This window comes from Papio anubis, chromosome 4 (genome assembly GCF_008728515.1).
Source record: "Papio anubis isolate 15944 chromosome 4, Panubis1.0, whole genome shotgun sequence".
Taxonomy (NCBI): domain Eukaryota; kingdom Metazoa; phylum Chordata; class Mammalia; order Primates; family Cercopithecidae; genus Papio; species Papio anubis.
The window spans coordinates 147,890,308-148,167,597 of NC_044979.1; the positions used below are offsets into that span (position 1 = coordinate 147,890,308).

General features: G+C 55.9%; 7 protein-coding genes and 1 pseudogene across 16 annotated transcripts in view; 4 read left to right on the forward strand and 4 right to left on the reverse strand.

The window, feature by feature from the left end:
• The first annotated feature begins 40,802 nt into the window (after nucleotides 1–40,802).
• ZFAND2A (zinc finger AN1-type containing 2A) lies at nucleotides 40,803–51,700 on the forward strand. 2 transcript variants are annotated; one of them, XM_017956534.3, is made up of 6 exons: nucleotides 40,803–41,615; nucleotides 42,991–43,090; nucleotides 43,504–43,598; nucleotides 46,134–46,265; nucleotides 48,880–49,031; nucleotides 49,774–51,700. In XM_017956534.3, exons 2-6 carry the CDS (start codon nucleotides 43,036–43,038, stop codon nucleotides 49,880–49,882), a joined length of 543 nt encoding a protein of 180 aa, XP_017812023.1. In that variant the 5' UTR covers nucleotides 40,803–41,615; nucleotides 42,991–43,035; the 3' UTR covers nucleotides 49,883–51,700. The 2 variants fall into 2 exon arrangements, with proteins under 2 accessions (XP_017812023.1, XP_021791282.1); XM_021935590.2 differs by lacking the exon at nucleotides 40,803–41,615 and having other exon boundaries at nucleotides 41,758–43,090.
• Nucleotides 51,701–60,000: 8,300 nt separating this feature from the next.
• On the forward strand, nucleotides 60,001–183,767 carry C4H7orf50 (chromosome 4 C7orf50 homolog). The gene is made up of 5 exons (XM_009202477.3): nucleotides 60,001–60,109; nucleotides 68,410–68,539; nucleotides 173,661–173,854; nucleotides 180,232–180,313; nucleotides 183,002–183,767. Exons 2-5 carry the CDS (start codon nucleotides 68,411–68,413, stop codon nucleotides 183,179–183,181), a joined length of 585 nt encoding a protein of 194 aa, XP_009200741.1. The 5' UTR covers nucleotides 60,001–60,109; nucleotide 68,410; the 3' UTR covers nucleotides 183,182–183,767.
• Nucleotides 98,579–99,530, reverse strand: LOC103882712 (annotated as a pseudogene). Its single transcript, XR_644644.2, has 2 exons — nucleotides 99,301–99,530; nucleotides 98,579–99,044 (listed from the first exon to the last, which is right to left on the reverse strand). The product of XR_644644.2 is annotated as an uncharacterized LOC103882712 (transcript).
• Nucleotides 98,910–105,135, reverse strand: GPER1 (G protein-coupled estrogen receptor 1). Of its 3 annotated transcripts, none has more exons than XM_003895635.5 (2): nucleotides 104,289–105,135; nucleotides 98,910–101,058 (listed from the first exon to the last, which is right to left on the reverse strand). In XM_003895635.5, exon 2 carries the CDS (start codon nucleotides 100,737–100,739, stop codon nucleotides 99,612–99,614), a length of 1,128 nt encoding a protein of 375 aa, XP_003895684.1. In that variant the 5' UTR covers nucleotides 100,740–101,058; nucleotides 104,289–105,135; the 3' UTR covers nucleotides 98,910–99,611. The 3 variants fall into 3 exon arrangements, with proteins under 3 accessions (XP_003895684.1, XP_031521505.1, XP_009200733.1); XM_031665645.1 differs by having other exon boundaries at nucleotides 98,910–101,353; XM_009202469.4 differs by lacking the exon at nucleotides 104,289–105,135 and adding an exon at nucleotides 101,182–102,382.
• GPR146 (G protein-coupled receptor 146) lies at nucleotides 130,688–145,737 on the reverse strand. 4 transcript variants are annotated; one of them, XM_009202476.3, is made up of 3 exons: nucleotides 134,462–136,195; nucleotides 133,658–133,794; nucleotides 130,688–132,439 (listed from the first exon to the last, which is right to left on the reverse strand). In XM_009202476.3, the coding sequence occupies exon 3, from the start codon at nucleotides 132,413–132,415 to the stop codon at nucleotides 131,414–131,416; it is 1,002 nt and encodes a 333-aa protein (XP_009200740.1). In that variant the 5' UTR covers nucleotides 132,416–132,439; nucleotides 133,658–133,794; nucleotides 134,462–136,195; the 3' UTR covers nucleotides 130,688–131,413. The 4 variants fall into 4 exon arrangements, with proteins under 4 accessions (XP_009200740.1, XP_003895687.1, XP_017812020.1 ...); XM_003895638.5 differs by lacking the exons at nucleotides 133,658–133,794; nucleotides 134,462–136,195 and adding an exon at nucleotides 145,619–145,737; XM_017956531.3 differs by lacking the exons at nucleotides 133,658–133,794; nucleotides 134,462–136,195 and adding an exon at nucleotides 137,703–140,478.
• A 6,502-nt stretch (nucleotides 183,768–190,269) lies between the features above and the next one.
• Nucleotides 190,270–196,845, reverse strand: LOC101001033 (cytochrome P450 2W1). Its single transcript, XM_031665646.1, has 9 exons — nucleotides 196,672–196,845; nucleotides 195,189–195,351; nucleotides 194,604–194,753; nucleotides 194,380–194,537; nucleotides 192,921–193,094; nucleotides 192,482–192,620; nucleotides 192,199–192,383; nucleotides 191,436–191,577; nucleotides 190,270–191,222 (listed from the first exon to the last, which is right to left on the reverse strand). The coding sequence occupies exons 1-9, from the start codon at nucleotides 196,843–196,845 to the stop codon at nucleotides 191,035–191,037; spliced, it is 1,473 nt and encodes a 490-aa protein (XP_031521506.1). The 3' UTR covers nucleotides 190,270–191,034.
• Nucleotides 196,846–205,913: 9,068 nt separating this feature from the next.
• On the forward strand, nucleotides 205,914–212,480 carry LOC101000687 (cytochrome c oxidase assembly protein COX19). The gene is made up of 3 exons (XM_003895633.2): nucleotides 205,914–206,079; nucleotides 208,013–208,124; nucleotides 211,904–212,480. Exons 1-3 carry the CDS (start codon nucleotides 205,998–206,000, stop codon nucleotides 211,980–211,982), a joined length of 273 nt encoding a protein of 90 aa, XP_003895682.1. The 5' UTR covers nucleotides 205,914–205,997; the 3' UTR covers nucleotides 211,983–212,480.
• A 15,822-nt stretch (nucleotides 212,481–228,302) lies between these two features.
• The window catches only part of ADAP1 (ArfGAP with dual PH domains 1), a 58,837-nt gene continuing 9,849 nt past the window's right edge, over nucleotides 228,303–277,290 (forward strand). The window contains exons 1-4 of one of the 3 annotated variants that reach the window (XM_003895632.5): nucleotides 228,303–228,603; nucleotides 246,707–246,837; nucleotides 257,969–258,060; nucleotides 264,546–264,628. In XM_003895632.5, the coding sequence (XP_003895681.1) occupies nucleotides 228,522–228,603; nucleotides 246,707–246,837; nucleotides 257,969–258,060; nucleotides 264,546–264,628 (388 nt within the window). In that variant the 5' untranslated portion in view covers nucleotides 228,303–228,521. Of the gene's footprint in view, nucleotides 228,604–246,706; nucleotides 246,838–250,397; nucleotides 250,596–257,968; nucleotides 258,061–263,786; nucleotides 263,888–264,545; nucleotides 264,629–277,290 lie in introns of those variants that run through there. The other 2 variants (XM_017956528.3, XM_021935587.2) reach the window with 2 other exon arrangements.

Sequence of the window (277,290 nt, forward strand, 5' to 3'; positions counted from 1 at the left end):
AGTTCAGAAGAAATTACTGGACAAGTCTTACTGATAGTGAAACATTTTCACATTCAGCCAGCCTAAATCACTGTCGCCAGAAATTTCACCCGCAGCTTCCCCTCTTCCCCCATCACCTATTATGTTGAGTTTATGAGTGTTAAGTAAAATCTGAATGTGGGCGTATTCTCCCATGTGTCTGTGTCCTTTATGATGGTAACTTATATACATTTCCAGACTTCTCAGCGCCTGTGGTTCCTTTGTGTGAATACCCTTCCAACCTTAGAGGAGAATAAAATTGCTGCCCCTTTTAGGTTAAATGTGCTATAAATTGCTGCCCCTTTTAGGTTAAATACCGTGATTGAACTTCTTTCTGTTGTACACAACTTCTTCTTTTTGGATTGAGTCTTGTTTTGTCTCCTGTGGCTGGAGTGTAATGGCACAACTCTTTTAAGTTCTCCGGTAACGTCAACGCCCAACTGGCATGTACTTCGCCCCACACCGCTGGCCCTGGCTTTTCACCACAGCCACGCTGGTCGAACTCCCGATATCCACCATCTGCCCGGATGAGCCAGCCCACCGGTTCTCTGTTCAGTTCATGTTTCGACCGTCGGTTCAGTTCAATCTGGCACCTCGGTGCTCAGTTTCGTTACGTGCTGGCCAGGCCTTCGCTTTCCGTCAGCCGCCAGTCCTGATAACGGCAGCAAACGGCCGGTCCGCAGATCTCATCGCCGGTTTGCCAGAAATATCCTTTCAGCCATAGCGGCCGTCAGCCAGCACCCGCGGCCCAGCGCCACCGCCTGTCACCCCAGCACTTAGGGAAGTGGAGGCAGGAGGATTGCTTGAGCCCAGGAATTAGATACCAGCCTGGACAACATAACAAGACCCCATCTCTACAAAGGAAAAACTTTTAAATTATCTGGGCATGGTGACACACACCTGTGGTCACAGATACTTGGGAGGCTGGGGTAGGAGGATTGCTTGAGTCCGGGAGCTCAAGACCAGCTGGTGCAACATAGTGAGACTCCATCTCTAAAAAATTAAAAATAGGCCAGACACAAAGGCTCGCATCTGTAATCCCAGCACTTTGAGAGGCTGAGGTGGGTGGATCACTTGAGCTCAGGACTTTGAGACCAGCCTGGCCAACATGGTGAAACCCCATCTCTACCAAAAATACAAAAATTAGTGGGGCATGGTGGTGGGTACCTGTAATCCCAGCTACTCGGGAGGCTGAGGTGGGAGAATCACTCGAACCCGGGAGGAGGAGGTTGCAGTGAGGCCGCTCCACTGCACTCCAGCCTGGGTGACAGAGCGAGACTGTATCTCAAAAACTAATAATAATAATAAATAATAAATAATAAAAAAATTAGCACCTGAGCGTGGTTCTGTGCTGTGGACGGCAGGTGCCTTTGGATGATGACCACGGAGGTGGCCATGGTGGCAGCACAGCACAGCTGCTGAAAGAGTCTGCATAGAGGCCCCTGTCCATGCCACGTGGCCACCTCCAGGGGACCAAACTGCCAGGAATACCAAGAAGCCAGCACAGAGGCCTCATGACCTCCGCTCCCTGGGACCCCCGGCTCTCACTTTCACAGCAGCAGAGATGCACCCGTGCGATGTGGCAGGGCCATTTCTGAAACTGGAAAATTCCCCTGGTTCCCCCTTGCAGGCGTGTGATGAGGCGTGTCTCGCTTCCTCAGTGCCCCGCTCTCAACCTCCAGGGGAGCATACAGACAGGCAGGCTGTGGGGCTCCTACCCCATAGCAGTGTCTAGGGCTGAATGTTTCCAGCTCCTGAGGCCCCAGTGTGTGTGTGTTCCAGGTGCCCTGTAGGCGGCTTGTGTTAGCAAGCTCAATTCGACCCTCTGCCTTGCCGCAAGGACAGAGAGCTTTCTGCATCCCAGGTTCTTGCCTTGGTGTACCAGAAGGATCACACTTGGGCTGCGAGAATGAGTGCAAAGTTTTATTGAGTGGAGGTGGTTTCATTCAGCCAGAAGGGAGACGGTCTTTCCCTGGAGTTGGGCCTCTCAGGGGGCCCACCTCTCCTCTGACTGCCCCGGTCGATGGGTCGATGGTCGGCCAGCGTGCCAGAATCTGTTGGGGAGTTCTCCTGCCGGCGTGCTCCTCTCAACCTCCAGCCGCTTGCATCTTCTTCCTCCGACGTCCTCCTCTCCACCTCTGGTCACCTGCGTGTCTGCCCTAGGGTTTCGGGTTTTCAGAGGCCCAGGATGGGGGCGTGGCGGGCCAGGGTGGTCTTGGGAAATGGGAAATGCAACATTGGGGCAGGAAATGCCTGTCCTCACCTAGGTCCATGGGGGTGGAGCCCTAGCCAGGGACCAGCATTTCTCTACCCAGCACTTCCCTCCCACCTTCCATATCATTGAAAGGGACCACACTCTTCCCTTCCCAGTACTCCAGTATCATTTCTCTTGCAGAAGTGGCAAATGTGGTCGTGGCCTGCGTGGCTGGGCTGCAGCGCTCCTAGCTGCAAATCTTCACAACTTTGCAAGGAAGCACTGCTGGTTTTGGGGGGGTTTTCTGTTGTTGTTTCTTCTTTTTTTTGAGATGGAGTCTCACTCTGTCGCCCAGGCTGGAGTGCAGTGGCAAGATCTTGGCTCACTACAAGCTCTGCCTCCTGGGTTCATGCCATTCTCCTGCCTCTGCCTCCCGAGCAGCTAGGACTACAGGTACCCGCCACCACGCCTGGCTTTTTTTTTTTTTTTTTTTTTTTGTATTTTTAATAGAGACAGGGCTTCATAGTGTTAGCCAGGATGGTCTCCATCTCCTGACTGATCCCGGGCCTACCAGCCTCCCAAAGTGCTGGGATTACAGGCGTGAGCCACCGCACCTGGCCTGTTGTTGTTTTTTTGAGATGGAGCCTCACTCTGTCACCCAGGCTGGCGTACAGTGGTGCGACCTCAGCTCACTGCAACCCCCACCTCCCGGGTTCAAGCAATTCTCCTGCCTCAGCCACCTGAGTAACTGGGATTACAGGCACCCACCACCATGCCTGGCTAATTTTTGTATTTTTAGTAGAGACAGGGTTTCCCCATGTTGCCCAGGCTGGTGTCAAACTCTTGACCTCGGGTGATCCGTATGCCTTGGCCTCCCAAAGTTCTGGGATTACAGACGTGAGCCACTACGCCCCACCTACTCCTGGTTTTTTGTTGGCTGAGGTTAAAAATCAATCTTAAGAAGCAATAAAACCAAACCATTCTGAAGAGCGCGGTTCTCATGCACGCACGTTCTCGGGGCTCCCTGAGTTTGAGCGGAGCCTCTCTGGGATGGGAGATTGGCAGCCTGGAGCCCTGGGGGACGGGCCCATTCAGCATCTTTACCTTAATTGCTTCCATGCGCCATATGTATCCGAGGACTGCGTAAACAACAGCCCAAAACAACAGGAGGCAGAACTGCACTTCTCACAGGGGCTTCTGTGGAACTTGGGAAAACTGCCAGCAAAATTCAACAGCCAAGCGCTGCGCCTTCCCCAGGCTTCAGGCCAACTGGAGGCCGGGGAGCGTGTAGGCAAGTGCCCCTGAAGAACTCCTCGCCTCTTAGGGGGCCCCGAGTCGGGGCCACCACCTAGCACTGTTGGGACAGGCAGAGACCCATCTCCAGTAGCGAAACAACGTGCAGTCATTAGAATTCGGTGGGGCCTGGGGCGGCTTCTGAGAATTTAGAGGCAAACAGTTTTGACAGGTGAGGAAGTTAAAAGAAAATAAGCCCCTTGACCCAAACTTCACTTTAAAAAAAAATGTGTATTTTATTTTTATGGATTGATTGATTGATTGAGATGGAGTCTCGCTCTGTTGCCGAGGCTGGAGTGCAGTGGTGTGATCTCAGCTCACTGCAACTTCCACCTCTGGGTGCCAGCAATAGTCCTGCCTCAGCCTCCCGAGTAACTGGGATCACAGGTTCACGCCACCACGCCCGGCTAATTTTTGTATTTTTAGTAGAGATGGAGTTTCACCATGTTGGCCAGGCTGGTCTGGAACTCCTGACCTCAGGTGATCCGGCCCCCTTGGCCTCCCTAAGTGCTGGGATTACAGGCGTCAGCCATCCTCCTGGCCCAATTTTTGTGTATTTTAAAAATAAAGTTACAGACAGGGTTTCACCATGCCCCAGCCGGTCTTGAACTCCTGACCTCAAGTAGTCCTCCAGCTTCTGCCTCCCAAAGTACTGTGATTACAGACATGAGCCACCACACCCAGCTCCTAACTTTACTTTAAAAATATGACTTTTTGCTGGGCACAGTGGCTCATGCCTGTAATCCCAGCACTTTGGGAGGCTGAGGTGGGCGGATCACGAGGTCAGGAGATCCAGACCATCCTGGCTAACACGGTGAAACCCCGTCTCTACTAAAAATACAAAAAATTAGCCGGCCGTGGTGGCAGGCACCTGTAGTCCCAGCTACTCGGGAGGCTGAGGCAGGAGAATGGCGTGAACCCCGGAGGCAGAGCTTGCAGTGAGCTGAGATCGCGCCACTGCACTCCAGCCTGAGAGACAGAGCAAGACTCCGTCTCAAAAAAAAAAAAAAAAAAAAGATACGACGTTTCTGACTGGGCACAGTGGCTCACGCCTGTAATCCCAGCATTTTGGGAGGCTGAGGCGGGTGAATCATGAAGTCAGGAGTTCGCAACCAGCATGGCCAACATGGTGAAACCCTGTCTCTACTAAAAATACAAAAATTAGCCAGGAGTGCTGATGCATGCCTGTAGTCCCAGCTATTCAGGAGGCTGAGGCAGGAGAATCACCTGAACCCAGGAAGTGGAGGCTGCAGTGAGCCGAGGTCGTGCCATGGGACTCCAGCCTGGGCGACAGAGTGAGACTCCATCTCCAAAAGGTAGGTAGGTAGGTAAGTAGGTAGGTAGGTAGATAGATAGATAGATAGATAGATAGATAGATAAAATAAAAATACAAAAATTTAGCTGGGCATAGTGGCGGGCACCTGTAATCCCAGCTACTTGGAAAGCTGAGGCAGGAGAATAGCTGGAACCCGGGAGCCAGAGGTTGCAGTGAGCCGAGATCGCACTATTGCACTCCAGCCTGGGTGACGGAGTGAGACTCTGTCTCAAAAAAAAAAAAACAAATATGACTTCTCTTCATAAACAATAAACATGTTACGTGAGTCTGTTGAACTACCGAGTCTGGGCTTCAGCCTCCGTGGCAGATGTCTTGTGTATCACATCTAAGAAGCTGCTGTTACCCCATAAATATTTATGGGCAACCATAATCCTCTCACATTACAAGGATTTCTGTACTCATTTTACAACTCCGGTCGATGTTCTGTGCTGGGTTAGAAGTCATTTCACCAAAGTGTGTTTCTAACACTCCGGAAAACCCTCTCCTCCCTCTCGTCTCAGAATGAAGAACAGAGCGACAACCAACGCGGGTCAGTAACAACGTTTAAACCTCTCCAACACCGGGCAGCCGGGCCAGATGGTGCCAGTGACGCTGCTAACATGGCCACATTGGTCTGGTGCCCGATTCAAAGGTATCTGGTGGGCCTTCCTTTGTTGGTGAGATTTTCACAAGAAAGCATGGGATTTCTAGCTCCAGCCAACTTGGCCCCAAATCTAAGACTGTAGGAAAAAAATCCGCTGTTTATACAGTCTCACTCTATCTTTAAAAAGTTTATGTATGCACTTAAAATTTAGCCCTTTTTAATTTTAATTTTTATTTTTTATTAATTTTTTTTTGAGACAGAGTCTCGCTCTGTTGCCCAGGCTGGAGTGCAGTGGCCAGATCTCAGCTCACTGCTAGCTCCACTTCCCGGGTTACGCCATTCTCCTGCCTCAGCCTCCTGAGTAGCTGGGACTACAGGCGCCTGCCACCTCGCCCGGCTAGTTTTTTGTATTTTTTAGTAGAGACAGGGTTTCACCGTGTTAGCCAGGATGGTCTCGATCTCCTGACCTCGTGATCCGCCTGTCTCAGCTTCCCAAAGTGCTGGGATTACAGGCTTGAGCCACCACACCCAGCTGCCCTTTTTTATTTTACTATTATTATTATTATTTATTATTTTTGAGACAGAGTTTTGCTCTGTTTCCTAGGCTGGAGTTCAGTGGTGCGATCTCGGCTCACTGCAGCCTCCACCTCCTGGGTTCAAGTGATTCTCCTGCCTCAGTCTCCCAAGTAGCTGGGATTACAGGCACGTGCCACCACGGCTGGCTATTTTTTGTATTTTTAGTAGAGATGGGATTTCACCATGTTGGCTAGGTTAACTTAACTCCCTGACCCTAAGTGATCTGCCCCAGCCTCCCAAAGTGCTGTAGATGAGTGAGCCACCAGCCCACCTTAGCCATTTCTTTAAAACAATCACTGTGCATTTTCTTCTCTGCAAGCTGTGAGGTTTATTTTTCATCCATTTTTCATCTATTGATGTGAGAATTGCTAATTTAGTGGTTCATTTAATGACCACGCCATAGTCAGGACAAAGTTTCTGATCCCACAGAACTTACATTTTAGGGGAGAGAGGCAGAAAATAAAAATAGTCACTTAAATAGGAAGAAAAATACCAAACAGCAAAAAGTACAAAGAAAATTAAAATAGGGTGTCCAGGTTCAAAAAGAGAGTGGCTCTGAGGTGTCAAGCTCCCGCTGGGGAGATGACACCTTGTCCCTGGTATCTCCCTACTGCGAGGGGAGCCAGGCAATGGAGCTCAGGTCTAGAAGCACTATGTGGAGGCTTGGGTGCAGTGGCTCACTGGGCAATCAGCAACCAAGGCCTGAGGTGGGAGGGACCGCTGAACCCAGGTATTCCAGACCAGCCTCACAGCAAGCACCTGGGGGCCCTACCAAAAAAGAAAAAGAATTAGCCAGGCATCGTGGCAAGCACCTGTAGTCCCAGCTACTAGGGAGGCTGAGGCGGGAGGATCTTCTGGGCCCAAGAAGTTGAGGCTGCAAATAACTGCATTTGTTCATTTCACTGTACTCCAGCCTAAAGCAACAAAGTGAGACCCGTCCAAAAAAGAAACCAAAATCACTGACGTGGTTGCCAGCCGAACTGTAAAGGATTCCACAGGCTCCTGCATTCTCCCGACCTGCCCCTCTTCATCCGTTCTCCAGCCAGGCCCCTTGGGGTGCTGGGACTGCGGGTGAACTTGGAATGCTGACCACAGTCCAATCCCCCCCACGTGTGTGTGTGTGTGTGTGTGTGTGTGTGTGAGAGAGAGAGAGAGAGAGAGAGAGACAGAGTCTGCTCTGTTGCAGAGGCTGGAGTGTAATGGCACAATCACAGATCACTGTAGCCTCAACCTCCTGGGCTCAAGTAAGCCTTCCGCCTCAGCCTCCTGAGGAGCTGGGACCACAGGCGTTCACCACCATGCCCAGCTAATTTTTTTTTAATTTTTTGTGGGGATGAGGTCTCACTACATTGGCTTCGAACTCCTGGGCTCCAGCAGTCCTCCTGACTCAGCCTCCCAAAGTGCTAGGATTACAGGCATGAGCCATTGTGCTTGGCCCCAAATCCCTTTACAGCAGGTGGGAAAGTAGTAACCAGACACCAGGCTGGACCCTGGATCTGGCAGTAAAATCAAGGAAGCTGCTGCGCGCTCCAGGGAAAGTGATGTTTCTCCAGTTGAGAGGATGATCTGGAGAGTCTGTGCGTCGGAAACTGCGGTTTTAGGGGTCAGACAGCCTGAGGTGGAATTCCGGCTCCACTCTTCCCGGGCCGGACACCTTGGGCAAGGTCCCTCGTGGCTTTGAGCTTCATGTCTGTGACCATCACCCATACTGACCTGCGGGGTCACTGTGAAGACTGGACAAAGTGCGGCGTGAAGGGCACAGGGGCAGGCTGTGAGGAGTGTTTCATAAACAGTAGGAACTGTTTTTTTGTTTGTTTTTGTTTTGAGACAGAGTCTAGGTCTGTCACTCAGGCTGGAGTGCAATGGCACCATCTCAGCTCACTGCAACCTCCACCTCCTGGGTTCAAACGATTTTCCTGCCGCAGCCTTCCGAGTAGCTGGGATTACAGGCTCCTGCCACCACGCCCGGCTAATTTTTGTACTTTTAGTAGAGACGGGGTTTCGCCATGTTGGTCAGGCTGGTCTCAAACTCCTGACCTCAGGTGATCTGCCCACCTCAGCCTCCCACAGTGCTGGGATTACAAGCGTGAGCCACCGCACCTGACCGGTAGGAACTACTGGTTTTTGTTGTTGTTGTTGTTGTTGTTGTTTTGAGACGGAGTCTCACTCTGTCACCCAGGCTGGAGTGCTGTGGTGAGATCTCAGCTCACTGCAAGCTCCCCCTCCTGGGTTGACGTCATTCTCCTGCCTCAGCCTCCCAAGGTGCTGGGATTACAGGCATGAGCCACCGTGCCCGGCCAAATACTGTTTTTATCAGCTAAGAGCCAATATTTAAATCAACAGCTCCCCAAGCAGAAAGATTTCTTCCCCAACATTTATCCAACATAAAGACCACTGATCTCGGCTGAATACCTACCTCCAGGAATGAGTAAACTCCACAACCCCCATACCCTAGCACTGCCCCTCGGGGCACATCGGAGAACTTGGGAGCCCAGGTAATCCGGGGTATTGCTGTCCTCTGCAGAAAGCTGCACCTGTTTGTCCCCGGGACACCTGCCGTGTTCGAGGACATGCTCCCAGGATTCCGCTAGGTTCAATCACCTTCTCTGCATTTCCAAATTACAGATGAAGGAAACTGACTAGAAAGAAGATTTCTAAATGGCCCCTCCACAGCCAATCCAGTTCCTGAAAGAAATGTCTAAGTTATGGGGTCCAAACCAGAACAACGTGATTTTTTAAATGTAAAGCTCTGAGCAGCACAGGTTTCCTGAGCCTTGTGGGAGCAGGAGCACTTGGAGCCGGAGGGACACCTGTGAGGCAGAGAGCGCCTGGGAGGCTGAGGGCTTCCACGCCGCGCCAGGCACCACTCTGCCAGCAGAGGCCAATGGTGAGCAAACAGTGCCACCCCCTGGTACCCGGCTCAGAGACACTCATGCACGGGCTCTGCAAAGCCAGGGTGTCCTGAGAGAGGCAGGGTGAATGAACGTCCTGGGGCAGCCGAGATTCCCACACAGTGTCCCAGAGCGGGGTTCGTCTGGGGAGACAGCTGGCCTGGTGTCAAGCCCACTCGCTCTCAGCTAGTACAGAATCGATGGCTCTGGCACAGCCCTGTCCCGAGGCTGCACGCAGGAACCGCCTGGACCCTTCACAATCACCTGCCCAGGCTGCCACGTGTATCTCAATCTCTCTTCTTCAGACCAGGAAACCGGGGCAGACCGGCCCACACTGCTGGGGAGCGGCAGAGTCGCGAGACAAGGCCAGCACATCTGACAGCAGCGCCCGCTCCCTGACATCAGGGCGACAGAGCTGTAGGACGGACACCCAGGTGGGAAGAGCCACTGCCTGAGAAAAGCCAGGTGTGGCTGCGTGGGGCCCCTCGGGTGTATGGGCGGCTGGACTGAGGCGCCCAGTGCGGAGGGCGACTCACTGTTCACTCATTCACCCACCTGCTGACCCCACCATGGCCTCAATCCAGGCCTTGCTCTAGGCGCGGGAGCTATGGTGGCCTTGAGTTTTTGTTTGTTTGTTTGTTTTTTGAGAAGGAGTCTCACTGCATTGCCCAGGTTGGAGTTCAACGGCACAATCTCAGGTGACTGCAACCTCCGCCTCCCAGGTTCAAGTGATTCTCCTGCATCAGCCTCCCGAGTAGCTGGGACTACAGGCACCTGCCGCTACACCTGGCTAATTTTTCCATTTTCTTTTCTTTTCTTTTTTTAGTGCAGACAGGGTTGGTTTCCTTCCTTCCTTCCTTCCTTCCTTCCTTCCTTCCTTCCTTCCTTCCTCCCTCCCTCCCTCCCTCCCTTCCTTCCTTCCTTGCTTTTTTTGATACAATGCTGCAATCTTGGCTCATTGCAACCTCCACCTCCCAGGTTCAAGCAATTCTCCTACCTCAGCCTCCCATGTAGCTAAAATTATAGGCACCAGCCACCATGCCCAGCTATTTTTGTATTTTTTTTAGTAGAGACGGGGTTTCACCATGTTGGTCAGGCTCTTCTCGAACTCCTGAGCTCAAGTGATCCTCCTGCCTTGGCCTCCCAAAGTGCCGGAATTACAGGCTTAAGCCACCGCACTTGGCCCATTTTTGTTTTTTGCTTTTTGATTTTTTTGAGGGGTGGACAGGGTCTTGCTGTGTTGCCCAGGCTGGAGGGCAGTGGTACAATTGTATTAATAGCTCACTGCAGCCTTGACCTCCAGAGTTCAAGCAAACCTCCCACCTCAGCCTCCTGAGTAGCTGGGACCCGTAGGCATGAGCCACCACGCCCAGCTAATTTTAAATATTTTATAGGCATGGGGGTCTCTCTCTCTCTGTTGGTCAGGATGGTCTCGAACTCCTGGCCTCAAGTAATCCTCCCGCCTTGGCCTCCTATAATGCTGGGGTTTCAGGCTTGGGCCTGCCTGCCCGTGGCCTCGGTTCCATTTGTCCTGGTGCCACCCCACTCTGCAGGTGACTGAGGTCCCTGCTGATGCTCCCCGTGTCCCCGGGTTGCCTGTCGATTGCCCCACACTAGGAAACGACTCCCCACCTTCAACGCCTTTCGTTACACAACCTGAACGCGGCTCTGTTTTCCTGTTAGACTCTGACTAACATGAAGCCACAGGAAGTTTTAAACAGGCAAATGACATCATCGTGTTTCTGGTTTTGAAGGAAATCATTCTGGCCGTTGTGTTAAAGGATGTTATAGGGTAAGCAAGAAGTCCAGCTGGGAAGCATCACAGCTGTCCTAGGGAGGAGGACGCGACCTGGACCAGGGCGGCTGCGGTGAGAAGGACAGGGAGCAGCAGCAGGCAGGTTGGCTGGAGAGAGAGGACATGGCCTGGACCAGGGTGGCTGTGGTGGGAGGGATGGGGAACAGCAGGCAGGTTGGCTGGGGAGAGAGGACATGGCCTGGACCAGGGCGGCTGCAGTGACTAGGACGGGGTACAGCAGCAGGTTGGGGAGGTGCCTGGGGGTCATCAATAGCAGGGAGCCCCAACCTTTTTGGCACCAGGGACCAGCTTCGTGGAAGACAGTTTTTCCATGGACAGTGGGGGTGGGGGGTGGTTTCGGGAGGATTCAAGCGCATTCGATTTATGGTGCACTTTACTTCTACTATTATTATATTGTGATATAGAACGAAATAATTCTACAACTCGCCATCATGTAGAATCAGTGGAGCCCTGAGCTTGTTTTCCTGCAACTAGATGAACCCACCTGGGGGTGATGGGAGACAAAGACAGATCATCAGGCATTAGATTCTCATAAGGAGGGTGAAACCTAATCCCTCGACTGCACAGTTCACAGTGGGGTTCACGCTCCTGTGAGAGTCAAATGCTGCTGCTGATCTGACAAGGTGGAGCTCAGGCGGTAACGTCAGCGTTGGGAGCGGCTGTTAATACAGATGAAGGGGTTGCCCGTGGCAGCTCACACCTGTAATCCTAGTACTTTGGAAGGCTGAGATGGGTGGATCACCTGAGGTCAGGAGTTCAAGACCAGCCTGGGCAACATGGTGAAACCCCATCTCTACTAAAAATACAAAAAGTAGCCAGGTATGGCGGCAGGTGCCTGTAATCCCAGCTCCTGGGTGTTGGCCGGAGGGGCTGCAGGGGGCAGCTCTGAGCTCTGTTCCGGACACTCTTTGTCCAAGTTCCAGGGAGCAGTCAGGTGCTCACAGCAGCTGCTACCCAAGGGTAAAGGAAGGCAGGAGGCTGTGTCCCAATTTTGTCTGAGACTAAAGTTGATCCCTCCTTGAAATACACTTCTGAATTTTTTTTTTTTTTTCTTTTTTGAGATGGAGTATTGCTCTGTTGCCCAGGTTGGAGTGAGTGGTGCCATCTCGGCTCACTGCAAGCTCTGCCTCCCGGGTTCCCGCCATTCTCCTGCCTCAGTCTCCCAAGTAGCTGGGACTACAGGTGCCCGCCACCACGCCCGGCTAATTTTTTGTATTTTTAGTGGAGACGGGGTTTCACCACGTTAGCCAGGATGGTCTCGATCTCCTGACCTCGTGATCCACCTGTCTCGGCCTCCCACGGTGCTGGGATTGCAGACGTGAGCCACCGCGCCCGGCCTCACTTCTGAATTTTATGGGGAGGATCCGTCCTTTTCAAAAAGCTCAACCCGTAAGTTGACACGGGAACGTTCCAGAAGGCAGAGATGGTTATTCCCTGTGTGCCAGGGAATCTCAAGTTTGCTCAGGAAGCAGAGCCTCCAGAGGTGGTGAAGGTTTTGTTCAACATTTAGAACTATCCCTCCATTTGACTCCCACCTACATTTGACTCCCGCCTCGGTTTGACTCCCTCATCAATAAACTGCACCAGGGTAATTTGCATATAGTTCTCTGCACCTAAAAATTCACTCTAAAAAATACAATATTTCAAGAACCCCCATTTTCGCTAGACAGAAATACATTTCATCAGTCTACTCAGTAAGTCCAACGTGCAGGACCACGGCAAAGCTCAGCTGGTGCTAGATAGCTGAGCGACTGGGCGCCCTCCCTGGCAGCAGGTAGCAGTCCTGGGAACCCAGGGTCTGAGGAAGCTGTAGAGAGAAAATCCTTACATCAAGAACATCCCATTGTTAACTTAGACTCCTTCCCCTGAGACCACTTTCTTCTTATCATTATTCTGTTTTTGGAGACAGCGTCTCGCTTGTCGTCCAGGCTGCAGTGCAGTGGTGTAAGCTCAGCTCACTGCAGCCTCAACCTCCCCATGCTCAAGCAATCCTCCAGCCTCAGCCTCCTGGAGAACTGGGACCACAGGGATGTGCCATCATGCCCAACTAATATTTTTGTATTTTTTGTGTATTTGACAGAGTCTCTCCATGTTGCCCAGGCTGGTCTTGAACTCCTGGCTTCAAGCGATCCTCTCGCCTTGGCCTCCCAAAGTGCCAAGATTACAGGTATGAGCCACTGCGCCTGGCTGAGACAGTTTTCTTACTTTGTTACAGGATCCCCTGGGTCCCCAAACCTCAGCGTTAAAGAGCTGGTCATAGTGGACAGCCCGTGTAGCCAGGTACGTCATGGCCAATGGAGGAGGTGAGGTCGCAGACTAAGGAGGCCTTGGCCAGCTTCTTCTTCTTTCTTCTTTCTTCTTCTTCCTTCTTTCTCCTTCTCCTCCTCCTCCTTCTCCTCCTCCTCCTCCTCCTCCTCCTCCTCCTCCTCCTCCTCCTCCTCCTCCTCCTCCTCTTCCTCCTCCCCCTCCTCCTTCTCCCCCCCCCCCCTCCTCCTCCTCCTCCTCCCCCTCCTCCTCCTCCTCCTCCTCCCCCTCCTCCTCCTCCTTCTCCTCCTTCTCCTCCTCCTCCTTCTCCTCCTCCTTCTCCTTCTTCTTTATCATCATTATTATTACCATTATTATTATTATTTGTAGAGATAGAGTCTTCCTATGTTGCCCAGGCTGGTCTCAAACTCCTGGGCTTAAACAATTCTCTCACCTTGGCAGGAGAAGGGTTAGGTTTGGGGTTAGGGTTAGGTTTATGGGAAGCAATGCCATCATTTTAGTCTAGAAAGTCATGACAGATAAATCACCTTAATTTACAGAATGTAGTGAGATGCCGGCTTCTTTCTTTTTGGTCAAAGAGAAGTAGGCTAGAGTTTTTGCCAGAGAAAAAAGGTGCCTCTGGCACTCCCAGAGGCCTGGGCAGGCCGGGAGCAGTGCTTGTGCCTGTAACCCCAGCACTTTGTGAGGCCAATGCAGAAGGATCCCTTGAGCCAGGAGTTCAAGACCAGCCTGGGAAACAGAGAGAGACCCCCCCCACCCCCGCCTGCTCTACAAAATATTTAAAAATTAGTTGGGCATGGTAGCTCACGCCTGTGGTTCCAGGTACTCAGGAGGCTGAGGTGGGAGGATTACCTGAACTCCGGAGATCGAGGATGCAGTGAGCTATTAATACAATTGTACTGCACTCTAGCCTGGGCAAGAGCAAGACCCTGTCTAGAAAAACAAAAACAGATAGAATCAAAGACTCAATAATTCAAATTCAAAGCTTCTCAAAAGAGAAGATAGAGGCCAGGTGCAGTGGCTCACATCTGTAATCCCAGCACTTTGGGAGGCTGAGGCGGGTGGATCATGAGATCAGGAGTTCAAGACCAGCCTGGCCAAGATGGTGAAACCCTGTCTCTACTAAAAATACAAAAATTGGCCGGGGCACAGTGGCTCACAAGCCCAGTCCCAGCACTTTAGAGGCTGAGACGCTGGATCACGAGGTCAGGAGAGATCGAGACCATCCTGGCTAACACGGTGAAACCGTCTCTATTAAGAAATACAAAAAACTAGCTGGCGAGGTGAGCGGGCCAGTCCCAGCTACTCGAGACTGAGGCAGGAGAATGGCGAACCCCGGAGGCAGATCTTGCAGTGAGCTGGAGATCTGGCCACACACCCAGCCTGGGTGACAGAGCGACCCGCCTCAACAACAACAACAAAAACAAAACAAAAATGCTGTGTGGTGGGAGATGTTTGTAATCCCAGCTACCAGGAGGCTGAAGCAGAATTACTTGAACCTGTGGAGGCGGAGGCTGCAGTGAGCCAAGATTAAAGCACTGCACTCCCCAGCCTGTGATGAGCGAACTCCGCTCCAAAAAAAAGAGTAGCATAGAGACAGACTCTTTTTTGGTGAGGACAGAGTCTCACTGTCGCCAGTCTGAGTCCACACAGATCTCAAGGCTCACTGCAACCTCTGTCTCCCAGGTTCAGGCGATTCTCCTGCCTCAGTTTCCCACATAGCTGGAATTACAGGTGCCCACCACCGCGCCTGGCTAATTTCTTTGTGTTTTTAGTAGAGACAGGATTTTACCATGTTGGCCGGGCTGGTCTCGAACTTCTGACCTCGTGATCCACCCACCTCGGCCTCCCAGAATGCTGGGATCCCAGGCGTGAGCCCCCGCGCTGGCCGTGACCTACATTTCTACACAGTTGTCATTTCAGGAATGTCGTAGACATGAAACCACATGGGCCGCAGCCTCTGAGACTGACTTCTTTCCATCCAGCACAATTCTCTGGAGATAAACCCACGTTGTGTGTGTCAACATCCCTTCCTCTTTCTTGCTGAACAGATTCCACCTGATGAGATTTTAAAAGAAGAGAACAGTTTTAAAGACCACGTGCCACTTTTCAGATGAAGGGGGATTTGCCCTGCTGGGGTCTGCGGCACTCAAACAAGAACATGTTCTCGCATATCTCCAGAGTCTTAAAAATGCTTAAAAATCCTACTTGTGTGTCTGTTTTTTGGGGAACTAACTTAATCCCCCAGCCTTTTTTTTTTTTTTTTTTTTTTTTTTTTGGAGATGGAGTCTCACTCTGTTACCCAGGTTGGAGTGCAGTGGTGTGATCTTGGCTCACTGCAAGCTCTGCCTCTCGGGTTCAAGTGATTCTCTAGTCTCAGCCTCCCAAGTAGCTAAGATTACAGGCGCCCGCCACCACACCCGGCTAATTTTTGTATTTTTAGTAGAGATGGGGTTTCACCATGTTGGCCAGGCTGGTTTCCAACTCCCGACCTCAGGTGATCCTCCCACCTCAGCCTCCCAAAGTGCTGGGATTACAGGCATGAGCCACCATGCCTGGCCAGGAACTAACTTAATCCTGATCATGCAAAATTTCAGCTCAACTTATCACCTCTTACTTCACTGCAATTAAATAATCTCCACCACATATATTAAATGTTATAGAAGTCATTTATTGTTCCTCTTTAAAGTTATTTATGCACAGAATATAACCTACATCTTATTTCTATTTTATTTTCCCTGTGGTTAACACGCCGTCCATTCGTCTCTTCCGTTGGCTTGCTTTTTAATTGTGCCACTGCTCTAATATATGGTCTTTATTGTATTAGTTTATGCCTTATATTAAATTACGTTCATATAAGATTTGCAAGAAAAATAGCTTTTCGGCTTACTCAGGAATTTGGGAGACTTAATTTTGGTCGGCTGATTCTCAAGAAAGAAATTACAGTGTGAAAGGCAAAGTACCAGGGAAGGGATGGGGGCTTCTGAGGATGCAAACCAGATGGGAAGGCGCCCTCAGCCTCGTGCCCTCTCTCAAGGTGAAAGGCACCTGAAGACGTTTTCGCTCAACACTTTCCTTTCTGTTTTGTTTTTCCAGACAGCTCTCACTCTGTCACCCAGGCTGGAGCTCAACGGTTCAATCATAGCTCACTGCAGCTTTGACCACCTGAGTTCATGTGATCCTCCCGCCTCAGCCTCCCTAGTAGGTGGGACTACAGGCGCCCACCACCATGCCTGGCTAATTTTTGCGTTTTCAGTAGAGACAGGGTTTTGCCATGTTGCCCAGGCTGGTCACGAACTCCTGACCTCAGGTGATCCACCCGCCTTGGCCTCCCAAACTGCTGGGATTACAGGTGTGAGCCACCATGCCTGGCCTCGTTCGTTAAACACTTTCCATAGCAAGGCAGGCGGCTTGGGTAGGGCAATTGGCTGCAGGGCTCCTGTGGGGAGCAGGTGCCAGTTTGAGACTGGCACTCCTGGGGGCCTCTGACTCTCCCCAGCAGCTCTCCACTCGGTTTCCCTGTTGCAATGATGAGATCAGCTTGTCCCTGCCCCCGTCTGCCTGAAGCTTCTCTTCAGATCCTGCTGCCTGGCTCAGGCCACTCTGGACCCTGAGACTGACAATCTAACTGCCTCTGCTGCACCTGGCGGGGGCCCTGTAGACCCTGTCCACATGCAGCCTGCGGACACCCAGTGCTCAGCCAGTCTTCCCTGCTGGGGGCTGAGGGTGGATGGAAAAGGCGGCAGGGAAAGTCCACGGAGAGGCCGGGGGTGTCGGGGCCGCAGCATGACCATGGAGACAGCTCGGTCCACGTTACCACACTGAAAGGTGCTATCCTTTCAGGGCATGGCAGGTAGGGAGACTGAGGCAGAGGAGAGGTGCACAGCGAGGCGGTGACTCCTGAGGCCACATCCTCACCGGCCATTTCTTTTTTTTTTTTTTTTGAGACGCAGTCTCGCTCTGTCACCCAGGCTGGAGTGCAGTGGTATAATCTCCACTCACTGCAAGCTCTGCCTCCCGGGTTCACACCATTCTCCTGCCTCAGCCTCCCGTGTAGCTGGGACTACAGGCGCCTGCCACCGCGCCCGGCTTATTTTTTATATTTTTAGTAGAGATGGGGTTTCACCGTGTTAGCCAGGATGGTCTCGATCTCCTGACCTCATGATCCGCCCGTCTTGGCCTCCCAAAGTGCTGGGATTACAGGCGTGAGCCACCATGCCCAGCCCTCACTGGCCATTTCAATGGCAGCTGGAACAGAAGTTCCCTGCTCTGTCCCCGGGACGACCGTGTATGTGGCACGTTCTCAGCGCATGCTGCTGAACCAGGAACACGTGAATGTCAGACTCCAGTTCCACGCCTGGGCATGTGCCCAACAGAAGGGGGTGCCCGTGGCCACCCGAAGACAGCGCTGGTCAGAGCATGATATTCATAACAGTCAAAAAATGGAAGCGTCGGCCAGATTGGGCAATATAGTGAGACTCCATTGCTACAAAAATAGAGAGATGGAGTCTCGCTCTATCACCCAGGCTGGAGCAAAGTGGCATGATCTTGGCTCACTACAACCTCCGCCTCCTGGGTTCAGGCAATTCTCCTGCCTCAGCCTCCTGAGAGTAGCTGGGATTACAGGTGCCTGCCACCACACCTGGCTCATTTTTGTAATTTTAGTAGAGATGGGGTTTGCCATGTTGGCCAGGCTGGTCTCAAACTCCTGACCTCAGGTGATCCACCTGCCTTGGCCTCCCGAATTTGTTAGCCAGGCATGGTGGTAGGCGACCTTGTCTCTAGGGAAAAAATAAAAGACAAACCAAAAAACCGAGGAAGCAGCCCAGATGTCCATCACAGAATGGGTGGGTGTGAAATGCACTCATCATGGAATACTACGTGATAAGGAAGTAAAGAAAACTGCTGCACATGGCCACACAAATGAACCTCACAGTCAGCTCATTGAGGCCAGGCGCGGCAGCTCACGCCTGTCATCCCAGCACTTTGGGAGGGCAAGGCAGGTGGATCACCTGAGATCGGGAGTTTGAGACCAGCCTGGCCAACATTGGAAAACCCTGTCTCTACTAAAAATACAAAAAATTAGGCTGGGCATGGTGGCTTACACCTGTAATCCCAACACTTTGGAAGGCTGCGGGAGGTGGATCACCTGAGGTCATGAGTTTGAGACCAGCCTGACCAACATGGTGAAACTCTGTCTCTACTAAAAATACAAAATTAGCCAGGCATGGTGGCGCATGCCTGTAATCCCAGCTTCTCGCGAGGCTGAGGCAGGAGAATTGCTTGAACCTGGGAGGCGGAGGTTACAGTGAGCTGAGAATGTGCCATTGCACTCCAGCCTGGGCAACAACAGTGAAACTCTCTCTCAAAACAAACAAACAAACAAACAAACACATTTAACTGGGTGTGGTAGCTGATGCCTGTCATCCAAGCTACTTGGGAGGCAGAGGCAGGAGAATCGCTTGAACCTGGGAGGCAGAGCTTGCAGTGAGCAGAGATCATGCCACTGTACTCCAGCCTGGGCGGCAGAGCGAGACTCTTGTCTCAAAGAAAAAAAAAAGAAGAAGAAATACAGACCCGAGACTGCCCTGAGCAAGGCCACCAGCGGGAAGTGCAGGTGGTCAGCCCTGCTTCATGGTGACAGCAGTCAGAACTGCAGCTCCTTCCAGAGTGACACCATCTGGGACCTGCTGATCCCAGCTACTCGGGAAGCTGAGGCAGGAGAATCACTTGAACCCAGGAGGTGGAGATTGCAGTGAGCCGAGATCGCGCCACTGCACTCCAGCCTGGGAGACACAGCGAGACTCCACCTCTAAATAAATAAATAAATAAATAAATATTTAAAAATTCACTAAGCTGGCCAGATGTTCTGGCACATCTATAGTCCCAGCTTCTCGGGGGGCTGAGGCAGGAGGATCGCTTGAGCCCAGGAAGCTGAGGCTGCAGTGAACCAAGTTCACATCACTGCATTCTAGCCTGGGTGACAGAGTGAGCCCCTGTGTCAAAAATAAATAAATTTTAAAAATTTGTAAAATTGGCCGGGCGCGGTGGCTCAAGCCTGTAATCCCAGCACTTTGGGAGGCCGAGGCGGGTGGATCACGAGGTCAGGAGATCGAGACCATCCTGGCTAACATGGTGAAACCCCGTCTCTACTGAAAATACAAAAAACTAGCCGGGCGTGGTGGCAGGCGCCTGTAGTCTCAGCTACTTGGGAGGCTGAGGCGGGAGAATGGCGTGAACCCGGGAGGCGGAGCTTGCAGTGAGCCGAGATCAGGCCACTGCACTCCAGCCTGGGAGCACAGCGAGACTCCGTCTCAAAAAAAAAAAAAAAAAAAAAAAATTGTAAAATTGTAAAAAATTTTAAAGTGCACTATGCCGTCTGTTTCAGGTTTACAAACAGGACCGCACATGACGTGACTCAATTTCAAAAGTCCGATGTTTCGGGGGCATCACACCCAGGGGAATCCTAGACAAGAGGACATGGGGGTATTTTCTTTATTCTACGACAGGGCCAGGGATCTCAGAAACTCCTCTCCAGCTTTTCCTGAGATGTCTGTCCTTACTAACAGAGTCTCAGGTGTGCGGCTAGTGTCGGCTCATAGCTCGCGGGCAGGAACCCCCCCGCGCCTCATGCCCCAGCGGGCTTCCCTTCTTCACAGGCCGCTGGGTGGGTGATGAGTGGGAACGGCCCCCGGCAGCCCCTGGTGTCCTCCAGGCTCCCCTGGGGGACCCGGTGCTCATCGCCCCCAGGCCCTCCTCAGCATCTGCAGTCCACCCTCAGCAGTGTGTTGGCCCGGGTGAATGCTGGCCATGTACGCCCGGAGAACGGGCTGCTGAGCCTTCCCAAGGGGGATCCTGGGCTGGACTCGGGTTTTTGAGGCTGAAATGAAGGTGACTGGAAAAGCTTCAAACAAATAAAGCTTTCGGAAAAGAGGATGTGAGGCTGCCCTCAGGAACTACACACTCGAGGCTACCTTTGTATTTTCTTTCTTTTTTTTGTGTGTGTGGGGGGGAGATGGAGTCTCGCTCTGTCACCCGGGCTGGAGTGCAGTGGTGCAATCTCAGCTCACTGCAAGCTTTGCCTCCCGGGTTCATGCCATTCTCTTGCCTCAGCCTCCCGAGTAACTGGGACTACAGGTGCCTGCTGCCACACCCGGCTAATTTTTTGTATTTTTAGTAAAGAGGGGGTTTCACCATGTTACCCATTATGGTCTCGATCTCCTGACCTCGTGATCCGCCCGCCTTGGCCTCCCAAAGTGTTGGGATTACAGGTGTGAGCCACTGCGCCCGACCCCTTCATATTTTCATAAATATCACATGGGTGAGGCACATGTCTTCATGTCTCAAAAAAGGCTGCAACAGGCCCAGTTAGAGAGCCATGGAAAGGGCAAGGCCAGTGTTGCTCAAGTCTGCAGGAAACAAGCCAGAGGTGGACCCATAAGACGTACCCCGTAAGCTTTATGGGAGTGACTGATTTGAAAACTGTTTTATCTGGACAGCAGCTGGTGAGCAGACAGACAAATGCAGTCTCTCCACACAACGTGGAGTATTATTGAGCCATAAAAAGGAAAAAGGTAGCTGGGCGTAGTGGTGCATGCCTGTAGTCCCAGCTACTCTGGAGGCTGAGGAAGGAGGATCAATTGAATCCAGGAGGTGGAGGTTGCAGCAAGCTGAGATCCAGCCACTCTACTCCAGCCTGGTCAACAGAGTGAGACTCAAAAAGAAAAAAAAAAAAGGAATGAGGCCAGGTGCGGTGGCTCATGCCTGTAATTCCAACACTTAGGGAGGCCGAGGCGGGAGGATCAATTGAGCCCAGGAGGTTGAGACCAGCCTGGCCAACATGGTGAAACCCCGTCTCTACTAAAAATACAAAATTAGCCAGGCGTGGTGGCGGGCGCCTGTAATCCCAGCAACTCGGGAGGCTGAGGCAGGAGAATCATTTGGGCCCAGGAGGGAGAGGTTGCAGTGAGCCGAGATCACGCCACTGCACTCTAGCCCAGGCGACAGAGTGAGACTCCGTCTCAAAAAAAACAAAAAGAGAGAGAAAGAAAGCCTGACTCTGGGCTTTGCAATATCTCCAGGAAAGGCAGGCACTCCACGCCCTGAACAGAGGTGAAGTCCTTGTGCCTCCCATGGGCCCAGCTGAGCCTGACTCAGATTCTCATCCCTCCATGGCAGGGTCCACCGCTGCAACAGGTGCCTTGCCTGTCCCTAGCCACTTGGTGGCAGCGTGTTGACCAAAGGAGAATTGGATCCGGTTCCCCAGGTTCCCAGGAGCAAATCATAATGGAAAACCTTCAGCCGGGTGCGGTGGCTCAAACCTCTAATCCCAGCACTTTGGGAGGCTGAGGTGGGAGGATCGCTTGAGCCCAGGAGTTTGAGACCAGCCTGAGCAACATACTGAGACCCTGTCTCTACAAAAAAAAAAAAACACAAAAGAAAAGCTTTGCCAGGCGTGGCGGTGTGTGTCTGTGGTCCCAGCTATGCAGGAGGCTGAGGCAGGAGGATCACTTGAGCCCAGGAGGTGGAGGCTGCAGCGAGCCGAGAGTGTACCACTGCACTCCAGCCTGGGTGACGGAGTGAGACCCTGTCTCAAAACAGAAACGAAAAGAAAGTCAAGCTTTGTAAAGAAGGTTCTCATCCCTCCATGGCGGGGTCCACCGCTGGAACAGGCGTCTTGCTTGCCTCTGGCCACTTGGTGGCAGTGTGTTGACCAAAGGAGAATTGGATCTGGTTCCCCAGGTTCCCAGGAGCAAATCATAGTCTCTGGAGAGTAAATCATTCAGTCCATAGGATTTATCCAGAAGACTGCGCGTGGGCAGCAGCCACGGGTCTGTGCCTGCAACAGCAACGCAGCCGGGTGGTGAGTGCCGTGGGTTCTGGGGCTCCCCGAGTCTGGGGGACTTCACAGCAGAGGTGATGTCTGCACTGAGCTGGGTGAGGGATGGTGTGCAGAGCCAAATGGACGCCAGCCTCCCTCCAAGCCCGGTCTTACCACTGTGTTCGCCATGCAAGTAGGAAAGGGATTCATTTCCTGCTCTAAGCAAACTTGCCCAGGCTCAGTAGGAGACAGGTCTCAAACTCTGAACCCTCCAAATACTCCGAGCATGGCTTCTATTTTTAGCCAAATGCATTCAGTCATTCAGAAAACACTTATTCATTTATTTAACTTATTTTTTAGAGATAGAGTTCCTTTTTTTTTTTTTTTTGAGATGGAGTTTTGCTGTTATCACCTAGGCTGGAGTGAGTGGCACGATCTTGGCTCACTGCAACCTCCGCCTCCTGGGTTCAAGTGATTCTCCTGCCTCAGCCTCCCAAGTAGCTGGGATTACAGGCGCTCACCACCACATCCGGTTAATGTTTTGTATTTTTAGTAGAAACAGGACTTCCCCATGTTGGCCAGGCTGGTCTTGAACTCCTGGCCTCAGGTGATCCCCCCGCCTCGACCTCCCAAAGTGCTGAGATTACAGGCGTGAGCCACCGCACCCAGCCTCGTGGTTTTAATTTGAGTTTCTCTGATGATTAGTGATGTTGAGCATTATTCATATACCTTTTGGCCATTTGTTTGCCTTCTTTTGAAAAATGTCTCTTCATATCCCTTGCCCACTTTGCCCCTCCCGGGTTTAAGCGATTCTCCTGCCTCAGCCTCCCGAGTAGCTGAGACTGCAGGTGTACATGACCATGCCTGGCTAATTTTTGTATTTTTAGTAGAGACGGGGTTTCGCCATGTTGCCCAGGCCAGTCTTGAACTCCTGACCTCAGGTGATCTGCCTGCTTCAGCCTCCCAAAGTGCTGGAATTACAGGCATGAGCCACCGCATCCAGCCTGTCTTTAATTTCAAATGCTAACTGTGTGTCGCTGATGTATAGGAAAACAACTGAGTTTTGTTTCATAACCTTGTACACTGCATTTGCTCATGAGTTCCAAAAGTTGTGTTTTTCTTTTCTTCTCTTTTCCTTTTTGGATTCTTTAGGATTTTCTGCAATCACGTCATTTGTGAACAAAGAAGTTTTATTTCTTCCTTCCCAATCTGTATACTGGTGATTTCCTTTTCCGGTCCTTTTGCTGCAGCGGGGACTCCCAGTTTGAGGCCGGATGGGGTGGTGGGAGGGCACGTTCCTGCCTCTTCCTGATCATGGTTCCCTACAGTCCCGCCTGCTGGGCCCTGAGCTGCTGCGGGAACCGCCGAGCACTGGCTCTGTAAGCCCCGGGTCCCCATACCGCTTTTCTGCGGGCCCTGCCCCGCCTGCCTGCCTCCAGGCCCCATCGCCCAGTGAGCCGTCCAGTTGAGCAGTCCTGCCCCCTCCTTGTCATGTACCCTCGGGGGTCCTCATTGCTCCCAGATGAAAGCCCCTGTTGTTCCCAGAGGCTCTGTCTCCTTGGAGGACGTTCACCAGCTGCCTCTCAAAGGACTGCCTGAGATCAGACACTTCTGTGGCCTATGGCTTCCTCAAGGACTCTACAAGACACAGAAGTCCTTGCTCTTTCTAGTGAAAAGAAAGGGTAAGGAGGGTCATTTCGACACCATGTCAGAGCCGTTCCTCACTGCCCCGGCTTCCTGTGTGACCAGGTGTTGGTGAAACGAGATTAATCCACCACTGACACGCACAGGAATCTGTGACGAGGCCCCCCGCCATGCTGGGCTGAGTGGACGGCACGAGAGATGACCCACAGACCATTCTTGCTTTGCCTCCACTGTCGTTCGAAGGGCATCTGCAAGAAGGAGATGCAGGGCTTTGGAGGTGTGGGATTTCTTCTTACCTCTGTTCCCACTTCTTACCTTCAGAATAAATCTCTAAGTCCAGTATTAGCAAATTCTTCACAGATGTAGGCCACACAAAGCACCCTCATTGTCTGTCATAAATATAATATCTTTTAAAATCTCCAGCGCAACCCACGGGCCTGTTTCTTCTCATAAATCTAGGCTGCCTGTCTCTGATCAAATTCTGCTTTTCCAGCAGTTTTACAGCTAAGTCCTCCCACATAATTTGTAATCGTTTCTTTACAAAGGACATTAAGCTAACCGTGATCCTGTGCTGAATTATGTAGCATTTACCACGCTCCTGTTTTTAGATTTCTTATCCCTTTCTAGTGGATTCTAAAAATATCAGTTAAGCTACCAACTAATTTCTAATCCTTGCTTCTATTAATATTGACCGTTCATCTCTTAGCCTTTGTCCTTGCTTGATTAAGCAATTCAAATCTTTTCCTGAAAATTTGATTGTTGACAATGTGACTGGCTCTGGCTGGAACACCGGGCAGGAAGGGATTCTGGCTCGTGGGGGTCCGGAGACCAGCTTAGCCACAGAAAGCCCTTCAGGTAACTCTGAGTGTTCTCTCCCCCTCTCACTCTCTCATAAGGCAAGAAACCAACAGTATCTTAACGTATAGATTAAATTTTAAATTCTCCATTGTCAGCACGCTGCACGGTGAGACAGGCCTCCAGATTTTAAGGTTGGCTTAAAAGGCCTCCCAACCGTGAGGCTGCCTGGGCGGACCACTTAACCTCGAGCCGCGTCTGTCAACACAGACAGCTTCTCTGATGAGTGAGATTCGGCTGAGATCTGAAGAGGGTAGTGGGTGCTGGAGTCCACCATCCAGAGCCCTGCAAAACGGAGGCGCTCATTCCCCTGGCTGCCTGTCTCTGCGATGGATCTTCCCTCCGCCAAAGGGGCCTCCGCACCCAGGGTGGCACTGAATCATTGCAAGCTACAGGGACGATGCCCAGCCCCTAGGCCTCAATTTGGGACGATGGTGAAGGGACATCCCAGCTCCAGAGCCCCTGGGGTGCCCTCAGATGCTGCTGTATTGCATTCCTTTTTTGAGACAGAGTCTCGCTCTGTCGCCCAGGCTGGAGTGCAGTGGTGCAATCTAGGCTCACCGCAACCTCTGCCTCCTGGGTTCAAGCGATCCTCCTGCCTCAGCCTCCAGAGTAGCTGGGATTATAGGTGTGAGCCACCATGACCGCCTAATTTTTTTTGTATTTTTTTTGAGACGGAGTCTCGCTCTGTCACCCAGGCTGGAGTGCAGTGGCCAGATCTCAGCTCACTGTAAGCTCCGCCTCCCGGGTTTACGCCATTCTCCTGTCTCAGTCTCCTGAGTAGCTGGGACTACAGGCGCCCGCCACCTCGCCCGGCTACTTTTTTGTATTTTTTAGTAGAGACGGGGTTTCACCGTGTTAGCCAGGGTGGTCTCAATCTCCTGACCTCGTGATCCGCCAGTCTCAGCCTCCCAAAGTGTGGGATTACAGGCTTGAGCCACCACACCTGGCCTTTTGTTTGTAGTTTTAGTAGAGACAGGGTTTCTCCATGTTGGCCAGGCTGATCTCAAACTCCTGACCTCAGGTGATCCGCCCACCTTGGCCTCCCAAAGTGCTGGGATTACAGGTATGAGCCACCACGCCCAGCCCACTGGATTGCATTTCAGCTTCACCCTCTGCCCCCCAGCTTCCTGCAGGGCCTTCCAGATGCTGTCCACGAATGCACTCCCCAGTAGACCCTTGCATGTGATGATCCATCTAAGACCGTTTCCAGGGAACCCAACCTATGGCAGTCCGTGCCAGGAACGGTCCCGCAAGTATACTCTGCAGGGGAGGCTTAGAGCCAGGCCCCCTGCCAGCCAGTATCAAGGCTGGCCACCAGCACCCGACACCAGTGGCTGTGAATTACAGTCTGATAACCCCTAGCAGGTGCAGCCAAACCATTTTTAAGGCTTTTTAATAATATCTGACTTCAAGACTTAACATAAAGCTACAATAATCGAGACAGTGATATCGGTGAAAGGACACAATAGATAATGGAACAGAAGAGAGAGCACAGAGACCGGCCACACGAATACCGTCCGCAAATCTTTGACAAAGGAGCAGAGGAAACGTAATGAAGGAAGAACGGTCTTTTCAACAAATGGTGCTGGGACGAGTGAACATGCACATACAAAAGGGAAAAAAAAAATCTAGGCCGGCCTCGGTGGCTCACGCCTGTGATTCCAGCACTGTGGGAGGCTGAGGCAGGAGGATCACTTGAGGTCAGGAGTTTGAGACCAGCCTGGGCAACACAGTGATACGCCATCTCTACAAAAAAACAAACAAAAGTTTTAAATGAGTCAGGCATGGTGGCGTGTACCTGTAGTCCCAGCTACTCGGGAGGCTGAGGCAGGAGGATCCCTTGAACCCAGGAGCTCAAGGCTGCAGTGAGCTGTGATCACACCACTGCACTTCAAACTGGGCAACAGAGTGAGACCCTGTCTCACTAAAATAGATAAATAAGGGCCAGGCTTGGTGGTTCACGCCTGTAATCCCAGCACTTTGGGAGGCCGAGGCGGGTGGATCACTTGAGCTCAGGAATCCGAGACCATCCTGGCCAACATGGTGAAACTCTGTCTCTATTAAAAATACAAAAAATTAGCTGGGCGTGGTGGCACATGCCTGTAATCCCAGCTACTTATGAGGCTGAGACAGGAGAATCACTGGAACCCAGGAGGCGAAGGTTGCAGTGAGCCGAGATTGCACCACTGCACTCCAGCCTGGGCGACAGAGTGAGACTTCATCTCAAAATAAAATAAAATAAAATAAAATAAGTATATATATGTGTATATATACATACACATATATATAGACATAGGCCTTACACCTTTCACAAAAATTAACTCAAAATGGATCATTACTTAAAATCACTTGATTATAAAATGCAAAGCTATACAACTTCCGGAAGATTACACAGGAGAAAATCAAAGTGACCTTGTGTTTGGCAATGAGTTTTTATCATCTTTATTATTATTATTTGAGATGGAGTCCTGCTACATTACCCAGGCTGTTCTCCAACTGCTGGACTCAAGCAATCCTCCCTCCTCAGCCTCCCCAGTGGCTGGGACGGCAGGCACACACCACCATGCCTGGCTTGGCAATGAATTTTTAGATACCACACCAAAAACATAATCTATAAAAGATTGATAAGTTGAACCTTATGAAGGGCATCAGATGCCAAAGAAGACATACAGATGGCAAATAAGCATACGGAAAGATGCTCAACATCTTATGTCCTTAGGGAACTGCCAATGAAAATGACAATGTAGAAACCACCACACACCTGTTAGAATGACCAAAATCCAGACACTGACATCACCAAATGCTGGTGAGGACACAGAGCAACAGGAACCCTCATCATGGCTGTGAGAATGCAAAATGGTCCAGCCACTTTGGAAGACACTTGGGTGGTTTCTTACAGAAATAAACATATTCTTGCCATCAGATCCAGCAATTGTACCTCTTAGAATTTACCCTAATGGGCCAGGTGCGGTGGCTCATGCCTGTAATCCCAGCACTTTGGGAGGCCGAGGTGGGCAGATCATGAGGTCAGGAGATCAAGACCATCCTGGCTAACACAGTGAAACGCTGTCTCTACTAAAAATACAAAAAATTAGCGGGGTGTGGTGGCAGGTGCCTGTAGTCCCAGCCACTCGGGAGGCTGAGGCAGGAGAATGCCGTGAACCCAGGAGGCAGAACTTGCAGTGAGTTGAGATGGCGCCACTGCACTCCAGCCTGAGCGACATAGCGAGATTCCATCTCAAAAAGAAAAAGAATTTACCCAAATGAGTTGAAAACATATATTCACACAAAAACCTGCACGTGAATGTTTGTAGCAGTTTTATTCATCATTGTTCAAATTTGGAAGCAACCAAGGTGACCTTCAAGAGGGAAATGTTGAATGGATAAGCAAAGTGTGGCACATCCGTCTGCTGAAATATTATCTGACGATAAAAAGAAATGAGGCTGGGTGCAGTGGCTCACACCTGTAACCCCAGCACTTTGTTAGACCAAGGCAGGCGGATCACATGAGGTTGGGAGCTTGAGACCAGTCTGGCCAATATGGTGAAACCTGGCTAAAAATACAAAAAATTAGCCAGGTGTTGTAGTGGACACCTGTAATCTCAGTTACTTAGGAGACTGAGGCAGGAGAATTGCTTGAACCCAGGAGGCAGAGGTTGCAGTGAGCTGAGATCGCACCCAGGTCACACCACTGCACCACTGCAGCCTGGCCTCAACACAGTGAGACTCCGTCTCAAAAAAAAAAAAAAAAAAAAAAAAAAAAAGAAAGAAAGAAAGAAAGGAAGAAAAGAAAAAAAAAAAAAAGAAAAGAAAGAAAATAAATGATCTGGCTGGGTATAGTGGCTCACGCCTGTAATTCCAGCACTCTGGGAGGCTGAGGCAGGAGGATCATTTGAGCCCAGTAGCCTGGGCAACATAACAAGACCCCATCTCTACAAAAACTGAAAAACAAAATTGGCTGGGCATGGTGGTGTGCACCTGTAATCCCAGCTACTCAGGAGGCAGAAGTAGGAGGGTTGTTTAAGGCCAGGAGTTCGAGGCTGCAGTGAGCTGCGATGATGCCACTGCATTCCAGCCTGGGCCACAGAGCAAGATCCTGTCTCTAAAATAAAAAAATTAAAAAAAAAAAAGAAGGCTGCAGGAAGTGGGCAGCTACCAGGGAGATACCACATACAGCTGGAAAACACACACACACAAAACAAAAAAGCCAGCCAACCACGTTGCACAGGAGGACCCAGGGGAATGCAACCTGGTATCAACAAGGAATGGGCTGACCGGGGGCACCGATGTTATCCAGGGGCCGGGGAGTGTCTGTCCTCTGTAAACCAGAGCAGACGATACAAGACGTGGTTCTAGAAAGGGTTCCCTAGTAGCAGTGAGAATCATGGGACCCCAGAATAATTGGGGTCAGGTGGCAGTGCTGAGTCATCAGAAGCCAGGTGGGTGCAATCCTAGCGAGGGCAGCAGGCTGAGTGGTGAGGGGGAGGGGGGAACTGCAGACGGCTATGAAGATGGTTCCTAAAAGGTGGTATTCGTAGGGGACAGACAGACAGGCAGCCAACAAGAGAATTACTTAAAGATAGAACCAAGAGAAGTCAACAATGGATACTAGAGGGCGGGGGGCCACCCCAAGGCAACGTCTCGGTGCTTTGCTTGGGCTTCCAGACCTGAGCCAGCCTTTGACCTGTGACTCAGTGCCTGGAGGAAGACCTACCCCAAACCACAGCGCATGCAAGCTGTCACGATGCGCCTGGGCCTTGCACGAGAGGACCCTGCAGCCTCTCTCAAAGGGGATGCCGGACACTTCAGGGACGGCTGGACGGGGGTCTAGGCTGCCGTTAATGCTTAGGGAGGAAACTCCCATCGTGCCCAGTCGGTCTCCTGGTCCCGACCAGTCGTCATTCCTGAAAACACCACTTGAGGGCGCACGTGGTCACTTGAAAACTCCCACATGGGTTCCTCGGTGTCCAGGGAGCTGTCCTCCCCGACAAGGCCACGCAGAAGCCTCTGAAACTGCAGTCCCTGCTGCCCCCGCCCCCTTGCAAGACAGGAAATCCAAGCAATGATGTGTTCCTAGGAGACGGGCAGGGCTTTGAGCCAGCTGTAGAGATTCAGAGGTCCCCATGCCTGTTTAAATAATTATTCTGACCCCTGCAAAAAAAACAAGACCAGTCATGAAATACGACCAAGGATGGTGCAGACCTCACCAAGTCAAAGCCTGAAACGGCTGCAGGCGTGGTGTCTTTCCCGGAGCAGACACACAGCCTCACGGATGCGACGTTGGCCGCTGAGCTGGAAACGACCTTTTCCCATCCCTGTCAGTAAGATCGGAAGCAGTTCCTGCTCGCATGGAAGGACAAGAGCCTGCATTTACAATTTTGTACTGGCCAGGCACGGTGGCTCACACCTGTAACCCCAGTGCTTCGGGAGGCCAAGGCGGGCGGATCGCTGGAACACAGGAGCTCAAGACCAGCCTGACCAACATGGCGAAACCCCGTCTCTACAAAAACAATCACAGGAATTAGCTGGGCACACCTGCTGACCCTCATGGCACTAGGGGTATCTGGGGTGGGAAGAGACCTGTGTGGAATTCATGACAGCCCGACGGGGGAACACACTATGGACTCCCAGGACTCTGGAGCAAGGCCTGGTGTCCCCTGCCCCATGTCCCCTGCAGGAGGGAACCATCTGGCCCTGGCAGAGACGGAACAGGGGACCATCCGGCCAGGGGGCATGAAGCAACCGTGCGCAAAGAGCTTCCCTTCTGAGCTGGACCCTGTCAGATCCAACAAGTCACAGGGCCAGGCAGCCCAGCCACAGGGCTCCGAGTGGAAGGGTCCATGGGACAGGCCTAAGCAGGCCCGAGTGCAGGGGGGACGCCACCCTCCCCTGCCACGCCAGTACCTTCTGTCCGTTCCCACCTGCGGTCATGGGAGGGGACCTTGGTGACCAGCAGACGGAGGAAGAACAGAGCCGCCCTTGGTTCACAAGTGGGTTGGCTCGGTACTGAGCGCCCACTGAAGGTGGACGGTTGCCACATTACGGGCCCACTCAGAGGTGGCCCTGAAAGACACCGTGGACAGAAATCTCCGGGCCAGAGCCTCAGGCCGCGCACCTGGCCGTCCACTCCTCGGTGTGGGAAGAACAGTGGCCCACGGTAAGAACACACACAGCCCACGGGCAGCGGTGGATGGCGTGGCTGTTTTGTCAGGGGCCTGGAAGTAAGGTAGGAGAGGGGACTTGACTCCGGAGGCGGGGCTTGGACATTAGACCTAACTGAGGACTAGCTGAAACAGGGATGAGGCCCAGATGTGGTGGCTCACGCCTGTAATCTTAGCACTTTGGGAGGCTGAGGCGGGTGGATCACCTGAGGTCAGGAGTTCCAGACCAGCCTGGCCAACATGGAGAGAGTCCGTCTCTACTAAAAATACAAAAATTAGCCAGGTGTGGTGGCATGTGCTTGTAGTCCCAGCTACTTAGGAGGCTGAGGCAGGAGAATCACTTGAACCTGGTAGGGGGAGGTTACAGTGAGCCAACATCGTGCTGCTGCACTCCAGCCTAGGTGACAGAGCGAGACTCTGTGTCAAAAAAAAAAAAATTTGGCCGGGCGCGGTAACTCAAGCCTGTAATCCCAGCACTTTGGGAGGCCGAGACGGGTGGATCACGAGGTCAGGAGATCAAGACCATCCTGGCTAACCCGGTGAAACCCCGTCTCTACTAAAAAATACAAAAAACTAGCCAGGCGACGTGGCGGGCGCCTATAGTCCCAGCTACTCGGGAGGCTGAGGCAGGAGAATGGCGTAAACCCGGGAGGCGGAGCTTGCACTGAGCTGAGATCCGGCCACTGCACTCCAGCCTGGGCGACAGAGCGAGACTCCGTCTCAAAAAAAAAAAAAAATTAAAATTAAAATTAAAATTAAAAATAAAGGCTGGGCATGGTGGCTCAAGCCTGTAATCCCAGCACTTTGGGAGGCCGAGACGGGTGGATCACAAGGTCCGGAGATCGAGACCATCCTGGCTAACACAGTGAAACCCCGTCTCTACTAAAAAATACAAAAAACTAGCCGTGCAAGGTGGCGGGCATCTGTAGTCCCAGCTACTCGGGAGGCTGAGGCAGGGGAATGGCGTAAACCCGGGAGGCAGAGCTTGCAGTGAGCCGAGATCCGGCCACTGCACTCCAGCCTGGGCGACAGAGTGAGACTCCATCTAAAAAAAAAAAAAAAATTAAAAATTAATCAGGGTGTGGAGTGCGGGTGCTCTCACCAAGAGTGCCTCACTCTATTCACTGTGTCTCCTGGCTGACACACGTCCAATCCAGCTAAAATCAGAGCTTCCTAATGATAGCAGCCTGGTCTCCCCGTGCGCCCCTTACTTACAACACCCTGGGGAGCTGAGTAACTGCCAATTATTATTGCGGGGAAGGAGGTAAGAAACCTTAACTGTGTTTTATACCTTTACCCTGAAGGAGACTGTCAGGGAAAATGGGAAGGGATGGGGTCCTGCATGCGTGGGACTCAATTTTAACGCTCGTGTGGATGTGGCACGTCGGGCTCATCTCCCCGCCGGGTTCCTGGTCCTGGATGGACGGGGCTGGGAAACCTCAGCGCTGCTTATCGAGCTCTGCTGCAGAGGCTGCAGCCGCATAATTACTCTTTTGCCTTGTTTGTGCCTGACTTCACGGCGCACTGTTCCCCTGGTTCCGGGGTCTGTTCACGTTTGTGAGTCTGTGTCACCGGGTTCTTTATGTGCCCACTTAGCCACCCTGGCACCTGCCGTCCTATTTCCTGCTTAGACCTAACAGGAATGGATTTCCATCATGGGTGTTTCTAATGTGTGCTGAACAAGCTTCTGGGAGGCGCCGGGACGTGCAGAGCGGATGGCTACTGATGAGACAGGCGGGGGGTAAGCAGGAGGCACACGGGGGCCTATGTGTCCTTAAAGAAGAGGCAGGGTTTGCCAGGCGCGGTGGTTCACACCTGTAATCCCAGCACTTTGGGAGGCCAAGGTGGGCGGATCACCTGAGGTCAGGAGTTCAAGACCAGCCTGGCCAACATGGCAAAACCCCGTCTCTATTAAAAATACAAAAATTAACTGGGCATGGTGACAGGCATCTGTAATCCCAGCTACTCGGGAAGCTGAGGCAGGAGAATCGGTTGAACCTGGGAGGCAGAGGTTGCAGTGAGCCGAGATCACGCCATTGCACTCCAGCCTGGGCAACAAGAGTGAGACTCCGTCTCAAAAAAAAACAAAAAAAGAGAAGAGACAGGGTTGAGCCCCGCATGTCAGAGCCAAGGACAGAGGAGAGGGTGACCTCAAGGCTGCCATGCAGTGGGCAACAGTGCGCTGCGACTGTATGAATCCGGGGGACGGAATCTTCCACCCCCAGCAACCTGGACCACGCCATCCGAAGCCAGGGAGACGTGGGCCCCGGCAGCCTAGCAGAGGCCAGCTGTCTCCTGCTGATGACAGACAGCCACAGAGCACACCCCACCCACCCTCGGATGCCGCATGGCCTGCGGCAGCAGCTCTGTCAGATTTCATGTCCGCAGTCCTCTGTCGCATCTCGCTCATGACTCAATGTTCAAAGCTTTCAGCCAGCCCGGTTCTGCCCTCTCTGGGATAATATAACAATCAGAGAAAAGGAGCTTGGCCTGCACAGGAGGCCCCAGGAGGAGCCGGGTTCAGGCTACGTGGCTTGCAGCACCTGGGTCCACTTGCCCATCAAAGAGGAGGTACAAAAATGGGAGAGTCTGTGGTTTCCTTATCAGCTCAGACCAAAGCCATGACAGGGGAGAACCCCAAACTCCTCATTAAATCCATTCAGTTTTGGGGGTGGGGGAAGAGTAAACTCCTTCTCTGCTAGCACCAGGCAGTGAGTTCTGATTCCCACGCAGGCCAGCCTGGTGCTAGCAGTGGCTGAGGGCAGCTCCTGCCCCGGTCTCCTGCCAGCTGCTCAGATAGACCCGGAATGTCAGGGACCTGGCACCAGCCACCCAGGCCAGCACTGTCCTACACCCTAACACAGGATCCCGCCACCGACCTGCCTGAACTCCAGCCAAGAGGGACCAGAGAGAATGGAAAGGCCGTGGGTACCTGGGCTTTGTCTACCTGGCCCGGAGATGACCACCTTTGTGAGTGGGAGGGGCTGGATGAGGAGCAAGGTCCCTCCCAGGGGGCGGGGGACAACAACCACCTGAGCGAGTGGGGAGGGCCTGGACGGAGAGGGGGGCCCTCCTGGGGGTGATGACCACCTGAGTGGGGAGAAGCTGGGCGGGGAGCGGGGGCCCTCCTAGGGGTGATGACTACCTGAGTGGGTAGGGGCTGGACAGGAGCGCAGCGGGACCTCCTGGTAAGGTCCATCGTGCTTTGCTTTCCGCCTGGCCCAGCGGAAGAGTTTGGTAATCGATGGCTATGATGGTGGCTGTTTTTAAGTTTGTGTTGCTGGCAAAAAAAGGACACAGGGTCCCTTTGCAAAGAATAGTTCAGGGAGCTTCGGGGATGCAGGGACATAGTGTGTCCAGAGTTGGTTCCTGTTGGTGGGTTCGTGGTCTCCCTTCAATAATGGAGCCACGGCCCTTCGCAGTGAGTGTTACAGGTCTTAAAGATAACACGGACCCAAACAGTGAGCGGTAGCAAGGTTTATTGTGAAGACAGAAAGAACTAACCTTCCACAACATAGAAGAAGGCCGGAGTACGTTGCAGCTGCATGCTGGCGGTGAGTGGGGAGTGCATCGAGGAAGGCCAGCTTTTATTCCCTTATTGGCCCCTCCATGTTCCATTTCTGTCCTATCAGAGTGCCCTTTTTTCAATCCTCCCCACGATTGACTGCTTTTAGAATCCTGCTGATTGGTGTATTTTACAGAGTGCTGATTGGTGCATTTTTACAGAGTGGTGATTGGTGCTTTTTACAGAGTGCTGATTGGTACGCTTTACAATCCTCTTGCTAGCTACAGAGCACTGATTGGTGCATTTTTACAGAGCGCTGATTGGTGCATTTTACAATCCTCTTGCTAGACACAAAAGTTCTCCAAGTCCCCACTTGACCCAGGAAGTCCAGCTGGTTTCACCTCTGCCCGGGAGGCTGGCGCCTGCCACCTGCTGTCTCCCTCCCAAGGACACAGCCTACCCTTCCCTCCAGGTGGAATTCCCTAGACCTAATCACAGCGCCCTGGAAGGGCCAACCCCACAGGGCTCAGATTGGCATAGGGCATGACTGGTCCAGAAAGAACAAAGCCTGCATACATCATGTCCCAGGAGACGAACGGAGTCCCTCTGGGGAAACTGGAGGACGCTTCGTTTGGATTTCAGACTCACAAAGACCATCAAGCATTTTCGGGTTCCTCAAAGATCCCAGGGGTCAGCCACTCATTGGTGCTGACTTCGGGCCTGAGCTGAGCTCTCCCTCTGCTCCTAAAATCCTTCCTCACCCTGCACAGAGGTCAGAGCCTGTGTTTCCCAGAGACCCTCTGGTCCCCTTTCCAGCCACGAGCAGGGTCCCCGCAGGTCCAGCCGGCTGCATGCTTGCCCCCACCCTCTGAGCCCCTCTGGTACTGTCTCCATCACTCACCCTGTCCATGCTGGCGCTGCTTTGGGCTGAGCTGTCTTTAAAAAATATATACATTGGCTGGGCACAGTGGCTCACACCTGTAATCCCAGCACTTTGGGAGGCTGAGGCGCGCTGATCACATCGTCAGGAGTTCGAGACCAGCCTGGCCAATGTGGTGAAACCCTGTCTCTACTAAAAATACAAAAATTAGCCGGGCATGGTGGCGTGCACCCGTAGTCCCAGCTACTCCGGAGGCTGAGGCAGGAGAATCGCTTGAACCTGGGAGGAGGAGGTTGCAGTCAGCCGAGATCCTGCCACTGCACTCCAGCCTGGCAAAAGAGGGAGTCTGTCTAAAAAAAAAAATACACACACACACACACACACATTTGCATTCTCCAGGCAGCTTACAAGCTAAAATCATGCTTTCCTCAACTGCACCCCGCAAAGGATCTCGTGTGAACCCGGTCTTCAACACTCTCTACAGCCCGGCTGGGATGGCTCCGATGTCTCCCAGGGTTAAAGCAAGCAAGGAACAGCCTCTGGGCCACAGTCCACGCCACCAGCAGGTGTGGCAGCCAGACGGGAAATTAACTTCCTGTGTATGTCAAACTAATATTTGTGGAAGAAAGAAACAATGTTGCAATCCTACCCAATGCGCACCCATTAAAATAAGAAACAAACCCAGCGGCCAAGCAGCGGCGGGGCTGGCTCCACAAAGACCCGCTGCCGCCGCCAGGGGGCGCTGCCAGGGTGCAGGGCGCAGATTGGAGGGGGAGTAAGGGGGCGTGGCCGTGAGGGAACATGGCGGCACGGAGGAGTTGTGGGGTGCTCGTTATTCAGAACCCCTCAGGAAAGAGAACTAAGTCGAAACAACCCGTCGACTTAACGTCGTTGATATTCCGTGCAGGACTAGGCTCTCCGCCCCGCGTTCTCGGGAACAGACGCCTGGGGATCCCGAGGCCGCAGGCGCTCAGATCAGAGTAGCATTGCAAAATCAGGGATGACTTAAAAACTTTTTCTTTTTGTAGAGACAGGGTCTGTCTGTGTTGCCCAGGCAGTTCTCGAACTCCTGGCCTCAAGGGATCCACCCGGCTCGGCCTCCCAAAGGATTACAGGCATGAGGCATGGCGCCTGGCCCAAGGATGGCATTTCTGATGCAGAAATACCGTGAGTGACGTGGCGTGAGTGTGGTCACTGTTAACGTGGGAGGAAAACAAGGAGAGGAGGTGTCTCTGCAGCCGAGGAAGAGTGTGTTCTCAAGAGGGAGGAGGACAACCTGCCATGGCTGGTGAGAGCCAGGCTGAAGTGTCTGTTGGACTTACCACGTGGGAGGCCAGTACGCCCTCAGGACGTCCCGGAGGTGGAGGCAGAAGTCGGGGGGAAATGGGCTGAAGGAAGGCCGGATAGAGGCAGGAGAAGCTCGCATGCCTCAAGATGATGAATGTGTTCATCCGTCCAGCCTGGCAGCCAGGTGACTTTGTCACCCCACTGCCCTCTCCCCACGACACCCTCTCTTCCGCTTGGACACAGTGGATTGGACACAGTGGATTCTACCTTTGCATTTATAATTCACAGCCTCAGCAAATATTTGAAGACGTGCGCAGCCCTGTTAAGCCTCAAGAAAAGATAAGAAAAGATGAAGCTGGGTCCTGTTTCTTCCCCGGAGCTTACTGTCTTGTTATCTCAGAGAGAAAAAAGGGCCGGAAAGGGCCGGGCGCGGTGGCTCACGCCTGTAATCCCAGCACTTTGGGAGTCCGAGGCGGGCGGATCACGAGGTCAGGAGATCTAGACCATCTTGGCTAACACAGTGAAACTCCGTCTCTACTAAAAATACAAAAATTAGCCAGGTGTGGTGGCAGCACCTGTAGTCCCAGCTATTAGGGAGGCTGAGGCAGGAGAATCGCTTGAACCCGGGAGGCAGAGGTTGCAGTGAGTCAAGATCTCACCACTGTACTCCAGCCTGGGCGACAGAGCAAGACTCTGTCTCAACAAACAAAACCAACAACAAAAAACTGAATGGGGTCTGAGGATCAGACTTTAGCATTGTTTCTTTTCTCTAGACAGAGCCTCGCTCTGTTGCCCAGGCTGGAGTGCAGTGGCACAATCTCGGCTCACTGCAACTTCCACCTCCCAGGTTCAAGCGATTCTTCTGCCTCAACATCCTGAGCAGCTGGGATTACAGGCGCCCTCCCTCCCACACCTGGCTAATTTTTTTGTTTTGTTTTGAGATGGAGCCTTACTGTCGCCCAGGCTGGAGTGCAGTGGGGCGATCTCAGCTCACTGCAACCTCCACCCCCGAGATTTCCTGCCTCAGCCTCCCGAGTAGCTGGGATTACACGTGTGCACCACCACACCCGGCTAATGTCTGTATTTTTACTAGAGACGGAGTTTCATCATATTGGTCAGGCTGGTCTCAAACTCCTGACCTCAGGTGATCCACCCGCCTTGGCCTCCCCAAGTGTGGGGATTACATGCGTGAACCTCCGCGCCTGGCCCCACGTAGTTTCTTGATTGCAAGAAGGCTGCCATGTGCCTGAGGGAGAAAAAGACGTGTTGATAAACGTCAGTCAGGCATGAGTGACAGAGGTACTGGCCATGAATTCCATGTTAATGAATCAACTAGACGTTATTAAATAAGGAACCTTGAGAGAGACACACGTACAAGGTTGACAATGAACTGCTTAACAAAACTGCTGTGGCCGGCAGCTCGGAGGAACCTGACTTTCTATGTCCCAGGAGCCAGGACCTAGGGGTGTTACTCACCAACACTCACGATAATTACATGATTCCATTTTGCTGCGACTTTGCAGAACTATCACTGAGCAACGCAAGGTGAAACATAAGCAGGGCCAGTCATGTTTGTTTTTTTCACAAGGTCAGACTTTTATTGATACTTAATCAGAAAAGCTATAACTACGCAGGGTTCCCAAGGTGGCAATTCCCCTTAGCACAACCCATTCACTCAGTAGCCATAGCCCCGGGCATTCAGGCTCAGGCCACTCCACAGGTCAGTCAACACTGAAAACCACAGACAGTAGTAAACTTAATACATAAATGTTAACAGATTATGGATTAAAATGTCCATATCAAAGCAGCACTTACATCAAGAGAAAAGAGGGGGTAGGCCGGGCACAGTGCCTCACGCCTGTAATCCCAGCACTATGGGAAGCCAAGGCAGGTGGATCACCTGACCAGCCTGGCTAACATGGTGAAACCCCATCTGTTCCTAAAATACAAAAAAATGAGGTGGGTGTGGTGGTATGTACCTATAATCCTCCTTGGGAGGCTGAGGCGGGAGAATCACTTGAACCTGCAAGGCGGAGCTTGCAGTGAGCCGAGACCGAGTCATTGCACTCCAGCCTGGGCAACAAGAATGAAACTCCGCCTCAAAAAAAAGAAAAAAGAAAAAAGAAAAAAAAAAATGTGGGTAAAACAGGGTTAATGAACCAGTCCAAGGAGAGCGAGGTGACCAAGAAGGAGGTCCTGCACTGATCCAGACATCTTGAAAGGTGGGAGTCCGGGCCTGGGCAGTGCCTTCAAGGGGAGATGTTGTGGCATTGGGAGGGACAGCAGATGGAGCCAGTCACCACTGCCGTGCAGCTGGTGAGGTCCTGCTCTTTTCACAGCCCTTGAGTCCTCTGGTGAAAACCAAGAGTAAAGACTATACGATAAGCTGGGCACAGTGGCTCACATTCTCTAATCCCACTGCTTTGGGAGGCCGAGGCAGAGGGATCACCTGAGGTCAGGAGTTCAAGACCAGTCTAGGCAACATAACAAAACCCTGCATCTACAAAAAATACAAAAATTAGCCAGGCATGATGGTGCACACCTGTAGCTCCCGTTACTCAGGAGCCTGAGGAAGAAGGATGGCTTGAGCCTGGGAGGTGGAGGCTGCAGTGAGCTGTGATCATCCCAGTGCCCTTCAGCCTGAGCCACAGAGGAAGACTGTTGGGCCTCTGAGCCCAAGCCAAGTCATCGCATTCCCTGTGACTTGCACTATACGCCCAAATGGCCTGAAGTAACTGAAGAATCCCAAAAGAGATGAAAATGCCCTGCCCCGCCTTGACTGATGACATTCTACCACAAGTGAAAATGGCCGGTCCTTACCGTAAGTGATGACATTACCTTGTGAAAGTCCTTTTCCTGGCTCATCCTGGCTCAAAAGGCTCTCCCCTACTAAGCACCTTGTGACCCCCACTCCTGCCCACCAGAGAACCACCCCCCTTTGACTGTAATTTTCCTTTCCCTACCCAAATCCTATAAAACGGTCCCAACCTTATCTCCCTTCGCTGACTCTTTTCGGATTCAGCCCGCCTGCACCCAAGTGATTAAAAAGCTTTATTGCGGCCAGGCGCAGTGGCTCATGCCTGTAATCCCAGCACTTTGGGAGGCCGAGGCGGACGGATCACAAGGTCAGGAGATCGAGACCATCCTGGCTAACACGGTGAAACCCCGTCTCTACTAAAAATACAAAACAATTAGCCAGGCGAGGTGGCTGGTGCCTGTAGTCCCAGCTACTCGGGAGGCTGAGGTGGGAGAATGGCGTGGACCCAGGAGGCGGAGCTTGCAGTGAGCCGAGATTGTGCCACTGCACTCCAGCCTGGGCAACAGAGCGAGACTCCGCCTCAAAAAAAAAAAAGAGCCTTATTGCTCACACAAAGCCTGTCTGTCTGGTGGTCTCTTCACACGGATGTGCATGACAAAGACCCTGTCTAAAAAATAAAACAAGCTGGGCGCGGTGGTTCACGCCAGTAATCCCAGTACTTTGAGAGGCTGAGGCAGGCAGGTCACCTGAGACCAGGAGTTCGAGACCAGCCTGACTAACATGGAGAAACCCTGCCTCTACTACAAATACAAAATTAGCCTGGCGTGGTGGTGCAGGCCTGTAATCCTAGCTACTTGGGAGGCTGAGGCAGGAGAATCGCTTGAACCCGGGAGGTGGAGGTTGCGGTGATCCGAGATCACACCACTGCACTCCAGCCTGGGCAACAAGAGCGAAACTCCGTCTCAAAACAAATAAAGGAAAAACAAAACAACAAAAAAGAGTGTGCCTGGTCGTGTCTGTCCTTACCTGAATAGGCGTAGTCTCTATTGATTAGGCGACCATCTGGTCCTGTTAGCACGATGCTTTTTGGGTTTGAGGGAGGGTCTGCTTTGCTGCCCAGGTTCTAGTGCAGGGCACATTCACAGCTGACTAATGCCTCCACCACCCAAGGGGTGCAAGCCACCATGCCGGGTTAATTTATTTTTGTAGAGACAGGGTTTCGGGTTTCGCCATGTTCACCAGGCTAGTCTTGAACTCCTGTCAGGCCTCTGAGCCCAAGCTAAGCCATCATATCCCCAGTGACCTGCATGTATACATCCAGATGGCCTGAAGCAACTGAAGATCCACAAGAGAAGTGAAAATAGTTTTAACTGAGGACGTTCAACTGACTACATTCCACCACTATAATTTGTTTCTGCCTCACCCTAACTGATCAACGCACTTTGTAATCTCCCCCACCCTTAAGGTTCTTTGTAATTCTCCCCACCCTTGAGAATGTACTTTGTGAGACCCACCCACTACCCGCAAAACATTGCTCCTAACTCCACTGCCTATCCCAAAGCCTGTAACAACTAATGATAATCCCATCACCCTTTGCTGACTCTCCTTTAGGACTCAGCCCGCCTGCCCCTAACAGCCTGGTTGCTCACACAAAGCCTGTTTGGTAGTCTCTTCACACGGACCTGTGAGACACTGACCTCAGGCCATCCTCCCACCTCGGCCTCCCAAAGTGCCCGGATTACAAGCATGAGCCACCGTGCTTGGTCTGCTAATTTCTTATTTCTGCAGAGATGGGATCTCGCTATGTTGCCCAAGCTGGTCTCCATGTTCTGGGCCCACCCCCTCCTCCTGCCCAGCCGGACGCGGTCGTCCCCAGACGGAGCCCCTTACGGGCAGGGCGTTCTGTACAGAGACCGCAGTCCTAGGCAGAGTCAACCCCACGCGGCCACATAACCGCCCAGGGGGCCGGGGGCAGCGCGGTGAAATGAGAAAGGGTTACACTGGAGGATCCGGGTGCTGGGGACACTGACATTTTCGGTATTATTCTTGAAGCTTTTCCCTAAGTTTGAAATGACCTAAAAACACGTTGTTTTGAGATGGAGGCCTCCTGGGACCCGCAGGAGGCGCGGCCGTGGGCGGGTGGGCCGGGCGGGAGGCGCCGGATGGGTCGCTAGGCCTCCTCCCTCACGCCGGCCTACCCCTCCTGCCCCACAGGACCCCGGCCGCAACCCTGACAGCTTCCCCGCGCCTCGCCCGCCCCACTGCGCCTGCGCGGAGCCGCCTCATTGTGACTCAGCAAGCGCGCCGCCTGCGAGAAGCGACTGGACGCTTCGAGAAGGGAAGCGGAAGGGCCAGGAGTGGGCGGGCCTGCGCGGCGCGGCGGGATAGGATTGGCCGGATGGCTGGTGACGTCTTCGAGGCGCGCCGACTCTACTGGGCCGCGGCCTGGCGGGATTGGCCGGTCTCCGGGAGACGTCGTCGGGGCGCGCCCGGAAACCCGAAGGCCGAGACGGCTCTCAGGTCCGGGGGGTGCAGATAAATGGCCGTAGGCCGCTGGCGGCGCGATGTCGCGTTTTGCTGTGGGCGTAGGTGTGCGTCCGACAGCCTCTCGGTTCCAGTGTCGAGGTTCTTTCTGCTTTGCTACCCGGAGCCGACTACGAAGGAGGACACCTGCGTTTCTGTCTCCTCCATCTGTTACCGCAGCTGCCTGGGTCCCGCACGAGAGCTAGGTATGGGGCCGGGATTACGCTGTCCCCCGGGGCCAAGGTCTGCCGGGGGTCGGGCCTGCCAGGGGAGGTCAGGCTGTTCGGGGGTTCGGCCTGTCTGTTGAGAGTCCGGCTGTTTGCTGGGAACCGGGCTTGCTGAGGGTCTGGCTGTCTGTTGGGGGCCGGGCCTGCCGGGGGTCTGGCGGTTGGGGGTCCGGCCTGTCTGCTGGGGGCCAGGCCTGCCATTGGGGCCGTAGTACCGAGTCGGACGGGATCGTTAACTCGCCAGCCGAGCGACAGCCACGTAGAAGTGTCTGTTTTCTTGCTACATGCCCGGCCCGCCAGGGTAGGGTGTTGGCTTCTTCGGACGGCTGTTGTGAGTCCAGAACAAAATCATTTGGGGATTCACATCAAATCGTTGTGAATTCCTTGAACAAAACAATTTCGGAACGCTTGCTGTGTGTCGGGCACGGGGAGCTAGTAATAAAGCAGCTGATCCGTAATTGGAAACTGTGGGCGAATATGGGCAGGGAAAGGACTAATGGGCACCTTGAGTAGCGGGTGTGTAACTTAGAGGGAACTGGGGAGGCTTGGAGTGGCTTTAAACCGAGGCAGGAGGGGATGAGTAGACGTTTGCTGTGGGCGAGAGTGTTCCAGTTACAGGGGACAGCCTAGGAGGCCTCCAGGAGGGTGGAGAGAGCTGATGGGAAGGTCAGGAAAAGGCCCCGGGAGGGCTAGTAGTGGGTACTAGATGACGGGAACCTCGTGAGCCCCAGGAAAAGGCCCCAGGAGGGCTATTGGGTACTAGATCATGGAGGGGACCTCGTGAACCCCTTGATTCTCTCTTGAGTGCAGCAATTTCACCAGCTGTTTGCCTGTTTTCCATGGTGACTTAACAGCTTGCGCTTCTCCCTGATCAACTCCAGGTTGATGTCATCGAGGAATAAGTTCACAGACTCAGTGCCTAAGGGAGTTGGAGAGGCGAGGGATAGAGTTAAATCTCTGGATAATGGAGTCAGCTAACGTGATTTAGCACCTAGTAACAGAGTTTTGTTTATGTCAACAAGTATATTCCATGGATAAAATTGTGACTTAAAATTCACCAGAATCGTAATCATCACTGGCAGCTGTGTGAATTGGCTGTCGCCCCTCTCAGTGTGAGTTGAAATAGAAACCCGAGTTCAAGGAGTGCTTCATAGACTAGGAATTAAAAGGCTAGAAAGGAGTCCGTGTCTCTTAATGGGATTAATTACGAATGGCCGACACCTGGTATTTGTACTCAAACTCCATTGAACGCTCCCCACACAGCGCGTTTGTTGACTTTCATTAGCTATAAATTGTAAATCCTGGTGACTGAAGGGCAGTCCAGCTTTCCTCCTAACTATTCTAATTCTCGTAGGTGATACTTAACTCTGCCCTCAGCGTTTTGAGCACTGTTCTCATAATGGAGTTTCCTGATTTGGGGAAGCATTGCTCAGAAAAAACTTGCAAGCAGCTAGGTAAGTACTTTTGAAGAGACTTAATGGAAAATGGTATTTTGTTGGGGGGAAGCTGACTGTTATGTTAATTAGCTGATAATTGTGTCTTGGCCTTCCTGGCTTTTCAGTATTGGGAACTGCGCTGGTGCAGGTTCTGTTGGACACTTAGCATCCACCACAGGCAGGGTGCAGGGGTGCAGGCTGGCAGGGCTGAGTGGATCCAGTGTGCTGCTTGAGTACTTGCAATGCCTCAGGCCATGGGGTCTCTCTCTAAAAGACAGCCTGACCCTGGGATTGTTTTCGCATGTGTGGGCCTTGAGGACCTATCCATCTTATAAGCCTGAAGCACTCAGTGTAGGTAAACACTTTGATAGTCCCTTCTAGAATTATTTTGTTCCAGTCTTTAAAACACTTCCCTGTTTTTTGTGTTTTAGATTTTCTTCCAGTAAAATGTGATGCGTGTAAACAAGATTTCTGTAAAGATCATTTTACATATGCTGCACATAAGTGTCCGTTTGCATTCCAGAAGGTAATTCATTCTTAATTCAAAAGATTCTCATCTTCACTGTCTGAAGCTGCACTGTCTTGCTGGTATGGTAGGACTAGCCACGCGTGGCTAACTCAGTGAAACTTAAATTTTAAAATCCGGTTTCTCAATCCCACTAGCCTTGTTTCACGTGCCCGCTGTTAGGCAGTACAGATGAACATTTCTGCCCTCACAGGTCTTTCTGTTGGATGACTCTCAGGCAACTGAGATCTTATTGTCAGGGACTCATGGAGTCACTTAGTTGTAACCTTGTGTTCCAGCTTACTTAAGATGTTCAAGGGCTGGGCGCGGTGGCTCAAGCCTGTAATCCCAGCACTTTGGGAGGCCGAGACGGGCGGATCACGAGGTCAGGAGATCGAGACCATCCTGGCTAACACGGTGAAACCCCGCTTCTACTAAAAAAATACAAAAAACTAGCCGGGTATGGTGGCGGGCGCCTATAGTCCCAGCTACTCAGGAGGCTGAGGCAGGAGAATAGTGTGAACCCAGGAGGCGGAGCTTGCAGTGAGCTGAGATCCAACCACTGCACTCCAGCCTGGGCGACAGCAAGACTCCATCTCAAAAAAAAAAAAAAAAAAAAGTTCAAATACATGGTTCCTTTGATCCGTTACACCATAGCTGTGTCTTCACGGGATGCAAGAGAGGTTTTAATATTTGACTTGGAAGTCAATCAGGAAGGCAGTAAATATGCTTACTTATTTGAATAACTGCAGCCTTGACGTCGTATTTTGGTGACTGCCAGAGTACACAGTAGAAACTGAAAGAGGACTCTAAGGACATGAGCTTGCCCCCGAGTCCAGAGGTTTGAGACTTCTGTTGTTGACTTTTCAGATGGTTCCCAGCCCATGTTCGCTTTGTCTCTGGTTAGGTCACAGGTCGTTTTGGTGAACTCTGCCGCTTGACCCTGGTGGCGGTGGTAATGTGGGTGGCCCAGCATTCTCTGCTCTGACCAGTGTTGGCCAGGGTCTGACCCTCCAGCCATTTTTAGGTCATCACCGAGGGTAGGGAGAGTGACTCACATTCCCTGCGTTTACTAGGCACGGATGACTAAGCCAGACTGCCCAGCGTGTCTTCCCACTGCCCCTTCCTGCCCTGGCATGGGCGGGGTCTGGCTGGAGACCGTTTACTAATACTTTATTTCTTCATTTGACCAAATGAGGGAGCACCACCACCTGTGACTCTCCCAGCTCGGGCTGCAGATAATTAAGGTGTGCCCATAATTCCGTGATCACCTGTCACCCGTTTGATGTCGGTTGCCACCTCAGTTTTCTCATTGGCCTTTCCATCAACTCCTGTCCTGGCTCAGGTTTTTAGCCTTGCTGGGCCTTAGCTGCTGGGCGGTCCTCCCCTCCAGAGCCCCCAGCTCAGGTTTTTAGCCTTGCTGGGCCTTCAGCTGCTGGGCGGTCCACCCCTCAGAGCCCCTGCAACCTTTGCCTGCAGCCAGTGACGGTTGTTAGTGCCTGGGAGCTCGCCCTGGTTACACGTGGCCTCATCTGGGCACAAACAACTTTCCAGGTACATAGAAGCTGCCGGGAAACCGCAGAGGGGATCAGGCCGTTGGTGATTGAGGGGAGCTGGAGGGTCTTTGTGGTCTGTGTTTCCCTCCATCTCCTCCCTGTGGAGGCGTCTGGGCAGGCTCTGCTCTCACCTGGGCGATGCCAGCCTGAGATGGCCCCAGTTGGTTTCTGCAGTCAGCTGAAGTCCATTCGTTGAAATTTCACTGGACTCCTTAGGGCAGCTGATGCCCACATTCTAGAGATGGCTGCCGCTAATCCGTGACCCAACGATGCTTTGTTGTCAGAGGGCTCGGGAGACCGGTTTTTGTACTCTGTGTTTAAGTGTGTGCCGCGCAGGAGTACCCGTTTAAAACTTTTGTGAGTGTAGGTTGTATGAGTCTCAGATGCCATCTTACCTTTGTTGTGAAGGGGTAGCCTGCCCCTCCACACCTGTGGGTGTTTCTCCTTAGGTGGAACGAGAGACTTGAGAAAAGAAATAAGACACAGACAAAGTATAGAGAAAGAAAAGCGGGGGCCCAGGGGACCGGCGCTCAGCTTACAGAGGACCCACGCCGGCACCGGCCTCTGAGTTCCCTTAGTATTTATAGATAATTATCTTTACCATCTTAAAAATAAGGGAGTGGCAGGACAATAGGATCGTTTTTAGGGAGGAAATTAGCAGTAAGACATAAGAAGGATCTCTGTGACATGAATAAGTTTAAAGGAAAATCCTGTGCCTTGAGATAAACCTTTTAGCAACATTGTTTCATCCTATCACATGGGGATAAACCTTGGACAATACCTAGCTTTTCTAGGAACAAAGACACACCCTGCACGCCCAAAATCCATTGAACCTTGAGTTACCACAGCACATGTCTCTTGCAAGGACAAGGTTGGGGGTAGGGTCACAGATTAACAGCATCTCAAATACAAAACAAAATGGAGTCTCTTATGTCTACTTCTTTCTATATAGACACAGTAACAGGCTGATCTCTTTCTTTTCCCCACATGTTGTTTTTAGGATGTTCAGGTCCCAGTATGCCCACTCTGTAATACTCCCATCCCAGTGAAAAAGGGCCAGATACCAGACGTGGTGGTTAGTGATCACATTGACAGAGACTGTGACTCTCATCCTGGGAAGAAGAAAGAGAAGGTAAGGACAGAGCCCACCTCAGTTCCTTCATCCGAGAAGCCTGGTTTTTCCTTGGGAAGAGTCAGTTTTCTACCTGAAAATTAGTCTCAATAGTTGATATACAAAGTAGAAAAGTTGTGACCTAAGGCTGCATTGTCCCTGTGCTAAACTGCGAGCGGCCTGAGTTTTGAGTTTTATAAATGTTCTTTAATATGAGGGATCCCAGGTCAGGTTCGTCGTTCTTGATTGGAATTTACTAGTTTACCTCCTGAGACGGAGAATTCACATGGCTTTCTAGATCCATTCTGTTCATGTGCCTTTCGTTTCTTTTTTTTGTTTTCTTTTTTTGTGACAGAGTCTCGCTCTGTCACCCAGGCTGGAGTGCAGTGGTGCTGTCTTGGCTCACCGCAACCTCCGCCTCCTGGGTTCAAGCGATTCTCATGCCTCAGCCTCCCGAGTAGCTGGGACTACAGGTGTATGCCACCACACCCAGCTCAAGGAGCTTCTCTAGGGAGCTGGCTACTGTCAGGCTTAATCTGTTCCTAGTCACGGGTCCTGGTTGGTGGTTACAAACTATCTTAGTATATGATGTTCAGTACTTTACAATTATATTACCATAAACCAAGTAACTCTTAGTCTCAAACATAGAGAATAAAATTGGTGTTCCTTAGTCTGCCACACAAAACCCTCTGTACGGAAGCTTGCTCTGGTCCCCCCCTGTCTGGCCCTGTCTGGTTCCCCCTGCTGTGGCTGTGTCCTGGGACCCTCAGCCTTTGGAGGTCTCTTAAGCCTCTGAGACACCACAGCTCTCTCTGGCATACCCACTTCTCCCACACGACACAGTTTCCCTTGGTGGGGGCTCACCTAGCACTGCCCTAAGGCCCCCGCACAGGTGTGCCCTCCAGGCTGCTGCTGGCCCACTCTGCTCCCGCCCTTGTGGTGGGCATGGTCTGTTCTGCCTGCATCCCTGCATGGGTCCCTCCTGCATGGTCGCTCAGCATGGCCATGCCTGCCTGCCTTGACCGGAGGGCCACCCCCGGCTGCTGGAACCCTCCCCACTCTGCTTGCCGCCTTCCCCTTTTGGAGTTCTGACTCTAGGAATTTACATGGCTGCCTACACCCTGGCACCAAAAAAAAAAACACTGGGTACAGGGACGCCCAGTAGATATATATATATTTTTTTTTTTTTGATGAGTCATCCTGCTCGCCAGGCGCTGGAGTGCAGTGGCGGTCATCGCGGCTCGCCTCCGGGTTCCAGCCATTCTCCTGCATAAACCTCCCGAGTGATGGCTGGGACTGCGAGCGCCACATCGCGTGGCCTAGTTTTTCATATTCTTTTTTAGTAGAGGCCGAGGTTTCGTGTTAGCCAGGATGGTCTCGATCTCCTGACACGTGATCATGGGTATACCGGCCTCCCAAAGTGCTGGGATTACCGGAGACCGACCGCAGCGCCCGGCCTAGATATTTTTCTTGATGGGGACAACCTCCCCTGTCCCAGAGCTCCTGGAGCCAGTGCCTCTGTGGGGCTTGCCTGTCACCCGTGCTTGGCCTCCTTCCCTCCTGCTCCCTGCTTCCTGGCTGCTGCTGTCTGTTGTCCTCCCAGCAGCCCCTCCGGGCCATCTTCATGGGAATCCCAGCTTCAATGCTGGCTTTTCTTTTTTTTTTTTTTTTGAGACGGAGTCTCGCTCTGTCGCCCAGGCTGGAGTGCAGTGGCTGGATCTCAGCTCACTGCAAGCTCCGCCTCCCAGGTTCACACCATTCTCCTGCCTCAGCCTCCCGAGTAGCTGGGACTACAGGCGCCCGCCACCTCGCCCGGCTAATTTTTTTGTATTTTTTAGTAGAGACGGGGTTTCACCGTGTTAGCCAGGATGGTCTTGATCTCCTGACCTCGTGATCCGCCCGAAAGGGACAAAGTCTTGCTCTGTTGCCCAGGCTGGAGTGCAGTGGCGCGAGGTTGCTCACTGCAACCTCTGCGTCCTGGATTCTAGCAATTTCCCTGCCTCAGCCTCCCGAGTAGTTGGAATTACAGGCACACGCTGCCATGCCTGGCTAATTTTTTATATTTTAGTAGAGATGGGGTTTCACCGTGTTGCCCAAGCTGGTCTCGAACTCCTGAGCTCAGGCACTTCAGCCGTCTTGGCTTCCCAAAGTGCTGGGATGACAGGCATGAGCCACCGTGCCCGGCCCCATGTTCTTCTTACCTGCACTGAGATGGTCAAATGAAATTTTGCATCTGTACTGTGTGCAGACAGGAGCCATGTCTAGTTTAAATGTGAATGTTCTTACTGGGGGCTGTTAAAAGAATTTCTTATTAAGGTCGGCACAGTGACTCACACATGTATTCTTAGCACTTTGGGAGGCCAAGGTGGGAGGATCACTTGAGGCTGAGTTTGAGACCAGCCTGGGCAACATGGGAAGACCCCACGTCTACTAAAATAGACAAAATTAGCTGCATGTGGCGGTGTGCACCTGCAGTACCAGGTACTAGTGAGGCTGAAGCAGGAGAATCACTTGAGCCCAGGAGGCAGAGGTTGCAGTGAGCCGAGATTGAGCCACTGCACTCCAGCCTGGGCAACAGAGCGAGACCCTGTCTCCAAAAAAAGAACGACTTGTTGAAGTCATTTTGCTCTCTCAGATTTTTACATACCGTTGCTCAAAAGAGGGCTGCAAGAAGAAAGAGATGCTGCAGATGGCATGTGCCCAGTGTCACGGCAACTTCTGTATCCAGCACAGACACCCTTTGGACCATAGCTGCAGACACGGGAGTCGCCCTACCGTCAAAGCCGGGTGAGAAGAGACTCAGCTGCGATGGCTTGGAACACGCAGTAGCCTGCGTGGAAGCAGCTTGCACTCTAGTGGGAGGCGGCGCCCCATCGAGCACCGTCACACACTGACTGCTGACCTTGTTTGTTGAGGGAGATGGGACTATAATAAAGTTGAATGCTGAAGTTGATTCTGGTGGTTCTCATTTCCCACTACTGCCGTCACCAAGTACTACAAACTGGGCGGCTCAAACCACAGAAATCAGTTCTTTCACAGTTCTGGGGGCTGGAAGTCCAGGCGCAGGGTGTTGGCAGTGCCGGCCCCTTCTGAGGCCTGCGGGGAGCATCGGCTTCATCTCCCCAGCATCTCGGGGCTCGTCGATGCGCAACCCCCGTCTCCACCTTCATCTTCACACGCCATTCTGTGTATGTCCTGACTTCCCCTTTTTGTAAGGATGCTGGTCATGTGATCCCACACTCGTGATCCCTTAAAGACTTGTGACTTTTGGAAAGACCCTGTCTCCACAGAAGGTCACACTCTGAGGTACTGAGTCTAGGGCTCCAGCGTGTCTTGGGGATATGATTCAACTCATAATGCTAATATTTGTCAAATTGGGAGGCATCTGCATCTGCTAAGCTGTTGCACCTGGTGGTGTCTTGTGTCTGTCCCTGGGCCGGGTCGGTGGTAGTCGCTTACCTGCAGGAAGCTGTGTGGGTTCTTGCGGTCAGCACGTGGAGGCTGAGCTGACCATCCACCCTCTCTGTAGGTGTTCACCCATGACAGCCTCTGAATCTAAGCCGTCGGGAGATTTCCTCGCCCTGGCTCCTGGAGGGCTGGCCCAGCGACTCAGGTACTGGTTCACCCGGCTCATGTGAACGCAGTTAGGTCTGCGTGGGGTGCTGCAGCTCTTCAGTGGTGACCATGGAAAGGCTGCGTGTGTAACTACAGTGTGACGCGATGCTCCAGTGGTGTGACTTCATCAGGGTGGATGAAGGACACAGGACCGGGGCCCCAGGTTACAAAAGCAGCTCACTCCACAAGCTCGCAGCAGCATCGAAGAGCTGGTTTCTGAAACATCTTTCTGCCCTCCAAGATCTTCAGACCAACCCTTCTGTGTCATTCAAGACAAACCTGAAGAGAGTTGTTCTTTGTTCTTTGTGGTGGAAAGTAGAGTGATTAGGTCCTTCCCATCGGCGCTGCCGTGTGGGTTATCTCCACTCTAGAAAACTTCCGCACTTGGGTACCCCCGTACTTCTAATGGCAAATAGCCTGAAACCTTGAAACTTTCCCATTGAAATACACACATTAGGCTGGGCGTGGTGCCTCACACCTGTAATCCCAGCACTTTGGGAGGGCGAGGTGGGTGGATCACCTAAGGTCAGGAGTTCAAAACCAGCAACCAGACGGCTCACTTGTGCACTCTTCACCATGTTGCCTCTGTAACGATGTGGCTCTCTGGCCGAGAAGGTGGGGAAGGACATCCACCTGCCTGGCTGAGGGTTCTTGTCCAGCGGTGGCCACAGGCACTACTCACATTCCCTGAGGCACGGCTGTGCCTGCTCCTGACTTCCAAGGGGCTGGGACTCGCTGTGTGAGAGAAGGTGTGTCTTCCTGGACCAATTGTCCCTGCCACAGCCAACTTAAAACAGGCACAGTTCAGCCAGGTGCAGTGGCTCACGCCTGTAATCCCAGCACTTTGGGAGGCGGAGGCAGGCGGATCACCTGAGGTCAGGAGTTGGAGACCAGCCTGGTCAACATGGTGAAACCCCATCTCTACTAAAACAAAAATTAGCCAGGTGTGGTGGTGGCACACACTTGTAATGCCAGCTACTCAGGAGGCTGTGGCAGGAGAATCACTTGAACTTGGGAGGCGGAGGTTGCAGTGAGCCGAGATTGTGCCACTCCACCTCCAGCCTAGGAGACAGTGAGACTCAATCTCAAAAAAAAAAAAAAAAAAGCACGGTTGTCAGCAGCCAGCCAGCCTGAGAGACAGCTGCTTTGCACCTGGATGTGATTTCAGCACCAGCAAAGTTGCAAAATGCCACCTGTTGAAGATGGCTCTGTCCAGTGACGAAGCAGTGGAAACTTCCAGAAGTGACTTAAAACAACAGTGGCAGGATAGGGCTTCCTCAAGTACTGGAGATTACAGGAGACTGGGTTTTATGGGATTGAAAAGCAGAAAGCCAAAACAATGCAGGGGAGGGGAGGGAGGATGGGGTGTGAGGTCCACAGTCCTTCGTGGCTTAGATGACAGATGCACCCTTCGTGGCCTGACACTCTCCACCACTGTCTGATTTTGTGAAGCGATGAACACGGGTAACATAAATACTGGTCTTAGGTTTATACTGACAGCTACTATGCACATCAAGAGTGCAGTGATTTCCTGGGAACTTAGGGGGTGCTGGAATAAGGTGAAATAAAATGCCCCTGAGTTCCATCCTGATCTGAACTGCCCTGGCCATCCAGATGTGCCCACCAGGCATCCCGCTGAGAGTTCACAAAAACACGAGCCACTGCATTTTTTTTTTTTTCTGGTTTCACCGTCTAAAAATGTAACGGGCAGGGTTTGTATTGTTTCCGTTGTATGAAAAGGTGATCAGACCTGCAGTCAGGCAAACAATGTTTCTGTCAATGACGGACCACCCGATGATGCTGTATTTTCACTATACCTTTTTATTTCAATCTGTCACAAACTTGTTTGCTTTTATTACTTTCAGTTGACATAATTGTACATACTGATGGGGTACATTGTGGTATTTGGAGGAGTTTGAGACCAGCCTGGCCAACATGGTGAAAACCCGTCCCCCCTAAAAATATAAGCAGCCAGTCATGGTGGTGGGTGCCTGTAATCCCAGCTACTTGGGAGGCTGAGGCAGGAAGATTGCTTGGACTCGGGAGGCAGAGGTTGCAGGGAGCCGAGATCGCACCACTGTACTCTAGCCTGGGTGACAGAGCAAGACTCCATCTCAAAAAAAACAAAAACGAGCTGGTCATCCTTCAGTCCGACAGAATGCTGGGATGTAATCCTCCCAGCAGGCTGGACCACACCAGGCCTAGGTTTAGAAGCACAAACACGCAGCGCCGTGCCACAGTGGCCCACAGCATTCAGCGCACTCGCACTCTGCACACGTTTGTCGCCTGGGAGCCACAGACTATGCCCTACAGTCTAGGTGTGGAGGAGGCCGGACCATCGGACCATTGAACTGTGTCAGTCACTCTAGGATGTTTGCACAACAATGCAATCACCTGACCACGCACATCCCTGACACTAGGTGACATGTGACTGTTTCTGTGCTTATTTCATGGGGTCTGTCCTAGGCCAGCGGTTCCCAAGCCCTAGCCTGTGTCAAAACACAGGGCTCCTTTCGGGAGGGTGCTGGACCCCACCCCGAGGCCCTGATTCTGTGGTCTGAGGTGGACTCAGGTTTACACCTGGAGCTGCCTGGGTGACACGTCTGGTCTGGGACTGCGCCTGGACAAGCCGTTTCCCTGCGTCTCCAGCACTGCCGGCCATGTGTGCTGTGGAGCAGTGAAAGTGCAGACGGCACAGTGTTCAGTGTGGTTAAGTTTAAAAACCACTAACTTGGTTCAGTCAGTGGAAAACTTAGGTACGTTAGGAACCTGGGTATGTGAACTGAATTTGCAGATGAGGTGTTCTAATGAAAAAATGTTTTTAATTTTTAAAGTCTTAAACAATGTTCTGATAATTTAATGTTCAAATTGAGATGTTTCCAGCCGGGCCCAGTGGCTTACGCCTGGAATCCCAGCACCTTGGGAGGCTGAGGTGGGCGGATTGCTTGAGCCCAGACGTTTGAGACAGGATTGGGCAATGTAGTAAGATGAAGTATCTCAAAAAAATAAGTAGCCGGGCATGATGGCGTGTGCATGTGGTCCCAGTTACTCAGGAGGCTGAGGTGGGTGGATCACCTGAGCCTGGGGACGTCAAGGCTGCAGTGAGCTGTGATCACACCACTGCACTCCAGCCTGGGTGACAGAGAGCAAGACTGTCTCATTAAAAAAAAAAAAAAAAAAAAAGGCACGATGGCTCACACCTGTAATCCCAGCATTTTGGGAGGCTGAGGCAGGCGGATCACAAGGTCAGGAGTTCAAGACCAGCCTGGCCAACATGGTACCACCCCGTCTCTATTAAAAATACAAAAATTAGCCAGGCGTGGTGGCAGGCATCTGTAATCCCAGCTACTTGGGAGTCAGGAGAATCACTTGAACCCAGGAAGAGGAGTTGCAGTAAGCTGAGATTGTGCTATTGCATTCCAGCCTGGCCCACAAAGTGACACTCTGTCTCAAAAAAAAAAGTATCCAAAACACACTGGGCTTTGAAGACAATACCAAATATCTATCGGTCTGTCTGTCTGTCTGTCTGTCTGTCTCTCTCTCTCTCTCTCTCTCTCACTCACTGTTAAAAGTATTGTTTCCATGTTGCCTTTATTGTAGAGTGGGGTCCAGGCATCCACTGGGAGGCTTGGAACAGATCCCTAGAGGATAAACGGGGACTGCTGTATAATTTTTGTAGCACAGAGTTAGAAGTGTGTGTATATTTCTAGAAATGCAAATAAAACCAAGGCCTGAAGAGTAAAAAAAAATTATATGTTGAAATAATATTTTGAACATGCTAGGTTAATAAAGCATTAAAATGAATTTCACTTGTTTAAAAAATATTTACATGTTGAAATAATATTTTGAATATGCTAGGTTAATAAAGCATTAAAATGAATTTTACTTGTTTAAAAAACATTTACATGTTGAAATAATATTTTGAATATGCTAGGTTAATAAAGCATTAAAATGAATTTCACTTGCTGGGTTTTACTGTGGTTGCTCAAAATTTGGAAACTGGGTGGTCAGCTTGGTGCTGTCTCTGTTGGATGGCATAGTCTAGCACTCTCACCAAAGGCCAAACAGCCCTGGCACGTTTTCTCAGCAGGGAGGGGCAGTGCCTGGTTCATGCGCTAGGTTTTCTGTCTTCGATTTGACGGAGTATTGAAGTATAAAACTTAAGAGCAAGGCCAGGCGTGGTGGCTCAGGCCTCTAAGACGAAAACTTTGGGGGGCCAAGGTGGGTGGATCACTTGAACCCAGAAGTTCGAGACCAGCCTGGGCCACATGGCAAAACCCTGTCTCTACAAAAAATACAAAAATTAGCCAGGTGTGGTGGTGCATGCCCGGAGTCCCACCAACTCGGGAGACAGAGGTGAGAGGATTGCTTGAGCCCAGGACCTCAAGGCTGCAGTGAACCATGTTTGTGCCACTGCACTCCAGTCTGGATGACAGAGCGAGACCCTTCTCAAAAAAAAAGTTGGTGGAACCCGAAGCCTCCCTGATGGAAATGAAGGTGTCCCCAGAGCGTCACTCAGAGCAGGTGAGTCGGCCGTGGCCCCGCTGGCTGGAGCGTCAGAGCAGGCGAGTCGGCTGTGGCCCTCCTGGCTGGAGCGTCACTCAGAGCGGGCGAGCTGGCCGTGGCCCTCCTGGCTGGAGCGTCACTCAGAGCGGGCGAGTCGGCCGTGGCCCTGCTGGCTGGAGTGTCACCCAGAGCAGGCGACTCGGCCGTGGCCCCGCTGACTGGAGCATTAGAGTCAACCGTGGAGGTCACCAGCCCTGCCTGAAGAAGCGGATTTGGACCTGGACTGGTGGGGCGTGGGAGCAGATGTTTGCAGATGCTGAACGTTTTCTCTTGCTGGGTTGGACAGGCTCGCAATCCTGTTTCTGGCGTCTCCCGTCGTCACCCCACCTGCCTACAGCGGGGGAAGCACGTCTCGGGAAGCGTCCTCGCCCCCTGCCGTGGGGGCTCTCCTTTGTCTGAGTTGGGCTTTGGCTGGCATCACTGGGTTTTTTGGGCAGGGCCCAGGGCCACGCTGTCGCCCCTGGTGCCCAGCATTTTGGACAGGATCCTGGGAGCCTGGCTGCTACTTCCCTTTCTGGTGTACGGGCTGCAGTATCAAACATTTTCACAAGATGTCCCCAAAAGGCCTTTGAGTCAGAGTGAGGGTTGACAGCGTCCAGCATTCCTGGTGAGAAATTAGGTGCAGCGTCACAGGAAGGACGGATGTAACCAGCCGGTCAATCCTAACTCAGTTTCTCTAGGTTAACAAAGTTAAAAGGGGTCGGGGATATTTTTAAATGTACTCTTCATTAACCTTCCAGATGTATTCTTTTCTGTAAGCCTAAGACTGCACTTGAAAGATCAGCTCTGAAATGAGTTCCTAAAATAGGTCAGTGGCTGAAATTGCCGTAGTTTCCCAAATGTTAAGCTTAAGAATGAGGATCTTTCGGCCGGGCGCGGTGGCTCACGCCTGTAATCCCAGCACTTTGGGAGGCTGAGGTGGGCGGATCACGAGGTCAGGCGTTCGAGACCAGCCTGGCCAGCATGATGAAACCCCGTCTCGACTAAAGATACAAAAAAAATTAGCCAGGCGTGGTGGCACGTGCCTGTAATCCCAGCTACTTGGGAGGCTGAGGCAGGAGAATCGCTTGAACCCAGGAGGTGGAGTTTGCAGTGAACTGAGATCGTGGCATTGCACTCCAGCCTGGGTGACAGGATGAGACTCTGCCTCAAAAAAAAAGAAAAAAACACTTTTTAGAGCAGCTCTCTAATTTTGCACCTTCTGGATTCACACCATTCTCCTGCCTCAGCCTCCCGAGTAGCTAGGACTACAGGCGCCTGCCACCTCACCCAGCTAATTTTTTGTATTTTTAGTAGAGATGGGGATATTCACTGTGTTAGCCAGGATGGTCTCAATCTCTTGACCTTGTGATCTGCCTGCCTCGGCCTCCCAAAGCATTGGGATTACAGGTGTGAGCCACCGCACCCGGCCCGCATTCTGGATGTTTCATTCCACACTAAAGCTATTTTTGCAGATAGTTGTGCTGTGGTGAATCTTAAAAAAAAAATGAAACAGCAGTCCACTCAGAGGAGGCTCTTCATGGGCCAGCGTTTCCATCTCCTGGTTGCACTTGAACAGTCCCTGGAGAATGAGAGCAATTAGAAAGGTTACTGTTTCTATGGCAGTTGGGAAGAAAGTGTAAGACCTTCTAGATAAAATCGGCTGTTCAGCGAGCCAGGGTCAGTGCACAGTGCTGAGCGGTGTGATCATTTGCTGGGGTGATTTGGGCCGGTTGTTGGGCTGGGCGTTGACTCAGTTCCCCAGGACTTCTGTGGCACCCACACTTTGTCAGTCATTCGCAGCCTCTGATTCTCTGTTCTGCGGGGGTCCAAGCCCATCTTCCATTGTGCTACACAGCTGGGTCTCTTGGCGGTAAATCTTGGAAGTTCTGTCTGAAGCAGTGATTCCTAAACTTGTTCAGGTGTCAGAAACCCAACCAGTCTTGGCTTTCTGGGGCCTACCAAGAACACAGCTGAACTGAGTGCTGCATGTGTTCTGACAACACGAGGTGCATTAGATACTGAATCTAGCGTAAACAGACAACAAGCATCCAGGGTGTGTCATGAAGTTTGTAGGAAGAAAGAGAAGTGGAGAAAGTGGTATCACTTTAAGCTTTGCTGTAAATGAGAAAAGCCAGCTTAATCCAATTTGAGGCCAGAGATCCTTGGGAGATGGTTGAGAGTATTTTGCAACAGTTGGACTGATCAGCTATGGTTCACAGTCTTATGAAAACAGCTAGTAACGGCCAGGCACGGTGGCTCACAGCTGTAATCCCAGTACTTTGAAAGGCGGAGGCGGGCAGATCACTGAAGTCAGGAGTTTGAGGCCAGCCTGGCTAACATGGTGAAATCCTGTCTATACTAAAAACAAAAATTTTCTGGGTGTGGTGGTGAGCACCTGGAATCCCAGCACTGTGGGAGGCCAAGGTGGGTGGTTCATTTGAGGTCAGGAGTTTGAGACCAGCCTGGACAACATGGTAAAATCCTGCCTCTACTAAAAATACAAAAATTAGCCGGGTGTGGTGGCGGGCACCTGTAGTCCCAGCTTTTCAGGAGGCCGATGCAGGAGAATTGCTTGAGCCCAGGAGATGGAGGCTGCAGTGACCCGAGATTGTGCCACTGCACTCCAGCCTGGGCAACACAGTGAGACTCTGTCTCAAAACAAGTTTCATATCTCAGACACCAATAATTTAGTGTTCAATAAAGTAGAAAGTGATATAACTTCTTAATAGTATAAAACATGCATACCTCATCAAACAATAAAAGAATGTAGTAAGATAATAGGATGTAAAACTAACACACAGGATCAAAAGCCTTCATTCCCACAAACAATAATCAGAAGATGTAACGGAAGAGGAAAACCCCATTTACAATGGCAATAAAGATAAAACACATAGGAATAAACTTAAGACATGTAAGACCTATATTGGATAAAACTTTAAAACGTGTTTCATGAAGTTTTATTTTGGAAGAAAAGAGAGAAAAATGTGTGTTTCATGAAAGGTACAATAGTAGATGCAAATCAATGGAGAGACAGTCCTTGTTCTTGGAAGACTCAACAACCAAGAAAGACGGGTGTAAGACATAACGTAGAGTATGTGAGAATGACCCTAGATAGCCTTACAAGGGTATCATCTGACAATGTGTGAGGATGACCCCAGATAGCCTTACACGGCTATCTTGTAAAGGATATTCAGATTTACCTATTCAGGGCCCATCTTGTGCTCACCCTGCCACAGCCCTGGGATCAGCCATTTCTCCCAGAAGCCCTGGTCCATGTTCATGGGGGATGGTATTTAGGAGCCATGCTCTGGGTGCTAGGAGTACTCAGTGCCACTGGGATGTCATTGTGTCCTACCAGGTCCCTCCCACAATGCGTGGGAATTATGGGAGCTACAATTCAAGATGAGATTTGGGTGGGGACATGGCCAAACCGTATCAATTTCTAATTTCCAAAAATAAAAATGAAAAAATTTTCTTTTCATTTTTTTTTTTTTTTTTTTTGAGACAGAGTCTAACTCCATCACCCAGGCTGGAGTGCAGTGGTGTGATCGTAGTTCACTGCAGCCTCCATCTTCCAGGCTCAAGCAATCCTTCCACCTCAGCCTCCTAAGTAGCTGGGACTATAGGCGTGCGCCACCACACCCAGCTAATTTTCTATTTTTATTTTTGTAGACATGAGGTCTCACTATGTTGCCCAGGCTGGTCTTGAACTCCTGGTGTCCATCCATCCTCCTGACTCAGCCTCCCAAAGTGCTGGGATTACAGGCCTGAGCCACTGCACCTGGCCATGATTCACTTTTTTTTTTTTTTTTGAGCTAGAGTCTTGCTCTGTTGCCCAGGCTGGAGTGTGCAGTGGTATGATCTCGGCTCATTGCAACCTCCACCTCCCGGGTTCAATTGGTTCTCATGCCTCAGCCTCCCGAGTAGCTGGGACTACAGGTGCATGCCACCATGTCTGGCTAATTTTTGTATTTTTAGTAGAGATGGAGTTTCACCACATTGGCCAGGCTGGTGTTGAACTCCTGACTTCAAGCGATCCATCCACCTCAGCCTCCCAAAGTGCTGGGATTACAGGTGTGAGTCACCACACCCAGCCGACTTCTAATGAACAGAATATGGCAAAAGCCCAGGGAAGTCACTTCTGATATTAGGGTGCAAGGAGACTGTGACGTCCGTCTTGTGTGTGCCCCCGCTTGTGTGTGCTTGCTCCGACTAAGGCAAGCCAGCTGTGGTGTTGTGAGCTTCCTTGTGGAGAGGCCCATGTACCAAGGAACTGAGGGTGGCCTGTGGGCAGCAGCCAGCAAGGCTGAGGCCCTTCTCCAATGACCTTGGAGGACTGAGTCTTTACAATATCCATGGGTGTGAGCTTGTGAGTGGATCATTCCAGACAAGCTTGCAGATGAAACCACAGCCCTGGGAGACACCTTGACCACAACTTGCTGAAACCTTGAGGCAAAGGCACAGAGCTCAGCCACACCCACTTTCCTGACGCCGGATACCATGAGAAAATAAATGTTCTTTTAGGCTGCTAAATGTTGGGTTAATTTGTTATGCAGAAATAGGAAACAAATACAATCTTCTACCAGTAAGGAAGAGTGCACCTTCTTTGCTTGTCACCTTTGGATTCCTGAGGCAACAGTACATCATCCTTAATATGGCTGCGAAGCACTTAACTTACTGGGTGACTTGAAAGCGTGTTTTTTTTTTTTTTTTTTCTTTTTTCTAGACGGGGTCTGGCTCTGTTGCCCAGGCTGGAGTGCAGTGGCTTGATCATAACTCACTGCAACCTCCACCTCCTAGGCTCCAGCGATCCTCCCACCTCAGCGTCCGGAGTATCAGGAACTACAGGCACATACCACCACATCCGGCTAATTTTTATTTTTTTAATTAATTAATTAATTAATTTTTTTTTTTTTTTTTTTTTTTAAAGACAAGAGTCTCACTCTGTCGCCCAGGTTGGAGTGCAGTGGCACGATCTCGACTCACTGCAACCTCCACCTCTGGGCTCAAACGATTCTTCTGCCTCAGCCTCCGGGGTAGTTGGGATTACAGGCAGCTGCCACCACGCCTGGCTAATTTTTGTGTTTTTAGTAGAGACGGGGTTTCGTCATGTTGGCTAGGCGGGTCTGAACTCCTGAGCTCAAGCCTGCCTCGGCCTCCCAAAGTGCTGGGATCCCAGGCGTCAGCCACCGCGCCCTGACGCAAGTATTATTATAAGAGTACCCACCCTGTATATTTTTTAGCACCTAGTTTGAGTCCTAGCCGTGTTGATCCCAACAGCCATAGCTCATTCATTTCGACTCCGAGTGGAGTTCCATGCCCTGGACCCTCGGCGGAGGCCTCATCCCGGGACGCCTGCCTGACAGGGGCAGCTGCACCCCAGACCCCCCCATCGCTGCGGGGCCCAAACCTAGTCGTCTGCACGTGTTCCGGGCAGGGCGGGTTGCCTTGGCAACCAGCAGCTCTTCTAGCAATTCTAGGCCCCTAGAGATGGCGTCACTAGCCCGCGCCCGGGCCTGGACCCGCCCTCCGTGCTGCCGTCGCTTGCCATTAGCCGGCGGAGAGACGGACGCTGACCTCGTCCAATGGGAGGCTCCGCGCTCCTGAAGGCGGGACTAACGCTTACCTGGGGCGCGAGTCCCTGCCGGAAGCCGGCGTCCACGACGCAGCTGCTCAAGCTTGGGTGGGCCAAGTGGGCGCAGGTAGGAGAGTGGGGCTGCAGCGGGGTGGCCGGCGGGTCAGGGCGCCGAGGTGATCCAGAGCCCCGGGGCGGGCTCCCGCGGGGCTCCGCCCCCTCCACGTGGGTGCGCGGAGGCCTGGCGTGGCGCGATTGGGCGGCGGCCCTGGGGTCCCGGGTGCTGGAGAGGCTGGTGCGTCCGGTGCGGTCCCGCGCGGGCTCCGACGCTGGCACCCCCTCTGGGTTAACTCAGTGCGGGCGGGAGGAAGGACGCCGCTGGCTCCTAAGTCTCAGGCCGTCAGCCCTCGCTGTGGCTCTGGTTTAATTGTCTTCCCCTGAAGACTCCCTGATTGCCTTCCGAGGCTTTCAGCTCCCACTTTCTCTCTTTTTTTATTTTTGAGTCAGTGTCTCGTTGTGTCACCCAGGCTGGAGTGCAGTGGCGTGATCATAGCTTACTGCGGCCTCCACCTCCTGGACTCAAGCTGTCCTCCCGCCTCATCCTGCCCAGCAGCTGGGACCACATGCGCGCGCCACCACACCCGGATAATTTTTTAAAATGTTTTTTGTAGAAACGGGGTCTCACTATGATACCCAGGCTGGTCTCGAATTGTTGGTCTCAAGCGATGGATCCTCCCGCCTCGGTCTCCGAAAGTGCTGGGATTACAGGAGTGAGCCATCAAGCCCGGCCTCACTTTCCATCATAAGCATGCTTTCCATTCTTTCCTTCCTTCCATCTTTCATTCGTTCGTTTTTAAAAAACGTTCATTGGATTCCTCCTGCGCTGTTCGGGGCATTGGGCTACAGCTGTCAACAAGTGGAGACAAGTCTGTGATCTAGTGAACTTCCATTCTGGAGGGGAGAGACAGATGACCATGGTGCACAGAGCAGGTGGTGATAAGTGCTGTGGAGAAGATGAGAACAGGGGGTTCGAGAGTGGAGAGGAAGCAGGAGGAGGAGTGAGGCACCAGAACATTCCATGCCGGGCAACAGCAGGGAGCCCAGTGTGGCTGCGGCCAATCTGGGAACAGAGAAAGAGGAGGTGAGGCCCAGAGATGCGGGGAGGGGCCAGGGCAGTGGTGTGGACCTTACCAACTGGCAAGGACCTTGACTTTCCCTTCAAGTGGAAGGGGACAGCTTGGGAAGTTTTTGAGTGGAGGTGACACACAATCTGATTTAGGGCTTTAAAAGCCATCGTGAGAGGTGGTGGCTTGGACCGGGTACCTACGGGATCATAAGGGAGTCACATTCTGGGTGTATTTCAGTGGTAAACCGACGGGAGGTGGTGGTAGGTTGGATGAGTGTGTGAGAAAGAGAGGAGTTGTGGATGGACCAAGGTTTTAAGCTTGAGCTACGACGTGAACCTCATCAGATGGATGTTTTTGGAGAGGATGAACACCGGGAAGCTCAGGTTTGTGGAGGGTGATCAGGGTATTGATTACAACTTCTTAAGTTTGAGATGATATGTGTGTAGATGACACATATAGGTACATATGTATGGTTTTATATATATAGTTATGTATATACACAGTTTATACACACACACACACACACACACACATATATATATATTTTTTGAGACAGAGTCTCACTCTGTTGTCCAGGCTGGAGTGCAGTGGCGTGATCTCAGCTCACTGCAACCTCCACCTCTTGGGTTCAAACGAATCTCCTGCCTCAGCCTCCCAAGTAGCTGGAATTACAGGCATGCACCAGCACACCCAGCTATTTTTTGTATTTTCAGTAGAGACGGGGTTTCACCATGTCCCAGGCTGGTCTCCAACTCCTGACCTCAAGTGATCTCCCTGCCTCGGCCTCCCAAAATGCTGGGATTACAGACGTGAGCCACTGTGCCTGGCCATACACATATATACACATACATATGTGTGTGTGTGTGTATGTATGTATACATCTGTATAAACAGTGTAAACAGAGATCAGGAATTCAGGTATGTACATGTATATATATGTCTAGGTACATGTATATGACCGCATATATGTTTAACTGTATACATGCACAGTTGAGTTGGCGTGTAGTTCAAGCATAGGGTTAATAAGAGACCTGTAAAGAGAGGAAACAAAGTCATCAGCATCTAGTTGTATTTGAAGCCACGTGACCGAATGGGATCACGAGGGAGTGAGGAGGCTGAGCACTAAGCCTGGGTCCTTCAGTGTTCAAGGACAGGCGATTAAGAGGTGGGAGCAAAAGCAGGAGTTGTGCTGTCTGTGCTGGATGCCGGGTGAAAAACGCCTGTCAAGAGAGAAGGAAGGATCAACAGTCCAATGCTCTTAGGTCAGATAAATTGCATACTGAGAGTTGGCAATGGGATTTAGCCAGGTGGGTGTCTTTGTGGCAAGGTGGTTGGGGCAAAAGCCTGATGGGATGCGGGGAGGAAAGGAGTCAGAGACAGGGCAGGTAGATGACTGTTTCTTTCCTCCCCTCCCCTCCCCTCCCCTCCCCTTCCTTTTTCTCTCTGTCTCTCTCTTTTTCTTTTTTTCTTTTCTTTTCTCTCCTCTTTCCTCTCATTCTGTCGCCTAGGCTAGAGTGCAGTGGCGCAATCTTGGCTCACTGTAACCTCCACCTCCCTGGTTCAAGTGCTTCCCCTGTCTCAGCCTCCCAAGTAGCTGGGACTGCAGGCACCCGCCACCACACCCAGCTAATTTTTGTTTATTTTTAGTTCAGACAGGATTTCACCATATTGGTCAGGCTGGTCTCGAACTCCTGACCTCAGGTGATCTGCCCGCCTTAGCCTCCCAAAGTGCTGGGATTACAGGTGTGAGCTACTGCACCCAGCCTTGCCTTTTTTTTTTTTTTTTTTTTTTTTTTTAAGAAACAGGGTCTCTCACCCTGTCACCCAGGCTGCAGTGTAGTGGCATGATCATGATTTGCTGCACCCTTGAACTCCTGGGCTGAAGTGATTCTCCTGCCTCAGCCTCCCAAGTAGCTGGGACTACAGGCACGGGCCACTATGCCCAGATAACTACAAAATATATGTATTTTGGGGCCAGGTCTGGTGGCTCACACCTGTAATCCCAGCAGTTTGGAATGCCAAGGTTGGAGGATCGCTTGAGCCCAGGAGTTTGAGACCAGTCTGGGCAACATGATGAAACCCCATTCCTACAAAAAATACAAAAATTAGCTGGGCATGGTGGCGTACACCTGTAGTCCCAGCTGCTGCAGAGGCTGAGTTGGGAGGATCGCTTGAGCCTGGGCGGTTGAGGCTGCAGTGAGCTATGATCACGCCACTGCGTTCCAGCCAAAATCTTTTTTGTAGTGACAGGGTTTCACTATATTGCAAGGCTGGGCATATGGCTTGATTTTTTGTAGAAAAAATATGGCACAAATTTGGTTCTCACAACAAACTTTATAGCAAACAATCTTTCTCCCATTTATTATTATTGTAAAGTAGCACGTGGATGTTATATTTTTATTTAATTAATTAATTAATTAATTTATTTATTTATTTTTTGAGATGGTGTCTTGCTCTGTCGCCCAGGCTGGAGTGTGGTGGCGCGATCTTGGCTCACTGAAACCTTCACCTCCCAGGTTCAAGTGATTCTCCTGCCTCCGCCTCCAGAGTAGCTGGGACTGTAGGCACATGCTACCACGCCCGACTAAGGTGTTACATTTTTAAATTTATGGTAAATAACTTGAGAGGGATTATAGTTTTTATTTTTCCCAGTATATTGAGGGGTTGTGGAACCATCACCACAATCTAATTTTAAAACTTTTTTCTTCTCCCACAAGAAATCCTGTAGCCCTTCGTGGTCACCCACTCTTCCCTCCGCTTGCCCTATCCCTAAATAATCTCTGATCTCCTTTCTGTCAGTATAATTTACATATCCTGAGCTTTTCACAGAAGTGGAATTTTGCAGTGCGGAGTCTTGGGGGTCTGGCTTCTCTCGCCCAGCACAGTGTCTTCTGGGTTCATCGTGTTGCGGCACGTGTCAGTGTCCCATTTCCTTTGGTGGCCGAATAGTATCCCCTGTGCGAATGCGCCACGTTTGGTTCCCCCTTCGTCCATGGATGCACAGACACGGAGGTTGTTTCGACTGCTTGGATATTAGGCACGTACTGCCGTGGACATCATTGTACGTTTTTATGGAGATGTGTTCGTTTCTCTTTGATTGGCATTTCCTAAATGGCCCATGATGCTGAGCTGCGTTTCATGTGCCTGTTGGCCATTCGTGTATCTTTGGAGAGACGTCTCTTCAGATCCCTTCCCCATTTAAAAACCGGGTTATTTGTCTCCTATTGTTGAGTTGTTAGAGGTCTTTATATATTCTGGTTACTAGTGTCTTGTCAGATATGTGATTTGCAGGTATTTTTCTCCAATACTATGGGTGGTCTTTTTTTTTTTTTTTTTTTTTTTAAATACAGGTTCTCACTTTGTTGTCCAGGCTGGGTTGTAGTGGCATAATCATGGCTTATTACAACCTCGACTTCCTGAGCTCAGATCATCCTCCCACTTCAGCCTCCGAGGTAGCTGGGACTCCAGGTGTGCATCACCATGCCCGGCTAATTTTTTGTATTTTTTGTAGAGATGGAGCCTCACTGTGTTGCCCAGGCTGGTCTTGAACTCCTGGGCTCAAGCAGTCCTCCCACCTCCCAAAGTGCTGGGATTAGAGGCGTGAGCCACCGTGCCCGGCCTGGGTTTTCTTTTTGCTTTGTTTTGTGTAGAGATGTGGTCTTGCTGTGTGGTCGGGACTGGTCTGGAACTCCTGGCCTCAAGTGATCCTCCTGCTTCAGCCTCCCAAAGTGCTGGTATTACAGGCATGAGCCACCGCACCCAGCCTCTTTACTTTCTTGCTGGCATCCTTTGCAGCACAAAAGTTTTACATTTTGTTGTAGTCCAATTTATTTTCTTTTTCTTTTGCTGCCTGTTTTTGGTGGCATATGTGAGAGGCCATTGCCTAATCCAAGGTCATGAAGATTTACTCCTATGTTTTCTTCTATAATTTTATAGTTTTAGGTCTTCCATTTAGGACTTTGATCTATTTTGAGTTAGTTTTGTGTATGGTGTGAGGTAGGGCTCCAAATCAATTCTTTTATATGTTGGTAGCCAGTTGTCCTGGCACCATTTGTCTTTCTCACTGAATTGTCATGGCACTCTTGTTGAAAATCAGTTGACAGTAAATGAAAGTAAACGTCATTTTCCATAACAAACATTCATTATCTCAAAGCTTGAGTCACTTTCCCTTAGAACTATTAAAATAAACTTTTCCATAATATGGAAAAGTCTTTTATCCCTTTTTAGCAAATAGACATAGTGATTAAGTTTTTAAATGATAACTTACAGAATGAATATAGATTTGACTTAACTTTTATAGTAATGGGTATGTAAATATTTGCTGAACTTTTCTTATTTCTCTCACAAGGTAATTGGCTGGCATGGTCTTTTGTCTTTTCAGAGCCCCTGTGTCAACAGTATCTCATTCTTCCAAGATTTCTTATTACACAGCTAATTGAAATCTGTAGCCTCTGGCTTCTGATGCTTTTTAAATATAAGGCTCAATTAAAGAATAAGGGGCTTGGGGTTTTCTGATTCCGCAATAGGAATATTCTTTCAGTGTGCTGTTACCAGTGACAGCCCCAAGTGGGATGGAGGGAGCCCTTGTGCAGGCTCTGCCCTTTGGATGGGGCCTTTGCTCTTCAACTGTCTCCTTGGTTTCTGGCGTAACCTAGCATCCCAGGCCTGCCTTGACCTCCCCTGACTCTTTTTCACAGCTAGTGGTATTTAGACCACACCTGGGCTCTGGTTGGGCTCAGTGCTGCCAGGCCCTTTCCATGATGATCATCCTTTAACTGCCGCTCTCCTGTCACCTTTCCTGCTTTACTTTTTTTTTTTTTAAACATAAGGTCTCATTCTTTTGCCCAGGCTGGAGTGCAGTGGTGCAATCATGGCTCACCGCAGCCTCGACCTCCTGGGCTCAAGCAATCCTCCCACCTCCACCTCCTGAGTAGCTGAGACCACAGGTGTGCATCACCAAGCATAGCCAATTTTTAAAAAATGTTTTGTAGACATGGAGCCTCGCTATGTTGCCCAGGCTGGTCTCAAACTCCTGGGCTCAAGCAGTCTGCCCACCTCAGCCTCCTAGAATGTTGGGATGACAGGCGTGAGCCACTGTGCCCGGACTGTTTTAATTTTGGGGTGGGATTTGGCTTTCTTGGTGTTGCCTGGCTTACTGACGCGGTCCTTTGTGGGTGTGTGTCTGAGCTGTCTGGGCTGGAGGCCATGTGGTGAAGCAGCGTGCTGGTTGTTGAGTTCCTGTCTCTCAGCTCCCCAGCGCCTCTGTGGTACTCCCCCACCCCCACCCACTCGGGGGCCTACATAGCCTGGGGCTCTGCAGGACACTTTTCTGTTCTCAGCTCCTTTTAAGGCTCTACCCAGTAGGGGCAGCAGGGGAGACTGGGAGCTGGAGGGTGGGGAGGAGTGTAAGTAAGGAGGAGTGTGGGTGAGGGGGTGGCCCTGGGGAGGGTGGGGACAGGAAGGGAGGGGTGGGGACAGGGACATGGGGTCGGGCGAGGGCTTCTTCTGCTCCTGCTGTCCTATCTGAGCGAGCCCATGCAGGAGGCTTCGCTGCAGCAGCAGGTGTGGGCCGGGCTCCTGCTTCTCCCTCCTAGAAGCAGCCCGTTCCCTGCCCGCACCCCACCCCAGGTTCTTCCTTAGGTCCCAGCCACAGCCGCCAGTACCGCTCCATCAGGGACCCAGGGCCTGCTACCCCAGCCCCTCCAGCAGGCTCCCAGGTCTGGTGGTCTCAGCTGCCTCTTTCGGCTCCCTCTTCACACAGTCCACAAAGGACACGGGTTCTGCCATCCCTGGACTTCTCTATCTTGGTGTGGTGTTCTAGAGACTGCTGTGCTGGAGAAAGGAGGCCTAACCACGTGCCCCTCGAATGCTGCATCCACCCTCGTACGTGGCCTGCTCCATGCTCCTTGGATGCTCAGAGGAGATCCGAGACTTAGGGTGGTCCTTGAGCCCCTCCACCAGAGGTGGCCAGGTGTCCTGTGATGGGCAGGGCTGGCACCCACAGCCCGGGTGGTGCCACAGCTTCCCTAGTTGATGGGGAGCACGAGTGAGCCCATGATAGGAGAAAGTGAAAACAATTCAAAATATTCAGTGATTAGAGAGCAGGCAGATTTTCACTTTTGGGAAATTATGATACTGTCACTGAAGATGGTATTTCTCTCAATCTTAAAAGCTTTGTGTTCATGTTCAGTTAGAAATATAGAATATATAATCCATGTATGATTGCAGCTGTGTTAAATAAAAGCAGTCAGAAAAAAGACCGAACGGGGTCGGGCACGGCAGCGCACGGCAGTGGCCCCAGCGCTTGGAGAGGCCGAGGCAGAGGATGACTTGAACCAAGGGGTTTAAGACCAGCCTGGGAAGCATAGCAAGACCCTGCCTCTACAAAAAATTTAAGTTAGCCAGGCATGGTGGCACACGCCTGTGATTACAGCTACTCAGGAGGCTGAGGTGGGAGGATGGCTTGAGCCTGGGATTTTGAGGATGCAGTGATCCAAGATTGTGCCACCGCACTCCAGCCTGGGTGACAGGGTGAGATGACCAGAGATCGCACTGCTGCACTCCAGCCTGGGTGACAGGGTGAGATGAGCCGAGATCGCACTGCCGCACTCCAGCCTGGGTGACAGGGTGGATGACCCGAGATTGCACTGCGCACTCCAGCCTGGGTGATAGTGAGATGAGCCGAGATTGTGTTACTGCACTCCAGCCCGGGTGACAGAGTGAGATGAGCCAAGATCCCACTGCCGCACTCCAGCCTGGGTGACAGGGTGAGATGAGCCGAGATCACACTGCCACACTCCAGCCCGGTGACAGAGTGAGATGAGCCAAGATCCCACTGCCGCACTCCAGTCCGGGTGACAGAGTGAGATGACCTGAGATTGCACTGCCGCACTCCAGCCTGGGTGACAGGGTGGAATGACCTGAGATCGCACTGCCGCACTCCAGCCTGGGTGACAGGGTGGGATGAGCCGAGATCGCACTGCCGCACTCCAGCCTGGGTGACAGTGAGATGAGCTGAGATCGTGCCACCGCACCCCAGCCTGGGTGACAGGGTGAGACCCTGACTCAAAAAAAAAAAAAAAAAAAAAAGACGGAAAGGAAATACACCAAAATGTCAAATTGGTTGCCATAGGTGATGAAATGTGGGGGTTTGAGTTTGTTTTAACTTTTATGTTTTCCGTATTTTCTGAAATACTTTTTTTAAAAAACGGGAGAGTGCCCTATTTCTTTTTATTTAAAAATCTTATATGAGCTAAGCCTTTTATTTCCTTATTTTCAGCAGTTTACTTTCTCTGTTGCAGGATGGCAAAACAGAAGAGAAAAGTTCCTGAAGTGACGGAGAAAAAGAACAAAAAGCTGAAGAAGGCCTCAGCAGAGGGGCCACTGCTGGGCCCTGAGGCCGTGCCAAGCGTCGATGGAGCCAGCTCCAAGGTAAGGCCGCCAGTGCTTCGCGGGCCCCGCCCTCTGGGATCCACCTGTTTTCTGATCTAGAAGGAGGGGGCGGCTCAGCCTGCTGGTCTCTGTGGAGCAGAGGCTGGAACAGATGCGGAGGCGTGGATGGGCTTGGTGCCTTCCAGAAGCAATTGTAGGACAAAAAAGGATTTTAGTAAATTTTGAGTTGGAACCCCATGATCGCCTTTTTTAGCCATCAGGACACTGCTGTTTTGGGTGCCGTGATGTGTAGGGGACTTGGTGGCGGCATGCAGGATAGGGAGGGGCCTGCAGCAGGCCTTTGGTTGTGCTCTGGGAAGGTGCGGGCGGCGGCTCCTCACCTGGACATGCGCAGGGGCGTGGCCTGAAGCCTGTGGTTAAAAACGCACATATAGAAATGTTCACGTCGAATAACATGGTTATTGTCCGTGTGAAAATCACCCGTTGGCCTCACTTTCTAAACTGTGCAGTGGATTATAAATAATGTTGAGATCTGAGTGTCCACCACCATTCACCTGAAAAGATACGTGAGCCATCTTCTCCTAAAGTTACGCATTTTTATTCCTCGTTTTCTTGAGACACAGTCTCGCTCTGTCACCCAGGCTGGAGGGCAGCGTCACCCAGATCACCCAGGCTGGAGTGCAGTGGTGGGATCTTGGCTCAGTGCAACCTCTATCTCCTAGGTTCCAGCGATTCTCCTGCCTCAGCCCCACAAGTAGCCAGGATTACAGGTGCACACCACCGCACCCGACTAATTCTTTGTATATTTTATAGAGATGGGGTTTCACCATGTTGGCCAGGCTGGTCTTAACTCCCGACCTCAAGTGATCCACCCGCCTCGGCCTCCCAACATGCTGGAATTACAGTCGTGAGCCACCGCGCCTGGCCTGCATTTTTATTCTTTTTTTTTTTTTTTTTTCCTGAGACAGAGTCTCACTCTGTCACCCAGGCTGGCGTGCAGTGGTGCCATCTTGGCCCACTGCCAGCTCCGCCTCCTGGGTTCACGCCATTCTCCTGCCTCAGCCTCCCGAGTAGCTGGGACTACAGGCGCCCGCCACCACGCCTGGCTAATCTTTTTGTATTTTTAATAGAGACGGGGTTTCACTGTGTTAGCCAGGATGGTCTTGATCTCCTGACCTCATGATCCCACCGCCTCAGACTCCCAAAGTGCTGGGATTACAGGTGTGAGCCACCGCGCCCAGCCCTGCATTTTTATTCTTGAAAGTATTTTGTTCTGTCCTGTATCATGTTTATCTTCCACAAAAAGATGCATATACATTTAAATTTGAAAATATAAAAAATTTTTTTACCCACCAAGTTCTGAGTGTTAAAATTTTTCTTCTACGTTGAGCTGTGTTTACCGTTAGTAGCATGCTGTTGATCAAAACATCATAATCGATTAGGAATTTTCACAAATGATTCTACATAAAGTGAAATCCGATGAGGCATGCATCGCATCGTGGTCAGGGCCTTGTGACCCCGTGTCACCACCCCGCGAAGGGCAGGGCTTTCCGTGTCTCTGCGGTTGGTGCACTCACCTGTGGATCTGCGTGTCATTGTTCGAGAGAAAGCGGGTTTCCACGGGCTGTGTTCCTGTTCCCACGTCAGATTTCAGTGCCACGCAGCCTTGTTGACACAGATGAGTAAATAGGAACGAGAGTGTTGTTGTAGCTTTGTTGCTTAAGTCCTTAAACTTTGAGACCATTCTGTGGTTTGGGGCACATATTTTCAGAATTTATTTTAAAGATCGATCAGTAAGTGACAGCTAGACTGGGTCCCTGAGTTGTTCAAGGGCCCAGTGCCAACTTGTTACATTTGTTCACTTCCCCAGGGTGACGCCAGGGTTCAAGCTCTGCTGTTGTTTAGTGCTGGAGGTCTCGTGCCTGGGGCGATGTGCCATTGTGAGATGCGGGGTGGCAGGTGGCCCTGTTTTTCATGAAATGAGAAAAGGGCCGCTGTGCGGAGGGAGGTGGAAAGGGGGAGCCCATGCGGACCCTTCTTCAAAGCGGCTTCCAGCAGGAGGTGGGCACAGCCGGTGCTTGGAGGGGTCCCTGGGCTGCCCAGCCGCAGATGCCTGGGACAGTGGAGTGTGCCTGGTTGCTCGGTGTGGCCCAGCTCACTCTGGGATCCTGTCCAATGAGGCAGTGCTGAGCTCTTGGAAGGTGGTGTAAAATCACGTCCACCACGTCTGTGGCTGCAGGCGGCTCAGCAGGCGTGGGTGGAGGGGAGAAGTGGGGGTACGTGCCTAGAGGAGGTCCTGGCTATCTCAGAGGGTCGTCTCTCACTGCCACCCCCGAGGGGCGAGGGAAGCCAGATAGCACCCCCAGCACAGCCAGACAGCTTGTCCTGGGCTCTCTTTAGCGGAACGCCCCAAGGTCACCCGGAGGCCGAGGCCTGGCAGGTGCAGAGGTCCTATGGCTCCCATGCAGTGGATCAGGAGGCAGCCCAGCATTCCACCTGAGCCTCGCCCTGAATTTCAGCTCCTCCTCCTCCACGAGCTGTTGAATTCCTGTGTCCCCAGGCCGACTGCCTCTTATTCGCACCTTCTTCACAGCCTGAGGTCCAGTTGTGTGGGTGCTTTTTGGTTTCTGGGTTCCAGATGGACACTGGTTTCCCGAGAGCTGTTGGATCTTTTGTTCTGTGGTTCAGCCCAGTCCCGATTCCACAGAGCCTCAGGCACACAAGACTTTGGTGGGCGTGGCATCACTCTGAACTTTTTGAGTTTAGTGAAGAGGCTTCTGACTCTCCCTTCTTGGTGAACCCTCCTCCTGCCTGATCCCCACACAGGCCGCTGGTCACTGGCAGGACCCCCACGACAGCTCGGCTTATGGTGACTGTGGGCAGAGGTTAAAACTCATACCCAAGTGAGGGGGTGGTGTCTGTCCTTTTGTTTAAGTTCAAGTAATTATTTTAAAGTTTGTGATTCAAGTAATTGTTTTTCATTATTAAAATACGTGTTGATTAAAAGAAAGTTGGAAAGCAAGAGGGGAAAGAAGAAAGCCTTTGTTTCCTTCAGCTCCGCTTTGAGGGCTGGACTCTGCTGGTCTGGAACACGCGGCTGCCGGCAGAGTCACCACACTCGCACTTGGCTTTCCGGCCACTGGCGCGGAGTTGGTCTCAGGTCCGCCCAGCTGAGCATTGGGAAGCGACCTGGAGCCGGTTCCTTAGCCTTTGGAGGAGCTGGCAGCGGGAAAAGGGCCTGGGAAGCCAGGGAATGTGGTCTCGGTGGGGCCCCGTTCACCAGCAGGGGTCGGCAGCCATGTTCCTTCTGAGGGAGCTGGTGGAAGGAGCTGCCTTCGGCTGGATTCTCTGCAAAGTGCATGCCCCTGTGGCCAGTTTCCAGGCTACTGGGAGGGTTTTCAGATGGGCCTCTGTGACTTCGTGTGGGGGCTTCGGGGCTCATGTTCTTGTGTGTCGGGAGCCAGTTTCCACATTAAAGGGGGTATCTCTGCTAATATGGATATTTCCTTGCTGACTCTCCCTGGTTCTCATGGGAAATTGTTAAAAAAAAAAAAAAAGGGTTTCAAGCTTTTTTTTGAAGCTGAACCTAAGTGCTTAGAAGGGTGGGTGGCTGGGCCTGGGGAGCAGCATTCCTGGGCTCCGGGGAGCTTGTGGAAAAGTACTGCGCTGGCTCCTCCCCTCCCCCAGTGGATCCTGGATGGACCTCCGGAATCCGCCATCGAGGACGGAGAAGCCTGTGTCCCCCCGTGGGCCATCATGTTGTCCTCCCGGCAGCGTCTGTCCGGGGAGCCTGCGGGTCAGCGGCCGCTCCCGGGGCCCCGTGCAGCCTCTTCCCACAGCATGAGCGCTCTGAGCTTGCGCCAGGATCGCCGCCATGTCCCCAAGTGACGGGACTTCATCGCCCCTTGGGGAGCGCTCCCTCAGCGTTCCAGTTCCCACTCAGGCCTGTGGGCTTGGCCCCGGGAAGCCGCCTGGGCCAGCTGCACTCCCTCTCCCAGGCTTCAGTCCCTGGTGCCTCTGTCTGGCACCAGCGAGGTTTGGCCGTTCCTTGGTCCTGGGCCCCAGGGCCTCAGGGTCTTGGCTCTGGGTGTTGTTTGCTGAGCTCACCATCCCAGAGGCCCCTGCTGGCCTGGAATGCTGGGGAGGTGGGTGGCTTGTGGTGGCTGCGGCAGGAGGAACAGCTGCTCCCACGGGCCTGTCTCGTGTCTTGGTGACTGGGCTGTATGATTGCTCGCTGGTCTTAGAAGGGACTGGCACCTGCCGCTTCTGTCCTCCTCAGCTCTGCGGGCAGGAGGTTCTGCCGCTGGGGTTGGCGCCTTGGGCCTTTCCTCTTGTGGACCAGAGGGGTCCCAGGGTTTGCCCTGTCTGCTTCCTGTTTCGTAGCTAAGCCCTCCCCGGGGAGCTGGGGTTTAGGAGTTCTGTCTTCATGTTCCTTTAACCCTTCCAGGCCTGGTTTCCCACTTGAGCGGGTTGTGAGGATGAGGTTTCAAATGACACATGCCCTTTGGGGGGGACTGTGGGGCCCCGGCTGAGCCGGGCCTGCTGTCCAGCATCCCTTGGGGTCGGTGGACGTGGAAGGAGGCGATGTGACTCGGCAGGTCTTTCTGTCTTTCGCCCTCCCCCTCCCTCTCCAGTCCCACTAAAGGGGACCCTTAGCTTCTCTGTTTCTGTCTGAAGCCATGGACCTGTATGCCAGGGAAGGGGGCATACGTGCAACCACCCCATGCAGAGCCAGCCGAGTGGCTGCTGGTGTGGAGGCCCCTGTATGACCCGGCCGCTTCCCTGCTGCTGTCAGTGCTGGGTTTGGCCTGAGATGAAAAGGGTGGCTCCTCAGTCCAGTGTTGTCAGCAGAACCCCCCGGCTTCCTCTGCCTCATAAGAATCCCTTATGTGTGCAACACTTTCTGTCCACGCAGGCATCTCAACAGCGATTCTTAGCAGCCTGGAGGTGCCGGGGCAGAGGCCTGGGTGCTGTGCTGGTTTCAGTCACCTGCAGGTCCTGGGAAGAGACTCACCCCCTTTGTTTCTGGACTCTTGGTTTCTCACTCCTCATGGAGCCTGCTAATTTCAGGGCAGAGACCACCAGGATCCTTGCATTGGCCAAGTGAGCCAGCGGAGGCTCAGCTGAGGGCAGGGTCTCAGGTGGTCGAGGTGCCGCAGGCGATCCACTGGCCCAGATAAGGCCTTGGTGGTGGCACTGCCCCAGGAGGCAGGATCTCAGGTGCAGCACACTGGGGGTCTCCCCAGGTGGAGTGGGGCGGTAGGGGTGGTGGTGGAATGGCTGGGGAGGTGGACTGGGAGGGGACACCGGAAACACTGGAAGGGACACAGGGTGGACAAAGGGGGGAGGGAGTGGTGACGCCTGTCTCCCCAGGGAGTGCTGGGTGGGTGGTGGTGGCAGACCGGCCCTGGTGGAGGCAGGATCTGGTGGTGCAGCACGCCGTCTCCAGGTGGGAGGGGCGGTGATCTCGGGTGGGTGGCAGCACGCCTGCCCCAGGTGGGAGGCGGGTGACCTCGGTGGTGGCAGCACTCGCACCCCTAGAGTGGTGGTGGTGGCAGATGCTGTCCTTGTGGAGGGAGACGCCGTTCTGAGGCAGGAAAGACTGTTCTAGGGAGGGTAGGGAGGAAGGACACAAGGAGGGACAAGGATCTGCCAGTGAGGCGGTGATCTCGGGTGGGCAGGCACGCGTCTCCGTGTGAGCAAGCGTGACCTCGGGTGGGTGCAGCACGCTGCCCTGTGTGAGTGCGGTGACCTCGGGTGGGTGCAGCACGCTGCCCTGCGTGAGTGCGGTGGGTGGGCGGCAGCATCAGCCGTCCTGTGAGCGTGGCCGCGAAGGCTCATGGGCCACAGTAAGCAGCCGACAACTGGTTGTGGGGCCTGCACCCTCAGAACGGGGCTTAGGCAGTGGTCTATTGCGAAGAGAGCAGTGCTACTTGGCATGGACCAGTGGTGAAACTTCCTTAATTTGGTTGCTTTGTAATCTTGAAAATCAGTGTGAATTACTTGAGCATGAAGCCCACAGCTTTATAAAACCATCAAATGAGGCCGTGAACTTCATGGCCTTGAGAATTTGCTCTGAGCCAAAATACTTCCGACCAATGGTATTTTGCCCCAAGAAGCACAATCAGCTTCCAAGTGGGGATTTTGTGTCTGAAACTCTGTAGCTCGAAAGGGTTGTTGAAATTATGAGGCCCCTGGGAGCCCAAGTTGTTTTTCTCAGTGGAATTTCACCCGCCCCCGCCCACATTGTTTTGCTTCTCCTTGTCCACTGCATGCCTAGTCTGGCCGAATTTTGAACTCATACATGTGCAGGGCTGAAAGGCAGGTGGAACCGGAACTGTCTTACGTGTGGGAAAACTGAGACCCCAGAACTCATGGCCCTCCCCAGGCTCATGATGGCAGGAGGCCAGCTCCCTCCTCCATCCCTGTCGGCCACGCTGCCCCCTGTGTCCATCCGTTTTTGTGGCTGAGTAATAGTCCATGGGCCGCCTGCTGGTCACACTGCCCCATGTCCATCCATTTTCAGGGCTGAGCTATGCTGCCTCGGTCCATCCGCTTTTTAGGCCGCCACGTCTGTCCATCCATTTTTTGTGGTCACTGCCCCATGTCCATCTGTTTTGATCCGCTTTCAGGCTGAGTAAATAGTCCATGCCACCGCTCCTGTAGTCCATCTGTTTTGTACGCTGGCCGTTCTGTGTCCATCCGTTTTTGATCCGTTTTCAGGAGTTGAGTAAAATAGTCCATGCACACTGCCCCGTGTCCATCCGTTTTTGTGTCATACGCCCCGTGTCCATCCGTTTTTGATCCGTTTTCAGGGCTGAGTAAAATAGTCCATGCACACTGCCCCGTGTCCATCCGTTTTTGTGGCCGTGCTGCCCCGTGTCCATCTGTTTTTGATCCGTTTTCAGGGCTGAGTGAAATAGTCTGTGGTGCGGGATGATCACAGATTCTCTCACCTGTTTACCAGAGTTTGGAGACTGAGTTGTTTCTAACTTGGGGCTGTTATGAATGTGCTGTTAACATTTGCATCTGCGTCTTTCTATGCTTTCATTCCTAGGACCAGAATTGCTGGATCCTATAGTAAGTGTGTGGTTAATTTTTTGAGAAGATACTGGCTGGGCACGGTGGTTCATGCCTGTAATCTTAGCACTTTTGGGAGGCCGAGGCAGAAGGATTACTTGAGTTCAGGAGTTTGAGACCAGCCGGGGCAACATGGTGAAACCCCATCTGTACAAAAAATACAAAAATTAGCCAGGCATGGTGGTGCGCACCTGTAGTCTCAGCTACTAGGGAGGCGGAGATGGGAGAATCACCTGAGGCTGCAGTGAGCCAAGATTGCACCACTGCACTCCAGCCTCGGTGACAGAGTGAGACCCTGTCTCAAAAACAAAAACAAAAACAAAAACCCCAAAACATTGAACAAAAAAGAAGCATGAGGGTCCTGGTGCCTGCACACCCTGGTTGACACGTGGTGCTGCTAGCTTCTTAATTTTGGCCACTCTTGTGGGTGTAGTCTCGTCATTCTGAGTGTGTGGTTTTAAAAAACAGCTTTTTATTGAGATATAGTTGATGTAAGGTCAGTTTTTTTTCTTTATGATTTCTGATTTTTCTTCTGAAAGAAGTGCTTCTCTTTTATATTTTTTAGAACCAATTTAAATTTATGTTTTATGTGCGATAGGGATCTAACTTCTTTTGTTCTAAAAGAAAGATACACTTGCCTTAGAATCTTTTGTTGAGCATTCTATCCCCCCCTTTTTTTTTTTGATGGAGTTTCACTCTTGTTACCCAGGTTGGAGTGCAGTGGCACCATCTTGGCTCACCACAACCTCCGCCTCCCGGGTTCAAGTGATTCTCCTCTCTCAGCCTCCCAAGTAGCTGGGATTACAGGCATGCACTACCACGCCCAGCTAATTTTGTATTTTTTTGTAGAGACAGGGTTTCGCCTTGTTGGCTGGGCTGGTCTTGAACTCCTGACCTCATGTGATCCGCCCTCCTTGGCCTCCCAAAAGTGCTGAGATCACAGGCATGAGCCACCGCGCCTGGCTGAGGGTTGGACTTTCTCCATGTCCTCGCCAGCACTGTGATATGTGACCTTCTGATTCTAGATATCCTAGTGTGTCTGGGAAGTGGTATCTCCTTGTGGTTTTGATTGGCACCTCCCCAAGGCTAATGAGGGTAAGCATCTTTTCATGTGCTTATTGGTCACTTTTATATTTTCCTTGGAGAAATGTCTATTCAGACCCTTTGCCGCTGGGCACAGTGACTCACGCCTGTAATCCCAGCTCTTTAGGAGACTGAGGCAGCAGGATCACTTGATGCCAGAGGTTTGAGACCAGCCTGGGCAACTTAGCAAGATCCTGTCTCTACAGAAAATTAAGAAGTCAGCTAGGCATGGTTACACATGCCTGTAGTCCCAGCTATTCGAGAGGCCGAGGTGGGAGGATTGCTTGAATCCAAGATTTTGAGGCTGCAGTGAGTTCTGATCTCCTGCACTCCAGCCTGGGTGACAGAGCAAGACCCCGTCCCCAAAAAACTAGGAAACAAAAAACCAACAGAACAAACCTTTCACCCACTTGAACCACAATGGTTATTTGTGTCTATTATTGAGTTGCGAGAGTTTTTACGAATTCCAGGTACAGTTCTTTTCTCGGACATGCGACTTGCAGGTATTTTCTCCCATTCTGTGTCTTCTCTTCTACTTTCTTGATGATGTCCTTTGAGGCACTGAAGTTTTCAGTTTTGATGAAGACCAGTTGATCTATTTTTCTTTTGTTGCCTGTGCTTTTGATGCCATATCTAAGAAGCGAGCCTCCTGCCTTGACCTCTGAAAGTGCTGGGATTACAGGCGTGAGTCACCACACCCGGCCCACAATAGCTTTTTTTTTTTTAAGAGTCGCATAGTATTCCCTTATCTTGTTATACCATAATTTATTTAGTGAGGTCCTTACCACACTGTTTAATACTTCAGTTTTTTTTTTTTAAATATGCTTTAATATCTAGTTAAGTGAGTACCTTTTTCTTTTTTTTTTTTTGGTAGAGATGGTGTCTCACTATCTTGCCCAGGCTGATCTCAAACTCCTGGGCTCAAGCGATTTTCCCTCCTCAAGCCTCCCAAAGTCCTGATATTACAGGTGTGAGCCACCTCGCCTGGCCGTAAAAACCTCTTTCTTCGTTGTTTTTTCAGACAGTGTTCTTGGCCTTCTATTTGTATGAATTTTGGAATCAGCTTTTATATTCCACAAAAATTTTTTTGTGACTTATTGAGGTTGTCTTTTCTGTTATCCAGGGAAGTTTTATGGTTTTCTTTGGAAAGGTCTTGCTTGTTTGTTGTTAGGATTCTTGATACTTTTGAGTCTGTTTCCTCCTCTGGTGTGTCATAATGGTTACTGACAGTGTATTGGGAAGTTATAGATAATTTGGATGTTGATCGTAGAGCTAACAACGATGCTGAGTTTTCTAATTCTGTTATTTCGTCAATGGATTCTCTTGGATCAGGTTTTTTAAGTAAGTGAAAATGTCTCTAGAGAATGGCAGGTGTGTCTCCACTTTGCGCTTACGCCATCTTTGTTTTTCTTCTAGCAACGGCTAGGACTTTTGAGCCAGTGTTGTATGATAGATGTGAGAATCTTTAATATGGCCATATAATTCACATTTTCCACAGCAGAACTACTTTTGTGTTTCTGGCATAACCCAGAAGCCTGGTGTTTTAATATTATTGCTGGGTAAGCGTTGTGCTGTGGTTTTCTTGTTTTGGTCTCAGTTGAATTCTGAAGGAAACCTTGTGTGGCTCTCTGGATGAGAAGATGGGCAGCATGTGACGCCGGCAGCATTCCTGTAGCAGCAACGATGAGCTGCTTTTTTGTCTATTTTTGAGTAAGCACTGGCCTGTGGTCCCAGCTTCTAGAGGGGCTGAGGTGGGAGGATCCCTTGAGCTCAGCAGGTCAGCGCCAGCCTGGGCAACGTAGCAAGCAAGACCTGGTCTCTAGAAAACAAAACAAAATGAAAAAGGCACGTTGGTGATGGAAGCGGTCCCTAGAGCTGTAGTGATGTCGTCGTCCTGCGTGGGCATCGGTGATGGAAGCCGGTCCATAGAGCTGTAGTGATGTCATCCTGCATGGAAAAGCCTGCCATGGGCACTGCTGCACTGCGGGCTAATTAGGAGAAGAATAGGGCATCGGTGAGCAACAAGAGGACATTTAACTTGAAATATAAAATTAGGATCTACATCGATGGGAAGTTGAGCCACCGAGAGGTTTGCATTTCTTCCTGAGCTGGGGCCTAGCTTCCCGCCAAAATACCTTGAGATGCCACAAATAAAAGCGCACACAACACCAGATGCTTCATTCCCGGGAGACAAGTTCCAGGGAGACAAGTTCGAGAAGAGCCCCAGAGCAGAGCATGGCCTCCTGCCGTCCAGGCCAAGTCCTGGAGCCCCTTTGCCCCTCGAAGGCTGCCATGGCTCAGAGTTTCTGCACCGCTCCTTGCCTGGGAGTCAGACCTGCCACCCACGGGAAGGAATTAAAGGCAGAGATGGTGGCTTGGGAGGAGACGCGCTGTTGGAAAATCAGCTCTCTCAGAGGAGGTAGGGAGTCTGTCCTTATAAGTGCTCGGACTGGGACGAGGTGGGTGTTGTAAGGATCACCTGGGAAGGAGCCCTGTGGGGAGCGAGATGTGAAGTAGGTGACCTCTGAGTCCCTGCCCAGCGCTGCCGTCTGATTCCAGCTGTTCTGCTTCCTGTGGGGCGTGGTGACCCTCAAGCACCTCCTGATGCTTACAGAATCTTCTCAGTGTGGGTGGTCGAAGTGGGTCCGTGCCCCTGCCATATGGGTCGCACACCTGCTCCCAACAGGAAGAGCACAGGAGCGGCTGCTCCTGCCCGGGTGGCGTCTTCCGGGAGCGGGCACTCGTGGCTTTCGGGGCATTGGTCGCTGGGGGACGGTGTGAAAACAGAGGACTCAGCAAGCCGGTGCCATCGGGGCGCTCACTCGCACTTCCTCTTAAAGCAAGTTTATGTTTAAAATAACGGTAGATTCATAGTGAATTAAAAAAAAAAAAAGTGTGAGGGGCCTGTGTGGCCCAGCTTCCCCGGGACATCGACGTGGGTGCATCGCACAGAGCTTGTCCAGAATCCACAGGTTGTACGTGTGGGTGTGTGCGTGTGCGTGTGCCCGTCAGCTTTTCCACGTGCATGGCTTTCTGTAACCACCGCTGCGGTGAAGATACAGGAGGCACCTGCGCTGTGTGGCTCCTGGTCCGCTGCTTGACAGCCTCTCATTCATCCAAGGAGCAGCGAACGTTTGGGTCTCGTGGATAAAGCTCTGTAAATACGCCTTAGCATACGTTTCCATCGCTCTGGGGTAAGTGCCCAGGGCGTGGCCGTTGGGTTGCGTGGTGCACGCATGTTTAGATGTTTACGAAACCACTGCGCTTCTTCAGAGCAGTTGCGCCGTTTGGCGTCCCCACCGCGAGTGCAGCTGAGGCCGGACCCCGCACCCTCGTCGGCACATGGTGTCATCGCTTTTTCTTTTTAGCCACTTGGATCACAGCGCTCCCATTTGGAAGAGGACAGCCGATTAATGTCATGAGAATTAGGAGAAGCAGAATTAAAGCTCTTTTGCTTTTCCAAGGCTCGTGATATGTGCTGTTGGCCCGATCGTTGCTGGAAGCTGCTAGGTGCCATGTCCCGGGGGACTTTCCTGGCTTTATATGGGGCCATCCGCGGTGTTCCTGCCCGAGGTGGCCTGTTCGCCCTGTGTGGAGCCCTCCTGTGGTCTCTTTCTCCAGGAGCCTTTTGGGGATAGCTGTCCCAGCCACCTTGCTGGGCATCTCTCAGAGTGAGCAGGTGGAGGCTGGGCCACAGGGCAGGTGGGCTGTTAGCTGGCACTGGGCTCCCAGCCGGCCTCTCTCGTCTCTAAGCTGGGCTTTCGCAGCCTGCTGGTCAGATCTAAACAACTGCCGAGAAACTGGAGGCTCGCCAGCCTTCCTCACTGCCATGGAGATCTGACCATCCTCATTCTGGGCCAAAGAAAACAGGATCCACCTCCCCATATTCCAGAAAAGCCCACTGTTTCCATGTCAATGGAATTTCCATCTAATGTTGTCATTGCTGCTGTGATCAGCCCAGATGTTTGCCAGCGCTGCTGCTTTGTGGTGAACAGAAAATAACTCAGCAAAATGTAATTTTAAAATAGTAATGTGTGTTATTTTTCCTAAGTTATACATGATTCATGTAAAATAAATTAGAAAATGCAAAAAAATTTACAGAAGAAACCAGAAAGACTGATTCTGCCGCCGTGAGACGACACTGCAGTTAACGTCCTGTGGCAGCTGCGTGTGCTGAGTATTTCTGCAGTGGGCGTGTTTGCTTTTCCATCCACAGCGAGTCCTCACTCACTGTCACCCGCCCTGAGGTCCTTGGAAACTGCCTTTTTTTTTTTTTTTTTTTTTTGAGAGGGTCTCCCTCTGTCACCCAGGCTGAAGTGCAGTGGCGTGATCCTGGCTCACTGCAGCCTCAGCCTCCCTGGCTCAAGTGATCCTCCCACCTCAGCCTCCAAAGTAGCTGGGACCACAGTTGTGTGCACCACCATGCCCAGCTAAATTTTGTATTTTTTATAGGGACAGGGTCTTCCTATGTTGCCCAGGCTGGTCTTGAACTCCCAGGCTCAAGCGATTGTCTTGCCTTGGCCTCCCAGAGTGCTGGGATTTCAGGCATGAGCCGCTGTACCTGGCCAGAAACTGACTTTAAGCAAAACGACAAACAGCAGGCCCTTGAATAAAGATTGTTTTGTTCAATACCGTTGTGTTATGCCGTGGATGAGAACAGTAGTTGGTTTCGTTTTTTGTCTTTCCCTTAAAGTCGCACTTTGAGAAAACCTTTGCCATCAAGATGGTTATGTGAGGCCTCGGCTGCAGCAGAGCACCTGCTACCCGACATCCACCCTGGGTGCTGTGATCCAGTAGGACAGGAAACAATGTCAGTTTGTGATTGCTTTATTTATTTTTTTATTTTAAATAGCAAAACATTTTAATCAATCAATTCTAAAAATAACAGAGGCATATTATATCTGGTCCACCTCCTCAAAAGTTTACTGCGGATTAGACAGGCAGACTGCAAAGTAGAGCCAGACATTAAAGGTTTTTTCTTTTTTTTTTTTTTTTGAGACGGAGTCTTGCTCTGTTGCCCAGGCTGGAGGGCAGTGGCGCGATCCCAGCTCACTGCAGCCTCCATCGCCCGGGTTCAAGCAGTTCTCTGCCTCAGCCTCCCGAGTAGCTGGGATTACAGGCGTGTGCCATCACACCCGGCGTGATTGCTTTAATTTCAGCTTCTTAGATTACTGTTGATGGTCATTTTCCACGTACATATTAGTCATTTGTTTTTGTTTTGTGAATTGCCTGTGTGTGGTTTTTTGTTTTTGTTTTTTTTTAGCCACTTCTATTGTAATTTATCTTTTCTGTACTGATTTGCAAACACACTTCTTAAACTGAGAGCCCTTTATCTTTCCTTCATGTTTCAAATATTTTTCCAGTTGGGTTGTTTGTGTTTATAGCTTTTGCCCTACACAGATCGCGGCCTCCCACGCCCCACAGCTCTGTGGCCGCACAGGCCCCCCGAGGCCTGTGTCCCAGACTGCTCCCTTGGGATGCGGCCCCACGGTGGATCCCCGACCCCCCGACACCCGCTCCCGCTCTGCCCCACGGGAGCCATGGGAAGACGTGGCGGGAGGCGCGGGAAGAGTGCTCAGGCTGCCCAGGTGGCCGTGCCTTCCCTCCAGGGGCCCTTCCCAGCTTCCGTTAGACTTGGAGACCTGGGCCTGGGGATGCCGGCTGGGGGAGATGGGTGAAAGGTCTTTTGTGGCGGGCTTTTCCTCTCGGAGGCGCACCACGAAGATGGAAGCCCTGCTCGGCATCCTTGTCGTGGGAGGACGTTCCTCCCTGATTTTCACAGTGGATTGTTTAGCTTTTCGTGGTGTTGTGTGTGCTTTTATTTCTGGCATCTCAAGGTATTTTGGCGGGAAGCGAGGTCCTCTGCGTGGGGACCACGTGCCCTTGTTCTGCCAGAGCCGTTCCACAGACTGGGCCCTGACTTCGCCGGGCCAGTTCCCCCGTCTCCTGTGGGCACCCGCTGGCCTCTGTGCTTGGGGCAGATTTGTGTAGCCTCCGTGTCTGGGCGTGGGGGCTGGGAGAAGGTGCTGGTGTTGGTGCCCTCCCCTGCTGCCCTCTGGTTCGTTACTGAAGCCCTGGACCTGGCCCAGGCCGGCGAGCGGGTGCTGGCACTGGCGTTTGTGGAGAGAGTGGACATAGAGAGTCTGCCTGTGGGGAGGTGAGGACGGAGGTGGTGGCCTGGTAGACAGAGAGACGTCTTTGCTGGCGTCTGGACCCAACGTCACCCGTGGCGCCGAGACCAGAGGCACTTGGGAATCGGGAAGCTGTTCTGCCCCAGGGCCTGGCGGGCGGGAGGGGCTCCGCCACCCACGGAAGGGTGAGTGGGGAGGGCCTGGTGGGCGGGAGGGGCTCCGCAGCCCACGGAGGGGTGAGTGGGGAGGGCCTGGAGGGCGGGAAGGGCTGTGCTGCCCATGGAGGGGTGAGCAAGTCCACCTGTTCCGTGTTCACACCTGCAGACTAAACTCACCGCACCCCAGGGTGTGGAGGGATGGCATGCTGAGCTGCAAGTCAAATGGAGTGTTATACTGTAGACTTTATGAAAATCAGCAGTGAAAGTGTTTTTTATATGCTATTGGGAACCACACAGGAATGGGGGTCCTCTATTAGGAACCACACAGGAATAGGGGGCCTCGGGGGCACGCTGGATTCTCAAGGTGATCTTCAGGCCTGTAGTTTTCAGCTTGTAGGATTAGGACCACTTGAAGAGGCTTTTTTTTTTAAATTGGATTAAGGTATTTTAAAATTGTTTAAAACAAATACTTGCTTGTCATAAAAGTTTAGGTAATGAAGATATATAGAACTTCTGTCAATATGATGGATTGGTCAACATGGGAAGTGGTCCCTTCTGCCTCAAACACATAAAAATACCAGAAGAGACTGGGTGTGGTGGCTCCAAGCAGTTTGGGAGGCTGTGGTGGGTGGATCACCTGAGGTCAGGAGTTTGAGACCAGCCTGGCCAACATGTTGAAACCCTGTCTCTACAAAAAATACAAAAATTAGCTGGGTGTGATGGTGGGCGCCTGTGATCCTAGCTACTCGGGAGGCTGAGGCAGGAGAATCGCTTGAACCCAGGAGGCAAAGGTTGCAGTGAGCCGAGATCGCGCCCACTGCACTCCAGCCTGGGCGACAGAATGAGACTCTGTCTCAAAAAAAAAAAAAAAAAAAAGCCTGGAAGAAACATCACAGCAGAATTTTCTAACATAGCTAATTCAAAAGCAAGTGGTAAAGAAGAGACCGAGCAGCCATACCAGTGAGGGGAGTGGACACTGGATGGCCCCCAGAGGCGTCAAAGCAGGTGTACACGGTAGGGGCGGGTGTGCATCGGTGACACGGAAACTCGGGTGATCTCAGACACTCAGGCAGCAGAGAGTGGAACTAAACTGCCCTCCCAGGCAAGAGCCACTTTTCTTTAAAATGGGAGGTACAAAATCCTCTTAGCTGGCTGAGACACATGGCAGGGAAACTGGGGTGGATAGAAAGCCATCTGCTCAGAATCAGAACCCCAGGCAGATTTGCACTGCCCCCGCCTCACGGGAACCCCCAGTTGACAAGTCAGCACACCTGTGCGTTTGGGCTGTGAGATTCGTGAAGTCCCCAGCAGCTGGATGCAGAGCTGCCCACAGGGCCTGTCAAGGAGAGCAGCCCTCCTCTGCTTCCTCCTGGGCTGTGGGACATAGTCCTCTGCTTCCTCCCGGGTTTGGGACACAGTCCTCCGCTTCCTCCCGGGGTGCAGGACACAGTCCTCTGCTTCCTCCCGGGGTGCGGGACACAGTCCTCTGCTTCCTCCCGGGGTTCGGGACACAGCCCTCCTCTGCTTCCTCCTGGTGTGTGGGGCTCCAGTGGGGGACACAACCCTCCTCTGTTTCCTCCTGGGGTGTGGGACACAGCCCTCCTGTGCTTCCTCCCTGGGTGCGGGGCACAGCCCTCCTCTGCTTCCTCCCGGGGTGCGGGACTCCAGTGCGGGAAGGTCTTCCCTGCAGGCCTCTGGTGGGATTCAGGGAAGACCTTGCAGACTGTACATCATAGTGGTACAGTTTTGGGAGAGAACCTCTAGTGTTCATAAGATTGTCGGGAAGAGCTCAGAGCTCCATCCAGTAGTTCTGTCTTGTTGACTGAGCTTTTGGTGTGTGCTTTGCAGCCTGTGGGCAGCATGGTGTTGGAAGCAACAGCCGATTCTGTGATTGGGAGACAGAAGCTTCATCTCGTGGTTTCATTCTCTGTAAAGTGGGAAGAAGCCACCAGCTTCTCTGGGTTAAGGAGCAGGAGGCAGTCATGTCTGTTGGTGGTTCCGCAGTCGCTGGCTTCTGTGTAGTGGGTTCTTGGTAAATGGCAGTTTTCTCTCTTTTTTGCAGATGAGACCGTATTTGTTGACCCGTGTGGAGCTGGGTGTCTGTGAGCGCATCATGGGCTCTCTCCCATTCCTAGGTGGGCTGCAGAGTGCCCACTGCGCTTGGGGAGAGTGGGTTACAGACGGGGGTAAGCGGCAGTTTTTCTGGGCGGGCGTCGGCCTTGCTCACAGTGCACGCGGACATGCGGCTTCCTCTGTGGCTTTCCTTTCCCCCCTTCTCTTCTCTTCATGGTCCTGCAATGCAGAGCATTGGAGCTTCCTTCCTTCCCAGAGTCGAGTCCGTGTTCCTTCCAGGCAGAGCTGATGCTGCACAGGCAGGCAAGGAGGCTGGTGCTGGCAGAGGTGCGCTTCCCAGTGGCCTGGTGCAGTCCCGGCAGTACCTGCTGCTGGGGGCTCCTGGCCGTGGTCACGGTGGCAGGGAGCTGCATTCCTCTGTCCGGCCTGGCCATGCACCACACTTTGGCTTCCTCTTTGTGTGTTCACCTGGCCCAGCTGCCCTTCGCCACTGCAGAAACAGAATGGAGGGAAGGGGGCGGCAGATTCAGACTTGAGGTCAGTTGGTCTTTTGGGAGCTGGGAGCGCAGCCAGGGATTCCCCTCCGGCAGCAACGGCATCTTCTCTGGTTTCTTTTCTCTCCGTGCTCCACACACAGTAACCCTGTCTTGTCTACCTTTGAAATACACCCTGAGCGGGGCCCTTCTTCCCATCCCAGGCCCATCACCCACACCAGGCTGCACCTGTTCTCCCACCTGCCTTCCTGTTTGCTCATGTGGGCCGGGCTCCTCCCGACATGTCAATCCGTCTCTGTGCTGTCAGCGGACTCCGTGGAAGCTCTCGGCCCCTCCGGCCTGGGTCTGGCCCCTGCCTGCCCCTCCCCATGTCGATCCCCTCCTGTACCCTCTCCCTGCCATGCTGTCCTGGCCTCTCTTGGTTCTGTCCTTTCCCCCACACGGCACCCAGAACACAGGGACCCTCAGAAAGCGCTGGACAGACACATCTCTGGGGCTTCGCTCTGGCTGGGTCTGGATGGCCCTCTGTTGCCCAGACACACACACCCTTGAGTCTGTGCAGGGACCAGGTGGCCGTCTCTGTTGGAGTCTGTGCAGGGACCAGGTGGCCATCTCTGCTGGGGTCTGTGCGGGGACCAGGTGGCCGTCTCTGTGGGGTCTGTCTGTGCGGGGACCAGGTGGCCGTCTCTGTTGGGGTCTGTCTGTGCGGGGACCAGGTGGCCGTCTCTGTGGGGTCTGTGCGGGGACCAGGTGGCCGTCTCTGTTGGGGTCTGTGCGGACCAGGTGGCCTGCCTCTGTTGGGGTCTGGTTCAAAGGGACCAGGTGGCCGCCTCTGTGGGGTCTGTGCGGGACCAGGTACCGCCTCTGTTGGGGGTTCAGCGGGGACCAGGTGGCCGCTCTGTTGGGGGTTCAAAGTGGGACCAGGTGCATGTCTCTGCTGGGTCTGTGCGGGACCAGGTGGCTGTCTCTGGGGTCTGTGCGGGGACCCCAGGTGGCTGTCTCTGTTGGGGTCTCTGCGTGACCAGGTGGCCGCCTCTGCTGGGGTCTCAAGGGACCAGGTGGCTGTCTCTGTTGGGGTCTGTGCGGGGACCAGGTGGCCATCTCTGTTGGGCAGGATGGTGGTGCCATCCGCACGTGAAGAGGAGTCCACATGGCTGGCAGAGCCCGACAGCCTGAGAATGCTTGGCTGCTTGGCCAGGCAGCGTGCAGGACTCGAGGATGGGAGCGGTGAGCAGTGAGAAGTTACTTCCGCAGCATCTGCACAGGCGCCTTGGAAACTTCATTTATCTGTGGTCCTAGATAAACAGCATAGAAATCATACAAGGAAAGGTTTGGCAAGGAAAGCACCTTCCTCTGCCCCTTCACCTCTCCCCTCTCCCCTCCACGTGCTCCTCTCTGTTCCTGTGATATGGATGTGTCTTTCTGACGTGGCCGAACACTTAGCATGGATTCAATTTATACATGGTCTTTTAATATCATTCTTAATTTAATTTTAAAAACAAAGCCTTTTCCTCCTCTTTTTAAAAGTAAAACACACCCATTATGAAAAATACAGAAAACATGGAAACGTTTAGAAAGAGAAATGTTAGCTGGACGTGGTGGTGGGCACCTGTAATCTCAGCTACTCGGGAGGCTGAGGCAGGAGAATCGCCTGAACCTGGGAGGCGGAGGTTGCAATGAGCTGAGATCACACCACTGCCCTCCAGCCTGGGCAACAGAGGAAGACCTCATCTCAAAAAATAAATAAATAAAATGAGAAAGATAAATATTTGGTACATTTTCATATGCTTGTAATTTTTTTTCTTAGGTATTTTTAAAAGCATGGCTGGCCTCCTGGTTTTGCACGTAGTGTCACCACAGTAATTTGTGGAGTGAGTAACAACCAGGATCTCACAGTTCATTGATTCCTTTGCTGCTTTTGAGATAACCACAGGCTACCCTGTGAGGCAGCCCCTGTTGTTCTCAGGCATCTGCTCTTAGAGGCTGGGGTGTCACCCTCAGGCTCGGAAGCCTGTTCCACAGCCGGCAGCAGAACCAGGCCGGCACCCTGGGTCTCCTGACTGAAGCTGTTTCCGGGGCTGTTGTCTTCTTGGCGTTGGAAGGGGCATGTCACTTGGTCACCATATTGAAATTGCTGGTCACGGTATACGTTTGGTATTTTAAGCTGAAGTGAGATTTTGTTCCAGAGGTGCCCAGAGCCTGTGGCTTGTCCATGCTCCTACCCCGGCCCTTTTACCCAGGATTGTAATGCGTCTTCCTTCATGACAACTGTTTTTCTTTTATAAAATTGCGATACATGTTAAGAAAATAGAGAGTGCAAAAGCCTAGGCTTCCTGTCTGTCCCTCTCTTCTGCTGTGATTATCTCCACTTCCTGACTCTTCAAAGGAAGCCTCTGAATTTATTGTTCTCCGTTGAGTGAACTAACCACATTTATTCAAGGAAGCTTATTTCATTGTAACATTCACTCATGTTTATAAAGAATATTAGTCACTGGTAAGTGGACAGGGTGCTCCAGAAAGTTCTTCAGTTTTGGGTCTAAAGTACCAGAATGGACAGATGAGGGTGCATATTTGTATAGTCTTTTCAAAATTATTTTTGTAGTGGTATGAGCAGATTTCCCAGGACGGAGCATTCACAGCTGGGAAAACAGTTGTTGCTTTGAAGATGGTTTTCCCAGGCACCCGGCTCACGTCTCCTGCTGTCAGGCGCATAAACAGTGTCTAGTTTAAACTTGCTGCGCTCCTGGCAATTCTGAGTGGCACGGGGTGGCCTTTCCCCGTGAGCTGCGCAGGCCCCTCGGGAGCACAGTTGCACTGACCTGGAGAAAGGCTCCGCTTCGATTTGCCCGGCACCGCGGTGGTGACGTGCAGGCGTCAGGGTGTGCGAGCACCTTGGAGCCACCAGCCTGTCAGGTGTCTGAGTTTTCATCTGCTGCTCATAGATGACGTTAATGCATTAAAGATGGATCTTGCTGTTTCCCAGGCGGGAGTGCAGTCACTATTCACAGGCATGATCATAGCTCACTACAGCCTCATACCCTCCCGCCTCAGCCTCCCGGGCCACTGCATGCATGGCGGATGATGCTTTTCAAGGCTGGTCAATGAAAGCCAGTGTTGAGGCCCTGGCCTCAGTGCTGACAGTTGGGGTTGGCCCTCTCCAGGGCCTTTATGGCCTGACAGAGCCCTGCCCATGGTTCAGGACTCAGCAGAGCTGCCACCTCAATCCAGGCACTTTGGTCCTGCCTGGCAGTGTGAGATGGTAATCAGATGGGGCCGAAACCTGTGGGTGCCACGGCAGAGCCTGGTGGGTGCCAACTGGTGCTTGGGTGGCACCGAGACCCCAAAGCACAGAGCCTGGAGTGTGGTGGAAACTTACCCCCTGGGCCAGGGCAGCGCTGCTATGGGCCGTTCAGGCCAGGGTTCCTTCCACCCTTCCTGCTCTCCCCTGCCCCACCGGGTGCTCTCCACACTGCCTGGTCCTTAGGAGCCCACCCCCAAGCTAGTTCCAGGTCGGGCGCCCTCGGCATGCCTGTGTCTCACCGTGAAGTGGGGACAACCGCAGACCCGTCTCAGGGGCCAGAGAGATGCCATGCGACAGTGCGCGGGAGACGGAGCACAGCCCTCTCCTGTGCAGGGTGAGGACTGTCACTGTTTGTTTTGTTTAAATTCTGTCATAAATGAAAGTGTGGTCTGAATTTCTGAAGTTGGGCTTTGTAGCAGGAAGTCTGACTTTGTTAGCAGTTTCATTGGCAAATATCTCCTGATACAGTTGAACTTGGTAAATGGAAATACAAATAAGGGCTAATTCGTGTGGTGACAGCCTCCCCAGCCGCAGATATGCCAAGAGGACTGCGTGTGTGTGGGGTATAAGGTCATTTAAGGGCCAATTTGTGCGGTGACAGCCTCCCCAGCCGCAGATATGCCAAAAGGACTGCGCGTTTGTGGGGTGTAAGGTCATTCTCATGACTGTTGTATGAATAGCTGATAGCTGGGGTTTTCCTTAAAGAAACTGAATGACTGTGCCTTCCCGCGCGAGGGTTTTTCTCCAGTAGCCACTTCCACTTTGACGCTTTCACCGGAGAATCTCAGCCCAGGGGATGAAGCTTTCGTCCTTGCCCAGTGTGGACACTTGTCTTTTACCACAGAGTCAGGCATGGAAGGAAGTTTAGTTTGGGTAGCATGTAAGCACCTTTCCCTGTGGCCTGTGGCATTCCGCACCGTTTATGTGTGAACTGGCCGCACCCGCGCCTCCGAGACGGGGCTGCCAGGGAGGAGGGCCCAGGAGACCCCGTCCAGACCCCAGCACGCACGCCACGGAGGTCTGCTGTCAGACATGTGGTGGGCTCCATGTCACAGGTGAGGGGTCAGGGTCTAGACAGAAGCAGGGTGTCTCTTCCTGCTCCCTGGTGTGCCCACCTCCCCGCACGATGTTTCTGTTCAAGCTGCTGCGGGGGGTGGGGCTTTTTCCTCCTGACTGTATTTTGCAGCAGTGAAGAGCTGCTGTCCTTTTTCTTACTGAGGCTCCCGGTTATGTGTCTGATGTCACTGACGCCATGCCTGCTTTCTTGCCCGTGTGCAACTTCCCAATCCCACCACACGTGCTCGCTTCCCAAGGGTGAGGTGGGCATTGTGCCTACGGGCGGCCCACCCTCAGGGAAGAATCACGGGAAGGGGTGCAGGATCGTGGTTCAGTGGGTCACCTGTTCTCCAGGTCGCCCGCTGGGGTCTCTTTCGAGTGCACCTTCCTTTCTCTCCTAAAGCTTTTTAATAAACATCCACTCCTGCCTAGAAAAAAAAAAAAGTTTTAAAAACAGGTGAATGGAAGGTGGGCATTGTTTGAAACACCCCTTTGGTTTTACCGAAGAAGCAAGACCGTTCCCTGGAGGTGACAGTGACCTGGTGTTGAGCTCCAGCGTGGCCAGAGCTGTGAGCTTCACAGTAGTGGGTGAGCGGAAGAACTCAATTGTGGCTGCAGACGCCGACTTTTCCCTTCTTCTCCCCCTCCTCTTCTTATTGTAAGACACACAAATCAACAGCGGCCCACAGCTTTAGTGGGACCGCGCTGTGGAGAAGGGAACTTCCGCTCGTGCTGGGCCCAGCTCCTCGCTTTTCTCTAGGGCCGTGTGCTGTGCGTGCAGCTCTGAGTAACGCGGTTGACTTTGCTTGTGGGTGGACTTTGGATGGAGTTTGTGTTTTGCCGTTTTTTGTGTGTGTTTTTCTTTTCTGACTGGTTGCACTTGGCACCGGGCTGTTGCCTGTAGCTCTGGACGGTCAATGTGAGTGGTGCACGTGGTCCAAAGCCAGGTCTGTGGCCAGGGGACACGCTGCCCAGTGCCGGTGGGGAGAGGGCTCTGCTGTGATGACGTCTGTGGGCAAGACCTTCTGCATTTCACACACTGCCAAGGCACTGCAGCTTCTTCCTGGCTCGGCCGGCTTGGCCACTGCCTCTTGAACCAGAGAACAGGGTGAGGGCGACCCCTGCGAGCCAAGACTCAGGAGCGAACCTCGCTTTCTGGAGGCCAAGCAGGGCTTTGTGCTGTGCCCCCAACGTGCAGCTCCTTTCTTGTGATTGCCTGGGGCAGCTGACGTCTGCGCGGGTACCGATGCCAGGAGTTCAGGTGGCCATGGCTGTGCTGAGTGGCCCTTCAGCAGGTGTGCCGTGGACAGGGCCTGGTGCTGGAACTCTCCGGTGGACACAGGACGGTCCACCCCTCAAGGAACCCAGGCTGCCCCACGAAGGCTGATCCCGGTGAGAATCAGACAGGAGGCTGAAGGTGGCAAGCTCTAGAGGTTGTCCAGGAACAGCGGCGGGAGGGGCAGGAGCAGGAAGGAAGGGGCTCTGTGTAAGGAGCCGCTCACTGTGTCCTGTTCAGAGGCTCAGTCGGCAGATGCTCGTGTTCCACAGAGCCAGCCCCTGGTCCGATGCTGCACGCAACTGCTGCGAGAGTAGCTGGGCCCCTTCTAGGACTCCCAGCAGCTGACTTCTGGCGGTAAGTTTCGGATGGAGTCCACCCCAGTACCCGGGCTCAGCAGCACCCCAGCTTCTGGGGCCTTTTGTTCTGTGCTCCTCTGGCTTTTTAACCCTTGTTCCCAGGCTCCGTCCTCCCCCCACTGGACAATGGCAGACCTCAGACAGACCGACTGCGGCAGCTGACGTTTCCCAGGAACACATCCTGGGCGTGTGCGGGAGCGGAGTCTGCTGAAGTGTGCGCGCGTACACGCCTGCCCTCGTGGTGCACGTGTCACCTCAGGGGCCACCAGACACATGACACTGCCGTGCCCATGTGCCTGAAACGGGCGGTGTCCTTCCGAGAGGACCGTGAGCCTCCCTGACGGGCCATGCCTGGGGTGGAAGGGCCTTTGCAGACCCCACCTAGGCCAGGAGCAGGGACTGCCTGGCCCATCCCCCGTGCACTAGGCTCTGTGCCTGCATCTGGGGCCTCCCCTATCTCTGCCCCTCAGCCATTTCCGGGGTACTTGCTGATGGATCGTAGGCACAGCTGTCCTTTCGGGGTGTTGTCTGTGCCTGTGGGCGAGATGGATAAAGTGCTCAGAAAGGGGTTTTTACCATAAGAACCCACAGTGGAGTCCGGGAGCCCGGGAGACAGAGGGGACAGTGAGGGGCTCTGGCCGGGGACATTTCACAGACAGCCCCTCCCCCAGCCCCCACTTTGTTTCCGGTAGAGCTGGGTCAGCCGACTCCCCACCTGCCAGAGAGCCAGGAAGGCAGCCAGGAGCGAAGGTCTCCAGCCACGGCTTCTGGAGGGTGCACGGCCCAGGCTCCCCAGCTGACGCCTCTTAGCAAGGTGGAGACTTTTCCTCCCCAGGCTCAGACAGAAGCTCCGGCCACGGAGATGGGCCGGGTGCCTCCGAACTCAGACCTGTCCCTGGTCTGTGCAGCTTGCGTGTGGCACCCACAGCTGTGGCTTTGCCTGCCTCTGGTGTCCACTCTGTCCCAGAGAATTGGTCACCAGCAAGAAGAGCAACAGCGGCCCGAACAGCGGCACCCAGCCTCTGTCGGCTCCAGTGGGCTGGCAGCAGCCTAAGGAGGCCTGAGAAGAGGCCCCGTGCCAGCACACGACACATGGCGCTCCACTGGGGGCTCATACGGGGCCGGGTGCTGTGGTGGCCAGCTGGATGGGGGAACACACCTTGAAAAAGGCATGTGGCATGTACAGCATTTCCACTCAGCACCCTCCACCTGGCAACCTTCATTTAACCCAGAACATAGGCTCTCCCTCCCATTTGGCCTGCGGTGCACAGAACTGGGATGAGGGCTCAGATGTTCCTCTTAGATGAGAAATGTATTATCCAGTTGTCCATCCTCAGGTTCCATAGCTCGGATCGGAACTCCGAACCCACCCTCAGGTGCGTCTGCCGCACAGCGTCACTGGGGGTGTGCCGTGGCCGAGTTGCCGCTGTCAGGTACCTCTGCCGCACCGTGGCCTGAATGATGTACCCTTGTCTTCTGGAGTTCTGAGCAAATCGCCCAGTGAAAAGTGTCTGCACATAGCACACAGCAGATGAGACAACCGCTTGTGTCCTCACGTGGCCATATCTGTGCGCAGGTCAGGCGGCAACACCCGGGCAGCCTGACCTGGCCCTGGCAACCGAGCTCTGCGGGAGGCGGAGCTGGCATCTCCACCTTATGAGGCAGTCCAGAGTGACTCAGTCAATTCAGCTTTAATTTTGACTAACGTTCTTTTCCTCCATTTTTAATTTAAAAGCACATCCAAAGACACCCCAGATAATGAGTTTCCCACTGTGGAGAAGAAAATAAAGCTTGAGTTACCAGGCAGTGAGTGAGAAGAGAAAACTTTAATTAGAAGCTTTTCAATAAATGTTGGAGGATGGCATCTAGGATTCCAGATGGCAGAAACCCTTCTGCTCCTAGGAAATGTTTTGCAGCTGCTAACGAAGTGTGTGTGGAGGGCGGGGCTGGCGTCCCCGTGGCCCACCAGCACGGGGCGGCCGTTAGCCAGCACTGCCTAACGGTGGCCTGTGCTTCAGAGGGACAGAATTGGTCTGCAGAGGACAGCAAGCCTCCAAGAAGGGAAGGCCGGCTGCAGGAACACAACCTCGCGCTTGAGTGGTTACTGTGGTCTCAACGGCAGCTTTACTGAGATGTAATTTACATAGCAGAAATCCACCATTTTGAAGTGTGTACTAGTCACTGACTTGTGCAGCCATCGCCACAATCTAATTCTAGAACGTTTTCTTCACCCCCAAAGAAACCCCATGCGTGTCAGCAGTGGCTCCCCAGCCCCAACTTGTCCCAGTCCCGCAGCTACTTCCCAGCCTTCTGTCCTGTGGACCTGTCTGCCCTGCACGTTTCACGTCGGCGGATGCACGCAGTGGACATTGTGCTCGTGTCTGCTTTATCTCACTGAGCGTGGCATTTCCACTCATGTCTGCTCCTTGTGTGTGCTTTATCTCACAGAGCGTAGTGTCTCTACTTGTGTCTGCTCTATCTCACTGAGCGTGGCTTCTCCCCTCGTGTCTACTTTATCTCCCTGACCGTGACTTTATCTCCCTGAGTGTGGCGTTTCCAGGTCCACCGTGCTGTAGCCTGGTCTGCGCTTTGTTCCTTTTCATGGCAGAGTAATATTCTGCTGTTGGATCGACTGATTTTGTTTCTCCATCTATCGGCTCATGGACATCTGGGCTGTTTCCACCTGTTGATTCTCGTGGACGGTGCTGCTGTGGACATTCACGAACAAATGCTTGCTTGGATGCATGTTTCCAGTTCTTTGAGGCTGATCCGTAGGCGTGGAGTGGGTAACGTTTGTCGTGTGCGTTTGCTGTGCACCCACCCCACCTGTTGTGTGCGTCCTGCCCCCATGGAGACTCTTGGGGGTGACTCGCGCAGTCCTATCTCTTCCCTCCACACACTCCAATGTGGGCTTCCTAAGAAGCATGGTTGCCAGTCTCGGGAAATTGGTCATTGAGGCAGCACTTTTATCTCCCAGGGTATTCCACTCTTGTCGACTGACCCTGTAAAATCCTTCACGACACATTTTTCCTTCTGGTAGGGCACCCTGTCTAGGATCCGTATTGCGTTGAACTGTTAATCTCCTTCCCTCTTTCTGAGTTTGGGACGGTTGCTTTGCCTTTGTCTTTTATCACATGGGCATTTTTGATGCATGCTGGTTCCCCATCCTCATTTCCTGTTTATCTCACATTCCCTCCCGATTAGATTCAGGCTGTGCATTCCTAGATTACAGCAAGAGATGCACCCTTCTCAGGGTGTTGCATCTGGACCGGCCTCCTTGTTGGCGCTGCCCATGTGATCACCCAGCGAGGAGCTGTCCCGTCTGTGCTATGTGGTGACTTTTCCCCAAGCACTAATGAGCCGTCCATGGGGGACAGGTAGGCTCTGCAGTCCCCTGCACCTCACCATCCCCCAAGATTTGCCCTCCATTTGTGGCTCTTACCTGCCCCCTCTCCCTCTCTAAGCCGCAGAGTGATGCTTTTCCAACCACTTTACCAGCCAGCGCTTTATTAGAAGTGAGACTCTTTCTATTCATGGATTCATTCATTTTATTTAAATTATATTAGGTCTGTTTATTGTTGGAGTGGACTTGCGGACTCCTGTTTTTCATGGCCTATCACAGTTGTCTCTTCTTACTCATCATACTGCTCACGCTGTCCCAGCTTTGGTGAGGACATCCTGTGTCCTTTGGGTGTCACCTGACGTGCTCTTGGATCCTTTCTTGCCTCCGTCAGAATCACCTGTCTCAGGCTCATCTTGTCTCTCCCTGCCCTGGCCCAAATCAGCCATTTCTCCTGGAGCCCTGGGCCCTTCTGGAGGGTGGCAGTGTTTGGGGCCAGGCCTGGTGCAGGAGGGCTGCAGAGATGGAGCTTGGAACATGTGAGCGTGTGTCTGTGTGTGTTCAGACACATGTACACACTGTAGACATGTACTCACAAGCACGCTCAGGATGTGCACACACAGACGTGTGCGTGTACTTGCATAGTCTGTGTGCTTCTTCTTACTTTAAATGTCTAGGTTAAGCCTTGTCCTCAGCCCTGGCCTGTTCCCATGGACTCCTCTCGCCTGCTCTGTCTCCCGCCTCTGCCGGGAGAGCCCCAGCTTCAGGAGCCTCCTCACATTGCCTCATTGCCCAGTTTGCGGGGCGTCTAGGATGGCTTAGGAACGTCTTCCCACCCCGCCACAGAAACACCCTCTGAAGAAGGTTTCTTTGTCGTTCTCTCCCCCGCTCCGCCCCCCCAAGACTTCAGGTAATGGGCGCAGGAGCATTAGTGAGCCCACCGCTGCCGCTTCTCACTCAGTGGGAGGTGCGGGGCCTGGGAAGGGCGGGTAGGCCGTGTCGCTCTCGTGAGGTCAAGAGTCAATTGTTAGGCACAGAGAACGATGAGGTCATGTTCAATGCTAACGCGGAGGTTTTTCCTATGCTTGCAGCTATGTACTTTTGAGCTCTTTATGGAGTTTAAAAAGCACTTATGTATAAGAGAGTTGGGTTACCAGGAAACAACAGAGCAGTTAAGACGCCTTGATTTTATCTCACCATTCGCCTGCCAAAAATAATTACATTTGCCCTGGCTCCCAGGCAAGCGCTGGAGAAGGGTGTGTGTGGCTGGGCCAGAGGCACCCACTGAGTCCCTGCCCGGCCTGTGGGTCTCTGTCCTACAGCTCTCAGCTCTGGGTTATCAAGGTTAGGGACTGCAGGGCCCAGGGTCCAAGGCTGGCTCTACTGTGTGGGGACCTCAGTGTTGGACCTGCCCTTACCACAGCCCCGTGGCTTGGCTTCTGGGTGCCTGTCACGCCTGTGACTGTCCCCAGAGCAGTGCCGCCACCAGCTTCACAGGTTGAGAGTCTGCTTCTGGCAGCTAGATGACAGCGTGTCAGCTCTGTCCACCCAGAGCCTTGGACAAGTCCCCGGAAGAGACCTGGTGGAGAGGAGTGGCGTAGCAGGGCGGCCTGACGCTTCCACGCACTCACAGCGGTGTCTGGTGAGGGCAGGAAGGAGCAGGGCTCCTGCTGTGTCTGCGGCAGGGAGGGAAGGATGCCACAGAGTCAGCACTGTCCCCTGTGGTGGGTTGACGTGGAGGAAAGAGTTGAGTCCCGTCCCTAATATATGCCTAGGGCTCTGTTCAGATGCAGTTCCCTCCCAGATTGCCTTAGGGGAGCCCTCCTAGCTGCCATCCCTGCACTTCCTGCACAGCGGGCTTTAGAGGAGGATGGGCTGGTGACCTTGGGTGACCCCTCAATGCCCATGGCCCCCAGCTCTGTATGATTTCTTCATGGCATGGTTTGCCAGTTAGACGCCAGGGGTTGCCGAGTGCTACAGAGGGGGCAGGACCGTGGGCTTCGAGCCAGGGGAGCGTGGCTGAATTCCCAGCTGTGTCACCCACCATTTAAGGCTTTGAGCAGTGACTGACCCTTCTAGCGCCTCCTTGGCGTGGCAGGGACAGTGCCCATCCTGCGGGGCTGCTGTGAGGGGCAGGGACCAGAGCACGTTCCGTGTGGGTCTCCCCACATCAGCTCGTCAGAGCTGGAGGTCAGAAATGCCGGGTCTCTAGTGTGCGTATTTTAAAGCATCTGCCCTTGGCCCTGTGGAAGCTGTGTGAACAGGACTGTGTGTGGGGAATGCCTGATATGAGGAGTCCACCCCACCTGCTTTCTGGGACTTGGATGGTTTTTCCCCATCAGCAACACTGAAGTCAAAAGGGGCTTTGTTGAAGCATGCGTCTTGTAAAGACAGCGCCCGGGTGTGGGGGGGTTTTGGGGGCTGCTGCCTGGCTGTCCTGAGCATTGAGTGGGGGCATCCCTGGGGAGGAGGGCAAGCCCCGTCCCTGGGGCCTGGAAGGAGCTCCCAAGCACGGCTGTCAGTGCGACGGCTGTAGGCGCTCCTGAGCACGGCTGTCAGTGTGATGGCTGTGTCCCTTTAGCTGGGGCGACTTGCAGGCTCTGGAGGGGCGGGGCGGGGGGGTGCGCCAGGCCTGAGTCGTGGCCAAAGCCACGCACAGTGTTCTGTAGGACTGTGCCACGCGTGAGCCTGGCTTCTGGGTTGGCCACCCCACAGCAATCTCCACTTCCATGAGACCTGCTGGTGCATGGGAGCCACCTTGTTCCCAGGCTTCCTGGCGGGGCATTTATGGGGAAAGCAACCCTGATGGAAGTGGGCACAGAGGCTGCTCCTATAGGCCACGGTCTGGGCCAAGCACTGTTCTCCTGAGGAGCCCGGCACCATGGTGCTGGGGTCATGGAGAATACAGGCCCCACCTACCTGAGAGACCCAGGCTGCGCACAGCCACCGACACAGCCTCGTGTCCCACAGACGGGAGGGGAGGGAGTTTCCTGGGTTCACTGTGGCTGCGTTCAGTCTTTGTTGTGCCGCATCCGTTTACCACCTGCTCTTTTGCAGATGTTTTCTTTAATTGGCCTTTTCCTTTCATATGTTTGCAAATCAAACTTTATGTTACCACAAATAAAAAACAGTATCACAGCTTTAAACAGAACAGAATCGCAAACACGAGAAAAGTGAAGGGGTAGTGCAGGCGGCTCGTTCCCTTCGCCCATGCATCCCGGCTCCCTGCATGGGTTTCTGTGAAGAGGGGGCCGCAGGCACTGGTGCAGGTGCACCTTGGTAACATCAGGGATAGCTCCTGCCAGGTGGGCGAGGTGGGAAGGAGGGGAGCAACGCCAGAATCCGGCCCCGGCGGTGGAAGGAGCAGGAACCTTCCCGCCTGGGTGCCGCAGAGTGCTTGGGCCTTGCACGTGGCCGAGAGCCTGCTAGAAAGGCAGCTTAGTAGGTTGCACAGGCTACTGGACAAGGCTGAGCCCTGCCTCCTACATTCACAGGAAGCTCGTCATGGCACCCGAGCATGACACGGCAGTACCCCCACAGCATTTTGGACAGCCTGGAAATGCCAGGGTAGGTCCGGCTGGCTGGACTCAGAGGCTGGCCCTGTGAGACTTTTCGGGGTGGCAGGGGAGGGCTGTGTTTTCTGTGAGCGGGGAGGGATTCTCCCGAGAGCCTCATGCCCACCCCACATCTCACCCCACTTGGCAGACCCCCAAGACAGAGCCTCTGGAAGGATCTGCACATGACTGTTTTATTGACAAAGGCTGAACATCGCCAGCCTCGTCAGCTTTTCTTACATTTTATGGGAAGGTTTTTATATCATCACCGCAGTTGTCCCCAGCTGTTATTTCTGTAGAAGCAAATTCGTCAGCCACACGTGCTGGAGTATTTCATTGTCCTGGCACCCAACTAGCCCACATGGCAGCTCGCACGGTCCCAGTCCACGAGTGCAATTGCCATGACGATGTCAACAAGCAGTGACTGAACCGCCTCAGAGCAGGCGGCAGACGCACGGCAGAGGGACCTTCCCGCTGCCATGGGCCGGGCGCTCTGCGGAGGGACCTTCCTGCTGCCCCGGCCGGGCGTTCCACGGAGGGCCCTTCCTGCTGCTCTGGGCCGAGGACCTCGCAGGCCTGGCGAGGCCGCACAGCGCCATTGCTGCCGTCCTGGAAGATGGAGGGTGCTCAGGCATGCACCAGAGCGTGTGTTTTCCTTTTCCTCTTTACCTCAGCGGTGCGCCAGCTAGCTCACACCTCGTGCGTTCCAGACCGTGGGTGCAGAGGACACACTGCAGCATCCAGCTGAGACCCACTAGCGTCTTGTGTCTCCAGCGTTAGTTCCCCCATAGTGGCAGACTTGCTTTAGGGTACGTGTAACTGAGTTGCGTCACCGCAGTGGCCTCTCCGTGTGACGTTCATGGTCGAGGGTGTCGGAAGCGTTTCCCATGGCACCAGGCAGGGTGTATGGGGAGGACCACGGCGACAGGCTGGTCAGCGCTGACCTTTGGACCCTGCGGGGCAAGCGTTTTGGGATTGTAGCAATTCTGTGTGAGGAGTGAGGAGTGCAGGGTCAAGGAGGACCAGTCGTGAGGTTTCCTTAGCAGCCCCAGGGTGACCAGGCAAGTGTGACTCTCGCGAGGCCCCGAGGAGCCGGAGCCACGTCTGACAGCGGTCTAGAGACATGACATGGCCGTGCCTTGTGTCCACCCAGGTGCGTGCAGCTCCCGAGTCACACGCCGGCGGGGCCTGTGCGGCCGAGGCCGTCTACACGGCACTGCTGAACCTCACGTCCGACTGCTCGGTGCTGTCTGGAATGACGGCCTTCAGGGCGGCGTGGCAGAAGCGGTTCAGGGCCGGCAGGTTTGTTTTCTGCTCAATGTACAGCCTCAGCTTTTCCCTGAAGGTCTCCCCGAGAAAGCTGTAGATGAGGGGGTTGAGGCAGCTGTTGGAGAAGGCCGCGAGGTTGACAATGTGGCCGGTGAGCGGGTGGGCGTGGCGAAAAGACTGCTTGCAGGGAGCGGCCCCGGGCTGCGTCCGCTGCAGGAGGTGCACGCTGATGAAGACGTTCTCCGGCAGCCAGCAGACGAAGAAGACCAGCACCACCGCGAGGATCATGCGGAGTGCCTTCTGCCGCCGGGGCCGCAGACCGCGGTGCCGGTGTGCCCTGACCAGCACCCGGACAATGAGGGAGTAGCACAGGCCGATGATGGCGAAGGGCACAATGAAGCCCAGCGTGACCTCGAGCCACTGCACCTCCCGGACGTCTGCGAAGCAGAAGCAGGCCTCGTCGGTGTGCTGCAGGTGCACGGCGGTGAAGGGCACCAGCGTGGCTGACACAGATGCCATCCAGATGAGGCCACAGCTCAGCCGGGCGTGGTACTTGGTGCGGAACAGGCTGCAGCGCATGGCCCTGGCCAGGGCGATGTAGCGGTCGAAGCTCATCCAGGTGAGGAAGAAGACGCTGCTGTACATGTTGACCTGCAGGAACAGCGACATGAAGGTGCACAGCACGGCGATGTCGTAGTACTGCTCGTGCAGGTTGAACACCTCAATGAGGGAGTCGGCCACCAGGATGAGGTCCGCCACCGCCAGGTTGATGAAGTACAGGTCGGGGATGGTCATCTTCTCCCGGAAGCTGATGTTCACCACCAGGATCAGGATGTTGCCCACAAAGCCGATAGGGAAGAGGAAGATGGTGTAGAGGCACGAGAGGAACAGGCCGATCACGTACTGCTGGTGCTCTGAGAGCTCGCCTGTCCCGTTCGCCAGGGCAGCGCCCAGGAGCAGGTGGGACAGGTTGAGCTCGGGGGAGGTGGTGTTGGGGGCTGCAGGCTGCATGGTGCCCGGGTACATCTCCAGGCCCATGCCCCAGGCTTGGGAAGTCACATCCATGTCTCTGCACCGTGCAGCTTTCAAGATTTGCCAAAAGGCTCCCAGAGCTCTGTTTTAAACAGCGAATCCATCTTTAGAAAGAAGCGTGATTCTCCCTGAAGTGAGCCCAGCATTTGTTAGACAGGAAACTCCCGAGGAGCACCTGTGGTGGTTTGGGTTGGGTTTGTGAACTGCAGAGAGTGGGAGGAACAGATGCTCCGCACGCTGGCATGGCACGTCTGTGGAGGCCAGGGTCCTCCGCGTGTTCGTCCGGCGGGCGTCCCTGCAGGTGTCAGCCGCCGTGCACTGTCCTGCGTGGAGACACTCACTCTCTGGGTACCTGGAGAAGCAACAGGAGAGGATGAAGCCTCATCGAGTGGCCCCAGCTTTGGGATAAGGCCCGCCGCCCCTGACTGGGTGTCTGTAGAGTCTGGGTGTGTCACTGGGGAGGCCAGAACCTCACCTTTATGGGCTCAGGAGGTGGCTGTGGTTGAGCTGAGGTGGAAGAGTCACCTGTGGGGAGTACACGGCCTTCTTTCCTGCAGGCCCCACGGCCACTCGGCTGCAGCTGGAGGTTGGACGTGGAGAACCCCCACAGGCAGGGTGTTCTCTCCCTTTATAGCCACAGAGCAGGCCTAGGAAGCAACAGGGGTGTGGGCTTGGCCACCCCAGAAAATGGCGTTTGTGAGGAGAGGGGAAAATGCATTTCAGCTGCTGATGGAGAAGTAAAACAGGAAGGGAGAGCCCAGTGTCTCTGAAAGACAGGGGGTCCGGAGAACTGGACATTGGAGTAGAATCATCTCTTACAATAAAATAGATCACAGACGTTCAGGGGTTTCCTCATGCTAGTTCTATGTTTAGGTACCAAAAATGAAACTTATTTTTGTAATATAGAGTGAAAGGGGTCATTGTTTTGGGAAATAATATTTTAAGTTTTTATTCCATGTTTTAGTAAATTATTGTAAAACCTAATATATGTTTGCAATGCTGTTTATAACCTAGGAAGAAACTAAGGAGAGAGTCCCTCCTGAGCTTGGCTTCTGCAGGGAGGGAGGAGTGGGCTGTCTGTCCATGGCAGTGCTCTCGCCCTGCTGCGAGTGGGGAGGGTCCTGTCACCCGCCCCGTGTCACCCCGGCCCTGTCACCAGTGGGGAGGGTCCCGTAACCCACCCCGTATCACCCTGGCCCTGCCGTGAGTGGGGAGGGTCCTGTCACCTGCCCCGTGTCACTCTGGCCCTGCTGCCAGTGGGGAGGGTCCCGTCACCTGCCCCGTGTCACTGTGCTCCCAAAAGTTCTCTCTGCAGCAGGCCACGGTCTTAGCCTGCAGACACTGGCGGTCTCTGGGGACCTGGGGGCTGTCACAGCTAGGGGGGTGCTGGTGGGGCCAGGGCTGCCGCCCAGCTCCCTACAGTGCCTAGGACAGGTGCCCAAGCCCAGCAGAGAATTACCCAGCCCAGATGGCGCTGGTGCCCTGGAGTAAACTAACACTTCAAAATGGGTTTGAGTTGTTTTTCCTTTGGGAGTTTTCATTTCACCCTTTGAAATCATTAGGAGTTATTGTTTTGAATGTGTTGTGTTTTTTTTTTGTCACCCAGGCTGGAGTGCAGTGGCACAATCTCAGCTCACTGCAACCGTTGCCTCCGGGGTTAGAGTGATTCTCCTTCCTCAGCCTCCCGAGTATCTGGGATTACAGGTGTGCACCACCACACCTGGCTAATGTTTTATATTTTTAGTAGAGACGGGGTTTCACCATGTTGGCCAGGCCTGTCTCAAACTTCTGACCTCTAGTGATCCGCCCACCTTGGCCTCCTATGGTACTGGGATTACAGGTGTGAGCCACCGTGCCGGGCCGGGGCTTGTTGTTTTGAAGTGCTACAAAACCAGACTAGTGATTTATTGACCTATCGCTTGAAAATACTTCTTTTTAAAAAAAAAAAAAAAAAAAAAGGCTAGCCTATAATCCCCGCACTTTGGGAAGATGAGGTGGGAGGATTGCTCAAGTCCAGGAGTTCGAGACCAGCCTGGGCAACATGGCGAAACCCTGTCTCTACTAAAAAAGTACAAAAAAGGTAGCTGGGCATAGTGGTGTGTGCCTGTAGTCCCAGCTACTCGGGAGGCTGAGGTGGGAGGATCGCCTGAGCCCAGCAGGTAGAGGCTGCAGTGAGCCGAGATCACACCACTGCACTCTAGCCTGAGCAACTGCAGTGAGACCCCATCTCAAAAAAAGGCGGGTAGGGGAAGACAAGATGAATCACTGCCTCAGTGTCACTTATTCTAAAAGTACTCAATCACCTTCACTTAGCTGAGGCTGATGAATTTGATTTTAGTATTTTGCACTCTTGATTCCTCTTTAGTAGATAATACCATCGAGCAGCGTAAACGCCTCTGCTCTCAGGCTCTGTAGGGAAGGTTGAAAGACTTCGCATTCAGCCTCTATATTTAATTTCTTTAAAACGGCACAGAGGACTTCTTTTGCTCTTTAAATGTAGAAATTCTGGAAGGTATTAGACTGCAGCGTGGTAGGAAGCTTAAAGGTGGACAGAACCCTTAACTTATGTTTGTTTTCTTTACTTATTTTGTTAAATGAACTCCGAGGGAAAAATAGTTTAAAACCAAGTCATTCATTTCTTTCCCACGTAAATCGAGTCGTTTAATCCTTGGCAGACACCAAGAAGATACGGGACCTGGTGTCTGATGTGTCCTAGTGTCGATGTGGTCCTGGGCTCGGAACCGAGTGTGCCGTTCACCACTGGCCCCGTGGCCTCCCTGGAGGTGTCCGTGGAGTTATAAACAGCGTGATACCTCATTTCAGATTTCCTCTGCTTGTCATAGAGAAATAAAGCCACACTTTAGACAGCTGTTAAGTCTGCATCTGTCAAAAGGCGTGTGGCCCTCCCAGGACTTCAGGGTTGGTGAGAGTGACCGGGGCGCCGCAGGGCAGGGCAGAGCGGGCACCCTCATTTTCTTGAAGTGAGACACGTTCTTGCTGGGACAGAACATGATGGAATACTGGGTCCTACTTTCAGCATGTGTTAGAAAGGCCATCCAGGCAAAGCCTCATGTCACTTCTCTGCTGAGACTACCAGAGGCCTGGGGAGAGGGTCTGGAAGCCTCTGCTGCTGTGGTCACGCTTGAGACCACTGAGCCTGCGGGAGAGGGTCTCGTAAGCCCCCTGCTGTTGTGGTCACTTGAGACCACTGAGCTCCTAGTGGGAGAGGGGGTCTGTAGCTTCCCTTGCTGTTGTGGTGGTCAATGCTTGAGACCACCGGGAGCTCCAGGGAGAGGGGTCTGTAAAGCCCCCCTGCTGTTGTGGTCACGCTCAGACCACCGGAGCTCCGTGGGAGAGGGGTCTGTAAAGCCCCCTGCTGTTGTGGTCACGCTGAGACCACCGGAGCCCGCGGGGAGGGTCTCAGCCTGAGCTCTGTGCTGGGTGCCGCCTGTGGGGATGAGGTGTCTGCATGTCTTGGCACACCCAGCTGGTTCTACAGGACAGCTGTGACTGGGGTGGCACACCCCCACGCCACTCTGGAAGTGAGCTGCATGGCACCGCCAGGCCGAGGCTGAGTCCTACCTGGGTTGCAGCCCCTTCTGTGGTCCTGGAAGCCTCCTTGGTCAGGCCCATCAGGCTGGAGGTGCACTTGGAACCCAGCTGCAGGAGGTGTACCTCTGCTGGACCTGCCGAATGCCTGAGCAGGGCTGGAGAGAGGAAGAGACCCGCCCTGGGAGCCCGCGAGGGAAGGTTCCCGGCTGGCCGGCGGGTGCGTCCTCCATCTGAGCCTGCCGGCGGGTGCGTCCTCCGTCTGAGCCAGTGAGTCTGCCCCTTGGCACAGGGCTTTATAGGCCCCCTCCGCCTGCTCCTCTCTGGCTGGGCTCTGGGCGGCCTCCTCCGAAAGCTAGCATTAACCATTTTTTTGCTGGCCTTTTTTCTCCCACACTTTGGCAATCAGCTCAGTTCCACTAGACTTATTTTTATGGAAGTTTAACTGCTTTTCTTCACCCACAGATACAAACCTTTCTTTAAGTTTGAAGGCATCATTCTAGCTATTGTGTATCTTTTAGGTAATAATCTGTCATCCTGGGTTGAAACAAGCAATATTCTTGTTTTTGCAGCTGACCTGCGTTAAACACTAAATTTCGTAATTGACTTAGTAGCACGTGCATGATACATAAAGAATTTAACTTAGGAATTTCACAGACATTTGCAGAGAGAAATGTAATCCCAAGAAATAGCAGGCATTTCTGACAAGTAACTTAGGAATCTGAGTACTGGTTGAGCATCTGGAAATCTGAAGTCCAGAGTGCCCCACAGTCCAACACTGTTGGAGCGTCGCGACTCAAGTGGAAAATTCCACACCTGACCTCGTGTGGCGGGCTGCAGTCCCAGGCACAGTTCAAAGTTTGTTTTATACATGAAATTATTAAAAGTGTTGTATAAAGTTACTTTCAGGCAGTGTGTGTAAGGTGTGTATGAAACACAAATGAATTTTGTATTTAGCTTTCTCATTCTGTAGCTGCAGGTATTCCAAAATCTGCAGAAATCTGAACTCCGAACTCCTCTGGTCCCAAGCGTTCAGATGAGGGACCCTCAGCCCGTAGTTTTCTCTGAGTGTTGGCGGCGCCTCAGGTCCCGCCTCCCGCGCTCGCTGCAGAGGCGTCGGAACTTACCTGCCGGCCAGGTGTTGGTGGCCTCTTGCCCAGCAGGCCGCCTCCGTTGCCCGTGGTTGCGGATTTCACAGCCTCCACGGCCTCATGCGGGCGGAGAATAAACCTCCCTCCGCGGACTCCAGAGGCCTCCGAACCGCCTCGTGCGGGGCGGCCGCCTCCGAGTGCGCCACCTGCTGGCCATTCGAATTTCAGCCGCCGCTTGGGGAACCCTGGGCTGCCCCGTGAGAGCAGAGCGAGAGCAGAGCCAGGCTCCCCCAACCCCGGCATGGGCTGCCCAGGCTGAGGGGGTCCTCAGGCACTGCCAGCCCTGGCTGTCCAGGCCGAGGGGTGAGTCTTTCTCCGAACGAACTTCAGCGAATCTCACTCCTACTTCTGGGTGTCGTTTTCCCTCTGTAATGTTTCCAAGCGGTGAGATTGGATCCTTTGTCCGCTGAGTATGAGTAATGCGGCTGCTGCAGCCTGAGGCGCGGTTCAGAGGCCTGCGTGGGACCCCCACCCCACCCCCGCCGGGAGAGCTGGTGCAGGCAGAGGAGTGGGGTGCTGGGCTTCCAGGTGCGCTCGGCCCCTCAGGGCCTGCTCCCCCGCAGGAGAGCTGGAGCAGGTACAGGAGTGGGGTGCTGGGCCACCAGGTGCGCTCCGCCCCTCGGGGCCTGTTCCCCCGCAGGAGAGCTGGAGCAGGTGCAGGAGTGGGGTGCTGGGCCTCCAGGTGCACTCGGCCCCTTGGGGCCTGCCAGGGTGTCAGCTGCTTGGTGGTGGTTCGTTAGGAGCCTGTTGCAGAGGCGCCTCAAGGCATCTGTGCAATAGCAATTTAAAGTCTTACAGATGTGTATTTTAGAAAACACACACACACATTTTCTAAACAGAATGCTGTGTTAAATTTCTAATGGAAAAATACTAACGTGGGGTTTTCTTCCAGCAGTAGAAAGTTGACAACTCTAATATGTACCTTTTTATATTTGAATGATAAAGAGCTGATTTGCTCTTAAACATTTTTTTTGACCAGTTGTGAAGTTGAGATGATTTCAGCATTAAAAATGCCCGAGACACCATTTTGAAAGATGTGAGTCATGAGAAAGTACAGAAAAAAATAAATAAAATAAAAATCCAAACCTTGAAATAGCCGAGACATGTCACTTAAAAATAGCTATGCCCTGCTAGTGCAAACCCATGGCTTCTGGTCTCTCTGCCTGTCCCAGCAGCTGAGGAAGAGCTCAGCTCCCAAGCTCTCCACTCACGTGCCCTGGGTAGGGAGCCTGCCCTGGACGGGCGAGTGGCTGATACACCTAGATTTCCTGCTTGCAACATAGAATTAGCCGGATCGGGGCTCTGGGTCTCGGAACCCAGCCTTCTCCTGTAAGCACTGGGTGGGTGAGTAACTTGTCAGCTACCGCACAACTGTGGGTGTGAGGGACAGGGCCCAGCTGCAGGAACTTCAGTCCCCAAGACCTACTTAATACTTGCATGGGTGACGGGATGGGAGGAATCTCGTGGACTGTTTGTAAGGTGTAAAGACCTTTCACCAATTTTTAAATCTGTTTTTTTTTTTTTTTTTTTTTGAGACAGGGTTTTGCTCTGTTGCCCAGGCCAGCATGCAGTGGCCTGATCTCAGCTCACTGCAGCCTCTCACCTCCCAGGCTCAAGCCATCCTCCCACCTCGGCCCCTGAGAGGCTGGGACTACAGATGTGAGCTGCTAATTTTTTTTTTTTTTTTTTGTAGAGAGAAGGTCTCACTGTATTGCCAAGGCTGGTCTTGAACTCCTGGGCTCAAGTGATCCTCCCGCCTCAGCTTCCCACAGTGTAGAATGTGACATTGAACGCATACATCCTGGGTGCTGGGTGCTATGCCTGGTGCTCTGCATGCTTGATCTCAGGTCACCCTCCTTCAGAGCCTGTGAGGCACTTCTCCGTGTCTCATGGATGCAGAAACTGACTGCAGGGAGGTAGTGTCACCTCGGCCTCACAGCCAGCCAGGAGCAGATCTGGGAGTGGCCGGCTGACTCTGAACACATGGTCTCGGCCCATACACCAGAGGCATCCTGGGGCAATAGTAATCTTGTCAGGCACTGATTTCCTTGTTGAATTTTATGTCGTTATGAATTTTTAAGAAGTGAACATATTTTCCTGTTCATCCCCAGGATAGAATAAAAGGGAAGAATTTCAAGGGGAATTTCATCTGATCATTGCTTATTGAGTTAAACGCGCACACAGCCAAATATTGGAAAATGCATAGAGAAAAACACACACAAAGTAAGGCAGTGCATCTCCGGCTTCAGGAGCCCTCCTGAGCGAATGCCCATGTGGGAAACCTTGGCCCTCGCCTTTCAGCCTTCAGTCCTCGCGTACAAAGCCCAGTCCTTGTGCTGAGAGGCTCCAGACGCAGGGCCTGCGGTGCCTTCCCGGCACCCCTCACTCTGCCAGCGCTGACTGACTGAGCGACCCCTTCCTGCTTCTTGTCCCATCCCCAGTCCTCTCCTGTGCCCTCCATGGTAGGCAGCAGCACGGGTCCCCCTGACTCTGCAGGAGCAGAGCGCTCAGGGAGTTGCATGTTGCCGTCCAAACAACCCTGGTCTTCAGCGTTGCCAGCTCCAGCCCGTGTTCCGCTTCCTCACCCCACATGCAACGGCTGTGTGATACCGGGCAACATCTGTAACCTTCCTGAGCCTCAGCGCCCATCTGTGCAGTGGGGGTGCGTGGGTCTAACGGCTCTATGAGATACCACACACCCCTTGTCTCTGCTGGGCGGAGTGAGGCTTCCCTTCTCACTGCTGCTCCTTTTCAAGGGGAGCGGTCCACTGGGGGCAAGGGTGGGGCGGCACTGCCGGAGATGAGCCCAGTCCTGGCTCATTCGCTTCTCCCCCATAGGCACAAGGGAGGGAGCAGTGGGTTGGAGGTGCTCACAGTATCACACGCCGTATCCACCTTACAGGGGAGACATCAAGGTGTGTGTGGAAGGAATTTTAGAGCTAATACAGGCTGGAAGACAGCCTGAGGTTCAGAGAAGTACACCATGTCTCACATGCCAGGCGGATACATTCTCCGATGATCCAGAGTCAGGGGAGGCCAAGAGCCCCTTCCCACGCCCTCAGGAGGGCATCGCTTCCCCTGCCTCCGCAGGACATGCAGGAGCACCCTTGGGCATCTGATCCTCACAGGCCTGGAGCATTAAGTGGACACACACCAGCAGCCCCTTTATAGAAAGAGCCCAGGTCCCAGGGAGGCTGTGTGTGGTGTACACGGGTCTCCCCGCTCCGGTGGCAGGTGGGGTTGGAACTCTGCGTTCTGTGCCATATCCTGACCTTCGGGACATCCTGTGACCTCCCCTCGGACAGACCTGCCATATCTTCCATCTGTTCCATTCCGGCCTGGGGAGGTTAGCTGCTGTCAGGACGTGGTGCAGCCCATGGTGACTTCGTCTCTCTTGTTCCTTCAGAAGCACGCAGGCCATGGCTGCATGCCAGGTCGGAGCCTTTCATTCAGGGTGTGTGCCTCCCAAGCCCGGAAACAGTGCGGTGAGGGGCAGGGCATCCTGGTTTTCTGCTGTGTCGCCTGGCGCTGGTGGACGTGAGCACGTCGGTGCCGCCGTCCTGTCCCTGCTTGGTGTCCGCAGCCGGAGGGCCCAGTTAGGGCAGGTGTGTGCTGACCACAGCATGCTGAGCATGGAAGGGCAGGTGCTCCTGTCGTCTGCAGCTGCGTCCTGGGCAGTGCCAGCCTCCACACGCTCATCTTTTTTTTTTTTTTTTTGAGATGGATTCTCACTCTGTCACCCAGGCTGGAGTGCAGTGACACGATCTCCACTCACTGTGAGCTCTGCCTCCTGGATTCACGCCATTCTCCTGCCACAGCTTCCCAAGTAGCTGGGACTACAGGCGCCTGCCACCACACCTGGCTAACTTTTTGTATTTTTTTATTAGAGATGGGGTTTCACCGTGTTAGCTAGGATGGTTTCGATCTCCTGACCTCGTGATCTGCCCCCCTCAGCCTCCCAAAGTGCTGGGATTCCAGGCGTGAGCCACTGCGCCCAGCCCACTCTCTCTTCTGTCACTTTCCCTCACAAGATGGAATTCACTGTGCTTAGAGACCATCCCGCCCATCAGCCGCTTGGCGTGGCTCCAGCACGGAAGGTGCGTGCGGCTGCTGGCCCACAAGATGGTGGTGGTTTTGCAGGTCTCCCAGCAGAGCCTCCTCAGTGGTTGCGGGGAACATTCTGGATGTGTCCTTGGGTTCTCCGGGAGCGTCGCACCAAGGGCAGCTCACAGAAGAGTGGGCAGGGTGGTGCTGGCCGAGCTCGGCCTGCGGGGACCCTCCGCCCCCAGGAGCATGTGGCGGAATGTTCCAGGAGAGGCCAGCACCAGGGCCTTGTCCCAGCCCCACCTCGGTCACTGCCAGGCAGTTCCTCAAGGAGCCTCAGGGAGGCTCCTCCCACCCCACCCCAGTCTGATTTTATCTGTTTGAACGCAGGACCTCATGAACCCTTTCTTTGGATAAATGCAAATGACGCATCCTCTCTTCAGTAGCACCATACTCCCCCGTGCTTCCTTAGTTTTCTGCGGGTGCTGGATCTTCCCCTTGGTGTGAACATGGAACGTTGCCCGTTCTCTGTGTCCAGATGGTTACAGGATGAGGCAGTGGCAGGAGCTGGACACAGGACCAGGATCACGCAGCACCTGCCCTGCCCCCCAGGGCCACCCCAGGGGCTGTGATATGCTCTGGGATGCCCACCCCGTGAAGCCTGCTCTTCTGGAAGTGGCAGGCGTCTCTGCCCATCAGCTGCCTGGCTGGCTCTGGGTCTTGGGTGAGAGTGTGGTGCGTGGCCCATGCTGGCCCCTCCTCCTGTGAGCCCGTCCTCGCCCCTCACGGCTCCTGTTCAACCCCATTCACTTTGGTTTTGAGTTGGGATGGAGCATCCCCTGCTCTGAGTAACTTAGGCCAGACGGCCCATGAGGAGTGCACTGTAGAGTCCCTTGCACGCAGCGCCCTCGGGTCCCACTGTGATGTGCCTCACAAGCACCTGGCCCCAGCCACCCTCTCTCAGCCTGCGGGGCGCTGCGGAGCCACGCGCTGGCCTCGCCGCGAGGGGATGTCCGCCTGCACCCTACGGTGATGAGTGGTTCCCAGGACTCCGCGTGGCATGGAATGAAGAACAATGGCCAGACTGAGAGGAAGTGGTTTGGAATGTTTGTTTAATTAAGGCAAATTGGAAACAATATCTTTTCGACATGGACCGCAGGTCTGAAAGCCGTGTGAGGCTGTCCAGATGTCCCATCCCGGCGGCTGTCAGCTGCAGGCGCTTCGTGTAGGAGTGCGTGCTCCTGTGGGGCAGCGTTTGTGGACGTTGCCGTCAGGTGCTGTCCCTGTTCGCGGGGTCTGCCGTGCTCTCCCATGCGGTCATAGCCAGGCCCAGCCACCCGGTGGGTGGGGGGACAGGCGCACACCTGAGCTTGGCCCCGAGAGCGCAGTCTGGAGCTCAGATGAAGGCTGCTGCCTGCTTTCTCCTTATTACTGGGCTTTTCTCGTGGACGGGAGGGGCCCCTGCGCAGGCAGAAGGAAGCCATGGCTTCGAGAGGCCTCCTGGACCCTCCCCCGAACTGTATCTTGTCTGGGTCGGGGCTCCCAGGTTCCTCGGTTGACTCTGGCTTCACAGCCTGTCTGCTGCATATGGGATGAGGTCCTGGTACCGGCTACCGACCGACTAGCGTGACCTGAGCCCTGGGTCTCAGCTTCCCCGTCCGCATGGCGGGTGCCAGCACGGGCTTTCTGTCTCCGATCTTCGCTGCCCCCTTGCCGCCGCCCCTGCGCTGTGCCAAGCCCCGCTCAAGCCCACTGTGTTTGTACTTAGGTTTCGTTCTGGTTCTTCTGCCCAGGCTCTATAAGGAAAGGGAAGAATTCTGAGTGGCCCCAGATGGGCTCCCCTTTCCCCACCTTTCATGGTCCCCTGACTGTGGGTCTTAAGAGAGAGGGGTCCTCACAGTTATCTCTGAGGCCCTTTCAAGTCCCGGCCTGCCGAGGGCAATCTGGTGGAGCGGGGGTGGATGTGCTTAGCTCACCCCTACCCGGCCTGGGCACCAAGCCCGTCTCCCGGTGGCACTACCTGGCATAGTCCCCCGGCCCTGGTGGCCCTGGATGATGGCACGCTGGGAGGGACCAAGCCCTTTGGGAGCCACAGGTTGCAGCCTTGCTGGGCTGCCGGGTGGGGGATGTGCCCCCCTCTTCTCCACTGCTGCTGCTCCATAGTCTAAGAGACAGAGTAACAAATGCAGGGCTGTGCTGGCTCCAGCTTGGCCGGCCTTCCTGTTCTTCCCACCTGGCCCCCTGCACCCTGGGCCTTGACGGCCTGGTACCTTCTCCCCTACCTTACCCCCAAAGGCAGTACAAGCAGAGGGGGACGAGGTGCAGGGCCCAGGCCAAGCGGCTCTCAGCCCCTCCTCTCTCACTGAGAGCTTCCCACGTGAGTGGCACTTTGTATACAAATCGCCGGGACCCTCTGCAGCGAGGTTATGGAGTCAGAGGGATGAAGTCATGCTGCTGGTACCCAGCTGCTTAATGATGTGACCGCCATCTGAGCCTGGGTGCCTTGGCCGAGAACCTGTACTTTTCAAATGGTCATTTCTAAGAATTTGTGTGCAGTAAAATACTCCTTTTGGCGTTCACCACAGAGGCATCTAGTCTCGAAAGCACCGTGTTCGCAGGCAGCGCACAAACCGTTCTGTTCCAGACTCCTCGGCCCGTCCCTGGGTGGTCAGCCCCTTCCTCCACCCAACGTGGCCGCCGCAGCTGCACTCTGCTCCCATGATCAGACTCCCCAGGCCTCACGCGGGTGGCACCTGTGCGTGTGGAGCCTCTGAGCCTGGCTGTTCCTGTGCCTCCTGCATCGAGTTTGTGCGTCACGTCGCACACGCCAAGAGGCCGTGGCTGCTCACCACTGAGCACGGCGGGCTGTGCTGCGGTCTGCGTCCGGCCACCGTGGGAGCCACTGAGCCCGGGGGGCTGTGCCGCGGTCTGCGTCTGGCCGCCGTGGGAGACACTGAGCCCGGGGGGCTGTGCCGCGGTCTGCGTCCAGCCGCCGTGGGAGCGACGTTTGAGTTCCTTCCAGATTGTGTCTATTATAAAAGTTGCGTTAAATGTTCGCATACAGGGTTTCATGTGAGCGTGATTTTATTGTGGGTGGATCGCTAAGATTGGGCATTGCTGGTTCTTACAGTGAGTGCACATTTAGCTTTATACGAAGCCTCCAAAGTGGCCACTCCGTTTTGTGTTCCCGCCGGAACCTGTCCTTCTAACCCCAGCAAAAGTGAAGGGTCCTTCTGAGCCCTGGAATTCCCTAGGAGGAGGGGCTGGCCCTTCACAGTCTGTTTTGGTGGCCGGTTTCGGGCCAAGAGCCAGGGGTTTGTGGGACTCGTTCCTGAGCCACGCAGAGGGGCTGCCAAGGTCAAGCTTGGGGCCTGGGGGAACTCCCCAAAGCCAGGACCTTGAGAATTGTGTGTTCTTGATGGCAGCATTGGCTATTGCTGCTTAAACAGCTCTTCAGAGAGGTTCTAGAAAGCATGGACTCCACTTCTCCAACGCTGCTTCCCCGGAGCTGGGAGGCCGGGGACTCCAGTGGTGAGGGCTGGTATCTCCTGTAGGGCCCTGTGCCTCCTGGAGGGTATCCGGGAGTCACCCCTGCCCCTGGGCCCTCCCAGCCCCCGCCAGGGCCTGCCCACCACGGAGCCCCTCAGAGGAGCCACTGCCCCTGCCACTTCCTGTCACACGTCTACACTGGGCAGGGCGAGAAGTTGTGCAGATTCACTCAGCACACTGGTTTATTGAATGTTTTCCAGGCCTCTTCCTGGGTTTTATTATCATTTTTAATGGATAAGTAGTTATAGGCTCTGGTGGTAGCTTACGAAACCGTCTCCCCAGGGTAGACAGTTGAGTGGCTTCTGAACTGCTTTTCCAGGCCTGAGCTTGTTTTTCAGACCATCCCAGGATGGTTCACAAGTCACTGTTTCTGTGCAAAAACAGCATAAGCTTTTGAGGTCACAGTGCTCTCGTGTGATTCGGGGTGTCCCCATAGGAAGGTGGACAGCAGATGAGCAGCTGGGCGTTGCCTGCCTGGGGACCCAGGATGGCCGTGAAGGTCGGTGGCTGCCCCTCCCTGGCCTCAGGTCTGTCCCTGTGGCCTGCGGGTCTCAGCTTCGAGTGGCTTGAGAGGTTTGTTTGCGGCTGTTGGCTTCCTGCTCCTTCCATAGCCACTTTCGTGCCCTGTTTGTCCTTGTGGTCCTGGCCCTCCCTCTCCACAGGCCTCCTCGCCTCCTCAGCCGGCCATTCACCAGCAATCTCGACAGAGCCCGGACCCGCCGGGGTGGGGGGTGGAGCTGAGTGTTTGGGGGAAGGCTGAGCTGGGGCTTGAGGGGGCACCTGGCCAGCCAGAGCCAAACGGCTGAGCCGCAGGCCCTACCCCACTCCATGTGCCCCTCACAGAGCTCCCAGCCTCTGTCTGGAGCAGGCACTGTCCCGGGATCCCAGTGGGCAGGTGGGCACATGGCCTGGCTGTGAGTTCTGCATGGTTGTAAGGCGGCGAAGCCCAGGTTTTCACTGGGCCAGCCTGTGATCCTGCAGACTAGCCAACCCCCTGGGAGCGCATTTGGGCCCCGTCATGAGCATCTTGGTGGGAATTTGAGGAGATGAGATCAACCTGGCGTGGGGGGCGTTAGGCCTCGCCTGTGGTCACGGGAGTGTGGGGTGCAGGAGCATCGCGCAGCACCTGCCTTGTGCAGAGCCTGGCTGGGGCCCCTGCTTGCTGTGGAAGGTTTAACCCCAAGTCCCATGGGGCCCCCTTCCCAGGCCTTTGTCCTCTGAAGCCGCTCACACCACACTCTGCACATAAGCCGCGTCTGCTCTGAAGCCGTTCACACCACACTCACTGCAGGTAAGCCGCGTCTGGCTTGCCCGTGTGATCTAGGAAAATTCAAACTAGCCCCAGTACGAGGCAGCCAACTTAGTACTTACTGCAGAGGGAAAAGGTAGTGTGTGCCTGTGCACGGGGCACCTGAGGGCTTGCACGTCCAGAAAGCAGCCCTGCCAGAGCTGAGTGCGGTGGCTCCCGCCTGTAATCCCAGCACTGCGGGAGGCCGAGGTGGGCTGATCACGAGGTCAGGAGATTGAGACCATCTTGGCTAACACGGTGAAACCCCGTCTCTACTAAAAATACAAAAAAAATTAGCCAGGCGTAGTGGTGGGTGCCTGTAGTCCCAGCTACTCGGGAGGCTGAGGCAGGAGAATGGCGTGAACCCAAGAGGCACAACTTGCAGTGAGCCGAGATCGCACCACTTCACTCCAGCCTGGGTGACAGAGTGAGACCCCATCTCAAAAAATAAAAATAAATAAAAATAGGACCTGAAAGCCCCCAAGAAGACCAGGGAGAAGTACTCAGGCCTGTGTAAGCCCAAGAGTGCCTTCCTCGGAGCCTCTCATACAGTCCTGAGCCAAGGGCCAGCGTTGGCATCCGGCCCAGACTGGGAGTCTCAGCCCTCTGCCCCCAACAACAGGGTACCCAGAACAGCAAGAGCTCCGGACGGGACATCAGGTAACCTGAGTCTTGGCTGCAGAGCAGGGGCCGGCCCCTCGCTGACCACCCTGCAAGGCTGTGCCGGGAGTGTCCCCCGGGGGTTGGGCGTGGGCTGTGCAGGAAGTGCAGCTAGAAGGCAGGTCCTCTCCCCAGCCGGGCGAGGCATGCGCGTCCCCATGCTGTCCTCCCCCGGCTTTGCTGAGAAGGCTGCGGCACTGGGCTGGGAAGAGTCCTGGCTGAGGCCACTGGTCCCTGAAGGGAGAGAGCCCTGCCAAGTGGAGGAAAAGATCTTGGACATTAATTCAGAGCCAACTTCCTTCCTCTGCAGCTTTTCCCAGGGCCAGCCCTGTTGGTTACTGAAATTGTAGACCTTTCTTACATCCCTCCCCTGTGCTCATGCCCTGTGCATGACGCTTGCCTGTGTCAGGGGAACCCTCTCAGGCCTCTTTACACGGTGCCCAGCTCGCCTGCAGTCTCCAAAAACCAGCATGGCACATCCATGGGAAGCCACTGGTGCCACAGGGGACTCTTCCCCAGAGCCTGTGCCTGGGGGGAGGTGCTCCCCAGCCTCCTGCTGAGCACCATGCAGGCCCAGGAAAGGGTGCTCCTTGCAGCCTCCCTGGTGGTGTTCCTCCCTGGCCTGCTCCTCCTTAGGGGTGCTCCTCCCTGCCGTGTACCTCTTACCCTTCTAGCAGGTCTGACACTTATTCCGGCCGATTTTGCAGCCCTGGCTCTGCCATGTTGGCCTTCCCCATTTGCTTGTCACCTAGCCCCCCGTGGTTTTTGACAAGGCCTGGGCGTGAATGGGTCTCCCCGAGCTCCACTGTGGATCACCTCGTCCTCTGGTCCTTGGGCCTGTCCTGGCTTGGTGGACTCAGCCGCTGGAGCTGGGAGTGGGGCACCCTGAGTGGCAGCCCCTGGCTTTGGTGACTCAGACTCTGCTGTTCCTACCTGAGATCAGGAGGTTTTGTTTTGTTTTGGTTTTGTTTTTTTTAATAAATGTGACCCGATTTGTTGTGTGGCCTCAGTCAGCTTCCGGAGCCCTAAAACGGTTGTTTCCTTTCCTTTTTTTTTTTTTTTTTTTTTTTTTTTTTTTTTGAGACAGTCTCGCTCTGTCACCCAGGCTGGAGTGCAGTGGTGTGATCTCACTGCAACCTCTGCCTCCCTGGTTCAAGCGATTCTCCTGCCTCAGCCTCCCAAGTAGCTGGGATTACAGGGTACCGCCACCACGCCCGGCTAATTTTTGTATTTTTAGTAGAGACGGGGTTTCACCACGTTGGTGAGGCTGGTCTTGAACTCCTACCTTGTGATCTGCCCACCTCGGCCTTCCTAAATGCTGGTATTACATGCGTGAGCCACCGCGCCCGGCCTAAAATGGTTGTTTCTGACCATCCGACACGTGGGCGGGTCCCTTGAGCGGCTGCTTGGCAGGCTGCATGACATCCCAGGCACAGGCCTCACCTCCCCAGCTGCTGTGCTGTTTCTTCTTAGTCTCCTCGGTGCCTCTCCTGGCCTTGGGCGCCTCTCCTGGTCTTGGACGCCTGGGCGACCTCAGCATGGGGCCCGGGCCGTCGGACACAGACGCCTTGGGGATTTGCAGGTTCTTGCCCAGCAGCGTTTCTGAGGAAGGCGGTTTTGGGGTATCTCCAAGTCTCCCAGTACTGCTTCCTTGCCCCCCGCCCCACCCTGCTGACTGTCACGGTGGCTGTGGTCACTGAGCGCCTCTGATTTGCCGAGGGCCGTGTGCTGCCGTCCACGCTGCCTGGTTGTAGTTGATGCAGCCCTGTCCCCTGGGTTCCATTGTTGTGATTGTCCTTTTGTAGATGAGGAGATTGCAGTTTAGAAAGCACCTGTTGGAGAGGCCTGGCCGGTCCCTGGAGGGGAGGGAGGAACGTGCTTCTCGGTGGTGAGACACCCGCTGCCAGGTCCTGTGCTGTGGGACATGGAGAAGGGTGCAGGGTCGGGGGGCGTCACGGCTGTGGGGTCAGGGTCAGGGGACGTAACAGCAGCAGGGTACGGGGTCGGGGGTCACAGCAGCAGGGTGCGGGGTCGAGGTCCTGGCAGCGGGGTGTGGGGTCGAGGGTCACAGCAGGGGTGGGGTCCGGGGGGCATCATGGCGGAGTGCGGGGTCCGAGGTCACAGCTTGGTGGGTGCAGAGTTGGGAGGTGTCACTGCAGCGGGATGTGGGGTCGAGGTCACAGCAGTGGGGTGCGGGGTTGGGGGGTGTCCGCGGCGGTGGGAGTGCGCGAGGGTTGGGGCGTGGCGGCGGTGGGGTGCAGGGTTGGGGTGTCCGCGGCAGTGGGAGTGCGGGGTGAGGTCAGGCAGTGGGTCGCGAGGTGGGGAGTCCGCGGCAGCGAGGTGCGGGGTTGGGGGCCGTCACAGCAGTGGGGTGCGGGGTTGGGGGCACGGCAGTGGGGTGCAGGGTTGGGGGTGTCACGGCAGTGGGGAGTCGCGGGGAGGTGGGGGAGTCGGCAGTGGGAGTGCTTGGGGTCGAGGAGTCCGCGGCAGCGGGGAGTCGCGGAGTTAGGGGCGTCCACGGCGGTAGGAGTGCAGGGGTTGGGAGCTGTCCACAGCAGTGGGGTAGGGGGTTGGGGGAGGTGTATCCGCGGCGGGTTCGCGGGATAGAGGGTCCCGCGGCAGTGGGATCGAGGTCACAGCAGTGGAGTCTTGGGGTTGGGGAAATCCTGCAGTGGGTGCGAGTCGGGGTCCACAGCAGTGGGGTGTGGGGTTGGGGGGTGTCACGGCAGCGGGGTGCGGGGTTGGGGGGTGTCATGGCAGTGGGGTGCGGGAGTCGAGGAGTCCGCGGCCTTGGCCGGGGTGCAGGGTGAGTCCGCGGCAGTGAGGTGTGGGGAGTCGGGGCTGTCACAGCAGTGGGGTACAGGGTTGGGGGTGTCACTGCAGTGGAGTGCAGGGTCGAGGGTCACGGCAGTGGGGTGCGGGGTTGGGGGTGTCACGGCAGCGGGGTGCAGGGTCGAGGGTCACGGCAGTGGGGTGCCAGGGTCGGGGGCTGTCACGGCAGTGGCGCCCTTGAACAGGCGACTTTCAAGGACTTTCTTCACTTTCTCCACGGAGCTTCTGTTTTCATGAGTACCAAATACCAGCCGGGAAAGGAAACCACAGTGAAAAAAGTGGCTCAAGGAGTTGTGAGAAAGTAAGAAAGCTCTACGATGTTGAGGAGCCACAGGTCGATGCCACCGTGGTGGATTCCAGCAGGATTACGGGGTGGGAAGCAGAGCCTGAGGGCGGTGGGAGCTCAGCTAGGGTGCTGGAGGAGCCGCCTGCGTGGGGGAATAGCTGCCGGCCACGGGTCTCCGAAAGGGGAGTGGAACGCGGTGAGGAGGGAGGGCAGTGTTGCTTGAAAGCTCTCTGCCGTTCCCTTCCGCTGGCCTTTGGTCATTGTATTTATTTTGAAATTCACAGCAATGGAGGGTGTAAGGTGCTTTCTGTGCAAAGCTGCAGAGTGGGAGAGAAACAGGCCAGAGGAGTGCCTTCCTCTCGTGCTGCCCGTCCTGGTTTTCAGGACCTGGTGCTGATTGGTGGGCCCGGGACATTTCAGATCCTTCTAGAGACAGCAGAATGACAGTAAGGGAACATTGTAACAACTTTATGCCAACACTGGGCACGTTGCTTTAAGATACAGATTACCATGCTGACCCGAGAAGAACTCGAAGACTCCTTTAGTCCCATAACAGTTAAAGAAAGTGACTCCAGGCCGGGCGCGGTGGCTCACTTGAGGCCAGGAGTTCAAGACCAGCCCGGCCAACATGGTGAACCCCATCTCTACTAAAAATACAAAAATTAGCCGGGCATGGCAGCACATGCCTGTAATCCCAGCTACTTGGGAGGCTGAGGCAGGAGAATCACCTGAACCCGGAAGCAGGGAGATTGCAGTGAGCCGAGATCGCACCACTGCACTCCAGCCTTGGCACGATGGAGTGAGACTCCATCTCAAAAAAAAAAAAGAAAAGAAAAGAAATTGACTCCATAATTAAAGCCCTTCTACAAGGAGGGCTGCAGGCCTGGCTGGCGGCACTGGTGTCACCCCTCAGACGTTTAGGGAAGCAGTAATCTCAGCCCACAGACTGTTGTGGAAAGCTCTGTGTCTCAGATGCGATGATCATAGCTTATTACGAAATGTGTTTAATCATATGCCTAAACGCACAAGCAGAACGCACAGCCCTTCCTTGACTGGACCCCATTTGACCCTGGAAATCCGAGGAGCGGTCGTGGTCCCACGAGTGTGCAGGGCCTGGCGGGGCCGACCTGTGTCTGAACCGCTGCGCGTGTACAAGAGCATTCATGAGCTTCGCTGCAGTCATACGTGCTTTGGACCTTTTCTGTGCCCTCCTCTGCACATGGGCTGCAGATAGGGGGTGGCGAGAGAAGGGCGGCAGAGGCACCGTGTGTGGTGACTGTGGGCAGCCGGGATGCTTACTGCTCCGGGATCATGGGGAGCTGGGGGCGCTCGATGCGCAAGGGAGGGTCCGGGTGTAGTCCGGGAATCAAGGCCATCTTGGATCCCCGCTTAGGGCCAGAGTCTAAGGTGTCTCCGGATGCCTTGTCCAGGGCTCTTCCGTCTTGAGCGCTGGGCCCCTGCCCGCTCCTCCCCTGTGTGGCTGGGTGACTGTTGGGTGCCGCTTGTCCAGAGCTGCTTGGCTCTGTCCTGCAGCCTCCCCATGTGTGCTGACCAGGCACAGAGCCTGTGCCGCGGCCATGCGGCCTGGGAGGTCCAGTCTTGGGTGCCGAAGCCCTCCTTCTAAGGTGTCCTAGGCTGGCTCCACTTAGGTGGGCGAGTCCCACGCGGGCAAGGCTGCCTACTGTACGTGGCGTCACCCACAGGCACGCCACGCCAGCTTGTCCCATGCTGGTGACACCGAATGTGGTCACTTGGCTGAGGTGGGTGTGCATCATAGGACTTCCCTGGCACTGTGTCCTGTGAGGACGGCGCCCTCCCACCCAGTGCCTTTAGCGTCTCCTGAACCTGTTCCTGCCCAGGGGCTGTAGAAACAGCGGCTTCCATGAAGACTCACAGCAGCACTTCTCCTCCCTGTCCCCTTTCCTCCCTCCCGCCTGCTTTTCGGAGTGTCGCTGTGGACTCATCAGTTTTTGTGGGTTTTAATTTAATGTATTGTGTGGCCAGTGGGAGCCCCCCTGCTGCCCTCACCAGTGCCCAGGCCCACCTCACATCAGCTTTTCTCCAAGGAGCTCTGGTCCTCTCCGCGCACATGTGACTGCCAGTGCTACTGCCACAGAGCCCGGGGCCACAGCAGCTTCCTGTTTTACTGCTCCTCAGTGCCTCGTTTGTTGAAGTTTCTTTCAAAAAGAATTTTTAAGCCTATGTTATTGTACAGCTGCTTCTCACTTGCTTTTCTTGCCATCGCACCTGATCTGCTAACAATGTGTGGGAGGGTCATTAAAAGATTGACTTCAGTTTGATACCAGAAATGTTAGTGTGGCTTTGCCCCGAACGGCCACGTGCGGGGCCTCTGCGAGTGGAATCCAGTCTCATGGCCGCCCCATGGCTCCTGCTACCCTGGAGGCTGCTCAGTGAGGCTGCCTCTGGTGGTGCTGCATGTATGTGTGTGTGTCTGTGTGTGCACGTATGTGTGCACAGGTGCGTGTGCAGGGAACTGCACCTGGGGACTGGGCTCTCCCCTGTGCTGATGTGAGAAACAAACTCACCTGTCCAAACCCGAAGAATGGACTCAGAGACCCGGAGAACAGTGGAAGTGAGACTTAATGACAGTGTTGCAAGATCGGGTGTCTGATGGGCAGGCACACCCAGCATGGTCACAACAAGCCATTTATCTCCTAGTGCGCAGGCCCCTCCCCCGGTTCCTCACAGGCTGAGTACTCTGAGGTCACAGTTTTCCTGAATGTCGCCTATTGGTTGCTGGGCAGGGGCTGTAGGTGTTTTTTAGGGTTTTCCTGCTGCATTTAGTTGCAGCCCACAATGCATTGCAATTCTAGTCAGCTCAGGGGCTTTTCAGGTATTTGACTTATGACCTAAGTAGCTGGGCAGGCTGATAAGAACAGAGAGAACAAGTTATGTTGCAGACTGGTAAAACTTTCATCATAGACTAAAATTTTTTGGTTCAGGTGAAGGCAACTAAGGGTTGGGGGGAAGACTGGGGAGGGGGAGGCCAACAAGTAGGCATTGGCGACCCAGGCAGGGGCCTGGTACATCCTGTTTCTTCTGTAACTTGCTGACCTAAGCTGGTTCAAGGCATTGTGTCTTGGAAGTGGACCACTATATACATTATTTCCTTCACCAAGGACTGATTTTGCAAAGCCGAGTTTGCGTGACTGTGGAGGGCCAGTGTCCACACCGGGCAGCGTCTGACTCGGCGCTGTTTCTTTTCTTTCTTTTCTGTTTTTTTGAGACGGAGTCTCGCTCTGTCACCCAGGCTGGAGTGCAGTGGCGCGATCTCAGCTCACTGCAAGCTCCACCTCCTGGGTTCATGCCATTCTCCTGCCTCAGCCTCCACTTGGCGCTGTTTCTCAGACTGATGTCCCAGGTACAGTCACAGACCCCTGGGGCTGTCCTGCTCCCTGCTGGGTGGCGGTGGCCAGAGGGATGTGCCTGAGGACTCTAGGTCTGAGGGGTGGTTTATCCAAGGTCATGGTCAGAGTCAGGAGTGACACCTGGATTCTGGCCTCCACGCCAGGGCTGCAGCATAAGTACCTCAAGGGGAAACTGGGGATGTGTGACACACTGTGGTGCTGAGGGGCTCTGTCCTGAGGAGCCGGTGGAGCCCTGAAGACAAAGCATCCGTGTCTCCAGTCTTTGCCCTCTGCTAAGGCAGGCACTCCAGGGACCTTTGAGCTCCACAGAGAAGCAGACCCCACTGGGACAGAAGCCAGGACCTTTGTTTGGGGCCCTGGCATGTGCTGCAGTGTCCATGCCTGGCAGGGGCTCCGTGTTTGTGACTGAGCATGGCGGTGATTCTGCCAGAGGCAGGAAGCCTCCCTGGTGTGCACTCCAGCCTGTGTGAAGACTGTGCCCCAAACCCTCACCTCTGGGGTGCACTTCAGCCTCCACCAACAAACTGTGCCCCAAACCCTCACCTCTGAGGTGCATTCCAGCCTCTGCCAGCAGACTGTGCCCCAAACCCTCACCTCTGGGGTGTATTCCAGCCTCCGCGGACAGACTGTGCCGCAAACCCTCACCTCCGGGCTGGGAGGCTCAGGCTTAGGGACGGGCATCAGCCTCCCCAGCAGCCCCCTGGCCAACAGGGATGCAGTACCAAGGGTCTGGGGGCTGGTGGTCTGGGAGCCTTCGGGCATCCCATGGACAGACAGGCAGGAGGGCAGGTAGGTGGAGGGCAGGTAGAACCCCTCATCCCCACTTCCCTCCTCCAGCTTTGTCCATGTTGAGGTCTGGTCCTGGACTTCCCAAGGTACTGGAAGGAATGGCCTGGGACAGCGAGACAGTTTGTGGGGGAGGGAAGGGCTGTTGAGCAGGGCCCCCTGCCAGGAAACAGGCAGTGCCCTCCGCTCCCCTGTCCCTCAGCATGGCCTGGAGATGGCATCTGTGGGCTAAGATGGGCCCCGATTAGTCTGGCCCCAAATCTGCTAGGCTGCGTCCAGGCGGCGTGGGGGTACCCTAGGAGCCCTGCCAGATGCGCAGACACCTGCGGCCGCACCGTTGCTGCGTGTGTGATCACAGACATTTTCCCCATGCCGTCCCCTTCTGTGGGCCTGGGGAAGTTCTGGGGCAGGGTTGGGCTTTCTGGGCCGGGACCCCACAGCGCCATGGAGCTTGTTCAGGAACGGAACCGGCGCATTCTCCTTGTCTTCCAGCCTCTGGCTGCCAGCGAAAGCGGTGGCGGGAACTCACCCAGTCGTGTCGGCCTCATCCCACCAGTTGAGAGGCATCCGTGCCGGCCGCGCAGGGCTCCCTGTGGTCCCCGCGCTCTGGCTCCTGGGCGGGGCCCCTGCTCTCCTGGTGGGGCCCTGAAAGTGCCGGCGCCCCGACGGCCACTGGAGGGAGCTCCAGAACCGAACCTGCCCTTGAGGCTGGAAACCGCGTCTGGCCCTGGAGCTGCGTTTGGATCGCGGCGTGTTGAAAGCACCCGCACCTGAAATCCTACTGCATGTCCTGAAAAGGCGCCCGCACCTGAAACCTTACTGCATGTCCTGAAAAGAAACTCTGCCTGGGTGTTTTAAATGTCCCTGCCCCTTTCCCCATGAGATACTGAGCCGTGATCTGCGCTCGGGAAGTGCACAGATCTCCTGTGTCCACCCTGGAGTGTTGACAGGTGCAGCCGAGCTGTGCCGCCAGGGCCTCGGCAAGGGAAACCGCCTCTGTCGCTCCGAAAGTCCCCTTGCCTCTTCCCGGTCCACGCCCTCCCAGACCCGGCCCTTGTTGCCACTGTGTTGCTGCTGAGTTGGGTTCCCCGCTCCAGAACCTCTGAGGAGGCTCCAGTAGTTTGCACGTGGTCGCGTCTAGCCCTATCCACGCAGCTCCATGTTTCTGAGGTTCACCCTGTTGCCATGCCTGTCCCCGATCGGTCCATTTCGCTGACCAGCAGCATTCCTTCCATGCACAGCCCACGTCTGTTTCTCTGTCCACCTGCTGATGGGCAGTTGGGTCGTTTTTCAGTGTTGGGCTCTTACGAGCAAAGCTGCCATGAACATTTGTATACAGGTGCTTGTGTGGACTTCTGTTCCCATTTTCTTGGGTAAATGTCTGGAATTGGGACAGCGGGGACAGATATTAACTGTGTTTAATTTTGGAAGTGGTTGCCAAGTGGGGTACGTTTTACCCTCCTCCCACCACCTCAGCTGCACACTTAGTGTATGCCAGTTGGCTGGAGCTGGGCAGAAAGCCAGCCCGTCCAACCCCGGGTCTGGAGAGGGGCCCCAAGGGGTGCCCTGGTCCCTAGAACAGGATGGGGCTGTGGTTCCTCCTGCCCAGGGCCTTGTGGTTTCTCAGACTGGTGATGGGAAGAACCTTCATGCCCCAAGGGGCTCTGCAGAAAGCATCCTGTGATGAATAGGGTTGGACAACGGGGGATGCTGTCTTCTCTTTAGAAGTGTTAAGTGTGTGTGGCACAGCTTGAATGTCCTGCAGAAAAGAATCGGATGCTGCTTGCTTGCCCTCCCAGGGCCTTCCATGCACCCTGAGTGTGGAGTGGGCTAGGGCTTCTGGAGCCCTGGAGCCTGGCAGCAGAGGCTGCTCACTGCTGTGGGACCCTCTGGGCTTCAGTCTCCCTCGTGTCCATGGGGCGTTCCCCAGGGTCCCTGTTGGCCCCACACCCGACAGTCTGGGGCCAGGCAACTAGTCTGAGGGAGGAGTCCCTGCACCACACTAGTTTGGGTGGGCGCAGGGCTGGCTCTGGAGACGCAGCCTTTGCCTGCCGGTGCCTTTCAGGGTGACACTTGAGCTTTGAGCTTCGGTTCTCCTGTGTGAGGTCAGCTCAGGATTCCCTCCCTTCCCCTCGGGAGTCAGGGTGTTGCGTTTAGGCACTGAGGGAAGCTCAGGGTCTGGGTCTGGAACCTGTCCGTGCCCCTGCTCCCCACTGCTGTTCCTTCAGCCCTCCCTCTCCATGTCTCCTGCTGGGGCAGCCTCCCTGTGCAGCATCCCCTCAGAGTCCCTGGAGCAAGGTAAGCCTTGTCTCCCTCCAGAGCCACCATCTGCTTCCAGAGTGAAGCCGTTGTGCATCTTTCCGGGGCCTGTTCCATGGCTGCTGAGGGCCTGGTCTCCCCGTCTTCAAGTCACAGCCCATTAGGGCTGGGAAGGCACTCAGGCCACGTGCATCCCTTCAGCAGCGTCTGGGGTGTGTGCATACCTGCTCGCATATGTATGCGCATGTGTGTGTGTTTGCTTGCATACGTATACATATGTGTGTGTGCTTGCATAAGTATGCATATGTGTGTGTGCTTGCATATGTGTACATATGTGTGTGTGCGTGCTTGCATGTGTGTGCATGTGTGTGCACTTGCATGTGTGTGTTTGCATATGTATGCATATGTGCGTGCTTGCATATGTGTGCATATGTGCGTGCTTGCTTGCATACGTATGCATTTGTGTGTGCATGTTTGCATATGTGTGCATATGTGTATGTGCTTGCATATGTGTGTGTGTGTGTGTGTGCGCTTGTTGCATACGTATGCACATGTGTGCAGCAGGTGCTAGGGCACGGGGGGTCCCTGCCATGGAGCCTGGCATGCCTGCCACCTCAACTCACAAAAGCCTCTTCAGCATCCAGCCATGAGGGCGTCCCCCTGAGAATCCTACCCTAGCTCACGTGGATTGAGGCCCTCCAGGTGCCCGGTCTCTGCTCAGCACTTTCCAGGAGTTATCCACGTGATTTTCACGGCGGGGGTTGGGGCGGGGGGAGGCGGGGAGTAAGCAGGAGCTGCCGGGAGCCTGAGGCCACCCAGTGTGTGCAGAACCAGGCCCTGGCAGTGGGCAGAGGGAGCCTGAGGCCACTTGGTGCGTGCAGAGCCAGGCCCTAGTGGGAGGGGTGGGCAGAGGGAGCCTGAGGCCACCCAGTGCCTACAGAGCCAAGCGCTGGCGGGAGGGGTGAGCAGAGGGGCAGTAGCATCTCCAGTCCATCTCCAGGTCAGGCCACGAATGCAGCTACGCCTGAACACGAGGCTGGAGTGGGCATGGTGTTCAGGGCTGGTACCTGCTGCTGCTTCCAGAAACAAAAGGTGACACCTTGTCCGCAGGGGGTTCCCACAGCCCTTCCTTGCTGCCACAGAGCCCTCGGAGGACTCGGGCGGCCCTGGCACTGTGTCAGGTCTCCCACCCTGCAGCCGACACATGTGAAGCCTCTTCCGGTCACGGTGTTCCCAGGGAGGAGACAGACACGTGTGTGTGTGTGTGTGTGTGCTTGCATATGTGTGCACGCCTGCACTCTGTGTGTGTGTGTGTGTGTGCTGCCTGAGGCACACACATCTGTCTAAGGTTGGAGATGTTGAAGTGACTCCCTCCCCTCAGAAGCTGCCAGTTTTGAGTGTGGCCAGTACTCCCCTGCCCCCCGCCTCTCCAGAGAGAAGAGCAGGCTGTTTTCCGAGGCATCTTCCATCTTCCAGGCGGGGACTTGTGGAGCTGTGACTTCTCTGTGGTGTGGTAGAGCTCGTCCTCCTTTGGAAAGGGAACAGCATGGGTACAGGGGTACAGTTAGGTTAAGGAGCCTCATGGCAAGGGCCCACATTCAGAGCAAAGCAGGAAGGACCTTACATCACTTAGAAACGTGGGCAGAATCCCTAAAGAGACGCTTCATTGAGAGAGGCCAAGACCTCGTTAAGACGGGAAATGCCTTAATCCTCCCCTGGCTTGGCATAAAATACCAGAGACACATTGCACCAAGGGCAGGTGAGGACGTGAAGCCACGGGGTGGCGGCCGGGAGAAGCAACTTGGTGAGTGTGCACAGCTGAGGCTGTGTCTGCTTGAGGAGTGCCCCACGCAGGGGCCTGTGGTGGGTGCTGGGAGACACAGCAAAACAGTACCGCTCCGTGCACGAATGCCTGAAGTTGGAAACAGTCCCCATGTTTGTCAGCAGCAGAGTGGACAAATGAATTGTGGTGCCCAGAACCCACAGGACATGGGACACGGGAAAATGACGCACACCCCAGGAGCAGCACAGGAAGCCCGTTTCTCAGGAGCACGCGCTCAGTCACAGAGTGAGGAAGAGAGCCAAGAGTGAGGAAGAGAGCCAAGGCAGTGAGCAGAGGGAAAGCCAGGGGCTTGCTTACGTTGCCAGACCGGCCACCAGCCCCTGCCCAGCCCTTGTCCCAGCTTCAGGATGCCTCCCATCTGCATCCAAAGCTTTGCTGTTTGGGGAGAGCATTGTGTGGAAGCCCCAGATGTGGCCGGGCTCAGCTGGCAGCGTCACAGCTATGTTCCTCTTGTGGTCCCCCAGCAAGTCAAGGTGGCTGAACAGGATGGGGCTTGGGTCTGTGAGCGATGCTCAGCAGACACAGGATGGAGGAGCCCAGAGAGAATGGAGGGGGCGGGTCAGGTTCGTTCACATGCTCAGGCTCGGGAAAGCCAGGCAGCCCCAGAGTGATTCTTTAAGGGTTAGGGTTCAGATTAGGGTGTTTAGGATTATGGTGGTTAGGAGGTTAGGGATAGGGTGTTTAGGGTGAGGTTTAGGTGGGTTAGGGGTAGGGCTAGGGATAGGGTTAGTATTAAGTATTATGACATACAATTCGAGGGGAAATAACCAATTTTATGGTACTTTCTGTTAGGATTACCATTCCTGCTTTCCCTCTGTTGCATGCTGTGTATGAAAGAAGACGTGTGTAGATTTCCCGATCTCTCTGCCACAACTCACAATAGATCCAGCTTCTTACAATAAGTCTTACACCTTTAATGAAGTGAATCCACAACTAAACTCCCTTTCTGGTATCTTATTTAAGGAAACAGGGCAAGGCTTTCTTGTGGATAAACAAAAATAAGATGAATGATTTTTGAACTATAGTAGTCAAATCTATTAGAGTATAGATTTTTGAACTATAGTAGTTTGCGAGAGGTGTCTCGCAAACTGGGGAAGAATTGAGGAGTTGGGCAGACAGATGCCTGGAAGAACCGGGGAGTTGGGGAGATGGCTGCCTGGAAGAATTGGAGAGTTGGGGAGACGGCTGCCTGGAATAACTGGGGAGTTGGGCAGACGACAACCTTGACTTTTTCAAGTAGCTCCTTTTTCTCCCCTGAGTGACTCAAGTTCTCATGTTCTATGTGTGATGAGGTGAAGACTTTGGGAATCGCTCAGGGGCGGCAGGAGGCTCAGGAGGTGCCAAATCTTCCCAGTTGAAGGCAACACGGAATATAGATGAGCAGGTGTCTCAGGAACTAAGTCAGCGACGCAGCTTCTGGGAAGCAGCCACAGAGACTGGTGGGGACCTGGGGATGAGGACGGAGGCCTCAGTGCATAGTGGACGGTCTTGGGCCACAGAGGCCAGAGGGGGCCTGGGGATGAGGAGGGGACTTGCTGGGTAGGGGGTTGGGGGAGGCCATGGTGCACAGTGAAGGGTCTTAGATAGCAGGGGAGGGTCTGCGCTGGAGGCACATGCCTGCCTTGCAGGGGCCCACCAGAAACAGCTGACCAGGCAGCAGGGTGTCCCCGGGGCCCTCCACAGGGCCACCCAGCAGGGTAGGGTGAGGGGTATTGAATGCAGGCCAGTCCCCCCAACAGACCCACAGAAATGAGCCAGTTTGCACCCAAAGCCACTGAGAAATTGAAATAGTGATTTGAGGCCCCTCCTGCCTTTGGAGAGGACAGTTGGATGGGGTAGTTCCCAGACAGAGGTAGCCCAGTGCCGCCCTCACCTGTGTGTGGGGTCTGCCCCTTTCCCAGGAGCTCAGCCTGGAGCCAAGGGGGCTGGAAAGTATCAGCCAGGAAGAGGGTCTCCTGGTTCAAGCATGGACACCCCACCCTGCAGAGCTGGGCTGCAGGGGGAGGAGGGTTGGGGTGACAGTACCAGCCGCCGGGCAGGGTTCTGTGGGGTTGTGTGATCATTTCCTCATCAGATGCCAGGGTTTCCACCCAGGCATGGAGATGGGAAGCCCAGGACCATCAGAGACGTGGCCGTTCAACCAGCTCTGGCTCCAGAGGGAGTGGGAGGGAGGTCAGGGCTGCAGCTCTAAAGGTTCACATGAGATCCTGGCGCACCTGAAAATAAAACACTGACAGAAACAGCTCAGAAAACTGTTCTCTAATCCCAGAGCTTAGGAGCCCGTCTGGCGGGTCTGAGCTCCTGGCAGGAGCCATCCAGAGCCGCGTTCTCAGGAGGCCGACTCTGACCTGCTCGCAGCACGCGATGAATAATGCCAGTGACCTCGTGACTGAATTCCCAGGAGACTGGGACCACAGCGTGACATCCCCACGTCGATGGCTGCAAGGTGGGGCTCCCCCAACCCCACCCCCACTGTCCCTGAGGCCGAGCGTATTCAGAATTCCAGCGCATTCAGGCTATGTGGCGGAAGTGTGCCACAGAACCCCGGGGCGCGGGTCAGCTCTCACAGCCACATCAGCACTTCTTCAGAAGGAGTGGGGTCCGCATGGACATGAAGCCCTCACAGCCCTTCAGGTCAGGGATCACTGCCCAGTGAATTTGCTGCCACCTTGCGGGGAACATCTTCCTGTTTTCAGAGCTTTCTGGGCTTTAGAATTGGGGGTAGGGGATTGCAGGCCTATACTTTAATCCCAGAAAATCGGGGAGAGGCGAACAGATGGTGTGGAGGAATGGGGGCTTTTCTCACGGACATATTTTAAAGTAGATGTTTTACAAAATCCCAGTGAGTGGAAGGTCCAGAGGGAGGCTGATGAGGAACAATTGCCCCTCACTACAGACCCGCCTCACTACAGACCCTCACTACAGACCTGCCTCACTACAGACCCGCCCCACTACAGACCTGCCTCACTACAGACCCGCCCTACTAAGGCCCGCCCCACTACAGACCTGCCCCACTACAGACCCGCCTCACTAAGACCCGCCCCACTACAGACCCACCTAAGACCCGCCCCACGACGGACCCTCCCCACTACGGACCCGCCTCACTAAGACCCGCCTCACCACGGACCTGCTCACTAAGACTCGCCCCACCACAGACCCGCCCCGTCACAGACCACTGAACCACCTTCCTGAACCCACCCTGAACCACCATTCCACTCCACCACCACCTGCCTCCCACAGACCACTAAGACCACCTCACCCCACACACCTGCCTCCCCACAGACCCGCCCCACTAAGACCCGCCTCACCACACACCTGCCTCCCCACAGACCCGCCTCACTAAGACCCGCCTCACCACAGACCACTCCCCACAGACCCGCCTCACTAAGATCCGCCTCACTACAGACCCGCCTCACTAAGATCCGCCTCACTAAGACCCGCCTCACCACAGACCCGCCTCACCACGGACCTGCCTCACCACACACCCGCCGTGATCACTACAGACCCGCTTAAGACCTGCGCCACCACAGGCCCGCCTCACCACAGGCCCGCCTCACCACAGACCCGCCTCCTGAGATTAAGACCACCCTGAACCTGGGCCACCACCACTAAGATCCACCTGGGCCACCTCCACCACTAAGTCCACAGACCACCACTAAGATCCACCCTGGGCCACCTCCACCCTCCACCACAAGTCCACCTCCACTGGTCCACCACCCTCCACTAAGACCACCTCCACTAGACCTACCCCTATGAACCTGCCACAAGACCACCCTCCACCCTGTCCACCTCACCAGACCCACTTGCCCACCACAGACCCGCCACCATAGACCCGCCTCACTAAGACACCACAGACCCGCCCCACTAAGATCCGCCTCACCACAGACCTGCCTCACCACAGACCCGCCCACTTTCCATCCACTGGGCCCCCACCACCCCTGAACCCCCCCCACCCCACCACTAAGAACCCCACCTCACTAAGACCCCCCTCACCACAGACCCGCCTCACTAGATCCACCCTCCACTAAACCTACCCACTATGGATGGACCCCACCTCCTAAGACCATACTCACTATGGATGGACCCGTCTCACTAAGACCCGCCTCACTATGGATGGACCCGTCTCACTACAGACCCGTGGGCCCAAGTGGAACAGGCCGGTCCGGGCCCCACCTGAGGCTGCCAGGGCCGAGGAGATGCGGATGCTGGTTCCAGGTGCCTTGAGAGCTGGCCTCAGGTGGGGGCCCTGGCCCTCTCGCCAGACCCCACGTGACACAGCCTCCAGCCTTCTGTCCCCTGGGGGGGCCCTTCAGCTCTGGTATTCAGTCAGAAATCCTAACACATCTTACTTTCTTTTGTTTATTTATATTCTTTAGTTTTGTGCACACTTTGTGGAGTTGATTTAGAACAGGTTCAAACTGAAAAAAGCCTCAGCTGATGTTATCTCTGGGGGCTGGGGAGGGTGTCAGGGACATTTGGTGGCTGAGAGCGCGTCACTGCTACTAAATGACTCCGTTTAACACCAGCCGTGTCTCCGTGTCTCAGGCACTTCTGTGAAATGTTCTCAGAACCCTATGGTGACCGTGGCACACCCAGCAGGCCCGGCCAGCAGCCGCTGCCCACTGCCAGGGCCCAGCCACCCCGGCTGTTGCCATTCTTTCATAGGGTTTCCTTCATTTTAATACTTGTCATTTTTCTAGAAAACATCTGTTTTTATAAAACAAAGGAGGGGGAATCAAGTATTTTAACCACAAAGTATATATACTGGCTTTAGGCGTCCATCACTTCATTGACAAACTGAATGCAGAGAAAGCTGAAGGCAAGGAGGCTTTTGCGGATGTGGACCTTGAGCTGTGTGTTCAGGAGACGCACAGGCCTCAGGGAAGCTCACGCCAGACGCCAGCCACTGGGACCATGGCCTTGGCCCAAGAGTGGCATTTGTGGGAAAAAGAAAACTTCAAGAAAAACACCGCTCCTACTTCTCTTCCTTCTGGAAGGACGCAGAGGCATCCAGAGTAACTAACTGCTCTGCGTCCACCAGAGTCACGTCTCTCTGGGAGGGCTGGGCCACCTACGCCAGCACCTGCTGCACCCTTATGTGGTCTGGCGAGCAGTGCCGGTCCCCACAGGGCAGCTTCTTCATCAGCCGCCGGAGCTTGCCGGGGAAGCTCTGGTTCATGTAGCGGTAGAGAAGTGGTGTCACGAAGCTGCTGGAGAAAGCTAGGAGTTTAGACAAATCCTTTGCAAAGTGCAGCAGCCCCAGGTAGTGCGCGTCCACGGGCTGCCCTCGAGAGATGAGCACTGTGTGCCCCAGCAGGACCAGATAGTGTGGTGTCCAGAGCCCAAACTGCGTGCACACGGTGGCCACCAGCAGCCTGTGTGCCGAGGGCTCCAGCCGGCCTGTGTCCCGGTCCAGGGGTGTGTCCTCCCTGCGGACGCGGGAGAGTAGCACCAGCGCATAGAGGGCAGCCAGTGCAGGCACCACATAACCGATGAACACCAGTGTGGCGTCGGCGGCTTCTGCGTTCTGCATCTTGGCGCACTCCAGCGCGCGGGTGGACACATGGCTGCAAATGTAGAAGAGCAGCGAGGAAAAGCTGGTCAGCAGTGCACCGCCCCACACAAAGCCGCACACGTGCCGCGTGTTGTACACGCTGGCCATGTAGGTCCGCGGCAGTGCACGCTCTATGTAATGGTCGAGGCTCAGCAGGGCAGTGGAGTACATGGCCACCAGTGAGGACACATTGAAGGGGATCTGCAGTGCCACGTGGACCTCACCGCCTGCGCTCCACAGTGCCCACTGGGAGCTCGGGGGGCCGAGCAGGTGCACAGGGGCCAGGGTGCTGAGCACCAGGCCCGCCACTGCCATGTTGACAAAGTACACATCTGGCATGGTCATGCTGGCCTTGCTGTGTAGGTTGGCCAGCACCAGCAGGGCGTTGTAGCACAGGCCCACTGGCACGCCTACCACCAGGCCCAGCAGTGACAGCAGTGACAGCCCCAGCTGCAGGTCCTGGCAGGCAGGCAGCTCCTCCACCAGCCCTGTGCCGTTGAACCAGCCGCAGCCCCACATGGCAGCCGGCGAGGCTCCGCGACCCTGCAGAAAGAAGGAACAGGTGGTCAGCTCGTGTCCCCTCCCAGGACCCTGGCTCAGAAGTGCTGCAGGTACAGGGGCGCCTTCTCGTGGCGCAGGAATAGCTGGAGACCACAGAGTGAGACTGCCTCAGGTGCATTTCTGTGAAAATGAAGTTGAGCATTGAAAAATGGCCGCATCAGGTCCTGACCGGGGGCTGATGTGGCTGCACTCATTTCAGCAGCTGGGGCTGGGTACCAGAGAGGGAGCCTGGCATGCCCCACATGCTCAGTCAGAGCCCACTGTTTGTGGGCTGCTGCAAGGCCTGGCTGGTCATCCTGACTTGGTTGGACGGGCCCCGCGCTATGATTCCTGAAGTTTACTAGGTGCCGGTGGTGTTCGGATCCTGCCAGTGCCAGGAGGGACAGGCAATGTGGACGGTCAGCCCTGTGCCTCCCTCCCTCCCGGCAGCCCAGGACCCGGCACCTTGGAGTCCTTGCAGAGCCTGGGCTCCAGGGAGGGTGACCTGTGGGTCACAGCCCACAGGAGGCTCTGGGGACATGGGGATATAGCCGGTCTTGACGTCACTGAACGAGAACCTAGCGGCTGGAGCCATCCTAGAGTAAGAGTTCTGCCCCCACCAAAGCACAGGCATTCCTCGGGGACCTGCAGCTATCTCGGGAAGCCTGATGTCCAGCATGTCATTTGGTCCTGGCTGACCTCCTGCTCTCAGAGTGGATTAGAAAAGCATCTCAGGCAGACGAGCAGACGGCATCGTTCCTGTGCCCGGAGGCGGGAGCAGTGCAGAGGCTGGCTGCGGGAGCGGGTCCTCACCTGCCACCGGAGTCCTGCCACTGCAAGACCCACACCACACACGGGGCCACAGCAGGGTAGGAAGAGGAGGCTCGGGAGGAGGAGAGTGCAGAGGGGCCAGGGCCCGAGGCCCCTAGTGCCAGTAGCAGCGTGCGCCCCACAGCAGGCAACGTGGCCCTGGGGCTAAGCATGCAGGCAGCTGGCAGATGGGCGGGTGGGTGGATGTGGGAATTCCCATCCAGAGGCTGGCGGGCAGGACGGGAGGTGTAGGTCATTGTGCAATCCTGGTGAATGCCACCCAGCAGCCGCAGTGAGGGTCAGGTGGTGACAGGCATGCAGAGCTAGGCCATCGCCGGGTGTGCCCAGCCACAGTGCTGCCGCAGCACCCCCAGGTCCTGGCCCCCCAGCCCCTGCTTCTCACATGCTCACCTTGTCCAGCCCCTCACTAATACATCTTGACTAGAACCTCCTGGGCCGGGCAGGTGGCAATCTGGGGGATGTTGGTAGTTGGGGGTGGGCTCTGGGCTCCACTCGCCGGGCCAGCACAAGCTCCAGACAGGATACACCTGCTCCAAGCACAGCAGCGGGGGCCATTGAGGGGGGAGGCGTCCGGGCTTCTGCGGGCTTCTCCCCTCCTGCTGCACCAGGGTCCAGAGGACGGGGTTCTTCGGGATTGTGGTCCCCCACACCCCAGCTCCTGCCTGCGAGGCTGCATGGCTTTGGCTGTCACAGAGTGGCAGCCCATTTTGAGGACGTCACTGCCCAGACTCCACTTGAGTCCCCAGGAAACACCGGCCACTGCGACTGAGTGTCAGTCAACAGCCTGGCCTGCCCTCACGGGGCGCCCAGGGCCCCCAGATCTATCCAGGGTCTGTGGTTAGAACATCCGAGCGGGAGGGCTGTCTCGCTGTGTGCCCTGTGTGCTGCCTCCAGCCACTGACAGGAGGGCACCCCTGGCCAGCCGCCTTTGCCTCACAGAGCTTGCCAAGGGCCGGGACCCCTCAGTGTGCTCCGTCTTGGCACCCCTTCATTCCCTAGAGATGCCGGCTGGTGGCACTGTACAGAGCCCCCCGCGTCCCCTCTCCCACCTGCGCTACACAGAGCCCCCCGCGTCCCCTCTCCTGCCTGCACTGTACAGAGCCTCCCACGTCCCCTCGCCCACCTGCACCCTCTCTGCGCTGCACAGAGCCCCCCATGTCCCCTCTTCTGCCTGCGGGCACCACAGGCTCTCACCTTTACTTTGTGGCCCGAGCCTCTTGGTGCTGTGGGCCCTGGACACTGTCGGTGAGCAGCATGGCGGGACAGAGGTGGCCACCAGAACTCCGGTGAGGACCTGCGCTGCTGCGCTTCTCTGCAAACCCGCAGGCTCTTATCAGCAGCACGCCTGGCCTCCTGCGCGTGCGTGTGAGGGCCCCAGGATGCAAGCACTTGTTTTCCTCTGGTAAGTTCCCCGCAGGGCCTCTGCCTCCCTTGGCAGGCGCCGCCACCCCTCCCTCCTGCTGTTTACAGCCGGGTTCCAGAAATGAGGGGCCGTGCTTGGACGGGACCGCACTGCAAAGCGAGCACAGCTGGCCTCTTGCCCCACCTTTCTGATAGCCTGGCTCCTGGGGATGTGGCCTCTCCCTGCAGGCCCCTGTCTGCATTGCTGCAGGGCGTCCTACCAAGAGCCCAGGGGCAGGTCAGGCAGACACGTGTCCAGGTCCATGCAGCCGCTCCTGGTGTTCAGTGTGCTTTAAATGTTGGTTATGAGCCCTTTTTTCTGTGAAGAAATCAATAGAAGGGTCTACTGTCGAGCGAAGGCCTGGCCGTACTCACTCAGCCCACAGGACACAGGAGCCCTTGGAGGCACAGCAGAGGCCGAGGGCAGGCTTGGGTCGGAAGCAGAGAGGGGAGCACGTGCATCTGGTGTCTCCGTGCACAGAAGGGACACGGGCATGGCCAGAGAAAAGCTGAGCCGGCCCCACACACACAGCCTCCTGCAAGGGCTGCTCTGCTGGGCTCTCCTGCAGGTGGAACTGTGCGGGGCCAGCCTGTTGCCCACCGCACCCCTCCTTGCAGGGAGTCAGAGAGAAGCTGCCTGGACTGCTAATGCCTGCCCCGCCGTGAGGCCGAGCCAGAGGGAGGCGGCCAGCGTCTGTGAGGCTAAGAATGGCTTGATTCTTGGGAGGTGGTCACGTGAAGCAGGATCTGCTGGCATTTCCTCCCTGTGCTCACGTGCGTCCCACTCGCCGTGTCTGAGCTGGCCCTCGAGTGCGTGCTGTCACACCAGCCGGGACCTGGGAACGCTGGTCTCCAGGTGGGGTTCAGGTGGAAAGTTCTCCCGTGTGCATTTTTGTTTACTGGTAGCTGACAAATACTGAAGGATTTATAAGCTTCCAAAGCTGCAGGTTGTTCTCTGTGCAGTTCACCAGGTATCAATGATGAGGATGGTTTCTATTTCCAGTGAAGGTTACAAGCCAAATGGTACCTGTTTTCCTTCACTCTCCATCGGTTGGAAGGTGATGCGCTTTGCATGTTTTCCCAACATTCTCCCCGGAGTCCTCCTTTTACCAGGCATTACCTGGAGATCTTGGGAAGGAAGGTGGCTGGGGGCGGGTTGCTCTGTGGGCTCTGGGGGACATTCTAAAGCCAAGGAGTTCAGGTTTCCACCTGTGTCAGGAGCTGGGCTGAGAGGCATGGAAGGAAAGCAGGTCAGCAGAGTGTGAGGAAACCCTCTTCTCGGCCACACCTGGGTGGACAAGCCTCCATGGCCCACCTCCTCTCTGGCGGGGCTCATGGTAGGAACAGGGGTCCCTGGGAGTGCCCTCCAGGAGCTGGTTTGAGAGTATCCTGCCTGCGGGCTGTTAGCTGTGGCTCCCAGAGGAGTGAGCATGAGGTGTATGGTTTTTTTGTTTGTTTGTTTGTTTTTGAGACAGAGTCTTGCTCTGTTGCCCAGGCTGGAGTACAGTGGTGCAATCTCGGCTCACTGCAACTTCCGCCTCCCAGGTTCAATCAATTCTCCTGCCTCAGCCTCCCGAGTAGCTGGGATTATAGGCACCCGCCACCACGCCCAACTAATTTTATATTTTTAGTAGAGACAAGGTTTCTCCATGTTGGCCAGGCTGGTCTCAAACTCCCATCCTCAGGTGATCTGCCCGCCTCGGCCTCCCAAAGTGCTGGGATCACAGATGTGAGCCACCATGCCCAGCAAGGTGTACATTTTGCAGGCTGGGAGCCGCAGGTGGCGCCCACAGGACCACAGCGTGCCAGGACCTGGCGAGTTGTGTGAGCCAGTGTTCCTGCGTCTCCTGGTCACAGAAGACTCATGACGCGTGCCCGACCCTCACAGCCAGCCCAGCTCCCTGTCACTGAGCTGTTCCAGGCACATTAGCCAGGGTCCTTTCCTGCCCAAGGCTCTGGGCGCTGCCGTAGACACCCCTCCCCTGCCATCGCCGCACCTGCGTCCAAGTGAGGGTGATGGCCCGGGCCCCACGTGCCTGCCTGGCTGCAGAGGGGTTCTGTGGGAGCCTGGACTGGCCCAGGTGGGTGGAGCCTTCGACTCTTTGCCTGTCTGTGGTCCCCCGCTTGCCTCTGTGCCCCCTGCTTGCCTCTGTGCCCAGAGACTTCCTGTTCCAGGCTGCCAGGCTGTTTGGGGAAGCGGGGCATCCTGGAACTGGAGAACAATGGCCTGGCCTCTCCCCCCGCCAGGCAGGTCCGCTGTGGCGTCTTTCCCGTCAGCCACGCGCTCTGCTGACTTCCTTCAAGGGAAAGAGGAACGGGGAGCCAGGTGGTGGGAGACTTAGAGGCTTGGGGAGAGCCCAGATGAGCCTTGTCAGAAGTGGGCTCTTTTCCGACACGAAAGCCTGAGTTTGTTGCAGTGGCGATGAAAGATTCCAGAGGCTCCCTCCTCAGAAGGCAGGGGAGACAACAGAGAAGGGCTGCCTGCCCCCCAGCCCCGTGCTGCAGGCCCCTCCTGGGCCAGGCTTGAGGAGCAGAGCTGGCACGTGCCCTCCAGTCACCCATTTTGCTCTGAGCGCTGCCTGCCCAGCGGCAGGGTTGATATTCAGCCTCCGGGGCCCGCCACTGCACCCTCAGCCAGCAGGGACCCTGTGGGCCTCTTCTCCAGGCCAGCCCCACCTTTGCACTGAGAGACCACCGGCTTCTTCCTCAGCTCCTGGCCACCCTCCCAGGCCAGGCCGTCCCTGGCAACTGCTCCTTCCTGGCTCCCCTACCCCCTCCGCCAGGCCCTGCTCCTCCAGCACCTCCAAAGTCACACTGCTGGTTTCACTTCCTACGTCCCACTGTTACCACCAGCATCTCCCCCTGACACCCTCCCCCATGACTCAGTACCTGCCACCCACACGCAGGTCCCTCCCCAGGCCCATGTCGGTACCAGCACAAGCAGCCCCAAGGCCTCCCCCAGGGAGGCACCCAGGACTGGGCCCTTCTCAGGTGAATTTCCCCAGCCGAGCTGGATGCTGCAGGTCAGCCTCACCTCTCAGGAGGGCACGCCTCGATGCAGGCGCTTGCTGAGAGGCTTCTCACCCACTCAGCCTGGAGCAGGCCTCAGGTCTCTTAGGGACAGTGACAGCATCTCGGGCCAGGAGGGGAGGGGCCGCAGGCAGCATCTTGGCTGGGAAGGTGGAAGGAGCTGGCCCTGCCTGGGCCTCAGCTGTCCAAGATGGCCCAGTTTCAATCGTTTTATTTTCTCTATAAGAGAATTGATTAATGACACAAATGGGATTCATCTACCCCCTCCTTCTCTTTCTATTTTTTTGTTTGGATCCAGGATCTCCCTCAGTCACCCAGGCTGGAGGGCAGTGGTACAGTCATAGCTCACTGCACCCTCTGCCTCCTGGGCTCAAGCGATCCTCCCATCTCAGCCTCCCAAGTACCTGGGACTACAGGCATGTGTCACTACAGCTGGCTAATGTTTTCATTTAACATTTTTTGAGACAGGATCTCACTATGTTGCCCAGACTGGTCTCAAACTCCTGGGTTCAAGTGACCCTCCTGCCTCAGTCTCCCAATGTGCTGCGATTACAGGTGTGAGCCCCTGTGCCTGACCTGTTTTTGTTTTTTAAATTACTCTCATAAAAAGGGCCAGCCTTGCAGCTACCACCCCTCCTTCCCAATCCAGTGGTGGCTGACATGCAGGAGATATCCGACCAGTCTCGTTTGGATGGGGTGAGAGGTCTTTACAGCTTCAAGGCCAGGCCCAGGCCATGGGCTAGCAGTGGACAGGAGAGGAGGGCTTAGAAGGCCCAGTGAAAGTCGGAGGGTGTCAGAGCCCAGGGCTGTCCTCAGAGTGTACAGCCAGCCTGGGAGACATGAGCAAATGTGCTCCCCATGCTGTGCGGGAAACTGCTGCACCCCTCACGAGCTCAGAACCTCAGCCTGCCCGGCTCAGGGTCTCCCAGCACCTGCTTAAGCAGAAGGGGGGCAGAGCTGGATGCCAGGTACACCCCAGAGGGCTGGGGCAGAAGTGACATTTCCACACAGGAATCCTGAGCGGACCGAGGTCGGGACCCAGTGTTGATGGGAGGCTGGCACCCCGTGTTCTGGGGGCAGCAGCTTCTCTGAGTGACAGGAAGGGGCCTGGGCCTCTGCCCACACGCTGCTGGTGGGGCCTGGGAGCTATATGAAGCCTCGGGGAAGTCCGGGTGTGCTGGTGCCTTCTGCGGCGCAGGGGTGGCCTCTGGGCCCCGTGAGCAGCCATCTGTGGGGCCGCGTACTCTCACTGAGGCCTCTGCTGGCCTGCGGGGTGACCTCCGCCAATCTGCCCATCCCCCTCTCTGATGGCACAGCTGCCATCTCCAGCGGGCTAGGGTGAGGCCCAACTAAGCAAGAGGCTGGGAAGGATGGGGTGGAGTTTCTCCGAGACCCCCTGAACGTCAAGCCTTCTGGGTTCCTGGTCCCGCCGAGTGCCTGTGGATGTAGCTGTTTCCGGAGTGCCCCTCCTTGGGTCCGGCTGTACCTCTGTGTCATCTCCTGAGCGGTGCTCACTCCTAACGCGTGCTTGTGAGGATAGAAGGTGAGGCCTTTTCTTCCAAGACCCCGTGCTGGGCTCCAACTGCGATTTCCTGGGAAGATGCTTCCTAGGCTGCGGTGTTCCAAGCCCAGGAAGGCTGCTGGGCCTCACTTCCTTGCAGGCTGTCCCGTGTCCATCCACCTGCACGGGGTGCAGGGACGCTGCTTGCAGAGCATCGCTTAGAGCTGGGAGTCCCAGGCTCAGGGCTTGGAGAAGCTGGGGCAGCTTGAGAAAGGAAAACCAAGAAGTGTCAGACTCCTAAGCCACAGGGACCGATGGGACAGGACCCTTAGTTGGCTTGAGCAGCCCGTCCGGGCAGCTGTCCCTGTTGACTTGGAAGTCCATGGACGTGCCCGCCGCAGGTGGATGGCTCCCTGCTCTGCTCTGAGCCTGAGCAAATGCCCTGGGGATCTGTTTTGTTCCTGATCTAAACCTGAGTGTGTCCAGCTCCCTGGAGAGCCCCTGACAGACCGCCTGTGACTTTGGGCCACTGTGCCTGAGGAGTCACTGCCCACAGGGTGCACAGGCAGGCTGGGACGGAAAGGCTGCCCAGTGGTGCCGGCCCCTGTGTCCCTGCACAGCCCCCAGCCTGCAGCCCTGTGCTGACGGCAGGTCTCACACTGCAGATGACTCTGCTTGTGGTTCAGAGTGGGGCCCGCCGTGAGAGCCCTGCCAAGGCCTGGCCCACCAGAAAGACCTGGCAGGGCCTGTGTGTCCTGAGCTTTGGGGGCTGACAGTGTGGGGCAGCTCTCCTTCACTGTCGGGGTCAGGTGGCTGCTGGCTGCTGGCTACTGCCAGGCCTAGCTGGTAGGAGGGAATCGGGAGGGCCCAGGTGCACAGCTTCAGCTGTCCCTGCCCGGGCTCCTCGCACGGGACCTTGGTGGCTTCTCTGTCATAGAACCCAGTACAGTGGTGCCCAAAATTTGAACGAAAACAGTCCTAAAACTGTTTTCCTACTTTGAGAAAGCACCACTGATTCTAGATGCTGCCTTGACCTCTGGCCTAATTCCTCCTACCTGACACGAGGGAACATTAGACAGGGCTTCGTAGTAAGCCTGCTTGTAGGACAGCCCATCCCCTGCCATCTGCAGGAGCCTGGGTTAGTGGCAGGCAGCAGCAGGAGTTGACATGAAGCACTGTTAAGAAACCTCCTCGGCCGGGCGCGGTGGCTCAAGCCTGTAATCCCAGCACTTTGGGAGGCCGAGGCGGGTGGATCACAAGGTCAGGAGATCGAGACTATCCTGGCTAACATGGTGAAACCCCGTCTCTACTAAAAATACAAAAAACTAGCCGGGCGCGGTAGCGGGCGCCTGTAGTCCCAGCTACTTGGGAGGCTGAGGCGGGAGAATGGCGTGAACCCGGGGGGCGGAGCTTGCAGTGAGCCGAGATCGCGCCACTGCACTCCAGCCTGGGAGACACAGTGAGACTCCGTCTCAAAAAAAAAAAAAAAAAAAAAAAAGAAACCTCCTCGCCCTCCGTCTTTCTGGGAAGGAAGTGGTTAAGGGCCTGGGCTCTGGAGCGGGCAGCCAGCATGTGTACTGCAGGCCAAGCTTTTCCAGTCCTGGCTTGCACACAGGTGTCTTTGCAGGCAGGTGACTTTCTTGCTTTGTGCCTCAGTTTCCCCAGGCTTAGGAAAATCCTCATTGAGACAGGAAGGTTAAATAAACCAACCCACGTGAAGCATAGGAAGGTGCCGGCGCTTGCTCCCTGTCACCAGCCCTGGCCTGGGATGATGACGCCTGCGGATCTTTGGTCTCCTCCCCAAATATGAAGGGCAGAGGAAACTGTTTTGTGACCTTTTACTCAGAATCTTTGTGAACAGACACGTGTGCAGGGGAACTGTGGGGCAGGGTGGGGTGACAACACCATGGGCCCCACACTGCCGGCGAACGTGGAGGAGGCAGCCCCCAGGATGCACCCTGTGGGTGGTGCTTTCACAGGGAGCACAGGGTCAGACGGCGGAGGCCGGGGGAGCGCACGGTCAGACGGCGGAGGCCTGGGGAGCGCACAGTCAGACGGCGGAGGCCTGGGGAGCACACAGTCAGACAGCAGAGGCTTTGCAGAGTTTTATGGTCTTTATGTTCTGGATTCGGGCTTGATACCAACACAGTGAATTCCCGATGTTTCACTAGTACTAAACTGGAGTATAAACACGCTTCCCTGGCCTGTGTTCACCGCTTTCAAAGGAACTTGGGATTGGGAAGGAGAATCTGCTCCAGGGGTCCTGGTTCTCTTTGGTTCATAACTCATGAAAATGTCTGGAGCCAGCGTGTGGCTGCGGAGACCATGGCAGCGTGTGGACAGGGGCGACAGGACCCCATCAGGCCAGCTGTCAGGAGCATATTAAGTGAGACGTTGGCATCTTTCTTCCTATGTCTTATTTAAAAAGAGCGCAAAGTGCTATCAAGCAGCCTGTTAATAATGAACGTCTGTGAGCAGTGAGATGAACTTGGCTGAAACCCGGGGCTAACTTTGATAGGGTTTCCCAATAGAAATGGGCTGCCCCAGGCCTGTTCAGAAGCAGCAGGCCTGGAGACAGAGGAGGCTGAGTGTGGGGACGGTGACCACCCCCTCAACCTGAGAGGCACCTGGGTCCCTGTGTGTGTGTGAGAGAGAGACAGCACAGTAGTGCCTGCACTGCACAGAGCTGGCAGAAACAGAAACCAGCAGAGGAATCCTCTGCTCCAAGGGGGCTGAATCAGTTTCACAAAAGCCATCACATTTGACGTTGCTGTTCCTGTTAGTCAGGAAGTTCTTTTTTCTGTTGCTCAGGGCCCTGTCAGAGCTGGGGCCAGCAAGTCCCACGCCCGGTGATCCCCGCGAAGTTTCCGGGTGCTCTTTTTCACACTGTCTTTTGCGGATGTTGATCCCTTGCCTAGAACACCCTTTCTCGCTTCCCCTCGTTCTCTCAGCAAACACTGACTCGTCCTTGACATTTTATTTTGGGCATCAGCACCCCTGGGAGCCCACCCCTGACCACTGTCTCCACACCCCTCCGCCAGTTGTGCTGGGTTAAGCCTGTCTACACATCCATTTCTTTCTCCTGTACTTGGAGCTCTTTGCAGGCCTGGGAAGCTTTTATGTATGCTGCAGCAGTCTGGCTGACTGTTGGATGAAAACCGTGGAAGGGGATGTATTCAGTGACGTAAAAGGCTTTTCCCCAAGGTGAGTGATCCGATTTCCCCACAGAGTAGAAAGGAGAGCAGGCAGGGTGGGGACTCAGCGTTTCTTATTGTCCCAGGACAGTTGTCGAAGCTTTAGAGCCTTAGATTTGAGTGGAAATAGAATTGCGAGGCCTCAGGCACTGCATCCTCAGAAGGATGGCAGGAAAGGAGTATGAAGGCCATGGCCAGCTCCCGGCTGAACCTGCCATGCACCATGAGACGCTCAACCTTGGGTGAATGTTCTAGAACAATCAAAATGCTTTCAAAATGACTCTGGAATGTGTATTTCCTTTTGTAGTAATGAACCCAGGCTTTAGCAACAATTAACACCCAGCTCTTGGGAGCCAGACTCTTAGGAAAGGCTGCTGTTTTCATAGGGTTTCAATGTGGAGAGCTTACGTACACTGATTCCTATCTGTGCCTTCCTGGGCTGTGATAAGAAACGGTTCATTACGTAGATGGGTGGTTTTGATTTTTGTAGCCTTTTGCTTTTTACAAGTCCAAACTGCAGAGTAGTGCAAGTAAATCAGGTGACTTGGCTTAGACTATAACCAAAGAGCATGCCTGTCTTTCTCCATGGATAATAGTGAGCATGTTTGTGGCTCCAGGACGGGCTCTGGGGGTTGAGACCAAGCACCTTGCTGGGCCAGTGGACCGGCCGGGCACCTGTGCCAGCAGCTATGGGCTCCAGTTCCCTGGAAGAAGGTGGAACAGCATTCTTTTGTTTACTTGGGCTTTTTGTTCCCTAACTTGGTGTGAGGCTAATTCCCTTTCCAGGTACAGCAAACCAGGGAAAAACAGAAACAAACAAAAAAGACTTCCTCAGAAATTCAAGGACCTGGCCAAGAAGAGAGAGTCTCCACTGCAGACTCTGGGCAGGCTTGGCCCCTGCCCGGGCTCCCCAGTCGAGCCCGGGTTTACTAGGCGTGGCCTTACCTGCAGGGAAGTGCTGTGAGCCACAGATCTTATCACCACCTTGGTTCTTTCCCAGGGAGGAACCAGCAGGTTATTTCTCCTCATCACACTTGCTGTGGTAGCAACAGTGGTCTGCAGGGCTTGCTCTGGTTCCCATTAAAATGGGGAAAGTCCTTGGCCTGTGCAGGAAGGGACCCGGGTATGGCTCTGTGGGGATGCAAAGACACCTGCCCCACTCCACCCTGTCCCTCTGCTGCTCAAGGGGGTGTTTTGTTTGCACATGGAGGCTCCTGGGTAGACAGCACGCATCTAAGAAACTGACTTCTGGTCCTGGGCAGCATCTCATTTTGGGATCTCAAATTAGAGAGAAAAGTTATTGTTCTACTCTCCAGACTGGGTCCCCTCTCCTCTTTGCTACCTACATGGTGTCTTGGGGTTCTGAGCCTTTGAGATCCCTGGACAGATGTGGCCTAATTGGGCAGCCTAATGCTGACCAGTTGGGCGAGCAGGTTAGTGAAAGTCCTGGAGAGCAGAGGAGCCGGCAGGCGGGAGAGAATGACTGGGAAACGCTGTTGAAAGAAAACAGCACCATGGGATCGTCGTGTGCATGACACGGTCAGCCAGGTTCTCTGGGCGAGAACTCCCTTCTGCAAAGGCAAGGCCTTGCTGTGGTTGGGTCTTTAAAGGCCAGGTGGCGGTTGTTTTTTCAGGATTCCAGATGACATCCTAGGGGCTGTGAGAGCTGCAGCTCCCCAAGGAGCCCCTTCTTCTCCCTGCCCCAGTGAGCAGCATGTCCCTCTTCTGACTGTAAGTTACACGAGCCTATTTCCCCATGCAGCGGTCTGTGCAGTATGCCATTTATTCATTGTATGATAGATATAATCAGCCTTTACATCCTAACCTAAGACCCACATGAGGTGCGTGCCCTTTACCCTTCTCTCTTCATCAGCCTACTAGGGGCTTATGAAGGGACTCCAAGTCAACTTTCATATTTACATTCTGTTCTAAGTCTGCATTCTTCTGTCCTCCATTCTCGGGATATGTCCATGCTGGCTAGAGAGGCAGGATGACACATGGATGTCAGCACGGATGTGTGTGGCATCGGGCAGTGAGCATCACTGCTCTGGCCCCGACCTCTTCTCTGTGAAAAGGCATAACAGTATTCAATACATATGAACTATGTTCTTAAGTCACTTGTCTTCAGAGGCCTTCTTCGTTGAGGAAGACACCAGGGATTCTGGTTGGGGAGCCAGGCCGTGCAGTAGTTCTTGAAAGAGCTGCACCTGTCATGGGTACTGTGAGCGTGCACTGGTCTAATTATTAACAGTGCCTCCGTTCACTCTCAATGGTGCCCCAGTTAGGACGATAGAATATCTCATCACCACTATGCGTGAGGAGCCTGGGAACATGGTCAGAACCATTTTACTCATACAAGTTTGCAGAGGCCTTTAAAGAAAGCCTCTTGCCCCTGTTACTGAATGCTGCCCTCTGCTAGATGCTGCAGGTAGCAAAAGATAAAAGATGTGCTGTTCCGTGTGGACAGGAGCTGGCTATTAAAAGTGGAATGGAGGACTCAAGTACATTTTCATAGGCAGGGAAGAGATCAAAGGTGACAGCCACTGCTCTGGATGACAAATATAGAATTATCCTCAGGTCCACCATGTAGCATGTGTGCAGAGATAAGCCACTGTGACCAGTCACATCAAGACACACAGACTGATGCCTAGTTTAGAGAACTGACTTGCCAGGTTTGTAATATTAACTTAATAGTGGGTTTCCTGCTGCTGGTAGTGGTGGTTTGGCAGCTGGAGAGCACTGCCTTCCAGTGAAGCTTTGAAAGAGCCGTCCCATGCCCTGCCAACTGTCCAAGACAATTGACAGCAGATCTGACATCTCCATGTAGACACAGTTCCAAAACTCACTTTAACACGCTAATCATAGAAGGGGCCGAAAGCAGTCACCATAGTGGCCCAGGAGAGCAGGATCAGTGGTGCCCTGTCGGACATGGGCAGGGCCAGTGGCGGCGCTGAGCCGCCTACGCTGGCAGCAGATTCAGCTGCCATCACCAGGTTAATGACCGAACGCCCGCCCCTGGGGCTCAGCTCCGAGGGCGGCCGGAGGACAGCGGTCCCCTCCCCGCAAGGGCAGGGCGCCCCGCAGTGGGCAACTGCCAGAGGACCCGAGTCCCATTAAGCACAGCGCCCGCCATGGGAGCCTCAGCAGCTCGGAGCTGACTCGCTCCCCAGGCGGAGACCAGGGTGTGCCCCATCTACCCCACCCAGGCTCCCGGGCCCCACTCACCGGCTTGCTGGGCTGCGGTCCGCGCAGTCGCCGCAGGGCGGGCAGCTCGGGCTGGAGGAGGCGGCGGGGCTCCCGGCCGGGCTCACGGCGCGCACGCTGCCCGGGGCCTGTGTACACACGTGACCGCCGGCCCCGCCCCCTGCCCTGGCTCCGCCCCAGGCCGCCGAGCGGCAGCGATGCCTGGCCCCGCCCCCAGCCTTGGTCCCGCCCTGGGCTCCGCCCCCAGCCCTGCCCTCGCGGCCAAACAGCCGGGGAACCGCTTGGACCAGTGTGGTCGCGGGGCGGTGGCGGTGGAGGCGTCGCTGGTTGTGTAACCTGAGACCAGCCATTTGACGAGCTCGTGCGCCTGAGATTCCCTGTGGGAGGACGCACACCCAGGGCTCTTGGAGTTTTTGAGAATTCTCTTAGTGCCAGTCCGGTTTCTTTTTACGGGCGCTGATGCCTGTTTTGCCGAGTCAGAATATACCCTAATCTGCAGGGTGCAAGCCCCCCGCCCTCCAAAGGAAATGAGTGACTGCAAGCTAGTCCTTCCAGGTACACCTGCCCCTCTTTCCTCCCCAACGTTTGCTTGCTGTTTCCAAAGTCATCAATTACTTCCTGGTTTTAGGAGTTTCTTTGTAAACGGAACACTCACAGGAAAGCCGTTTAAAGAAACACATTGTTTGTTGCCTGCTTACTTTTGTAGCTATTGTTACAAGTTAAACATGGGAAAAGTTGAAACAAGGACATTTACTCTGCTGTAATTTTTGAGGTGAAACAGTACCCCCTGCGGCACATTCTGGTTCAGGATCTAAGAACGTTTCTGAAAATCGAAGCATGTGGGTTGCACAGTTCCACGTAGACTTGCTGTGACCTGCAGGCCGAGTGGAACAGCAGCAGGAAGAATAGCAGCCACTGGCCCTCCGCTGAATGGTGCTGTGGCCCACTGTGTTCAGGGATGTACCTCAGCCACCTTCCTGGACAGGATGGCTTCCTGAGCATGGGTCAGAGTGGGACGTTGGGGTCAGCTTTCTATTCCAGCGAGAGGGTAGGGAGGGGCTCACCACGGACCATGCCTGCTGGTGTGACACTGACCTGCTGCCCAGCCCGGTACAAGGTCCCTGGCACAGTGGATCCAACCCGGGCCCTATGTGCCCAGAGGTGCCAGGTACTGCTCTTACTTGCCAAAGACAGTCACAAGCAGCTGGGCATATTCTGTGTCAGGTTCTGTTCTAAGCCTCAACCATTGTTTTAAGGTAGATTGGGCTGTATTTCATCAAACGTAAGACACAATTAGTGCTAGCTATGCCATTACTTTATGGATCACTAAAAAGAAGGCCATCCGCCCATTAAATTCCGACATACTGCTGATTTTAAGGCGCAGCCTCACGTGAGAGATGATAAAATGAGAGAGTATGCCTTAGAATCAATGAGCTAGGTCACTATATGCATGTTAATTTTTTTTTTTTAAAGACAGAGTTTCTCTCACTTTGCCCAGGCTGGAGTGCAATGGCACGATCTTGACTCACTACAGCCTCCACCGCCTGGGTTCAAGCAATTCTCCTGCCTCGGCCTCCTGAGTAGCTGGGATTACAGGTGTGTGCCACCAAGCCTGGCTAATTTTGTTTTTTGTTTTTTTTTTTTCAGTGGAGACAGGGTTTCACCATGTTAGTCCGGCTGGTCTCGAACTCCTGACCTCAAGTGATCCGCCCGCCTGGGCCTCCCAAAGTGCTGGGATTACAGGCGTGAGCCACCGTGTATTTTAAATTTAATTGTGAAAACTTAAGCAACTTGCCCCAGGTCACACTGCAGGCTGTGGAGCCAGGATTTGAACCTAGAGGTACTCTGGCCTTTAAGATCAGGGTTTGGGACTTTGGGCCCTCCTAGCAGCCTGCCTAAGAGAAGCTTCGTTATCTCCATGGTATAAATGGCCCAAGACCTCAGAATCACTGGTCAGAGTATGCACGTCGCTGTCTGGTCCCTGTAATGCCAGGCTCTGTGGGTCTTACCCACAGGGGTGCTCTGTGGCTGGGGAGTGCTGGAAGTTAGCTTCCTCTAAGCCACTGAGCTTTCAGGTCACCGCAGGCCACCTTACCTGCAGAGACTTCCCATGCCAAGCAGGCCAGCCCTGCCAGGGAGAATGGCAGAAAGCTCGTGTGTGTCCTGGGGAGATCTGAACCACAATAAGTACTCGTAGCTGGGGGTGTAAACACCCTCCAGAGGCTGCAGCTTTGTACCCAAGGGTCCCGGCCAGCCCCTGTACAAGACTCAGTTGATAGGGGTAGGGGTAGGCACAGATGGGGGTGTGGGGGGTGCGTGGCCCTGACTCAGCTTCGCAGTTGCACCCTAGTCTAGTGTTGATGTTTGAAGTCATGGGGGTGGATGTGGCCTCCCCTGCTTGGCTGCTGAGGGCATTTGAGGGCAGTTGTGTGCTCCTGGCCTGGGGCCGTGCCTCTGTGGCTGTGTGCGCTGTGTGTGTGGTGGCGAGGGGGGGGGGAGTTGCCCTAGTTGTGCACCTCACTCTGCAGCCCAGCGCACTGCCGAGGCTCTTGCCATGCAGCCATATGTCTTACGGAGATGTCGGGGCCGCCTTTCCCCTGCTGTGTTCAGGCGGGTCGGCAGGCTTTCCTGGTTATTCTGAGTGGCGGTCGGGAAGGTCAGCTGCACGCCACCCAGGGATCCAGGGCTGCTGGTCAGGAGCTGGAGAGGGGCCCAGCTGGCCTGGGTCTGTTTACATTTGGGCTTTCTCAGGGTAGGGGCACGGGGAGTGGCAGGAAAGGCTGGCTGGCGTTCCCCTTGGAGATGCACCTGCTCTAGTGATTGTGTTTGCAGAGTGAGTCCGATACTGTGTGCCACGCTGATCAAGGACAAGGAGTATTTTACAATGAACTTCCTAGTTCTTGTGAGTGTGGCTTGTGACTTTCTTTGTTATAAGGCACACCCTGACGTTACAGATGATAAAATGAGAGTGAGCCTTAGCATAAGTGAGATAGTGTGTAACGTCTGACACTGTGGATGTATTAATAAAACTTGGGGTTGTTCAGAGCCCCTGTAAACAGCAGTAACATTAGTAAGGAATTGTGGAGGGCCTGGGCACAGCCCAGGTCCTCTTCCCTGGAACGCAGAGCCCAGGTCCTCTTCCGCGGAGCACAGAGCCCAGGTCCTCTTCTCTGGAGCACGTGGCCACCACCTTGCCATGCAGGGGCCTCCCTCCCTCTTTTGCACTCTCTCCATTCCGTCTTCCCAAATTCCGTCCACACGGCTTCCAGCGTGGACCTTTTCCACGTTCTGCAGAAGCAGCTGTTCCTACAAGGAACGTGGGAGGTGTCCAGCATGGGTCTTCAGCGTACGGCGGAGCCTCTGGCCTCGGGTTGACCCCGGGAGGCACCATCAGCTGGAGGTCCGGCGTGCAGCAGCCACTCACTTATGGAGTGCGGCTGCAGCCGGCATGTCTGCCGTTGCTCATCCTCCCAGCCCTGCTGCGAGCTGCGCCTTCTCGTTGTTTATGTGTTCTAGACGCTAGGCTTTTGTATACGTGTGGTTTGTAAATATTTTGTTCCAGTCCATAGCTTATCTCTTACATCCTCTTAATGAGGGTTTTGCAGAGAAAAGGCTTTTTTCTGTTTAATTTTGGTGCTCATTTATCCACTTTTTTTTTTCTTTTTAATTTTAAGGATCTACTTTTGGTGTCATGGTTAAGAATTCCTCATTGGGCCGGGGGCGGTGGCTCAAGCCTGTAATCCCAGCACTTTGGGAGGCCGGCCGGGTGGATCCGCGAGGTCAGGAGATGAGACCATCCTGGCTAACATGGTGAAACCTGATCTCTACTAAAAAATACAAAAAATAGCGAGGCGAAGGTGGCTGAGCCTGTAGTCCCCCAGCTACTCGGAGGCTGAGGCCGGGAGAATGGTGTAGCCGAACCCAGGCCCGGAGCTTGCAGTGAGCAGTCAGCTAGCCACTGCACTCCAGCCTGGGCCTGGCGAGACTCCCGTCTCAAAAAAAAAAAAAAATTCCTCATTGACTCCCAGATCCCAAAGATTTTATCCTACATTTTCTTATCAAAGTTTTATAGTTTTACATTTGACATTTAAATAGATGATCCATTTGAGTTCATTTTTTGTGAGGTTTAGGTTGTTGTTTTTTTTGTTTGTTTGTTTTTGAGACAGGGTCTCACTCTTGTCATGCAGACTGGAATGCAGTGGTGCAATCATAGCTCACTTTAGCCTCGAACTCCCAGGCTCAAGTGATCCTCACCCCTCAGCCTCCTGAGTACCTAGGAGGACAGGTGCGTGCCACCATGCTTCTCTAATTTTTGAAGTGTTTTGCAGAGATGGGGGTCTCACTGTGTTGCCCAGACTGGTCTTGAACTCCTGGCCTCGAGCGATCTGCCCACCTCAGCCTCCCAAGCAGCTGGGAATACAGGTGTGTGCCACCACACTCAGCCATTTTTGTTTTGTTTTGTTTTGTTTTATAGACTCTTTTAAGAGCAGTATTAGGTTCACAGCAACACTGAGCAGATGATGGAGTTTGCATACACACCCCCCAATACATGCATGGCCTCCCCCATTACCAACACCCTGTATCCCGAGCAGTGCATTTGCAACAGTGATGACCCTCCGCAGCCACATCACGATCACCCGAAGTCCGCAGCTCACAGGGGGTCCCTCTTGGTGTGGCACACTTTGTGGGTTTTGATAAATGAATATCCACCGTGCATCCACTATTCCAGCACCATACACAGCAGCTTCACTGCCCCAAGAGGGCCCTGTGCGCCGCCCATTCATCCCTCCCTCCCGACCACCACTGACCACCACGGATCCCTTTCCTGGCTCCATGGTGCACCTGTTCCAGAATGTCATGCGGTGGGATCCCACAGCGCACAGCCTTTTCAGCCGGCGCCTTTCACTTCACAGAATGCTGTTAAACTTGGTCATGTCTTTTCACGGCATGACAGAGCCTTTCTTTTTAGTGCTGTCTGGATGGACTACAGTTACCCACTCCCCTACGGAAGGGCATCTTGGTTGCTTCTAATCTGTGCAGTTATGAATAAAGCTGCTCGAAATATCTGTGTGCAGGTTTTCTTGTGAACCTAAATTTTCAGTTCATGTGGGTGAATAGCAAGGGACACATTTGCTGAATGCTGTGGCAAGATTTTGCTTACTTTTTAAGCAACCACCAACTGACTTCCAAAGTGGCTGTGCCATTTTGCAGTCGCTTACACAGCGATGAGTGCGTTCCTGTTGCTCCACATCCTCGTCCGCATTTGGTGATGTCAGTGTCTGGATTTGGGCCATCGTGACAGGTGTATGGTACCTCACTGCTGTTTTCATGGGCACTCCCTCGCATGGAAGGATGTGGGGCGTCTGGCCCCATGCTTATTTGCCATCTGTAAATCTTCTTTGGTTCGAGGTTTATTGTTTTCCTGTGGATGTCCCGTTGTTCCAGCACCATGTGTTGAAAAGATTTCTGTCTCCATGGAATTGCCTTTACAAACTTTGTCAGAAATCTGATTGCTCCGTTACTGGGTTTACATACACTCAAAGGAACATAAATCTTTCTACCATAAAGACGCATGCATGTGAATGTGCACTGCAGCCCTGTTCACAATCGCAAAGACATGACACCAGCCTAGCACTGTTAACAGTCGCAAAGACGTGACAGCAGCCTGGCGCTGTTCACAGTCGCAAAGACGTGACACCAGCCAAAATGCCACCAAAGGCAGATTGGATGAAGAAAATGTGGTATATTGCCAGGCACGGTGGCTCATGCCTGTAATCCCAGCACTTTGGGAGGCCGAGGCAGGCAGATCACAAGGTCAGGAGATGGAGACCATCCTGTGAATGGTGAAACCCCATCTCTACTAAAAATGCAGAAAAAAAAAAATTAGCCAGATATGGTGGTGGGCGCCTGTAGTCCCAGCTACTTGGGAGGCTGAGGCAGAAGAATGGCATGAACCCGGGAGGCAGAGCTTGCAGTGAGCAGACATTGCGTCACTGCACTTCAGCCTGGGCGACAGAGCGAGACTCCGTCTCAAAAAAAAAAAAAAAGAAAAGAAAATGTGGTACATATACACCATGGAATACTATGCAGCCATTAAAAAGAATGAGAGCTTGTCTTCTGGGAACTGGATGGAGCTGGAGACAATTATCCTTAGCAAACTAAGTCAGGAACAGAAAACCAGATACCACATGTCCTCACTATAAGTGGGAGCTGAATGATGAGAACTCATGAGCACAAAGAAGGAACAACAGACACAGGAGTGAACTTGAGGCTGGAGGTGGGAGGAGGGAAAGGAGGGTGGAGGGTGAGAAGAGGGAGAGAAGGCGAAAAGTAACTAATGGGTACCAGGCTCAGTACCTGGGTGATGAAATAATCTATACAATGACCCCCATGACACAAGTTTTTCTGTATAACAAACCTGCACAGGTACCCCTGAACCTAAAATAAAATTTTGAAAAAATCACATTGCTAACATGGGGCACCTGCTGGATTCACTGTTCCCTGTTCCTCTCTGTGTCTCCCACTGCCCGTGCCGCACCACAGCTGTCCCATGACCCAAAATCAGGCACACAGTTCTTTCTGGTCATCCTTTTTCAGCGCTGTTTTAGCTATCCTTGTTAATTTGCTTTTCCATATACATTTTAGAATAATCTTGTCTTTACCTACAGGGAAAAAAAAAAAAAAAAACCCTGAAATTTATGGTAGGAGTTGCATTAAACCTGAACCTCAATTTTGGGAGAATTTATGTCTTGACTATGCTGTCCATTCTGTCCATTAACACAATGTCTGTCTCTATTTATTTGGATTCTTCAAAGTTTCTTTCATCAGTGTCTTGTGGTTTTCAGAGTTTAAGTCCCATACAGGCTTTTGTTAGATTTACAGTTAAGCATTTCCTTGTTGGTGAGCAGTTGTAGGTGGTGTTAGCACGGGAAGGCCAGTTTCGGCTCCGACTGTCTGTGGTCCTGCCCGTGCCCACCACCCGGCTCCGTGTCTGTGGTCCTGCATGAGCCCACCGACAGCTCCCTGACTCTCTGTGGTCCTGCACGAGCCCACCGCCAGCTCCCTCTGTGGTCACCGCCCAGGCCCTGCCGCCCGGCTCCCCTGTCTGTGGTCCCTGCGTGAGCCACAGCTGGCTCCGTGTCTGTGGTCCTGCGTCAGCCCACTGCCGGCTCCCTGACTCTCTGTGGTCCTGCATGAGCCCACCACTGGCTCCCTGTCTGTGGTCCTGCATGGAAGCCACATGAGCTCCCTGACTCTCTGTGGTCCTTCGTGAGCCCACCGCCGGCTCCCTGACTCTCTGTGGTCCTGCGTCAGCCCACCGCCAGCTCCCTGTCTGTAGTCCTGCACGAGCCCACCGCCAGCTCCCTGACTCTCTGTGGTCCTGCGTGAGCCCACCGCCCGGCTCCCTGTCTGTGGTCCTGCACGAGCCCACCGCCAGCTCCCTGTCAGTGGTCCTAGGTAGAGGCCCACGCCCCGGCTCCCTGACTCTCTGTGGTCCTGCGTCAGCCCACTGCCGGCTCCCTGACTCTCTTGTGGTCCTGCATGAGCCCACCGCCAGCTCCCTGACTCTTTGTGGTCCTGCGTGAGCCCACCGCCGGCTCCCTGTCTGTGGTCCTGCATGAGCCCACCGCCGGCTCCCTGACTCTCTGTGGTCCTGCGTGAGCCCACCGCCGGCTCCCTGACTCTCTGTGGTCCTGCGTCAGCCCACTGCCGGCTCCCTGACTCTCTGTGGTCCTGCACGAGCCCACCACCGGCTCCCTGTCTGTGGTCCTGCACCTTCTGAACTCACAGTCCCAGGATTTATTTTGTAGATTATCTGAGATTTCCTGCATCAACGGTCATGCCGCTTGCAAATAGAGTGTTATCTTTCTTCCTTTCTGGTCCTTTTCCTGCCCTGTTGCCCTGGCCAGCCCGATGTTGAACAGCAGTGGGGACAGTGGGAGGGTGGACACCCTTGCCCTGTTCCTGGCCTTGGAGGAGCGTCTGCAGATGCTCCTTACCTCACTCAGGAGGCACCTCCATTACCGATTTCCTGGGTGTTTACCACGCGTAGGTCTTGAACTTTGTCACATACCCCCTGCATCAGTTGATGTGACCACGTGGTGTTTCTTCTGTAGCCTGTTGATAGGATGCATTCTATTGACTGATTTTTTTTTTTTTTTTTTTTTTTTTTGGAGACGGAGTATCACTGTTATTGCCCAGGCTGGAGTGCAGTGGCGCAATCTCGGCTCACTGCAACCTCCGCCTCCCGGGTTCAAACTCCTGCCTCACCCTCCCTAGCAGCTGGGATTACAGGCGTGCGCCACCATGCCCGGCTAATTTTTGTGTTTTTAGTCGAGATGGGGTTTCTCCATGTTAGTCAGGCTAATCTCGAATTCCTGACCTCGGGTGATCCACCCGCCTCGGCCTCCCAAAGTACTGGGATTACAGGCATGAGTCACCGCACACAGCCCAATGGATTTTTAAATAGTGAGCCAGCTGGCCAGGCGTGGTGACTCACGCCTGTAATCCTGGCACTTTGGGAGGCCGAGGTGGGCGGATCACAAGGTCAGGAGATCAAGACCGTCTTGGCTAACACGGTGAAACCCTGTCTCTACTAAAAATACAAAAAATTAGCCGGGCATGGTGGTGGGCGCCTGTAGTCCCAGCTACTCAGGAGGCTGAGGCAGGAGAATGGCGTGAACCCGGGAGGCAGAGCTTGCAGTGAGCGGAGATCGCGCCACTACACTTCAGCCTGGGCAACAGAGCGAGACTCTGTCTCAAAAAAAATAAAATAAAAATAGTGAGCCAGCCTTCCGCCTCTAGAGTCAACTCTACTTGTCATGCGTGGTGTGTGACTCTTTTTCCATGTTGTTGAGTAGAAAGTTTGCATCCATATTTATGAGGGATATTAGTCCATAGTTTTGTTTTTATCTGGTTTTGGTATCAGGGTTATATTAGCTTCACAGACTGAGCTGGGCCATGTTCCCTCGTATCGAGGTAGTGGTAACTCTTCTTTCAGTGTGTAACAGACTTGCCGAGACTGCGTGGCCTGTGTCAGCACTGCGAGTGCACAGAGGAGAGGTCCTCCAGCTCCCTGGGGCCCCCAGGTTTCCCAGAGAGGGGGTATCCCAGCAGGGTAGTGAGGAGCGTGCAGGATTGGTCAGGCAGACGGTGTGATTGGGCTGGAGGAAGGATGCTTGGGGCAGAGGCGCTGCCCACGTACGTGCAGTACCCTAGCATCGTGCTTTTCTGGCAATACCTCCTGGTGTTTTCGGGACCTGCTGATGGTGTGGTTTTCCTGCCGCTGCCTCTCATGGACGGACTGGAGCAGCCCAAGGGCGCTACTGTCACCTGGGCATGCTTGGCAGTGTGGGTGGGTGGCTGTGGCCTCTGCTCACAGGGGCCTCCCGGGCCTCACACCCCCGCAGTGGATTCCCGTGATGCTACGAGAGTGATTTGGCAGACAGGAGCCTCACCGAGGCCCTCTGTGGCACCTTCTCTGCTCTGGCCAACAGTAGATCCACCTGCGGGGGCTTCATCCCCAGCCCCAGGTTCCATCTCAGAGACCTTATTTTCAGGCGGGCCGAGTGCGAGGGACATGTTCGGGCAGCCCTGTGGGCCGGGAGCAGTTCTCTGGATCTGGGGCCCATTTACCCTGCGTTGTTTGGGGCGTGGCATGTCTGGGAAGTGGGGCCCACTGACCACTGGAGCAGGGTGGTTAATTAAAAGAACGTGTCGGACATAGTTATGTCTTTCTTGAATGACTCAGAATGCTCCACATGGCCTCGATGCCTGGGCCCAGCTTTCGAAGGCTAATTCTTATTACCTGGGGAAGGTTTGGTGACCAGGTTGCTCTCACCCCCTCGGCACGTCCCCACAGCCACCCTGCACTCTCAGCCCCTTCCCTGGGTGGTGCTTGCTGGCCGTCCCTCCGCCTGGACCACCCTGTACTCTCAGCCCCCTCCCCGGGTGGTGCTTGCCGGCCATCCCCCCACCTGGACCATTCTGCCCTTCCTGCAGGTCTCTGTTCTCTGCCCAGGAGCCACCTATGGTGCTGTTCCCTGACTTCCTTCCTCCCCCGACCATTTTGAATCTCAGAAAATAAGCCTACCCTTAATTTTTCTCCTCAATATTATTACAGCCTCAGCGTAGCCTCTCCATAGGCATGCATCTTTGTCTTGTTCTGTCCAGACACGTAGCACGTAGAGCAGCATCCCATATAGGGAAGCAGCTCACCAGCTCTCTGGGGTGCCTTCCTCCCCTCTTGGCCCCTCCTCCTGGCCAGGACCTGCCGAGCTGCTGGGGGAGGGGGCTCTAGAGTCTCAGTCTGGACCACTGGCCACTGATGCTTCAAGCCAAGGCAGAGGGAGGGCTCCCTCCTGGCTACTCCACCCTTGAGACTGTACTAGGTACAAGGGGCCCTCAGTCGAGCCTGGGTGGATGTGTGGACTGGTGCATTCATTTAGGTGGTTGGATGTGCCGGTGCAGTAAACAGCCCTGCACCTGCTGCTCTGTGTTGGCGCCCAGGGTTGTGGACTGTGGGAAAGCAGGCATGGTGGCACCTGCCTGGGAGAGCCCCAGCTGCCCGAAGAGAGTCCCATGTGCCCGGAGAGAGAGCCCCACCTGCCCAGAGAGAGCCCCACCTGCCCGGGAGAGCCGCAGCTGCCCGGAGAGAGTCCCACCTGCCCAGAGAGAGCCCCACCTGCCCGGGGAGGGAGAGCCCCATGTGCCTGGAAAGAGAGCCCCACCTGCCCGGGGAGAGTCCCACCTGCCTGGGGAGAGTCCCACCTACCCAAAGGGAGCACCACCTGTCCGGGGAGAGTCCCACCTGCCCAGAGGGAGCCCCACCTGCCTGGGGAGAGTCCCACCTAACCGGAGGGAGCCCCACCTGCCCAATGCCACAAACCTATGTGTGGCTTTGGGGGTTGGGAGACAGCACAGCCCCACGGGCGGGTCACTGGGCAGAACCTAGGAAAGCGTAGCAGCTGGTACGTGTCCACCTTTGCTGGGTTCAGTCCCCCCCTCTGTGAAGTGCAAAGAGCGTGGTGGCTGGAAGCGTGAGATGGAGTGGAGTGAAGCCCCTGGGGGCCATGGGTCATCAGCCAGCACCGAATCCCTGTCTCTGTGGGGCTGGTGGCCCAGCCTGGGGAACTGCACCCCACTGCCAGGACAGCTTCTCCTGCTCATGCTTTTGCCCGTGTCTCTCAAAGCAGCCCAGAGCCACCAACACAGAACTATGGGGAGAAGAAACCTGGTCCCCGGGCTCAGGTATGGAGACGGGTGGCTGTGCCGGTTGGTGCGCTGGTGAAGACAGCGGATGAGCAGGGTTGGCCTGTTCGTGGAGGCGGGTGGATGCGTGGGTTGGCACATTCGGGAAGACGGGTGGATGCACAGGGTTGGCGCGTACATGGAGGCGGGTGACCGTATGGGCTGGTGCGTTCATGCTGGAGACACACTGGGGAGTCAGCATACAAGGCCGCTGGGGCTCAGAAGGCCCAGAATTGAGTCCCTCTCGTGAAACCGGTGACTGAGCACACGCTTCCTTCTCTGTGAAAGGGGGGTGCGGACACCAGCGGCACAGATGCTAAACCGGAAGCACTGCTGTGCAGGGGCTGCGGGCAGTGGGCAGGCCATCCCTTCCTGGCCTCCTCGTGTCCACCAGCTCCAGGAGGCCTCCAGTCCGCCCTTGCCTGCCCGGCTGACACCATGGAGCAGGCCTCTGCATGGGGACAGGCCCGGAGGTGGTGAAACAGCCAGGAGGAAAACACAGCCAGCCCCAGGCCTGACTCCTGCCTTGTAGATCCTCATTCAGCAGGGGATTGGGGCGCCCACACCCTCTCCCCAGGCGGGGGTGGCCTCTAGAGCAGGCTCCGCAGAGCAGGCTCCGCAGCCAGAGCACAGTGTGTTTCAGACCCTGACGCCTTGGGAGGGAGTCTAAGCCCCTCCTCCCCCGGAACCAGCCCAACCTCCGGGCTCACTGTGCTCTGGGTGGCCAGTGTGGCTCCCTGCACCATAAAATTGACCTGCAAGGCAGGTCAGGCACCGTGCTGCATGCTTGTAATCCCAGTCAGTGCTTTGGGAGGCCGAGGCAGGAGAATCACATGAGCCTAGGAGTTTCAGCCTCCTACGCCATGCAACATAGTGAGACCCCGTCTCTCCAAAAATTAAAAATTAGGATGGGCATGGTGGTGCGCCTGTAATCCCCGCACTTTTGGAGGCCAAGGCAGGAGGATCACTTGGGCCCAGAATTTCGTAACCAGCCTGGGCGACATAGTGAGACCCCGTCTCTACAAAACATTAAAACATTAGCAGGACACGGTGGTGCACTCCTGTAGTCCCAGCTACTTGGAAGGTCGAAGTGGAAGAATCACTTGAGCCGAGGAGGTTAAGGCTGCAGTGAGCTCTGATGGTGCCACTGCACTCTGACCTGGGTGCTAGAGCAAGACCCTATCTCCGAAAACAAACAAGCAAAAAAATTGATCTGCAGCCGTAGTCCCAGGGCAGGGAACACACAAGCCAGAAGAGATCTAGATGCCCTCTGTGTGGTAAGGAAAAGGCGGTGTGACTCATGCCTGTATTCAGCCAGCCGGTTTTGAGCACCTCTCCTTTGCTGAACACGTGGATGCCATGGGAGAGCTAGGCTTCTGCCTGCAGGGCCTGGACAGGGGAGATGGGGGCAGACTGGGGGAGATAGGGGAGATGGGGGGACGTGGAGTCAGACTGGGGGAGAGATTAGGGGCAGATTGGGGGAGATGGGGCAGACTACGGGAGATGAGGGACATAGAGTCAGATTGGGGGAGAGATGGGGCAGACTAGGGAGATGGCAGACTGGGGGAGATGGCAAATTGGGGAAGATGGGAGCAGATTGAGGGAGATGGGGGACACAGATTGGGGAGAGATGGGGCAGATTGGGGAGATGGCAGACTGGGGAAAATGGGGGCAGACTGGGGGAGATGAGGGGCATGGAGTCAGATTGGGGGAGCGATAGGGGAAGACTGGGGGAGGTGGGGACAGACTGGGGGGGATGGGGAACGGCCTGGGGGGGTGAGGGGCAGGCGGGGGGGGGGGGGGGGGGGGGGGGAGATAGGGGGGGGCAGCGACGCTGGGGGGGGGCGGGGGGTGCGCGCTCCACGCCGTTCGCACAGTTGGACCGAAGGCCCAGGGCGGCCAGAGCAGCCTGGTCTGAGGGGCGGTGGGGCTGCAGCAGGGTCCACCCACGCCCTCCCAGCGCCGAAGCCCCGCCCCCGCTCTCCCACCCCCGCGCCGAGGTCCCGCCCCCGCGGGCGAGCTGGCGTCACCGTCCAGCCGGCTGGATCTGGTTCCAGCCGCGCCGGGCCGGCCGGGCATGCGCAGTGCGGGGGCGCTGCGGCTGCTGGAGGTGCGGACTCCGCGGTGCGCACTGCGGCCGCATCCGTGCCCAGGCGCCGTACGTGCCCGCGGGACCTGACAACCGGGGCAGAGGTCAGTGCTCGGGGCAGCGGCCGGACCGGGGCTGCAGGGAGGGGAGAAAAGGGGAGGGAAAGGGACGGGTCCTGCTCCAGCCCCGCCCCGCCCCGCGGCGACAGGTGGGCGCTCCCGCGGGAGGCCGTGGCGTCCGGGCGCTGCTGCGGGCCCCGCTCCGCCCTACAGACCCCGGGCCGACCGAGCAGCGCTTCTCGGGGCTCCGCTGCGCGCCGTTCCCCGGGCAGGCCCTGGACGGTCCCGCGCCTCCTCCCACTTACTCTCCTGGGGGCGCAGGGCCGGACCGCGGGTGGCGGGGTGGGGGTCCAGGCCCTGCGGGCGCTGCGACCCCTCGAGCGCCCCCGCAACCGGCCGCGCACCCCTGCACCGTGGGGGCGGGCCGGGCCCCCAGCCGCGATGCAGCAGCCCCTGGGGGAGACACGAGCTCTGAGGACCCCGGGTGGTCTAGAGTCGCCGGCCGCCTCGTGATCCCTAGGAGGACCTGTGTCGCCCGCAGCGCCGCCTCGCCTCTCCCTGTGCCGGGGGAGAGGACCCCGTTGGGCGCCCGGAAGCCCGGGGCTTCCTTGGCTGGGGCGAGGCGGCCCCCCCATGGCGCGGTGGGTGCTAGTGTGAAGCTGTGTCCACTAAAGCAAAGACTCATAATGAAAACAGTCGGGTTAGCTTTACTCGGGAGCCTTCCTGAGGACTGCGGAGCGGGCCCGCAGCTCCTTCCAGAGGCTCCGCCGCTGCTGCGTCGGGGTCAGCCGGGTTTGGGTGGGTGGGAGAGCGCAGAGGTGTTTGGAGCGAGTCTTTTATCTTCCGAGGAGGCGGTGGCCCGGGCAGGTGGCGGCCCCACGCTGGTCCTGCGCTGTATCCTCGGAGCGTCCTCAGCTGCGGCGTCCAGGCATCCGCACAGAGAGCCTGCTGCTGGGCCTCAGAGGGCTACAGAGACGGCAGGAATGGTGACCAGGAATGGTGACCGTTGTTTCAGAGTCCTTTGGTTATGAGTAACTCACCGAATTGAGAGTGTGATTTTTATGAGTTCGTTGTGTTCACTGAAGAGCTGTGGCAGAGTGAGAAAACCTAACACATACTTAGTTACCAAATGTGAGTGTTTTCAACTATGTGTAACAACAAAATTGACATAATGATCCACTTCACGGACGTTTAATTTTGATTCTGTCATTTCCTCATTTTAGAGGCGGTAAAATGTTTTGTTTTTTTCCCGTCGCTCAAACATCTTCGAGGCTCCTGCACGGCTGGTGCTGTGCCTCTGGGCCCAGGTGACCTCGTGGGGGAGAAGGAAGGAGCGTCTGAGATGAGAATGTAGTTTTGCTGTTTTCAGTTTATACTGAAAGCGCTGCAGTTTCCTGACACTACAGAGCACACCGGTCACGCCGGCAGGATGAAGCGCAGAGGCTGCCTGATGAAGTGGGCTGCGCGCTAGAAAATCCACGTGCGGAGTAGCTTGGTTCCTTCCACGGGGAGCGTGCCAGGCCCTCTCGGGCGCCGCAGGAGCCTCGCCTTCTGCACAGGCTTCGGAGCCAGGTGCTGGAGCGGCAGCGACTGAGGGGCGTGGATGTCTTTGCACGTTTCCCATGTGTTGTTCAAACGTTAATAACGTGATTTTCAGTAAAGTGGCAGAATCAGCATTGAAGAATGGGGAGCAAGTGCGAGCCGCTTTCCTGCGAGTGGTTGAGAAGCAGGCTTTATGTGGTTGGCAGCCCCCGTGCCTAGCGGCTGCTTAGCCCTGCCCCTGCTGCCCCTGCGGGAGCCGCCTTCCCGGCTTAGAAACAACACTGCCTCCGACTGCTAGTTAGCGGCGGCCTCCACAGGGAAGCTGAGGCAGGTTCATGTTGTCACAGCTAGGAAGGACGTGGCCCTGGCAGGGAGCTGCAGTACAGCCTCTGGCAACACAGAAGCACTGCCCTGCTGGACCCTTGCCTCCCAGGTCAGCTGTTGCCCGCCCAGCAGCCGGAGCACTTGCTCGCATAGGCTCCTCAGCAGTGCCAGGTGCAGCTGGGCTCCACCCTCAACTGGCCCAATAGTAGCAAAAGAAACGAGAAGTGTCGTGAATTGTTAGACAGCATCCGTATGTTTAAGTTCAAATTAGAGCCGCCCAGCCACACGTGTGGATACAAAGCTGCCATTCAGTGGGGAGCCGGAGCCTAGGGGCCTGTGTCACTCCCCTGGATGTGGATGTGGGTGAAAGTCACCTAGAGGCCTTGCCAACATTCTGGGAGGTGACAAGGGGGCAGGGCCTCTGGGATCTGGGGTCAGGAGTTCCAGGAGGCTCGCTTCTGCTTCTGCCCAGCAGTTCACTGTTCCCTCCACGGCAGCTGAAGCTTCAGCTGCTGCGCAGCCCACCCGACCGGGGCAGAAGGGAGCCCTCCATCCCAGGCAGTGCCCTGGTGGGTGTCCGTCCTGTGGCAGACACTGGCCGTAGAGGCTGAGAAAGGAGAGAACCCCAGCCTGCCTCTGGAGGCCCAAGGGAGGCAGTGAAGGGCCCGAAGCTAGCGATGCAGGAGTTTGCAGAGCGCAGGGGAATACGGAGACCAGCCCTCAGCTCCACTGGGGAGCCACACAACCTCTGCCAGTGCTGAGTGGTTACAGGGCTCTGTTACCAGCCCCATTCCTCCTGGACGGGCGAGGTCGGTCCGCATCGCACCCACCAACCTCTTGTGCTCTGTGACCTCAGAATACACAAAGCTGTGTCCACAGGCCTCAGCGGCTGTGAGCCCCTCGCCTACACTGGGGGGGTCCTCAGTTGACACCTGAGCCAGTGTCCTGTGCCCCAGTGGTGCCAGGACAGAGTCCCCGTCCCCGACCTGATTTGTGCACCTCCTCACTCACTGCCAGCACTGTCCCCCCACCAACAGGCTTGCTCAGTACAGCCCCAAACCCAAGTCCCTAGCACCCACACCCCAGTGAGTTTCCTGCGCCCTGTAGGCTCAGCTGCTTCTCATCCTTCGCCCACCTAGGATCCTTGGAACAGGGAGTGGTTCTTATTTAGGTCCCTGAGGTACCAGCTACAGGCTTCACTCTTAGCAGCCACCACCCCAGTGATGAAGCTGATAGCCTAAGCAGACTGGCCCCTGCAGAGCTCTGGGGGGAGGTACCTGACTTCTCCAGCCTCCACCCTGGCCCACAACTACCTCCAGGCCCAGAGCAGGAGATCCCAACCTGGCTGCCCCTGGGGCTGGGTCTCCAGCAGTCAGGACTGAGCTGCTGCTAGCTGCTGACTGGTTCCTTCTGGCTGGGCAGGTGTGGGGGGGAAGGGGGCGCGTTTGCCCCATGTCCCCATCAGCTGCATCTCCACACCTTCCCTTGTGACACCTCTGACCAGAACAGACCAGGAATGTGGGAGGAGCCCCCACCTCTCCCCCACCTCTCCCCCAGCTCCCCGGGGTTGTCTTCTGTCTGCTCCTTTTGTCTTCCACACTGAAGAGTGTGCTCCAGCTGGAGATGGGCGTGCGTGGTGCTGGGAATGGACACCTGTGAAATGGTGGCGTGTGCATCAAGTCTAAATAGCTGTTCGCAGGTTCTTGGGGCTTTTTGTTTCCAGAAACCTGATCTGATCTTTATAGAAAGTGCTCCTCTGTACTCCAGCCTGGGTCTTCCTCCCGTCCAGGCCGGCAGCACTGTCTGACTCAGCGAGGAGAGGCTGAAACTGGAGAGCCCCTGGGAAGGCTCTTGAGGGCCAGGTGGCAGCGGGGAGGGTGGCTCTCGTTCCCTGCCCTCATCCTAGCGTTTAGCAGACTGCCCCACACCGCGGGTTTCCATTTTCACCCTTGGGTTAAGAGAAAAGCAGAAATAAAAAGTTTCTAATGTTGCTTGTGAAATTCAGCACTGGCCATCAAAGGCACCTGGGGCTCCCACGTCTCTCCTGCCCCTATGGGGGTCCCACGTCTCTCCTGCCCCTATGGGTCCATTTCCTGCTGTTTGTTGCAACCCGCCTACATCGTTAGTGTGTGCAGCTGAACTCAAGCTGTTTAGGAAGCCCACGGGCAGGGCTCTGTGGGGCCCATTCCTGGTCCCACATCTCTGGCAAGGGCTCCCCTTGAGCTGAGGCTTCTGAGCTCCTCCAGGTGGGTGTAGGGAGGCAGGTCCCGCCGTCAGCCAAGCTGCAGGGTTTTTAAGAAGAAAGTGGGGGCTGCGCACCGTGGGCTCACACCTGTAATCCCAGCACTTTGGGAGGCTGGCCGGAAGGATCACTGTAGACCAGGAGTTTGAGAGCAGCCTTGGTCCTATCTCTAAAAAAATTTAAAAACTGGCCAGGCGTGGTGGCACATGCCTATGGTCCTGGCTACTTGGGAGGCTGAGGTGGGAGAATTGCTTGAGCCCAGGAGGTCAAGGCTGTAGTGAGCTGTGATGATGCCACTGCACTCCAGCCTGGGCCACAGAGCAAGACCATGTGTCAACAAGAAAAAGCCTCTGTGGAAGGGCCTCCAGTCCCCTGGCCTGGGCTGCAGGGGCCGCTGCTCCAGCCCTGCCTTCTACATGTGCCAAGATGTGAGCAGTCACCCCGGAGATCCTCACCCCTTCTCTATAGAATGAGGAGTCAGGCTGCCAGGGATTGGGGTCTGAGCACATTGCTGTCTCTGTGTGTGTGTGTGTGTGTTTCTTGGGAAGAGGGCCCCATGGTCTTCGTCATGTTCTTCAGGGCCCAGTTGGAACGAGTTGGAATTTGGATGGGGAGAAATGTGGAGTAGGGCAGGAACCTCCTTCCTAGGAAGGAGCCTGCGGGGGACCCTGCATGGGGTCCCAGATTCCCAGGGGGCCTCAGGTGTGGTGTTAGAGGGGCGCTGGGGCTGGCAGTCTGTCCATGTCTTCAGCCTGGGTCTCGTGAGTTCAGGGAGTTTGAACTTGGGTGGAGAATGAACCCCTGTGTGTCTTCACTAACCTCCAGCTGACACGAGCTTCCGCAGATCCAGCAGTGGCGGGTGTGGGTGCTCCCCGTGCCATCTGTTGGGGACACCTCACATGTCACTTACGCTCGGCCCATGTTGCAGCTGCAGGAGCCACCAGACCCTATAAATACTCGGATGCCCACATGTGCTCCTATGTATCTCCTGTGCCTGTGCATCAGGCCTCATGCGTTTAAAACGTCCCTCTGAGAAGGGGCCACAGGCAGGCGTCACCCATTGCCACGCCACCACGGCAGGAAGCGTCCCATACTCCGCAGGGGTGGGGCGGCCGCTCTCCCTGTCCTCCAGGAGCTCACGTGTGCCTGCCTGTGAGCGCCTCGACGACAGAGCCGGCGCCCGCCCCAGTGTCTGCGCCGGGACCACAGAGTGGCCAGCTCACCGCGGAGACGTCACACTTTGTAGCAGCGCCTGGACTTATATGCGCTTCTGATATGATGTGTTTTAATCAGTACAAACGTGGAAGGGGGAGAGCGTGGGACGTTCCACTGGTGTCCTTGGGAGGAAGTAATGGGAGGGAGGACAGTTGGGGGGATTCACCTTTAAAGAATTTGAGAGCTTGTGTATTTTGTGGAATAACGGTAAATTAATCCCCGGTGTGTTTCTAATCATTAAGAAGACCCCATCGATGCTGTTGGTCGTGGGACTGTCATTTCACAGTGCGGATCCGAAGGTGGTCCTGGCTACTCTGCGAGGGTTGCCCTGGGAGGAGGTGGTGGAGGGCACGTGGGCGTCCCATGTTCCCTCATGACGGCTGTCGCCTGTAGTTGCCTCAAAAGGCTTAATTTAAAAAACTCTTGTTTCTCAGAAAAAGCAGTTTATTACTGTGAGTTAACACTATGGAATTCTAATAATTGGGGTAATAAATCTGATTAAGGTTTTCTTTAAACTGGAACAGAATCCCTACAGGTGCCCCGTGAGAGGGCTGTGGGATGTGGGACGTGGGTCCGGGCTCCTGACCTTGGAACTCCTGGGTGGGGTCTGAGGCGATGCAGGAGACAGAGGAGCTCGTGGTCCAGGAGGCGCTGGTGGGTGGGGACATGCCTCCCCGAAGGCCTGCATCTGTCGTCGTGGGACGGGGGGCAGGGTGGGGTGACACAGGCCCCATGTGCACGTGTCCAGGGTTCCCGTCCTTCCCTCCTGAGCTGCCATCTCCACTGTGGCTCACCGACAGTGCAGCGAGGCTCCTGGTGGACTGAGGGTTGGTTGCCCTGTCCAGGCGGCCTCGAGTGCACCAGGACACAGCCTGTCCAGTGTGATCCAGGCACCACGCCTGTGGGCCGTCATCACCGTCACCTGGGTGTGCCGAGGGACTTGTGCTTTCCTGGATCGAATCGCATGAGCCAAGTCGGGGGAGCTGCCCCAGGTGCTCCTCGGGCTTCTGCTCCCCAGGACTCACGTTTGCACCCCAAAACCCAGTCTCCCCCCGCAGAAGGGCACGCGGCTTGAGTCCAGGAATTTGCGCATGTAGTTTTGAGCCCTGGACACTGGGCCCCGGAGCGCCTGGCCTTGTGCGCAATTGGGGGCGGGGGCGGAGAAGCTCGTACCTTGCCATCTGCAGCTGCCCACGGCGGTCATTTCACATGCTGGGGTTCTACACGAGATCCCACCAGAGAAGTCTCCCCTCCTTGGGAAAGTTTGTAAGTATTGAGTCCGTGGCTTGTTTCCCGAGAAGAAGGTGCAGGAGGGTGTGTAGCTGTCTTGCTGTTCTCCACCCCGCTGTGCGGAGCACTCCCCACCTCCCCTGCGATCCAGGGATGCTCCCCAAGGGCCTGACACAGCAACACTGGAGCCCTGGCCCCGTCACCCGGCTGGCACTGTAGGACAGCAGCACCTGCCTCACTGACACTGTACCCTGCACGTCTACTGGACAGGGTCCAGGCCGGGTGACCCCTTGACCCGCACAGCAGGGCACGGCAGGCCGGGCTGGTGGCGTCCTTCCCTGCAGCTCCGATTTGAGCAGGGAGCTCTTTATCTTCCCTCTGAGAGACAATGGGTCCTTTCTCTGCCAGTCTGTCCTCCGACAAGGCCACCGCTTCCCCAGGGAGCCTGAGCCTGGGGCCAGAGGCAGTGGCCCGACACCCACAGCTTGAGGTGCATTGGGCCTGCGTGATCCTCAGACACGAGGCTTCTGAGTGGTCTGGGCTCTCCACAGACCCCACATCCTCAATGAAATGCGCAGAAGAAGTCCAAGGTGCGTGGGTGGGTGCTGCTGCGCGCTGACGTGTGCTGCTGTGCACTGGTGTGCGCTGGCGTGACACCGGAGGGGTGTCTTTGTCTGGGATCCTTATGTGACACCTCAGACACTAGACAGTCCCGCCCGGACAGACGCTGGTCCAGGGTCACTGCAGGGCCCCGGCCGGGAGTATTTCCGTCTGGTCAGGTGACATTCGCATCATATGGGCGTTGCTCACAGAGGGGCCTCTGGAGGAAGGAGAGTGGCGGTCAGCACTCAGCCTTTGGCCTCGCTTCACTGTGGGTGAGGAGCTGCCCACCAAGGACGCTCAGGCCAGGTGTCAGGATACACTCCTGCCTTGGTGTCTCCATGAGGGCCGGGCATTAGGGGCCACACAGGCCGCAGCTTCAGTCCTTCTGACCCTCTGGGTTAGTCCTGGGTCCCCCCAACCCTCTGGGTCAGTCCTGGGTCCTCCCTGCTCTTCTGGGTCAGCCCTTCGTCCCCTCCCTGCCTTCTGGTCAGCCCTGGGTCTCCCCACTCTGCCCTCCTTTCTTAGGTGAAGGCTCTGCTCCCTTAGACTTGAGGGGACACGGGAAGGTCTGGCTGGAACAGAGGATTTTCTCTAAACCCTGAATCCAGAGTAGCGTGGATGCCTGTGGGCACTGGCAGCTGACAGCTTGCATGAGCCCAGCCTCCGCAGGGTCTCCCGATGGCCCAAACCCTGCTTATGAGACAGGGACTTGCACATTCCTCCCTGAGCCTCAGGTTGACAAAGAACTGAGGCCTCTTCCTGACCCCACCTCTCTTTCCTCACCCCCAGCCCCCCCACACACACCTGCTCTCACACCCGGGGGATAGGGAGCCCACACCTGCTGTCACACCTGGGGGGAGGGCAGGGAGCCCACACCTGCTGTCACACCCAGGGGAACAGGGAGCCCACACCTCTGCTCTCACACCTGGGGGACAGGGAGCCCACACCTGCTGTCACACCCGGGGGGAGGGCGGGGAGCCCACACCTGCTGTCACACCCAGGGGAACAGGGACCCCACGCCTCTGCTCTCACACCCAGGGGACAGGGAGCCCACACACCTGCTCTCACACCTGGGGGGTACAGGGAGCCCACACACCTGCTGTCACACCCGAGGTACAGGGAGCCCACACCTGCTCTCACACCCAGGGGACAGGGAACCCACACTGGCTCTCACACCCAGGGGACAGGGAGCCCACACCGGCTCTCACACCCAGGGGACAGGGAGCTTACGCCTCTTCCTGACCCCACCTCTCTTTCCTCACCCCCTGGCACTCCCCTCCCCCACAATTTAGCAGGGACCCAGGAGCCACCAAGGCCACTTCCCGTCACATGTCCCTGGTGTGAGGCCGTGGCTGGGGAGGCTCATTCCCAGGCTGGAGAGACTGGGCAGGGGTCACTGTCCGTTCGGGCTGTTCTCAGAGCCCACAGCAATCCTGTCAGGCCCTGCCCAGTAACGCGGCCCCCACACAGGACCTGCTGGACCAAGGCTGCCTGCTCCTCCCAGCCCCGGAGTTCTCACCGCACAGCCTACACCCCTGTGCTCAGTGCGCTGAGTCAGCACATCCCTGCAGGGCAGGGAGGACCCGCAGGGAAGAAGGAGCTGTAGACGGAATCGGTGCCGGGATCTGAGATCCGGGCTCAGGCCGGGACAAGGTGAGACCAACCCAAACGTTGCCATGGCCGGCGGCCGACATACCCTTCTCGGGGCTCATTTCTGTGTATGTGATGTTCACGGTCGTCACTTAGGAAAATTCAGAACCTTGGAGATTGGTGTCCAGTGCAGGAACCTGGTGCCAGAGTTGTGCCAGGCCGGCTTTATGGAGCGCCGCGTGTTTCTCCCGTGTTTCCTGTTGGCTTAAACTCAGAAACCTGGAAAATGATGATGGTTTTATTTTTGCCGGTTCTTTTGGTTGGGATGCGACTAGCACGTGTTACCCGCCTCGGACATCTGCAGAAAGAGCCAGTGCATTGTGGCATCTCACGCTGGGAGCACGGCTCACGACGGGCCTGTGTCACACAGATGGACAGGCGAGGTGGGCGGAAGGGAGCCTTTGGGGCTCTGCTGCCTCAGTCAAGTCTACAGGAACCTTTTCAAATCAAATGATTGTCATTCTTCTATGTGTCTCTTGCCAGGAGTTATAGGCGTAAAGGAAAAACAGTTTTCATGCGGTTGTATTGTCTCAAACAGTGTCAGCTTCTCTGTAAGAATCTCAGGGCTCTCTCCTCTGGAAGCTGCCGTGGCCACTGATCCACTTTGCTCCTCCCAGCCTGTAGAGTTTGGCTCTGGTTTGTTTTCAGTGTGTTTGCTGAGTACAGGGAACATTTTCATTGCCTGATGGTAAGGATTTCGTGTTTAACTGCGCGTGTGCCGCGTTGCTTGAGGTAGTCTGTGAAAGTGTTCACGTTGTAAAATACAGTGTAGGCGCAGTGACAGGCCGTGTCACCATCCCAGTCCTAGGGTTGCAGTTTATCTGTGTGGGTGCATGTCCTGTGTGAAGCTTTTCATGCACATTGAATTGTTCTATGCGTTTTCTTTTATTTTTATTTTTTATTTTTTTTTTGAGACGGAGTCTCGCTCTGTCGCCCGGGCTGGAGTGCAGTGGCCGGATCTCAGCTCACTGCAAGCTCCGCCTCCCGGGTTTACGCCATTCTCCTACCTCAGCCTCCCGAGTAGCTGGGACTACAGGCGCCCGCCACCTCGCCCGGCTAGTTTTTTGTATTTTTTAGTAGAGACGGGGTTTCACCGTATTAGCCAGGATGGTCTCGATCTCCTGACCTCGTGATCCGCCCGTCTCGGTGCTGGGATTACAGTCTTGAGCCACCGCGCCCGGCCTCTATGCGTTTTCAAATGTAATCCTGAAGACATCTAACCGCAGGGAAGAGAATGTGTGGCTGGAATTTTTATTTTTCTATAGTTCATTTGAGTGTCTGTATGTCGTCAAGTCTGAAATGCTGGAGACTGTCCTAGCATTGAGATAGGGTGACTGTACTTTTATACGGTTTTCTGCTTGCACTGGGATGGTCCAGAGATGCCGGCTTTAGACATTACACATCTGTGACAGGCCAGTGCTTCCTTCCACAGGGCCCATCCCATCTGTGTCCGAAAGCCGTCATGTTAGGAGAGAGACTCTTGTCCTGACAGCGTTGGCTCAAAGCCTCCCAGCACACCTCTTCCTGGAGAGTGGCCCAGCCTGCAGGGTCTGTGGGGTGGACCCTGGGCCTAGAGGGGCTCCAGCGGGCCCAAAGTCTGCCCCTTCCCAGAATCCTGGAGCCGGCAGGAGCCTGGAGTGAGCCCTGGCCACTGCGCCAGGCTTTGCGTCCTAGGCCTGAAACTCAAGTCCGTAGAAGTGACCCTCACAGGCTTTTTGAGACTTGGATTTTTTTTTGTTTGTTTGTTTGTTTGTTTTTTTTTTGAGACGGAGGCTCGCTCTGTTGTCCAGGCTGGAGTGCAGTGGCGTGATATTGGCTCACTGCAAGCTCCGCCTCCCGGGTTCACGCCATTCTCCTGCCTCAGCCTCCCAAGTAGCTGGGACTACAGGCGCTGCCACCACGCCCGGCTAATTTTTTTTTTTTGTATTTTTGAGTAGAGACGGGGTTTCACCGTGTTAGCCAGGATGGTCTCCATCTCCTGACCTCGTGATCTGCCTGCCTCGGCCTCCCAAAGTGCTGGGATTACAGGCATGAGCCACCACGCCTGGCCGACACTTGGGTTGTTTTAAAAAGTTTTTGGTGTGTACTTAGGTAATTTACAAGCCCTTGGGGCAACTTTGGGAGCTCTATGTGATGATAGTGGCAAGTTTGCTAAAAGTGTTTGCCAATGAAACCCCACGTTCTTTGGAGGGGCGGCACGTGGGTGGCAGTTGGAGAAAGTTGTCCGCTGCTCATCCGTGGGTGACAGCCATCCTGCCTTGCTTACCTGTGCTCTCCGGGCCAGAGACTGTGCAGGCCAAGCAGAGGCAGCGCAGGTCCTGGCGGCCCCACCACCCTCCCGCACTGCCCGCACGCCCCCTGGCCCTGCTGCGGACTGTGCCCTCCAGCCTGCCCGAACCTGCTGCCCCCCATCCCCCTCCAGCTTGCACCCTCCCGGGGCCCGCCTGTGTCATCCCAAGATAGCTGGGGCCACTCACGTCATGGTCACAGCCTTGGGGAATCGCCTGGTCCAGGACAGCGAGCGTGAGCACAGGGCAGCCGACGGCATGGAGTGGAGCCGGGCACCCCAAGGCAGCGAGCGTGAGCACAGGGTGGCCGACGGCACAGAGTGGAGCCAGGCACCGCCGAGGCCCCGTGGCTGTCTGGGCGTGGCTCCCTCACTCCACCTGCCTCTGCGTCTTCTGTTGAGGCCCAGCACAGAAATGGGAGTTTGGGGTTTTTCAGCTGAAATCATTTCCGGGGTTCATCGGTGACTTAGGAGAAGTTAAAGGTGCACTGGCCAGTGTCAGGTACAGCCCAGGGCAGTTGGTGGCGCTCCTGAGCTTCCTGCCTCGTGGCCACAGTGGCTGCCTCGGGAGCACGGGACTTGGGCTGTGACTCCTGTCAGCTCGGGAGTGCCGGTGGCCAGAAGCAAGGGTGGGTGTGAAGGAAGCTCCTTCCACAGTGTCCAGGCTGGTGCCTGACACAAGAAACATCCCCGCGCAGGGCACTCAGGAAGCCTTCGAGAAACAGCGGGGCCTGCAGGTCCCCCGCTTGGCCCCTGTATGGGACGTCCTGGGTCCCCCTCGCCATCCATCCCAGGCCAGCGCCTGCGTTGCTGTTGCCCACAGCCTTGGCCCTGTTCTCACCGCTCTGGCCAGCAACCTGGGACCCTGCTACAGGGCCTGCCCACCTGCTCAGGGCCTCTCCAGGTGCCCCACACATGTGGGCTGACAGGCCCTTGGCCACTGCAGCGGCCCCTCTGCAGCCCTAACAGTGTTATGGACTTTGGCCTGCGTCATCAGCAGCGGCCTGCGTGGCCCACAGGGTGGGGGCAGAGGCTGGGCCTGTGCCAGGAGGGGTTTTGTGTTTCAGGGCCAGGTGTTCTGCTGTGCCTGCCCCGTTGGCAGCTGTGGGCCTAGGAGGCAGACGTGGAGCTGGTTGGAGCCGGTCAGTCACCAGGCTCCCCTGGGGGTGTCCACATCCCTACCATGAAAATACTCGCTTCTCAGAGCCCTGCAGGCCTGGCCTGGTGGGTCTCAGAGCCTCCCACCTGTGTGTATGGGCGGCCCAGGCCTTGCCACCAGGACTGTTCAGCCTCTCTGTGCCGGGCACCTGCCCGAGTGGGTGCCCCTCGCCCAGGCCTTGCCTCTTGCTATGGACCCCCTGCAGGCTCTAGGGGTATGGCTGTGGGTGTGTCGGCGTGGGAGTGTGTGGGTAGGTGGGTGTGGGGGTGTAGGTATTGTAAGTGGGTGTGGGTGTGTTGGGTGGGTGTGTGGGTGTGTTTGGGTATCTGGGTGTTTGTGGGTATCTGTGGGTGTTTGTGGGTGTCGGTGTGTGTCTGGGTATGGGTGTCTGTGGGTGGGTGTGTGGGTATCGGTGTGGGTGTTTATGGGTGTCTGGGTGTGGTGTCTGGGTGTGTGGGTGGGTGTGTAGGTGTCTGGGTGTGTGGGTATCAGTGAGTGTGTTGGGTGTGTGGGTGTCTGGGTGAGTGGGTGTGGGTGTGGGTGGGTGTGGAGTCTGGGTGTGGGTGGGTGTGTAGGTGTGGGTGTGTGTGGGGTGTCTGGGTGTGCGTGTTTGTGGGTATCTGGTGTGTGGGTGTCTGTGGGTGTGTTGGGTGTGTGTGGATGTGTTTGGGTATCTGAGTGTGGGTGTCTGCGGGTGTTTGGGTGTCTGTGGGTGTCTGGTCGTGTGTGGATTTGTTGGGTATATGTGGGTGGGTCTGTGCGTGGGTGTGTGGGTGTCGGTGTGTGGGTGTTTGGGTGTGGATTTGTTGGGTGTGTGGGTGTCTGCATAGGTGTCTGAGTGTTGTGTGTGGGCATATGTGGGTGTGTAGGTGTGAGTGGGTGTGGTGGGGGTGTGGATGAGTGTGGTGTCTAGATATTGTGGGTGTCAGTGTCCACAATTGTGTTGGTTGTGGGTGGGTGTGGGTATGTCTAGGTGAGTGTTTGGGTATATGTGGGTGTGAGTGGGTGTGTGGTGTGTGCGTGGGTGTCTGGGTGTGGGTGTATGTGAGTGGGTGTCTGTGGGTGTGTTGGGTGTGTTGGGTGTGGGTCGGTTTGGGTGTGTGGGTATCTAGGTGTGTGTGGGTGTATCTGGGTATATGTAAGTGTGGGTGTGTGCATGGGTGGGTGTGTGGGTGTGGGTGTATGTGAGTGGGTGTCTGGGTGTCTGTGGGTGTGTTGAGTGTGGGTCGGTTTGGGTGTGTATCTAGGTGTGTGTGGGTGTATCTGGGTGTATGTAAGTGTGGGTGTGTGCGTGGGTGGGTGTGTGGGTGTATGTGGGTGTGTGGGTGTGGTATGTGGGTGGGTGGGTGTAGTGTGGGTGGGTGTATGTCGGTGTGGGTGTGTTTGTGGATGTGTGTGAGTCGGTGTGGGAACATGGGTGAGGGATGGGGGCTGTGTTTGGCTGTCAGGGGTGAGTCTGTGAATGTGTGTCTGTGTTGGGGGGTGGGTTGCATATATAACTGTTGGTGGGGGCCTTGCCTCACTATACTTTGCTCTCCCTGGGGTGGGATGCACAGGTGTGGGCTGTACGTGCCCAGCCTCCTTCACCAAAACCCTGGCTGCATTGGTAGGTGCCTGGTTCTGATTCCCACGCCCCAAACCATTGCCCTGGGCTCCTGGCCTTGCCCAGAGTCTACACTGATGTTCTGACTTTTTCCAGGAAAGATGAAGCGTGTGGACAGTGGCTGGGGTCACCTCGTGGTCACCCTGTGGCCCAGCTGCCCCGGCTCTGGCGCTTTGCGCCATCCACTTCTTTTGTTAATTAGGGGAAGGTGGGCAAGACGGAGGGCCTGTGCTTTCCTGGCAAGATGTGGCTGGAGACACATTGTCACAGCGGGCCCTCTCCCTCCCTCTGGGGTCCTGGTCGCCCTCCCTGTCCCCAGCCTGCAGCCCAGGCGGAGCCAGGTGGCCAGTGACCTGCCCGAAAGCAGCAGGCCCCAAGCACCGACCTCGGGATTTGGGTCATGTCCCGGGCCAGCGCCTGGCTTGTGTGATAACAGGCACAGGCAGGCCTTCACCCCTCCCTGCGGACCGGCCCAGATCTTCCCACGCCCTGCGGGGTGGGGCAGGGCCTCACAGAGCCTCTAGAGGCAAGAGTCTGTGGGAGGTGGATGGGGGTGGGGAAGGGGCCTCTGGGCCGTTAGCCCTGGCACCGGGCGCCTGCCCGCGGGACTGGCCATCCTCACGTGACCTGGCTGTCTCTTTGTTGTAGCACAGGCTCAACAGGATGGTGTCGACCAGGGCCGGGCCCGGTGCTTGGGGACAGAGCCTTTGGCCACTACCAAGGCGAGGGTGGGCTCGAGAAGCCCCAGGCAGCGCACCTGTCTCTGGCTACCCTCCATTTCCAAAGCCTAATGTGTTCCTTGATTTTCAGGGAGGAGCTGTGCTCAGGCCTGTGCCGGACGCAGAGCTGGAGCTGTCCCCAGAAGAGCAGAGGGTCCTGGAAAGGAAGCTGAAAAAGGAACAGAGAAAAGAGGAGAGGCAGCGTCTGCGGGAGGCAGGCCTTGCAGCCCATCACCCGCCGGCCAGGCGCTCGGGAGCTGAGCTGGCCCTGGACTACCTCTGCGCGTAAGCGGCCCTGCCCCACGTAGTTTTGTCCCAGGCATGTGTCTCCACCCTTGCCCGAGGGGGTCGCAGCCTTCACCCGCACACACTGTGTGGAAGGTTCTAGAGTAGTGGGGCATTAGCATTCATGCCAGACCTGTGCTGCCGCCACTGACTTTTCTGTCTGAATGGCTCAGAGCCTTCAGGAACTTTCAGGGGCGGCAGCAGAGCTGCCACCTGTGCAGGGGTTGCCCGAAACTGTGCTCTTAGAAATGGGTCCGATGGTGAACCTCGTCCCAGCCATGCTCACCTCTGGAAGAATCCAAGCCTGGGTGCTCCTTGGATGCGGGGGTGAGGAGGAGGGAACTTGAAGTGGCCTTCAGCCCTCACTCACAGTGACAGGAGGTGCCATTGCCTCCCGAGAGCGGGGAGACGGGGATCGTGAGGTGCCAGGCTCAGGACGCCATCTCCCTGGCTGCCTGCGACGTTGCTGGGTGGATGATGCAGGATTGCAGGGGTCAGAGGCTTTGGCGTGGGCTCCACAGCCTTGCGGGCCGTGGCCACCTCCCCGGTGCTCACCAGCACAGGCTGCTGCCCGTTTCTGTCCGCTCCGTCGGTCTCCCTGAGTGCTGACTGCGCCTAGGGTAAGGAATGTCACAGCATCTGTGTGGCTGGCTTTCTCAGAGACAAGAACTGGGTCCGGTCCCTGTGATGGGGTCACCCTGAGGGGCAGGGGGTCCTATGGGGGGTGCTGGCTCTGCCCAGGAGGACAGACTCCAGCCGCACCTCTGTGGGAGCCCCTCAGAGAGACGACGCCCGGTGCGGCTGTGCAGCTGGCAGAATGAACAGCGGGGCTTGCATGGATGTGCACACTGCATGCACACATGTGTGTTGTGTATACTGCGTGTGTGCACTTGTGTGTGCATGTGTATACGTGTGTTGTATATACGTGTATGTGCACATGTGTATATGTGTGCGCATGTATACATATTGTGAATACGTGTGTGCATGTGTACGTGTGTGCATGTGTGTTGTGTATACGTGTGTGCGTGTGTACACATGTGTATATGTATGCAGGCGTGTGCATGTATGTGTTGTGTATATGTACGTGTGTTGTGTATACGTGTGTGCACATGTGCTTACGTGTGTTGTGTATGTGTGTGCATGCGCTTATACGTGTGTTGTGCATACGTGTGCGAGCGTGTGTATACGTGTGTGCATGTATATACGTGTTATGTATACGTGTGTGCATATGTATGTGTGTGCATGTGTGTATATGCGTGTGCACGCATGTGTATACGTGTGTTGTATAACCATGTGTGCATGTGTGTTTATATGTGTGTGTGTGTGGACGTGTGTGTTGTGTGTGCATCCCCAGGACGGCCTTCCACCTGCAGGAGAGGGGCTCTTGGCCACCCTGCACCAGGCTCAGCGCTGGGCTCAGGAAATGGGGAAGGGGGGTGAGCCTCCTGCTTCTCAGAGCTTAGGCTGCCTTGGAGGGTTGCAGAAGGAGCTCAGCCATAGCGTTGGGTGAATCCGGCTGGAACCAGTTGAGTCATCATGGGTCTCTGCACCAGTCAGTTCTCTGGAGCCTTAGCTTCCCCCTCCCTGGGGAACGTGGGGCTGAGGCCAGGTGCCTAGGGCTACCCCAAGAGCTCTTTCCTGCTCCGAGAATGTGCGTGGCCCAGGGGACAGTGCTGGCTGTGGTGTGAGGCCGCTGCCTCCTGTACCCACTCCTGCTTCTCGGCAGGCAGGGCCACAGGCCACCTCAGGGTCAGTCGCTGTAGACAGAGGGGGCTTTGGAGGCCGTTGGTACAGCGCCTTGAGCCCAGGTGTGGGTGGGGTGTGGGCTGGACAGAGGAGTGGCTGGACACAGGCCTGGAAGGCGCCAGCCACAGGAATGGACCGTGGGCTCCCTGTGGGAGGCAGAGGGCGACTGGGGCCTGCGGCTGTGCCACCTGCGCCCTTCCTGTTTCCACCAGCAGGTGACTCTGTTCTGGACCTGCCCTGACGCCTGGGGCGAGCGGGGAGCAGAGGTGGGCGGGGTTTGTCCTCCTTCCTCCCCGCGTCTGCCGGGGTCTGCCGGGGCCTTCGGCTGCTCTCAGTGTGGGCTCTGTTAGCACGAGGGGGACGTTGGGGACGTGGGCAGGAGGGGGGACCAGCCGCTCCACAGCATGGTTGCCACTCCCTGGTCTTCACCCTGGGGGTGCCCTGGCTCCCCTTCCGTGATCGCACACCCTCCGAGCTCCCCACAGGAACGTCCTGGGTGCCTGGGAGCCCGCCCTGCTCCCATCCTCAGCCTCACCCTCCTCTCACCCTCTGGGACCTTCCCGTGGCCCCCTCGTGCTACTCGCAACCCTGAAGCAGCAAGTCTTGTGCGGAGGCACTGTGTCCTGGATGTGGGAGGAGGGGGGACCCTTACTCCCGAGAAACAAAGCAGCCCCTTCCCGGGCGCGCCACACACCAGGGGGCCAGCCACAGACACAGGCACCCAGGCAGGAGCTTGTCCTCTTTCCTGGGGGTCTCCAAGGGCGCCCGCAAGCCCAGCCGCATCTGCTGCCAGATCAGAGCCCACGTGGATGTGTGGGGCCCACGGTATCCCTGGCAACTCAGGGTTTTCCAAAGAGAGGAAGCCAAGGGATTCCCACAAGGGAATGCCCTTAGCCTGGGGGCTGCTGGGGACCATCGGCCACACCACGGCTGGCCCACCACAGAGCCCCCAGCACAGGGGCAGAGGTGAAAGTAGATGCCCCTGAGTTGTCCTCCTCCTGCAGAGGCCCTGGGCTGGCACTCAGGAAGGACGTGCTGGCCGCCGTGGCCCATGGCCATCTTATGGGCTTTCCACGAGGGGTTCCTCCTGGAAGCAAAGCCATCTGCGGCCGGGTGGGCTCTGTGCGGAGGACACCCCGAATTGTTCTGGTGAGCTCTCGTGGTGGAGAGTTTCCTCTCATCTCTCTGGGGGTGCCCCACCCATTCCAGGATGCCTTGGGGGTCTCCCCTCCAGATCCCCCGAAGGCTCTGTCCCCCCAGACACGTGGACCCAGCACCCGTGGGGTCTTCATGTCCCATCCCTAGAACCGAGGTCGCAGGCTGGGCAGCGTCTGCACACAGTGACCTTGGCCTGTGACCGGTGGCTGTTCTTGGCATCTCAAGGGTTCAGTTCCTCTGCAGCCTTCCTGGGGTACTACTGGCTTTGTGTGGAGCTGGGGCTGGTGGGAGCTGCGCAGCAGGGCTAGGGTGGGGGATTGTGGCCGTTGTGTGCTATTTCCCTGGGCTGTGACTGTCCCCTCATTTCCCCAGCAGGGGCCCTGGACTTGGTCACCCAGCTCGGAGCCATGTTGCTCTGGCCTTGCATGGTTGGAAGCGGGGGAGTGCTGGGGTCAGTCCCTCTGCTTTCCGTGGGCCTCTGGGCTGCGGGGTCCACTGTGGTAGTTACATGGCTGTCAGCAGGAAGCCTGCTCCTTCTTAAAGAGAAAGAAGAGTTTATATGCTTAACACGGAAAGTTGAAGGTTTACTTTCCATATGGCTGAAAGAAGAAAACCAGCATGCCTCAGGGCCTCAGCCACGACTCCACGACTGCTGGGTGTTCACACTGGGGGCGGGTGGCGAGGTGACAACTGCCTCCCAGGTCCCTGCAGGCTTGAGCTCGCTGTTCTCAGGGGCCGACCCCCTGCCTGGGTCTGCTCGAGGCAGGAAGTGGTGCCCCCACAGGAGAGAGAGGAGCTGGGACCCGGGCCGCACGGATCCAGCCGGAACAGGGTCCCCCACTCACCTGCGGAGGGATGAGAGCAAGTCACTCCAGCCGTGGGGCAGCCCAAGCCCACCTTCCTCAGGCCCCCCACGGAGCCCAGCACAGCATGGCATTTTAGCCTCCTTGCAGCCTGTGGCCTCTGGGCCTGGAACCCTGGAATGAAAGGCCAGAGTAGAGGCCAAACGATCCCATCAGTGGGGCTTAGGAGATACTTCTTGGGGTCCTTTCCTACCCAGGCCCACTGCCCTGCTGCCGAGGGACAGCCCAGCTCCAGTATCGGAGGAGCAGCCAACCCATGAGACCCGGCCCCTGCCTGTGCCAGCCCCACTCAGGCCTTTGTGGGGTTTGGGTCGTCAACTCGCCCCGGTCGGCAGTTCCTGCTGCCGTTACGAGCACGTGGACGCTGTGGCTGTGGGCCGGCTTCAAATGCTGTCTCAGCAGAGAACCTCTCTGTTTTCTTTTGGAAGGGGGTTCAGCAAGAAGCCCCCGCTTTTTGTGGGGGTTTTTTTGTTTGTTTTGAGATGGAGTCTCGCTCTGTCACCAGGCTGGAGTGCAATGGTGCAATCTCAGCTCACTGCAACCTCCGCCTCCCAGGTTCAAGCGATTCTCCTGCCTCAGCCTCCCGACTAGCTGGGATTACAGGTGTGTGCCACCCACACCTGGCTAATTTTTTGTATTTTTAGTAGAGACAGGGTTTCACCATATTAACCAAGATGGTCTCAGTCTCCTGACATCATGATCCGCCCGCCTCAGCCTCCCAAAGTGCTCAGCTTACAGGCGTGGACCACTGCGCCTGGCTGCCCCCGCTTTTTGTTTTTTAAGAGTGGGCTAACAGGGACTCTGGTTCTCCACCCAGCTGGTGAGTACCACAGGGGAGGAGGCCCTTCTCTTTGGGCTGCTGTAGACAGATGACCCTGCAGTGGCTGTGGCCCCTGCTGTGCTGGGGACAAGGGACTTCTCTCTGGCTGTTCTCTTTCCTTTTCCAAGATGGGGCTTCCTGTCTCCTGCCCCACCTAGGCAGAGAGAAAGAGGATTGTGTCCTGTGAACTGTGCAGCTGCACAGGGACCGGTCCCCAGGGTAAGTGGCAGAGGCGGCCATCACTCAGGAGGCCTCGCCCAGCGTTGTGGGACACTGAGCGACACTGAGCCCCTCTCCTGCCCCTCGCTGTGTCTGTTCCCCCAGTGACGAGGCCAAGAGCGGGACGGCTTATCTTCAGTGACCAGGGAGACGGGCTCCGCTTGAAGCCTGCCTGGGCTGGGTGAGAGAGGCACCCTTGGTTCAGGGCCATGGGCAGCAGTGCTGTGGCCTCGGGCCTCATGGAAGGGCAGTGTGCAGGGCAGCTGTGATTGACTCACCGTGCGTGGGCTCCGGTAACACCCGTGAAGTGGGGTCACTGCTCCAGGTTCCCAAGGAGGAAACAGGCTGGTGGAAGCAGCAGCTCAAGGTGGGGGAGTTAGAAGGTGGCTGAGCTGAGACGCCAACTCCTGCCCTGCAGCGGGGAAGCAGCCCCCAGCAGGCAGACGCCGTGGCCTGGCTGGCCCGGGTGCACCTCACAGGGGCCCATGCTGGCCGGATCGGACATCCGGGGATCAGACCACGTGGGGCTGTCTAAAAGGAAAGGAACTAAAGTTAAACCTCCCTGGAGGCTCTTCTCATCACGCAGGAACCCTGTGTCAGTGCACATGGGGCTGGTGTGTCACCTAGCAGGTACACAGCTGATTCTTCACCCACAGGACTCCATACCTGCAGGATTCCCCACCACAGGACTCCCCTCCCGTAGGACTCCACCCACCCACAGGACTCCTTTCACCCACAGGACGCCCCACCCACAGGACTCCACCCACCCACAGGACTCCCCACCCACAGAACCCCACTCACCCACATGGCAGTGAGGACAGGCGGGCTGGGCAGTGCTCACAACAGGCTCAGGGCCCTCGCCTGTGCTGAGCCTGCAGTCTTCAGACCTCGGCCTGCACATTGATGGAGGCATCTGGGCTTGGCTGCCCTGCCTGACCCTGGAAACACGTGTCTGGGAGGAGGTCTCTGGACTAAACCCTGCCTGGCCCTGCCCTAGCCACAGCGCCGGCTTCGCTCCGTCCGGCAGCTGCCTGATGTCCACAGGCCCCAGTGCAGGAGCAAGGTGGGGGCGGGGCGGTTGTGGCCCCAGGGAGCCGCCCCTCTGGCAGCCGGGAGCTGCTCATCCCCAGGCCCACTGCCCCCTTGTGAGGGCCTGGACTCAGGAGTGTTCCTCACCGTCTTCCCATTTTCATACGGAAAGTACATCGTCAATTAAGTTGCTCCCTTTCCTCCCAGAGAAACTCATTTCATCCTCCCTCCCCTGTAAAATCCGTGTGACCCATGGGGCGGGGGAGCCCATGGGGACTTGGGGGGAGTCGTGAGCCGTGGGGTGGCCACGGTAAGAGTGGCGTCCACGAGCTTCCTGGGCAGGCGGCAGCAGGGCCTAGGGTTGTGGCTCCTCACCTTGGGCAGGGGAGGGGCTCCAAAAACCCCCTTCACCCGGGGCCTTGGTTTTTAGCGCCTGGTGGGGCTCTGTCTCCTGAGATGAGGCGTGCCAGATCTGTCAGGGCAGACAGGCACCCAGGAGTCTTCTGCCCAGCACCCTGAGATGTTTGTCTTCCTTTCCCTAGATGGGCCCAAAAGCACAAGAACTGGAGGTTTCAGAAGACAAGGCAGACGTGGCTCCTGCTCCACATGTATGACAGAGACAAGGTGTGTGCACGGCAGGGCGGGCGCGTCTCCCGGGGGCTGAGGTCTGTGCACACTGGGGCCCTGACAGCGGAAGCCACAGTCTGAAAGGGCCACCCTCAGGGCCCGCTGCAGGGAAGGTCTCCTGGTGCCCTTGTTCTAAGAGAGCTGCGTTGCCTCCTCCAGGAGCCCCATCGCCGGCCTTCAGGACAGAAACCAACACAGGACGACCTTAGGGAGGCCACCTGCCCTTGTGCATGTGTGCCCGTGATGTGTGTCTACACATGAGTGTGTACGTGTGACGTGTCTATACGTGTGTGTGACGTGCGTCTACACATGCGTGTGTACATGTGACGTGAGTCTACACGTGTGTGATGTGTCTGCACATGGATGTGTACGTGTGGCATGAGTCTGCATGTTTGTGGTGTGTGTCTGCACGTGTGTGTATGTGTGACACGTCTGCACGTGCGTGTGGAAGTGTGCACATGCATGTGTACGTGTGACGTGAGTCTGCACGTGTGTAATGTGTCTGCACGTGTGTGTATGTGTGACACATGTCTGCACATGTGTGTGTGCATGTGACGCATGTCTGCACATGCAAGTGTGGGCAGCTGTCCTTTTCAGGGGCAGGATGTGAGATGGGGTTTCACAGAATGAAACGAGACAGAATTCTGAACTAAACCCAGCTGCTGGGAGGTGGGCTGGAGCTGCCCGTGTCCTTTGAGGCTGGCAGAGCCCACGGTTCTGCCTTGCCAGCTCTCCTGCGCCCATGTTACTAGAGACCAGGCTTTGCGTGCTCTGTGCATGTGAGCTGAGGGCAGGGCGCGGTTTTCTCTTGCCATGCCTGTGTTTGCAGACTCTCAGAGCGGGGCAGGCCCACTGGCCCCACTCACAGCCCTGGGACATTCCAGGCATAGCCTGCAGCCGCTTTCATTATTTTGTTGATGTTGGTTTTTTGTGGGTATTTTTGAGACAGGGTCCCGCCCAGGCTGGAGTGCAGTGACATGATCACAGTTCACTGCAGCCTCAACCTCCTGGGCTCAAGCCATTCTCTCTCCTCAAAGTCAGAGGACATGTGCATCCCGATTGTAAGCCCTACTGCATGCTCCTGTCATCATGACACTGGAGTGGGCACAAAGCTGGAAGTAGAAGTGACTGGAACAGCCTGGGGAGCCTGGAAACCCTCAGGCCCGGGGCAGCTGATTCCAGCACGTGGGCCAAGCCCATTCCATGTGGAGGAAACTTCTCAACAGAGCCCAGGACAACTGGGTTTCCACGTTTGGCTTTGTTTTTTTTAACCGAAGTTTACATGGTTTTATTTATATGTTACTATTACCAAAAGTAAACTTTATACAAAAATCTTTATACAGAAAAATAATCCTTGGTTAGGCAAAGCCATTTATATGTGTGTATACACACACACACACACACACAAAGTATCTTACACTGTCATAAACATATTTTATAAACACACAAATGTGCATTTTACTTATCCGTTTTTATTCCACATGTATTGTAAGCGTACATATTTACAAATATGCTAATACTTAATGCATGCGGCCCCCAGCTTCACACCATATGCAAAAATTAACTCAAAATGGATGAAAGACTTAAATTTAAGAGCTAAAACCAAAACTGTTACATGAAAACCTAAGAGTCCATTTCATGACCTTGGGTGAGGCAACGGTTTCTTAAATGTGGCTCTAGAAGCACAAGTGACAAAGGAAAAGGTCGAGAAAGCATCCTCATCAAGATCTAAGACTGTGTAGCGGGGCATGGTGGCCCACGCCTGTAATGCCAGCACTTTGGGAGTCTGAGCCGGGCAGATCACTTGAGGTCAATAGTTCGAGACCAGCCTGGCCAACATGGCAAAACCCCGTCTCTACTAAAAATACAAAAATTATCTGGGTATGGTAATGCTTGCCTGTGATCCCAGCTACTTGGGAGGCTGAGGCAGGAGAATCGCTACAAGGTGGGGGGAGAGGGCACCACCGCACCCCAGCCGGGGGAAAAAAGCAAAAGACGCGCAAAAAAAAAAAAAAAAAAAGAAAGAAAATGCATCTAAAACTTTGCACTGCATACAGAACTAGCCAGAAAGTGAAATGGTTGCTCCAGAATGGGAGACGTTTGCAAGTCCCACATGAATGAGAACTCTGCTAACTCAATAATGAAGAGAGCCCGGTTTTGAGAGCTGCTGCCACAGGGACCTGAGGAAACCCGTCTGCAGAGCAGATTTGCAGGTGGCCGGCGAGCCTGCGCAGAGGAGCCCCCACCACCAGCAGACAAGGGTCAGGCCACCAAGAGATGCCACCTGGCCACTGCCACCCTGAGTGGAAAGAAAAGCACTCCAACTGCCAGAGCGTACACGGCTTTTTGTTCCGAGTGCACATTTTATCACGGCCTACCCCTGTTTTATTTTTGTCATGTTTTCTCATTTTTCTGAGGATTTTTACAATGTTTTTGAAATGTCCTTCTCCCCGAGCGGCTTCTGTTTTAGCCACAGGTTGATTCAGTGTTCTCTCTGCTTCTAACAGGTGTTTCTTCTTGCAGCATCTGGGGCAGGGTCTGTGGCCAGGCCACCTGCTCCCTCGGGCTGCGGTGGGAGAACGGAAGCCTGAGGCCAGGGTGTCCTTGGCTGCAGTATCTTGTCTCCTGCTGCTCAGTGGCCCCGCCCTGCCCTACCCCTGACCGACTCTGTCTCTTCCCTGTCAGGTTCCCGATGAGCACTTCTCCACCATGCTGGCCTACCTGGAGGGGCTGCAGGGCCGGGCCCGCGAGCTGACAGTCCAGAAGGCAGAAGCTCTGATGCGGGAGCTGGACGAGGAGGACCCCGATCCCCTCCTGCCGGGGAGGGTCCAGCGCATCCGGCAGGTGCTGCAGCTGCTCTCCTAGCGGGTTCAGCGCGGGACGGGACCACTGCCCAGCGCAGGGCGGCCTCGGACCACACAGGGTGCAGCTCCTCCGGCGGTGGGGGCCGGGATCACCAGCACCAGAGCCTCGCAAGGGCCCCTTCTGTCCTCCAGACCCTTCTTGGCCGGAGACAGTTGTAACAGTGACAACGGGTTCAGTGCCTTCAGCACAGAGCGTGGACGCTCTGGAATCACCCAGACACCTGGCCTTGGAGGGGCCCTGGAGCCCTGGGAATCTGCTTGGGAGGGAAATGTCTATTTTTCTACCAGGAGTATTTTAGAGATTGGGCCACGCTGGCTCCTCCTGCCAGCTGCAAACCTGCACCTTCCGCCTGATTCCCCATCCCCCTGCGTGGGCTGCGTTCCTGGTCCCCTGCCCGCGTCCATCCAGGGGCCTGGCTGTTGCCTGTTTTCCTTTGACCCCACACAGCCTCAGTGCTCGTCATGGGGAGTCCCTGGTGGGGGCTTGTGGAGTCAGATCATGTACCTGTGCAGAAACCGTCTCTGTGGCCGCATTTGAAATAAAACACGACCCACCAGGGGCTGTGGGTCCTGCTCTGCCCAGTGCATCCCCTGCCTGTGGACTGCAGAATGCGCGTCCCCCATGCCAGCGCGTCCCCCATGCCAGTGCGTCCTCCATGCTGGCGTGCCCCGGGCTGAGACCCCGCCTTTAGTGGTGGCCGTCCCAGGATGCCATTCGTAGCTCTCTATGTGTGGCATTCCTGGCAGTGGGTGCTGGCTGACCACTTGCGTTCAGGCTGGCCATTTCCCAGCGCTGTCAGTGACTGACCCTGCCAGGAAACACACTTGGGCCACACAGAATTGAGCCACACACTTCCTGTTCCTAGCAGCCTGTGGTCCCCAAGTGATGTGAGGTGCAGCGGGGCATTGAGAGGGCCATGGTGACCACAGAACTCTGGGCAGCTGCCGTGGAGGGCCGGGTGGCCATGGCGAGGAGGTCCATGCACCCCTGCGAGGCCAAGTCTGTTCCAGGATGGGCCCCGGGGAGGGCTGAGTCCAGCGGCTCCGGCCTGGGCGTCCACAGAGCAGACGCCCAGGTGCTGCTGCCCCAGAGCTCCCTGCTGCCTGGCTCAGGTTGGGGGTTTGTGCTGCCATCTCAGTGCTCCCCCAACTGATGGTGGAGCAGAAAAGTAGCTGCAACCACCACCTGGCAGCCTTGGGACGCTGGCTCAGGCCCTGAGTGCCCCCTTGAGTGCCCCGCCCCCCAACAGAGCTGCTGAGGCTGAGGTCAGGCTGCCTGGCTTGGTTGCCCCTGACCCACAGAGCTGCATGCAAGCCGGGAGGTGGGAGCACGGCCTCACCACCGTGAGAGCCGTGAGGCACAGGCTCCAGGTTGTCATCCTGGGGAGGGCTTTAGGCTTCTCGGGGCCTGTACCTCAGAGCGGTGACTGACCTCACTGTGACCCACAGACGTCTACTGTGACTTCCATCTTAGCTCCCTTAAGACACCCAGGGCTGGGCTAAAATGTGGTCCAAGCTGAGGAGCTGGGTCCATACATCGGGGGGGTCTGGGCAGGTCTGGCTGACTACTCAGGCCATCTCTATGTGGGCATCAAGACTCGGGGCTGGAGGAGACCCTAAGGACCGAGTCCCCAGGTCTCTGTACCCACCAAGCTGTGGGAAGGCGATGAGGCTGTTTGCTCTTCTGTGACCAGCAGCCAGTCCCGTCTCACCCAGCGTTGGGGCCAAAATTCTGACCACCCACAACACAGGCCTTGCTGTGTGCACCGCATGGGCCCAGGATGGGCCTTGCCAGCAGCAGGCGAGGAGTTCAGCCCCTCCTGGTGCCGGTCAGGTGAACTCAAAAACAGGAAGGCACGTTGCACAGCACGAACCTTCAGATCGGCGAGGCGGTACCTGCGATCCGGGTCCTGGCAGCACAGCTCTGCAGAGAAGCTGCTCGGAAGGGTCCGTGGCCAGCCCAGCAGTCAGGGTGCTCAGCGGCCCCTATGCTGGGAGGCACCTTAAATGCCAACAGACAGTAGAGGCAGACCCGCAGAGTGCAAAGAAGGGCTGATAGATCCAGAACCATGGCTCTGAGCTTCCCAGCAGCCAAATCAGAAAGGGAAATGTGGTGGGTACTGCTGAGTCCTCACTGACAGTTAAAGGGAAGAGTTCTTGAAGACCTGGGCCTCCCTTCGTCAGCACAGATGCTCCTCTGACACTGGCTGGGGAGTGCTGTCTTGTCAAGGGTCCCCACCTCTGTGGGTCATACGGTGCCAAGCTCCTCAGGGCTCCCTGGCAAAAGGTGCCAAAGGGTGGTGCGGAGATGTCACCTGGGACGCAGCTCAGAGAACCATGCAATGCCCTGGGGTCTCCCTACCCCATGCAGGTCAGTGAGGGCACCCACCCATGCAACCCCAAGGCCAACCACACGGGGCCACCTGTGCTGGGGCTGTGTGTGCCGGAGAGCGGGCTGTGAGTCCCTGTCTCGGCTGGCGCTTGTGCGGGACTCCTGAGCCAGGAAGCCTCCGGCTAAGGAAGCCCCACCTTAGCCTGGAGACGACCCTCACATCCGTCCCTTACATGTGTCCCTGGGCAAGTGCTCCTCACGGTGGAGAGGGCAGCTGCTGACCCGAAGCAAGCCAGGTGGTGGATTGAGGTTTGTGCCAAGTGAGGGGCCAGACTTCAGTGCGGGTATGCGTGCTGTTCCTTCGCATATGTCCAAGGCCGTAGGTGATGGGCTGTGACAAAGCATCTGGGCGGAGCTCAGGGAGGAATGTCCCTGCAGTGAGTACGTAGGCGTGTGCAGGTGTCAGAACCACCAAACCACACACTGATAACTCATGCCGGCTGCGGCGGCTCACGCCTATAATCTCAGCACTTTGGGAGGTGGACGCGGGAGGATGGCTTGAGCTCAGGAGTTTGAGACCAGCCTGGGCAACATGGCTAAACCGCCCTCCTACAAAAAATTTAAAATCCGGGGGTGGTGGCATGTGTCTGTAGTCACAGCTACTAGGGAGCCTGAGGTGGGAGGATGGCTTGAGCCCGGGAGGTTGAGGCTGCAGTGAGCATTGATTACGCCACAGAGCAAGACCCGACATCTAAAATAAATTTTTTTTTAGGGCTGGGTGTGGTGGCTCACGCCTGTAATCCCAACACTTTGGGAGGCCACAGTGGGCGGATCACGAGGTCAGGAGTTCGAGATCAGCCTGGCCAACATGGTGAAACCCCATCCCTACTGAAAATACAAAAATTAGCCAGGCATGGTGGTGGGCGCCTGTAATCCCAGCTACTCGGGAGGCTGAGGCAGGAGAATCGCTTGAACCTGGGAGGTGGAGCTTGCAGTGAGCAGAGATTGCACCACTGCACTCCAGCCGGGGCGATAGAGTGAGGCTCCATCTCAAAAATAAAAAAATTTTTTAATCAAAAGGAACACTGGAAGTCAGAATCACATTTCCCGTGGGGGTGAGCACATCTATGTAGACGGGCTTTCTGGGGCAAAGGGGCCTCCCTGACATTGGGGGTGTGAACACTTGTCAGAGCAGCACTGAGACCTGAGGAAACCATCCCCTGTCCCAGCCCACCCAGCCTCTGAGGAAGCAGCCTCTGAGCAGTTTGTTACAGGATTGACGTCTGACAAACAGCTCACACCGGGTGCTGCCTGCTCACCTCCACCAAGAATGACAGGTTCGGCCACTGAATCACCCTCAGAGCACTTTCCTCCCTCCAATCCCCCAAGACAGTGGCATCGTTTTAGAGACAGGGTCCCACTCTGTCGTATAGGCTGGAATGCAGTGGCATGAGCTCTGCTCGCTGCCACCTCCACCTCCCAGGCTCAAGCGATTCCCCTCCCTCAGCTTCCCGAGTAGCTGGGGCCACAGTTGCTACCACTGCACCCGGCTACTTTCTGTATTTCTTGTAGAAGTGGGGGCTCACTGTGTTGCCCAGGCTGGTCTCAAACTCCTGGGCTCAAGCGATCCTCCCGCCTTGGCCTCCCACCGTGCTGGGATTCCTTCCAGCATGAGCCACCGTGCCTGGCATTTATTTCTGGATGACTGGGTGCCCAGTGTTCACATCCCAGAGCCTCAAGCTGACCTTCCAGCCCGGGCCGGCGCTGTCCGCTCCCCACTCCTCCCTGGAGCCCCGGCCGCCTCCAGCTGGGCTCTCTCACTGCCTGTCCCTGCACAGATCAGGTGGCGCCACCTGCCGTCCGTCCAGCTCCTCAGCTCCTGCTCCGGTCACAGTCACGCGCTGGTCGGGTGCCGTGCGCCACGCGCCCTCCAGTGGCTCCCAGGGATCAGTCTCTCCACCGCGCGCTCCAGCTGCCGTCCCCCTGCCCTGCCTGGGTCAGGCCAACCCGGCCTGCCCACCGGGACCTCAGAACTGCCGGTACCCCTGCTGGCTGCACGGGTTTCACAGATGATAAAGCTGAGCGCAGCCTCAAACCCTGAATAACCATCAAAGTTAAGATCCTTCAGACTCTTCCAAGCCTCACCTCATCATCCGTGGCCCAGCAGTCCAGAGCCACGGGCCACCTACCCGCTTGTTAGGCAGCGGCAGCTACGCGATGTACTCTGACCTCAGACACCCCAGGACTTTGCTTAGATTTCACAAGGGACTGGGTGCAGGCAGGAGGAGGTGGAATTTGGCCAGTGATGGGCCTGCCTCAGGGCATTCGTGAGACCTGCCTGGAGAGAGCTGGGCGCTGGGCTGAGCTGTCCAAGTCCCGCTGCCCTCTGAAGCCCGGTGAGCCCACCCAGCCCTGCCATCATCCTGCCTCCTTCCCCCTCACCATCCAAGGGGGGAAGAAGAACCCTGCCCTGAGGGAGCCCCAGCCATCACGGGGAGAGCCCAGGTTCCAGAGTGAGGCGAGCTTCCAGCCTCTGTGTTCCTGGCCAGAGGTTTCCTGATGGGGGCTGCCCACTCCGAGGGAGGAGCTTCAGGACATCTGAACCAAGACCCCCACCACACTGGACGCCGCCCCCAGCCCCTGCATGTGTGTGCCCTGCGGGTGTGGGTGAGCGGTGGCGTGGCAGCTCCCTTGCGTCACTTGGGTTCTGTTTAACGGCGTCTCCATGGGTAAAGCTTGGCCTCCTCCTAAGCCCGGCCCCCCCGGCCCTCAGATGGCCTCCTCCTCCGAGCTTGCTGTGGGAGGTTTGCAGATGACTCGGGGACTGTGGTTTTGTTTTACCTTGACTTAGGAGGGTAATGGGAGGCCCGTGCGGCCCGGCTGAGGGCCAGCCTCAGACCCAGAAGCAGATCTGGGGCCGAGAGCCGCCTGCCCACCCCAGGAGGGTCCTCCCCCTGGAGACCGAGAGGTGGGGGGTGCAGGAGCCGGGGTCGGCGTCCCCCCTGCTGCTGAGGACAGACGTCCAGGGAGCAGCTCAGCCCCGTCGTGAGCCATGGGGTTCAGGGTGTCTGCCTCTCCCGTGATATCTGGGCACCGTGATGTCCGCAGAGGCATCTCCCGAAATCCACGCGCAAGGAAGCTGGGCTCACGGGCTGCCCCCGCCTGAGTTCTCCAGGACCCTTGAAAAGGACCCGTCTGCAGGTGCGTGGATAAAGCAGCACCAACTCCCTCCCCACTCACCCGAGGTCCCCAGAGCCCTCACACCCACAGACCCAGGAAGGAGAAGGGCTGGGGCGGGACTCGGAGCAGCTGTCCCGAGTCTGTCGTCTCCCGAGACGAGAGTGGAGCTTCAGCCTGGGAAGATGAGGAGACTCTGGAGGTGACGGTGGTGGCTGCACAGTGCAGCGAATGTGGCTGTGCCCCTGAACTGTGCACTTAAACATGGCTGATGGTGAATTTTCTGTACGTGTGTTTTATCACAATTTTTAAAAATGCCAACAAAAAAACACTTGGAAATGAAGCGTAGACGTCCATGCCAAGGCCCAGCGTTTCCCAGCAAGCCTCCGGGATGTGCCTGCGCACCCCGCCAGCAGCCTGAGTGCAGCTATGAGAAACGGGGGCACCCAGGTCTGCCCGGTCGAGAAGGTGGCACCTCTGGGTTCGGGTCTCACGTGGCCCCTCCCTTCCCTCCCCCCTGCCCCACACCCCTGCCCATGCCCCTGGGCACGAGTTGAAGGAGATTTGACATCTGCTCACGCTGTTTTCACTAAGCTAGGCTTGTTTACAATCGAGAATGAGGCGTTTGGACCGCCTAGCTTGGGGGGCCCTGGCTGCACCCCGTGGAGGAGCCCTGTGATGTCGCTGAGTTGTTTCTTCCCGGGTGAGATGGGGTGAGAGGTCGCGTGAGTCGGGCAGGCGGGGTCAGGGATGGAGTCAGGGTTGGGGTTACATTTGTCTTAGTGCTTTGAGGGGAAGCTCAGCCGTCACTCATCCCCCTGCACTTGGCATCCCTCACGTCGGCTGGGCCTCCATGAAGCGGGTCGGGAAAGGGTCAACGTTTCCTCCCCACGTGGGCCGGGGACTCCCCTGGGCCCGCGGAGATGAATACCCCAGGCCAATGTAAGGCAGGGGCATGAGGGTCCCCTGCGGGACCGGGAGGGCGGGGCCTGAGTCCTCCACCCCACCCAGGAGGCCGACTAAGTCAGGGGCAGGAGGGTCCCCTGCGGGACCGGGAGTGCCGGCCCTAAGTCCTCCACCCCACCCAGGAGGCCCTGACGACAGCTGGGAGGGACTCTCCACAGCCCCTGCCCTGGAATGTTCCGCACCCTCCAGAGCTCCAGAGGGGCTCACCAGTCATACTGGACAGGGTGTCACGTGGCCCCACCTGGCGCCGGGACCCCGTTCTCTCTGCCCTTCAAGTTTTCAGTGTCATATTTCAAATGTCTGAGAGGAGAATAGTGAAGCCAGCACTTGGTCCCTGCTCTTCTCCAGAAATACGTGAGCGGACGCAGCCAAGCCCCCCTCCCTCCGCCCCTCTGGTCCTTGCAGTGGGTCCAGCAGGTCCAGCAGCCTCCACAGCAGCAGCCCCGCCTGTGACTTAGGGACCCTGCAGCCCCACCCGGGAGTGTGAGGCCTGCCGTGCACCCACCCGTGTGTCCCGGCTGCCGGGTCCTGGCCTTGGGGCGCCGCTCCACGGGGTGCAGGTGGGAACGCGCCACGGCTTATCCTCTTTTCTTGTGAGGGGCCACCTGCTGCTCACATGCATGCTCTGCGCTGGGACGGGGGCCAGGGCCATCTCAGACACCAGGTGTCCCAGCACACGCCGGCCACGCCACCACCAGCACACACGCCACGGGTCCCACAGTCACCATCACCCACTTCACAGAGCGGAAAACAGCCCGGAGTGGAATAGGTCTGCTCAGGTCCCCAGAAAATGGGGCAGACTTGGGAGCCTCCGGCTCCAGTTCCTGTCTCCAAAGGAGAACGTGGGCCTCGCCTCCCTGCACCTGTCACGCACATGGAGGACCAAGGGCAGCCCCGGTGGCTTGGCTCACAGTCTGGCACTGCAGGCCGACTGCCTCCAGGTATAGCCACAGGAACTGTTCCAGGAGCAGGAACGGAGCAGGGTCTGCAGGAGTCCCAGGGCCTGGTGGGTGCAGGGCTCACACGCTGAGGACACCTGTCTGCGCCTGTCTCTGGCTGGATGCAGCCACCTGCCGTCTCTCGGCAGCCCCAGCTGGGTGGGCCCTCGGGGGAGCTCGGTGGGTTGGAGTGCAGCTTCAGGGGTGGAAGAGTGGGCAGGGCCCTGGAAGCGCTCCTGGGGGCTGGCAGGGACTGAGCTGCAGATGGCACCAGAGGGGTGGGGGTCCCACAGGGTCGGGCAGGGGCAGACCTGGGTGTAACCGGAAGCAGCTGCTGACCCTGTAGGGGTGGGGGTGGGAGTTCTCAGGGCTCTCCCAGAGCAGTCCGAGCTGGGGGCTGGGAGGGGAGTGGGCAGGAGGACCCAGGGACTGGGGGAGCCCTTAAGGCCTGGGCACTGCACACAGGGCCTGGGCCCGCGGCCGCATGGTGAAAGCCCGGGCAGGCGTGGTGTCCAGGGAGGCCGGGCTGACACCAGGTGGGGGCAGCAGGTGGTACTTCTGCAGGAGGCCAGCAAACAGCAGGAAAAGCTCGGTCCTGGCCAGGCGCTCCCCGACACAGACACGGCGGCCTGCAGGGGAAGTCGAGGCACAGAGTGGGCTGTGCCAGGTCTGCTCCTGGAGGGGAGGGGTGGGGACCTCCCTAGGGAAGCGGAGGAGCAGCCACAGCTGCCTTCAGAACCTGAGATCAGGAGGTGGGAGTGGAGGCGGCAGGCGGAGCTGGGGACGTCCCACCCCTGCCGCCCTGGTGGTGCCGCCCCACCCCAGGCACAAGGGCTGCTGACCTGCAGAGAAAGGCAGGAAGGCCTCCTGCTTCACGAAGTGCCCGTCCGCGTCCAGGAAATGGCCCGGGTTGAACTGGTCTGGGGTCTGCCACTGTGTCTCATCCAGCAGCACCGAGGTCAGCAGAGGAATCACGGGCGTGCCCTGCGTGGGCAGCCAGGGCACAGAGAGAGGGGCCCCGGGGAAGGTGGGATGGGGCCCAGATCGGGAAGTTTCATTCCAGGATGTAGCTCCTGCCACACCCACCACATCTGGTGTTAGCCCACTTTGCAGGTGAGGCACCCGAACCCAGGGAGGCCACGTGACCCCAGGGCACACAGCCAGGGGCCCCGAGGATAGAGAGGACACCCAGGATGCAGGGAGAGGGACACCCCAGGACACACGGAGGGGACCCCCCAGGACACATAGACAGGGATGCCCCAGGACACACGGAGGGGACCCCCCAGGACACATGGACAGGGATGCCCACAGGACACATGGAGGGGACCCCCCAGGACACATGGACAGGGATGCCCACAGGGCACATGGAGGGGACCCCAGGATATGCAGGGAGGCACCAGGTCTGCTGGCCAGAGCCCCAAGTGCTGGGCTGTGGGGTGAGGGCTGCCTCCCTCCTGCTCCTGGCTGGACGCCCCTTATTGCCTCCAGTTGGGGAGCCCTGGGCCATCAGGCACCCACTGGAGGCTCAGCCGTCCCAGTGCCCCTGCACCCCTGCCGAGGCCTACCCCAAAGGAGATGGAAGGGGCGAGGGAGGCCCGGCCCCACCTTGGGGAGCAGGAAGCCGCCCAGCTGCATGTCGGTGGCGGTGCAGCGGGGCACGTGCGGCAGGAGCGTGATGAACCGCTGCACTTCGTGGAGCACGGCGCTGGTGTAGGGCAGCACCTGCTGGTCCTCCGGCTGGGGAGGCCGCCCACGGCCCAGCACACGGTCCAGCTCCTCCTGCACCCGGCCTGGGGCGAGGGGTGGGCCGCGTCGGTAGGAGTGCCATCCCTCGGCCCTGGGGGTCCCCCGGGGGCAGGTGTCGTCTCACCCGGCGCCGGGGTCTCACCCTGCACGTCCGGGTGCCGGCCCATCAGAAGCGCAGCCCACTGCAGTGTGGCTGAGGTCGTCTCCGTCCCGGCCATGACCATGTCCAGGGTGCAGGCCACTGCGTTGTCCTCAGCAAACAGGCCCTCGGGGTCATCCCCCTGCAGAGGTGTGGGGCAGGGCTCCGTGGGATGATCTGGGGTCTGTCCCCCACCCCACAGACCCAGCCCAGCCCTGGGCTCCACTATGGATGCCCCAGTGATCTGGGCTCAGCCATCCCCCAGGCAGGCAGTAGGGATGCCCCGTTTCACAGACGAGGAGACTGAGGCTCTGAGAGGCCGCCAGCCAGGAGGTGGGGAGCTTGGTGCAGGACTGGTATGGACCCCTTCCCAGCCCTGCTCCCCTGGGGTGGCCCTCAGGACTCCTACAGGCCTTCGAGGAGGACCTGGGTCCTGGCACACCTGTTCCTGCTGGATCAGGGCATCCACATAGCTGCACACAGGGTCCCCCGGGCGCATGTGGGGCCGCCGCGCCTCCAGGAGGGTCCTCAGAATGGCGCGGACCTCCTCGATCTTTCGCAGGACGGGCCGGTGCAGGTGGAGCAGGGCCCCAAGCCAGGGGTAGACGTTGAATAGCTGGGTAGGAGGCAGGAGGAGCAGAGATGAGGACGCAGCCCCAGGACTGCACCCTGGCAGGCAGTGATCGTCCCCAGCAGCTGTGTTCACACCCAGGGGCTCTGGGCGGATGTGCTGGAGGCGGCCACAGAACAGGGACCCTTCGCCCTCAAGGGAGGACCAGGGACTCCCAGAAAACCCCCATCCATGCTCTGGAAGGGGACAGCCAGGCAGGTTTGCACAGCAGGACCTCCTTCCATCCTGGAGAGGGAGGAGGGAGGCGACTGCCACCATGGAAATAACCTTGAACCTCCTGTGAGTCATGGAATGGGAGGCAGAGCAGACCTTAGACCTCGGAGAGTTGGGGCCGCCGCGGACACGAGGCTGTATCTGAGGGGTGAGCCTGGCACCAGCGGGTGCTCCATGACTGCCCACGGCCATCCCGCCACACCTCATGCCACTCGCCTTCCTGGGGTGTCCGTGATCACCAGTAGCGAGGTCCACACGGCGCCTCCGTGGCAAGGAGCTGGCGCCAGCAGGGAAAGCCAGGGAACGCTCTGCTGCCCTGGCACTGCCCCGGACCACGCAGTGCCATGCAGCCTCCATCTTCCAGGTGGGCTCCGGGCCCTCCTGGCTGCACCAGTAGGCAGGGTGGTCTCACTCTGGCTAGGATGGGTGGAAGCTGTGCCCCCCGCTCTCGCTTGTGAACCTGCCACTGCCCTCACTACCGTCACAGCCCTGCCGCTGGGAAGCTAGGAGGACCAGGACCTGTGGCCTCTGGGTCCAGCTGTGACGTGGGTATCACACCTGAGATGCGGGCTTTGGTAAACACACATCGAATACGGTGAGGACCCAAAAGAGGGAAACTTTACATTTTGAAGCAAAATGAAATGCACATGCGTTCCAAACATCAGAGGGATCAACTTTTGTGGTTTTGGGGCACTGTGAAGGGTGTCGGCTGGAAGGTGCCTGGACCGTCAGGGCTGGGGGGGCATGGAGTCCCCCGCAATCCTGGGGAAGCCATGCCTGCCTCCCGTCCCCGCCCTTGAGCAGGTGCATCTGTCACTGATGAGGGCGTCGAGGGAGATCAAGATCCCCCATTTCCTGGAGAGCACAGCGGCTGGTTTGAGGCCACACGACCAGCTAACGTCAGATAGGTCTGGATTCAGGCCCTTGAGTCTGATTCGTTTTGCAAGGTGGGAGGGCCAAGAGCTGAGAGGGGACAGTGCTGGGGCCCCTGTCCTTCCCCTGCACGCCCAGCACCCCGGGCTCCACCCCACCCCGAGGACGGGAGGCAGCCCCTCACCTGCAGGCCAGGGGACCCCAAGAGGACCATGACCTCATCGATGAGACCCAGCAGGGACACAAACACGGGGTCCCGGTAGTCGAACCGGCGGCCAAAGAGGAGCGTGAAGGTGATGTTGGAGGGAGCCCAGCCCAGTAGGGCCAGTGGGAAGGGCTGGCCTGCAAGGGAGACAGACCTCAGGCACGTCGAGGCCTGGGGAGGGGCGTCCCCAGCCCCCTGCTCACCTCTATAGCCATCCAGCTGCCCCGAAAGGCATTTCAGTTCCTGCAGAATCTTGTCAGCCACCGGCTCCCGGCCCACGCCCAGGCTGTGCAGGGCACGCACCGTGAACTGGCGGGCAGCTCTCCAGCGCGCCCCAGACGAGAAGAAGATGCCTGTGGGCAGATGCAGCGCCCAGTGAGCCCAGGTTCTCACCCCAGTCAGTCCCACCAGGCAGGCAGATGTGGTGCCTGACGAGCCCAGGTTCTCACCCCAGCCAGCCCCGCCAGGAAAGCGGGCAGGAAGTGAGCAGGCTGACCTAGGGGTAGTAAGACTGGCTGGGCCCTCACCCCCAATCCCACTCCCGTCCCCCTGGACTGGCCCCGGCCCCTCTTGACTTGGGATGAAAAGACCCCTGCTTGCTGGTCCTGAGCACCTGACCTGCTGTGTGGACACCTGGTCCCCCCCAGCACCAGCCTGGAGGCCCATCTCCTGCCTGCTCTTCCCCAGGCCACCCTGGGAGCCTTTTCCGCTGCTGGCACCCCCACCCCTCCTGGGATCCAGGTGCCGCCACACCCTGCAGTCCCCCACTGCGCAGGCCACATACCTACCTCCACCTCGCTGGATGAGCTGGAAGATGGCGATGGGAGGCCGGTCGGCCAGCTCCTGCCCAGGGCCTGCCAGCGCCTCTTTGACCACCTTGAACCCTGTCAGCACCACCGTCTTCTGGCACCCCAGGTGCACAGTGAACACCGGCCCGTAGCGTTCCGAGAGCTGGCGGGATGGCAGGCGTCACCCAGGCAGCCCTCACCCACAAGGCCCCCCTGTGGCCCCCTCAGGCCAGGCCTGTGCTGGGCAGGGGTAGGGACAGAGGGGAAATGGGGGCAGGTGGAGGGAGGCGCCTAGATGCCATTCGACCGGCTGTACAGGGTGGAGCAGGCAGCATCCAGCCTGGAGCCCACAGAGCCCCCTCACCATCTGATGCTTGGCATGGCTGTTGTGGGCTTTTCTTTTTAGCCCAAATTCCCAGGGAGCTCTTTTGAGCCCTGAGTCCAGGCAGCAGGGATGGGGGCTGGCTATCTGCTAGGGTGGCACTTTCTGAAATGCCAGAGTCTACACAGAGTGAGAGCCTGACAGGCCCGGCCCCCAGAGACCCTGACCATCCTCAGCTGCAGCCCGGCCAGCAGCACCCCAGCCCACAGTTGGGGGCAGCCAACTGCCTGACTGGTCAGTCCTGTCCCGCTGACCCTGCCTGCCTGAGTGAGGACTGAGCAACAGGGCCAGGGCCGGTCAGGCTGCCCCGTGCCGTGTACGTGTACCCTCTGTCCTCAGCATCCCTGCCCAGGAGGCACGGGTCCTCTTCCCATTTCACAGATGAGGAAACAAAGGCTCAAAAGTGGGAAGTGGGGCCGGGTGTGGGGGCTCACGCCTGTAATCCCAGCACTTTGGGAGGCCGAGGTGGGCGGATCATGAGGTCAGGAGATCGAGACCATGGTGAAACCCCGTCTCTACTAAAAACATAAAAATTTAGCCGGGCGTGGTGGTGGGCACCTGTAGTCCTAGCTACTCTGGAGGCTGAGGCAGGAGAATGGCGTGAACCCGGGAGGTGGAACTTGCAGTGAGCCGAGATTGTGCCACTGCACTCCAGCCTGGGCGACAGAGCAAGACTCCGTCACAAAAAAAAAAAAAAAAAGTGAGAAGTGTTTACTGTTGAACACCTGAGGGCCAAGAGGGGCTGAGCGGGCAGCCAACACACGCCCAGGCCCTCCTCCCCTCTGTTGTCCCTCAGCCCGGTCTCCTGTAGACTCTCAGCAGACACAGCCTCCTCCAGGGAGCCCTCCAGACTCCTGCCCCCGTGCTGGACCCTGGGTGGCACTTCCAGGGCTGCTTCTTACTCACTTGTCTGCTTCCCTGTGGGAAGGGGCGGCTTTCCCTTCCCAAAGGCAGGGTGGGCCCTCCGGCCTCCTGCGTCCCCCGCTGGGCCTGGCACCATGAGGGAACAGGCAGTGGAAACGGAGCCTGGCTTCCCCAGGAGTGGGGCCAGGACACAGCAGCTGTCTGGGCCGCGAGAGCTGCCCAGGCCCCCTGACCTACCTCCATCAGGGACCGGTCCTGTTGCGACAGACGCAGCAAGTGCAGGTTCCCGATGAGTGGCAGCGGGCAAGGCCCTGGGGGCCACCGGTGGGCTGGGGAGGTGTCTCGGGCATAGGCACGGAGCAGCCCCCAGAGCCCCAGCAGGCCCAGGAGCAGCAAGAGCAGCAGGGCCATGAGGACGTGGCTGGTGAGGCCCCGCTCCCCTCCTGGGCCCCGTCCCCCCCGCGCCCTTATAGGCCTCCCCGGGAGGGCGTGCCCGCACCCCACCCACCCCACCACCCCTAGAATGTGGAACGAGCAGTTTGCAGGGCAGCCCCCAGCAGGCGGCTTAAAGCTGCAGGCCTGCGTGGAATGTGGGGCTGAGGCCCTGGTGGGGCCGGATAGGGGAGGGCAGGACGGGGGCCCTCTGGGGTCAGGCATCCATGTCCCCTGTCCAGAGAGAAGGATGCGGCCCGTGGACTGTTCTGCTGAACCCACCAGTCCAGGCCCCTCGGCCTTGGCCACCCCTCAGAACTGGAATTCACAGGGCTTTGGGGCCGAGGCCCTGGCTTGGAGGGGAGCTCCCTGCCTTTCACAGGTTCTGAGTGGGACCCTGCAGAGCTCGGGGTTTGCAGGCCTCTCCCAAACCCCATCCATGTGCACCCAGCTCTTCTCTGATCAGTTCCCCACCGGGCAAGGGACAGGAGTGAGACCTCAGGACGGCCGGTGAGGGGCCTCAAATCCCACAGCCCTCACAAGCCGCCACCCGCATCTCCCGACACGTTTCCTGAGGGTGTTCACCCCAGGTAGCAGCCTGCTCCTTTTTGAGGGCTGCCGCCCAGGCAGGGGATGCAACTGTCTGAGCTAGGACAGCAACGTGGAAGGGCTGCCGGGTGGTAGGTGGTGGGGTTTACGAGCCCTGTCCATCTGTCTCCTAAACTGCTGCGAGGGGTGGGAGGGCTGCTGGCAGCAGAAGCGGTGGGGCCTGCTTTGCACAGCCTGCCCTGACATGAGGCAGCTGGAGCCGGCGCCAGTGGGGCGGGACCCTCCCCACGGCCTGTCTCTGGGGCGTTGCCCATGCCCTGTACAAACCGCAGAGCCTGAGGCCCTCACCCCTCCTGGGTTTGGTCCCCCTTGATTGGCTGGCAGCCTGAGGCCCTCACCCCTCACCCCTCCCAGAGTTGGCCCCTTTGATTGGCTGGGAGGGAAAGCCCCAGTCACAGTTGCACGCTTCCTGTGGTGGGGAGCTCACTGCCTCTATCCCGCTGTACAGCCTCGGGGCCAGGGCTGGGTGGCTGCAGTGGGGAGGGAGTGCCTTATACCAGGGCCACTACTGGGTAGGCTGGGGGTCCTACCTGCCTAGCAAAGCTTACTTAATTAATTCAGGGAACATTTTTGTTTTTTTTTGTGTTTTTTTTTTTTTTTTTTTTTTTGAGATGGAGTCTCGCTCTGTCACCCAGGCTGGAATGCAGTGGCTCGATCTCGGTTCACTGCAAGCTCCTCCTCCCGGATTTACACCATTCTCCTGCCTCAGCCTCCCGAGTAGCTGGGACTACAGGCGCCCACCACCTCGCCCAGCTAGTTTTTTTTGTATTTTTTAGTAGAGATGGGGTTTCACCATGTTAGCCAGGATGGTCTCGATCTCCTGACCTCGTGATCCGCCCGTCTCGGCCTCCCAAAGTGCTGGGATTACAGACTTGAGCCACTGCGCCCGGCCTGTTTTTTTGTGTTTTGTTTTTGAGACAGGGTCTCACTCTGTTGCCCAGGCTGCTATACAGTGCTGAGTACAGGCTCACTGCAACCTCCACCTCCTGGGCTCAAGCCATCCTCCCACCTTAGCCTCCCAAATAGCTGGGACTACAGGCACACACCACCAAGCCCAGCTAACTTTATTTATTTATTCATTTATTTTGGTAGAGATGGGGATCCCACTGTGGTACTCAGGCTGGTCTCAAACTCCTGGGTTCAAGCAATCCTCCTGCCCTGACCTCCCAAAGTGTTGGGATTACAGGTGTAAACCACTGCATCTGGCCTAATTTTTTAAGTTTTGGGTTTTTTGTTGTTGTTGTTGTTGTTTTGAGACGGAATCTCACTCTGTCGCCAGGCTGGAGTGCCATGGCACAATCTCGGCTCACTGCAACCTCCACCTCCCCGGTTCAAGCGATTTTCCTGCCTCAGCCTCCCGAGTAGCTGGGATTACAGGCGCATGCCACCACACCCAGCTAATTTTTGTATCTTTAGTAGAGATGGGGTTTCACCATGTTGGCCAGGACGGTCTTGATCTCTTGACCTCGTGATCCTCCCGCCTCAGCCTTCCAAAGTGCTGGGAATTTTGTAAGTTTCTTTTAGAGAGGGAGTCTAGAGGCTGGTCTTGAACTCCTCCTGGGCTCAAGCGATCCTACTGTGGCAGCCTCCAGAAGCGCTGGGATTACTGAAGTGAGCCAACGCTGGGCCAGCCTCTTTTTCTTTTGAGATGGAGTCTCGCTCTTGTCTTCCAGGCTAGAATATAGTGGTGCAATCTCGGCTCACTGCAACCTCCATCTCCCGTGTTCAAGTGATCATCCTGCCTCAGCCTCCCGGGTAGCTGGGATTACAGGCATATGCAACCACGCCCAGCTAATTTTTGTATTTTTCGTAGAGACGGGGTTTCGCCATGTTGGCCACACTTGTCTCAAGCTCCTGACCTCAAGTGATCCACCTGCCTCGGCCTCCCAAAGTGTTGGGATTACAGACGTGAGCCACCGCGCCCAGCCTAACGAGTTATTTTTAAAAGAGGGCCAGGCACCGTGGCTCACGTCTGTAATCCCAACACTTTGGGAGGCCGAGACGGGCGGATCACGAGGTCAGGAGATTGAGACCATCCTGGCTAACATGGTGAAACCCTGTCTCTACTAAGAAATACAAAAAACTAGCCGGGCGAGGTGGCGGGCGCCTGTAGTCCCAGCTATTCGGGAGGCTGAGGCAGGAGAATGGCGTGAACCCGGGAGGCGGAGCTTGCAGTGAGCTGAGATCCGGCCACTGCACTCCAGCCTGGGCGACAGAGCGAGACTCCGTCTCAAAAAAATAAATAAATAAAATAAATTAAAAATAACTCGTTATGGCTGGGTGCAGTGGCTCACGCCTGTAATCCCAGCGCTTTGGGAGGCCGAGGCGGGTGGATCACGAGGTCAGGAGATGGAGACCATCCTAGTTAACAGGGTGAAACCCCGTCTCTACTAAAAATACAAAAAATTAGCCAGGCGTGGTGGTGGGAGCCTGTAGTCCCAGCTACTCGGGAGGCTGAGGCAGGAGAATGGCGTGAACCTGGGAGGCGAAGCTTGCAGTGAGCTAAGATCCGGCCACTGCACTCCAGCCCAGGCGACAGAGCGAGACTCTGTCCCAAAAAAAAAAAAAAAAAAAAAACCCATTATTGGGAAATTGACAATTCTCTAACGGCCGCCTGTATGTGTTGCTTGCTCTGGGGGGCATGGCTGGGTGCGCATATTTACATTGTTTCCAATGTTAGGCTGTCACAGAACATCCTGCTAAAAATATGTGTCCATACCTGCAAGGATGGGCACAGTTGCACGGATATCTTAAAATAAATTCCTAGAAACCAGGTGGCTGAGCCAAGGGATTGTTGCTTTCTGATGGCCGGCGGACCTCCAGCGCCCTGCAGAGATGTGTGCCGACTGCAGCCTGGCTGCCCAGGCGGAGCCTGGGACTGTTCGGATCAGGCCTGATTGATCCAACCCTGCCGGTCAGATACTCAGCCCTGTGCCATCCCTATGACCAGGAGGAATGCAGCGCTCTGGCTGGCTCAGGTCCTGCCTGGCCCTGACATCAGAGGCAGGGTGGGTGGGGTGGGTGGGTAGGTGGGCTCCCCCGGAGGGGCTGGAATCAGACCTGGTTCCAAACTCAGCCCCGTACCTGTCGGCTGTGGCAGATGGCAGCTGCCAGAGATGGCCGCACAGATTCTCCCAACCACACTGTCTTTGCGTAAATGTAACACTGCGCTTCTCCCTCCACAGGAAGGCTTGTGGTCTTCCCCCTTTGTGACACAAAGTAGCAGAGGCCAGAAGCCGTGTTTGCTCATTTGGCCTGTGGCATTCACCCAAGGCTTTTGCAGTGCACAGGAGATCCAGCACACATCAAAAACGAACAGTCCCTTGGCTCAGCAACCCAGTTTCCAGAAATTTAGTTTAAGGCATCTTTGCAACTGTGCGGAAAGAAGTGTGCGCCCTGCCTCAGTGACTGGGTGGTCCCCGGAAGAATGCCCCGGAGACTGAGCAGCCACGGCACAGGTTCCCACAGCTCTTGCTTGAATCCCTGTATTTTTTTTTTTTTTGAGACGGAGTTTCCCTCTTTGTCGCCCAGGCTGGAGTGCAGTGGCGCCATCTCAGTTCACTGCAACCTCCGCCTCCCGGGTTCAAGCGATTCTCCTGCCTCAGCCTCCTGAGTAGCTGGGATTACAGGCACCTGCCACCACGCCCGGCTAATTTGTGTATTTTTAGTAGAGACAGGGTTTCACTATGTTGGCCAGGCTGGTCTTGAACTCCTGACCTCTGGTGATCCGCCCACCTTGGCCTCCCAAAGTGCTGGGATTATAGGCGTGAGCCACCACACCCGGCCAAATCACTGCATTTTTTAAAAAGGTCAACAATCCTAGCCCTTGCCTCCTCCTGTACATAACATACCGTCCGACAGGATCAGTGGCTATAATCTATGACCAGATGGACTCTTGCACCGAAACTTTGATGATCGGATTTGGCTCAAAGGTACCCCTGCGCAGGTGCAGAGCCTCCACCACCTGTTGATTGATAAGCTGTGGCCCGAAACATTGCTTTGGAGCAGTCAGACGGAAACTCTGAAACACCCTCCCGGATTGCAGTGCTCAGAAGGAATCTGAATAAAACTGACTTTAATTCTTCAAAAGCAAAAGTTTTCTCTAGTTGACTCCTTGAATCTGGGTGGGCACTTCTGACCACGGTAGAGGCTGGATCCCAAACAGTGATGCAGCTTCCTGTTGGTTCCCTGGGACACCTGTGCCGTGGACCCAGGCGTCATGCTGTGGGGAAACCCAGCAGCTCCTAGAGGGGCCCACGTGGAGGGGACCCAGGCCCACAGAACCATGGCCACACCTCCGCCCAACCCTGAGCCCACCTGCCTGCCAGCCACATGCACCATCCTGAGTGGATCCTCCCGTCTGAAGTGGAGCGAACCCAGCCGAGGCCCCGTGGAGTGTCTCCACCAAGACCTGCCCAAGTGCAAGTCCATGGGTAATGACTGCTGCTAAGTGGGCTGCTTTGTTATGGGGCGGCAGATAACACAAACGCAGCCATGTAAGCTTCAGCGAGGGATGGGACCCCTGGGAGTCTGTTTCTCAGTGTCAGATGAGGATAAGAGACCTGCTTAACTGGGTTCGTTCATTTGCAAACTATAAACGGAGCACGTCCAGCATGCCAGGCACTGTTCCAGGCTCTGGGGATCCCGGGTGGAAAATGCCTAGCAATGCCTTGATCGCTGGGGCTCAAACAAGGTTCATTCCCTCCTCTGAGCTTTTCCTTTTTTCTTGTAGACAGGGTCTCACTTTTTTCGCCCAGGTTGCAGTGCAGTAGTACAATCTTGGCTCACTGCAGCCTCAACCTCCCAGGGCTCAGATGATCCTCCCACCTCAGCCTCCGGGGTAACTGGGACTACAGGTGTGCGCCCCTATACCAGGCTAATTTTTGGAATTTTTTTTTTTTTTTTTTTTTAGACGGAGTCTTCCTGTGTTGCCCAGGCTGGAGTGCAGTGGCGAAATCTTGGCTCACTGCAAGCTCCGCCTCCCAGGTTCACGCCATTCTCCTGCCTCAGCCTCCCGTGTAGCTGGGACTACAGGCGCCCGCCACTGCACCTGGCTAATTTTTTGTATTTTTAGTAGAGACGGGGTTTCACCATGTTAGCCAGGATGGTCTCGATCTCCTGACCTCGTGATCCTGCCGTCTCATCCTCCCAAAGTGCTGGGATTACAGGCGTGAGCAACCACGCCCGGCCTGGATTTTTTATAGACAGGGTTTCAGCATGTTGTAGCTGGGACCACAGGTGTGCGCCCCTACACCCATCTAATTTTTGTATTTTTGTTTTGTTTTGTTTTGTTTTTGAGATGGAATCTCACACTGTCGCCCAGGCTGGAGTGCAGTGGTGCGAACTCGGCTCACTGCAAGCTCCGCCTCCCGGGTTCACACCATTCTCCTGCCTCAGCCTCCCGAGTTGCTGGGGCTACAGGCGCCCGGCTAATTTTTTGTATTTTTAGTAGAGATGGGGTTTCACTGTGTTAGCCAGGATGGTCTCAATCTCCTGACCTCGTGATCCACCGGCCTCGACCTCCCAAAGTGCTGGGATTACAGGTGTGAGCCACCACACCTGGCCCAATTTTTGTATTTTTTATAGACATAGGGTTTCAGCGTGTTGTAGCTGGGACTACAGGTGTGTGCCCCTACATCCTGCTAATTTTTGTATTTTTTATAGACATAGGGTTTCAGCATGTTGCCAAGACTGGTCTTAAACTCCCGGGCTCAAGTGGAGAGCTGGGATTACAGGTGTGAGCCACCACCCCCAGCTCCTTCCCCACTTTTTATACCGGTGAACTGCTCATAAAAATTCTTTACTTTTCTCTCCCAGCTAAAGATCTCATATCTCATATAAAGCAATAACCATTTGCCAGGTGACAGTCAATTAAAAGCCAGTTGTCACCTCCAGGCCACAGGTCCCTCGGGGCTCTCAGACAGAGAGGCTTAGGGCAGCCCCAAGGGAGGGGCTGTCCTTCCACTGCTAAGCCGCTGCTCCGGTCAAGTGAGTGAGCTATTTGCTGGGTAATAAAAGCTCCCATTGTTCACAACCCTGGAAATGTATTAATGAGTAACCCAGTGTGTGGGCCCCTGGTGTAAAATAGTAGTTTATATGACAGGAATAAGGTGCAATTTTCCTTTTGTCGTTTTCAGTGGGCCCAGAGCCCCAGGCCAATCAAGGACCTGACAACTGGATATCTGCAGCCCTGGGCCCTCCCCTGGGGCCTTGGCGTGAGGTCCGCACTGCCCTGCGGTTCAGAAACATTCAGTGCCAGGCTTGTGGCTCAGCTCTGGGCACACGGAGCAGAGTCCGACCTCAGGCACAGGAATCTAATGGTGTGCATTGCAGAGGGGCAGGTTCACGAGGGCCCAGCGATGGGGAGAGCTAGAAGCCACATGGGGAGGGGACACCTGGGCCAGGCCTGAAGAAGGGCAGGCCCCGGGGTGGGGGCGGTTGGGCTGCCTTGACCAAGCCTTTGTCTGCAAGCAGCCCCTGGGAAGTTGCAGGAACTGGCTCTTAAGCAACAGTGGTTTCGGGTCACACCAGGGGTCCAGAGGGGGCCAGGCAGCAAACTCAGTGTTGCTGGGGGCCCACGGTGCTTCCCACCAGGGCCTGGCTAGTGATTGTGAAAGGGGGGGGGGGATGGATGAGTGAATGGAGGCTGGAGCTTGGGCCATCCATAGCACTGTAAAAGGTCCAGTGTTCGACTTCCTCATGGCCAGGACAGGTTCAGGGCTGGGAGAGGCTACGCAGGTGGAAGCTGGGGTCTTCACTGAGCCCTTTCCCATGACTGCTGTTGCCATGGTAACATCAACAGGCCAATGCCAGGCCCGGGCCTTACCACTTACAATACACTTTCATTCTGTCCTAGGTTGAGTTGCAACTACCCTGTCCCCCATTCATATGGTGAAGTCCTAGCCACCAGGACCTTAGGATGTGACCTTTGCTTTGGAAATAGGTGCCTCACCACCTTACAGGTGGTGGCTCACACCTGTAATCCCAGCCCTTTGGGAGGCCAAGGCGGGTGGATCACTTGAGGTCAGGAGTTCGAGACCAGCCTGGGCCACATGGTGAAACCCCGTCTCTACTAAAAATACAAAAAAATTGGCTGGGCGTGGTGGCAAGTGCCTGTAATCCCAGCTACTCAGGAGGCTGAGGCAGGAGAATCACTTGAACTCAGGAAGTGGAGGTTGCAGTGAGCTGAGATTGCACCATTTCACTCATGTCTGGGTTACAAAGCGAGACTGTCTCGAGAAAAAAAAAAAAAAAAAAAAAGCCAGGTGTGGTGGTGCACGCCTGTAATCCCAGCTACTTGGGAGGCTGAGGCAGGAGAATTGCTTTAACCTGGGAGGTGGAGGTTGCAGTGAGCCAAGATTGAGCCACTGCACTCCAGCCTGGGCAACAAGAGAGAGACTCCATCTTAAAAAAACAAAACAAAGAAATAGGGTTGCTGCTGATGTAATTAGTTAAGATGAAGTTACTAGGGTAGGCCCTAACCCAACATGACTGCTATCCTTATAAAAAGAGGAAATTTAGGTTGGGAATGGTGGCTCATGTCTGTAATCCCAGCATTTTGGGAGGCTGAGGCAGGAGGATTGCCTGAGCCCAGGAGTTAAGGACCAGCCTGGGCAACATAGGGAGACTCCATCTATACGAAAAATACAAAAATTAGTCTGGTGTGGTGGTGTGTGCCTGTAGTCCCAGCTACTCAGGAGGCTGGGGCAAGAGGATCGCTGAGCCCAGGAGGTGGAGGCTGCAGTAAGTCGTGATCGCGCCACTGCACTCCAGTCTGGGGAGTAGAGCAAGACCCTGTCTCAAATAAATAAATAAAAATAGGAAATTTGGACACGCACAGGACACCATGGGAACGTAGGGGCCAAGACCAGGTGGTGCTTCTGCAAGCCAAGGAACATCAGAGACTGGCGGCCCCCAGAAGCTGGGAGGCAGGCCTGGGACTGTCCCCAGGGCCCCCACCCTGCCCACTGCTTGGACTCCGGGCCCCAGGACTGAGAGCACATTCCTGTTGTTGAAGCTGCTCCGTAGTGGCACCTGGCTCCAGCAGTCGCAGGCAGCGAGTCTACACGCTCTCCCGTCCCTCCGGTGCCTCCTTCCTCCCCGGATGGGCCTGGTGATGAGGCCTCTGTGCGATGGGGAAATCGAGGCCCCGGCAGACACCTGGGATGCAGAGACGCCCGGCACCGCTATGTGTCCTTGGGCAATTCACTGAACCTTTCTGGGCTTTGGTTTCTCACCCATTCCAAAAGCTGATTCTGCTACCGACTGCTGCGAGGGTCCCAGGGGACGGGAGAGCCCGGGCAGCGCCCACCGGGGCTCAGGAGCTTCCAAGGTCCGAGGGGGCGGGGCCGGACCTGGGCAGGGGGCGGGGCCGGGCCTGGACAAGCCGGGGGCCGGGCCTGGGCAAAGGGCGGGGACGGGGACTGCACGACGTGCTCGGCGCTCCCGGGGTGCCTGCTCGGCGCTCCGCCGGCCGCCCTGCGTACGCTCGCAAGGCACTCGCAGACTCCGGCGTCGCCAAGATGTCGACCGCCATGAATTTCGGGACCAAGAGCTTCCAGCCGCGGCCCCCGGACAAGGGCAGCTTCCCACTGGATCACTTAGGTGAGCAGCGGAAGGTCGGTGGGCAGGGGTCTGGGATGGAGGGTCTGGGTCGCGGCCCAGCGCGGAGCCCCATGGGGTGCCGGCATCTGGCACGGTGCAGGCGGGGAAACTGAGGCACGCCACCCGCCCCTACGCCCCAGCCCCGGGTCACTGCTGCGTTGTGGACCCTGCAGGTGGGAGCTGGCAGGACCGTGGCCGCCGTGATGAGGACAGCGACACCGACTCCTTGCGTCGGGTTCCGGGTCCCCGGCTCCGCCCTGACTCGGTGGGCTGTCTGTGCCCCGGGTTTGCAGAGCGGAGCATTCGGCGGCCGCGAAGCCCGCAGCTGCAACCGGGGCTTAGACGGTGCCTGGCGTGTCTGCTGCAGAGCTCCAAAGTGCTACTGATCTCTCAATGGTTCTGGCCGGATTCCGGTATGGGGTTAGCCGTTAAATTGCCTCCATGGACATGAAGGCTTTGAAAAAGGATCTGTAGGCCGGGCGCGGTGGCTCACGCCTGTGATCCTAGCTCTTTGGGAGGCCGAGGTGGGCGGATCACTTAAGATCAGGAGTTCGAAACCAGCCTGCCCAACATGGGGAAACCCCGTCTCTACTAAAAATATAAAAATTAGTCGGCTGTGATGTGGCTCTCCTGTAATCCCAGCTACTCGGGAGGCCGAGGCAAGAGAATCGTTTGAACCGGGAGGCGGAGGTTGCAGTGAGCCGAGTTCCGGCCACTGCACTCCAGCCTGGGCGACAGAGTGAGACAACCTCTCAAAAAAAAAAAAAAAAAAAAAAGAAAGAAAAGAAAAGAAAAACGATCTGTGAATCACTGTTTCTTTCCTAATATTTTATTGTGACATTTTCAAACACAGCAAAAATGAAAGACTTTTTACCCCGAACTCTCCTGGGACCATCACTTAGCTTGCACCTTAACCTTGTACTGGGCTGAAGGTTACCACGTTGTGGGTTTTTTCCAGTGTTGTTTTCAGCATGTTTCTGAAGGAAACAGGTTTGGGTTTGTTTGTTTTTGTTTTGAGACAGGGTCTCACTCTGTTGCGTAGGCTGGAGTGCAGTGGTGCAATCATAGCTCACTGAAGCCTTGGCCTCCTTCCTTTCTGGGCTCAGGGGAGTCTCCTGTCTCAGCCTCTAGAGTGGCTGGGACTATAGGTGTACCGCACCACACCCAGCTAATTGTTTTATTTATTTATTTATTTATTTTAGAGATGGGGTTTCCCCATGTTGTCCATGGCTGGATTATTTATTTATTTATTTTTGAAATGAAGTCTCACTCTGTCGCCCAGGCTGGAGTGCAGTGGCATGATCTCGACTCACTGCAACCTCTGCCTCCCGGGTTCAAGCGATTCTCCTGCCTCAGCCTTCTGAATAGCAGGGACTATAGACATCCGCCACCATGCCCAGCTAATTTTTGTATTTTTAGTAGAGATGGGGTTTCACCAAGTCAGCCAAGCTGGTCTTGAACTCCTGGCCTCAGGTGATCCACCCACCTCTGCCTCCCAAAGCATTAGGATTACAGGCGTGAGCCACTGCTCCCAGCCTGGATTATTTTTAAGAGACAAGGTCTTGATCTGCTGCCCAGGCTGGAGTGCAGTGCTGTGGTCATAGCTCACTGCAACCTTAAACTCCTTTGCTCAAACGATCCTCCTGCCTCAGCCTCCTGAGTAGCTGGAACCACAGACATGCGCCACACCTAGCTAACTTTTAAGGTTTTTTTGGTAGAGATGGGGGGGTCTCACTATGTTGCCCAGGCTGGTCTCAAACTCCTGGGGTCAGGCGATACTCTTGGAGTGCTGGGATTACAAGTGTGAGCCACCACGCCCAGCCTGAGGAAACAAGTTTTGAAAGGAAAAGTAGCGCAGCTCTTATTAAGGCCGTTGGGTGGTTGCATCATGTTTCACTTTGAAACAAACGTGCTGTTTTCTTTCTCATTCTAGGTGAATGTAAAAGCTTTAAAGATAAATTCATGAAGTGTCTTTATGACAATCGTTTTGAAAATGCTTTGTGCAGAAATGAATCCAAAGAATATTTAGAATGCAGGATGGAGAGGTAAGTACAGCTAAGCGTTATGACTTCCATTTCCCACTACTCCAATTAAAACTTTTTTTTTCCTGAAAGGCATCACGGTGTGTCTTTTTCAGCCCTGGGATTCAGCTAGTGTTTTTCAGGACTGTAGAATTGTTTGCCCTTGAAATGGAGGCTTATCAGATGAAATTGTACCAAAAGCTGTTTCCCAATCTTGGGAACCTCCTCTTGAGCGATAGCGTTATACATCATTGCATTCCCGAGAGCATTTTCTTTCCACATTTGGTTGCTACCGACCTGTCATTAAGGTTTCAAAATCGTGCATCATAAAAATGCTGACTGAGTCAAAAGATTGAAGGTCGTGGGTATACAATTTCTTTCTTTTGCATTCTCAGACATTAAAAATATGCACTGGGTTGTTTTGCTCCACTTAGAGTTGTTTGGAATGTGACAGGGAGGACAATAGACTATTCAAGAAATGATGAAAGATGAATGGTTCTTCCTTTCGTAACCAGAACTCACCAAAGCTCACTTTTAAACAAAACAAACGCGTTTGTAGCTATGATCCCCACAGCTTTTACTTAAAATAAGAGCTGTCCTAATCCTTATGCAAAAAAAGCACATAGCATGTAATTATATGATGGTGGTGGGAGCTTTTATTTTTGCTTTTCGAGGCCATGATTAGCTCACTAAGCATTTCAGTCTTCAGACAGCTGTGTCTGTGCTGAAGACAGGTTGACAATTCACCATCTACTTTGAGTTCTTTTCATTTTCCCATAACAGACTCAGACATTTCCCTCAAGGCAAAAATCCGTTGTGCCTTTCAGGCCACACAGGTGTGTTCGGGGTTATTTGTGTGGACATTTGGGGCCGTAAGGATGATGGGCCTTCTCAGCGGTGTGGACTTCCAGTGAGGCCACATTCTGCCTTTGGGGCTGTTGCTCAGGCTCTTCCACGGCTCACATTTGTCCAAGGACCACACTGAGTCTGTCCCTTACCATCTCTAATTGTTTATAAGTAGCACGCTGGCTGGAGCCACGTGTTTAAATTAGTCTGAAATTAATGCATCTTTAGAAAACTGGAACTGAGAATTTCTCCATGGCGCTGCCAAGCTTTAGAGACCATATGAATTGGGCTCTATTCATGTGAGGGTGTGAGCAGGTCTCCTGCCTCATGCTCAGCTTCCCCATGAGACTCCTGAGGACAGTGGGGAGGAAGGGAGCCAGGGCCAGTGCCTCAGGTGGCCTCGCGATTGGCCAGGCGATGTTTAGGCAAATGTGCAGGGCACGTGTTTCTGATTTCATTGTTTTTTTATTTTTATTTTTATTTTTTTTGAGACGGAGTGTCAGTCGCCCAGGCTGGAGTGCAGTGGCACGATCTCAGCTCCCTGTAAGCTCCGCCTCCCAGGTTCATGCCATTCTCCTGCCTCAGCCTCCCGAGTAGCTGGGACTACAGGCGCCTGCCACCACGCCCGGCTAACTTTTTGTATTTTTAGTAGAGACGGGGTTTCACCGTGTTAGCCGGGATGGTCTCGATCTCCTGACCTCGTGATCCACCTGCCTCAGCCTCCCAAAGTGCTGGGATTACAGGCGTGAGCACCGTACCCGGCCTTTTTTTTTCTTTTTTTCCTTTTTTTTTAAAAATCCTGCTCCTTCTGTAAGGTCAGTTATTTTGACTGTAGAATTTTGATTGGTTATTTGTTCATGAAAATCATCAAACATACAGAAGTTGAGGATAATCTGCCTCCCGTAACTGGCACTCGCCCTGTTTTTAGCCATTTCTTTTCTTCCTTTTTCTTTCTGTGCTAAAATCCCAGACGTGACTTTACTCCCACCTCTGTGTGTGTCTGTTTTAGAAAATGAACCACTATAGAGTTTTAAAAAGTTTACTTTAATAAACTTTAAAATAAACTTTAAACTTTAAGTTTATTTAAAATAAACTCTAAACTTTAAGTTTATTTAAAATAAACTTTTAAAAAGTTGTCTTGTGAGGACTTGGACCATGTTAGCCTGATGTGAAAATATAGGTGTGTTTTAGATGACTACCGTGGTCTGAGATCTCAAGCCTCTGCAGTGATTTAGCAGTTCACGTCCTGTCCTGGGGATTAGGCACCGGGGGTAACACAGACACCCTGGTGGAGCAGCCTCACCCCCTGCCAGCAGCACAGAGTGCATGGGGGCCTCATGGGATGGTGGCTGGGCCTCCTGGCTGGGTTGTGGGGAGGGTAAAGGAGGCCATCCCTATAAAGCACACAGCAGGATCGGGGGGCATGTCACCATGTGTGTGTGAGTTCACATGGTTGTTACTATTGTCCTGAAGAGTGTGGGGCCCATAAAAAAGTCATGCTGAGTCGTGAATTTCACGTCGCTAAGATGGCTGCACTGCGATAAACAGCTGGGAATTACTTTGGCCGGATGTGGTGGCTGACGTCTGTAGCCCCGGCACTCTGGGAGGCCAAGCAGGAGAATCACTTGAGCTCAGGAGTTCAAGACCAGCCTGGGCAACATAGTGAAACCCTGTATCTACAAAAAATGTCTTAAAAAATTAGCTGGCTGGGTGCAGTGGCTCATGCCTATAATTCCAACACTTTGGGAGACTGAGGTGGGCAGATCACTTGAGGTCAGGAGTTCAAGACCAGCCTAACCAAAATGGTGAGACCCCAGGCGTGGTGGCAGGCGCCTGTAATCCCAGCCACTTGGGAGGCTGAGGCAGGGAGAATTGCCTGAACCTGGGAGGTGGAGGTTGTAGTGAGCCGAGATCATGCCGCTGTACTCCAGCCTAGGCAACAGAGTAGGACTCTGTCTCAAAAAAAAAAAAAAAAAAAAATTAGCTGGCCGGGCACGGTGGCTCATGCCTATAATCCCAGCACTTTGGGAGGCCGAAGTGGATGATCACATGAGGTCAGGAGTTCGAGACCAGCCTGACCCATATGGTGAGACCCCGTCTCTACTAAAACTACAAGAATTAGCTGGGCGTGGTGGTGTGCACCTGTAGTCTCAGCTACTCAGGAGGCTGAGGCAGAAGAATCACTTGGACCTGGGAGGCAGAGGCTGCAGTGAGCCGAGATCGCATCACTGCCCTCCAGCCTGGGCAACAGAGCGAGACTGTCTCTGGGAAAAAAAAAAAAAAAACTTAGCCGTGCATGATGGCATACATCTGCAGTCTCAACTACCCAAGAGGCTGAGGTGGGAGGATCACTTGAGCCCAGGAGTTCAAGGCTGCAGTGAACTTGAACCGCTGATTGCACCACTGCATCCCAGCCTGGGAGACAAAGTGAGACCCTGTCTCTAAAAAAAAAAAAAAGATCAGATAACCATTGACCGCAGTCTCAGTTCCACCTGGGCGGATGGCAACCTAAGGTCTCCTCTGCCAGGGTGCCATGGAAGGTGGCGGGCAGAGGTTCCAGGGATTAGGGCGTGAACATCTTTAGGGGTCATTATTCTGCCAATAAAGGCAAGTCTGGGAGGTCAGTGTGAAGCTGTTGTCCAGATACATCTTTTACCAGAATGTGGGGAAGTGGTGTGTCCTGGGGGCAGCAGGCGCAGCTGCCCTTCTTGGGCATCCCAGGAGGCCCCAGGCCTTAGGCCCTGGGATGTCTCTAAGGGGTCATGTCCTCATTGCCCTGTTGACTCTGCCCACTGGGGAAGGCGCCAGGCACGGGGGCCAAGGCCGAGGGGCCTGTCTCCCAGGACGTAGATAGGGGTGGCAGGACCCCCGGTTTGTGGTGAGAAGCCAGGGCCTGCAAGGGCCCCTCTCGTCCTCCCTGCGCCTCCCGCCCTGACAGCTTTCTCTTTTTCTTTTAGAAAATTGATGCTACAAGAACCATTGGAGAAACTGGGATTTGGAGACTTGATTGGTGGAAAATCAGAGGCAAAAAAATGAATTTTGATGAGAAGACCCCTAGGCCATGTTCAGTGGTCTCTCGGGATGGAGGGCATCATCCTGCCTCTTAGGTCGGCGAAGGCCTGCGTGTAGTGTCCTTAGAAACAGGCTTCAAATAGAGGCTCCACCCCTGTGGGGGCGTCTCCTGGGTAGGGAAGTGGCGTCCTGTTTTCCCTTAGGAGGGTGTTTCTGCATTGAACCCCTGAGTGGGACGGCGTTCCCTGCAAGGCTGGGAGGGAGGGGAGCGTGGGGCAAGACCCTCGTCTTCGAGGCCGGGGCCCTCTTGTATGGGGCGGTTTTATGTTGCAGTCCTCTGATACTTTCTGAGTTCAAACAGGTAAATGTGCATAAATTTCAGTCCCTTCTGAACACAGATATCATCAGGAAATCACCATTCCCTAGCAGGATGTTTTCATGTTTGTATTCGTATATGCCAGTTCATTTCCTTAAAGAAAGAAAAAAAAAAAGTGGAACACAGAGTAGGAAGTGAGAACCTTCTGGCTTTGGATGGATTTGACTTCTTGATTCTTTCTGGTTTTGCCTGAATACCAAGTAGCTTCATGATCAAAGGGTCATTTTCTGATTTGTATCAGACCGTATTTATAAAGCTGGGTATTTAATTTCAATAACTCCTATATTTTAACAGAAAAAGAGAACCTGAGTCCATTTGCAGGCTCGCACCAGCTGTCTTCTGTGCCAGTGAGCTCTGCCTAAGATCCCTGGCACATGTTCGCAGCACGGCCTGGCCCCTGAGCAGAGTTCTCAGCCCGTCTGCGCCAGAGTTGCCTGTGGGTCACGGAAACCCAGCCCGGGTCCACCCAGTGCATCAGGCCAGCCGGGGCCCAAACCTGTGGATGGAACGCAGGTGCTTGCACATCTGCGGCCTCAGCCAGACCTGTCCCCTTCCCAGGCGTTGTTGGAAAGGGGCTGGCTCCTGTCTGGTCAGTGGAGGGCGGTGGCAGGAGATGGGGTGGGAGGATCCAAGTCACGTCCTCTCTGGCGACCCTGGCAGTAGCTGTCTCTAAGCCCTGGCAGGTGGGGCCACCAGCCTGGCTGACCTCGGGCTCCAGGAAACAGGCTGCCCTCACCCCTCCTGCCTGTGGGTGGCTGAGGCTTCTCAGCCCATCTCCAGTTCTCTGCAGCAAAGGCCCTCTGTTTCTGTCCTGCAGTGGTGGCCCTTTTGTGGTTAAACATGTCCCCCCCTCCCCACAGAACTGAGTACTTGTTGCAAGTGGGCTCGCCCAACCCTGTGTCCCTGCACCCATGGGTTCTACGACTTGCTTCCGCTGCAGCTGTCACTATCCCATGTCTGCTCTCTGTCAGGCCTCTAAGTGCTGCAGACATATTAACATATCACCGCTAGTTTGAAAAGTCTTATTTGTTATCAGAATATTTCGTGTAGGCACAGGGTTGCCCCAGCACTGTTTGTGGCAACCCCAGTGTCCTCACAGCATGCGGGAGCTGTGACGCAGCCACCGTGGAGTCCACGCTGACACGGTGCAGCCATGTGCCATGAGCTCACCGACGCAGTGCGGCTGTGTGGCGTGAGCTTACTGTGAAACGGAGACAGGGACATAGGAAACTACAAAGGAGAACCCCAGAAGGAGGAGCCGGAGCTGATGGGCGTGGCCGGCCGTGAGCCCCTCCAAGCACCCCTGGGAGTGGAGTTCTGGCTGTCATGGCAGAGGGTTTCACATGCTCAAAAAGTAAACGAACCAGGATATGAGGGGAACACAACAGGCCGTGCCCACGGAGCGCCTGGGCCCAGGCCGTGGCCTCTTCACACCGCACTCTAACCCACCATCGGGAGCGCTCGGCCGGGGCTGGGGCCTGCCTCTTCCCTTGAACCACACTCTGACTCGCTGATGGGTGCCCCGGGGCCAGAGCCTTCCTCTTCGTGCCGCACTCTGACTCGTCAGGAGTGTGGGGCAGACTATGGACCAAAGCTGGGAGAGACAGGAAAGATACTGCACTCTAGGGAGTGAATTTCTTTTTTCCGTGTACGATTCTGAAGCTATATTCTGAGATGGAAAAAACTAGAAGTACATTGTGGATGATAAAAGGCAGGCGTATTGATCTCCTGCTTTTCTAACATACAAAGGTACCTGGATAGAGAAATAGAGTGATCGCTGTTACCTGCCCAGGGTATCCTCTGAGACCCCAGCGGATACCTGAAGCCGCGGATAGTCCTGAATCCTGTCCCATGTTTTTTCCTGTACGTACCTGTGATCAAGTCTGAGGTGTGACCGCAAAACTGACAGAACTTTCTGCTTCCTCTTCAAAATGTCACAGGTCGGAGCTGTGTTCTTTTTTTTTTTGAGACGGCGTCTTGCTCTGTCGCCCAGGCTGGAGTGCAGTGGCTGGACCTCAGCTCACTGCAAGCTCCACCTCCCGGGTTTACGCCATTCTCCTGCCTCAGCCTCCTGAGTAGCTGGGACTACAGGCGCCCGCCACCTCGCCCGGCTAGTTTTTTGTATTTTTTTTTAGTAGAGACGGGGTTTCACCGTGTTAGCCAGGATGGTCTCGATCTCCTGACCTCGTGATCCGCCGGTCTCGGCCTCCCAAAGTGCTGGGATTACAGGCTTGAGCCACCGTGCCCGGCCATGGAGCTGTGTTCTTACGGAAGATCTTAGCAACCTCGGCATATGGCTGTTTTAGTTCAGGAGTTTCCACCTTTTCCCTTAAAGGAAGTGCTTGGCAGCTTCTCTGGTATGTCTGAGTCGCCTGCATCACCACTCTTGTGCTTTGGGGCCATTATTAAGTAAAATAAAGACTTCTTGGACCCAGGCGCCGCATCACCATGACGGTAGGTCTGATCACCGAGATGGCTACTGAGTGCCTGGCAGGCAGGGTGGCGTGGACAGCCTGGAATGCTGGACAGAGGGAGGGTTCACGTCCCGGCAGGACAGCTGCTCAGAACAGCATGGAATTGAAAACTCATGAATGGTTTATTTCTGGAATTTTCCGCTTAGTATTTTTGGAGCGTGGCTGACCATGGGTAACTGAAACTGTGTGTAAAGGGGACTATTGTGAGGGGCTGTGCACAAATGCTTCCCAGCTCTGCCCTGAAGGCCTGAACGCAGCGCCCCCCACACTCAGGGTCTTGGCCCTGATACCATTCTCTAACCAAAGGAACCAGGGCCAGGCCAGAGAAGGTATTGGATAAGCCAGAGAGTGAAGAATTGCTGAGATGAAGGGGCTTATTGAAATAACACTGGGGGATAGGAAGGAGCACACGATGGCCAACCTGGGGCAATTTGAGCATGAAAATAAACAGGCCGGGCCCGGCAGCTCGTCTGCAATTCCAGCACGCTGCGAGGCCGAGGTGGGAGGATCGCTTGAGGCCAGGAGTTCAGCATGAAAATAAACAGGCTGGGCGCAGTGGCTCACACCTGCAATCCCTGCACTGTAGGAGGCCAAGGTGGGAGGATCACTTGAGGCCAGGAGTTCTAGACCAGCCTGGGCAACATGGTGAAACCTGTCTCTACAAAACATAAGAAAAATCAGCTGTGTGTGGTGTCACCTGCCTGTAGTCCCAGATACTCAGGAGGCTGAGGTGGGAGGATCACGTGAGCCAGAGGTTAAGTCTGCAGTGAGCCACGATTATACCACTGCTCTGCAGCCTGGGCAACAAAGCAGGACCTTGTCTCACAAAAAAAAAAAAAAAAGAAAAGAAAATTAATTATTGTAATGGGCTGTAGCTCACAGAATAAATTGGTATCCACTAGTCTATACAAAATAAGTAATTGGGTATCAATGAGGGGAGGGCCAGGTCTGTCTTATTAATTCTAATGTAGAAGGAATTTTGGGAACAGGAAATCGCTATTGCAGAAACCACAGTGGTAACGGGTGCAGATTACAACCCTCAGTGGGGCAGGCGTGGTGGCTCACATCTATAATCCCAACACTGGGAGGCCAAGGCAGGCAGGTCACTTGAGGCCAGGAGTTCGAGACCAGCCTGGCCAACATGGAGAAACCCCGTCTCTACTAAAAATACAAAAATTAGCCGGGACTGGTAGCGCATGTCTGTAATCCCAGCTACTCGGGAGGCTGAGGTGGGAGAATCGCTTAAACCAGGAGGCGGAGGTTGCAGTGAGCTGAGATTGTGCCACCGCCCTCCAGCGTGGGCGACAGAACTGTCTCAAAAAAAAAAAGAACCCTCAGTTGACATGAAGCGAGTGGTGAGGTGTGGTGTGAAGCAGGTGTCTGCTGAGTCTTGAGAAACCTTCTCTTGAGATGTGTACTCCCTCCAAGGAGACAGTGGTCACATCACAGCAGAGCAGCGGAAGCCCCCCTAACCCAGCAGTCACTGCCGGGAGCGAGCCACACAGGCAACAGCGACCTGGTGACGTCACTGAGAGCACAGTGTCACCTCTGTTTCTCTTGCCCAACTGCATGACCTGAATGTAATCCCGAGGAGACATCAGACACAGACCCAGACCGAGGGGCCTTCTGCGAAGTGACTGCCAGCGCTCACCCAGTGTTATGTAAGATGTTATTTGGGGAACCGGGTATACACACCGTCCTATTTTTGGAACTTTTTGGAAGTCTGAAATTATTTTGAAATGAGAAAAAATATGCTTTGTATGAAACTGTAGTGGAATAGATTGAGTCAATTCTCATTTCGAAAATAACTTCAAAGAGTTTCCAATAGGGACGATGCCGGCATGAATGGTTTCAGCAGGTCACAGGCTGAGAAGCCCGAGTCCCAAAATAGCGCCCTTGTGTGGACAGCCGGACTCCTTACAAACGCGCAGTAGCTTCCCGACGCTGCCTCTGATTTTCTGGGTCTGGCTGCTGAATGCGCTGTGCTTAAGAATCCAGACACCCTGTTGTTCCTGCCAGAGCTTCTCACAAGATATTTCGGGTAGTTCATCATCTGTCGTGTGCAGAATGCATTTTACTTCTCATACACGCTTGTCATGATAAGCTGGCCACATTATTAAAAGGCTCCCAAAGACAATTTCCAGAACGTTTTCCAAGCGTTCCCCTTGGGATGAGGTAAACCAGAGGCGGCGTGGTCCCAGGCCCGCCCCGGTGTTGCTTCCCAGGAGGGGAGGTCTGACCTGGAGGCCTGGAGCCCCCCAGGGTCGGGTCTGCAGCCCTAGAGCTGATGTGCGGGGTCTCGTGTGCACAGGCCTTGTACCGGAATTCAGCGCTGGCCCTGTTCCACCCAGGCCTCAGGAGCAAGGCAAACCGCCTTCTTCCTGAAGCTTCCTGTGTCGATTCCTCTGGCCACACTAATAGATTACTGTAAGCCCAGTGGCTTAAAGCACCGCAAGCATTACTATTCCAGAACAGAGTCTACAAGGGGCCCAAGCCAGACAGGATGGCCCACGCCTGTCATCCAGGCAGTTTGGGAGGCCAAGGTGGGAGGATCGCCTGAGGCCAGCCCTGGCAACGTAGTGAAACTCTATCTCTACCAAAAAAAATTGTTTTTAAATTACCCTGGTGTGGTGGTATGCACCTGTAGTCCCAGATACTCAGGAGGCTGAGGCAGGAGGATCGCTTGAGCCTGGGAGATAGAGGCTGCTGTGCGCTATGATGGCACCACTGCACTTAAGCCCGGGAGGCAGAGCAATACCCTCTCTCAAATTATAAATAGCTCAACAGAGGCTGGGCGCAGTGGCTCACGCCTGTAATCCCAGCACTTTGGGAGTCTGAGGCAGGCAGATCATGAGGTCAGGAGATCAAGACCAGCCTGGCCAATATGGTGAAACCCCGTCTCTATTAAAAATACAAACAGCCAAGTGTGTTGGTGGACGCCTGTAGTCCCAGCTACTCGGGAGGCTGAGGCAGGAGAATCGCTTGAACCCAGGAGGCGGAGGTTGCAGTGAGCCGAGGTTGTGCCACTGCACTCCAGCCTGGGCAACAAAACAAGACTCCGTCTCAAAAAAAAAAAAAGCCCAACAGCGATGTGTCCCCTTGGGAGGCTCTGGCGTTGAAGCACCTCAGTCAGGGCTGGGACTTGGTCCAGCCTCAAGTCGGCAGCGCGGCCCCTTCCGATCCCTCCGACCCCTGCCTGTGTGCTCCTGTCTCTCCAGCTGTGACCTCCTGCCTCCCTGTCAGGACCCTTGAAACTGCACGGGGTCCTGCTAATCCCGGACCATCCCCATTTCGGTCCCAAACAACCCGATTTGCCATGTAAGCACCATGTTCACAGGTCCCAGGGACCGGGATGCAGACATCTTCAGGGACATTGTTCTGCCCCCACACCTAGTTGTGAGGCATGTGGGTGGCTCAGGCTTGGCCTGGGGCGGCAGCAGGTCCCTCTGGTGGGAGGGGCCCCAGGCCCCCCCACCCCCGGCTCTGGACAGCCATGCACCTCGACAGGTGTCCGCGCTCAGAGGGGAGGCTGGCGGCCTACTCGTCCACTCTGAAGAGCAGGGGAGCTGGGATCATGACTGGGGGCACTGGGGTTAGTCTGTGGGGCTGCCCGCCAGACAGGGCCAGACAGCGCCCACCCCCCCTTAGCCTGCAGGGGCTGTGTGACCTTCGAGGAAGCAGAAGCGCTGTGGTGGGGGTGGCCCCTGATGGACGGACAGCAGCAGCACCACAGCACCCTTGAGGGTCACCTGCAGAGGCAGAGCCAGGTGCATAGCTGTCAGCTGGGGCAGGGACGGTAGTTTGTGCAGCTAGACCTTTGCTCCAGGAGCCACAGGCTGGGGCCAGGGTCGTGCGTCCTGAAGCCCCAGGCCTTCCTGACTGGGCAACCCCTTCCCACCATCTGCCCCCACGGCCACCTGCCTGCCACCACCCTCAACCCCCCACTAACCCTGCCAGCTCAGTTTCCAGATGTGGCCCAGATCAGGGCAGCACAGGACAGGTGCCTATGAAGTGTGGGGTTCAGTGAGGGGCTGCAGGGGCTGAGCCAGAGCCTGGGCGGGGCAGGGGTCTACCCACCTGTGGGGGCTGCGATAGAGACCAGGCAGGATGGTCCAGGTAGCGGCCCTTTGGGCAGCAGAGCCACAGACCCTCCCTGGGGTCCCAGCTCTTCTCAGGGCAGACGTGGGAAGCACCAGCCCTCATGGGCGTCCGCTGGGGTGGGGATCCTGCTTCATGGAGGCCTCTCTTTGAGGGGAGTGGCCTGGACGTGGGGCTGGTGGGGGCTGGGATTCTCTGAGGCCACCAGTGCAGATACTAGTCACTATGTCACAGGCCATCCTAAACTCAGGGCCTCACACAGCATCTTCCGGCTCCCACCCTTATGGCTCTGAGGCTGGCTGGGCTCAGCTGGGCGGTTCACACACAGGTGTGAGGAGGCTGGAGTCACTGAGCTCTGCTCTCGATGGATGGGTTCTAGCCCTTGGGTGGGCAGGGTTGGGCCCAGCGCCTCTGTTCCTGGGCTCTGTCCGCGTGACCTCTGCAGTGTGGAGGCTGCAGGGGGGCCCGGCTGTGTACATGGAGGTGGGACAGGGGCGAGAGGCCAGGCAGAAGCTGCATCCTCCTGTGACCCCATCAGAGGTCACAGGCTGCTGTCCTCCATGGGCTGGGACAACCGCGGCCCCTCGCCCACAGGGGTCCTGCACGGGCTGGGACAGCTGTGGCCCACGTTGCAGGTGGGAGTGAGAGGGGTGTTAAACACACTGGGGGGTGGGACAGGGAGGGGAGGGAAGTGCAGGGAGAGGGTAGATGTGTAGATGGTGGAGAGAGATGATGGTGGTGACGGATCATTCACAGATGACAGATAAACAGATGACAGAGGTAGAGAACAGGGAGACTGCTTGATGATAGATAAACATAGAGATGGCAGTTCACATAGACACAGATGACAGGTCGCACAGATAGATGATGGGCGGATGGACAGAGGGGGATGGTGAGTGAGAGGGAGGGAGGGGGCACAGGCAGGGCCCCCAGGAAAGGCAAGCCCCGTCTAAGGCTGCGTCCGCCTTTCCTGACTCACGTCCACACCTCCCTCTCTGTGAGGCTGTGGGGTTTCTCCAGCCTGACTCTGCAGAGTGCGGTCTCGTGCCTGCCTCTGGCACAGACAGGCCTGTGGTTCGTTCCCGCAACAGCCCCCATGAGATGGGTGACTCAGCCTCAGTCTCCCCATCTGTTAAAGACATATGGTATCAGCCCGCCTGGGCACTGAGGACTGGAGTGGCCTCTGGTATGGGCGGAGGATTACCTAGGTGCCGAGGCAAGAGACTGAAGGCACAAACTGTTTCAGTATAATAAAGAAAATAGAATAAAAATAGTCATAATACAAATTAGATATAGAGATGATCATGGACAATTATCAATCATTATAAACATTATTAATCATTCGCTTTTAATATTACTCTTTGTTGCATTACTGATATAACCTAGGATTAAGCGGCGGGTATAGGGTCAGGTGCTGAAGGGACATGGTGAGAAGTGACCTAGAAGGCAAGAGGTGAGCCCTCTGTCACGCCCGCATAAGGGCCGCTTGAGGGCACCTTGGTCAAGCAGTAACGCCAGTGTCTGGGAAGGCCCCCGTTACTTAGCAGACCGCAAAAGGGAGTCTCCTTTCCTTGCAGGAGTCAGGGAACACTCTGCTCCACCAGCTTCTTGTGGAAGGCTGGATATGATCCAGGCCTGCCCGCAGTCATCCGGAGGCCTAGACCCCTCCCTGTGGCGCTGTGCTTCAACGGTCACGCTCCTTGTCCACTTTCATGTTCCTCCCATACTCCTGGTTCCTCTTTGAAGTTCTTAGAAGATAGCAGAAGAAATAGTGAAAGTCTTAAAGTCTTTGATCTTTCTTATAAGCGCATAGAAGAAAACGCTGACGTATGCTGCCTTCTCTCTCTGCTTCGGCTGCCTAAGAGGGAAGGGCCGCCGTCCCACGATCACGTGACTTGCTTCACTTTGTCAATCACTTAGAAGATTCACCCTCCTTACCCTGCCCCCTCGTCTTGTATGCATTAAATATCAGCGTGCCCAGCCGTTCGGGGCCACTGGCGGTCTCCGTATCTTGGTGGTAGTGGTTCCCCGGGCCCAGCTGCTTTCTCTTCATCTCTTTGTCTTGTGTCTTTATTTATTACAATCTCTCATCTCTGCACACGGGGAGAACACCCGCTAAGCCTCACAGGGCTGGACCCTACACTCTGGGCAGAGGGGGCCTCTTGGGTTCAGCCCATGCAGCCAAGCAGGAGGAGCTGCTGGATTCTTATTTAAACATGAGAGAAACAGCCTTCAGAACGAGGACGTGCATGCACAGGGCTCACATAAATGGCAGGTTCTGCGTGTGACCACACCCACCATCTGCCCCTCTGTGGCTGGCTCCTGTCACTTAGCACAGCGTGTTCAAGCTTCACCTGTGTCGTGCTGTGTTCATGGCTGAGTCGCACTCTGTGGTGTGTACAGACCATACTTGGCTTATCCACCCATCAGCTGGTGGACATTTGGGCTGTTTGCATTTAGGACTGTCCTGAGTAACGCTGGCTGGGAAAGACGGCTCATGCCTATAATCCCAGCACTTTGAGAGGCTGAGGCAGGTGGATCACCTGAAGCCAGGAGCTCAAGACCGGCCTGGGCAACATAGCAAGACTCTGTCTCTACAAGTAAAACCCCCACAAAATTTAGCCGGGCAAAGTGCCACACACCTGTATTCCTAGCTACTCAGAAGGCTCAGGAGGGAGGATTGACTTGAGCCCAAGAGTTTGAGGCTTCAGTGAGCTATGATTGCACCACTGTACTCCAGCCTGGGTGACAGAGCAAGACCTTATCTCGAAAAAAATAAATAATAAGGCCAGGCGCAGTGGCTCACCCCTGTAATCCCAGAATTTGGGGAGGCTGAGGTGAGTGGATCATAAGGTCAAGAGTTCAAGACCAGCCTGACCAACATGGTGAAACCCCCATCTCTATTAAAAACACACAAATTAGCCGTGCGTCGTGGCAGGCACCTGTAATCCCAGCTACTCAGGAGGCTGAGGCAAGAGAATCACTGGAACCCGGGAGGCGGAGCTTGCAGTGAGCCAAGATTGTGCCACTGCACTCCAGCCTGGGCGACGGAGCAAGACTCTGTCTCAAAAAAAAAAAAAAGAAAAAGAAAAAAGAAAGAAGGCTGGGCGCAGTGGCTCACGCCTGTCATCCCAGCACTTTGGGAGGCCGAGGTGGGCGGATCACAAGGTCAGGAGATGGAGACCATCCTGGTGAACACAGTGAAACCCCATCTCTACTAAAAATATAAAAAATTAGCCGGGCGTGGTGGCGGGCACCTGTAGTCCCAGCTACTCGGGAGGCTGAGGCAGGAGAATGGCGTGAACCTGGGAGGCAGAGCTTGCAGTGAGCCAAAATCACGCAATTGCACTCCAGCCTGGGCAACAGAGCGAGACTCCGTCTCAAAAAAAAAAAAAAACGGGGAAGATGCTGCTGAGAACACTTGTGTCCGAGTGCCTGTGGACGTGTTTTCTGCAGTCCTCGGGCGCATACTGGGGAGTGGGTTTCCTGGGTCCCACGGCAGCTCCATGCCAGCCTGTTTTCCAGGGCGGCTGCACTGTCTTCCACCCGGCAGGGCTGTGGGAGGGTCCAGGTTCCCCCATCCTCACCGGTGCTCCTCTTTGTAAATCCTAGCCTCCCCCCACCACCCCAGGTCTTCACTGCATCCTGGTGTGGAGCATCTCATTGTGGTTTTGATTGGTGTTTCCCTGACAACTAATGGTGCTGAACATTTCCCGTGCCTGTCGGCGGCTGCATGTCTTCCTTGGGGAAGCATGTATTCAGATTCTTTGCCCTTTTTTCAATTGGTTCACTTGCCTTTTTATTATTGAGTTGTATGAGTTCTTTATAAGTAACTGTTTCTTGAGGTTGCACCAATTTGGGTGTGAACTTTACTGCCTGATGGTCACTGCTGAAAGGGGTCAGGGCTGGGGGAGGAGAGCACCTCCTGGGGTCCTGTGTCGAGTCTGGGCCTCCTCCCCATGCCAAGTGTGTGATTCCGGCCCCAGAGGATCCTGCTGGTCCCAGGCTTCAAGAGATCACCTGGGAACGCCTGGGCTGTGACTGGAGCGGTCAGGCCAACCCCAGCTGTCCAGTGGGGGAGGGGAGGATGAGGGATGCCAGGACCCCTCCCCAGGTGCAGTGCCCAGCTCCATACTTGCCACCAGCCCCTCGGTTATGGGGACAGCTCTCCACGACCCCTTTCTCCATGCCAGCCCCCATCTCTGTTTGGAAAACTAAGCAAAAGATAATGTTCAAATGCCCCAAAACCCAATAAGGCAACCTGTGCACCCACCGTCCCTGGCCTGTCATCTCGAGGAGGCCCCTGCAGACTCCCTGCCCCCGAAGGGGTTTCCGGGTCTAGCCCCACTCCCAGAAAGTGGTGCCAAGACCACCTCTCGTCCTGGGTGGTGTTTCCCTGTCCCCTGCATTTCAGGGCACAGCGGCTGTTTCTGGGGAATCCCTGTGTCTCCTTTAAGCCCTTCCTGAGCAGAGCTCCTTAGGATCCATGCGCTGCTGAGCTCCTACTCCAGGTGCCTGAGGGGTGGCGGGGCCCCCACAGCAGGCAGAAGGCCCAGGAGGGTCTGCACAAGGCCAAAGGCACAGACACAGAGGACAGGGTGGAGGCTGCAGCCAGTGGGCTACCCAGAAGGGGGCCGGCCACATGGGGGCCCAACATCACGACCCCCATCCCCACAAATGAGGCAGGCAGAGCCAGGAGCAGCCCACCCCCATGCTGAGCCTGGACGTGGAAGACCCCTCCTTGGCCTGCAGGGTGGCCTACTGGCTCTCGACCGACCGTCGTGTGAGGCGCTGTCCAAGCACAGATAATTGGACTGAATTAGCCCCGGCCCCTGCGCGGGGCGGAGAGGGAAGTGAACCTCACCACCCTCCCCTCCCCTGTGGCAGCTACTGGATTGAGCAACTGCTTGGCTGAGTGTTGGGCAAGATGGTCACAGAGAGGGCCCAGCCCAGCCTCAGTCCATTTGCCCCTTCCCTGGGGACAGCCCCCCTCTACCTGGGAGGAGCTAGCTTCCAACCAAAGTCATCTGCCGGCCTACTGTGTGCAGGCCCCATGCTCAGGAGACGCTGAAGGAGCTCAGCCCTGCTCTCAGGAGCTCCCTGCCCGGGGCCTGCCGCGCGGCCGAGTGGTCACAGGAGGCAGGTGCCTCTAGCTCTGGACTAGGAAGACGCTTGAGGAATGAGTGTCAGGGTCCCTGGTGCAGCCGTGCAGGTCAGTGACAATGGGTAGGAGGCTCAGCAGAGCTTGTGGGCCACTGGGCATGAGCAGGAGCAGGCAGGCCACCTGTCCAGGCCTCTCGCCAGCTGCTGCTGGCTGGAACAGCCTTTGACCAGCACTGGTCTGGGTCTGGCCCGCCCTGAGCTATGCTGTTACCTTCTGGATTCTTCCTGAGTCCTGGGCTCCCCCCTGGCCCCTCCCAACCCTGACCACAGCCACTGGGGGCAGCTGGATCTCAGGACAGCTGTGCTCTCGGGGGTCCAGGCAGGTACTTGTGGACCTCGGCCAGGCAGCCTCCTCTTTTGAAGAATCCCCCTCAGCCCCGACATCTCTTAGATCATGTGGCTCACCACCTCCATGTTATCCTCATGCCTTCCCGTCCCCCGAGTGATGCCACAGTTCCCTTAGCAGGATGGAAGGACAGAGAAGGCAAGACACCCGCCTGCTGAAACCTCCCACGGAGGAGGACCTGGAACAGCAGGCCATCGATGGTCTTGGCTCATACTGGAAGCTCTGGCCTGTTGGGCACCTGCTCCCCTGAGGCCTCCCTGCCGCTATTTCTATTCCTCGTACGATGGCCTCCCCCTCTTTGGGGACCTTGAGTAAAGGCTCTGGGCTCTGTTAGGGTGTGTCGCTTTGTTATATCGTTTTATGTGTATTCCAGTCCTGAGGCGTGTGGCCTCCAGCAAGGGATTGAACCTCCCTGTGCCTCAGTCTTCCCAACTGAAAATAGGGCTTCAATAAGAAAATACATGTCAAGGCCGGGCACAGTGGCTCACACCTGGAATCCCAGCACTTTGGGAGGCCGAGGCGGGCGGATCACAAGGTCAGGAGATCAACACCATCCTGACTAACACGGTGAAACCCCGTCTCTACTAAAAATACAAAAAATTAGCTGGGCGTGGCGGCAGGCACCTGTAGTCCCAGCTACTTGGGAGGCTGAGGCAGGAGAATGGCGTGAACCCGGGAGGCGGAGCTTGCAGTGAGCCAAGATCACGCCACTGCACTCCAGCCTGGGCGACAGAGACTGGGCAACGGACTCCCTCTAAAAAAAAAAAAAAAAAGAAAGAAAGAAAGAAAATACATCTCAAGCCAGGCATGGTGGCTCAGGCCTGTAATCCCAGCACTTTCAGAGGCTAAGGCAGGCAGATCATGTGAGTCAGGAGTTCGAGACCAGCCTGAGCAACATGGGGAAACCCCGTCTCTACCAAAAAATAAAAGAATTAGCTGGGCATGGTGGCACCCATTTGTGGTCCCAGCTACTCAGGAGGCTGAGACAGGAGAATCACCTGACCCCAGGAAGCAGAGGTTGCAGTGAGCTGAGATCGTGCCACTGCACTCCAGCCTGGGCGATAGACCAAGACCTGTCTCTAAAAAAGAAAAAAAAGGAAAATACAAGTCAGGCTATTTCTCCTAATACCTAGTGCAGAGCTGCTGCTGTTATTAACATTCATCTGTCTTTATTAGGTGACATTCTCCAAGCTCATGCTGTGTGGTGGATTCCAAGCCTGGCACAGGGACCCAGAGATGGAAATACCACCTATCCCCACCCCAAAGGCTCCCATCTGAGGGAGGAGAAAGACCTGTGTGAATGGTTACAGGGAAAGGGCATGTGATGCCACAGGGCGCATGATCCCAGAGACGCAGACCAAAACAGGCTGCTGTGTTCTTTTTTTTTTTTTTTTTTTTTGAGACGGAGTCTCGCTGTGTCGCCCAGGCTGGAGTGCAGTGGCGCGATCTCGGCTCACTGCAAGCTCCGCCTCCCGGGTTCACGCCATTCTCCCGCCTCAGCCTCCGAGTAGCTGGGACTACAGGCGCCCGCCACCACGCCCGGCTAGTTTTTTGTATTTTTAGTAGAGACGGGGTTTCACCATGTTAGCCAGGATGGTCTCGATCTCCTGACCTCGTGATCCACCCGCCTCGGCCTCCCAAAGTGCTGGGATTACAGGCTTGAGCCACCGCGCCCGGCCCAGGCTGCTGTGTTCTGCTTCAGGTGGACAGAGCTTAAGCAGCTCCGTCATTCCACGTCAGCTGGAGCAGGGAGACAGGTGTCTTTGGTGGCACTCTGGTCAGTGCGGCCTCAGTGGAGACCGTTCCACATCCCATACCATTGCCCTAGGGATGCCACTTTGAGTGCAAATCCACACGAAACTCTCACAAAGATGAGGCTGTGGGCCGGGCGCGGTGGCTCAAGCCTGTAATCCCAGCACTTTGGGAGGCCGAGACGGGCGGATCACGAGGTCAGGAGATCGAGACCATCTTGGCTAACACGGTGAAACCCCGTCTCTACTAAAAATATAAAAAATTAGCCGGGCAAGGTGGCGGGTGCCTGTAGTCCCAGCTACTCGGGAGGCTGAGGCAGGAGAATGGCGTAAACCCAGGAGGCGGAGCTTGCAGTGAGCTGAGATCCCGCCAGTGCGCTCCAGCCTGGGTGACAGAGCGAGACTCCGTCTCAAAAAATAAAAAAATAAAAAAATAAAAAAAGATGAGGCTGTGTAGACTGTGATTCTGATGCATTCAGAACGCCCTGAATGCTTCTACGCCAGTGACTGGGTGAACAAGTCATGGTCCAGTTGAACCTTTTTTGAGTTTTTTTTTTTTTTTTTTAGACAGAGTTTCACTCTTGTTGCCCAGGCTGGAGTGCAATGGCACAATCTCAGCTCGCTGCAACCTCCACCTCCCAGGTTCATGCGATTCTCCTGCCTCAGCCTCAGCTGGGATTACAGGCATGCGCCACCACGTTCAGCTAATTTCTTCGTATTTAGTAGAGACGAGGTTTCGCCATGTTGGTCAGGCTGGCCTTGAACTCCTGACCTCAGGTGATCCACCCGCCTCGACCTCCCAAAGTGCTAGGATTATAGGCATGAGCCACCACACCCAGCCGAACTTTTGAGTAGAATACAACCATTCAAAAAGAAAGAGTCTGGGCACAGTGCTCACGCCTGTAATCCCAGGACTTTGGGAGGCTGAGACAGGAGGATCACTTGAACCCAGGACTTCAAGACCAGCCTGGCAACATAGGAAGATCCCCATCTCTACCAAAAAAAAAAAAAAAATTCTTTTTTTTAGAGACAAGGTCTCCCCTCTCTTCCCCAGGCTGGAGTGCAGTGACACCATCATAGCTCACTGCAGCCTCAGCTTCTGGGCTCAAGTGATCCTCCTGCCTCCGTCTCCTGAGTAACTGGGACTCCAGGCCCCCACCGTCACACCTGGCTAAATTTTGTATTTGTAGAGATGGGGTCTTGCCATGTTGCCCAGGTTGGTCTCAAACTGCTGAGCTCAAGCGATCCACCGGCCCTGGCCTCCCAAAGTGCTGAGATTACAGCCCTTAGCCAAAACCTTGTCTCCATAAATGATTAAATAAATGAAAGGCCACAGGCCTCAGACCGTTCATTCTGGAAGGTGCTGAGGAATTGTTTGTTAATAGTGGTTGCCTGGAAGGCAGCGGGGGGAGGCTTTCCTTTTTCAGTCTGGTATGTTCCAGTTTGTTTTCAGCCGGGCGTACTGCACTAACAGTATAAGAAGAAAATGGAAAGAATTTGAAAAGACGCTGGGGTGTGCAGAGGAAGGGCACCCAAGTCTGGGGAAGGCGACATCAAAACCAGGCTTTTTGTTACCTGTCAGCCCCCATGTGAAGTCCCGGCCGAGCCCCTCAGCCAGCCTGAGTGGGAGGAGTGCTCAGAGGGTCCCCTCTGTGGGTGGTGGGCAGCTGGGTGGGTCTCAGGGGGAGGCTCCCTCTGGGGCCTCTGCGGCCTCAGTGCCCTGGGATGCTGGCCTTTGTCACTTGCTGGCCGCCCCTCCCAGGCAGGGATGGTGTGAGCGCCCTGGTCCCTAGCGCAGAACACACACGCCTGCCTTGCATGAGCACCCCCGTGCCCATGGTCTTGGGGGGCTCGGCAGGTGCCCTCTGCACCCCCCACAGTAGGTGTGCAGGTTCCGTCCCAGCGCGCGTGGCGGCACAAGGGTCCCATCCAGTCCGGCCAGGTTTTGGGGCGGCCTCTCGCCCAGGCAGGTGGGATGCTGCGCGCGGATGAGGGGCGGGCAGCGGGCTACTTCCCGGTGGGTCCCTGGGGCGCGCGGGCTGGGGGCGCCGGAGCGGCCGAGGGAGGAGGCCACACGCTCGCCTGCACCGCTGGGGGCCGCCCGCGGGCCTTGCCGGCCAGAGCGCAGCGTGCGCCCCGGGCCCCGCGCCGGCACTCGCTCAGCGACCGCGGCGGAGACACGAGCGGCGGCGGCGGAGCCCGGAGGGCGGCGGGAATGCGGAACCGGCGCGCGGGCTGAGGCCGCCCGGCATGGCGCAGGGGCGGCGGCGGCGGGCGGCCTGCGCGGGGCCCTAGCGAGCCGGCGGACGCTCCCGGCCCCGGCCCCGGCATCGGCATCGCGGGCGCATCGCGGCCATGGCCAAGGAGCGGCGCAGGGCGGTCCTGGAGCTGCTGCAGCGGCCGGGGAACGCGCGCTGCGCGGACTGCGGCGCCCCGGGTAGGTGTGGGCCGGGTGGGCGCGGGGCCGGGTGGGTCCCGGGTGGGCGCGGGGTGCCGAGTGGGTCCTGGGTGGGCCCCAGGGACCGGGCGGGGGACCGCGGACGCCGCGGGGGTGGCGGTGCTGAACACCGGGCCGGCGCTCGGATGGGGCCCGGGCCCGGCTGCACCTGCGGGACCCGGACGTCTCCCCGGGCCGGGTGGAGTGGGAGGCGCCCCCAGGACCCCCGGAAACCCCCCTGCCGCCGCCTCCCCTCCCCCTCCGGGCTGCGTGTCTGACGGTCACCGCGGACCGCCCGCCGCGTTGCGAAAGCTCGGGCTCCGCACAGAAAGAGGAAATCGGGGCTGGCTGCAGGGAGGGAATGGGCCGCCGGCTGGAGGGCTCTGCTGGACTGTGGGGTCCCCCGGCTCCGGGGCCACCTCGCGGTGACGTCATGTCGCACTCCCTCCCCGCACCGGGGGTCCCTGGGTGTGAGCGGCGCCCCTCCCCCGGCTCCCTGCACCTGGCTGCTCCGGGGCGGGCGCCAGGACAGGTGAGGCCTGGAAGAGGTGGGGCCGGACGCAGGTCCTCGTCCACCTGCCGCCCGCCCGTTCGTTCTCCCAGCCGGGCATCCCTGACTCGGTTCCTAAGTCTGTGGGATTTCAAGGCACAGGAGTCCAAAGGCGCGGAGTCCCTCCCTTCCAGGCCACTGGTACTGCCATTGGCTGTGAACGGGGCCCAGTGCCCAGACCAGCCCTGCCCTGCTTCGGAGCTGTCAGCCCCAGGCCGGCTGCGCTGTGGGGAGAGGGCCCTGCCAGGGCAGTCCTGCCACCCCAGGCACACCAGGAATCTGGGGGCCAATAGCCTGAGCCCCTTGGGACAAACCTAAACTCACCAAGGATGGCTGAGGTCCCCAGGGAGAGAGCGGGGGAAGACCCTGCATTTGCCCCCAAGGCCCTGGTTCAGCATGCAGTCTCTGGACACCCCGGAAATAGGATCTGATTCCCTCTGGGATGGAGGGGTCTCTGCCGGCCCCAGGTCGTAGTGGCTGCTGTCCAGCCACAGCTTGGCCCGAGAGTCCACACCAGGAGCTGGGGTGTCCCAGAGGGGAGATAGTGACAGGCTTTTCTGGAAAGACAGGCAGGACCCACGGCCTTTCCGTGGTCTCCTGAGGCAGGGCGGCTGCAGGGCCAGTGCAATGGTGTGGTGGGGGCGGCCCCCTGGGCTGGCTCGCAGGAGAATCTCTTACCCCAGATCTTTATTTCCTCCTGTTCAGGAATGCTCCCCTGGAGAGTCAGTGGGAAAGGGCCTGGCCTGGGGTTACTGTGGCCCACGGGGAGGGGAGCTGGGCTTGTCTCTGAACCTCTGATCCGTGGCCACACAGCCTGGGAGCAGCTTCTCTGGACTCAGAGCCCCTCTCCAGCTGCCCTCTGGGCCTCCCAGCCTGGCAGGAGGAAGAAAGAGGGCACTTCCCTGGCCTGCTGGGCCCTTCAGTGGCCCTCCCCTCCCAGTGGGTGCAGGTGTGCCTGGCCCACCACAGAGCTGTTCTCGGCCCTCCCCCTGCCCGGTGCTGCTGGGCACAGGGCCGCACCTGTGCTTTCTCAGAATTGGTCCATGACCTCAGTGACTCGCCTCCTCTGTCGGGTAGCGCCATGGAGCGGGGATGCTGTGAGGGGTTGTTCTCATTTCACAGCCAGGGAGACTGATGCCTTGCAAACTGGAGCTGGGGATATGGGTCACACCCGGCCGCTGTGCTTGTCCCCGCTCCCCAGGGCTGTGGCCACAGGGTGGAACAGGAGGTGTCAGGAGACGGGGGGCTGCCCAGCCCCCCATGACCCCATGGCACACCCTCGAGGGCGCTATGCTGCTTTGCTGATGCGGCTGCTCTGGGATCTCCTGTTCCTGCTGTGGCCCAGCTGGGTGACAAGGAGCCACTCCAGTATTGATGGGGACTGGGGTGACCAGCACGTTCTGCTTTCCTCAGAACACTGTCCTGTGCACTGGCTCTTGGCTGGTGCAGACCCGGACAGCAGGACATCAGACAGTCCCAGGCCACCTCTGAACGCCAGGCCTGTGGGTGCTGGGGTGGACTTGAGCAGGCCCCACCTACTGGCCGTGTGAGGGAAGCCACATGGTCTGGGGGTCTCTGAGGCCTCCACAGAAGCTCCTTCCAAACTCTCATGATCTGTCCCACTAGTGGGTTCCCCTGACCTTGAACAGGTCCTCACCCAGCGGCCACCCAGAGAGCCTCTCCTCACAGGCCTGGCAGGTGGGCGAGTTGGGGCGTGCTTGGACCCACTGTCCTGCAAGACCTGGGTGGGGGTCTCCATCCTGGGTGGGGCTTGGGGGAGGGAGGAGGTGCCTCTGTGCATCCTTGGCGCTGCCTGCCTAATTGCAACAGAGGACAGGAATCAGGCGCAGTGGCTCACGCCTGTAATCCCAACACTTTGGGAGGCTGAGGCGGGAGGATCGCTTGAGGCCAGGAGTTGGAAGCTGCAGTGATACACTCCATCCTAGGCCAGAGTGAGACCCTGTCTCAAAAAAAAAAGAAAAACAGACATATTCTCCTTTTTGAGTCTCAGCCCGTCTGATGCCCTGGGGGGACTGGGGTGTCTGAGCTCTTTTTTCTTTTTTATTTTGTGATAAGGTCCCGCTGTGTCACCCAGGCTGGAGTACAGTGGCTCAATCTCAACTCACTGCAGCCTCTGCCTCTGGGACTCAAGCAGTCCTCGCACCTCAGCCTCTCGAGTAGCTAGGATTACGGGTCCATGCCACCATGCCCGCTAATTTTTTTTTTTTTTTTTAAGAGAATCTCTTGATGTCACCTAAGCTGCAGTGCAGTGGCGTGATCTTTGCTCACTGCAACCTCCAACTCCCGGTTCAAGCGATTCTCATTCTCCTGCCTCAGTCTCCCAAGTCGCTGGGATTTCAGGCGTGCACCACCACCCCTGGCTAATTTTTGTGTTTTTAGTAGAGATGGGGTTTCATCATATTGGCCAGGTTGGTCTCGAACTCCTAACCTCAAGTGATCCACCTGCCTCGGACTCCCAAAGTGCTGGGATTCCAGGTGTGTGAGCCACTGCTCCCAGCCTAATTTTTTGTTTGTTTGTTTGTTTGTTTTTTTGGTAGAGATAGGGTTTTGCCATGTTGGCCAGGCTGGTCTCGAACTCCTGGCCTCAAGCAGTCCTCCTGCCTCGGCCTCCTAAAATGCTGGAATTACAGGCATGAGCCACCGCGCCTGGCCTGTGTCTGGGCTCTTTAACTGGGTTGGAGAGCAGGTGGTGACTGGTACTTCGTGTCACCTGGGTGTCTGAGGCACCTGGAGCACCAGATGGGCCCGACAATCCCAGGGGCACCCTGGGCCCTCGGTTCTGGAGGCCTGGCTCTGAGAGGAATTCTGTTTCTAAGAAGCAGGAAGATGGCTGGGACCCTCTTGTGGAGGCCCTGGTGGTTTAGGTATTGCTCCTTCATTCCACATCTGAGGTCCCAGCCAGATCCAGGCTCCGGGGTGGCCCCAGCCCCAGGGATAATGGGGCATGAGTGACCCTGGAGGCCAGTCCTTGAGACTCCGTGGAACCCGAGCCTGTGCTTGCAAGGCCGATGGGGCAGACTCACAGCTCAGCCTCCTCATTCAACCCAGGAAGGCTTCAGGGCCGAGGTGACATTTCAGAAATTGCTGGTAGCAATTCCCTTGGTGGGGAGGAGTTTCAGGAATTTGGCCTGGCATGGGTGAGGGTGGGAAGAAGGCTGCTGAATGTGGGCGGGGGCTGGGCAGACTCCCTTCACTCCCCAGGGCAGCAGCCAAACTAGGTTGGATTTTTTTTTTTTTGAGATGGAGTCTCGGCTTCCTGCTGCCCATGGGCCAAGTGCCCATCCTCAGCTCACTGCAAGCTCCACTTCCTGGGTTCACACCATTCTCCGGCCTCAGCCTCCCGAGTAGCTGGGACTATAGGCACCCACCACCACGCCTGGCTAATTTTTTATAGTTTTAGTAGAGACGGGGTTTCACCGTGTTAGCCAGGATGGTCTCGATCTTCTGACCTCGTGATCCTCCTGCCTCAGCCTCCCAGAGTGCTGGGATTACAGGCATGAGCCACTGCGACCGGCCGGATTTTTAAAAAAATAATAATTTACCTTCTCATCGTTTTGAGTGCACAGTTCAGGGGCCTTGAGCACATTCACCTCACCGTGCCACTGCCAGCACCGTCATCTCCAGAACCTCCTCATCTTCCCAAACTAAAGCTCTGTCCCCATTCAACAACGGCTCCAGATTTCCTCTCCACAGTCTGGGGCACCCACCCTTCTACTTTCTTTTTTCTTTTTTTGTTTTCTTGAGACAGAGTCTTGCTCTGTTCCCCAGGCTGGAATGAAGTGGGGCGATCTCAGCTCACTGCCACCTCTGCCTCCTGGGTTCAAGCAATTCTGCTGCCTCAGTCCCCCAAGTAGCTGGGATTACAGGCACAGGCCCCCACGCTCAGCTAATTTTTGTATTTTCAGTAGAGACAGGGTTTCGCCGTGTTGGCCAGGCTGGTCTTGAACTCCTGACCTCAGATGATCTTCCCACCTTGGCCTCCCAAACGGCTGCGATGACAGGCGTGAGCCACCGTGCCCAGCCTCTACTTTCTGTCTCTATGAATCTTATGACTCCAGGGACCTCGTAGGAGTGAAACAGTGTGGTATTCATTCTTTTGTGACCAGCCAGTTTCACTCAGCCTAATGTCTCCAGGTTCACGGATGCTGTGGCGAGTGCTGAGATTTCTTGCGTGTGAAGACAGGATCATATCCTGTGTGGAGGAACACATTGCATGTGCCCGTTTGTGGCAGACACTGGACTGCTACCACCTCTGGGCCGTTGTGCATCGTGCTGTGTGAGCGTGAGGGCGTAGACGTCTCTTAGAGAGCCTGCTTCAGGTTGTTTTGGTCTGTACCCAGGACGGGAGGTGCTGGGTCCTTTGGCAATTCTGTGTTTAACTGGTTGAGGAACTGCTAGACAGGTCTCCCCTACCTGGTTTTACACTCAAGCCACAGGCCAGCAGGTCACATGTGCCCACCCTCCTGCCTGCCTGCCCTGCGGCCGGGTGTGGAGGGCTGGTACGGGCGATGAGCTGGTGCTCAGGGCCGGGAGGAGCTGGAGGCCTTTCCTTCTGCCCTGTGCTTGGTGCCCAGGCCCTGGCCAGGCTCCCCCTGACTTCAGCCTAGACCAGCCCCCGTCTCCAGATGCACCAGAGCTGTGGTGTGGGCCAAGGTTACCTCTTTGTGGACTCCTTGAGCCGCTGGGCTGGCTGTGACGGCAGCCAGCTTCCCCCGACGCACAGACGCTGAGTTAGACCTCCGCTCTGGACACATCTCGGGTGAGGTGTGGCGCTGCCCCTGCCCCCAGGCCCTGTGCTCCTAGGGCCACTGCCGTTTTAGACTCAGAGGCATTTGCCAAGCCTTGCTCTGTGGCAGTACCTGGCAGCCAGCCGCATTCCCCGACTGCTTCTCCCGTCACCCGTCAGGTGGCTGCATGGCCCCATTTTGCAAATGAAAGAATGAGGAAACAGGAAGGGACTTGGCGGGGTCCACGGTGGCTGAGGCGGCACGTGGTCGTGTGGCCAGAAGGTGTGTGCTCACGCGCCCCCGGAAGGCAGAAGCCCACAAGGGCTGAACTCCAGCGGCGCCCTCCCCTGGACTCCGGCGGGCAAGGCGCCGTCTCCCGCTCCATGCACGTGTACTGAGTGCCTTTCCCTGCGCTGTCACTGGGGCTCAGGGAGATGGGACCGAACCGGGCCTTTGCTCTCAGCATCTGTTGTTCCTTGGAGGAGAGACAAAGACAGATGGTGACAGCACTCGGGGACAGGGAGGGCCGAGGGTGGAGTAAGAATTGTGAGTGAGGGCCAAGAGTGGTAGCTCACGCCTGTAATCCCAGCACTGTGGGAGGCCAAGACGGGAGGATCATGAGGTCAGGAGATTGAGACCATTCTGGCCAACATGGTGAAATCCCATCTCTACTAAAAATACAAAAATTAGCCAGGTGTGGTGGTGTGCGCCTATAATCCCAGCTACTTGGGAGGTTGAGGTGGGAGAATCGCTTGAACCTGGTAGGCAGAGGTTGCAGTGAGCCAATATCATGCCACTGCACTCCAGCCTGGGCAACAGAGTGAGATTCTGTCTCAAGAAAAACAAAAGGACGTAGAATCTTGGATGCCACATAAACGCATTTTCAGGAAGGAGAACTAGGCACCTGCGGGCTGGGAGGTGGGTCAGGAGGAGCAAACTGACCCCAAGTCACTGTCCAGGTGGTGGTGGTGACAGCTTGGCCAGGGGACGAGAGGCCGGAGGGGGTCACGGCACCTGGAGATGCATTTGGAGGAGTTCTGCTAAGACCGGGGCAGAGTCCTGCAGTGGGAACTCAGCCTGGCGTGCAGGAGAAGGCCTTGGAAGTGACTGTTTTCCTCACAGAAACAGGGGGCCAGGCCAGAGGGGAGGGAAGCCGAAACTTGGGCCACCATGGAGCGCCTTCTGCAGGGCCTGTTCTGTTCGGTGGGTGTAGAAATGGGCTCCGTACTGAATGACGGAAGGAGGGGCGAGGAGCAGAGGGTATTGTACTGATGGACCTCGGATCCCAGCCAGGCAAGGGGTCAGGGTAGACATGGGGTGAGGAGGGAGGGACGGAAGTGGCTGGGTCAGGTCCTCCAGATTCAGGATAGGGGCTGGGGCTCCGGGGTTGTGAGCGGGAAAGGCCCAGCTGGAATAGAGTGGGTTCAGGGCAGGCTGTGGGGTGGCCAAGGTGTGGGGTGAGGAGCGGGTCCCTGGCAGTGCTGGATCCTCAGTGGAGGAGAGAGACGGCCCCTCCGGAAGAGGGAATGAGGTAAAGGGGCTGGCGGTGTGGGGTGTGGGGGTAGCCGTGCACCTCACACGTCAAAGGAGAAGCGAGGAGGCCAGTGTGCCCAGAGCAGGGCGGGGAGATGGAGTCAGAGGTGGCTGTGGGGCCACGCAGGGCTGGGGGACACTGGGAGGGCTGTGGTGTGACTCGGTGAGATGGGAACCATGGGAATTGTGTGAGCCGAGGAGGGTCCCAGCCCACGACGCATCGTAGGATCCAGGGCAAGTAGGGCCAGCGCAGGGGCAGGAGGTGCATGGGACACTGCTGCAGTGACCGAGGCCGGGTGGCAATGGCTAGGCCTAGGGCAGGGAGTGAGTGTGGGGAGGGTGAAAGCCTGGATCGTCTTGAAATATTTGCTGGTCAACGGGATGTCGGGGTGTGGTGGGCAGAGTAGAAATGAAGATACCCAGGCCTTTAGCCAGCACCTCACTCGCTGAGGAGACATGGGAGCAGTGTCCAGGGAGATGGGAGGGGCCTGCAATGTGAGGCTCTGTGAGAAGCCGCGGTGGCTGCCGAGAGGACACTAGCCCGCACGGACAGCTCTGGAGGAAAGAGGCCCGAGGTAGAGACAGGGGTCGCCAGTGTGTGAATTGTGTCTCTCTCTCTCCTTTTTTAAAAAATCGAGGTCAGGCGCGGTGGCTCACACCTGTGATCCCAGCACTTTGGGAGGCTGATGTGGGAGGATCACTTGAGCCCAGGAGTTCAAGGCCAGCCTGGCCAACATGGTGAGATCCCCATCTCTAAAACAAACAGACAAAAACTACCAAAAAATTAGCCAGATGTGGTGGTGCACACCTGTGGTCCCAGCTACTCAGGAAGCTGACGTGGGAGGATTACCTGAGCCCAGGAGGCCAAGTCTGCAGTGAACTGTGATCGCACCACTGCACTCCAGCCTGAGTGACAGAGACCCTCTCTCAAAAAAAGCAAAAATAAAAAAAACCAAACCCCAAATTGAGGTGCAATTCATACGAAAAAGTTAACCTTTTATAGGAAGTTCTTTCATAAGGATGGCGTCTTGGGGTCTCACTGTGTTGCCCAGGCTGGTCTCGAACTCCTGGGCTCCAGCCTTTCACCTCGGCCTCTCAAGGTGCTGAGATTGCAGGCGTCAGCCGCCCCGCCCAGCCTCAAGTTAATCATTTCAAAGTGAAAATTCAGTGGCATTTAGAACATTCACCATGCTGTTCAACCACCACCTCTATCGAGTTCCAAAAATAGGGTTTGACAGCGGAGAGACCAGATGGGCCGCAGAGGAGTCGGCCCTGTGCGAGGGCCCCGAAGAGTGTGGAGGGGCGCGGGGTGGGGGCCCCAGGGAGTTGGCTCCAGGTCAGGATGGGTCCAGGGAGGACTGGGGATGGCCTTCACCGTGGGATTCCTGCTATGGGGCTGGAGCAGCAGGAGGGAGAGAGGGCGGGAAGACAGAGGGCAGGGCAGAGCCTGGGGAGGTCCTGGCGGGATTCTGAAAGTGGACTGTGTCCGGGTGCTGCTAGGAGGGATCCAGGAGAGGGGCACGTGCCCCTGAACCAAGTTGGATCTGGGGCCATTGGATCTGGGTCGTGGGAGGGCCTGTTCCTAGCACCAATGGGCCCCATCCTCACAGTGAAATGTGACCAGGGCCGACTGTGAGTGTGAGGGGGCTGGGGGCCGGGGGCCTGGGTCTCGGCGTGGGGCCAGGCGCCGCGTGCCTGGGGCCTGGGTCTCGGGGTGGGGCTGGATGCTGTGTGCCCCGGGCCTGGGTCTCGGAGTGGGGCTGGGCGCAGTGTGCCTGGGGGACAGCCACGCATGCCCCACCTCAGGTAGCTGTAAAGGGCAGTGGGCACCAGAGTCCCTCCCCCAAGGGTGCCGTCCCACCTTGGCTTCCCCTTGCTTGCCTGGCCAGAGCCAGCGTCCAACCCAGCCTTGATCGCACCAGGATCTCTGCTGTGCATCAGCCTTGGGAGGGCAAAGGTCTCTGGAGCCAGGCTTGGCTGCTGCCCTTCCCCCTGCCCATGCCCCAGCCTGGGCCTTGGCTTGGGGGACACGCCTACCCCACCTGGCTCAGCCCAAGGAAGTGGCTCACCTGCCCAGGTGCCCCAGACCAGCTCCGGAAATGGTGAGCGGCTGAGTCACCTGGGGCAGCCTGGGAGCCGGCAGGGCACAGCCGGGCTGGGAGGAGGGAGGGAAAGAGGCTGGCGGCTGTGGGCAGAGTCTCCGAGGAGGAGGCAGCTCCTGGAGATGGTGCTGGCAGCCTGGATGTTTGTGGGGGCTGGAGCCTTGGGCCTGCCCCCTCCCCACCTGGCACTCGGGGCCTCCATCTCCACCACCACATCAGCCATGCTGCAGCCACCCTTGGGCCCAGTGTGCACCTGCTGGCCTTGTGCCTGTCCTGGGGAGAACACAGGCCGTGGATGCCGACTCCAGGCATTTTGGAAGAAAATTCCACAGCCCTGGGAACCCAGAAGTGGTCCTGGGCAGAAACAGGGCCGGCCCCACAGTTCCATGCCCCGAGTGGAGGGCAGCTGGAGTGGAGCCAGGCTTAGGGAGAGGCCCTCCTGCGTGGGCCTGTGGGGGCCCTGCTGCTGGAGTGTCAGACCAGCTCCCTTTCCACCCTGGAGGGTCCCTGAGAGTGGGCACCCTGCCCCTTTTCGCTCCAATGGGCTGTGGGCATTTGCAGATGCAGGCAGGCCTGGCCATGCCCAGCAGCCTGAGGAGGAGGCCTGGCCATGCCCAGCAGCCTGAGGAGGAGGCCTGCCCAGCCCAACCTCGGCCACTTGGAAAACAGAAGAGTCAGCCCGTCCCTTCTGCCTCGGGGACCAGCCAGCCTTTTTCCTTGCTGGAAGCTGGGGGGGCTCTAGCTCCCCGTCTCCCTGCACGCACATACACACACACACACACACACAAACACGCACACACGAGCCCACCCTGCACAGCTTCAGCATAGTCAAACCAGGAGGCCACCTTCTATTTCAGTGCCTTCAAGGGCTTGTGGGGGTCACTCTCCCAGTGACCCGAGGCCTTAAGACGTTGCCCAGAGTCACCCCCACCCCGGGCTCTTCAATCCCAGGATCTGAATCTTTCTTTAAAACAGGGTCTCAGGGTGGGTAGAGTGGGGATGGTTAATGGGTACAAAGAATAGAATAAGATATAGTATTTGATATCACAACAGGGTGACGATTGTCAACAATAATTTATTGTACTTGTAAAAATGACTAAAAGAGTATAATTGAATTGTTTGTAACACAAAGAAATGATACACACTTGAGGTGATGGGTACCCTGTTTCCCGTGATATGATTATTTCACATTGCTATGCCTGTAGCAAAATGTCTCGTGGACCCTGTAAATATATACACCTACTATGTACCCACAAAAATTAAAGATTAAAAATTGTTAAAAATAGGCCGGGCTCAGTGGTTCACGCCTATAATCCCAGCACTCTGGGAGGCCGAGGCAGGCGGATCACCTGAGGTCAGGAGTTTGAGACCAGCCTGGCCAACATGGTGAACGCTGTCTCTATTAAAAATACAAAAATTGGGCTGGGCGCGGTGGCTCACGCCTGTAATCCCAGCACTTTGGGAGGCCGAGATGGGCGGATCACAAGGTCAGGAGATCGAGACCATCCTGGCTAACCCGGTGAAACCCCGTCTCTACTAAAAGTACAAAAAACTAGCCGGGCGTGGTGGCAGGCGCCTGTAGTCCCAGCTACTCGGGAGGCTGAGGCAGGAGAATGGCGTAAACCCGGGAGGCGGAGCTTGTAGTGAGCCGAGTTCGCGCCACTGCACTCCAGCCTGGGTGACAGAGCAAAGACTCCGTCTCAAAAAAAAAAATAAATAAATAAAAATAAAAATACAAAAATTAGCCAGGCATGGTGGTGGGCTCCTGTAATCCCAGCTACTTGGGAAGCTGAGACAGGAGAATTGCTTGAACCCAAGAGGCAGAGGTTGCAGTGAGCCAAGATCGCACCACTGCACTCCAGCCTGGGTGACAGAGTGAGACTCTGTCTCAGAAAAAAAAAAAAAGCTAAAAAAGAAAGAAAAATAAATAAAACAGGGACTTGGTTAGGCGAAGTGGCTCACGCCTGTAATCCCAGTACTTTGGGAGGCTGAGGTGGAAGGATTGCTTGAGCCCAGGAGTTAGAGACCAGCCTGGGCAATATAGCAATACCTTGTTTCTACAGAAAATTTTAAAAAGTAGCTGGGTATGGTGGCACACACCTGTAGTCCTAGCTACTCAGAAGGCTGAGGCAGGAGGATCACTTGAATCCAGGAGGTCGAGGCTGCAGTGAGCCATGATTGCCCCACTGCACTCAAGCCTGGGCAACAGAGCAAGACCCTGTCTCAATAATAATAATAATAATAATAATTCTGATGAAGTCAATTTCTCTCTCTCTTCCTCCTCCTCTCTCTCTTCCTCCTCCTCTCCTCCTCCTCTCTCTCTTCCTCCTCCTCTCTCTCTCTCAGTGGATTCTGCCTTTGTTGTTGTATCTGAGAAAATCTTTGCCTAACCCAAAGTTACAGAGACTTTTCTCCTGTTTTCTTTTAAAATTTTATGGTTTTAGGTTTTACCTTTAGCACCATCATGCATTTTGGGATAATTTTTGGATATGGTGAGAGGTATGGGTTGTTTACTGTGTTGTGGATGATACCTGATTGTTCCAGCACTGTTGGTAGGAAAGATTGTTTGCTCTCTCCTGAACTGGCTTTATATCTTTGCTGATAATTAGTTGTCCACATATATGTGGGTTTATTTCTAGATTCCCGATTCCGTTCCATTGATCTGTTCATCCGTTTTTGTGCCAATACCACCACACTGTCTTAATAACTGTAATTTTATAATGAGTTCTGAAAACAAGTAGTGTTAGTTCCCCCTCCTTGTCTTTTTTCTAAGTTGTTTTAGCTATTCTAGGTCCTTTGCATTTACATATGAATTTTAGAATCAGCTTGTTCATTTCTATTTTTAAAATCCTGTTGAAATTCTGATTGGGATTGCATTGAATCTATAATTTGGAGAGAATATATGTGTTATTAGTGTTGAGTCTCCCAACCCATGAAAACGTTATCTCTTTCCAAATCTATAGGTCTTATTTAATTTCTCTGAGCAATATTTTGTAGTTTTCAGTGTCCTATGTTTCATATCTCATCACATTTATCCCTCTTTCATACATTTTATGCTATTATAAATGGTATTTTTAAATGTTCAATTTCTGAATGCTTGCTAGTGTATAGAAATACAATTGATTTTTGTATATTTATCTTGTATCCTGCAACCTTACTAAACTTGTTCTCATAGTTGTTTTTAATAGAATCTCTTGTATTTTCTACATAGACAATCATGTTGTCTGTTAATGAAGATAGTTTTAGCTCTTCCTTTCCAATCTAGACGCTTTTTCTTTCTTTATATTGCCTTATTGCACTGACTAGAATCTCTAGCTCAATGATGACTAGGAGTGGTTAGGACAGACATTCTTGTCCTGTTCTTGATCTTGGGGGAAAGCAGTCAGCCATCCTCCCTTGAATATGACATGTGCTGTAAATGTTTCATAGATCCTCTATATCAGATTGGGGAAATTCCCCTCTATTCTTAGTTTTCTGAGAGTTTTATCAGGACGTTGCATTTTGCCAACATTTTTTGCATCTGTTGAAACGATTGTATGTTTTTTTCTTCTTTAATCTGTAAATATGGTGAATGACATTGATTGATGGTCAAATGTTAAACCAACCTTGCATTACTGGTAAAAACCCCTGTTGCTCATGGTGTATTACTCTTTTTATATACTATTGGATGTACATCTTTTTATGGACCTACGTTTTGATTTCCCTTGGGCAAATTCCTAGGAGTAGAGTGGCTGTGTCATATGGGAGATATATCTTTAACTATGTAAGAAACTGACAAGCTGTTTTCAGAGTGGGTTGGACTGATTTGTACTTCTACCAGCAGTGGATGAGAGTTCCAGTTGCTCTGTATCCTCATCAACACTTGGTAGTATCCATCTTTTAAATTTTAGTCATCCTAGTAAAACTCCACAAAAACTTTTTAAAAATGGTACAAACTTCCTGCCCTTCCAGCGACAACCTTGTATTGCCCCTGTCTCCAACACACTTGATTTAACTGGCTCTCATCTTTTGATTCTTATGTAAAAGGTCTTCATGTCTCCATATTGTGTGTGTGTGTGTGTGTATGAGAGACAGGGTCTGTGACACCCAGGCTGGAGTGTAGTGGCACCATCTCGGCTCACTGCAACCTCCACCTCCTGGGCTCAAGTGATCCTCCTGCCTCAATCTCCCAAAATGCTGGGATGACAGGTGTGAGCACCCACACCTGGCTGGTGTCTCTATTTCTTCATATTAAATTCCCTGAGCCCTCCCCAGTAGGCTGTTCATATTGTGTCTGTGGGTATGCACGCACACATGTATATCCTCACACATGAATACCAGGAGGATGTGACAGGTTTGCATCAGACGATCTCTTTTTTTTTTTTTTTTTTTTTGAGACGGAGTCTCGCTCTGCCGCCCAGGCTGGAGTGCAGTGGCGGGATCTCAGCTCACTGCAAGCTCCGCCTCCCGGGTTCACGCCATTCTCCGGCCTCAGCCTCCCGAGTAGCTGGGACTACAGGCGCCCGCCACCTCGCCCAGCTAGTTTTTTGTATTTCTTAATAGAGACGGGGTTTCACTGTGTTAGCCAGGATGGTCTCGATCTCCTGACCTCGTGATCCGCCCATCTCGGCCTCCCAAAGTGCTGGGATTACAGGCTTGAGCCACCGCGCCCGGCCAAGACGATCTCTAACTTTACACCAGGGGGACCTTGTGCCAGTTGCAAGAGGTCAGGACAGGTTGTAACCACTCCCTAGCTTCACTTGTATCTGGTTTGTCAAAGATAGGCTATATTAGTAATGGCTGTAAGCTATCAGTCCTACTTACAAGCCCTTCTTGGGCTCACCCATCTGTGCCACACCCATTTTTCCCTCTAAGCAGAGATTGGCAAACTTTTTCTTTTTTTTTTTTTGAGACAAAGTCTCACTCTGTTGTCCAGGCTGGAGTGCAGTGGCACGATCTCAGCTCACTGCAATCTCCATCTCCTGGGTTCAAGTGATTCTCCTGCCTCAGCCTCCCAAGTAGCTGGGATTACAGGCATCTGCCACCACGCCAGGCTAATTTTTGTATTTTTAGTAGAGGCGAGGTTTCACTATGTTGGCCAGGCTGGTCTCATACTCCTGACCTCAGGTGATCTACCCGCCTTGGCCTCCCAAAGTGCTGCGACTACAGGTGTGAGCCACCGTGCCCAGCCAGCAAACTTTTTCTTAAAAAGACAGGTAGCAGGCCGGGCGTGGTGGCTCACACCTGTAATCCCAGCACTTTGGGAGGCCGAGGCAGGCGTATCACCTGAGGTCGGGAGTTTGAGACCAACCTGGCCAACATGGTGAAACCGCATCTCTACTAAAAATACAAAATTAGCCGGGTGTGGTGGCGCATGCCTGCAATCCCAGCTACTCAGGAGGCTGAAGCAGGAGAATCACTTGAACCTGTGAGGTGGAGGTTGCAGTGAGCCAAGATCACCCCATTGCACTCCAGCCTGGGAAACAAGAGCGAAACTGTCTCAAAAAACAACAACAAAAAAGACAGTAAATATTTTAGGGCCGTAGAGTCTCCATCTCAGCTAGTCAACGACTGCTCACAAAAGCAGCTGTAGACAATTCATAAACGGGCGTGGCTGAGTTCCAGTAACACCTTCTTTACAACAACAGGCAGCTGGTCCATGCCCATAGAGTCCAGCTCCCGCTACGGGTTCCGCGAACAGGCCTCCTTCCAGGCCCAGCTCCCGCCGCGGGTTCTGTGAACAGGCCTCCTTCCAGGTTAGGAGAGGGACAGCCTGCCCCGGAGCGCCCGAGTGAGGATGGAGGTGGACACAGGCATTCTGGACCCTGGGCTGGGCGGTTAGCTGTTGGTAGCTGTTGCTCAGCCTCCCTCAGGACTTCCAGACGGGCAGATAAAGGCCATGAGACAGGAAGCCTGGGTCCGTGGTCCACACTTTTTTGGCTCAGAGGAACCCAAACAGCATTGCTAAGGTTGTGAGAAGGGGGCTCCCACTGCACCCCTGAAAAGCACAGCCCCACCTGGGCTCACGTTGACCACTACGCCTGTGGGTGCCTCCTGCGCCTGCCCCATCCCACAGATGGAGAGAGCCTGAAAGCCCGTGAGACTGGCATGCCTGCTGGTGCCCCACAGCCAAGCAAAAATGCTACTCATGCATCTTTCATGAAGGCGCTCTAGGAAAGACTATTTGGGGAGGAGCTTGGTCTCTCTCTGCTGGAGTTCAGTGGCCTTCCTTGAAATCTGTTCTCCAGGGAGTCTGCACCAAAATACTTGTCGTCGGCACACGCATCACATCTGTAATCCCACCTTGGGAGGCCAAGACAGGAGGATCGCTTGCCCAGAGTCTCCTGCCCAGCCTGGGCAGCACCGCAACTTAAATCAAGCCACCAAAAATTGTAATTCAGTCAAGTATGCTTGCCTGCAGCCCCTGCCACTTGGGGTGCTGAGGCAGGGAGGATCATGGAGCCTATGAGCTGAGGCTGCAGTGTCATGTGATTGCACCACTGCACTCCACCTTTGGGCTGCACTCCCAAACCAAGAATGCATGTGACCCTGTGCCTATGTGCACTCCACCCCAGCCCTGCCATCCACAGATCCAGAGCCGGCTAATCCCTGTGGCCCCAGAGGCCAAGTGCATGACCCCCTGATCCTGCTTGTGCCATTCCCCAAATCCCAGAGACCTTAAGGACTTCTGTCCTAGGAGAGCCTTGGTGTGATCCCCTAGATCCCAGGAGCTCTGAGACCCTCCTCCCAGATCCCAGAGGCTGGGTAGCACCCCAGATCCCAGAGAGCCAGGCGACACCCAAATCCCAGAGGCCGGGTGTGACCCCCAGATCCCAGAGGCCGGAGTGACCTCTAGGATCCCAGAGGCTGCAGGACCCCAGATCCAGGAGCCGCCTGACCCCAAATCCCACCCAGGGTGACCCTAAATCCCAGAGGCCGCATGACCCCAACCCCTAGAGGCTGGGCATGACTCCAGATCCCAGAGCCAGGGCGTGACCTCAAACTCAGAGGCCCGGTGTGACCCCCTAAATCCCAGAGGCCGGTGTGTAACCCCATCCCAGAGGCCGGGAGGACCCCCAGATCCCAGAGGCCGGGTGGTGTGACCTCTATGATCCCAGAGGCTGGGGCAGCACCCCTCAAGATCCCAGAGCCAGGCGTGGACTTCAAATCCCAGAGACCCCAGCTGACCCCAAATCCCAGAGGCCGGGTAAGGACCTCTAATCCCTGAGGCGGCAGACCCTAGATCAGAGCCAGGCGTGGACTCCTCTAAATCCTAGAGACCCAGCTGGATCCCTAAATCCCAGAGGCCGGGCTTTTAACTCCCCAGTGATCCTGCAGGCCTGGCATGACCCCCCAAATCCCAGAGCCAGGCTGACCCCAGATCCCAGAGGCCGTACAACCCCAGATCCTGCAGCTTGTGGCGGACTTCAAAACCGGAGAGGTCTCAGCACCCCAAATCCCAGAGGCCGGGCATGACCCCCAAATCCCTGAGGCGGGCATGACCCCCAGATCCCAGAGCCAGGCGTGACCCCCAAATCCCAGAGGCCGGGCGTGACCCCCAAATCCCAGAGGCTGGGTGTGACCCCCAGATCCTAGAGGCCCAGCGTGACCCCCAGATCCCAGAGGCCGGGTGTGACCCCCAGATCCCAGAGGCCGGGAGTGACCCCCAGATCCCAGAGGCCCGGCCTGCTGGTTCTCATGCACACCATCCCCAGTTGGGACTCGCTTGGGTGCCTCTCCTCCTGGCAGTGACTCGGAGGCCAGGCCCAGCCCCACTGGGCCTCCACTGCCCGGCATGGGAGTCCCCCACCAGCCAAGGGTGGGCCCTGATCAGCGCGGGGAGGGGGGCTATCCTCAGCCAGGCCTGAAGGGCGAGGTCCTCTCCACTCATGATTCCTCAAACAGGCTCTGGTCCACAGCCGCACCTTCTTGTCGGGAGTGCCTCGATTTCCACCAGCCTCACCCAGGAGAGCCTCCACTTAAAAATAAAAGCATTTCAGAGATGACTCATCTCCCCCAGAGACTGTTCTGTCTGGGGCGCCTTTCAGCCATTCCACTCCCTTGAAATGTGAAGGGTCGTTCGGAGCCAGAAGAAAACACGAGAGTCACACAGCAGCCCTCTTAGCCATCGCCCCAGGGTGGGGCTGGACGTTCCCCACGACTCACTTTGCCGTTTCAGAATGAGACGTTTCTCGCGTGCAGCAGCGGAAAGACTGAGCTGTGGCACTCACACCCCGCGCAGTGGCTCACGCCTGCCATCCCATCACTTTAGGAGGCCGAGTGGGTGGATTACTTGAGGTCAAGATTTCAAGGCCAGCCTGGCCAACATGATGAAACCCCATCTCCACTAAAAATACAAAAGTTAGGCGGGCGTGGTAGGGCGTGCCTTGCTGATCGGGAGGCTGAGGCAGGAGAATCGCTTGAACCTGGGAGGCAGAGGTTGCAGCGAGCCGAGATCACGCCACTGCACTCCAGCCTGGGCAACAGACTCTGTCTCAAAAAAAAAAAAAAAAAAAAAAAGATTCTGCTGCCTCAGCCTCCCATAGCGCTAGGATTACAGGCGTGAGTCACCGTGCCCAGCTTTGTTGGACCGTTTAAGGCAAACCAGACATGGAGACGTGGAATCGCTGGACAGGCCGCATGCAGGGTGGAGCCAAAGGCCGTTATCACAAAGTGCCGGCCGCGCGCTGTCACCCCACGCACGGTACATCGTCATCCGCGGCTACGGTCCGTCCTTCGGGGGCACCCCCGCACTCAGATCCTATCTGAAGTTTCCAATCTTGGCCCCCTCACCCAGGAGGATTCGGGCCCACAGACGTCTCCCAGGGCAGCGGACACTAGGGAACCACGTGGATCCAGTCCTCAGGAGTGCTGGGTGCCCTCCAGCCCGGGGCATGGGCTCCTGTGGGCCAGCCTCTGCTGGAGGTTCCCGGCACCCGGCAGGGAGCCTGTGCAGACCCGCTTGCTCAGATGCTGGGAGTGTCCGGGGAGAGCTCCGTCTGCACCCGGCAGAGGGCAAGGGGAGCTGGGGTTAGGTGCCTGGGGGCGCACGGGGCCAGGTGTCCCCAGGGGTCTCCTCTGAAGCCTCCACTGCATGGCCGGGGGCTCCTGAGCCTGACCCGAGGCTCTGACCACCCTCCCTCCGGGGTCCCTGGGCTGAGCCTCTGTGAACGTCCGGCTCTCCCTTGCAGATCCCGACTGGGCCTCCTACACTCTGGGAGTCTTCATCTGCCTCAGCTGCTCGGGAATCCACCGGAACATCCCCCAGGTCAGCAAGGTGAAGTCCGTCCGCCTGGACGCCTGGGACGAGGCCCAAGTGGAGGTACGGCGGGGGAGGGGCGGGGGGACCCGCGCAGTCCCCGGGTGGCTCCAGCCCAGGTCTCTGGAGCCAGAGACGCCGCACGGCCTGGCTGTGCCCCCCTGGGGCCTTGGGCTGCTCTGAGGGGCCTGGCTGGCTGGACCCAGGCTGCGGAGGCCAGGGCGGCGCAGGACCCCGCCCCCTCTCCAGCGGCCTGTCCTGTGTGGCTACTCCACCCACCCCCTGCTGGGTCCAGCCTTTCTGTGAACAGCTCCAGGTGTGTGTGGTGGGCCAGGGAGTGAAGGCGGGTCCCGATTCCCGTGCCCTGGGAGCTCGGGAGCGCTCCCCTCAAATCCCCACTCCTGGAGCATTGGGTTCAGGGTAACAGAGACCCCGTCTCTAAGGAAACAGAATGCAGCGTCCCAGGCCGCGCCACAGGACCCAGAGTCAGGGCCGCATTTACCCTGCAGTCCCTGTGCACCCTGACCCGCTGCCGTCCGTGTACAGCTCCATTACCTGTCCCCTGGGCAGCCTCTGAGGTGACACAGCCACTGCCCACCTCTTACCTGTGCACCTGAAGCAGCTTCACGGAGCACTTAGCAGGGCCAGGCAGGGACTCCGGCCACAGATGCTTGGTGGGGCCCTAGAGACGCCTCTCTGGGGAGGGAGATGGGTGTGAGCCAACCAGGAAGCCCTGGCATGCAGGGGGAGGTCAGGCATGCTGGAGGCAGCAGGAAGGGCCCCCATAGGAAGACCCCAAGGCCGGTGGAGAAGGAACAAGACCCCGGCTGGGGGCTGCAGCTCAGATGGAATGTGGGGCCCTGAAGACCCCAGTGGGAGGGTCACCCTAGCCCCACTTGTGGGACTTGGGGTCTTGGAGCCACTGATCTGCCTGGCTGCTGGTGAGCGGGACCTAGGGGCCGCATGGAGGTGAGAGCGGTGGTCTGGGGGCTGCTGTGGGGATGGGGAGGGTCGTAGAGGCTGGTGGCCTCCTATGCGTGTCTCCCCACTCTCCAGCACCACTGACCGTGGGCCCCTACTCTCCAACACCACTGACTCTGGCACCTCCTCTCCAGGACCACTGACCCCAGCCCCTGGCTCTCCAGCACCACTGACCCCAGCCCCCGGCTGTGCACCACCACTGACTCCAGCCCCCAGCTCCCCGACACCACAGGCCCCGGCCCCTGGCTCTCCAGCACCACTGGCCCCAGCCCCTGGCTGTGTGCCACCACTGACCCCAGCCCCCCGGCTGTGCGCCACCACTGACCCCAGCCCTTGGCTCTCCAGCACCACTGACCCCAGCCCCCGGCTCCCCGACACCACTGGCCCCGGCCCCTGGCTGTGCGCCACCACTGACCCCAGCCCCCGGCTCCGTGCCACCACTGGCCCCGGCCCCTGGTCAGGAGTAGCTTATTTGCTTCTAACAGGCAGCCTTGGTGCAGGGGTCACACCTTGGGGCTTGTTAGAAATCACAGCTGGGATCGTGCCTCGGCCTGGCATGGGGGTGGTGCCTGTAATCCCAGCCACTCAGGAGGCTGAGGCAGGAGGATCACCTGAGCCCAGGAATTCTTTTTTTTTTTTGAGACGGAGTCTGGCTTTGTCACCCAGGCCGGAGTGATCTCAGCTCACTGTGACTTCTGCCTCCCTGGCTTAAGCAATTCTCATGCCTCAGCCTCCTGAGTGACTGGGATTACAGGTGCACACGACCATGTCCAGCTAATTTTTGTATTTTTAGTGGAGATGGGGTTTCACCATGTTGGCCAGGCTGGTCTTGAACTCCTGACCTCAGGTGATCCACCCACCTCAGCCTCCCAAAGTGCTGGGATGACAGGCCTGAGCCACCGTGCCCGGCTGAACCAAGGAATTTGAGGCTGCAATGAGTTGTGATGGCATCTCTGCACTCCAGCCTGGGAGACAGAAAAAGACCCAGGGACAGCAGAGTCCCTGACCCACCCAGGGCAACCCCAAATCAGCTTCTGCATTTAACGCCGTGATCCCCCACACTCTGAGTTGAGGGCATCCCTGCGAATCCCCTCAGGACCCCGGCCCACCTTGGGCTCACCGCCTTTGACCCACCTTCACTGACCCAAGGGGGAACACTGGGATGTGATATCCGTCCCTTCACCAGGCTGTGGGCTTGTCTGAGCCTCCATTTCCTTCCCTAAAAAATAGGCAGGGTGGCCCCTGGACCGTCCCCCTCCCTGGTCAACAGGGGACCAATGGCCAATGTCAGAAAGATGATGGGATGAGTGTCCCATCTCCAAGTCACTCTGCCATCACTCCTGGAGGAAACAGCGGTGAGTCCCTGGAGGGCCTATGGGGGCGCAGACTCCTCGGCTCAGGGAGAAGACCTGCCCATTGTCCCCATAATTACAGGGCAAATGGGGCAAAGGCCCAGGGGTGGGGCGTTCACTGTTATTGGAAAAACCCTAAATGTAATCAGCAGGAGAGGACAGGGGCCACCTTGGTGCCGTCCTGATCTGCCTGGGGTGATGGCCGGAGGGGAAGGCTGGAGAGGAAGGCTGGGGAGGGCCCACCGTGGGTATTACCAAGAAACCCCTGGCTGGGCGCTGTGGCTCATGCCTGTAATCCTAGCACTTTGGGAGGCTGAGGCGGGCGGATCACGAGGTCAGGAGATCGAGACCATCCTGGCTAACACGGTGAAACCCCATCTCTACTGAAAATACAAAAAAATTAGCCAGGATCCCGAGTGCCTGTAGTCCCAGCCACTCAGGAGGCTGAGGCAGGAGAATGGCGCAAACCCGGGAGGTGGAGCTTGCAGTGAACCGTGAACTGAGATCGTGCCACTGCACTCCAGCCTGGGAGACAGAGCAAGACTCTGTCTCAAAAAAAAAAAAAAAAAAAAAAAAACAAAAACAAAAAAAAACCCTGATTCCTGCTGCAGAGGTCTGGTGCGATGGGGGCTTTGGGAGAGCACTGAGTGGGGGGCCACAAGGAGGTTCCATCCCCGTTCTGTTGTCTGCACGTTCACTCGTGCGATGAAAATCAAACATGAATCTCAGGCAGGCCTGGGGGCTTGGCCCCTGAGAGCGTCTGCACCCTGGCCCCCGGGCAGAGCTGGGTCTCAGTCCGGCTTCTTGCCGGGGACTCTGTGGGGTGGGGGCTGCACTGGGCCCCCCATGGCTCCCTGCACTCAGGCCCCTTGGCCATTCCTGGGCTGGTGGTCAGCGGGGACATCCAGGGGCTAAGCCTGCTCCTACCCCTAAGGGAGAAACGAGCCCGAGGTGGTCATCGCTGAGAACCGGACCAAGGTTAAAGGGCCAGGAATCGAGGATTCTCCTCTTCTTTCCTTCTCTTCACATTTTATGTTTTTCTCCCCCCAGTTTTCTATTCCTTGATAATACCTTTTAAAACAACTGCTTCATTGAGATGCAATTCACAGCCATACAATTCACCATGTATAGTACACAGTTGAAGATTTTCTAGTAAATTCACAGAGTTGTGCAAACTTCGCTGCAGCCAATATTGGGACATTTTCATCACCCTAGAAAGAAAGTCTGTGCCTTTTGACTCTCACCCCGCCCAGCCCGAAGCAGCTGCAAATCCACTTTCTCTCCGTGTAGGTTTGTGGGTTCTGGACTTTTACAAATGGGATCGCATGGTGTGTGGGCTTCGGCGTCCGACTCCTTTCCCGCTGTGCTGGGTCCCGGAGGCCCATCATGCTGCAGCCTGTGTGACAGCTTCGTCCCTTTCAAGGCCAGAGAACGTGCCCTGTGTGGATGGAACACCTTTACTTTATTCATTCACCCTCGGATGGACACGTGGGTTATCTCTACCTTATTTAATGTATTTCGACAATTTAGTGACACATTCAGCAGGTTCCAAGGGCAGTTGCAGAAGGGAGCTGTCTGCTTCCCTGTCTCCCGCCTCTGAGTACCGCCCCCACCCTGGTCAGGCAGCCAGGGGTCTGTGTGGGCCTCGCTCCCTCCCTCCCTCCCTCCTTACCTCCTGCCTTCCTTTCTTCTCTCCCTCCATCCCTCCGTCCCTCCCTACCCTCCTTCCTTCCTTTCTCTCTCTCTTTTTTTTTTTCTGAGACACGGTCTCACTCTGTCGCCCAGGCTGGAGTTCAGTGGTGCTATCATAGTTCACTACAGCCTTGAACTTTTAGGCTCAAATGATCCTCCTGCCTCAGCCTCCCAAGAAGTAGCTAGGACCATAGGCATACACCACCATGCCTGGCTAATTTTTTTTTTTTTAGAGACAGAGTCTCACTCTGTTGCCCAGGCTGGAGTGCAGTGGCATGATCTCAGCTCATTGCAACCTCCACCTCCCACATTCAAGCAATTCTCCTGCTTCAGCCTCCCGAGTAGCTGGGATCACAGATGCATGCCACCATGCCCAGCTAATTTTTTTTTTTTTTTTTTTTTTTGAGACGGAGTCTCGCTCTGTCGTCCGGGCTGGAGTGCAGTGGCCAGATCTCAGCTCACTGCAAGCTCTGCCTCCCGGGTTTACGCCATTCTCCTGCCTCAGCCTCCCAAGTAGCTGAGACTACAGGCGACCGCCACCTCGCCTGGCTAGTTTTTTGTATTTTTTTTAGTAGAGACAGGGTTTCACCATGTTAGCCAGGATGGTCTTGATCTCCTGACCTCGTGATCTGCCCGTCTCGGCCTCCCAAAGTGCTGGGATTACAGGCTTGAGCCACCGCGCCCGGCCAATTTTTGTATTTTTAATAGAGACGGGGTTTTGCCATTTTGGCCACGCTGGCCTTGAACTCTTGGCCTCAGGTGATCCACCCCCCCTTGGCCTCCCAAAGTTCTGGGATTACAGATGTGAGCCACTGCGCCAGCCCTGGCTAATTTTTTAAAAAAATTTTTTGTAGTGATGGGGTCTTGCTATATTGGCCAGGCTGGTCTCAAACTCCTGGACTCAAATGATCCTCCTGAAATGCTGGGATGACAGGTGTGTGCCACAGCGCCGGGCCTAGCGTGTGCTTCTGAGAGACGTTCTTTGCCTGTTGAGAGCACGCGGAGCCCCTCGCCCTCCTAGGGGGAACCACGGCCTGCTTGCCATGTCCCCTTGGGCTGCACATGCCAGTCGTTTCCAGACTGTTCCTGCCGTTCCCGCTGGGCCGGCAAGCAGCCTCACTGATGCGTCACTTTGCACATGTGGAAGTACATTGGTGGCCTAAATTCCTAGAAGTGAAAGTGCAAGTTCAAAAGTTACGTGGCTTGGTAATTTTGGAGACATGTTTGCCAAACTCCCCACTGTAACTGCTCACATGCCCCCAGCACGCCGTGGGGGTGTTTGCTGCCTCCTCCCCAGCACGCCGTGGGGGTATTTGCTGCCTCCTGCCCAGTACGCTGTGGGGGTATTTGCTGCCTCCTCCCCAGCACACTGGCCGCCCAGGCCTTCTCCTTTGCTGCTCTGATGAGTGAGAGGTTGTTCTCAGGATCTCTTTTCTTTTTTTTTTTTTTTTTTTTTTTGAGACAGAGTCTCACTCTGTTGCCCAGGCCAGAGTGCAGTGACGCGATCTCAGCTCACTGCAAGCTCCACCTCCCGGGTTCACGCCATTGTCCTACCTCAACCTCCCGAGTAGCTGGAACTACAGGTGCCTACCACCACGCCCGGCCCGGCTAATTTTTTTTTCATTAGAGATGGGGTTTCACTGTGTTAGCCAGGATGGTCTCGATCTCCTGACCTCATGATCCACCTGCCTTGGCCTCCCAAAGTGCTGGGATTACAGGCGTGAGCCACCGCGCCCGGCCCTGTGTTTTCTTGCCTGTGAAGTCTCTTCACACCTTTGCCTGCCTTTCTGCTGCAATGTTAGCTGTTTTCATCTTCTAGGGGTTCCTGGTATGTTAGAGAAATTCATCCTTTGAGATACGAAAAACATTTTTTTCTAGGTTGTCTTTCGAATTTGCTCATGGTGGTTTTTGCCATGGAAATTTTTACTTCGACATAGTCAAAGTGGTCAACCTTTTATATTGTGGTTTTAGGGTCTATAGCATACATAAAGAGGCCTTCTTTGCCTCAGGGTTTTTGTTTGTTTATTTGTGTTTGTTTGTTTGTTTGTTTGTTTTGAGACGGAGTCTCGCTCTGTCGCCCAGGTTGGAGTACAGTGGCCGGATCTCAGCTCACTGCAAGCTCCGCCTCCCGAGTTTAGGCCATTCTCCTGCCTCAGCCTCCCGAGTAGCTGAGACTACAGGTGCCCGCCTCCTCGCCCGGCTAATTTTTTGTGTTTTTTTAGTAGAGACGGGGTTTCACCGGGTTAGCCAGGATGGTCTCCATCTCCTGACCTCATGATCCACCTGTCTTGGCCTCCCAAAGTGCTGGGATCACAGGCTTGAGCCACCGCACCCGGCCTGTTTGTTTGTTTTTGTTTTTGTTTTGTTTTGTTTTGTTTGAGACAGTCTTGCTCTGTCACCCAGGCTGGAGGGCGGTGGCACAATCACAGCTCACTGCAGCCTCAAGCTCCTGGGCTCAAACCATCCTCTCACCTCAGCCTCCTGAGCAGATGGAACTACAGACGTGCACCACCACACCTGGCTAATTTTTGTATGTTTTGTAGAGACGGGGTCTCACTGTGTTGCCCAGGATGGTCTTGAACTCCTGGCCTCAAGTGATCCTCCTGCTTCAGTCTCCCAAGTGCTGGGATTACAGGCTTGAGCCACTGCACCCAACCCTGAGGGTTATTTTTTGATAACAGGTTTATTGAGGTATAATCCACATACAAGTCACTCCTGTAAAGTGTACAGTTCAGTAGCTTTAGTGAAGCCACAGGGCTGCACGACCATCACCACTGTCTAATTCCAGGACATTTTAATATCCCAACGCAGCCCGTACTCACCCCCCTCCCATCGCCACCGCCCCAGCCGTTACTGAATGTAGACAGAGCTGCTTCGTGTCTCTGTGGATTTGCTTGTTCTGAACATTTCAAACAGATGGAATCACACGATATGTGGTCTTTTTTTTTTTTTTTTTTTTTTGAGACAGGGTGTCACTATGTTGCTTAAGCTGGTCCCGAACTCCTGGGCTCAAGCGATCCTCCCACCTCAGCCTCCCAAAGTGCTGGGATCATAGGTGTGAGCTGCCACATGCGGCCGACACGTGCGGTGTTTTGTGTCTGGTTTCCTTCTGGTGTCCAGCGATCACCTGGGTAGTAGCGTGTGTCAGAATTGCGCTGCTCTTTTTTTTGTTTTGTTTTGTTTTTTGGGGGGGGCGGGGGGATGGAGTCTCACTCTGTCGCCCAGGCTGGAGTGCAGTGGCACGATCTTGGCTCACTGCAAGCTCTGCCTCCCAGGTTCAAGTGATTCTCCTGCCTCAGCCTCCCGAGTAGCTGGGACTACAGGTGCTGCCACCACGCCGGCTAATTTTTTATATTTTTAGTAGAGACGGGGTTTCACCATGTTAGCCAGGATGGTCTCGATCTCCTGACCTTGTGATCCGCCCACCTTGGCCTCCCAAAGTGCTGGGATTACAGGCGCGAGCCACTGCGCCTGGCTGCTCTTTTTTTTTTTTTTTTTTTTTTGAGACAGAGTCTCACTCTGTCGCCCAGGCTGGAGTGCAGTGGCACGATCTCAGCTCACTGCAAGCTTTGCCTCTCAGGTTCAAGCGATTCTCCTGCCTCAGCCTCCTGAGTAGCTGGGATTACAGGCACCCACCACCATGCCCGGCTAATTTTTGTATTTTCGGTAGAGACGAGGTCTCACCATGTTGCGCAGACTGGTCTTGAACTCCTGACCTCATGATCTGCCCACCTCTGCCTCCCGAAGTGCTGGGATGACAGGCGTGAGCCACCGCGCCCAGCTGGCATTCCTCTTAATGGCTGCGGAACCCTCCATGGTGTGGCTCAATCACATTTAGTTTATCTGTGCTTCTGTTTACGGACCTGGGGCTTGTTCCCATTCTTAGCTGTCACTAAGAATGCGCCGTGAATGTTCGTGTGCATGTCTCTGGGTCTTCGCATCTCTTAGGGTGCAGAGGAATTGCTGGGCTCTATGGTAACTCTGTTTACCATTTTGAGGAACTGCCGGACTGTTAGTCACCACAGCCGGAGGTTCCCACCAGCAGCGTACGGGGGCTCTGATCTCTCCACATCCTCTCCAGCACACTCCCCTGTGCCACTTTGACCTTGCCATCCGAGAGGGGAGAGGTGGTAGCTCATTGAGGTTTTGATCTGCGTTCCCCTGATGGCTAACAGTGCTGAGTGCCTTTGTGTGGCTGAGTGGCCATTTGTGCATCTTCTTTGGAGAAATGTCAATTCAAATCCTTCCCCATTTATTTATTTATTTTTATTTTATTATTTATTTATTTTTTTTGAGACGGAGTCTCACTCTGTCACCCAGGCTGGAGTGCAGTGGTGCGATCTCGGCTCACTGCAATCTCCGCCTCCCAGGTTCACACCATTCTCCTGCCTCAGCCTCCCCAGTAGCTGGGACTACAGGTGTCCACCACCATGGCCGGCTAATTTTTTGTACTTTTAGCAGAGACGGGGTTTCACTGTGTTAGCCAGAATGGTCTTGATCTCCTGACCTTGTGATCCGCCCACCTTGGCCTCCCAAAGTGCTGGGATTACAGGCGTGAGCCACTGCGCCCAGCCTCAAATCCTTCCCCATTTTTAGGCTGAGGTGGGACGATGGCTTGAGTCCAGGAGTTTGAGACCAGCCTGGGCAAAAGAGTGGAATCTCATCTCTATTAAAACAAATTAAAAGTATACATATATGTATACATATGTAAAAGTAATTTTTAAAACCCTTACCCATTTATTTATTTTTTATTTTTACTTTCCTTTTTTTTTGCAGAGATAGGATCTTGCTCTTTTTGCCATGCTGGAGTGCAGTGGTGTAACCAGAGCTCATAGCCTTGACCTCTTGGGCTCAAGGGATCCTCCCGCCTCGGCCTCCCAAAGTGCTGGGATTACAGGCATGAGCCGCTGTGTCCAGTAGAGACAGGGTCTTGTTCTGCCGCCCAGGCTGGAGTTCAGTGGCACGATCATAGCCCACTGCAACCTCAAACTCCCAGGTTCAGGCCATCTTCCCACCTCGGCCTCCCTAATAGCTGGGACCACAGGTGTGCGCCATCACACCTGGCTTTATTTATTTATTTATTTATTGAGAGACAGGGTCTCACTATGTTGCCCAGAGTGGTCTTGAACTCCTGGGCTCAAGTGGTTCTCCCACCTTGGCTTCCCAAAGTGCTGGGACTACAGACATGAGCCCCTGTCCCTGGCTGTCCCTTGTTAATTTTTTTTTTTTTTTTTTGTGAGACAGAGTCTTGCTCTGTCGCCCAGGCTGGAGTGCAGTGGCCGGATCTCAGCTCATTGCAAGCTCTGCCTCCCGGGTCTACGCCATTCTCCTGCCTCATCCTCCTGAGTAGCTGGGACTATAGGCGCCCGCCACCTCACCTGGCTAGTTTTTTGTATTTTTTTAGTAGAGACGGGTTTTCATCGTGTTAGCCAGGTTGGTCTCGATCTCCTGACCTTGTGATCCGCCCGTCTCGGCCTCCCAAAGTGCTGGGATTACAGGCTTGAGCCACCGTGCCCGGCCTAGTTAATTTTTTAAACTTTAGAACCATTTCTAGGTTAAAAAAAATACATAATAATAATAAATTTTGTTGCTGTTTTTTGGCAGTTATTTTATTTATTTATTTATTTATTTATTTTTGAGACGGAGTCTCGCTCTGTCGCCCAGGTTGGAGTGCAGTGGCCGGATCTCAGCTCACTGCAAGCTCTGCCTCCCGGGTTCATGCCATTCTCCTGCCTCAGCCTCCCGAGTAGCTGGGACTACAGGTGCCTGCCGCTTCACCAGGCTCATTTTCTGTATTTTTAGTAGAGACGGGGTTTCACCGTGTTAGCCAGGATGGTCTCGATCTCCTGACCTCGTGATCTGCCCGTCTTGGCCTCCCAAAGTGCCAGGATTACAGGTTTCAGCCACCGCGCCCGGCCTTTGGCAGTTTTAAAAAACACGTAGACTCCCGCGAGGAGACATTTCTCCACCTCCCTGTGTCTCTGGTCGAGGCTCCTCTGCATCCTCGGGAGCACACGCCGGTTTTCCCGTGGAGACCTGGGACGTTTCCCATCCAGTGACTCAGACAATTTGTCCTGTTGCTGTTGGTGGCAGGATCTCTCCTTGTATTTTTCTACGGAAAAGCCATTCGTTTTCAGATTTTACATCAGTGCCAGCCTCTTGTTGCTTTTGATTTCTCCAGCTACTCCTCTGGGCCCTCCCCGTTTATGGCCGTGTGATCCTCGGAGCAGGGTGATGTTAGGGGACGTCTGTCTGGCTGGGCCTGGCCACGGCCTCAGGCGAGCTGCATTCAGGAGCTTGAAGGTGCAAACAGTGGCTCCCTTGGGGGCTTAGAGCATAGCAAGCAGAGCCTCTCCCATGCCCTCAGGGCTGACGTGGGGTGTGGTGGCCCCTCCTGCCCCGCTCGAGGCTCACCACACCTGGCTGGCGGCAGGGTCAATGCCAGCATCCATCCTCAGGGTCTTTGCACCTGCCAGGAGCACAGTCCATGTGCCAGCCTCCTGGAGCATCAGCCTCCTGGAACGCCAGCCTCCTGGAATTCCAGCTTCCTGGAGCTCCTCCCCTGCTTCACAGCACCGTTTCCTTCTCCATCAGCCTGTTTTATAAATGTGTTGTGGGTCCCTGCAGTGTGTCCCTGCAGAGTCCTCTCGGAGACTCTGTCCCGGCCACGTCTGGGTCTCTCGCTCACCAGTCCCTCTCCAGGCCCCCATGTCTGGCGCCTGTTGGCTCTTTGCTAAATGTGAGCTGGGGAGCTGGGTGAACGGGGAAGTCCCTGCCCTCTAGGGCAGAGATGGGGGTCACAGGATGCAGCCAGCTCTCTCCCACGGGACATGCAGTGTGGGTGGACTCAGGATGGCTGGTGTGGGTGGACTTGGGGGTTGAACCAGTGGGGCAAACCTCAGACCCATCCTCAAGAGGGGCCTGGCCCCTGGGCCCCCTTTGCCGGGACCCCATTGGACGCTGGCTCCTTCCCTGTGCCAGGGGAGGGTCCATCACTCAGAAATGGTGTCCCTGGGGCAGGAGGAGGTGGGGGTTCCCGTCCTGGCGCTGGCAGAGGCCTCGGAGCCTTGGTCTGCGGGTCCCTGCAGTGACAGCCCTGAGCACAGCCAGCACCTCCTGGACTACCCCTGGGACCCCAGGCCTCTGACCTGGCCGCTCCTCTCTTGCAGTTCCTGGCCTCCCACGGGAACGATGCCGCGAGAGCCAGGTTCGAGTCCAAAGTACCCTCCTTCTACTACCGGCCCACGCCCTCCGACTGCCAGTGAGTACAAAGGGGCCTTGTCAGGGCCGTGGTCAACAGTGCTGGGCAGTTCCGAGATGGCCCCGGGAGGACCCGGCAGCGTGGGGAGTTGGGTGCCGCCCACAGGGTCCGGGAGAAGCCAGCCTCAGCTGAGTCCCCCGGACCCCGAGGTGCTGCCTGTGTCTGCTGCCCGCCACTGGGCTTTGGTTCTGGGGTGGGGGGCGGTGGGCGCTGGGGTGGGGGCTGGAAAGGTCATTCTGCATCAGTAGCTGCAGCCCACCTGAGTTCTCTGGGGCCTTGGGGGTCTCAGGTGGATCTGAGGGGGACTCCCAGGTGCTCCCGGCGGTCTGGGAGGAGGACGGGAGGGGCTGCTGTTGTTCGGGGCCTGCCCTGGCTCCTTGGGGCAGGAGCAGACGTGGGTACCGGTGGCCGGTTGGGGAAGCCTGAGACCCAGTCCTCTGGGCATCCTGGGGTCAGGAGGTTGTGGAGAGAGAGGAAATGAGGCCTGCTCAGCCTCACATCAGCCACCTCCACCAAAACCCACCCCTCCAAGCCTCAGTCTCCCCATCTGCCCGGACAGTGGGAATGACAGGTGACACAGGGCCCGGCCTGACTGTTCGCACTGACCCTCTCACACCTGTCATAAGGGAAGGACGTGTGGCCACTGGGTGCCCTCCCAGCCCCCCATGTTTCCTGCTCTGGTTCAATCCCAGCCCCACCGGGCACCGCCCAGCCTCTTGTTTGCTCAGCACCTCCCTCCGTTGACTCACTCCGTGAACCCACTGAGTGGAGGGCCCACCCCACAGAGACACCCCAAGCATGAGCTGGGTGCAGGGTTTGGGTGTGACCCAACGGCGCTGCAGGAAAGCGGCGGGCGCCTGGCCTCCCAGGCCCTGAGGGGCCCAAGTGCTGTTGCTGGCTTTGCCCTGACTTGGGGGCTGAGACAGCCTGGGCTCTGCCCGCCCAGGAGCTGCTGGTGGGGACTGCAGTGACCAGGGGGCCTTCCCCCGCGTCCGGGGCCCTGTTTGGGATCTGTGCCCCCTCCAGTGAGCTCCATGAGGGGGCAGTGGGGTCAGGGGTCCTCACTGGATCCAAAGGCCTCTGGAAGGTGGGTGGGGATTGGGTGGTAGGGTGGAGGGGAGCCAGAGGGAAGAGGGAGGAGGGAGAGGGGAGGAAGGATGGACTTCCTGGCTGCAACCCTACAAATCACCCTGGGCCTTTTTTTTTTTTTTTTTTTTTTTAAATATAGAGATGGGGTCTCCCTACATTGCCCAGGCTGGCTGCAAATTCCTGGGCTCAAGTGATCCCCCTGCCTCAGTCTCCTAAAGAGCTGAGATTGCAGTGCGAACCAGCCCTCCGGGGGTCTTTGGGGAGCAGGGGCTGGAAGTATGTTCAGGCCACGAGCGACTCAGTTTCTTTGACTGCATGTTGATTTGTTATTGGTAAAGGGCCACGGTGCTGGGCCGCAGTCCAGCATTATTGGTAAAGGGCCATGATGCCAGGCCCCAGTCCAGGTGCTTGGCAGGTGTTTTCTTGATGAGCCTCCCGTGAGCCTGGAGACCGGTCCAGCTGCAATCCCCATATCGCCGCTGAGAAGCTCGAGGCTGGCAGCTCAGCCCCATGCACTCACCTCTCCCCACCTGGGCAGGCCTGGGGCCCTGGCCCCCCATACTCTCATTCTGAGACCCTGGGTGCCAGCTGCTCTCTCCCCCGCCAAGCCCTCACAGGGGAACCCTGCCCTGGCCCTGCCCCGGGCTCTCAGTATGAATCACGGAGCCCCAGCACAGCTATTTTTGAGACATTATTTTATCACCCCGCCCCCGGCTGCTCTGTGGCCTGGGTCACTGCATCCGAGTTCCTCCCACTCCCTGGCTGTTCTGAGTCGGGACCAGGGGCAGATATGGGTGCGGGGGGCTGCGGGGACACGCTTGTGGGCTCGGGGGCTGCTGCTGTGGGGTTCTGGGTGAGGAGACTCCCAGGGCTGACGCCCACCATCTGGGGTGAGGTGTGAATCCCTGTATGAGCCGTGGATGCTGTGGCATGGCAGGGGTGCAGCATGCATCTGGAGGGTTGGGGGTGCAGCGCGGACCTGCTGTGTAACCTGGGGGTGGGGGTGCCGTGTGGACCTGCTGTGTAACCTGGGGGTGGGGGTGCAGTGCGGACCTGCTGTGTAACCTGGAGGGCAGGAGGTGCCTACATCCTGCCATTTTGTGGTCCAGCTCTGTGGCCCAGGGGGCCCAACCACCCAGCCTGGCAAGGTGGGCAGGGGCCTTGTCCACCTTCCTCCCACTTCTGCCCCCACAGAGATTCTCCCAGCCCCAGCAGCCCTGGTGCCCACGGCCTCCGTGTAGCCTGGACAAGCCCAGGTCCGAGTTGAAGGTCTTTATGGGAAAGCGCTGCTGCACAGATGTCTGGGTAGCATCTTCATAGGAGCTAAGAGTGGCGGGCAGGGCCCGGATCAGGGTCCCGGAAGGCCCCCCATGGCATGCCCTGCGGCCTCCCGGCACACACTGGGGGTCCCTCCAGGCAGAATGAGCACCATGCCCACCTCCAGCCAAGCAGAGGCCCAGGGCCTCAGTTTGCCCACCTGTAAGAGGGGAGGGTGAGCCCTCAGGGGAGGGCAGAGGGTCCTGCGTGCAATTATCTTTAGCAGCGGCCTGTGACTCAGAGGCCGGGACCTGTCTCTTCCTGTGTCACCCTCAGAGCTCTCCAGTTTCTATCTTGACATCGGGGGAAAGAAAGTCGTGCGGCTGCTCTGCTTGGTTTTACTTCTGGGTGGAAACCAGCCCCTCCCTGCTTCCTGTGTGGCCAGGGGTGATCAGGGCAAGTGAGGGAAGCTGCAGGAGGAGCCCTTGGCTGCTGGCAGCACCTGCTTGGGGCCTCCTCTCTGCCCATCCCAGCAAAGCTTTGGAGCCCCCAGCCCCAGCAAGCCCCCTCTGGGGCAGGTGTCCCGGCTGGACAGGGCTCTGCATCCCTGTCTGGGGCTCCTGGAACAGAGCACCACACGCCCAGCAGCCCAGAGCAACAGAAATCTACTTTCTCCTGGCTCTGGAGGCTGGAGGCTCGAGGCTGCTTCTCCCGAGGCCTCTCTGGGGTGCTTCCTCACGTGGTGGGCCCTGTGTGCTTGTCTGTGTCCTAATTCCCCTTCCTAAGGACACCGGCCACATTGGATTGGGGGCCACCCTGCTCCTGTTTGGCCTCAACGAATCTGCAACCACGATATTTCCAAATAAAGGCACACTCAGGCCTGGGGGTCAGGATGGGGTCACAGTTCAGGTGGTGGCAGCCTCAGAAACACCCAGGATAGACAGTGGAGGCGGGGCCGGGGGCTGGGGACTGAGAGGCGGGGCAGGGGGGGGGGAGGGGCGGGGTCTGAGAGGCAGGTGCGGGGGCCCGGGGTGTGGGCGGGGTCATGAGCACTACCCTGGCTATTTTCCTGTAATAAAAAGGGAAAAAACCCACTTAGGTGAGCCATTGGTCCACTCTCTAGAAGCAAAGCCTCCAGGAAGGGTGTTGACCGTGTCCTGAACTCCCAGTGGTAGAAACCGGCAGAACTCGGGCAGAAGGCACACTCAGGAGTGGACCCTCAGGGATGGACTTGCCAGCTGCGTGAACAGCACCCCCTATGGAGGCCACAGTGGCCACTGGGACCCGCCCTGGGGAAAGCGGGGAGGGGTCTCCCATGGCATCCTGAGCTAGGGGAGCCCCGTGGGGAGGTGGGTTCTGGGGCTCAGAGCTTCTTCCCCTGTGAGTCCACACCTAGGGGAGGCCGTCGCCCTGAGCACCTGCCCAACCCCCTGCCCCCAGCCCACGTTTTGCTCTGGGTTGAGGGGACCCACCTGACCCTCAGGCCCTGGCTTTGAAGGGGTGGCTGTGGGGGTCCTTGAAGCCTGGCTCCCCGGAGCCCTGGAACTTGGGACACATCCTGGGGCGTGGGGTGAGGTGTGTGTGGTTAGCGCTTTTGCGGTGGTTTTGTGTCCTGGCTGCCACGTGCCCAAAGACCCCCTCCTTGTGACCACATGAGGGTGTCAGCGCAGCCCCTCCGGGGCTGTGGGAGTGGGGCGGGCTCCAGGCAGTACTGGTTTTCAGGTGATGAGGGGCTTCAGGAGGGCTCCGCTGGGCAGGATGGGGTCCTGCCCCCGACTTCCTGGTGCTCACTCCCCGGGCTTCCTCTTCCTGCTGCTGCTTCTGGAAGCTTCTGTGCCAGGCCCTGGAAGGCCCTCGTGTGCGGGTGTGAGCCTTGGGGACCCAGTCCGCACCAGGGCAGGGCGCAGACCCTGTGGGTGCCCCACCCTGAGGGCTGTTGGCAGGCCAGTGGTTGTCAAAGCCATCCCTGGCACCTGCCTCTCGTCCACAGGCCCCCGGCTTCCACACATGCGGCCTTGGGTCCTCCCGTGACTCCAAGAGGCTACTGTGTGACCCTCGGGTCACAGACAGGACGCTGGGTGCTGGGAGGCAACTCCTCCATGGTCACACAGCCAGAGTGGCTCAGGCAGCTGCACGGTGTCCCCCAAAAAGATGTGTTAAAGTCTTTTTTTTTTTTTTTTTTTTTTTTTTGAGACAGAGTCTTGATCTGTCGCCCAGCCTGGAGTGCAGTGGCTGGATCTCAGCTCACTGCAAGCTCCGCCTCCCGGGTTTACGCCATTCTTCTGCCTCAGCCTCCCGAGTAGCTGGGACTACAGGCGCCTGCCACCTCGCCCAGCTAGTTTTGTGTAGTTTTTAGTAGAGACGGGGTTTCATCAGGTTAGCCAGGATGGTCTCGATCTCCTGACCTCGTGATCCGTCCGTCTCGGCCTCCCAAAGTGCGGGGATTACAGGCTTGAGCCACCACGCCCGGCCTAAAGTCTTAACCTGCTGCCCTGTGAAGGTGAACTTATCTGGAAATAGGGTCTGGACACGAGGCTCATGCCTATAATCCCAGCACTGTAGGAGGCCCAGGTGGGAGGATTGGCCCCAGGTGTTCCAGACCAGCCTGGGCAACATAGTGAGCTCACGTCTCTATAAAAAATTAAGAAATTACTCAAGCACACCTCTAGCCCCAGCTACTCGGGTGGTCGAGGCAGGAGGATCCTTGAGTGCAGGCATTGGAGGCTGCGGTGAACTGTGATCACACCACTGTGCCCCAGCCTGGGAGACACAGTGAGACCCCGTCTCTAAAAGAAAGAAAAGTATGATCTTTGCAGATGTCTTCAGGTTAAGATAAGGTCGTGAGGTTGTCCTGGAGTAGGGTGGGCCCAAACCCCACAGGGGAGGGAGACTGGGAGACCCACAGGGGAGGCCAGGTGAGGACAGCGGCCGAGGTGGGGGCACCGGTGGCTTCCAGGGGTGGGAGGGACCCTGGAGCAGATTCTCCCCAGAACATCCGGAGGGGACCAGCTCTGCCGACATCTTGATCTCAGATGTTTGGCCTCTGTGACCAAGACAATACGTTCGTGTTGCTTTCGGGGACCGAGTTTTGGGGTGATCCGTTATAGCAGGTGGGGGACACTCAGACACCTGGGGCCGGGGGCCAGAGACCCCTCAGATCCCACAGGATACTCAGACACCTGGGGCCGGGGGCCAGAGACCCCTCAGATCCCACAGGACACTCAGACACCTGGGGCCAGAGACCCAGCTGGGGCCCATCACCCATCACTCCCCAGGCTTCCTCAGATCCAGTGGGCGGGGGTTCCCGCCCTGTCTCCGAGGCTGTTCACGTGGGCCCAGCAGGAAGCCAGAGGGTTCCTATTTGTTCTTTGCCGTGTAATTCCCCGGGAGTGGAAAAGGCTGGGGCCGCTGCCTGTGCCCCGGGGCCGCACCAAGCCTGCGTGCGGGTCGTGGTTTCTGCAACGATATTGGCCTCACTCGAGTGAGTCACGGTGGATGGGGAGGCCGTGGTGGGTGGCTCTGGGCAGGGATGTCTGGACCCAGCGGGTGCCTTGGGGGCCTTGCTCTCGGGAACTTCTCCCATCCTGGGTCTTCCTGGATTCTTGGGTATTTGCCCATAGTTTCTCCTGATGCCCCGAACGCCTCCTGACCTCGACGGGTGCCCTGACAGCCCCGCCCTGTGTCTCAGAACCACCTGCAAGGCAGCGCTGCAGCCACTTCCCAGATCTGGTCCAACGACGTGGGGAGGGTCGGGGAGGGCCCAGGGACATCTGACTCAGGGTTGGGGGGCCTGGCTCGACCCCTGTACCTCAGCCCTGTGGGGCATCAGCTGAGGCCGAGGTGGGAAGGAGAAGGGAAGAGCCAGCCTGTCCACCAGGACGCATGGTCAGAACATGGGGCCTGACGCTCCGGGGGCGGAACGCACGAGAAACCAATAAATTAATGTCAGAGAGTGAGAAACGTCCAGTGCAGGAGGCTGACCCTGCAGTTCTTTCAGGACCTTGTGCCCAGAGGGGCAGCCCAAGTCTGCCAGCGGCCCCTAGAGCCTCTTGAGGTGCCCGGGGTCTGGGTCAGAGACCAGCGTGTGCTGGGTTGGAGGCCGTCTCGGCCCGGTGGCTCAGTCTCTCCTCTCCCTGCAGGCTCCTTCGAGAGCAGTGGATCCGGGCCAAGTACGAGCGCCAGGAGTTCATCTACCCTGAGAAGCAGGAGCCCTACTCGGCAGGTGAGGCCACCCGGGTGGGGCGGGGCCTCCCAGCTCCCTCTCCCCGTCTCTCTCCCCCTCTCTCTCCTATTTCCATCTCTTCCTTCCCTTTCATGCAGTCATTAACCTGGGTAAACATGTTCATGGGTTTGAACCTGCATCCCCGGACCCCCTCAGACCTGTTTTGTCCTCTGACTCTGAGTGGGGTGACTGGGGCTTGGGGTCCTCACAGCTGTCTACAGTCCAGCCCTGAAGGACTGGGGTACCTGGGGACCCCCTGGGGCCGTGACTGGCCCCTCCTCTGCTGGTGGTGGACACGTGCTTCCATTCGGGGTGGCCTGCAGGGACCCCTCTCTCGAGCAGTGTGGGCAGGACCCGAGGGCCCGGGTGAGGGGCGTGAGGGCATCCTCTGTGTGGCAACACCATGCTGCAGGTGTGGAGGGTGCAACCTGGGCCTGCGGCCTCCACCTCCCCTGGGCCTGCCTGGGTGCCACTGGGGGCCCTCGGGGTGGCAGAGACATCCAGGCAGCATCTTGGAGCTTCGTGGGCTGGTAGGGCTATGGAGGTGGGAGCTGGGAAGCAGTGCTGTGGGGGCCTGAGAGGCCAGCCCACCCTAGCCTCAGTCTCCCCAGTGCTGCTCAGCTGGCCAAGCCTCAGGCTGCGTCTCCCAGGAGCCCCCAATTCCTGCTTCTCCTTGTGTCTCATTTTTTTTTTTTTTTTTTTTTTTTTTTTTTTTTTTTTTTTTTTTTTTTGAGACGGAGTCTCGCTCTGTCACCCAGGCTGGAGTGCAGTGGCCGGATCTCAGCTCACTGCAAGCTCCACCTCCCGGGTTTACGCCATTCTCCTGCCTCAGCCTCCCGAGTAGCTGGGACTACAGGCGCCCGCCACCTCGCCCGGCTAAGTTTTCGTATTTTTTAGTAGAGACGGGGTTTCACCGTGTCAGCCAGGATGGTCTCGATCTCCTGACCTCGTGATCCGCCCGTCTCGGCCTCCCAAAGTGCTGGGATTACAGGCTTGAGCCACCGCGCCCGGCCCCTTGTGTCTCATTTAAACCCTGGGGCTTTGAGTTGGAGCCCCCAGCCGGGTGGGCCGGCTTCCTCCTGCTGGCTGCTCTGTGTGAGGTGGGTTCGGCGACTGGGGGCCTTGAGTGGTTTTTTCCCCCAGGGCAGCTGTGTGTCTGCACACTGGAGCTTCCTGAGTGTCCCTTCCTCCACCGTGTTGACAGACAGGGAAACCGAGGCAAGCCTAGCCCTAGGGCCTGGTTCTGAACCTCAGCACGGGTGGGGCGGGTCCAGAGGCTGAATGGGGATGTTTGGTGCTGCTGGGCATGGCCACGTGAGCTCCTCGCAGGGAGGAGGCAGCCCCCAGGGCCCAGACCTTCAACCCCAGCACTGCCCTTGTATAAGAGAGAGGCTGCCCTGGAATGGTGGAACATGAGGCTGGGCACCTTACACCTGTAATCCCAGCACTTTGGAAGGCCAAGGCCGGGGAGGATCGCTGGTGGTCAGACAAGCCTGGGCAACATAGTAAGATGCCCTCCCTTTAAAAAAAGAAAAAATTGGCCAGGTGTGGTGGCTCACTCCTGTAATTCCAGCACTTTGGGAGGCGGAGGAGGAAGGATTACGAGGTCAGGAGATTGAGGCCATCCTGGCTAACACAGTGAAACCCCGTCCCTACTAAAAATACAAAAATTAGTCGGGTACGGTGGCGGGCGCCTGTAGTCCCAGCTACTTGGGAGGCTGAGGCAGGAGAATGGCGTGAACCCGGGAGGCGGAGCTTGCAGTGAGCCGAGATGGCGCCACTGCACTCCAGCCTGGGCGACAGAGCGAGACTCCATCTCAAAAAAGAAAAAAATAAAATTAGCTGGATATGGTGGCACCACCTGTAGTCCCAGCTACTCCGGAGGCTGAGGCAGGAGCAGCCCTTATGTGCAGGAGTTCAAGGCTACAGTGAGCTGTGTTTGTACCACTGCACTCCAGCCTGGGTGACAGAGTAAGACTGTCTCAAAAAAAAAAAAAAAAAAAAAAAAGCTGGGTGCAGTGGCTTACACCTATGGTTCCAGCATTTTGGGAGTCTGAGGCAGGCGGATCCCTTGCAGTCAGCAGTTTGAGACCAGACTGGCCAACATGGTGAAACCCTGTCTCTACTAAAAATACAAAAATTAGCTGGGCGTGGTTGGCTGGCGCAGGCCTGTTCCAGCACTTTATGGAGGTCAAGGCGGGCAGAGCGCCTGATCTCAGGAGTTCAAGACCAGCCTGATCAACGTGGCGAAACCCCATGTTGCTCTGAACTCTACCAAAAAATGCAAAATTAGCTGGGCGTGGTTGGCACACATCTGTGGTTCCAGCTACTTAGGAGACTGAAGTGGGAGGATCTCTTGAGCCTGGGAGGCAGAGGCTGCAGTGAGCCAAGGTTGCACCACTACACTCCAGCCTGGATGACAGAGCGAGAGTGTGTCTGTAAAAAGAAAAAAGATGAATTGTATTTGTGAATCTTACCCCAAGAATAAAAGAACACTTTGGGAGACCGAGGCAGGTGGATGGATCACTTGAGACCAGGAGTTGGAGACCAATCTGGTCAACGTGGCAAAACTGTTTCTACTAAAAAATACAAAAATTAGCTGGGCATGGTGGCAGGTGCCTGTAATGCCAGCTACTCGGGAGGCTGAGGCAGGAGAATTGCTTGAACCTGGAAGGTGGAGGTTGCAATGAGCCAAGATTGCACCTCCACACTCCAGCCTGGGCGACAGAGCAAAACTCTGTCTCAAAATATGTGGAAGAGAGGTGGCCCTGAAATGGCTGAACACAGTCCTGGCATTGTAGGCGGGGTTGGTGGAGGAGCCCCTAACCCCCAGTGCTCCAGCCCCTCCCGGCCCTCCCTGGTGGAGCTGGCACTCTGCCCCGTCCCGTACGCCTCCCTGGGCTCTGTCAGGACCGTGGATTTTCTACCAGCAGTGGCGCGAGGTGACCGGGGTGACCAGTGGGAGGCTGCCCCAGGCCTGAGCAAGGCACCTCCCGAGGTCAGGCTGGGATCTCATGCAGCGGCCCTGTTGGCTCTGCCCTCCTCCAGAGCGGCTCCTGCGCCCCCACCCCGCAACCCCCACTTGGCACACAGCCGGCCTGTGCAGGCGTTTTCAATTACTGTCCACCTAGACAGCAATTTCCTCCTCTTAAGAATCCCTGTGTGTGTGAGGGAGAGAGCAAGAAACGGTCAGGGGATGAACACACGGGTACCTGGGCCTGCTCAGCGCCCAGCACACCCCTCGCTCTGCTCCTGCCTGAAACCCCCAAAGAATCACCCCAGAGCCCCTCTGTTTCCCTCGGCAAAAACATCTTAGCAATTTGTAGCAAGGTGGCGCGTGACTTCATTTCAGAGGCAGGCGTGGGCTGGGCTGGCATGACCACAGGACTGAGTTTTGTGTCTGCTTTTGTATCAGAATCCTCTGGTTGTAAAGGATGGAAAACTAAACTTAACTGGATGTGAGCAAAACTGGAAATAGATTGGCTGGAATAACAGGGCTGGCTTCAGGCACAGCTTGATCTAGGGGTTCAGTTGGTGGTGTTGGGCCCTGGTTTCAGCATCTCCTCTTCCTAGTTCTGCGTCTCTGGGTTGGCACCAACCCTCCTGGTGGCCACCTCCTTCAGCGAGTTTGGGTTTTACATCCCCGCTCTCCCGGGCTGCCCGGAAAGGTCAGGCGTGGCTCACGGAAGTTTTGGGAAAAGTCCCTGTCTCATCGGCTCTGACCGGTTGGGCCCGGGATGTGGCTTGGGAGACGTGGCACCCTGGGTTGTGTGCCTGCCTCTGGCCCCTGGGTTCATCCTTCTGGAGAAGATCAGGGTCTGGGTTCCAGAAGTGGGGGTGCGTGCAGGTGGCAGACAGCGTCTCGTGGGCAGTAAGTGCGGGTTCTGCAGGTGTATTCGGGTGTCGTTGGGCTCAGGGTCAGGAGGTGGTGATAGCCCTGGTGACCCAAGACGCCTTCCGCCCCAGGCCCGAGGCCGCCCCATTGGAATCCCGCTCCCGCCTTTGCTGTTGTCTGAGATATTCCCGGTGCCTTGAGAGCATTTGAGATGAGCTAAAGCCTTCCGTGTGACCTTTGGGCAGGGGTCGGAGGAAGGGAGGGGCCTCCCACCCAGCAGGGTAGACTCGGGGCCCTCGGGCATAGGTTGGAGGGAGGGAGGGGTCTCCCAGCAGGGTCCCCTGGGGCAGAGATTTTCAGGCACACACTGGCTTGCAGGGTCAGAGGCTGGGGCCTTGGTCTTGCCTGCTGGCCTCTGAAGGCCATGCTGAGAGAATGTCCACTTTCTCATACCAGGCCCAGCGGGGCGGCCACACCTGCGGCTCCAGGCTCGTGGTCGGCCTGTGGAGACCAGGCCCCGTGGGCTGCGCCCTCTGCTGTCTCCCCTGGACAGGTGTGAGGATGGTGGGCAGGTGCACGGGTGTGTGTGGGACAGGTGAAGTGCGCAGGTTTGAGCGCAGGGCTGGCCCTTCGTGAAGGTGCAGTGAGTGCTGTGGCCAGGTGTTACCTGGCAGGCGTGTGGCAGCCTCTTGCAGAGGGCATGGGGCCGTGAACAGCGGCTGCGCCATAGCGTGTGACTGCTGTTTCTCTAAGCACAGGAACACTCAGACCAGGCTGGAGAGCTCAGAGGAGGGCCATGGAGGTGGGACCGGGCCAAGGGTGTAAAGCTGCAGGGAGAGTATGGAGCGCCCGAGCCGAGGGGAAGGTTCCCATCCCTCCGAGCGAGGGGAAGTCTCCTATCCCTCCAGAGCGGCTGCTGCCTGTGGCTCCTTCAGGGCCTGCTCAGGGCCCCGTGCATTACTTTTCGAGGCTGCAGGCGGTCCTGGAAGCTGAGGCCTGAGGCTGGTAGCTGGGAGTGCTGGGGTCCCGCCTGTCCCACCGGGTCTCCTCTCCACTGCCGGGTCATTGGTGTTGAAGGTGGGGTCTGGATATGCCCTCCCTGAAAGAGAAACCTCTCCCACACTGAAAGGGGTGAGTAGGAGACTTCCAGACCTTTCTCCCAGGCGGGTGGTTGACCTTCGGTGCTAGCCTTGTCTCCAGAGGCCTCCTTACCTCTGAACGCCAGCTCCCCAGGCCTCTGGAGGCCCCCGTTGAGTGGATAAGACCCCAGACCTTCACCTCTGCTCCCACTAAAGGGCCGGCAGCTGCAGCCACTGGTAGCGTGGAGGCCTTTAACCCAGCATTCCTATTCTGTAGTCCTGTTTGTTTGTTGTTTTTTTTGAGACAGAGTCTAGCTCTGTTGCCCAGGCTGGAGTGCAGTGGTGTGATCTCAGCTCACTGCAACCTCCACCTCCTGGGTTCAAGTGATTCTCCTACCTCAGCCTCCAGTGTAGCTGGGATTACAGGCACCCAACTAATTTTTCTATTTTTTTAATAGAGATGGGGTTTCACCATGTTGGCCAGGGTGGTCTCGAACTCCTGACCTCGTGATCTGCCTGCCTCAGCCTCCCAAAGTGCTGGGATTGCAGGCGTGAGCCGCCGTGCCCGGCCCCATCCTGTTTCTTTAAGGCCGTTGCTACCCAGGATGCTAATGCTGCCGCCTCCTTGCCTGCGTCTCCCACCCTTCCCCACAGGGCCCTGAACGTTATAGGAACAGAATCCCGGGTGTCTGCAGGCCTTGGGGGTGTGGGTCTGTCCCTGCCTCCACCGAGGCCTTTGCCCAGCCATCCGTGAGCCACAGGACCTTCTAGGTTGTGCAGGAGGCGCCAGGCATGCCAGCCAGAGGGCCTCGGGCCCCAGAGCCCCGGCTGCAGGGAGGCTGCTGGGATCCCCCAGGGACCCAGAGGTGCCTGAGCCATACGGCCCTGTGCTCAGGTCCTACTGACACCCACCTGCTCAGGGCAGGGCTGCTCACAGCCTTCCCTCTACCCTGCCCCTGCAGCCTGGTCCGTAGGCATTAAGGCCTGGCCGTTCAGATGGTCAGGTGCCTGGGGACCAGCAGGCAGTGACCGTCTGTGCCTCAGGCTGCTGTCTCTGAGTGCTGCACAGGGCTGGGGGTGAGACGCCTGTCTCCTTGTGTGTTCAGGGGCTCCAGGGCACCCCTCCCATAGACCTAGCTGCCCGCTGCTATTTGGAATCCCAGGTCCTGCCCGTTGCTAGGTTGATGAGGGAGCAGGTGTCTGGTGCTCAGGGTTAGACCTCAGGGACCCCCCGAGCCTCCCCATGGCCCCCACCCTGAGCCCACGTCTGGGCAGCAGGAGAGGACGTGTCCTCCTGTCTGGGGTGGCCCCGCGGCCAGAGTCCCCTGCACAGGGTTCCAGGGCCAGTTGGTAGTTCCCGGGCCTCCCTAAGCCCTTGCAGAGTGCACTGGGGATTCCCGGCGGCATTTCCTGCCCTGCTCCCTGGGTTTGCCACAAGAGCACTTTCTCACGGCAGCGGCGGCACCTCAGGACCACAGGGAAATACAGAAGTCCCCGCGGCAGAGCCCGGGAGGAAGGGGGAAGCTCGGGGCTTGGGAAGGGGCTGCCACACCCCAACCCCAAGTTGGCCGGGTGAGGCCTGGGCCAGGCGGATCCCGCTCCACACAGAGGAGTGACTGCAGGCCTGCTCCGGAATGAGCCGGAACCAGGAACTCCCAGAGGCTGCACCATGCCCAGTGCCCACAGCCCGCACCTTGGCTGTGTTGTTCTCACAGGGCGGGAGCCCCAGGAGTCCTGAATGTGGGCCATGCCACCCAGGGACCATGGCTGAGGAAAGGGGAGCCCCACTCTATCCCTCTGTTAGGGCACCCAAAAGGAAGGATCACCACTGGGCTTTTTTTTTTATTTTTATTTTTGAGACAGAGTCTTACTCTGTCGCCGAGGCTGGAGTGCAGTGGCAGGATCTTGGCTCACTGCAAGCCCTGCCTCCCGGGTTCAGGCCATTCTCCTGCCTCAGCCTCCCGAGTAGCTGGGACTACAGGCGCCCGCCACCACGCCCGGCTAATTTTTTGTATTTTTAGTAGAGACAGGGTTTCACCGTGTTAGCCAGGATGGTCTCGATCTCCTGACCTCGTGATCTGCCCGCCTCGGCCTCCCAAAGTGCTGGGATTACAGGCGCGAGCCACTGCGCCCGGCACCACTGGGCTTTTCTGAAGGAGTTTTTTTTTTTCTTTCTTTTTTTTTCCCCTGCTCTGTTGCCCATGCTGCAGTGCAATGGTGCAGTCTCAGCTCACTGCAACGTCTACCTCCCAGGTTCACGCCATTCTCCTGCCTCAGCCTCCCTAGTAGCTGGGACTACAGGTGCCCGCCACCAAGCCCTGCTAATTTTTGTATTTTTAGTGGAGACGGGGTTTCATCATGTTGGCCAGGATGGTCTCGAACTCCTGGCCTCAGGTGACCACCTGCCTTGGCCTGCCAGAGTGCTGAGATGATAGGTATGAGCCACCACACCCGGCCTCTGAAGGAGCCTTTTTTTTTTTTTTTTGAGACGGAGTCTCGCTCTGTTGCCTGAAGGAGCTTTTAATGGCTAAAGCTGGAGTAACTTGAGCAACAAAAGGGAGATGGTATAAGGGGATTATAACCCAGGGAGCAAGCTACACGTCCCCAGGTCAATAGACATAGACATAAAGAATGGAATCAGTAAACAGGAAGGGGAGAAGGCCAGCAGCCTTTGCACACGAATTCCAGATAATACAAAAGAAGGCTGGGCACCGGGGCTCCCGCCTGTCATTGCAGCAGTTTGGGAGGCTGAGGTGGGAGGATTGCTTGAGCCAGGAGTTCAAGACCACCTGGGTAACGTGGGGAGACCCCATCTCAAGAAAAAGTTTAATTAGCTGGGCATGGGGGCGCCTGTGGTCCCAGCTACTCGGGAGACTGAGTTGGGAGGATGGTCTGAGCCCAGGAGGTCAAGACTGCAGTGAACTGTGATTGTACCACTGTATTCCAGCCTGAGCCACAGAGACCTTGTCTTAAAACATAAATAGGCCAGGCGTGGTAGCTCCAGCCACTCAGGAGGCTGAGACAGGAGAATCGCTTGAACCTGGGAAGTGGAGGTTGCAGTGAGCCGAGATCACGCCATTGCACTCCAGCCTGGACGACTACAGACTCCGTATGAAAATAAATAAATGCAGGAGAAGTGAGGGAAGTAGAAATGCCCCCGAGGTGCACGGTGCAGTAACCTGTGGCAGGGAAGCCCCTCTGTGGCCGCTATGTCTCCCCGAGATGCTCTTTGATGACAAAGGACGGGGGGGAGAAACCCTTGGCGTCAGGGCATAGTGGAAGCATGTGCCGCTGCGGCCCCAGGTGAACCTCAGACCACTGGACCAGCCGGGCTCCCCGACCCTCTGTGCCACCTTCCTTGGCCAAGGTCACAGCGTGGGGACGCGCCGCACCCCTCCCCCAGATGTGGGGGTTTATCCTTGTGTCTGAGCCAGCCTTGCCCCGCCACCTGCCCCTGGGGGTGACCTTGGTGACAGCTGCTCCCACCCCGGGCTGGCCCCGCCTTGGGCCACAGCCTCAATGGTGCCTTTCACAGGGGCCTGGACAATGCCTCATGTTGTCCTGAGGGCCAGGCCCTGGCCTCACTGAGATGCAGGGCTTCCTGCCCCAGGCTCCGGACCCCGTGCTCCTGCGGGGGCTTCCGTGGTTTCCCCTGTGGTTCGGGATGGCCCCTCCTGGTGGTGCCAGGCAGGGATGGGCCGACCATTGCCCTAAATGTCACGGGGCAGACGGAGCCCAGGAGGGGGCTGGGGCCGTGCATGAGATCTGGGACCTCGGTTTCCCTGTCCATACAGTGGGGACGATGGTGTGCGGGACGAGGGCATTATTGGGAACATCACCAGTCATTCCTTGCAGGCAGCGCGAGGCCTCAGGCGGCCCTTGAGGGGACAGGTGTTTGGGGCCTGGCCAGAAGCTGTAGGGCTGCCCCTCGGGGGGGATGGGTGTTTGGGGCCTGGCTGGAGACCACGAGGCTGCCCCTCGGGGGATGGGTGTTTAGGGCCTGGCCAGAGGTGGTAGGGTTGCCCCATTGCCCCTCCCTGGGCGGGTGCCGGCTCCTGGCCCTCTGTGGGATCCCTGCCCCCTTCCCACCGTGTTTGTCTTATGGGTTTGCTCTTGGGCTTTGGGGCCCCTGTGCGGGGACCTCAGGGTTTGGGGCTTGGGGAGGAGGTACCCTGGGGCTGACCTGGCCCTGAGGGTAGCGCCTCCTGCAGCCTGGGCAGCCTGGCGGGGATGGGGGCGTTCATGTGCCACTCTAGGCGGGAAGGCGCTGTGGAAGCTGTGAGCCCGTGTGTGAGTTGAGGGGTTCTCTCCAGGCCTGTCGGGAGCCAGGACCCATGCTGTGGGCTGTATGAGAACAGGAACAGATGAGAGCTGACCCCAGGAGCCCTCACTCACCCTCTGGCCTCACCCCTGGGAGCAGGGGAGCCTGCCTGTCCTGGCTGTTTGGAGAGAGAGCCCCAGGCAGGGTGGAGCTGGGACCTGGAGCCCTCTGCAGGATACGGCTGCTGGCTCTCAGCCTCTGCCGGCCCCAGACGCACCAACCTGGGGAAGGTGCATTAATGGGTTGGAGAGTGTGGGTGGATGGGCCAGGCAGCCAAGCAGCAGGCAGGGAGAGATGGAGCCCTGTGCAGGCTCATGGACGAGGCCTTCAACTCTGGGGCCTTGCCCAGCAAGGAGACGCTGCTCTGCCGAGCCACCGTGAGCTCCAGTGTTTGCCTCTTGGAGGAGGGCAGGAGCTGCTAGGACCCAAAGACCGGAAGCCAGGTCCAGGCCCTTCACGGGGACGGTCAGGGTGCAGTGATCAGGGCGTTGGCCCTGTGCCCAGAAGCCACCCCTTCATGGTGCACCCGTTCCTGTGGAAGGCCAGAGGCACCATGAGATATGAGGACCCAGTTCCCAACCCAGAGGGACCACCACCTGTGAGCTGTCACTCAGAGCAGGGCCACATGCTTCCCTGCCCCAGTTTACAAGAAAATTAGCATATAAATCACATACGTGAGGTGTGATTTACATCTACTTTGCATATCCTATTTAGAGTGCAGTTCCAGCTCTGATAAATCCAAAACCCAGCAGTCTCGGGCCAGGCGTGGGGCTCACACTGCAACCCCAGCACAGTGGGGGGAGAGGCAGGAGGGTCACCTGAGGTCAGAAGTTCGAGACCAGCCTGGGCAACGCAGTGAGCTCCCATCTCTACAAAAAAAATACAAAACTTACCTGGGTGTGGTGGCATGCGTCTGTGGTCCCAGCTACTTGGGAGGCCAAGGCTGGAGGATCACTTGAGCCTGGAAGGTCAAGGCTGTGGTGAGCTGTGATAGTGCCCCTGCACTCCAGCCTGGGGGGAAAAAAAAAGACTGAGCCTCGTAAATGGGCGTGGGCTTTACGTGAAGGCTGTTCCTGTTTCCTCGGATTTCACTTCTCTCTGAGGCATGTGATGTGTGCGCTTCACTGTGGTGGAAGAAACGGTCTGGCTGCTTTCCAGGGACTGGGCACCTTATGTCCCCACGGGCAGCATGGAAGGGCCGGTGTCCCCGCCGGCAGTCGGACGTCGCGTGTGTGTGTGTGCGCGTGCGTGTGTGTGTGCGTGTGTGTGTGTGTGTGTGCATGCACGCTGGTTTGGTTTTGCTGTTCTCGTGGGTCGTGGTGTCGCTGAGAATCTTTCCTGCTCTTAGCCCTGAGGTAGGCGGAGGGGGGTGCTCCTGAGAGAGGCCTCTGAGCAGGGCATGGGGTGTGGACTGGACCCCGCTCCCCACAGGTGGGACTAGACCTGGCACACAGTGGGACCAGCTCACAGCAGGGCCCGGCACACAGTAGGTGTTTGATAAATGCTGGTTGAGTCCTCTGGTCTCTCCTAGGACTCACGAGTCTTAAACTTTAAGAGAAAATGGCCGTTTCTCGCCTCAGCCCACCCGACTGTCCAGGATGCTGCCCTGTGAGGGGCTGCGCTGTGGGGAGAAGCTCCGTCTCATTGGCTGTTGCCGGTGCCACCCGTGGAGTCCACAGGGGGCTGCAGACCCTGAGGTCCTGGCCCTCCCCAGCGAGGCCAAGGGGCTGGCCAGGCTTGGGGCGAGCAGAGGCTCAGCCTGAGGTCCAGACTGGGCGTGGGGCGAGTTCGGAATGGTGGCCAGGGCCGTCCTGAAATACACTCCTGCGTCGTCACCACCCCTGGAATGCGGAGTCCTGGCGCCTGCTGTTGGGAGGACAGCACTGGCGTCTGGACCCCGAGAACACCAGACCCGCCGCGCGCAGAGGGGGCAGTGGCTTCCCCAACCCTGTGGCCTGTGCGCTTCCTGGGGCACTGCTGCCACCTGCTGGGCGCAGCGGGCATGGCGGGGGCGCCTCCCCACCCTGTGGCCTCCGGAGCCTGGTGGCTGGAAGGAGTCGCCGCTGCATCCTGGGCAGGGATCTGTGGAGCCACACACACTGGACCCAGCCAGCTCCAGCCCCCGTGGGCGAGGTGGCCCGAATTTGTCTGCATCGGTGACACAGACATGCATGCCTTGGAGGCTCCCCGGGGTGCACACAAGGCCGTGAGCGGCAGGCCAGGAAGCACTGCTGGGCTTGCTGCTGCTAAGCCGCCCTGGACACTTCTTGGCATCCACCCTCAGCCACGAAGCGCTGCATCCAGAGAGGTCCTGATGCCAGAGGCAGAGCCATGGGGATGCCCAGCTGTGCCCGGGCAGGGGCTCAGTCAACAGGCGTTCTGAGCAGACCCTGCCTGGGCCTGAGGGACACTGGTGGCCTCGCTCTCCCAGTGAGAAGCAGAAGAAGGGGGTTCCTCCGTGGGAAGGGGGTTCCCGGCTGCTGCTGTGTGCACGGGGCTGGGAAGTCAGCCTTGTACAGACTTGGGAGGCAGGGAGCTCCAGGCTGTGCAGGGAGCAGGCCTGGTCTGGCACCATCCAAGACAGCCCAGGGCCCCCTCCCCGACGGCGCCAGCTGTCCCCTCCCCGATGCCAGGCATTTTATGGCATCTCAGCAGAGAAAATAGCCCCTGGTCTCTGGTGTTGGGATGGGGCTGTCTGAGCTGGGGAGGGGACGCCGGGGAGCAGGAGGCTTGGGGGTCAGGGCTGAGGGGCGGTGTCTGGAATCTGAGCCGGCTGAGGCTCTGTCTGGCCTGGTGGCTGCTGCAGGTGGCTGTTTAGCCCCACCTGGAACCCACAGCCTCCTCGCCTCCCTGTGGCACAGGTCAGCAGCCCCTGCCCTCAGATGACCCCTCGAGGGGCTCCAAGGCCACGTGGCCAGCAGGACAGGATGCTGTCCCCAAGCCAGTGGTCTCTGAAGTAATGGGGGAGGGGCCACAGACAGGCCCACGGACGCTCCGCAGACGGCCCCGAGGGACCCACAGACGCTCCGCAGACGGCCCCGTCACCCCGGGAGAGGCCCACGGATGCTCGGCAGATGGCCCCGTCACCCCGGGAGAGGCAGCACCCACTGAGGACGCGTTCAACCCCAGCCACAGAGCTGCTGCCGATGGCGGGACCTGCACGTGACCCGAGGCCCGGCAGACAGAGCCCAGGACGCAGACCCTGCAAGCCACGTGCTGTTGGGGTGGGAGAGCCAGGGCCATAGAAAAACCTGCGTCTGAGTCTGCAGGATACGGAGTTCTAGAGCAGGAGAAAGGACGGGCAACGATGGGAACCACGGACAGGGAGCGGAAGTGGGAGCGGGACCGGGGCGATAGGAACGCCCTTCTGAGCGGCTGCGCGTCGGTCACTGACCGCAGCTCAGTGAGGTGAAGCCACGTGCGTTTA

What these genes read in the sequence shown, in the direction of transcription:
- ZFAND2A (XM_017956534.3), top strand. Translation starts at nt 43,036, where the DNA reads ATGGAGTTTCCTGATTTGGGGAAGCATTGCTCAGAAAAAACTTGCAAG. An exon ending in CTGGGAAGAAGAAAGAGAAG is followed by an intron (nt 46,266 to 48,879) that starts GTAAGGACAGAG and finishes TTGCTCTCTCAG; the next exon opens with ATTTTTACATACCGTTGCTC. An exon ending in CGCCCTACCGTCAAAGCCGG is followed by an intron (nt 49,032 to 49,773) that starts GTGAGAAGAGAC and finishes CCCTCTCTGTAG; the next exon opens with GTGTTCACCCATGACAGCCT.
- C4H7orf50 (XM_009202477.3), top strand. Translation starts at nt 68,411, where the DNA reads ATGGCAAAACAGAAGAGAAAAGTTCCTGAAGTGACGGAGAAAAAGAAC. An exon ending in GCCCTGGACTACCTCTGCGC is followed by an intron (nt 173,855 to 180,231) that starts GTAAGCGGCCCT and finishes TCCTTTCCCTAG; the next exon opens with ATGGGCCCAAAAGCACAAGA. An exon ending in ACATGTATGACAGAGACAAG is followed by an intron (nt 180,314 to 183,001) that starts GTGTGTGCACGG and finishes CTTCCCTGTCAG; the next exon opens with GTTCCCGATGAGCACTTCTC.
- GPER1 (XM_003895635.5), bottom strand. Translation starts at nt 100,739, where the DNA reads ATGGATGTGACTTCCCAAGCCTGGGGCATGGGCCTGGAGATGTACCCG.
- GPR146 (XM_003895638.5), bottom strand. Translation starts at nt 132,415, where the DNA reads ATGTGGGGCTGCGGCTGGTTCAACGGCACAGGGCTGGTGGAGGAGCTG.
- LOC101001033 (XM_031665646.1), bottom strand. Translation starts at nt 196,845, where the DNA reads ATGGCCCTGCTGCTCTTGCTGCTCCTGGGCCTGCTGGGGCTCTGGGGG. An exon ending in GCAGCTGGATGGCTATAGAG is followed by an intron (nt 194,538 to 194,603) that starts GTGAGCAGGGGG and finishes TCTCCCTTGCAG; the next exon opens with GCCAGCCCTTCCCACTGGCC. An exon ending in GCGGCTTCCTGCTCCCCAAG is followed by an intron (nt 191,578 to 192,198) that starts GTGGGGCCGGGC and finishes CTGCCCACGCAG; the next exon opens with GGCACGCCCGTGATTCCTCT.
- LOC101000687 (XM_003895633.2), top strand. Translation starts at nt 205,998, where the DNA reads ATGTCGACCGCCATGAATTTCGGGACCAAGAGCTTCCAGCCGCGGCCC. An exon ending in CTTCCCACTGGATCACTTAG is followed by an intron (nt 206,080 to 208,012) that starts GTGAGCAGCGGA and finishes TTCTCATTCTAG; the next exon opens with GTGAATGTAAAAGCTTTAAA. An exon ending in TTAGAATGCAGGATGGAGAG is followed by an intron (nt 208,125 to 211,903) that starts GTAAGTACAGCT and finishes TTTTTCTTTTAG; the next exon opens with AAAATTGATGCTACAAGAAC.